At 40.9% G+C, this 288,358-nt stretch overlaps 1 protein-coding gene across 2 annotated transcripts; it reads left to right on the top strand.

The window, feature by feature from the left end:
- The first annotated feature begins 47,722 nt into the window (after positions 1–47,722).
- gpatch2 (G patch domain containing 2) lies at positions 47,723–181,604 on the top strand. Of its 2 annotated transcripts, XM_028822082.2 has the most exons (11): positions 47,723–47,859; positions 58,692–59,348; positions 107,510–107,571; positions 114,105–114,281; positions 114,451–114,530; positions 124,725–124,792; positions 128,523–128,550; positions 128,900–128,992; positions 129,403–129,488; positions 147,985–148,070; positions 170,582–181,604. In XM_028822082.2, the coding sequence occupies exons 2-11, from the start codon at positions 58,699–58,701 to the stop codon at positions 170,755–170,757; spliced, it is 1,506 nt and encodes a 501-aa protein (XP_028677915.1). In that variant the 5' UTR covers positions 47,723–47,859; positions 58,692–58,698; the 3' UTR covers positions 170,758–181,604. The 2 variants fall into 2 exon arrangements, with proteins under 2 accessions (XP_028677915.1, XP_051775938.1); XM_051919978.1 differs by lacking the exon at positions 128,900–128,992.
- The last annotated feature ends 106,754 nt before the right edge of the window (positions 181,605–288,358 follow it).

Here is a 288,358-nt window from a genome sequence, read left to right as displayed (position 1 = left end):
ACTTTAGATTGTCTCTCACGTTTGGGCTGTTGAATGTTTAGAAGAATTTCTCTCAGGTCAGAAATTTCAGCCGGCTGTCTTGTAGCGTGAGTAGTCTCATGAGCTGATTTTCTGATGTCGCCATCAAATTTCCCAAAATCTAAGCACAAACCAACCAGAGTGTGATGGAGACATCATTTTCAGCAATCTTCATTTTCATCCATTCATACTGAAATGCCGCACTGTCGTTTTTCAAAGTATTCCGCTCTGGAGAGCGTTTGCAGAAGTATTCTGTTTCGTGGGCTGGAAACACCTGGGTAATGTGGATGAAAGGCGATAACAAAGACAAATGTCTGTGTTTTTAAATGAAAATGGACTAGTGTGGACGGGGCCTATACTGTAAATGCAGGCCGAGAGCGTCTCACCTAAAAGACAGAAGTGTACAATGCTCTTCTCTGCTTGACCTTTAGCAATATCTCTCTTAAGGGTCCAGCAGTAGTCAGCAAGCATACCGGGACTCCACTTGCCTTGGTAACACTTTTCCCTTTCAGAATTGTCCTAATGAAACCATTTACCAAGCTTGTCGCTGACCACTCTGAGAAGTTATAAAATGTTCACAAACAGTAATAAAACCGCTTTGATCCTGAATTTAAATTTTAAAAGCCTGCACATCTTAATTACAGTTTATATACTGTCACAAAAATGAGACATAAACAGATAAAGGTTTGGGGCAGCCACCCATATAATATGGTATCCTGGCTGCAAAGTCGTTTTTTATCAGATAAACAGCACTGATGTGCATACAACTGAGTCCAGAACAAGACTGAGGGAATAGGGAAAAGGTGTAGACTTTTAAAGGGGAAGACAGGAAATGAGGTCATAGGGATCTGGCTCATGTTCTTCAGCCATTGGTTCGAGCTCGGACGTGACATCACAGGGGCTGGAGCCGGTAAGGTCTTCTTCAATTGGCTCGGTCCCGGAAGTGACGACAAGAGAGCCAGGTGGAATCTCCCGTGAATGGTCTACAGGTAAGGGAAAAAAACAGTCAGTGCACTCTGCCACATCCCGGCCTGTGCCTGTGCGCATGTGTGTCACAATACTAAATGTACAGCCTACAAAAAAGATTTAACTCAAAAACAATGTGTGATAGAAACATTTCCGAAATCAGCATGAAAAGCAGTTTAAAAACTGTGACTAAATCTGTGGTGACCATCATTACCTGCACATTCTCCCAGTTTCTCAGGGGGATTTTTCTTCCTGTACCAAACAAACACACGCTAGATTAATGTGCAACTTTAAACTGCACAGGAGTGTGCTATATGGTGGAGAGTTGGATCCTCCTGAGCATGAACAGATCAAGCAGTTTCTTTCATGCTTAACAAAGTCAGTCAGAATTGTGATGTCCTGAGTCCCAGGTAGAGTACAGTGGAGGTTTGTGAATAGCATGGATTAGTGCCATGTAGTATATTTTGGAGAGATGCACAGGGTCTTGTCTCTGTGACCTACTGTAGCATTCTGGGTCACATTTTCCTACTGCATTAATTTGTATTTTTATGTGCACTTCTCCCTTTTTTCCTACCTATTAGGCTGTGTAGTCTCACACAGGAGCATGGCCTAGTGTCTAAGAAGCTGAACAATAAAGCACAAACATAAACCCTACCATTAAATACTCCAAGTACCTGTCTGCCTGTTGTAATGCCACTGTGTATGAAGGTTGCTATAACAGGTATCTTTTATCATTTTGACCATGATAGAAAACTACAGGTACACCTATGAGCTCTGTCCTATGCCAAAAGAGGCAGTTATCGTACTAAGCTAATGGAGCACACCTTTGGCCTGAGGGTCTCTTAGAGCTTTTGACTAGAAGTCGGGTGCTGCTGCACCTTTAGAAGGAAGCTGACACTGAGCCCATGTTGACCCGTCTGCCATCTGTTACATGTCACTGACAACTATCACAGTACTTAGGATTGGACTGATGCCCACCATGAGATGAGTTACACCTCTTTGTAACCAAAAAGCAACAACAGTACAACAGGAAGTCATTCCCGTGCAATGGTTCAAGAGGTGGTGTGTTGTGTTTTAAGAACACACAGATGAATGAAAGAAAAAAATAAGTGATTCAGCCTACCGAGCCTTCAAATGAGTCAGCTGGAGAACAAAACTCAATTGGTGGAGGGAGATTTTCTGCACATTTTTTAGGGTCTTGACCCTCAGACCTGAGATGAGAGGTTCATGAGTGAATATCATTGACCTGGTAAATTGCTAGGTAGCCCTGGTATATGTGAACAAGCAAATCCAAGTACTGCCTAGGACTGTTAACTTTTTGGGGTCACATTTATGAAAGGGATTTAAGATGCTATATCTGCCTTCACTCAAACCTTAATAAACCTGGCTTATAATGCTGACGTTTATATATGATATATTTAACAAAGACACTGCCATGTCTCAGCTAGGGTTCCTCCTCCGTCTGGTGTTCAAATTAATGTTTTATGGCTCATTTTTGAACGTTTTATACTTTGAATTATTTTGTTTATGTGCATCATTCTTTATTTTTAGTTTTGTCTTTGTATTTAAGCTGTCTTTGTTATGCTCCATTGGTTTTACGGGTGGACACCCCAAGAGGGGGAACCACACTGCCAATTACCACCAGGAACTGCCCTCCACTCTATGAAGCCCTAGGGTCTCCCACAGTTCCTGGCGGATTCATTTTAAATGTACTGAGGAGTGGTGAATTTACTTGTGTTTTTTGGTATTTTGTTGAATTTTTGATTTCTAGATTTTCAACCTTATGCCCCCTTTTTGACCATGCCTGGGATTTCTGTATTCAGATTTCAATTCCTTATGTGCTCTTTGGAGTTTGCTTTTGTTTTTGAGCACTGTGTTAGGAATAAATCTTTTATTTTATAAAGATCCTGCTTGTGCTCTTATTACTAGCCGGGGTTTAACAGTGGGCATTCCCCCTCTAGTGGATGCTTTTGGAACTTTTAGGAACTCTTTAGTGCTTTGGAACTCCTAGTCCACAACAGCAGCCCATTCAACTTACAGCAGCCTTTTAACTTTAGATTTGCTTTGCCCCAACTGGCTGTGATTCAGGTTACAGAATTGTTGCCAAAGACTTACACTGCAACCTCTGACCTTCTCCATGTTATCAATCAAGAAAGGAGAGAATGAAGTCAGCCACACACTTTAACCTCTAGGGCATAAACCCTTGATTTGGACAAAAAAGGGCAAACAGAAAATCTTTATAAATCAAAGATTTATTTAACAAAAATATAAAAACAAACTAAAGCTTAACAGAACAATAATGGGTCTGAGAGCTGCCTCAAAAGGCAGTCCTTAGCAAACAAGTCCCCAAAACAAAGTCCAATAAATAGAATCTTTGAATGAGAATAATCAGAAACCCCCAAAAATCCAACCACAATAAATAGCAGTACTCACAAATCCCGTAGTAGATGAATGATCGCCTGCTCCCGAGCCTTGTCAGCTCACTTATATAGCCAGAGTGAGGGCTCAGGAGCAGTGAAGTCAGTGTGGCCCCGCCTCCTGGGGCTTCACCCACAAAGACAATGGAAAAGCAGGACATAGAGAATTACAATTTAAACCAATAGAAATAGCATAAACACGTGAAAAATAATAACTCAAACTTAACAAAAGCAAGAATAAAACATAAAATACACATAAATTCAAGCTATTATAGAAGAGCACTTATGAGACATGAGCTCTCTGAGGATTATCAAGACAGAAAGGAAATAACCAAGAGATGATAACATGGGTTAAAAATCATAGACAGGAAAGGCAAAGTCAAAACTGGTATAGAAGCTGACTGTTGCTAATAACGATTTTTATTTTGAGGGATAAACTAAACAGGAAACAGCATCATATTTATACTGTAACCTCCCGTGATATCAAAGATGCAACAATCTCAATCACATGATGCAGCCTACCACATCGTGCAAACAATAACAAAAAATGGATGTTAATAAAATTTTATTTAAAAAAAAAAAGTGAAATCATTAATAAATCCAAAAAATACAATCTGCATAATAAAAAACACTAATACACTAAATACACCAAAATACATATATAAAAGATCTTAATGGTTACAAATGTAAACAATCTTTAACAGTTCATCCTGCTGCAGAATGGCTGCCAAGGGCACAAGGTCTGTGACATAGGAAGACTACCTGACTGGGGCCATTGAAGCACTCTGTGCCAGTGCACAGTGCAGAGTGGTATACAAGAATTAATGGAATTATACCCGGAGCAGGAACCCACAGTGGAGATTGAAGCTCAGTTATCTCTGCAAATGCAAAGGTGCCAGTTTAGGAAGGTCTCATGGCAGATTAGCAAGACTTACAAATGTCAAAAGGAGACACAAACACGGGACTGTTTCAGGTCTGCTGCAGATTACAAAGGCTCTCAGTGCCAAGCCATTTAATTAAGAGTATGGTGTAAGAGACGCCATGAAACAATCTGGCCTAGAGGCCACAGGGCTTCATGGGGTGTCCTGGCATAGTGGCTTACTGGTAGGGAGGCTCTGCAGAGAAAGATAACCATCACCAGCTACAGAATATCTCCAGCAACACAGGGAGTTGATAATTAAGTAATTATAATTATTCTGAATGACAAACTGGTTTTCTGCCTCTCACCTGAGGTTAGGCCCCAACTCCCCTTGAGTGTGTGCTACAAAAGGTAGATTAGTGAACTGTATGACTGGAAATACAATACAACAGTATCACTCCGAATACTTAGGTTCAGGCTGTCCGTGAGTTGTGAAACAGAAAACAGATTTACAAAAATAGAGGAAAGAATAAAAAGTAAATATCTGTATGAAGAGTACTGTATAGCAATGAAGTTTTAAGAATATTTCTTCTGCGCTGGAGTTTTTGTCTTCCACTTTTATTGTTATTACATTTTCAAGTGAATTTTTACTTTCATATATTTTGCTGGACACACATTTGTTACTATAATATTACACCAGAAAATTATAAGTATCTCAAATACACACAATGTTTAACACGGTCATTTATCTAAAACACAGGATTCCCTCACAGGCATCACCTCACTGCATCTCACTGAAACCTGCAGAATGGGTGGAGTTGGATGTCTGGGGCGGGGCTGAACGTCCACCGCTGATGCTTCTCTGTTCAGACGCTGCAGACTACTGAATGGGGATGGAGCTGATTCGCAGACCACAGTGAGTTTTGCGTGTGCTTTCACGTGCTGTAGTTCACTCAGCTTATCATGTGTGTTGCTCACATGTCTCCTCACATTATCCTGAAATTCCAGCTCCAAAGATCATGAATTAGTCGGAAAAGTCCTAAAAAGAAAAAAAAACTGAAAGGCCTTCCTGGGTGAAGCACTTTATTACATATTATTTAATGAAGTGCATTGCCTTATTAGAGTTTGTTTGATGCATAATGTTATTAAACAAATTCTGTCTGTTTTCGCATAGTATGGTGTTAACTGACCAAAAATAGGGGCCTTTTTATAGGTCAGGGAATGCTTAAAAATGTTTTCAAGACATCAAGTACAAGATGTCAGCTCACATTGAATGTCCCTACTTTATGTTGCTGTTTCTTGTCTCATACTTCATCATTCAGTGATTGTAAGATGACTCACTTGCAAAAAGAAGATAGCCTGAATTGTTTTAGGTTTGTTAGAACTTTTTTGACCATTGTAAGGGACACCCTTGAGGTGGAAGGACAGGGGGAGACAGCTTACACAGGGCTTTGTCTCCCCCAGGATGCTAGATGTCAGTGAGCCCAGCTTGGATCCCCGCATGAGTGCCCACAAGGCACACCGGGTATTGAAGTCCTGGGGGACAGGCTTGTTGGGTCCCATGAGGGCTGCCAGGGAGAGGTGCAAGATTTGGGAGTCCCTTCTCCATAGGGCTCCAACCACACCTGGAAGTGCTTCGGAGCTACAGTGTCATGTCACTGGAAGAACTCCAGGGATTAGACACAAGGAGATGCCTGCCCCACATGGACGTGTCGGATTCGGGAGGAAGGTGGGCAATGCTTGTGAGGAGGAGGGGAGGAGGCAGTGATTGAGAGACAGAAAGGAAGAAAAAGAGCTGCTTTATTGTGGCTATTGAATATACTTGTGGCTGTGGTGGTGGGAAATGCTTGATTGAAAGCGTTTCCCACAATAAAAGAGTCTTTGTGCTTTTTACCACGTGTCTATGCCTGTTTGTGTTGGGTGTTTGGGGAGCTGGAATGCCCCCTGGTATCTCACACTGTGTATGAAAAAGACAGAGATGCTACCATTACTTCACTTTTGAAATTTAAGTACACTTAATATCAGATACTTTAAAACCTCTACTGGAGTTGTTTTCTCAGGGGCAAATTAACTTTTACATAAAAGTTAGCTCTACTTTGACTTGAGCGTGCATGTTGGGTGCTTTATAAGACACTGCTTAAGAATGTACATAAATAAATCTCACTAACTTTGAAAGTTCTGAAATTAGCAACTAGCTGGTTTTTTTCTGCCAAGTGTGAAGCCATGGATTCTTAGAAAAAGAACTTTAGGTGGCTGGAGTGTTGAATTGGTGTTTTTTTAAATATCTGACCACTTCACAGCTTAAGAAATGCTTAACCACAAAAGATTAAGTAGTGTGTTTCAGAAAAATTCTATATAACATCCTGTAACATTGCAGGTGAAGTTCTCTGATAATGAGCTCCCCAAAGAGTCTCTCTTCTCCACAGCTTGCTTTTTAGAGTTGTGCTTTGTCACTGCATTTGCTTTATATCTTTGTTAAATTTGGATTTGCCAGTAGGGATTTAGGAGTTCCTGGATTACCTCATGTTCTGTCAGATGTCCACTCACAGATTTTGGACAGGGTCCTGCCCCTCCTGAGTAGTCACATTTCCAGCTCCTTACAATATACAGTATATAGACTTTGACTGGCTGGCTTTGTCTTTCCTTTTGCTCCTTGCAGTAATCTTTTAGTCGAGATTTTCCCTTCTTAAGTTATTGCCTGGAGGCCATCTGTTTCTTTCAGCATCACCCCCAAGATATATGTCAAACACCTTGAGAAGTTATGTGCCGCCGCCATTGAGTTTACAGCCCTCATGGGATCTCATGATAGATCCCCATTTAGCGATCACATCCTTTTCTTGCAGTTTATCATAATTATTTAGATGCCTGTGAGAAAATAAAATTCTCATGGTGCCACAAAACCTTTCACCTTCTGAAAGCACCGGGCAGCAAGCTGATTCACTTAGAATGCTCAAATGCTTTTATTTGAATTGTCAGTGTGGCCCAGTTAGTCTAAAGGTGGGCTTGAAAGCTTGGGACTTCGCTTTCAAATCTCACTCATGGTGCTCAAGGGGACTCAGAGCAAGACGCTAAACCAGCTAGAGGTTTCCTTGTAAGATTCTTTAAAATGTCTCATAATGTGCAGTGCTCTGGGCTTGTGCTCATGAAGCAAGACACCATACTGTATAATGGAAAAACAAATTGCTGCCTTTTAAAGCTTACCTCCTCTATGCTGGCACCGAGTCACCCCTCTGGTCCAAACAGTTCAACTTTTCATTATGCTTAGCCATGACTAATAATTTCCTGAGGCCGATATTTATTAGTGGTTTTTTTGGTTGTTGCCATTTGCAACTTTCCCTCATCTGAAAGAGGAATCATTCATTCTCTGAAATATAAAAAAGAAAAAAAGATTGAGTACTGAAATATTCATTTCTTTAATGCCACGTTTAATATCGACTAAAGTTAACCAAGGTCACCCAAGGAGTCATGTAAAACTATCAGTAAATGTGGTCTCCGTATGGATTAAAGAGGCCAAGCCTTTAGTAATTATTATTACCATACAAATAGACAGATCTATTTCACAACCTTTTCTTTATCGCCGAACACTTACTCTATTCTAAAGGGTCTCCATTGAAATCTGCTTCCTTTTTTTGTGTCCGAGAGTTGATAATCACACTTTGCAATTGAGGAGGCTGCGCTGACATCTTTTTAAAGATGATAGGAGTGCAAAATGAGAAAGCATGGCAGAGAGCGTCGTTCTCCTCCTATAGATAGGTGGTTCATTGCTGGAGTCGGGAGTTTGGCTCCCTTGTGGCTCTCTGCTGAGGAAAGATAGCTCTTCAACTTTCTGATTAATTATTTTTTTTACCCTTAGTTTTAATGCTAATGTTTTTTATTCTTTTTAAATGAGCCCTCCATTTTTTTTTAATGAAAAAGCTTTTTATTTCCATTTTAGTTATGCTAGTCCAGTGTTTAATTCACACTAAGCTTGACATATTAGAATTAGAATTAGAATAACTTTATTTTTACTGAAAGGATTTCTGCCATGTTGTCTGATTAATGAACAATGCAGTATAAGAAAGAATTTAACATACAAAACATAGGTCCAAAATTTTCCCCTCACATGAAGTCAAAAATTGATAACAATGCTTGTGTTTTTAAAGAGAGTGACACTCTTTCTTCTCCATTATCAGACTTACAAGAAAGAGTTCTGAGAGTCCTCTCCTGCAAACTGGTGGTCTGCTGGGGGATAAACAGCATCACATACAGTGCCAGTAAAAAGTATTCACCCCTTAGAAGTTTGCACATGTTATTATACGACATTCAATTACAGTGAATCTAATTTGACACTGATTAACGCAGAATCAAATGTCTATTATGAAGTCATAAACAGGTCTGTTACCAAGCAAACAGATACAACAAACCTGATACTACGCGTCCTGATTCAGCACAATATGCAGTGCTTTCACAAAAATGCAATCCTACCCTGCCCTAGGGAAGAACAAAAATGGTCATACATGTCTTCTGGGGTCTGTTTGAGGAAAAAGAGAGAGAAACCCCCCATTTTTAAGGGTTAGTGGATATACAGTGTTTCTAGTTATCTGGGTGCATAATCGTTGTGTTAGTTCTTGGCAGATGTTAATGTTATCTTGTGATGACTGCCTAATTCCTGCCGCTAATAGTTCAAGATAAGTCAAATTAAAAAGGTGGCTTTCCAGTGGGTAAAGGATGGTGTATCGATGCTCTCCACCAGGACATTAGTGCGAGTTTAGCTGCTATTGTGCCAAGTGAAATTAGCCTTTTCTGGTTTAGGTTAAGAGCTACTGAGGAAAGATCTAAGAGTAGAAATCTGAGTGGTAAATCTTTGTGGATAACACAGAGGCCATAAAATCTGAAATGGCTACCCAGAAATGAACAAGTTAGACAATGTACGTATGGCGTAACATTCACGTGTGTTAACTGATATGAAAGTAGCATTTCACATTTTTTATTTACTTTATCCAAGAGTCAGTTATTACATTTTTGTTTATTAAATAGTTTTGTAACTGTGAGTCATATTTAAAAGTAATAGTAATAATACAGGGTGGTCGTTCGACTGATGACCGTCTCCCCGCCATTTTGGAATGCAGGTCAGGTGCTGCCATCTATCAGCAACAAAAAGAATTTTAAGTGAAATCTCTATATGCAGGGCAGGTGCTGTGAATTCTCTATGTAATAAACGTAATAAGTTATAGCGTAATGAAAATTGCATAATTAGATCTGGACCACCCTATATATATATATAAAATACTTTTTAAAAACCACACTTATATTAAGTTAAAAAGTGTACTAAAAAGTAAACAATAAGTCTCTCATACATCACTCGTAAAATAAAAGCGTGGGCACTTTTGCTAAGATTTTAAGAAGTGTTTTTTGAATGTTGACTGATGAAAAGAGCCCACACTTTTATTTTACGAGTGATGTATGAGAAACTTATTGTTTACTTTTTAATACACTTTTTAACTTAATATAAGTGTGGTTTTTAAAAAGTATTTTTTATATATATTATTTTCAACTTTTTATTCTTGGATATGTTTTAGTATAATTTTGTAATCAATATTTTAACACTTCCTTTAATATTTCTATCCATTACTAGCGCCATCTATTGGTGAAATCTTTGAACTATTTTTCATATGGAAATTTCATTTCTTAATTAACATGGATTAATTGATCAATTAGTGAAACTGATTATTGATTCTTGTGTTATCATTGGAAGTGAGTAAGTGTGCAAAATTTCAAGTCATTTGGACAATAGGAAGTGGGTTAAATATCGATTACAAGATTTGTACCAGACAACAAGCAGGTGAAGTTAAAGTAAGCGTGGTAATAATAATAACTGAATGCAATTCCATGCATTAGTAGTTTACATTAAACACATGCTTTTTAACAGCACTTTACATTAGAGTTAAAAACTGAGCACAAATTGGTTTGTTGTGGCTCAAGAGCTTTCATATACAAGTGATGAGAAAAATGACATCGATTGATGTGTATCTGTGACTAATTGTGGTTCAATTTTCTTCAGGATTACATTTTTGAAAGTAAGTACAATAGAGTAGTATAATTAACACTTGAAAAATCTAATACAAAATGGCCAATACTAGTATAAAATCAGTATCGATATTAACTTTTAAAAGGAGCAAAGGAACTGAAATAAGTTCCCCATCTAGCTATTAATATTAGTTATTTAAGAAGAGAACGTTTACAGTTCATTGCTTGTGATCACAATTTGTGTGGGTATACAAGAAATATTTTAGTTTAATGTATTCCCCTATCCACTATAATCTGGCGTCCCACAGAATCAGAAAGTACCTCAGTAGCTAGAAATAGGGTTGCTTTATGAATCAATTTTCAAACTCCTTGTGAAGCCTAGGGCACATACAGCCCCCCAACCCCGACACAGATAGGCTGGACACAAGTTTGCCACACAGCACACAGTTTATTTACATGAAGGGGGCACTTCCTTCGCTTTCCACAGCACAAGACCAAATGGAACACAATGCTCAGTTCCTACTTTCTTTCTTTCCTTGTCTTCCTGTCCGCCTCTACTCCTCTTAGCAAGCTTTGTCCTCCTCCTCCCGACTTTGGCTTCCTCAGTAGTGGCTGCTGGCTCCTTTTATAAGGCACCCAGAGGTGCTCCAGGTGCTCATTGACATACCTACGGCAGCACTACCGGGTGAGACAGAAGAGCTGTCTCCAAGGGCTCAGCAGCACGTGCAGCACCCCCTGGCGGTGCCCACAGAACCCAACAGGGCTGCACTAAACTTCAGCTCCCATGGACCCCTGCAGGAGTCCAAGGCACCACTGCATCCCAGGGAGGCTGCCAGCTAGCGCTCCAGGGGAGGTAATGCTCTGGATAGGCTCCCTCCCCTGGTACTTCCAGCATGGAGGGCCCTGGCCATGCAACACATCCTTTAGTTATCTTGTCATAGCTGGAGTGAAATACTTGGCCATCCCAATCACTTTTCACCCTTTAATGTTTAAAGGCTGTTTTTATCTTCAGTGTAGAAAGCACTTCTTATTTTGAGTTTGTGACTGAGATCTTTAATGTTTCCACTTACAAATCTTCATTATTTATCTGTGTTGTGGAGCTTTTTGTATTTCAGAATAAATGTTATGTAACAAAAGATGCAGTTCTGATTATTAAACAAAATGCATGACACTTGATCCCTCCCTTTCCTCTCTGTGCCCCTCAGTCTGTTCAGCAGGCCGCCACAATTGATGCCAAACAAACACTTCAATGTTCCCATCCTCTGAAATGCTACTGAAGAGGACACAACAGAGGAATACAAATCCCCCAGACAGTAATTACTGTAATATCAATAATGCATTTTTTTCCATTCCAGACATAACCAAATTATAAAAGTAGATTAGATTTTCAATAGTGCTAATTACCTCCAAAACTTAGTAAATGACATGAGCACTTTTACTGTTATTACTAAGGTGTTAATACACAAAAACATTTCTACTATTTGTTAGGATGTTAGCTGTAACTATACCTATATACTGTACATAGCAGTCATATTAAGATTTGATCAATTTTCAATGAGGGTTGAGTATAATGAAGGTAAACAAAAGCATATACTGTACATTTTAAATTAATAATGAATTTAAATTAAAAAGAAAATAAAAAGAAAACTTACAAGGCACAAACAGGAGAACACACAAGTTAATGAGATTGGATTAAGTAAGCTGAAAATGAAAAAGAGAAAGAGAAAAACAAAGCAGAACAAAACAAAATTAGAACCCTGAGCACAATCACCTTACTCAATGTAATGCCTAACAGTAATGTTCAAAATCAGCTATAATTTTGTTTCATTTTGAATTTTCTTATTCTTCCTTCACTGCAGTTCTAAATGGATTGTTGTCTGCTTATGTCAGACACTTTTTCTTTTTTCTTTAAATAAGCATTTTCTAATCCTTGGTCCCCTCCTTCGTATTCAGTTCTAAATCCATCTGGCAGGAGTATGTTTTAAGACTTGCCCACCTCTTCAGATGTGTCACACTCTATGTGTTTATAAAAGCCCAGAGCACCGCTTTCTCCTGAACTGGTCAGATCTTACTGTGCTGGTGCCTAAGACCGCTGTGTGTGGCTCACTGCTTTAGAAAGGACTAGAAAACTATACATTGGATTATTCTCACAAAGAATCTCTGCCTTCTCCTATTCTTTGTCCTGAGACTTTACAAACTTAATGATGAAGGCCTTGGAGAACATTTTCCAGGTAAGTAGTGAGGTGTTTCAATCTCTGGGTTTTCTGTAATGGTATCTCAGAGAACTTAGCAAAGAACCCTCTGACATGATTTATGTTCAACCAGTCTGGAATGTATTATGTTACAGACAGGGTTTCTTCCCTAGCTTAAATGTATTTTCTGTTTTGCTATTGCTTTTGAAGTATAATTTTCCATGTATTTCTATATATATTTTGTTAATATTCTTATTTGTATTTATTATTTCTATTACTTCCATCATATACACTCCCAGTCTAATATTTATATCCCTTATGCCTTTTGATTTCAAGGCATCCTTCGCTTTGCTGTATTCAAAATATTACTAAGTGCTGTGAATATATAAGACACACAGCAGCATCCTGAGTTCTTTGACATTCTCATGTACAGGTATATTACTGTTTCTGGGTCTTGTAGCTCTTAGAAATGTGTAGCAATGGATATTAAAGTACAGTGGGTTTGGGGAATGAAAGTTGAGAAAGTCTTATTATACCATCTTGGGCTCAATCTGTTCACTATCTGGGCCAATTTAATCCAATTTTAGGGTTGTGGATGAAGGGGACTTTCTTAGCAGCACTGGACTTTGGATGGTCTCCATACAGTACATGCACCATACAATCTAGGGCAATGTCATGGATTAATACTTAAAGTCTGTAATAATTAAATCATTGCCTGTGTTACATAAATCAATAAACAGAAACATTAATTCTTCAAGTACTAGGGCATGAGCATGGAGAATGAAGAAAGTCAGAGATTCAGCAAATTAACTGGACATCATCGATAGGCAGAGCCTAAAGGTAACTTGGAGAATCACAAAAATACTAGAGACATGTTAGAGCCATGTAAAGTACCAAATACTCAGGAGATGAAAAATTAGATAAAGTTGATAGACTTTAAAAAAAGGAAGAGCCAGGCATTTGAGGACAGAAGACGTTGAATTTGAAGGATGTGGATCAAGGAAGAGGCAAGAATTAAATGTGGGGGCTGAAGCTGCAGTGAATCCAAGTCTTGAAGACATGCAGAGCAGAACATGCTTGAGTTGGAAATGAGGGAACAAGGAGCTGAAGGTTCTTGGTTTGAGCCTGGAAACAACCTTGTGGGTGCAGAAGCTGGCAGTAAAATGCACACGGTGACCATCGGAATTAACTCAAATTAAGATGAAGATTCCATGATGTTCTTTTGCTCTTCAACTGGGCTCCACACATATCCTAAAAATCAAAGTATGGAGAAAAATCAAACCAGTTTTAAGGCTTCGGTACATCATAATAATCTGTAAGCTGAATTTGAAGATAATGGCCCAGAACCTGAATGTCAGATGCCTAATACCGCTCTATTTTGACAGTTAATCCAAATAACTCCTGAATTGTTCAAAGAGATGTATTTACATATTTTACATTTATTTATACTCCTTCCCCCACCACAACCCACCCTTTAATATTATAATACAGATGCATCAAAGGAATGCGACAGCCTCCTCATGAAAGTGATCTGACATTTTCTCACAAGTATCGCCAACTCATTAGGCTCAGTGAAGCTCCATTTTGTACAAGTAGCCTTAATCACTAGAGCATCTCCGAAACCCCTCTGTTAGGCCAACAAGGTCTACATAATGGTTGGCTGGTATTATGTTAATTAATGTCACTGGAGGTGAGAATTTTGTGCGGGAAGTCTTGATAGCTGCCATTAACCAGGGATTAGACACATCTTGATGTATTGTCCGTCTTTGAAGGGATTATTTATACATCTCAATTACCCTGGGCTGAGACGAGGCAAGCAAAATAATTCCTGTCAAAATTAAAAACAAAGATTTCTTCTTCTAATTGCTGCTGATTTCATAATGAAGCTCTTAGGCAATTAAAGAGTATCAGTTATTAGACATCCTACTCATATACTCCATTTTAGTTGTTTGCTTTTTGTGTGGCATGCTGACATGAACCAATATTTTTGAGGTTTTATTTTGTTTTTTGCCTCATTTCACTTGTAATAACACACACATTCACCTCTCTAATAGAGAATGGATTCATGTTAAGACAATGTGAAATATTTAAAAAAATGTGCTACCGTTTGTTGAAAAACCAATGTACATGCAGTTTGGTTTCATGTCTGGGAAAGAAACCATAAGCACGCTCTTTGTGGACAGAATGCAGGAAAAGCATCATGAGAAGGGAAAGAAGCTGCATTCTGGATTTGTAGATCTGGAGAAAGCATCTGACCAGGTTCCATGAGGGGCAGTGAGATGGAAAGTGTGGATGAATGGTTAGTGTCTGCAGTGATGTCCAAGTATGAAGAGGCACATGTGGCGGTCAGGACAGCAGATGGGATAGTGGAAGTTCTGAGGTAAAGATGGGGCTGCACCGGGGATCCTTTATGAGTTTGTGGTTTCTCAAGATAGAGACAGTGGTGGTGGTGAAGGATTGCTATGGGATCTCTTTTATGCTGATGATCTCGTTTTGATGGCAAAAAGTAATCAGGAATTGAAGTAGTCTAGAAGGTAAAGAAATGGAAAGCTAGTTTGGAAGTGGATGGTCTCAAGGTAAATGCAAGAAAGGCCATGATAATAGTTTAAGGCAAATGGACAAGAGACACAGAAGAATTTGGTACACAGTTGTGTGGCATTTGTGGTAGCGCTGTTGGGTGAAACTCAATCCAATGTGCAGGGTTTCAGAAATGGGTGCATAAAAGATGTTGGGTGAAGGGTAGTCTGTTGGCAGCAAGTATGACCATCGTTTGTCAAAAGTGTGTAAGAGGGCACATAATGGTGATGTAGTGAAAGTAAATTTAGACATCAGCAATAGAGTTGTTTTACAGAAAGTAAGGACGTCTTGCTACTTAGAGGATGTGCAGATGGAGGTACAGGTACAGCAGTGATAGCAAGGATAAGAGGTGATGAAGAAGTTCTAGGAAGTGTCCGCTGTTCTGACATCTAAATATTTCTCTGACATTGAAGAGAAAAATGTATGAAAACTGTGTGAGGGATAGAGTGCTCTGCAAGGGTGAGATGGAGCAGATAAAAAGGGAACATAAAGCAAAGATAGAAAAAACAGAAATGGAAATAATCATGTAGATGTGTCAAGTGTAACACAGTGAGAGGAAAGCAAATACTGAGTTAAGAGAAAAGTCTTGTGTGGAGGTGTTACGTGAAGAGCTTAGGATAAACACACTAAGAGGGCTTGGGCAAGTGGAGAGAATGACGGCGGATGACTGAGTGAAGAGGTGCGCCAAGATGGAGGTGTAGAGAATGTGGGCCAGAGGAAGGCTAAAGAAGACAGAGTTGGAGATTGTGGTGTGAAAAGAATGAGTCTGTGGAGCATACTTTGGTGTGAGAGTGGAGAAAACAAATTTGAGGGACAACTGACTAACCTGAGTAAATCCTGAAAATGGCTGTTAAAATGATGATGATGATGTACACCATACTAGCAGATGGCCAGAGCCTATCCCAGCTAACATACGCACTCACTAATACTGGGGCAGATGTGGGAGAACAACATGAAAGCCTGCAGACATCACTGAATTCAGGTGTCTGGAGGTGAGAAGGAACAGCACTAACTCTTGAGGTATTACGCTGCCTATATTTTAGACATCTCAAATGTCAATTTATTTTACATGACAAGTCAAATGAACATTTCCTGGAATGCTAAACTTAATTTTAAGTAATCCTGAAATAAACTGTGGATATTAAAGATGCAAAATATCTCGACTTCCCTTCTTGTAGTAATGCTTTGTCTCTTGAATGGAACTTGCAGACAAGAAATGCAGTTGAGGTGCCTAAATATTATAATGAACGCTGCTTTATGTTATCTTATAGATTACTTACACTTTGGGTACCTGAAACACATAACTTAGAGTTAAAACAGACAGGAAGTCCTAGTGAACGATTTTAGATGAGATGATCTCTTTGAGATGTCCCAAACATAGTTTGAGATGCATAAACTGAAATTATTTTGTTGTCTAATTCGCTTATTCAGTTTAGGGTTGCAGGCTAAATAGTGGGCATAAGATGGAGACCCACCTGGATAAGGGCAGAAGTTCATAGCAGGGGACATTCATGTACACACTCACAATAATTCAATAGTTCCCAGAGAAAAGCCCATTATGACACAAATAGAACGTGCAAACTCCACACATTTAGTGCCCAGGCCAGGGTTTAAGCAAGAATCTCTTGAGTGTTACGTTTTACACCACCCAAACCCAACTGACTGTTTCTCTAAATGTAAATTATAGCTTGATATATGACATATTCATTCAAGGAAATTTAAAACAGGCATGGCCTTGTCAGAAGGGGACATTGTTTTTCGATTTCCTGGATAATCCAGTTACTGATTGTGTCAGGGTTGTAGTGTAGGTATTTGCTGTCTTGTAAAGGAGTCACCGCTTTGAAGTCTGGCTGGTTGAGTATACAAACAATGCCAAGTTGTGATAAAAGAACTGCTGCTTCCTTGGAGGATGTCTGTATTTACCTGAAATTAACATGTTTGACAATATTGGTTTCTAATCAGCAGATCTGTACTCATTAATGGTTGGTAACAATACATTTTGTTAAATTGTGTTTTCATTATTTGTTAAACTCGGGAAATTTAGATGTTCCATTGATTAAAATGATTGTCCAGGACTGACAACAGCCAGGGACTGAAGGAGATTTAAACTCCTGGGCAGCAGAAGGCAGGGGGAACAGTCAACAGAAAACGCTGCCAAGGCACTCGGACAGAGCACAGGGGCTCGCAGGCAGACAAGGGTACGTGGTTGGCGCGACGTGAGGCACAAGAACGGCAACACTTCCAGGGAGGAAGAGACAGCTCCATAAGGAGACATCAGTTGTGGGTCCAGCGAGAGAGGGAAGCTGCATGAAAGGACCAAGCAAAGCTGACAGACGAGAAATGAGGCGTGCCTAGGTCACAGCAACACAAGAAGCCCAGAGTGGAAGAAAAAGGAACAACGAAGAGACACTGACAGGGATTCAACAATTTGACACAACTTCTGTTGGGAAACGAGTGTCCGGGGAACAGCGTGCATCCATGGACAGTTGAACAATTAAGTGTTGGGGTAACACAGTGCGCAACCTGGACTCTGCATCACTAAAGGTTGTATCCTCCACTTCTTGCTTTTAACGGACTTTTAGAGGGTGGACTGTGTGTTTGCCTGTTAGATTTTGTTAGGTTCATTTATCTTTTTAATGTATTTTTTTTATTGTCTTTTGTAATAGAACTTACTGTTGCTTTTTTCTGAAATTACTGTTGTGTCTTTCATTGTGTGTTTACTCACCGCCCAATTTAAAGGAACCTGTGTGCTATTATTGGTAAATTTCAGTAGTTCCCAGTCTCTTAATAAAACTGGGTGGCGTAGTCGGATATTTAAATGGTGTCTAAGTTAGATTACCTGTAAGTGTGACCAGACACCTGTTACAGCCTGTTTATGATCTTGGCTGGACTTGGGTACTCTGGCTACTGACCTGGATGTAGAGACAGTCCTGTTTAGAAACCCAGACACTGATCAGCATGAAAAAAAGGATTGAAATTCAGAAAATTTGGAGATAAAATGGAGCTGGCTTTACTTTCATTAAATAGTGGGTATGCCTTTACTTGTATGCCAACTTTAAAGACGCCTGCAAATTAAAACATTCTTATTAGAAAGTGGCATGGACATGGCATGCTGTCTTTGAGGTTATCACAATAAGTAAAATGAAAATGAGCATGACCTTACATTAATTTGCTTTGTGCTCAGGACTACATGGGAGTTTTTCCAAAAGTGGTGTGGACGTGTGCTGAAGGATCTCTGGAGTCACAGATGCTGACAAGTATGCTAACCATGACTTGCAGTGAATGTCACCATTACAAAAAGCCTCTGACTGGTGTGTGATATGTCACCTTTACAAACACACCCAGAATAGTACAGTATATGATGTGGAGCACATGTTACTTTTATTTTTATAACTTGTAAAATAATGTGAAGAATAATCATTTCTTTTGAAGAGAATTCTTGAAACCATGAGCAGGGACCATGACAGGTCTCACTACAAATGAGCCATCCTGTTGACCTTGTTAGTCATCTGTTCTGTGGGTTTAGAACTGTGAGCCTCAAATGTACAGAGACAGGTGGTGTGAGATATTTGGTAGCTCACAGATGTCCACCTGTGTGTTTTGGCTCTGCTCTGTGCTGGTTGCATGTTCTCCCTGTGTCTGTGTGGGTTTTTCTCCCAAACCCCCAAAACATGAAGGCTGACCTGACTTTCGATGTGTAATTGGCCTAGTATGAGTGAATGTGTATGTAAGTATGCCCTGTGATGCCCCATCACACGTCCAGCACTGTTTTTCTCCTTTTCATCTAATGCTGCTAGGTAAGGTCCAAGCCATCATAATGCTGAATTGGGTTAAGTGGGTCTAAATGGATGGAGGGGTGGATCTTTCTTACTTTTCACCCTGATCTCTGAACATTTACACAGAGTTAAAGTTTTAAACCCCTCCTTTAACTGCCACCTTATCGTGGTGGAGGGGTTTGCATGTCCCAATGATCCTAGGAGCTCTGTTGTCCGGGGCTTTATGCCCCTGGTAGGGCCACCCAAGGCAAACTGGTCCTAGGTGAGGGATGAGACAAAGAGCGGTTAAACAAACCTCCTATGAAGAAAAACAATTTTGGACGGCGTTTTCCCTTGCCCGGACGCGGGTCACCAGGGCCCCCCTCTGGAGCCAGGCCTGGAGGTGGGGCTCGATGGCGAGTGCCTGGTGGCCGGGCCTGCACCCATGGGGCTCGGCCGGGCACAGCCCGAAGAGGCAACGTGGGTCCCCCTTCCCATGGGCTCACCACCTATGGGAGGGGCCAAGGAGGTCGGGTGCAGTGTGAGTTGGGTGGTGGCCGAAGGCGGGGACCTTGGCGGTCCGATCCTCGGCTACAGAAGCTGGCTCTTGGGATGTGGAATGTCACCTCTCTGAAGGGGAAGGAGCCTGAGCTAGTGCGCGAGGTTGAGAGGTTCCGGCTAGATATAGTCGGACTCACCTCGACGCACAGCTTGGACTCTGGAACCAATCTCCTTGAGAGGGGCTGGACTCTGTACCACTCTGGAGTTGCCCCCGGTGAGAGGCGCCGAGCAGGTGTGGGTATACTTATTGCCCCCTAACTTGGAGCCTGTACATTGGGGTTTACCCCAGTAGACGAGAGGGTAGCCTCCCTTCACCTTCGGGTGGGGGGACGGGTCCTAACTGTTGTTTGTGCGTATGCACCGAACAGCAGTTCGGAGTACCCACCCTTTTTGGAGTCCCTGGAGGGGGTGCTAGAGGGCATACCATCTGGGGACTCCCTCGTTCTGCTGGGAGACTTCAATGCTCATGTGGGCAATGACAGTGAGACCTGGAAGGGCGTGATTGGGAGGAATGGCCTCCCCGATCTGAACCCGAGCGGTGTTTTGTTATTGGACTTCTGTGCTCGTCACGGATTGTCCATAATGAACACCATGTTCAAGCATAGGGGTGTTCATATGTGCACTTGGCACCAGGACACCCTAGGCCTCAGTTCGATGATCGACTTTGTGGTCGTGTCGTCGGACTTGCGGCCACATGTCTTGGACACTCGGGTGAAGAGAGGGGCAGAGCTGTCAACTGATCACCACCTGGTGGTGAGTTGGCTTCGATGGTGGGGGAGGATGCCGGTCAGGCGTGGTAGGCCCAAACGTGTTGTGAGGGTCTCCTGGGAACGTCTGGCAGAGCCCCCTGTCAGAAGTAGCTTCAACTCCCACCTCCGGCAGAACTTCGACCACATCCCGAGGGAGGTGGGGGACATTGAGTCCGAATGGGCCATGTTCCGTGCCTCTATTGTTGAGGCAGCTGACCGGAGCTGTGGCCGTAAGGTGGTCGGTGCCTGTCGTGGAGGCAATCCCCGAACCCGTTGGTGGACACCGGCGGTGAAGGATGCCGTCAAGCTGAAGAAGGAGTCCTACAGGACCCTTTTGTCCTGTGGGACCCTGGAGGCAGCTGATAGGTACTGGCAGGCCAAGCGGAATGCGGCTTTGGTGGTTGCTGAGGCAAAAACTCGGGAGTGGGAGGAGTTTGGGGAGGCCATGGAGAATGACTTTCGGACGGCTTCGAGGAGATTCTGGTCCACCATCCGGCGTCTCAGGAAGGGGAAGCAGTGCAGTGTCAACACTGTATATGGTGGGGATGGTGCGCTGCTGACCTCGACTCGGGACGTTGTGGGTCGGTGGGGGGAGTACTTCGAAGACCTCCTCAATCCCATTAACATGCCTTCCAATGAGGAAGCAGAGCCTGGGGACTCAGAGGTGGGCTCCCCCATCTCTGGGACTGAGGTCACCGAGGTGGTCAAAAAACTCCTTGGTGGCAGGGCCCCGGGGGTGGATGAGATACGCCCAGAGTTCCTCAAGGCTCTGGATGTTGTAGGACTGTCTTGGCTGACACGCCTCTGCAACAGCGCATGGACATCAGGGACAGTGCCTCTGGATTGGCAGACCGGGGTGGTGGTCCCCCTCTTTAAGAAGGGGGATCGGAGGGTGTGTTCCAACTACAGAGGGATCACACTCCTCAGCCTCCCTGGAAAAGTCTATTCAGGGGTCCTGGAAAGGAGGGTCCGTCGGATAGTCGAGCCTCGGATTCAGGAGGAACAGTGTGGTTTTCATCCTGGTCGCGGAACAGTGGACCAGCTCTATACCCTTAGCAGGGTCCTGGAGGGTGCATGGGAGTTTGCCCAACCAGTCTACATGTGTTTTGTGGACTTGGAAAAGGCATTCGACCGTGTCCCTCGGGGAATCCTGTGGGGGGTGCTCCGAGAGTATAGGGTACCGGCCCCCCTGATAAGGGCTGTTCAGTCCCTGTACGATCGGTGCCAGAACTTGGTCTGCATTGCCGGCAATAAGTTGAACCCGTTTCCAGTGAGAGTTGGACTCCGCCAGGGCTGCCCTTTGTCACCGATTCTGTTCATAACTTTTATGGACAGAATTTCTAGGCACAGCCAGGGCGTTGAGGGGGTCCGGTTTGGTGGGCTCAGGATTGAGTCACTGCTTTTTGCAGATGATGTTGTCCTGTTTGCTTCATCAGGCCGTGATCTTCAGCTCTCTCTGGATCGGTTCGCAGCCGAGTGTGAAGCGGCTGGGATGAGAATCAACACCTCCAAATCCGAGACCATGGTCCTCAGCCGGAAAAGGGTGGAGTGCCGTCTCAGGGTTGGTAGCGAGATCCTGCCCCAAGTGGAGGAGTTCAAGTATCTCGGGGTCTTGTTCATGAGTGAGGGAAGAATGGAGCGTGAGATTGACAGGCGGATCGGTGCGGCATCCACAGTAATGCGGGCGCTGCATCGGTCTGTCGTGGTGAAAAAGGAGCTGAGCCGCAAGGCGAAGCTCTCAATTTACCAGTCGATCTATGTTCCTACCCTCACCTATGGTCATGAGCTATGGGTAGTGACCGAAAGAACGAGATCGCGAATACAAGTGGCTGAAATGAGTTTCCTCCGCGGGGTGTCTGGGCTTTCCCTTAAAGATAGGGTGAGAAGCTCAGTCATCCGGGAGGGGCTCAGAGTAGAGCCGCTGCTCCTCCGCATCGAGAGGAGTCAGATGAGGTGGCTCGGGCATCTGATCAGGATGCCTCCTGGACGCCTCCCTGGTGAGGTGTTCTGGGCACGTCTAACCGGGAGGAGGCCCCGGGGAAGACCCAGGACACGCTGGAGGGACTATGTCTCTCGACTGGCCTGGGAACGCCTTGGGATTCTCCCGGAAGAGCTAGAAGAAGTGGCTGGGGAGAGGGAAGTCTGGGCATCTCTGCTCAAGCTGCTGCCCCCCGCGGGAGACAATGGATGGATGGATGGATAAAGTTTTAAAGAGTGAATAGTTGATGAGCTGCAGAAAGGAGATTCCCAGTATGTGTAGTAGGACTGAACAGGCACCATGGGAGATTCTTCTGTCTTCCAGTATAGTTCTTAAGGCACAGAGTCAAGCTGCTGGTGTCTGGCTAGAGCAGTGGGAGAGCACCTGGATGTGGGCCACAAGGTGGTCCACATAAGACTCTAAATTTTGATTATAAGAATGCTTTGTATTTGACCTTCTGGTTGCTTCTTGGATGAAAAGAAACTGTCTGCTTTAACAGCATGACTAGGTAATTAGCTGCTTACTTTCATTATGTTCTTTGTAAAAAACATAATATGTCATCCTTAATGCATTTATTTGAAGTTTCCACCCATGTTCTCGAGTGAATGTTTCACCAAGCAGGTCCAATGCCTTTGAAAATGTGAAAGTACCAGATCCATTTCCAGATACACTGCTATTAATTCATTTCTTCCTAATCTTCTATTCATTCTACTCTTCCTCCAGGAAACATTCGGGAACCGACGATTAGGGATCTGATAGATGTGTCGTTGTGACGGGGTATTACTTGCTTGACGATAGCAGGTGCTGCTCTCATTGCTTTAGGATGTCCAGTTACACAATTTTAAATTCCAGCACAGCTTCACATTTTCTAAGCATGGTGTGCTCACCCCTTTACCTGGCAGTCAGTTATGTGCTGCCCAACGGAGTCGTTCATCTCTGTGAAGGACTTAAAGGTGAGGCTTGTTCAGTTGTAATCTCTGGCCTTGTTTTCTTTTTTCCTTTATATTTTGGTATGTAAAACATGAAACATAAGACAGACAAGCCTCTCTTCAGTTGGTGATGTCTGTGTTCCTTATTCTTTGTTGCTGCATTCTGTGCATTGTACTTTTGGGTGGCTTCTCACTGGTTGTCAGCTGTCATTTACACAAAGCCTGCCACTACAACTAAAGATTCAGTCAAACCTGTTTGGGACGAACTGCAAACTGGCTGGACTGAGTGTCTAGGCATGGCACACTACAAGAACGGTTGTCACCAGAGTGTGCCATGACTGCCTCCAGTTTGTTCTGTTTATATAAATGAAATCTGCAACTGGAAATTGCTGGAAAAGTTGTACAATTTGACATGGCCTTAAACAACATAATACAAAAGAATCAAAAGATGAATAATAATACTAATAAAAATAAAAAGAGGTAGCAAAAATGTTACATGATCAGTTAGTGCAAGTATACTCAGTGTGTATAAGTGTATGCTCCACATACCTGATACTAGAGTGGAGACTTTAGTAGTCCAGTGAGCACTTATCATCTGTCTGATGGCTTGATGAAACAAACAGTCTTGGAGCCTCCCTGTACAGGATGGTTACACCTACTGCAATGGATAACTGATACAATTGTGCTGGACCAACTTTATTGAAGCCTTTGAAAAATTTAAAGACTTGTATTGGGTCCCTACACAGCCTTCTGTCCTCACAATTAAAGAGACTTACATCCCATAGCCTGTCAGAGTAAGTCATGCTCCTTAGTCCCAGGATGCACTTGGTTGCTCTCCTCTGCACATCTTCTAGTGCTGCTATGTCGTTTTTGCAGTGTGGTGATCAGACCTGCACACAGGACTCCAGATGCTGTCTCTCTAGTGCAATTTACTGTTTTGTTACAGCCCCATTTTTTTCCCTTGCTTGCATTTATTCTTGCGTTTTATTGTTGTTTTTGTTAATGTTGTCTTGTTATTGTTCTTGTTTTTTTTTTTTTTTTATAATTTTGTTGATTTTATTGAAATCACACAGCATTCCATACAAATAGATCAATTTTTACAAAAATAGCATTGAAATCAAATCAACCCCCACCCCTGAGAAAGAGAGCATGGCCAGCAGAGTAAAACTTAAAGCTAGTAAAAATAAGTAAATAGATGAATTAATAAGTGAATAAAGATAAATGGAGAAGAAAAAGAAATGGGGAGAGAATCTGCTTCCTCAGTGCTTTAAAAGCTTATACTAAAATGTTATTGAATAGATCCTGCCGAGTTTTGAAAAAGTTCTGCACAGATCCTCTAAGCGAGAATTTTATTTTTTCCAGTTTCAAATAATATAAAACATCAGTTACCCATTGACTTAACAGAGGAGAGTTAGGATTCTTCCAGTTGAGCAAAATAAGTCTACGTGCTGTTAGTGAAGTAAAGGCAATCACAGTTTGTTTGTCCTTCTCCACTTTACACCCATCTGGAAGTACACCAAACACAGCTGTTAGTGGGTTAGGAGGGATTGTGACACCAAGGCTGTCTGATGGGCATTTAAAGATTTTTGTCCAGAATGATGTTAATTTGGTGCAGGCCCAAAACATGTGACCCAGTGAGGCTGGAACTTGATTGCATTGTTCGCATATTTTTCTTGTTTTAATACTATCTTAATTCATTGAATGTATTACTTGTTTATTGTGTACTGTCCTTTTAAAGTGGCATCAATTCCTTGTTCTTTGTGAATGGAACCTCAAGAGGGGGGTCCACCCTGACGTCTCTACTGCTGGATTCTCTCTCTGGCTTTATAAGTTGACCAGAAGGAAAGCATATCACAGTGATTCACTGAGTTTGCAGCGGAGTTTACTCTGGGTATTGTTGCTTCATTATCTTTGGTCTCTTTAACGTTTTGCTCTGTTCTTGTTTTTTTTTATTGCTGGATTAAGTATTGGACCTCGGTTGATGTGGCCTGCCTTATTAGGAAAATCCTTTTTGCTTCATTTTTGCCATTTTTCCCTGCATTTTCTTTTTTTTAATAAATCCCTCAATTTATAAACACACATGTTTGTAAAGCAAGAGAGAGTTTTACAGTTTTTGATGTATTTTAGAATTTTTATTGCATTTTCTACTTCAAACTGCTAGCTTCGCCCTGCAGTGGGCTGGCACCCTGCCCGGGGTTTGTTTCCTGCCTTGCGCCCTGTGTTGGCTGAGATTGGCTCCAGCAGACCCCCGCGACCCTGTAGTTAGGGTATAGCGGGTTGGATAATGGATGGATGGAACTGCTAGCTTACCATTTTAGGGCTGCTTACGCTGAGCCTGCAGTTGGCAGTTGGAGTTGCCTGATCTGCAGGGAGCCTCTTCTGGATGTTTGATAACGGACCTGACCTGCTGTGTGGCTTATTTTTGTGACCTTACACCACATTTTCCCATTTTTGGGACTCCATCTTTTTATGTTTCAGCCAGGGTTCTCCCCAACTTCTGTTTAAATTTCTTTTTTTTGTTTAGATTTTACACTTTACATATAATATTTGATATTAATAGTGTTATTTACATTTATTATTTGTATAATTACATATTTTTGTCAGTTGTGATTACTATTTAGTTTCTTTGCATGCCAGTATGTTCTGCCTTGTTCCTTGTGTTTTGTGGGTGGTTCCCCAAGAGGCAGGACCACCTGTCAGTCTCCGTTGAAGGACTGCTTCCAGTATTATAAAGGCTGATGGGAATTGCAGTCCGTTGTGGTACACTGTATGTGCTTGGTGGTGGTGAGTTCTCTCTTCATGTTTATTGTTATTCATTGCATTTTATGGCTTTTGACAGGTTTGGGATCTGTTTAAGGATTTTGATTTCTGGCTAACATATTAGCACTTGGCTACTGTGGATTGCCTTTTTAGCCAATTCTTTTGTGTCTTGTTTAGCTCTTTTCTGCTTCTGTTCTTTCTTTTATGTGTAATAAATTTGTTATTTCTAAATGCTAGCTGTGCTACCTGTCTGAGATGGCTTAAAATACAAGGAATTAACGTAGATCTTTTGTTTTTTATTTGATACTGCACATGGTTGTGCATTTGATCTACAACCCCAATTCCAATCAAGTTGGGACGTTGTGTAAAACGTAAATAAAAACAATACAATGATTTGCAAATCCTTTTCAACCTATATTCAATTGATTACACTACAAAGACAAGATATTGAATGTTGAAACTGATAAACTTTATTGTTGTTTTGCAAATCTTCACTCATTTTGAATTTGATGCCTGCAACACGTTCCAAAAAAGCTGGGACAGGGGCATGTTTACCACTGTGTTATATCACCTTTCCTTTTAACAACACTCAATAAGCGTTTAGGAACTGAGGACACTAATTGTTGAAGCTGTGTAGGTGGAATTCTTTCCCATTCTTGCTTGATGTACAACTTCAGTTGCTTAACAGTCCGGGGTCTCCGTTGTCGTATTTTGCGCTTCATAATGCACCACACATTTTCAATGGGAGACCGGTCTGGACTGCAGGCAGGCCAGTCTAGTACCCGCAATCTTTTACTACGAAGCCACGCTGTTGTAACACATGCAGAATGTGGCTTCGCATTGTCCTGCTGAAATAAGCAGGGACGTCCCTGAAAAAGACGTCGCTTGGATGGCAGCATATGTTGCTCCAAAACCTGTATGTACCTTTCAGCATTAATGGTGCCTTCACAGATGTGCAAGTTACCCATGCCATGGGCACTAACACACCCCCATACCATCACAGATGCTGGCTTTTGAACTTTGCGCTGATAACAATCCGGATAACAGTCCTTTTCCTCTTTGGCCTGGAGGACACGACGTCCATGATTTCCAAAAACAATTTGAAATGTGGACTCGTCAGACCACAGCACACTTTTTCACTTTGCATCAGTCCATCTCAGATGAGCTCAGGCCCAAAGAAGCCGGCGGCGTTTCTGGGTGTTGTTAATATATGGCTTTCGCTTTGCATGGTAGAGTTTTAACTTCCACTTGTAGATGTAGCGACGAACTGTGTTAACTGACAGTGGTTTTCTGAAGTACTCCTGAGCCCACATGGTAATATCCTTTACAGAATGATGTCGGTTTTTAATGCAGTGCCGCCTGAGGGATCGAAGGTCACGGGCATCCAGTGTTGGTATTCGGCCTTGCCACTTACGAGCAGAGATTTCTCCAGATTCTCTGAATCTTTTGATGATATTATGGACAGTAGATGATGAAATCCCTAGATTCCTTGCAATTGAGAAACGTTGTACTTAAACTGCTGGACTATTTTCCTACACAGTTGTTCACAAAGTGGTGAACCTCGCCCCATCCTTGCTTGTGAACAACTGAGCCTTTTGGGGATGCTCCTTTTATACCCAATCATGACAAACACCTGTTTCCAATTAACCTGTTCACCTGTGGAATGTTCAAAGCAGGTGTTTTTTGAACATTCCTCAACTTTCCCAGTCTTTTGCTGCCCCTTCCCAGCTTTTTTTGGAACGTGTTGCAGGCAATAAATTCAAAATGAGTGAAGATTTACAAAACAGCAATAAAGTGTATTGTTTTTTCTTGCCTTTGTAGTGTATTCAATTGAATACAGGTTGAAAAAGATTTGCAAATCATTGTATTCTGTTTTTATTTACGTTATACTACAACCCCAATTCCAATGAAGTTGGGACGTTGTGTAAATTTCCCACACAGCAGGATATTCTTCAGATGGCGCTGCCCATTTTCTCTGCTTCCTCTCACCATCACTCATTGAACGGATTCCTTTTATAGTCAAAGTGATTTTCTAGGAAAATTCAAAAGTGGTTACTACAACATTGGCCTGGTTTAGAGACCCTAGCCTAGTCATGTTGAGACTGTGGTGTCCTGATATGTGCATTGATTTGAAGTTATTGGTCATTAGCATTACATTTTAAAACCTCACTCATGTAGCCCGCGTGGGTGCAAAAATGTCACAACCATGCTGCTGTTGCCAGCAAATAACATCAGACAGCAGAATAGGTCGAGAAGACCATTTTTTTTTATTTTTAGACACTTATTTGGTATTTTTATTATCATTTTTGATGTATATGACCCTTCTTCTACATGTTTTGTCAATTTTTAAAATTTTCATCCTAATCCTAGCAGCCGGCCAGACTCACAGAAACAGACACAAGCAGACGCTTGTTCTTTTATTACGATGCATTCTTTTTTTGCCCTGTGTATACAAGTCAAGGGTTTATGGCCACCCCTCCCCTTCTGGGGCTTTTGACTTATTTTTGGGAAATTTATAGTTGTTTTGCTAGCTCCTTATTTTTGGACCTGCTCCAACTGAAGCCAACAGATAGTTCTGGGACCTGGGAGGTTCAGTGAAGATCCTGGCCTGCTTCTTGGCTGAATTTTGGCTTTGGATATGCAACATATACAGTCTGTGAAAATACGTAAAATCCCTTGATTCATATTAAGCAGTGTTTACAAAATAACCTAACATTTCATTAGATTTTTTAATTGCTTTTGCAAATTGCCTAGACAATGTGAATACTGTATTAATGTAAACCCCTAAATCCTTTCCAGAAGTTGCTTACTGTAGGTCAGAGTCACACATATTGTATTTATTTTTTAGTTAATGCTCCTTTGGCCTCTGTGTAGCACTACAAATGTTTCGCCATTTAACTGCATTTTCAAGTTTTGTCCAGTTTTGGAGAGAGTCCAGGTCTAACTAGCTGCTTAGAAATGACTGTTAAGGTTCATTCATCATGTAGCAATGAGAAAATGAAACATGAGTAGTACAGCTAATTATGACATTGCGACTTTGTCATCTGGGAAACCCTCATCAGTGTTTAGAAAGAAGCTGGTTAGAAAATAAATATTAGAATCCGTACTTTATTCTTGTGCTCCTTATATAAAATACTGTAAAGACCTATTACACCAGTAGTTAGTAATATTAAGATTCTACAATTGTTAATACCAGCAAAGGGCAGAGCAGGAATAGCAAAGGAAAAGAGGGGCAAGAGTGGGTTTGCATAAACAATGAAAGTGATACCTCTGTAGGCCAGGATGAGCCACAGGAGGCAAGGAGAAGCTCCTTTGAGTTTCACAATGTGTCCTGCTGCCTTCCTCCTCTCCTCTCCTCTCCTCTCCTCTCCTCTCTTCTAACTCTCTTTCTCTCTGTTTTCCCTTTCCGGTGCCAATTATTCCAGACTGTTAAGCTTGTTGGGGGGACTGATTGCTGGATCACAACATCCAAGTAAGAGGCTGGAATTAGAGTACATAAAAAAAAAAAGATCAAAACGCCCTGCTAATTAAGTATCCTTCTGTAAAATAAATAAATAAATAAAATATAAATAAACACAATTAAACAAGACAACAAAACGCTACGGGCTTAACATCAGAGAGGACAGCAGGATGCATCTCGCTCCCCGTGTGGCACCAGCTCCTCACACTACCACCAAGTACACTTTGCCACTGTGTCTCGTGTGATCCAAAGAAACCCTTTAGAAAAAATGATTTAGAAAAATTAACTTCTCTTCCAGAGGACGCATTGAAAAGAAGAATTACACAAAAGATCAAACACTTTATCGCCTGCGAATGACCGGACAATGTGCCTTGAGAGCTCCGGGGAAGGGGGAGGCATGTGGCGGGACGAAAGACAATGAATATTAAATGCTTTGGAATCTAAGGCCTTTCTGTTAGCAAATTGAAACCACATATCCTGGGGGGGAAGAGGCTCCAAATTGCTAATTATTGCCTCTGAAAAGGCCTGTTTCTGATATGTTTGCTTCTGAAAAGCAGGCTCTTAATGAAGCATTGCCGCCTTTCTCTCTCTGCTGCTTTCAATTCCCACTTTGGGCTTCCTCCCAGGCCGTGAACAATGAGGTCTTGGGAGCTGTTCATTCCCAGCGGCCTCACCGAGACTAGACCAGGGGCAGGGTTCTGAGGGAGAAGGAGTAAGCTGCAAAATATGGAGGGGAAAGATAAGGAAGTGGCAGCGGAGAGAGACCCTGTCCCTGGGGCGGAAGGGGGAATGCACTGTTATTAAGAGGGAGATGAGAGAGATTAAAGGCCTTTGTGCTCATTTCTCTCTGCTTTTATTTGGTGGCTTCATCTCACAGATGAAAGAAGTTATAAATGACTTTCTCTCAATTCTGCTAGAAGCAGCTTCACGGCAAACTTCGAGGGGTTTTGTTTCTTCTTCTCTTTTCCTCTTCCATGGGAGTTTGAAAGCCTGGGCTTTACATTCATCGCGTTTCTCCAATTGGCATCAATGGAGTAGCAGCGTATGATGATCATTAGATGAGGTGGAAGGAGGGAGGAGGATGCATAGTGAAGCTGGACTGGGAACTATTCTGTGAAGAGACTTCTGTTTCAGAAACAAAAAACACAAAACACATCAGCAGTGGACGTATGGACTCTCTGAGTTTTGGTCTCCTGACGCAGTGGGTTAATCAGAGTATGTATCTGAGGGATGGTTACTTTTAGACAGTAGTAAGTGTGGCTTCAGCCTTAATATGAATGTTGACTAAGAAGAAATTTCATAGGATGGCACTATGACACCTGGGATTCTGAAAGTAACCACTAACACAAAACACCTTAGGCCTGGAACTCTTCCTCTCAATTCAAGATGTCCACAAAAAGTCATGCTGTGGCCACCAAGAAACAATGGCTCTTGGGAGCTGTGGTAAATACTCAACACAAATATTACATTTAACAGAGGGACACCCATTGTGCACATGCAATGATGATTCTGGCCGTAACAGCTGCTCATACCGCAGTTCCCTGGACTGAAGCACACCTACCTAAAGAATGGCCCTTCTTTTTCCAAGCTAGTTTGGACCTTTAATCCTGTTTTTGCTCTGTGACTACAGTAATCCCTCGCTATATCGCGCTTTGCCTTTCGCGGCTTCACTCTATCGCGGATTTTATATGTAAGCATATTTAAATATATATCGCAGATTTTTTGCTGGTTCGCGGATTTCTGCTGACAATGGGTCTTTTAATTTCTGCTTCCTCAGTTGGTTTGCCCAGTTGATTTCATACAAGGGACGCTATTGGCAGATGGCTGAGAAGCTACCCAACTTACTTTTCTCTCTCTCTCTCTCTTGCGCTGACTTTCTCTGATCCTGACGTAGGGGGATTGAGCAGGGGGGCTGTTCGCACACCTAGACGATACGGACGCTCGTCTAAAAATGCTGAAAGATTATCTTCATGTTGCTACCTTCTGTGCAGCTGCTTCGTGAAGCGACATGCTGCACGGTGCTTCGCATACTTAAAAGCTCGAAGGGCACGTATTGGTTTTTCACTGTTTGTTTTTCTCTGTCTCTCTCTCTCTCTCTCTGCTCCTGACAGAGGGGGTGTGAGCTGCCGCCTTCAACAGTTTTGTTCCGCGGTGCTTCGCATACTTAAAAGCCAAACAGCCCTATTGATTTGTTTGCTTTTCTCTATCTATGTGACATTCTGTGCTCCTGACGCGCACTCCTTTGAAGAGGAAGATATGTTTACATTCTTTTAATTGTGAGATGGAACTGTCATCTCTGTCTTGTCATGGAGCACAGTTTAAACTTTTGAAAAAGAGACAAATGTTTGTTTGCAGTGTTTGAATAACGTTCCTGTCTCTCTACAACCTCCTGTGTTTCTGCGCAAATCTGTGACCCAAGCATGACAATATAAAAATAACCATATAAACATATGGTTTCTACTTCGCGGATTTTCACCTTTCGCGGGGAGGTCTGGAACACAACCCCCGCGATGGAGGAGGGATTACTGTATTCCTCTAAGTCATCTTTTCTACTCTCAACTTTTGCATCCGTGAACTGTTTAGCCAGGTATGGATGAGCTTAGTTGTTGGACAAGGCTGTTTAGCCCCATCTGTGGTAACTCGAGGAGTGTTTCTGCATGGCCTCGGACACAAGACGTTTTGTATCTCTTGCAACTTACTGACCATAGTTGTGGTTTACTTACCTGAACCTCATTTGCTCTTGGATTGAATATTTGAAGCTGGTGTGTCCAACTCATGTCCTCAACGGCCACAGTGGCTGCAGGTTTTCATTCCAACCACTTTGTTAATCAGTGACCAGTTTTTGCTAATTAACTTCTTTTGCCTTTATTTTAACTCACATGATGTTTAAGACTCAGACCCCATAATTGTTCCTTTTTTCTTTAATTAGTAATGAAACAAAAATGAGTGACAAAGTGAGCCAACACATGGCCAACTCACCTGTGTATTCATTCAACATTTAAAAACAGAGAAAGGTGAAGGTCTCAGTAATACTGAACAACTCAAAACATTTGGACTTAGAAAAAAGAAAATCAACAGTTTGGGAAATGTTTGTCGTGGCAGAATTAAAGCAGCAACAAACCATGGAATTAAATAATTAACAATAAGAATCACCTTCTAACTAAGAAACTGGTTAGAGTGAAACTACTTGGAGTTTGAGGTCCAAACCTGGCTGGTCATCTGTTAGCTCACTTCACATCTAATTTCTGTTTGGCTGCCATTTAAAGGTAAATGAAAGCAGTTCAGAGGGCCAAGTCTTAAAAAAGGCAATTAAAATGAAGGGAAAAGAATTCAACTAACATCACTGATTTGTCGCTGATTAAGAAAGTCTCAGGATGGAAAACATGTGGCCACTGCGGCCCTCCAGGACTGCCTCTGGACACCCCTTATTTAAAGCGCCTTGGCATCTGTTAGAAGCTCACTTTAAAGGTATATTTTGCCTCTGCTCTGTACTTCTTTCTTGTTTTTGTAACCCTGTAATTTGACAACCTTGCTTTGAATCTAAAGACTACCTCATCATGTGGTTCCTGCATTTTACACATTAATTTTAGGACATGTTGCTTGTTCAGGCCCACATTTTGGCCTAGTAATTGTGCTCTCATTAACAAACCTTCATCCATTCTGTTCACATCTTTACTGGTCTGTATCCAGAAGGGAGCATTAACTCTGCAGATGGACCTGGTCTAATGTGGGGAAAGGCCGAGCCACTTACAGTACCGCCACAAAGCCACAATAGTGGAAAATTAACAACAGCAGGTTAGAAAAAGTATGCATGTTGTACCATTCTGGTGTGTTTGGGTACTTGTGCTGTGTCCACACTACTGCCTTTTCATTTAAAAGTGCAGACATTAGTTTCTGTTTTCACCTTTGCCCACTCTATTCTAGCATTTTTAAGCTCCTCTCCAGAGCTGTATAGTTCTGAAAATGGGTGAAAACACAGAGTTTTTGAAACTCAAATGCTAATTGTGCTTTGATTGGCTTGTGTGTATTACATACCAGTTTCCCTAACTGGACCCTACTCATTACAACATCTCATTCCCTGATTAGTCACCCTTCATGGAAGAAAATCACAATATAGCACACACAGAGGAATTGCCCTCCATGGAGCTTGTTGCATTGCTTACCTGTATGCATATACTGTACATTGCATTTTGTACAGTTTGGATGCTGCGGACATTCACAAAAGGCAAATCATTTACCGGTTGGTACAGTTTTGTGGTAAATCCCATGGTCAGTAGAGTTACCATCCCCTCAAGGAACTTTACTGCTGATGCGTGTGTACCTTGTGTAGGTGAACGCCTACATTGCATATTTTCGATTGTTTTGTCCAGAGATACTTTCATAAATGATATGAAAATGCATTTTAAAAATGTTGTTTTGAAATGAAAACATATTAGTGTGGATATATCTTTGGTTAATTGTTTTAAAATTTGGAGCATTTTAAATCGTTTAGTTCAGGGGTCCTCAATCACGGTCCTGGAGGGCCGCCATGGCTGCAGGGTTTTGCTCCAACCCAACTGCTTAATAAGAAGCACTTATTGCTCAAGTAACATTTCTGCTTCATTTTAGTTGTCTCTCTCATTAAGATTTTGAACCCTTATTGCTTATGTTAGTCTTAAACCAGCTGTATTCTCATTTTTTAATTGCTCTTTATTAGCAATAAGATGCAAATGATAAAAGAAACCATCATTAATAAATTTAGCTTGATTCCATTTACACATGTGTGTATTTATTGTGCACTATTGAGTTTAATTAACTACTAGGAAGGCAAGAGAAGAGAAAAAGGACTGAGAATTACTCCTACGTTTTAGACTTCAAATTATTTGGATGATATCCTTAGAAAGGGAAAAAAAATCTAGGATATGAGAATGACATGACATGGCAGAGTTACAGTATTGACAAGCCATGAAATTAAATTATTGGCAATTACTGTTTTCTAATTAAGCAACTGGTTTGGAACAAAAACCTGCAGCCACTGCGGCCCTCCAGGACTGTGATTGAGGACCCCTGGTTTAGTTACTTCATCAAAGCATCAGTTATCACATTTACTTTATTAAATACTTTTGGAATATTTAAAAAAAAACATATGTGTGTTAGTAGTGTACATACAATGTATACTTTTTAATGGCACTTTTCAGTATCATGTGGTAAAAAACTGAGGGTAAATAGGCCTGTGATAACATTCCTAGACAGGAGACTCCAATTCAAGACATGTAAACATGACATCGGTTCAAGTCCTGCTGTTGGCTCTTCATTGCGGAGAGTCTGACTAACGGCGGTGCGTATTTCTTTCAAGTTACATTTCTGAAAGAAGTACCCAATGGAGTGTTAAAATCTCTTTTGAGGTCTCACACTAAAATTGTTGGCTGTATCAGAACACGATACGTGGATCTTGGAGCTTTTCTGATAAAATATGGTATCAGAGAAATATTGGACCATTGCAGATAAGACAGCACTGAGGTTCTTGTTAGTGTAACGTCAATAATGGGTACATGAATATTCACCATACGCATAACCTGTCACAAGCCACATTTCCTCTTCTATTCAATTTTAGATGAACTAAGTTCCTTTACAGTTTTTACTTTTTTGGTTGCAAAGATCATAGACTTTTCCTGATAAAATTTCAAGCAGCAGGGGCCTCATGCATAACACCGTGCGTAGAATTTGCACTATAACATGATATAAGCACAAAAGCGGAAATGTGCTTACGCACAAAAAAATCCAGATGCATAAATCTTTGCGAACGCCAGCTTCCACGTTCTTCCACTACATAAATCCCGTTCAGCGTGAAAATTAACGCACGTGCCTGCTGCCCCGCCCCAACTCCTCCCAGAATTACGCCTCTTTGAATAATGCAACAGAATCGAGCAGTGAATCTGAAAGAAGCTGATTTACAGTGATGATCAGTACCACCATAATATTTTCACCCCCAGCTTGTTCCTGGGCCTCAACATACTTTTTAGATCAAGCAAGCAAACCCTGAATGACATTTCAGATGCCTGCTTGGCGGTGCTTCAGCTGCTCCTCCTATAACCGCGACTTGGTGCGCACATTCTCACACTAAGCCCTTTGACAACACGCTCCTGCTCAAGCTGGCTTACTGAACTTACTCTCACCTACAATATTTACTTGGGACTTATTATAATGCTTTCTTTTGAAGTAGACGTATAAACAACATGTTTGTATTGATTGTCAAGTAAAGTGAAGCCACTTCCTTTGAACAATGCACCACTGGAGAGGTACAATGACAAGACTGGGTGAGACGGACAACCTTATGATATTTTAAAATGTACGTTTTAAATAACTTCATCCTGATCGATAAAAAAAGATTAATCAGATGTAACAGGCCTACAGCCAGGGTGTGATATCTGCCAATCACTGGCAATCCTGGATAGCAAATAATCTTGTGACATCAGAGCTGAAGGGCTGAAATATTCAGTGAAATGGAAGCAATTTGGCCTGCACATGTCCAGGTAATTTTCAAATTTTATGTTTGTAGTGTAGCCACCAAAGAAAACAAGAGAAAAAAAGAAAAACACCATAGAAGAAATAAAAATGTCAGCAACGCTGCCCAAATGATTAGCTTTCTGCCACACAAGTCTCTTCACCCAGCACATTTCACACATTAAAACCTCTTTGCATAAATCAAATCTCATTCTAATCATGCATGGTCGTCTTTCTGTTAACTAGAAGAAAGTTGCTTTTCTTGGTTTTACCATTTGGCTTATTGTAATCATGCCATACAGTACAATAAAATACATTGTATATTACAATGGCAATACAGAACATGATACGACAGAAAGACTTAATTAAATGAAGCAACAGCAATGAGCAATATCAATAAATACATGACTGTATCACATTAAAAATAAACATCAAATCTACATTCACTGAGGAAGTCATTAGGCAGACCTGCACACCTGCTTATCCGTGTTGTGTGTCAGCAGCCCAACGCACACAGAACTGCACTTCATGTTCGCATCAAACACGCTCAAGAATGGAGGACAAAATGTCATCTCAACGACACTGACTGTGGCCTGACTGCTAGTTCGAGTATTTCTTTTTTATTTCAAGAAGGTACCATAGTAAATAATCAAGCAGATAGGATTCAAATAACTTACACTCAAAATTGATCTTAAAAGAACATTGGAGAAGTTAAAAAAATAAAAAGAAGAACATTGGAGAAGTTAAAAAAATAAATAAACTGTAAAAAAACAAAACCTAACAAAACAGAAATTCCCACTCAAGAGAAAGAGAGGGGAGACAAAAGTAGAAAAAAGTACCTTTCTGCCCCTCTATGAATGCTTAATGGTTGGAGTATTTCTGTAACTGCTGATCTCCTGGGATTTTCACTCCCAACAGTCTCTCGAGTTGAGTGGTAGTTCTGGGGACGGAAATGTCTTGATGATGAGAGAGGTCAGAGGAGAATGGCCATACAGGGTTGAGCTGTCAGTAAGGCTGTGGTAACTCCAATAACCACTCTGTACAACGGTGGTGAGCAGAAAACATCTCAGAATGCACAATATGCCAAACCTTGAGGTGGAGGGGCTACAACCGTATAAGACCACATCAGGTTCCACTCCTGTCAGCCAAGAACAGAAAGCTGAGGCTTCAGGGAGCACAGGCTTATCAAAACTGGACAGCAGAAGACTGAAAAACATAGCCTGGTCTGATGAATCTCCATTTTTGCTGAGGCACACTGATGGTTAGGTCAGAATTTGATACAAGCAGCATGAATCCATGCACCGACCCTGCCTTGTGTCAACAGTCCACACTGCTGCTGGTAGTATAATGGCACAGAGAAAGTTTTCTTGGCACACTTTGGGTCTGTTGATACCTATCAATCATCACTTGAATGCCAGGACCTAACTGTGTATTGTTGCTGACCATATTCATGACCACAATGTACTCTTCTTCTAATAGCTACTTGATGCATGATATTACATCATGTCAGAAAGCAAAAGTCACCTCAAACTGGTTTCATGAACAAGTCGATGAGTGCAGTGACCTTTGGTGTCCTTCCCCTTCCCTTCCAGTAGACCACCTTTGGGATGTGATAGAACAGAAGATTCCAAGCATGAATGTGCAGCTGATAAATCTGTGAAAACTGTGAGATGCAGTCATGAACACATGGACCAAAAATCTCAGAAGAATTATTTCCAACATCTTGTGGAATCCATATCATGAAGAACTGAGGCTGTTTTGAAAGCAAAAAGAGACCCTTGCCAGTATTAGTGTAGTGGTCCTAAGAATTTGACCTGTGAGCTTAAACATGTAACAAGGAGAACACGTAACAACTGGAAAACCCAATTTACCGAGATATGGAATGTCAGTAACATTAAACTGGAAGGACACACTGATCGGCAGTGCGGTTGCATACATAACTGAGCCTTGGTCACAGCTAAAGCTAACAGTTTAATGACTTGAGGAGAAAACTACAAGTCTGGTGCCATGACATTCTGTTCTATGATTATCACTCTCTTGATATAGCAGGGAGCCCCAGTGTATTTCTTGTGTTTGACGTATATCTTGGCGCTACATTAATGTACTCTATGGATGGGTGCCGAACTGGGCTTGTGGTCTGCCATAGTGCAGTTCCCATACTAGACTGTAATGCAGCTAGTTGGTGTCATCTCCACTGTGCATCTGAGGACATTAGTGAGGATCCAGGGTAACAGATGTCCTTTCCTGTAGCAGCATTCAGGACTGCAAACAGTACCCGACCTACAGTGCGTTCTCCAAATTGTGCCATTTGTTTAATGCTGCTTACCACACCACTACCAAACAGGACATTTTTGGTGAATGCTGTGACAGACATCTCACTGGTTCTGGTAGAACTACAAAATCTGCAAGGTTAACATTTCTGCTGTGTGTGTTGAGAAGCAGTGTAGCACAATAGTTAGCCCTGCTGTTCCACCTATTTGGGGTCTTGGGTTTGAACCCCATGTCTGGTTGTTGTCTGTGGGGGTTTTCCTCTGTGTTAAAGATAATTGGTGGCTTTAAATTGTCCTTAGCACAGGGGTGTGCGTGAGTTGGCCTTGGAATGGATGCTGCCATGTCTGCGGCTCTATTCTGTTTCGTGTCAAGCACTAGCAGTATAGGCGTTGGCCCCAGCGACCTCAAATTAGATTATGCATTTTATGATATAATCCACCACTTATTTTTACTCTTTCTTTCTGCTCCATTACTTGTTAAGCAAATGTGACATTTCTGCTTGACTCCTTTACTTGCAAGAGTAAGGACCGATTTTTAAAGATTTCAATTATGACTTGGGGCTATTTATAATAGGAGCCCTCATCTTGACTTGAGTGCAAGGACAGATTTTATGGTACAGCATTTTTTGTCCTTTTTATTTGCATGTTAAATGGTAGAGATTTTACCTTCATAGCTTTGTTTATAAATTGTTTAAAGGACTTGTTTGTCACCCATGTGCTCATAAAAATGAATGAGTCTATTATTATTATTATTATTATTATGCTGGATACACACTCTTTTTTAACTGTTTAATTAGGTGATGTTGTTATTCCTCTGCCTCTGTTATCCTGGAGACACAGGCCTGCACTGCCTTATTAGTCTGTTCTCACCTCCCAGTTTCACATTGTAATGCTAGAACCTTTGCCCCATTCCATGGATCCATTTTCTCAACCTGTTTATCTGGTTTACATTTGTAGGCAGCCAGTACCTTTCCTAGCAGCAGTGGGTCCAATGCAGGGAGACATGGCAGGTCTTCCTCCCACACACGGGGCCAGTTGTTTCAACCTGCATGTCGCTGAGGAGACAGACAAAGGTCGATTGAGTTGGGATTGGTGCAGAGTATCTTGGAGCTGTAAGGCAGCAACTCTAATAACTGTGCCGCCCAGTCCTTTTAGTGTATATGAATGACTTCCTAAGCTCACTTGCATTTTCTTAAACATCTTCAATGTGGCTTCTCAATCCTAACACATCACTTAATGCTTCTTGCTGTTCTGTGCCACTTAAATGTGTTAAAATGCAACAAGGCACAAACTAGCCCTGGACAGAATGCCTTCAGGTTTTGAGTTATCCAGTTCTACGTGTTTCAACACATCTATATGGATCTGCTTTGGAAAATTCTAATCTTTTCAACAAAGTTTGGATTTTTTAAATCTTTTTCTCTTTTCTTATCCATATTTCTGTTGAAATGTGCTGCCCTCTGATGAAGAGACATATGTGCACGTGAGAGTAGATCACAATATCTCCTCCTAAGCAGACTGTGTCTTTGGCATCTGTTGTGTCTGTTCTTTAGAAAATGGTCTCTTTATGAGCTGGTTGGTTGTGAGTACTAAAACCTGGTTCTTGGATGGCCCTGTAACTTTCACTAAAAACTGACCTCACCAATTTCCTGACCAATAGGAAACAGCAGGTGAAACTCACATCTAGCTATTGCATGATCAAAACGGATGCACCCCAGGGATGTGTGCTCTCCCCTCTGCTCCTCTCCCTCTACACTATTGACTGCACCTCTGAGGACCCCTCTGTCAAATCTATCAAATATGTGGACAACACAACCATCATTGGGCATATTAGGAATGATGACGAGTCTGCATGTAGACACTTTGGTGTAGTCAGAACAATCTGCAGCTAAACACTCTCAAAACTGTGGAGATGACAGTGGACTTTAGGACAGGTCCCACAATATTATGTCCCCTCTCCATAGTTAATACTGCTGTGACCATTGTGGAAACCTTCAAGTTTCTGGAATCCATAATCTCCCGGAACTTGAAATGGGAGACCAATGTAGGGTCCATCATAAAAAAAGACACAACAGTGAATGTACTTCTTGCCACAGCTGAGGAAGTTCAACCTTCCACAAGAGCTGCTGATTCAGTTCCACACAGCAGTCGTTGAGTCTGCTCTCAGCTCATCCATAACGGTGTGGTTTGGACTAGTGACTAAACGTGACAAAAACAGGCTACATCAAATAGGCAGGTCTGCCAAAAACACCATTGGTGCCAGTCTGCCCACCTTACAGGATCTGAGCTATTCCGGAGTCATGAAACAGGCAGGGGAAATCATCACCGGTCCCTCACATCCAGGCTACAACCTTTTTGAAATTTTCCATCGGCCAGGCATTATAGATTATTATGTGCCAAAACAAACAGATTTAAGAACAGTTTTTGCAAGCGGCCATCAAGCTCACAAACGGTTAATTTAGCTTCCTCAGGCTGGGCACTTCACCCTCCAGGCCTCCCAGAGTCTTGCAGGACTGCTTACATATTGTTAAGAGTTGTTTTTCAGTGTTTATTTCAGTATCTCTTGCATTGAGTTGCACTCTGTATGCATATACTGTATCCATATTACTAACCGAGAATGGTAAACCGGAAGGCACGGACCCAGGTACACGGCGATGGACGCAGGAGACATAGTGCGCAGGCGCCTGCAGCGCGCATCTCATAAACCGCAAGCGAAGTCTGATCCACCGTGAACGAAGGAGTCACGGCTCAAAAACGAAAGAGCTCAACTAACGCCACACAGAAAAGAGGATTCTGCACTGCACCCCAGAGTCAAACGGAAGACACTACGGAGTCCGCAAAGGTCCACAAAGATAGTACGGAAGGAGAGAAAAAGTACGAAAGGCGCAGGCACCTACAACGCACTTCTGAACTAAACGTCCACACTACACAGCATGGTCTGGGTAATAAGAATAAACAAACTCTCCGTATTAAACGTTCGGCATCCTCACACGTCCAAACCATATAGCATATGTGAATCACATTACAGTGATGCATTATTAACAGTACAACCACAGAAAACGCTCCGTATTAACAGTACAATTATCCATATTACTAACGGTAGACAACGGATAACTAATGGAGTCACGGTCACGGCTCCAAAACGATCCAGCTCAACTAATGGAGCTACAAAAACGAGCCCGCATGGATAAAATCATTAAACGTGGGCGCCTACAACGCGCGTCTGAAACCGCGGAAGCAAAACTGTCTCGGCTCCAAAACCAAACAGCTCGACTAATGGAGCTACAAAAACGAGCCCGCATGGACAAATACAATGAACATAGACGCCTACAACGCGCATCTGAAACTGCGGAAGCAAAGCAGGCACGGGTTCAAAACGAAAGACCACAACTGACGGAGATACACAAACAAGCCCGCCTGGATAAAATCAATGAACGCAGGCGCCTACAACGCGCGTCTGAAATGCTGCAAGCAAAGCAGGCATGGCTCCATGACGGACATACAGAAACGAGCCCGCCTGAATACAATTAATGAACGCAGGCGCCTACAATGCGCCTCTCAAACAGCAGAGGCAATAGATAAATGGCAAAGAAAGGAACGACAAACAGCCGCTAAACAATTCCGCCAATTAGCTGACAACGCATTCTGTAATGAGTCCACTATTAATGAACATTCATTAGGATTAATGAATATCATTTGCTGTCATTGTCATTTACTTAACTTCCCTGAAGAAACAACTGGCAATACAACTAATGAGTTTATACGTTGTTGTCAAAAGGGTCAGGTTAGACTGCCTCCTTTAGATGAATATCCTGAATATCTACGGAAGCTTCTAACTAACAATGTACCCGAAAGTAAAAACTTTATGGACTGCATTGGATCCTACAATAGTTCATTTGCTTTTGCATCTACCGGGGTGAATATCAGGCCACCAGCTGGCAATGGCCCATCTGCTTTCGCGTATGTGGACAAATATTACATCGGATTGGAACAGTGCACCCTGAACCATATCACGAACGCAAATATGCACAAATCTATGTGTTAGATCCAGATGTCGCAATCTATCAATGAATGACCCTTCCTGAAAACAAGCAATGCACAGAGCTGATAATGAGAAATGTCGCTGAAGTCATAAACAGTCACCCATTAGCTAAGTCTACAAAAGTACTTACAGGATCACATTCTAACAATACTGTTTTGATTCCTAGAGTTGACCTTACAAGTTCTGACCTGGAATTACCTTTTACACTTTAACGACACCAATTTCCCATTAAACCTGCTTTTGCCATGACAATCAACAAATCCCAAGGACAAACCATGGACAGAGTTGGCATATACCTCTCTGAGCCTGTACTTGGACATGGACAACTTTATGTAGCCTTCTCAAGAGTTCGGCGTTCATCTCACATTAAAGTTGAAGTTGTAGATACTCCATACCAAGGAAAACTCATTCAAGGACAACACACCATCTTTACTACAAATGTTGTGTATAAAGAAATATTCCAATAAATCTTTCTAATGTGGTATTTCGGGTTACCCAACACCAGGGGTTGGCGAGCGAAGCGAGCAGGGGGCGGAGCCCCCTAGTATATATACTGTCTATATATATATATATATATATATACTAGACATTAAGCCCGTTACAATAATGGGCACTAGAACAGTAGTGCATAAACATTAGTAGGAACAGTCTATATTAAATAGCAAGGGACCTTGACCTCATTCTGTTTCTTGTCTTAATTTTTTTTGTCAAAAATATTTTTGCAAGAAGCGTAAAGTAAAATAATAATAAAAATAAAATAGAAACGTATATGACAATACAGTAAGTATAATTAATATTACATTTATCCTCTCCTCTGTGGCTGTTGATTGATGTGTTGTGTCTGTTTGAAGATCTCCTATCCTGCCTCTCTTTATTTTAGCTTGCTGTGACGTCTCTCCAGCAAGTACTGTGCAGTTCCCCAACAAGTATTTTAATTTGTGCTGGCGTGCTGCTGATTTTGTATGTGTGGCGTCTCCCCAGCAACGGATTTTATGTGCACGGCCAGCAATGATGTCCTTTATTAAAGAATGCCCCGCGCATGTGCACTTCACCAGAAGACACACACACACGGACGCACACAGGGATTTTATTAAAGAGGATATATATATATATATATATATATATATATATATATATATATATATATATATACAGTATATATATATATACATATATATATATATATACAGTATATATATATATATATATATATATATATATATATATATATATATATATATATATATATTTACGTTCCTCTTATGTGATAAACAGTTGTGTGTATGTTGATTATGTAACTTATATATGCAGAGTCACCAAAACTGGAGTCAAACTCCTGGTATGCGTGCATACTTGGCCAACAAATAGGATTCTGATTCTGGTCTTAAATGGTAGGCAATTCCTGATGTTATCTAAACGTATTTAATTAGATAACGTATTGCTGGTCTCAGTCTGCAGAGTAAGCAGTCCCTAACACAATATACTATGCACATTTTTACATTATAACAAGACATTGGGTTCTCCAGAGGGCTCTTATCCCACCTAGTGTCACACAAGCAGCCCCCAAACTCGCAGACATACAAGTGTCTCAACGTTCTCTGATAAAGTTTCATATGTGAATATGTTCAGTAGCACTGCGGTCATGTCACTGGAACAGGCTTGCATTTCAAACACTTACACTTTGCCCCTTTTAATATGGCTGACTACACTGCACTGTAACTCACTTGCACTGTTACAATTTTAGATTTACTTACAAAGCTGATACTTTCACCCAAAGCAACTTACTAAGCACCGACTTCCATATTTTTTATAACTGAAGTAATTGTAAGTGAAGGGCCATGTTTTGGATCATAAAGTTAGCCAGTGGCAGGAATTGAGCTGCCAACCAGATCAATGCATTAACTAGCAGGCAGCAATATAATTACCTGAAAATCAATAGGCCTGTAGACAGAAGTGAATTAGAACTTCAAAACATTTTTCTTTCGAAAGGTGTCATTAGAGCATTTGCTTTATGAAGAGCACAAATGACAATGATGTAATCAGCTGCTCTGCTCTTGGTTACTTTGTTATTTATGTATTTGCCTGCTCAGTGTCATCTAAAACAAGAGAGGGAAGTAACTGTGCAGTGGAAATCTTAGCAAGGAAGAATGAAAATAGGAATAAATACATTCATCCATCATCAGACCTTCTTAATGTAGTTCTAGACTCCTGCGGCTGGAGCCTATCGAGGTAGCATTAGGAACAAGGCACAGACTGATCTGGACGGGCTGCCAATCCATCGCTGGTCACACTCACACTTGGGCAAATTAAACTCAAGTTATCATCACATTAAAACATGCAGAACCTGCATAGACAGTGACCAAGGTGGGGATGCACAGCCACTTTCAATGTTGAACACACAAAATATTTAATTGGTTAAAGGAAAAATCTGATTGAGGCTACATTACTTGACATTCCATCACATAGGTGTTCCAAGTTATATCTTCTCCATGGAAATTACAAATAGGAAGTCAGACAAAATGCACACCTGACTTCATGTTAAGAATACAGATGAAACTGCAACTCTGGAAATGCAGAGACCAAAAGGCAGACGGCACGCCTGTACTCTTGCAACACTTGCCAGGCCGTGCGGTCTTAAGACTTTTCCATGTCCACAGAACTTGTTTGGACAGGACTGACAAATTCCCATAACCCTTCAAATATAAGCAAGGACAAAGACGTGATTCAGAGTTCCACGTCCTGGATGGAATTCTCTTTTAAGTATGACTACTGATGAGCCCTGTATAGGCATTTCTAGAATGGTGGAAGAGTGTAATTCTCTGAAAGAAGTGGATTTGGAAAATGAAAGAATACATCATCTTACTGAGTTGGGGGCAGGTGTGGCGCTCTCCCCTGACCAGCAGTTGTACAGTATGATATCCCCAGCAACTCGATCATACTGGTCTGAGACTTGCCTTAAGTTGTAGGGGTGAGTTTGTGTGTGTGCAAGTGCTGACAACGAATGAGCGCTGAGCCAGCGGTACAATGTACACCGTGTAGCTGCAAGACAGCAAGGAAAACAAGCAGAAGATTGGCTTCTATCTCCAATGTCTTGTGCTTTCTGCACCACGGCCTAATGGAAAAAGGAAAACAAAATGGCCAAGATTGTGGCAGAAATCCTCATAGCTGGAAAGGCATTGTCAGGCTGCACGTTCATTGACTGTCAGAATCCAGAGAGCTTGCGATCCTTTTGAAAAAGTCAAGAGTGAGTCATGTAACTCCTTGCTACCCCTAGTTGTGTAAACTGACACTGCAAGGCAAGAAGATCCAGTAACTCAGTCATCAAGTATGACATGCCTTCTGACTAGAAGTCATGTAGTATTCAGCCAGCCCAACAAGGCCACACGGTGACAGAAGCTGCTTTAGTGTAAACTGTGCATAAATGTTGTAACGTATTTATTCAAACAAAGACCATTGATACTTGAAATATGTTACTCAGTAGTTTACATTAAAGATTGTTAAAAGAAAAATAAGCCACAATATTTAACAAAAAGGAGGTCCCTATAAGTATTAACGCTGATCCAGAACTTTAACATTAAAGTCCTGAATGTCCAGTTAACACAGCTTGGAAATCCCCCCAATCAATCCCAAACTGCTTAGTTTGTATCAGACAAAACGTACAGTAGGTCATGTCTGGTGACACTTTGGTGACCCTTAGTTTACAAACGTATTATTAACTTTATTGCTTACAGAGATCGTTAATTGTGAGTAAACTCCAAGACGCTCCTTTAACAAAAACGGGACACAAGTCACATCACCTTCACGAAACACTAATGACGACCTGGGGAAATACGTATGAGTGAAATATACTTAATAAGTACCAATAAGACTACAAATTTGGTTAAAGCTTAAAGAAAATAACTAGTATGAAACTATTTAACATACCTAGTTCATTACTTATTGTTAAACAACAAAATATATTTTGCTAGTGAAAGGATTTGAAGTTAACGGAGCAGAATGTAAATCCTGATTAGAGACATATATCCATGTGAATACAATACAAATCAAGCACATTAAAAATGTTCATGTGTTAACTCAAGTGTTATTTTTGAAATGTGGATTATGATAAGCAATGCTAAACTGAATACAGTAATCCCTCGCTACTTCGCGGTTCACTTTTCGCGGATTCACGACTTCACGGATTTTATATGTAAGCATATCTAAATATATAACGCGGATTTTTCGCTGCTTCGCGGGTTTCTGCGGACAATGGGTCTTTTTACTTCTGGTACTTGCTTCCTCAGTTGGTTTGCCCAGTTGATTTCATACAAGAGATGCTATTGGCGGATGGCTGAGAAGCTACCCAATCAGAGCACGCAGTTAAGTTCCTGTGTGCTGCTGATTGGCTCAGCGACGGAGTGCTGCATTAACCAGGAAGTCTCATCTCACTCATTCAGCATTAACGTGCTCTTGCTACTGCATTCAGGGGATTAACACCTTCATCGTCATCATTTTTACTGCGCAGCATATTCATCACCATCATCACATCATATATAACTACGTGTACTTCGCTATACAGTAAGTGTAAACTTATCTACTGATTTCATATTGCTTAGCAGTTGTCCCTGTTATTAATAGAGTAAAGGGTGGGTTGTAAACAATACAGGGAGGGTTTAAAAACGTCCAAATACACGTTAAATAATTAAATAAATATGGTGTCCCTACTTCACGGAAATTCAGTTATCGCGGTCGGCCTTGGAACCTATCTCCCTCGATAAGTGAGGGATTACTGTAAGTGTGTTCTGGTCACATTGTTTTCTTAAATGCCAAAGTTTTACAGACACAATGATGACTTAATCTGCTCACCAAAATGTGTTACTTTATCATTATATCTCTACAGTATATACATAACAGCATAAACTGTAAATAGGGAAATAATTCTATGCTTTTCAACTGAACACAGGACTCTTGACCAATGATGGGAAGAGGTAGGTCTTCCATTCAGAAGCACAGTAGAATGGGAATATGTTTTCCCGTTTACTGACATGTGGATTATGCGACGCAGGTAATGTTTTTTAATTTTTCCATGGATGTTTTTTCACATCGTTTGCTGTTTTATAGCTCCGGTTGCCATTTAGTTCTATTTTTCTCTTTTCTGCCTTAAAACATAAGATTAGTTTTATTTCTCAGCTATCACTATAAATTACTTGGGGTAAGCAACTTATAAAAATTATTTTTGGGTGATATATTCCTTTAATAAAGAAATTAAATACATTTACATAAAGTGCACAAACACAAAGATCAAGGCCAGTTTGATTATGCAAAACAGTTTTTTTGTTAAAAAGCTGTAAGTTACAGTTCACTTTTAGTGCTGTTCAGTACATAATGCGCTGCAGGTAACTCAGGTATTGTGTATAAGTACATGCACTTGTGACTATACGCGGATGCACACTAAACGACAGCGTGCCAACTGCACAGTGCACAGCACTTCATACGGCGTTACGCGGGGTCTTCGACACAACTGAGCACGTGGGACGGCGGCGCTTTCCATTGGTTTAGATGAGAATGATGTGCGCGTGTGCAGCCTGACCTACGACTAACACTGTGCCATTCAGTTTTGAGCAACAGCTACAAATCATTAAGATCGGCGCTTGTAAACGTGTCGGATAATAACGAAACCACGATGTCAAACAAGTCATTGGGCACCCACCAAATACGTAGCAAGGAAAATAATATTTACACCGGAAGTGACCCGACGCATACGGCCAATTGTGGGGCGGAACTCTCTGGAATCCCACTGCGGGGCGGAAGTACGCAAAGGTCTTCAGCTGGAGAAAACAAATAAGGCTTCTCAGCGGCTGGTGAGTTTATCTTATAGACAGATCCCTTTAAATAAGCATTGCGAAGAACGGATGATGGTATTGATTTTTGTTTTCGAAAAAATGTCAAGACGTACGTAGAATCTGTAGAGCTGTAGGAGAGCGAATCAAATAGATTAGAGAGGCTCTTCAAGCGCATATTTATCTGCAGAGACGGCAGCGAGGCTGTGTAATAGTGGAGAAGCATACATGTCACCGGGAAAAGCAACATGAGTCGTTTCGTTGACGAGCCATCTTACTGCTCAGCGAAGTCGGCCCTTCTGCTGCTACGTGTCTATTACTAAGTAGTAAGCGAAAAAAACGAAACGAAACCTAAGAACGAAAGTCCAGAAGAGAGCCCCAACTGGGCTGCCCAGCCTTGGCCTTTTCGAGTGACCAGAGTCGTCGCACGGCATTGGGCCATGCAGCCAAGACAGGGGATGAAAGTGAACGGGTAGCATCTTCCAGCTCGCTCAGGATCAGGGGCTAATTAGCGATTTAGCTGCGGAACAATTGTGCCCCCTTTAACTGGGAAACCACCATTTACTGAGATAAAGCATACGTGAGACGTTCAGTGCCCCCAGACAGCGTGGATGGGTGATCATGAAGTAAAAGTAAAAAGAGGAGCCCTCATATGTTAATCTTAACGACTCTTATCAGTTTGAAAGCTCCTGTGTGATAATTACGCGATCGGTTTTGTTCAGACAGTTTTTAGATTTGTGAATTTAACAATACTGTACACATCTCTGAACTTGTTCAACTCCCTTGCCAGAAGCGCTACACTTACAGTGTACTTGATTTAAACATAGTGACAGTTTATTCCACCTCCCTGATGGTGTATGTCAGGGGTTCCCAAACTTTAATCTAGGGCCCCACTAAACGTTGTGGCATTTGGTCAGAGCCCCCCACTAGTGTAATTCCAGTGCTGTGAAGTAGAGCATAATCTTGTATTCTTGTTTACTGTTAACAGCAGTCAGACTTTATGATTTTTTATAATATTAGACGTGTTCATCAAAATAAATGCTTAACTACGGACACATATGATTATCAAATGTTGTGTAATTTCTCTAGGCCAGGGGTTCTTGGCATACCCCTCCAGGATTTGAATGCTTTGTAATGCCACCGTTTGTTTAGTCTTAAATTGTTCAGTAATGAACTCTTATTAAGCACTAAAGGTGGTCTTTCTTCAGTTCACCATCCCTAATATTGTAGTTTGGAATTTTAACAAGTGATTACTGATAGGTTTTTTGTGTGGGGTGTGTCTTTTAATTTTTCCTATGCATGTAAGTTAAAATCTTTTTTCATGAACCATTTCTTAAATGTGGGAACAATATGGAATAAATAAAAGAAAGCCTAAAATTTCCATACTTTTAATTTGCAAAAAAATACACAGTTACATATGAATTTAGATCAAAAGAAGTGTTCATTAGTTACATAGTACGTCTGGTCAAAAAACAGTAAAATTACTCGGACATCTTTGTTCCTCATTGAATATCCTTCTGCATTCGCCTGACAATTTCTACAACTGTTTAAAAAATGATAACACACTAAAACCATTTACTGAATTAAAAGTGTTGTAATGTTGAAAGATTGGGGGAGTGGAGAGGGTGAGAGAGAAAGCACTCGCCTGTTAAGGTGCTCTTTTCTGACGTGGAGAGGGCGGTGGAGGGCTGTGATTTGGCACAGGCGGTGAACACAGAAGAGGAGAATGAAGTGGGGTGGGCAACACAGGAGTGAAGTCTCACAGCAGGAACACCTTGAGATGGCGTGAAGCTGAGCTCAGGGACATGGGTTCAGCTGCTGTGTTTCTCTAAAGGACCCCTTTTCATGCTGTGTGTGTGTTTGTGTTCCTCTGCGTATCACTTTAGAGCTGCTTGTGTATCACACAGCTTGCAAACCCGCAGCTCTAGTCAGTAACTACATTTATATGGAACTACTTGATGAACATTTTGATTTATGCTTATTTAAAGACATTCTTTTTTTTTTTTAAGAAAGTCAACCTTGGCAGGGCTGCCATGAACACACCTAAGCAGCAGCATGGTGTCCCCGAGTTTGAGAACTCATAAATGTTATCTGTTGGCTTAAGGGTTCCTGTGCCTGAATGTGAGTGCTGACCTGGCCGCTGCCCACTTGAAGTCTGCACGGCTCAGCCGTGTGTTGGTCTCTTTGACTCCCACATCCAGAGGGCAGGCATGTTGGGTTAACTGGTGATTCTTTATGGCCGACCTCAGTGGTTAGTATATGTGTGGGTATGTGTGCCTCTGAAGAGCGGGCTTTTTCAGGTTCTGATGTGCCTTAATGTGGATTAAGAAGGTTTTAGAAAATAGAGGGGCATTAGATATATTTGTATTGCTAACACTTTAATCCACAGCAGTTTTCACATATTTGCATGTTCCTACTACTGGGTCACTGTGTGTTCATACCTGTCAAATTAGCCTTTAGCAGTGCCCTCTCCTACAGTTGCAAACAGATGTTGCTCCCATATCATGCAGACCACAACCACATCTTTCAACTTGACGTGTTTTTACAACAGTCCGCCATCTTTATATGTCCAGTAGTGCTGGGCGGTATGACCAAAATTCTATATCACTGTATTTTTCTAAATTATCCCGGTTTCACGGTATTGGACGGTATTTTTTTCCCCATGCATGAGTGGATGTTAACCACATTTTCCGCTGCAATTACTGCAGTAGACCGGCTGAGAATAACCTATTTCACTGTCAAGAGAATTGTACATTGTACAAAAGAACATTTTAATGTGCACACAAGTATTAATACAGGTTTGCATGGCCCCATAAAGTGAAAGTTTTTGGGGCACTAATGAAGAGAAGGAATCACATTGTATGACAGTTGCAGTCAAAATATAGAACCTTTTTATTGAACAAGTTTTGCAAACATATTTTCAACCATCCAAAGAGGCATTTAGACTTAGTAAAATATCCAGAGGTGCTTGTCAAAAGTTGTATTGCTCTGAACATGTCTTAGAAAAGGAATAATAGTGGATATTTTTTGTAAACCAACTACACTTTCTGTTAATGCTAACAATCTCTCTCCACTGACACATTAAAGTGCATAACATTTAAACTAATAAACAATAACAATAAAATAAATAATAGTGCAACTTCCAGTAATATGCTTATGTCAACATTAAAGTCGACATTTCCACTTTATTCTCATAGTTTATTTTGTAATTAAAGTAGAATGTCGTAAACTAAACTTCATCCTAAAATCAATGTTTAATTTACTAGATTTTCTCTAACCCCGTCATAAGTTATGTAGCAAATTAAATGCTTTGTGTTAAGTGTTCCCCGACCCAGTTCATCATGAAAATGATATCAAGTATTTGTCTTAGCATTATAAATGTTCAGGGAGCAGGAATATCATGAAATGAATGGATTCTGTGTGCTGCCTGCGCCTCCTCTTAGTGCAGGAGGAAGTCAGTTTAAGAAGCACATAGCGATTAACATGGCTCGGGGAACACTTAACACAAAGCATTTAATGTGCTACATAACTTTTGACGGGGTTTGAGAAAATCTAGTAAACTAAATATTCATTTTAAGATGAAGTTTAGTTTTTGATGTTTTACTTTAATAACAAATTACGAGAATAAAATCAACATGTCGACTTTAATCTTGACATAAACGGCGAGAATAAAGTGGAAATGTTGAGAATAAAGTCAACATGTTGTCACACTATTACACAGTACCCAGGTACATTACACTTAAAAATTAAAACAAGTACAACTTGGCTTGCCGTATTATCCAATAGTATAGAAACAGTATTCACACATTTGAACATAATGGTCCACATCCGACCTTTTAAATCCAAAGTATCTGCAGACAACAGACGTGACTCTTTTTCCAGTAAAAGTTCTTCTGTGTCATCATATTCAACTTTATCGTCTGCTACAGCTTTAGTTTCGGAATGTTCTCTGTCCATTTTCACCTCGCAATACCTACACTACCGCTTGTACTCCATTGCATGTGTTTAGCAGTGAAAAAGAGCCCCCGCGCAACACCTCCACTAACACATGTACTCCGTTACCTTTGTGTTTAGTGGTGTAGCAGTGAAAGAGGTCCCCCTTAAACAGTTTCCTGCTGCACACGTTCCGAACATTGTTTAGGCAATTTAAACCAGTGTTGCAGTATAAGAAAAATCCATATCATAACAAAAATATAAAACGGTTTTCGTTGTGAACCGGTATACCGCCCAGCACTAATGCCCAGGTTTGCAGAGATCATGGATGCCAAATGTGGCACATGGCTAACGGCGAGGATTCTGTGTTGAGACAGTTTCATCCAGACTGAGGATGTGATTAGACTTTGGGTGGGAGATTTTCTCAAAACATTTTGCACACCTGGGACCATCGTCATAACCTTATCTGCATTTACTTGCATGTCATTTGCTTTTGTAACCAGGTTCTGTTTGCACAGACAGAAGGTTTATCATGGACAACTCATGCTGGCCGTCAGCACAGAACTCTGCCGGCACAGGTGATTAACAAGACCCCTGACACAATGGCTGTCTTTTTCTGTAGCAGGCTCACTTCTGTTGTTCTTAATCACTTACTTAATTTCTTGATTTTTAAATGACACCAGCACTACCAAAAGCAAACTGTGCAAATGGTAGCTTCACCAGCATTGATGGCATCCTCTGGGGAGCCTTAACACATCACCAGGTTCAGTGGGCTGGTCTGGGTACCACAGTGCTGTAGTGGTAAATACTGAACTAACAGCCTTGTGTTTATAGCCACAGTGCTAACTGCGTAATCTAAAGTGTCATGCAAAAGGTATAATTTACTTGTGTAGGCACATTTAGACTGTGGTGGGCAGTTCTGGCATTGAGAAAAAGGCCTATAAATGCTATACATGTCCCAGAGTTACTACACTAGTGGTAACTGGAAAACATTTTGAAAATGGCATAAGTGAAATAAAACTAAAGAAAACAGTGCAGAGTCCAGAGGCTGTCTGCGGAGCACTGGGCACCAGCCAGAAGACCCCCCTGGACATTGCGGGGCCCACCCTCAGTCACGTCCACCGTCACGTGAACTCAGACGTTAAGTTAGCCTACACATCTTTGGGGGCGTTGAAGGAAAACCCAGGTACCAGGACAGTAGAAAGTGCAAAGCCACCCCATTGACTGCAGGATGCTGGAGGGGTGTAGTGTGCTGCTGTAACTGAACACTCATTGGTGAAACTAGTTGATGAAACGTTAAGACTTCCTCTACGTTGTCTTATTTTACCACATATTCTCCCAATTAATACTAGAGATGCTCCGGTCAGGTTATTTTGAGGCTGATTCCGATCACAGATTTCATGTTACTTGATCATCCAATTGTGATTTTTTTTTTCCTCCCATTATAAAACTTTTTGCACTAAGCTCCTACATAACCAGATGCATAGAAGTCTTATGTCCTTTATTAAAGTATATTTTATAATTTAACTGTACACTGCAGGTGTTAACTTTTTTATTAACAAAATGAAATTTTGTAGGCTCATTGCTCAGTGACCTTAAAAATACTAAAAAAAATGCATTTTTATAAAATACAAACTAACAAAATGTGTACAAAAATATTTATCCATAATACATGTGACATAAAAGAAAAAAGTGCTTCTCATACTTACAAGCTGTCATATTGTTTAGTTTTTTGTAATGTACCTACTGTATATACTCACATAAAAGTTGGGTCTTGAAACCCAAAAAATCGATCATAAAATCAAACCCCGACTTATATGCCCGTTCAAAAATGCAACATTTAATTTTTTTTTATATCTTCTTGCCTCCTCCAATCTCTCATCAGTTTCTCAGACACATCGAATTTTGTTGCAGCAGCACAGTTACCAATTTCTTTCGCCACTTCAATGACTTTTAATTGTTGGCACAAGTCACGATCCTTGACTTGAATGGTCTTTAGCTTTGTTAGTGGGCTTAATGATAACAAGGAGCTCTTTCCTGCCTGTTCATTTTGGTGTTTCATGTTGTTCCACTTTTTGTTTAATAACACCCTTCATTTTTATTAAGATGTTTGAGGTAAGGCTGAGGTACGGTGGTGCCTCGTCAAACAAGGCTCGCACACTTTGGGGTAGTTTTAACCTGTTTGCATATGTATAAACTGTTGAGAAAACCATCCATCATCGTTAGTTGTCGAAGTTCACAGGGAGTATGAAAGCGGTGTGGAGCAGGGCAGGACAGGTTTTTGCACTTCAGGTAGAAGGCTTCCTTACAATCGTTTTTCAGAGCCATGGGTCCTCCTCTTTCTCCATGTGGAGATGACACTTTAGCCTTCTTCACATTTGCATTCATGCTTTTTACTTTTTCTGCCTTTCTTCAAGTTGCATGAGCGGTGGTGTTCAAGCTGCTTCCATTGGGCAGCCAGGATGCAAGCTCAGGTCTGTTGTGAAATGCATCTGTTTATTGTTATTACTCCTTAATGCATGGGTGAAATTCAGCATAGAGAGGGTCGAAGTCTAAAGTGGCAGTCACAAGGTAAGAAGTACCTGTGGATGTTCTGTTATCCTGAAGGTGCACACTTTGGACAGCTTTAATTTGGCTGCTTGTCTTTCAACTATAGGGGACACTCTTGGCTTCATCCATTTTGATTGTTTTGTCAGTGTGGACCATACCTCTTCAGAATTAAATACAAGGCAGAAATGGACTCTGAATGGGATCAGTCAATTTTAGCACCCATTAATGCTTAGCCATGCAGCCACTCTGATTGGGTAGACAGTTTACCAGCATCCATAATAGAAGTCATAGTCTGCAGAGGGAGGTCATGGGAAGTCTGCAGAAATAAATGCACCCTGGGTGATGTTCTTACCAGCTACTGAGGTACTTGCTTTCCAAAGAAATATTTTTGAACACAATTTTTGTTTTCCATTTTTTTATCTTCCTTTTTTTGTTTATCCTCAAATTATATTTCAGTGGTTTTGATTTTTATAATTGCACACTTGACAGTGTAGGGCATCCTCTAGTCCCATGCTGTTTTTGATACCAAGTTAACTGGAGAGTCTCATAACAAATTATATTACTAACGTTGTGAAATGTTATTTTTAACAATACTAAGTTGCCCATATTATTCTGTTTTTTAGTTTTAGTAGTAAAATTAAGAAATATTCTAGAGAAAATAAACATAGTCCATTATACAAATTTTGGGGTAGTTTATAAATCTCATTCTTGAAGATATATATATATATACTAGTCATTTAGCCCGTTACAATAACAGGCGCTAGAACAGTAGTGCATAAACATTAGTAGGAACAGTCTATATTAAATGGCAAGGGACTTTGACCTCATTCTTTTTGTTGGTTGTATTTTTCTTTCTTTCAGCCTTTCTTTTGTTGATGTTTACTTGCTGAGCTGACCGTTCTTCGTGGGCTGCCGCCGTGTATTGTGTGTCTAATTTTCTGTGACAGTAATACTGTCTTGTACGGCTCTATTCAATAAGGGCGCGCACAAAAAGGTGAGCTTCAAAAGTGCGACCTCAATTGAGCGCGGCGAATAAAGGCGTTCGTAGATAATTTAGTTCAAATGTCTGTGGAATATGTGAAGAGCAACAAAGGTGCAGATCTTTATTTACGCGAGCTTTTACTCGCTGCGCCCAATTGAGGTCGCCCTTTTGAGGCTCGCCTGTTTGTGCGCGCCCTTATTGAAGGATACCGTCTTGTACGTCCGCTGGCTTGTACGTCCATAATATACCTTTAATTTTCTCTGGCGGTAATACAGCCGTGCGCGTCGGTAATATGCCTTTAATCACCTCTGACAGTAATACTGGCTTGTATGTGGCTGTAATATGCGTCACTGTATTGTGTACCTTTAATTTCCTCTCGCAGTAATACTGGTTTCTATTTCCGTAAAACGCCTCTAACTTTCTCTGACAGTAATATCGCGCATAGCACCGTGCCCCGCGCATGCGCACTTCACCAGAAGACACCCACACACGGACACCTGGACGCACATAGGGATTTTATATATATAGATATATATATATATATATATATATATATATATATATATACACACATACACACACACACACACACACTAGGGGGCTCTGTCCCCTGCTCGCTTCATTCACCAAACCCCGGGTGGGTGCTACTTGCTAGCCACTTCACAACTCCGCTGCTGGCACATGGGGAAGCGGATGTACAGTTTAAACTGATTGTTATTTTCATGGGAATTGTTACTTATGCATAATAGAACTAACTATTTTAACATTATAGTGAGTAATTAACCATAGTAAAATATAGTAAAACGTAATAAATTGAAAGAAAATTGTTTCATGTTGCGTTAGAGGTATTCGTTGCGTTATACGTTTTCATTCTGTTTAGCTTTGAAATTAACACGCAAATACTTTTTAAGCTTCTACTGTAAAACTTCAGTAAAAACAATTTTTTGAAATAACTTTTTGTCAATATTGCTTTGCATTTTGATTCCATGTTTGGAGTTACATCGTGACAATGCAACGTATAACTGCCCGTGAGTGAATATTGTTTCTTTCTCTCTATTAAATAAACAGACTTTTTCAAATGTTTGTCCCTGTGATTTGTTGATTGTCATAGCAAAAGCTATTCTAACGGGAAACTGTAAACGTTTTAATGCGAATGGCATATCAAGATCTCCTTTGGTGTCTAATGTTAACCATGGAAGATATACTACATTACCTTTTTTGTCGCCTGTTAAAATTTTGCATGTCAGAATTGTCCAATCAATTTTGAATACAATTAATCTTGTCCTATTGCATAGCCCATCACTCAGACGTCTTTCTACAGTAATTCGTGCGGTGGAAGACCGGACGGTGTTAACGGTTATAGATATTCTACAGGATATTGTAAGTTGATGTTTTCATCTTCCGCACTATGACCACCAACTGTTTCAGCATAGTCTATTGATATGCATTTAACCAATTTGCCATGTAACCAATTGACAATTTTCACGTTAATTTGTTTGACTTCATCGTTTCTCGGTGCTAGGATTGCCGTGTACTCATTTCTTCTGTTGGTAACACTTCAGGATGAAATTCTTCAATAAGATTTGGACATAATAAGTGTTCTGTTATTGGGAACTTAAAGTGAGGGAAAAAAATTTATAAGAACTGAGAGCGCAGGAACTGTGTCTGACAAAAGCATTCACACGAATAAGAGGTGGGAGGACCGTGGGTGTGGTTGAAAATGGTTGAGAGGAGGGCGTCTCAAGATTTTCTTTTATAATAGAGAGATATATTCTTAGGTCTGAATCACAATCTGAATATCAACGTGGTTTCCTACCAGGTAACACTTGTGGTTTGGCTGGCCAGTTGGCAAACATCTGCCACATCCTCTCGGTTCCGAGAAGCAGATCATAGATATGTGATACAGTATCTGCCATATAATACAAGGGAGAAACGCATGTCATGTGCTCTTTGTATTATTTGGCAGATACTGTATCACATACATACAGTATCCTCTTTAATAAAATCCCTGTGTGTGTCCATGTGTCCGTGTGTGTGTGTCTTCTGGTGAAGTGCGCATGCACGGGGCGCGGTGCGACGCTTCAAAGCAGATGCTTCAAAGGCCGCCTGACGCGTCACACAAGACAGAGTGGGTGGGACCCATAAAATATTGCGTGGCCGATCCAATCGGATTTCAGTAAATGAGGTAACACCTAAAACATAAGGCACGAAAAATCCAATCGGGTACTGAGACGCGGAAACCAGCTTCTCCAAAGAGGTGGGATTAGTGTTTGTTGTCGTGCAAGTGTTCACTCTGAGGATGTCAGATTTGCGATTAAGAAGCTTGGCCCAGTAAAGTGTAAAGTGTCAGTCGTTGAAGGGGTTTTCCTAAATATACGAATTTTCATGATATTACAATAGGATGACTTTTAAAAGTAGATTTATATTCGCGCACATAAAATCCGTTGCTGGGGAGACGCCACACATAAAATAATCAGCTGCACGCCAGCACAGATTAAAATACTTGCTGGGGAACTGCACAGTACTTGCTGCAGAGACGCCACAGCAAGCTAAAATAAAGAGAGGCATGATAGGAGATCTTCAAACGGAAAGAACTTATCAATCAACAGCCACAGAGGAGAGAATAAATGTAATATTAATTATGCTTACTGTATTGTCATATACGTTTCTATTTTATTTTTATTATTATTTTACTTAAGGCTTCTTGCAAAAATATTTTTGACAAAAAACAATTAAGACAAGAAACAGAATGAGGTTAAGGTCCCTTGCCATTTAATATAGACTGTTCCTGCTAATGTTTATGCACTACTGTTCTAGCGCCCGTTATTGTAACGGGCTTAATGTCTAGTATATAAATAAATTGCTAAACAATAATGTTTTAATCTTTTAATTAGAGGAATGACAATTTTTGAAGACTTCAAGAGTACATACAATTTGTTATAATAGTAAATGGGTGAGCGACATGCTGTTACAGTGGTTTGGTGCCACTGAAGCTACTGTCTTGGTTTTGAATCCTGCTGCCAGTCATTGTCTGTATGGCATCTGCACGTTCTGCAAATGTCTCTGTGGGTTTTTATTCAGGGCCTCGGTTTTCCTCCCAGATTCCCAAAGACATGCATGTGAGGTTATTTGGCCTTTGTATGTGTGGGCCATTGATGAACGAGCATCCTATCCAGGGCTGGTTCCTGTCTGGCATGTGATAGCACCAGGATAGGCTTTAGCCCTCAGAACTCAAATTGGATTAAGCAGATTTCAGAATGTTATGTTATGGAGTTTAGGATTTGGTGTAAAAGCAGAATCACAGTAAAGGGTGATTTAACATTGTTCAATCAATTATGTTTCCCTTCTCTGTCTCATGTGTACTTTTTACTGTTTTCTACTGGAGCAGATCAGAAATGGATGAATTGGTGCACGACTTGGCATCGGCGCTTGAGCAGACCTCTGAACAGAACAAACTGGAGGAGTTATGGGAAGAGATGGTCCTGAGCCCATTGCAGCAAAGAAGACAAATCCGCAGGCGGCGCGGCCGTAAGCGGCGCTGTGACTCTTCGCATTCTCTGGAGCACGCTCGATGTTTCAGCGAGGCCTCGGAGTCGAGTTTGGATGAAGCTGCCAAGGACTGTCGGGAAAATGCAGCAGCGGCAGCAAACTTCAGCGACTCTGATGACATGGTCATGGCAAAGAGACGCCCCTCCTTTTCATCATCACTCAAAAACAAGCAGCACTCTTGGCCAGAATCGGACTCTTTTACAGAAAACACACCAGGCAGGCCCATGAGGCGGAGGCGGAAGGTCAAACGAATGACCTCAGATGTGACAGTCAGCCTCCAACAAAAATTAAAAGTGTCTGAGCTGGACAGTGAAAGGAGTGTCAACCATAAATCTGCCAAAAAGCAGCGCCTTTCCAAGTTAAAGAAGAGCACTTCCTGGATAGCTGCCCACGATGCCATGAGTAATAGCAGGTTCATTAATGAGGAGGGGTGGAAGGAGAAAATGTTTGAAGGAGAAGAGCAGAAGGAGGCATCTGATGAGAATATGTCAGAATGGTAATGTATATCTAAGATTAATGTGTGAATACTGTACTCTGGTGGGGGATATTTGATGCCTGCTCAAAACTTTTAACTCTTTCATTATGAGTGCCAGGTCATGTTTTTCATAAAATGTCTCAAGGAATGAATTTACTGGCATCCATTTCTTTCAAACAATAATGAAAAGAACATTGTTGTTTTTTTTTATTTTTTATGTTCCCTTTAATGTAGTGCATAGGGCTAGTGAGGCTATGGCGTACTCCTTATATGTTACTAAAATTTTGTAATTTTAAAAGCAGTCACTGGAAGCCAAATTAGTAGATTATTACTGACTTTAGCCCGTTACAATAACGGGCGCTAGAACAGTAGTGCATAAACATTAGTAGGAGCAGTCTATATTAAATGGCAAGGGACTTTGACCTCATTCTTTTTGTTGGTCGTATTTCTCTTTCTTTCAGCCTTTCTTTTGTTGATGTTTACTTGCTGAGCTGACCGTTCTTTGTGGGCTTCCGCTGTGTATTGTGTGTCTTTAATTTTCTGTGACAGTAATACTGTCTTGTATGGCTCTATTCAATAAGGGCGCGCACAAAAAGGCGAGCTTCAAAAGGGCGTCCTCAATTGAGCGCGGCGAATAAAGGCGTTCGTAGATAATTTAGTTCAAATGGCTCTGGAATATGTGAAGAGTAACAAAGGTGCAGATCTTTATTTACACGTGCCTTTATTCGCTGCGCCCAATTGAGGTCGCCCTTTTGAGGCTCGCCTGTTTGTGCGCGCCCTTATTGAAGGATACCGTCTTGTACGTCCGCTGGCTTGTATGTCCGTAATATACCTTTAATTTTCTCTGGCGGTAATACAGGCGTGCGTGGCGGTAATATGCCTTTAATCCCCTCTGACAGTAATACTGGCTTGTATGTGGCTGTAATATGTGTCACTGTATTGTGTACCTTTAATTTCCTCTCGCAGTAATACTGGTTTGTATTTCCGTAAAATGCCTCTAACTTTCTCTGACAGTAATATCGTGCATCGCACCGTGCCCCGCGCATGCGCACTTCACCAGAAGACAGCCACACATGGACACCTGGATGCACATAGGGTTTTTATATATATATATATATATATATATATATATATATATGTATATATATATATATAGATGCGTGACTCCTGAAGGTACAATGTTTTTGAGAGCAGGTCTTGTTGTAATCAGCTGCTGTGGTCCATTAATGTCGTGAGCAGAGCAGATTTAGGTAAAACTACTGTTGTTTTTGACCCCCATAACTGTTCAGTACGTTACATACTGAGCGTACATAGTCTCGTCCTACCAGCATGTGTTTGGACTGTGCGAGGAAACTCAAATCCTGGGAAGAGAAACACAAAAAGAACATGTTAGCTTTATAGCAGGCGCTGCCATGGCAAAGGGCTCAAAGTTGGGCATCAGCATTTTCGAGCAGGAATTCTGCCTACTTGCCGGGGTGTCTCTGCCTTTTTTTTTTTTGTTGTTTTTTGTTTAAAGGTGATAAAATATCAATGTAGTATAAAGATGTTCACTTGATTGTATAAGGAACAACAGGTAGCTCATAGTTAAGTTTTTTGTTTGTAACGTTAATTGCTGAAAGACATTTAAATTGTCAGGTATGATTTCTAAGGTATAATGAAATGTCATTGATTTGCAGGTGGACATATTTCTGTCCTTAGTTTAGTATAGTGTGTAGTCGTCGTCATCATCATCATCATCATCATCATGGCACAGTTTTAATACAGTGAATGGAAGTACTAAGGAGCAAAAAGAATCACAATGGGGTTGAGCCTACAGTGTAAATGACACATTATAAGCACAGCTACAACAACAACATTCATTTCTATAGCACGTTTTCATAAAACTGATGTAGCTCAAAGTGCTTTGCAGGATGAAGAAAGAAAAAAAAGACAAAATATATTAAAAATAAAATTAGGAAACACTAATTAACATGGAATAAAAGTAAGGTCTGATGGCCAGGGAGGACAGAAAAAACAAAAAAGAGAAAACTCCAGATGGCTGAAGAAAAAAAAAAAATCTGCAGGGGTTCTGAGGTCACGAGACCACCCAGCCCCCTCTAGGCATTCTACCTAACATGAATGATCTCAGTCAGTCCTCATGGTATTCAGGCTTCACATGGGAGAACTTGATGATGATGGTCATGTGAACCTCAGGCCTTTAATCCATCAATGTAGGATGAATACACAAGAATAGCACAATATTTACATCATTGTACTGAAAAAATAGAAATACTTCTAAATATTTTATCCACATTACTTACCGAGAATGCTAAACCGGATGGACGCAGGGACATCCGGCAATGGGCCGTGGCCGCAAAAGACGTACTGTGCAGGCGCCCCACAAATCCCCCCCCCCCCCCCTGCAAGCAACGGGAACCGGATGGAATGCAACGTAAAATAAAAAATGAGGCGTCGCGCACAGAAAAAAGGAGCACGAAACCCATTGCACACGAAGCGGGACACACACAAAGAGGAGGATTCAACAAGCCCCTAGCACACAAAAAAAAAAAAAAGCCGCGAGCACCACACAAAGCCCATTGGACACGAAACGGGACAGACTACGGACATAGCACACGAAACGTACACAAAAACGACGATTCAGACCCACGACCACAGTAACATAAATAACAAATGACACACAAAGCCCCATTTCTAAATGAACCGTCCGTATTAAACATACGTCATCTCAACACGTTCACAATATGCAGCATAGGTGGATCTCATTACAATGAGGCACTATTAACCGTTCAACCGCAGAAAAGGCTCCATATTAACAGTGAGTGTGATCCTCCTTATTACTTATCCATATTTCTCATGCTCATGAACAAACAAGTCATGAATTCACGATCACGGGTACAAAACGATACCGCTCGGATAACGGGACCAAACACAATTCACACTATGCAGCATAGGTGGATCTCATTACAATGAGGCACTATTAACCGTTCAAGCGCAGAAAAGGCTCTATATTAACAGTGAGTGCGATCCTCCTTATTACTTATCCATATTTCTAGAAGAAAAAATGTCTGGGGCAGCGAGGGGACAAAATAAATAAACGCAGACGTCTACACCGCGCATCTCAAATGCCGGAAAACAAGCAGACAAGGCTCCAAAAAGAGAAAGCTCAACTGACCGACATACAAAAACGGGCAAGGCTCAATACAAACAATGCACGCCGTAAACTACAACGGGCTTCTCACACAGCACAGGCAAATCGATTACAGCTCCAAAACAACACGTCCCAAACACTGGACATACAACGACGCGCCTCTCAAACGGCACAAGCAAAACATACAGGTCACGGACATCAACGACAGACACCTGCTAAACGCTTGCGTTAGCTGACAATGCGTTCAATGATGAGTCCACTATTCAGGAAAATTCATTAGGATTAATGAATGTCATTTGCAATCATTGTCATTCACTTAACTTCCCTGAAGAAACAACTAGCAATACAAGTAATGAATTTACACGTTGTTCTCAAATGGGTCAAATTAGACTGCCTCCTTTACATTCATATCCTGAATATCCACAGAACCTTCCTAGGGTTACCACTTTTAATACAAAAAAATAAGAGATGCATACTGCAGCGGGGGCCACATCCGAGTGCCAACACTTTGCAGACTGGACAGTTAAAAAGACCAATCAAAATAACGATGACATCAAGTATTACCCAATCAAAAGTAGGAAAGGAGGCATCTTCATAAAATGCGTGTGGGATGATTTGCATGAGACGCTGCTTTAAAAAAAATGATAAAAAAAATACGGGACAAAACCCGTTCCGTATTGATTCAAAACAGGACGCGCAATTTCATTCCCAAATACGGGACGATTCCGTATTTTACAGGACGGGTGGCAACCCTGCCCATTACTAAACGAACCGTCCGTATTAAACATACGTCATCTGAATACATTCAAATTAGGCAGCATAGGTCGATCTCATTATACTGATCCACTATTAACCGTTTAACCACAGAAAAGGCTCCATATTAACAGTGAGTGCGATCCTCCTTATTACTTATCCATATATCTAACGCTGAAGAACAAACAAGTAATGAATTCACGATCACAGGTACAAAACGATACGGCTCAAGTGACGGGACCAAACACACGAACCCGCATGAAAAAAAAACAATACACGTCAGCGCATACAACGCGCTTCTGAAACCCCGGAAGAAAAAATGTCTCGGCTCCAAAAACGCAAAGCTCAACTAACACATTAACAGAAACGAGCGCAGATGGACAGACACAATGAACTTACACGCATACAGCACGCGTCTCAAAGTGCTGCATCGAAACAGACAAGGGTTCAAAACGAAACACCTCGAGTCTCAGAGATACAAAAACGGCAGCGAAGGGACAAAATAAATAAACGCAATTCATGAAAATTCATTGGGATTACTGAATGTCATTTGGAATCGTTATCATTCACTTAACTTCCCTGAAGAAACAACTAGCAATACAAGTAATGATTTTACACGTTATTGTCAAAAGGGTCAAATTAGACTGCCTCCTTTACATTCATATCCTGCATATCTACAGAAGCTTCTAACTGACGAAGTACCTGAAAGTGAAAACTTTATGAACTGCATTAGATCCTACAATAGTTCATTTGCTTTTGCATCTAATACCATCCAGTCCCTTACTCAACACCATTGATAAACTTCTACAAACGTTGATAAATAATAATATTCCCTTTGGAGCAAAGGTACTTTTATTAGGGGGAGATTTTACACAGTGCTTAGCTATTGTTCCACATTCCATGCGCTCGGCTATTCTGCAGTCCACCTTAAAATACGCAGACAATTGGCATTGCTTTCAAAAGAGTTACGGAGATATTTGGAATAGCAACTTCCTGGAGTTGCACAGCTCTTTCTAAGCTCTGACAAAGTTGACTCTGATGACGACAATGACCATCTTAATTTCCCCTTAGAATATTTGAACACTATTAACCCAGCCGGATTAACACAACACAATCTTAGCCTTAAAAACGGAACAATAATCATGCTATTAAGAAACCTTAACACTAAACAGTGTTTATGCAATGCTACACGTTTAGTCGTCAACACCATGCCACACAATGTTATTGACGCAAAACTTCTTACAACATCACATGCTAACAATACTGTTCTAATTCCTAGAATTAACCTTACAAGTTCTGACCTGGAATTACCTTTTACACTTAAACGGCGACAGTTCCCCATTAAACCTGCATTTGCCATGACCATCAACAAATCACAAGGACAAACAATACACAAAGTTAGCATCTACCTCTCTGAGCCCGTTTTTGGACATGCACAACTTTATTTGCTTCCTATATGCGTCATCTACACCTTCACACTATGCTGTATCTCATTCATACATCACGCTGTTTGTAATTTCACAACACCAGGGGTTGGCGAGCGAAGCGAGCAGGGGGCGGAGCCCCCTAGTACATGTAAGAATCCTACTATTGTGCTGTTCTGAATGTAGAAAAAGAGAAGAGAAAAAAGAGCAGCTAATTAAATGAGATCAATTCTTATCACTGATTGTGAATCTGGTTGGAACAAAAGCCTGCAGCCACACATATTGTCAAGCAAGATATTTAACACAATAATTGAGGCAAGAATGGGAAGTTCAGTGCAACATCAGTGGTGTACAACGTCATTTAAATGTGGGCGCACTTCATTATGCAATAAATGCAGGCAGGCAGTTGCATTCAGGGTTATGGCGGCCCATCAACAATCTGAGCAGACAATATGGTACTGTAGGTGTGCTTACTTTAAATGGTCATAGTGACGGGTTCACGCCATGTGCCCATTTAGTATTTTGTGGATAAAATCTGTTTCTCTGCTTGAAATACACTTGTGGGTAGGAGTTTGCTGTAATAACCAAAGAGGTTTTATTTTCATACCACTTGTAGCTTGTCTGTAGTGGAGCACATCTGCGTATCGGTTATTTCTGAATTAGTCCCAGAATGGTTCAGTCTTAGCGCAATAATAAAATTACAAGGACACTGCTTAGTTAGGACAGGAGCATTCATTTATCCTTGAGGTCTTCTTTGGCCTGTGCTTTTCTGCAAGTGTCACTTGTGACGCTTAGCACTCATTTTAACTAAGCGGGTAGCTGTTTGTTGGTTAAGGTGTCGGACTGTAGTGAACAAGGCTGCTCTTTTGGTTCCCATTACTGACTGGGATATGTGACTCTGGGCCTGGTACTTACCTAGTCAGGGCAACGACTGCAGAAAAATAAAATCATTTGGGTAAGCGTCAGTCAATGAATAAATAAACGTAAATGTAAGGGATGTGTGAGAGTCATTGCAACTCTGGTTGTTCTTATTTAGCACACTCTCTTGAAGATAAGTTTAGGTTGCTTACAGATTTAAAAATATTAGACAGCCGCAGACATGGAGCCTTTAGAAGCCCAGATCTGTTTACAGTGTGTGGTAATGCAGAGATCAGTCCACTTTATGTGTAATGTAATAAAAATCATGCAAACAGAACACAAAAGATGAGGAGACGGCGCAAACCCCGAGTAACAGTATTCCAGGAGTAACTGAATGGTTGGGGGTCCAGGATTCCTTGAGAATGAGTTTCAGTTTGGCTGTCTGAGGTCATCTGGCCACTCATACTGGCTGCTCTGCAGTGTTGTACACCACAAGGCCAAGTATAAAACTGTACTGAAATATATCAAATGGATATTTCATTTTTTTTATTTTTAATTTAAAAAACAAACATATTTATTTAAACCACAACTAAATGTAAGGTGGAATTACAGGAAGCTGCTAACTTATTCATGTGGATGTGTTTAAGCTGTGTGTTGAGAAAAGCAAGAAGTATACAGTACTAAAAATGGCAAGGCCTGTTAACTGGCCACAGAAATCACAAGTGGTTCCTCACTGGAAAGCCCCCTCTAATTCGATAAGTTAGAATGAAATAATGCACAAATTAAATATGCCAGGTGGCAGCTGTTCTGTCCTCAGGTCTTTGCACTAAAAAGACTTGTCCAGAAAATGAAGACGAACACATTCTGACTGGAGGGCTTCTTCGTTCCACCAAGAGCAGCAAGGGCACTGATTGGAGGACACTCATGTTCCCCTGCACCGGAGAGAGTGACTGTGATTGAAGAGCTCTCCTGTTCACTCTGTGATTGGAAGTCTGCTTTTTCTGTCCTCCAAGAGTAAGTGAACTCTGATTGGAGGACTCTCTTGTCAATTAGTAATGTGTTCTTGCTAGATGACCACAGATATCTTGTCAGTCACTGAAAATACACTTTGGAAGGATAACACAGGAGTTACAGGCACAGTCATTTTTGATGAGTATAATTGTCATTTTCATGTCCAAATACATATGCTCATCATTGGGTAGTGGGGGGGGGGGGGGCACAGTGTTTCATTATAGAAGCAAATCAAATACACCAGTGTGCAGTCACTTATTTATCATCAGTCCTCACTTTGCCCAACACCATTCCATCTAAGGGCACTCTCTCTGTCTCACACACACACACACACACACACACACACACACACACACACACGATGGCTCAATTTAGAGTCATCACTTAGCCTAACGTTCACATCTTCAGGATGACAGAGGGATTTGAACCTGAGAGTGGGAAGATATGAGGCTGCAGTGCTAACTGCTGCACCACTATGTCACCACTGATTATTTATGCCACAGACAAATGTTCGTTTGTTGGAGTGTGATTTTTAAAATAGTTTTTTGTTCTTGTGCTACTTAGAGAGTAAGCTTAGTCGGAATTAACAAGATTCTGGGGAGAGAGCAACTAGAAATATTCGGAGGTGTGTTTGGGGCATTGCCTGGTAAAGCACCTCACTCATTTACGTGAGCATGTTGGCTTACCTTGGTCTGTAGTTCCTCTGTTCTCATGCTGGTAGCACCTCTATTAAAGAGAATCCATATTGCTAACCGAGAATGGTAAACCGGATGGCATGGACGCAGGTACACGGCGATGGGACCATGAGACATACTGCGCAGGTGCGTACAGCGCGCGTCTCATAAACCACACGTGAAGTTGTATCCACTGCGAACGAAGGAGTCACGGCCCAAAAACGAAAGAGCTCAACTGAGGTGAATGAGAAATGAAGCAACAACGCGCCCATAGCTAACGACTAACGACAGCCATACAAAAAAGAGGATTCTGTGCTGCAGCCCAGATTCAAACGGAAGAGGCTACGGCGGTCCCACAGGTCCACAATGATAGTACGGAAGGCACAGGCGTCACTGCCATATTGTGAGTGGCACTACTACAGAAGGCGCAGGCATCACCGCCATATTGTGAGTGGCACTACTGCGGGGTGAAGTTAGGAATAATGTGCTGCTTGGGATTGTACAAACCGTTGAACGCTTTACACCGAATTCAAACACAATACAGCTCAACGATACAAACACGAGCCCACCTAGATAAGATCAATGAACGCAGGCGCCTACAACGCGCATCTGAAACTGCGGAAGCAAAGCAGGCACGGGTTCAAAACGAACGAGCTCGACTGACGGATATACAAACACGAGCCCGGCTGGATAAAATCAATGAACGTAGGCGCCTACAACGTGCGTCTGAAATGCCGCAAGCAAAGCGGGCACGGCTCCAAGACAAACGAGCTCGACTAATGTATTTCAGGATACCCAACGCCGGGGGTAGGCGAGCGAAGCGAGCAGGGGGCAGAGCCCCCCTTGTAAATCTAGTATATGTGAAACACTGTGTGGTTTCTGTTCTGTTTCGGTTGTAGATATCATGGATTCCCACAAGCTCTTTACCCAGTAGCTTTCCACTCAGGTTGGTGTCATCTGAATTTGGGATGGGGTTTAGGCCGAGAGGGCAATGTGGACAACAGTTTATGTGTCACTGCAGAGAGATGCAAATCTACATGCACAGAGCAAGAGTGGAACTTCCATATGCACCATGTACAATGTAGACAGTTTATTAGTTGCATTCATTACAGTTGGCAGCATTCATTAAATATTATTTTTTAAATCCAGTGCCTGCTAATGAAACTGTTTTCAAGTCATACATTCCCTATCATGCATATTTTTTAGAGTTTGCACGGTCTTCTTAGCACGTTCATACAATGCAATATGTAACAGAATAGCTACACAGGTTAGAATGGTTCGGGTTCATAAAAGTTTGGTTCCACACCTTATTGTGGACTGCTAGTGCAACAAGAGCTAAACGCATTTTGGGAATGTCCGTCCATCTGTTTAGTTTCAAAATTCGCTTATTCCATTGTAGGTGTGCTTCAAGCTGGAGCCTGTCTTGGTGATTAATAATCTGCTAAATTGAAAGTTACATATATCCCTGCTTGTTCTTGGGGTGTCAGTGCTAAAGCCCAGAAGACGTACATGTCGTGTGTCACACTATTGCTCCTTGTGCATCGAGAGCTGAGATTTCATCCTCCGTGTAATTCCTGTGAATACGAGGGAAGGCGGAGATAAGCAGAGGCTGAATTACACGTTTCAGATGATTTGCCTTGTAAATGTCAACACACGTTATCATTTTGTGAGCTTTAAGCGCATTAACTGCAAAAAACTTGATCATGTTGTGAACATTTTGTCTTTCTGTCACATAGCATTTCAACATTTTTGGAACCTTTAGAAAAAAGGTTGAGTTTTGTGTGTTTGAATAAAGGAAAGCATTAAATGCTAAAAGTTTTTATGTTTAACTTTATAATTGAGTTTCCTGATCAGCAGGGTGCAGTCACCCTGACGTTACTGTGTTTTGGGCCTCTGATGGCACATTGATGTGGTGATCAGCTGTAACAGTAGAGGACATGCTGAGACGGCAGCTTGACACCGGCAGTGCTGCGATTCCTGCACATATTTCTGAATTGTGACTTTTCTAGTAGGCAGACAGTCTTTACCTAATATGTAGCGGCTGAAATGAACAAAGTCATTAAAGCTGCTTATACTGTGCGATTCCTAGTACCAATTTTTCTTTTCTGTGGACCACCACCTTGTTTTCTGCCCGGCATGCAGCACTGCTTTACTGCCATGTGAATAAGCAACATGCCAACAACAACAGCATTGTGCTTTCAAGGTGAGGTCTCAATTGACATCTGGCAGTGATGCATCCTGGTTTAGCTCGCTGCCATCCAAGGCCAGTTCAGATTGCTTCTCTAAAATCTCTAAAATGCCTTCCCTCCTTTCCGCTTCTGAGTGTCTGAGGTGCTCCAACTGAACTGCTGAGACGGGACATCACTTGCTTAGGTAATTGGGAAGTGTTTATGGCGTCAGGAAAGGGTGAGCTCATGCTGACGACCAACTTGGTTTCCAAGCTCTCTTTCCAAATGTCTGCCTTGTCTTGGTCATCTTTACATGTGTGTGTGTTTCATGAGTTTTAGGGAGGGAGTGTGTGTGTGTTATTTACATCTTATTTATTTTACTTTTTGCATGCTGCTTCAATTTGGTGATTTAAACTGATTATACTAAAGAAATGTGGCCCATCTTTCACCCTGATTATGATTTATTTGTCTAAGTTTGCACAGTAAGATTTCTTATTGTCCAGATATTTGTCAAACATGCTGATACTTACCCGCCGGTTCATAGGTGCATGGAGCCAAATCTCAAATGCATCCTCCAACAAGCTACCTGAAGAAAGAGGTAGACGGCATCTGATTTAAGGGAAAGGACGTCTGATTTCCTGCCTCAGACCACCGCTTGATGTGTTACATGTGGTTTGAGCCCCCTCTTTAGAGACTTGCTATTCTTTAATCCATCTGAGGCTTTTTGCTGTCCCAAAAAGAGGTCTTTTCTGATTTGGCAGTCTTGTCTGGTGTGCATTATTTCTTCTTTTAACGTGGGCCAAGCACTGATTGGCGAGGCCATTAGAAACATATTATTCTGAAAAGAGCGCACCATTTTTATTTTTTAGTTATTTGCTTAAATACTCCCTGAATGAATTAACAGATATATGTGAAGTTTGGCATCTAGAAAAAGTCTTCCTTTGAGTTTAGTACATTTTGGTGATTACTGTACTAGTCATAATTCAGTTAGTGGGCAGTTTCTTTTGTTCAAATCAAAGTGAAAAATAACATTTTTACTTAAAGGGAACGTGAAGATGTTATTTTGAGAAATGCCAGTTTTCTGTCTGCCCAGTGCTGTTTTTTTTTTTTTTTTTTTTTTTTTGCTCAAGTGTATTTTTGATGATCCTATTATCTAACGGTCAGTTAAAATAAAATAAAGATAACTTCAATGACCAACAATGTGGCAACAGAGAGCTGTACATCTTCTAGTTTAATTTGTGTTGACCTTTTTGGCCTCTCAGTGGCACTTGTTTTCTTATTTTATGGAAAAATCAATACTCTTTCTGACAGAAAACAGCTCCAGAGAAGAAATAAATGGAAACAGCGAAGCTTGCTGTCAATCATTTTTCACTTTAAAAACACTCTGTTTTAAAGCGAGTTCAACCAAAGTATTAAAGGAGGGAAATCGGCGGATGCGATCGTTGTTTTACGGGGTGGGGGGGGGGCAGGGTGCTTTACAGCTGTACTGCGGTAGCACCTGAGGTTCATGTTTGCTATAAATTCTCTCTTTAATGCATATGGTCTTGCTAGAGACTCATTGACAGCAGATCACATAGTCATTTTTTGATGTAAATGTTCTCATTCTTTCCATTAACCCCATCCTATTATTTAGCTAACCCTTTAAACGCGGGCTGGCCTCAAGGTCAAAGCTGTCCGAGGTCAGTTCTTCCTTATGGCAAGTCACGTGAGTGCTAAGCAGATGTTGACCTGTAGATCTTGCTGCGCTCTCTCCCTCGGTTTGGCGTTCAGAGTCCTGCCTGCGGCTTTGAAGTTGCCTCAGTAACACAAATGGCAAAAGCAGAAAGCCCAGCAATTCTCCTTAATGCTTTGAATAAAAACGCTGGCACTTCAGGCAGCTGCAGCAGTTGCTCCGATCACACTGGAGATTTGTGTGGATGTGAAGTCCACCTACAGCAGGGATATTACTGGGTCTGAAATTGGAGCGTTGTATACTTAAATATTTGCATCACTAGTGAATCAGGTAGTAATGTTAATATTGTTAGATCAGGTAGGCCTCTTTTAAAATACCAGTCTTCATTTTCTAAATTATACAGATTTAAATCTTGGAATAAAATATCAGTGGAAGTCATTTATCTCTAATTACAAATTTAAAATGGGTAAATTTGCTTAAAATGGAATTTGAGAAGATTAAAGACAGCTTATTAGGGAATGAAAACAATGCATCTTACAATCTAGTGTTTTTCAGTTCGTTTTTGGGTATGCTGTGGTCCATTGGGCCCCTAAGCAAGGCCCTTAGCCTGCAACTGCTCCGTTCTGCGTCCAGCCCTGCAAGCAGGTCCTCCAACCCGGGGGTCGGTGGCGGGATTGGCACTCCAGCCACCGTCAAAAACCTCACCGGGTGGTCGGCCGTGTGGTGGTTGGTGTGACTTGCGCTGTAATCCACGCATACTCCCAATCTCCTCCTCCATTAAAAAATGACAAACATTCTTTTCAACGTAAAATTAAAGTTATGAAATCATTTAGCGAAACCACCTACTGTTCATGAAAAAAGTAATTGTTTATTCCATTGCTTGTTTCTTATTTATTATTTGCTAGACTTTGTATTAGCCGACTACATATGATTGTTTACAAAGTACAACATTAGCAAGCAGTTGGGATTAACATTTAGAAGAGCGCACAAGAAGCTTTACAGTGCTGTCAGTCCTACAGTTAGAAGAACAACTGGCCGACTAAGAAGGCTACAGAAGGCTAACTGGATCAGTAAAGCTGCAGAAAACCAAGGAAGACCTCCACAGTCCCAAGATGCTTTGTAATGGCTGCAGTTATGGGGCACTCACTGCACCAGGCTGGCGTGAGGAGAGGCATTTCAAAGACAGGCCGGAACAGAATGGAGGCTTCCTGGGGATGAGTGGTGAGACCTAACAAGGAGGTGGTGTGGAGCAGGGACTTCTGGGGGATTTACTGCCAGTCGGTAAATGTCTGCATCGTGATTGTCATTGTGCTCATCAGCACATGTGCATTACAGGAGTAATACAAACAGTGAAAAGCAAAGTTAGTTAAAATAATACTGAAAATGTGGGGGTGGGGGGTCCTTTCCATTTTCAATGTGAAATTACTCTTATATTTCTGTATGTGTTACTGAATTTGTGTTCCTTCTGTAGGGTTTGTTTGTGTTTTTTTGCCTACATCAGACATGCTGTTTTGAGGGTACCTAAAGCTCTGTTCTGTTTGTTCCGATTTACAGTGCAGTTATTATCCTCTGTGCTTCACTCCTTTGTATTTTTATGTTTTTCTAATATTTCCAGCAAATTGTACCAGTTACTTCAATTTGTTTTGCAGTGTATTTAATGTGTTTTCAGCGAATCAGTTTTGGGTGTGCTGCTTGAATGACCAGAGTTATAATTGCTGCCTTTATTTCTCCGGCTGTATGTATTTGTTTTCCTTCATATCCTCATTTTACTTCTGGAATGAGAAACTCGTTTAATCTCCAGATCATTTTACATTTTGCTAATCTTTTGGCCAACCAAACTTCCTTGGTTGACTGGCTGGCTGGCTGGTGTGTGTGTGGGTGGGGGAGGAGGTGCTGTTTGTGGACAGATTATTTAAAGACGACTGTTGCACCTCTAATTCCTGTGTTGGCGCGTCCATTGTTTGTATAAATAAGCATAAGCATGTTGAGAGCATTTCAGATGTGAAGCGCTTCTGTCTGTGCTGCACGTGCATGGAGTGAATTTTAATGACGAGTTTTCAGACAGAGGGGAAGATGGATTCACAGTGCGTAGACCAAATGTATTTCATGTACGACATTCAAAGGAAACCTTTAGCCATTGGGTGTGTGTTATTTAGCTAAGGGCTCGCACAGTTTTGTCCCGTGTTGCAGAATTTTTATTCAAATTTGCTTGATCGGTTTTACTAATAGGAGGCCTAATTCACACATTTGCTGGTGTTTGGGTGATGATAGTGCAGTCAATACTGGTTCCATCTCTCATTTACGTCAGCCAGGATTGGGTTTCTTGCTCAGTGACTGTGCCGAGTTTGCCTGTTCTCCCTGTGTCTGTGTGGATTTTTCTTGGTTATTCACATGTCCTCCTTTATCCCAAAAATATATTTGACGTGTGAGTGAGTAGAGTGGGTGCCTGTTCAGGACTCATTCCTGCCACATTGCCCTACCACCTTAGCCTAGCACACCACTTGTTTGTTTTCTCTCATCCAAAAGAAAATCGAAACATTTTAATGGTGTGAGTGATTAGGACGCTCACTCCGTCATTCAGCATTCGTATATTGGGTCTCTCCTAGTGAGTCCCTTGCAACAGAAGGTAAGTAGAAGCACAGACACACTGTACAGCATACAGTATATGGGCATAATGGTGCTGGAAAGTGTAGGGACCCTTTAGGGTTTTTATTTCTGTATAAATTTGACCTAAATGTGGTCAGATCTTGGATCAATAAATGAATGAAAAATGTTATATGTTTTATTGTGTTCTCTTTATCTGTTTTTATGGCTTAAAGAAAGATTGTATCACATTTATACCAATTGTATACAGAAATGTAAAATATTCAGAAAGGGTCACATATTTCCCAGCACCACATTTGCAGGTAATCAGTAGATTATAATTACAGACATTCTGTGTTTGGATTCGTTCATTCGTCAGTGTGGATGTGTTCAGTGGTGGGCTTCACCCGAATTGATTTTCCACATATAAACACCTAGAAAAAAAAAATAACTGAGACAGCCTCACTAAAAGTTGTCATTTTTGCTTTCTACCTTTTAACCTCAATATCTCCAGAAAACAACATGAAGTAGAAATGATTGATTAACAAAACAACACACATTTTTATATATTTTTTTGCTTGACAATAATTAATAAGAATGTTTAAATATTCAAGCTTGTTGAAAAAGAAAGGGATTTTTAATTCGCCACCAAATAACTCTTTAATGATTGATGCGCTCCCTTTTTTATTGAATGCTCATTATATGACAAACAAAAAAAGGCCGTACACTCCTATTTTATTTTTCTTTAAGGCAAATAATAAGACGGCAAATGACCCATTTATGACGAGATCTGTGGTTGAGCGGGAGTAACAAAAGTCTTTGGAGACGGTGGGAGTGAGAGTGGGTCTGCCAGGAGCGCTGCTCCTGAAGGAAGAGGAAGAGGAGGTGGAGGAGGGTGTGTGTGCCACCCGGCCCTCATTGGTCTCTGACCGATCAAGTTGTATGTTACGACGCCTCTATAACATTTCAGTATTATTAGTGACCTAGTGACATAATTAATTATTGCTGTTCTACAAATTGTTCTTTGCTGCAGAATTACTTTTATTTCTCTCTCTCCTAGTCAAATTTTACAACATTGATCTCTTAGGGAAAATAAAGGCACTTCAATGCTCAGAAGCACTAGATGTTAAATACTTTCTGCCGTGATGAAGAGGTCTAAGTGTCGGATGTGGTTTTTTATTTATTTTATGCATGTCATGTACATTTTATGACTGTTCTGGGTGAAACCAGATAAAGAAATAAAAGTGAATATGTGCCCAGGAATTGTAAAGGCCATACTTTATTAACTGTAGGTTCAAGTCATATGAAATAATCTCAGTTATCACTAATTTTCTTTATTATGGGAACCGTTGCCAAGTATCCTAATGATTATCGTTTCTCTCGTGCTGGCTCCAGGGAATGAAAACCCGTGATCAGCAGTAAAACCTGAAAATTGAATTACAAACCTAACAATGCACAGACATCAGTACTGAACTCTCCTCTTTTTCTGTTTCACCAGTAGTTTACATGTTGTTTCTCGATGGTCTTTGCCATTTAATTTAAGGCTTTGAACGTAATTTACTTACATTTGTTTTATTTGTGCCTTCTGTTGCAAATATAGATGCTCTTTTCATATTCAGCCAAGTGTATGCTGGGATGGCAGTGTCTTGTATAAATCATGAATATTAGTAAAGTTCAACATGAAATTGTTACGTGTCTTTGAGTAAACTTCTCTACTTTAGACTATGAATACAAAGAGGATGATGTTTTTGATTTGAGCAGAAAAAGATAAAATTCTACGAGTTCTACGAACTCCTCGAACATTAAGAATATACTCAAATAATCTCTCCTCCTGTGAATATTGTCTTCCACAAAGACCTGCCATGGCCTCCAAAGTAGACGAGCTGACTGTATTGACTCTGCTGGGCTTGTTTTCAGTGTTTTATTATTTTTATTTCTTTTCTCTCGTGTGGTCCGGCTGACCTGTGGTGTACTCTGATTTCTGTGATCTGCTCCCATTCTTAGCAGAGAAGGTCTGAGGCACCGTAGGTTCTTAAACCCCTGTTCCAGAGTGTTCATATAGTCCTCAAGGTGCTTAACTAGAAGAAATGAGGGGAACTGTAATGCCGATGATCTGTGAAGAAGCAGTAACTGTTCCAGTCTGTAATGTGGTGATGCCTCCATATACAGTATTTCTGTGAACCTGCTTTGTCCATGAAACGGTTATGAGGAGTTGAACTCTGGTACAGCAGTGTCAGGCACAAGGAAGCAGCCTGCCAAGAACGGAGCACTAGTCCACCAAAGGCCCCCCTCATGCACACAAGCACATGTGGTCCAGCTGTACAGATTCGAATCAGGGTTACCTGCACTGCTTTGTAAAGAATCCTGAATAATCAAGAATAAGAAATTTGGAAGCCCTTCTGTGTAATTTGGAATAACACGTTTTGCGGTCTATTGAGGCTACTTTATAAATTTAGAGTGTGGGACTTCTAGAAGAGGAGGCTGCTCATTATTTCCAGATTTGCTAGTGGATGTGGCAGCTGCCTCTGTAGCCCTCTTTGTTCATATGTGTGGTAAAACGTGCTCATCTTTGTACAGCGTTCAGGATATACGTAGGTGTGTGTTTTAGCAGGTTTAATTTAGTTCTCAGGGCCCCTTGATACTGTGTGTGACAGCCGTTGCAGTCTGTCTTTTCTGTGTATGTGACAAATTAAGCTACACTACAATTATGCTGTCTTTTCGGTACAACAAGCCTGTCACAGCCCATGTTTTTGCAGGTGAGAGCTTGATGCATTTACACATCCTGGAGCCCAACAGAAGAACTCCTGCTTCAGATCCTCCAGCTCAATTTGTCATTGCATCTTGCAGTGGCACCTGTGTGCTTTGACTGGTCATTAACACACACAAACTTTGTGGGAATCTTAATTCTCATCACTAAATCTGCCACCTGGATGTGTGTTGCATAAAATTCCTGCTCTAGTTAGGCTTCAGGGTAGGTGCTAAAGTCGAGTTATCTTGTAATAAACTGAAAATTACGATGTTAAGGAGTTAAAAAAAGGAAGGTGGACCTAAAGGTCCCATCATTTCTTTGTATTTAGGGGGCCATCAGCGTGTGATGTGTGTCAGATCAATAGACTGCATGGGCGCAGGCCACATTATCATCCTTTGTCCTCTGCGTTTGCATGCCCACCTTTTGTTGTTGAATTCCCAACCTAAAACAAAAAGTATAATCTAGAACTAAAAAAAAACAAACCAACAGTACAGAATTCATAATGCCAAGCCTGCCACCTGGCTGAACAGTCCAGTAATCGGTAGTTACCCACTCCCGCTATGTCTTACAGATGGACATGTTTACGTTTCTGTCCTTCGGAGTGATTTGGAAAGAGCTGATGAATAAGTGAATAGCACAATGTACAGCTTGGATGCTGTAGTAAAAGAAAATGCAAATTGAAACGATTATAATCAATTTTTATAGGGTCACGTTAACAATGTACAGTACTTAGGCTCATTCTGAGGAGACATTCAGCATGACGTTCAGCCCTGTTGGATTCCATACAATGTGGAATTTTTATTCAATCTACTTTTGTGAGTCAGCGACAGGTGTGTATGTCGTGGCCTTCATTACAGTGCTTGGGTCTTAAGGGTCACAGACTGAGGTGGTCCTGTTTACGTCTAAGCAGCAGCATTTCTACATTAAGGGCCTGTAGGGCAGAGCCCCAGCAGATGTTGTGCAAAGTATGTAATAAACGTCCCTCAGTAATTGAACTAATTATTCAAATGTTTATGACAACTCTTAATTTTGTCGTACGTATTTTTCTTTTCAATTTTCCACCATCTGCTGAAATTTCTTATTCAGGAAAACGTTGTTTTTTTAGTATGTGCAGGCTGTTACAGGGTGTCTCCGGCACAGGGGACTAGCGCCAGTGGCCCCATAGTACTTTAGGTTTACCTTAGGTGTGTGTGAGCACACGTGTAGCCTGAGCCTTCGCGTTTGGCGACTGGGCTTCAAGGCTACAGCGCCTTTACTCTTGGCATTAAAGGAGGGATGGCTTGTTTTGTTTTTAATCACGCATTTGCACTTCCAAGCTTTTCTAAGCCAATGCTATTAAGCGCAAGTGAGTGAGGAGGTACGAAAAGTCCATTATCATCTCATCCTTTATGGGAGCAACAGTAATTTAAAAAGAAAAAGTGAAAACCGATCAATATCAGGAGTGCATGAAGTACAAGACATGATGCTGATGGGGCTAAGTGGCATTTTGATTTTCACCCATTGCTGAGGAGGAATGCCCGACTGTGCTAAGTTTCAAAAAGCCAGTAAAGAAGTGTTACGAATGCCCCTTCCACTTTGGCCAGCAGTGTTCTGCTTCCGTTTCAAAGAGCAGGGACAGAATGTAGAAAACTGGCCACACGGTGCTTAGCACTGCTACCAGACAGTCGTGCGGTGTGTGTCATCTGAGTGCTCTCTCTCTGTCATGGTGGCTCGTCCTTTTTAACCTCAAATCTATTTGATCCTTAACTGCTACTGTATTTCAATTCAGGCCATATTTTCCTAGACAGCAGGTGGTTGCGAGACTCTCGGTTTGCTTAACGTTTGTATCAATTTGTCTGTGTCTTGTCAGCTGGTGAGGCTGTCAGAGGGTTTCACAATGATCTGTATGAAATTGAGACTGGAGCATCCCGTTTTTGATTACCGTATATACTCGCGGATAAGTCGGGACTTGCTTTTACAGTATAATTTCTGGTATTTTATAATGTTGGTCGTAAAAGTCAAATGTGGAAAACTCATGCTATTGGTACAAGGGATTACGATATGCTAACACCCACCTGAGAGCGTAACCACGGAGCACACGGCCTTTTTTTTCTATAAGGGTGCGGCAATGCGTTGTATCAGCGTGGGCTCCTAACTTCTGTCACTCTATTGTGCCTACGTGACCATATTGTAATACCCAAATTATTCTGAAGCATCGTTTACACTGATTTGTATTGTTTGTTTCTCACACCCTCATATACCTTGAATCTAAGAGCATCCCTTATCTACGATGGAGCATTTGATCAGAAGAAAATATGAAGCTGGTTTTAAATTAAAAGTCATTGAAGTAATAAAAGAAATTTGTAACTGCGCTGCTGCAACAAAATTCGGCGTGTCTGAGAAACTGATGAGAGATTGGAGGAGGCAAGAAGATGTAAAAAAAAAAAAAATGAAGTGTTGCATTTTTGAATGAACGTACAAGTCGGGGTCTGATTTTATGATCAATTTTTGACTTATACATGAGTATATATGGTATTTGTGACACAAACGGTGCGTAAACTCGCATATCTTGCTAGTCATTAATAGAAGAGCAACCGATTATTATTAGTTGGGCAAGTTAATGTTTACGTTAAAGAAGTCTGCATAAAAGAAAAATCTGGTGCAGCCCTCAATAATTTTCATGCCACTATTTATAGGAGAGTTACACCTCAGCCAGCAGGTGGATTGTAATTTTCTGTCACTTAGGTGAATTTTTTAAATTAAAAACAGTTTGAGTGGTCTTAAAGAGTATCTGTAGTCAGCAACTTCCGGAAAGAACGAGATTTGTCACAAAACATGATGTCATGGAGGTGCAGGATGTATCTTTAAGAACAGAGCAGTGTGTTGTTTTTTGATGGTGCGTTTGTTTCTCAGCTCTCTATGTAGTGCTATTGCAGTGACTGCTGCTGCTTATTTTACACTCGGGAGATGTCCAGCTTGCAGTTAAGGCTGGTGGTGCCGTGAATAGCATGTGCTGAAGCAGCTGATGTTGGTATCTGAAAAGCTTGTGGAACAGGAACTTCCAGTGAAGCAGTGGCAGGTGGGTGTGTAACACCAACACGTTGTACATTCGATAACCGCGAGCTGCCAGGGGTGGTGATTACGCAGTTTTTTGCACCTGGACTATTGTAGGGTGCCATACATTTTTTTATTTGTGTATCTGCAAATGAAATGTTAACATCTGTTGACTATTTGAAGAACTGGTTATGAACTTTCTATGTATGAGAGGTTAAAACATCGGGACCATGCAGCAGGTTTGTATTTTTTACACTTTAGGTAACTAAATTTGTCACGTTACAATACTTTACAGTTAGGGTTCACGTGTTTTTGAAAAGGGAGTAAGCCATCATTGATAGAGGCCATGTTTGTCTTTAAAGACAGAATGTGTGGCTTTTTTAGTTTTATATTGTATAATTCTGAAGAGCAGTAATAATATAGAGGATTTGGAGCGTGCCATCCCAATCTGAATGCACCTCTGTGTACAAATGTAAATGCTAAAGCAAGCAGCACCCTGCTAGTGTCGGTACATATGTGATGTTAGTGTTATAAGTGTGGTAATTGTACAAATGACCTCAAGACTTTTTGTTGTCATTACAGTAGTGGAAAATGAAATTGGTCAAAAACTGCACCAAGTCATTGAGCAAAGCAGTGGAAAAAAAACTATGACACATACGGAGCTCGCTGCTGAGCCGTGTGTAGTCTTTGTTGAAGTCAGCTGTGTTAGCAGCAATGCACAGCTCATTTCACTTCAGCATGGGAGGCAGTTGCAAGATCATCAAGGAACAGAGATCAGTCAGAAAGAAAAGCCAGCAGCGGGGGAGCTCACGTAGGCCCAGTAATCCAGCAGCAGTCAGTATAACTGGCTTATGTGACAGATGAGTTAGCCAGACGTGTTCACTGAGGTAAGTGAACAGCTGCACTCTAGCGCACAGCCCCTGTCATGCAGTGTGGACTGCCCTGGGACGATTCCTGCACTCCTCTCCCACATCTGCTTCTTAAGCGAATGGATGGTTAAAATGGAAGAACATATGGCAGAACCCTAACGTGTACCATAGCCGTCTGGGCTGCAAATCACGGATGTGGGCAATGCGGTTCACCTCATTGCATCCTTGACCTGCTGCTTGTTTATTCCTTTTTAACTGGATACAGTCTCAAATGAATTCAGGACGAGTGTATGTGTTCAGATTGTTCTTGTGTAGCTTTTGCTGTTTTTCATAATCTTGGAAATTATGTGTTGCCTATCCATCCATCCATCTTTTATTAGTTTTCTATTGTTATGATTGGAAAGGTAGAGGGTGATGTGTTTTACTACATTCCAGAGTAACTAATTCTATACAAATTTACATAAATTTTATTACATAACACATTATTTCCAGTCAGCTCTCCCTTCCTTATCTGAAAAGAAAGTGGAAAAAGAGTAAACATGGAATAAATCGGTAACCATGGATAAGTAAAACAGCTTTAGTGGCTGTGGTGACATGTAGTGTTGATAAAGATCTGCCATATGATTTCACAGTTACTCCCTTTTGAGTAAATATTTTTTTCTAATTTCAAATGGTACAGCAGATCTTGCTTCCATTGTGATACAGACAGTGGCGTGAGACTCTTCTAGCTGAGTAAAGTGAGCGACTGTAGACAGTGTAATGGACATGATCATGTAATCTATACTGCTGGAGTAAGAATGAAAGAAAATAATCTGTACTTCTGATTTACATAATCTTGACCAGAACTGTAATTTATTTTCAGACAGAGGGAGAAACCGTAAGAAAATAGGCGACTCCTATCATCTGTTCGTTTTTATTTGGTAAAAGCAATTCATGCTTGCTTTGAGTTCATTTTGGCATCATTTCAGATTGAATCTTGACACATGTTGCCTCTGTTGAAGGAAGTTGTAAACATCAGTAGACATAGGTTGGGGAGGTGGCTGAATGAAGGTGTACATGTGCAGAATCCGAAATGAATTGGGCTCCACACCCCTTCGTAAACTACTAGTGTATTAATAACAAAACGGTCACCAGGACCTGGAGGTTTTCCCGGAGTGTTTGTTTTGCTTGCCTTTTATATTGTTATTCTCAGCTGACTTGTTACAGTTCATGCTTTTCAAAAAGCTTTGTAACACTTCAGTTTGCCATTATTGTATTTGTCCTGTGCTTGCAGCACTTGATATGCAGACTGCTCTTTCGTAGTAAAACAGTGATTTGGCCATCCAGGTTTAATACAGTTGTTCAAAAAGATTGACAAGAAATGATGGTGCTGCCTGGCATAAGGGAACCTGACACTCAGCAACGTTAAATAGAATGGAGCAGCAAAAGCAACGTGACTTGACAGTTTTCTTGTTTGTTTATTATAATTTGTTTGCCCCTGAAAGAAGATCCAAAAATAGAAGTTTTTCAGTACTAACAGTTATGTAGTAGTTTCAACAAGTTTAATGGTACTAAAGTTTGCTAATATATCATTTGAAAATATTAATTTACCTTTCTACTTTTGCAACGGGGAAATGCCAGGTGACCCAGCTAGTAAACAAGTTTTAAACATTTTTTAAGTATTTCATCAAAGAGTTATCACATTTTTGTTTATTAAATATTTATATTTAATAAATCCCCCGATAAGTGACGTTGCAAGGAATGTTTTTTTGTTTTAAAATTTGCCAATGATTTTTAATAAGAGACGTTGAAATTTAAAAAAATTGTGTAGTGCACTCTATTCAAGATATCCCAATGAAAACTGAACTTTACCAACAATGTTCCTTGAGGAGTAAGTGTGACAAATATCAGCAAAATTGGTTCACTGGAAGCCAAGTTGTTTCATACGAATAGACAGACAGACAGATGAGGAGCTTGCAGTAGGTGCTTATCGCGAAATATGCCAACACACCTAAAACTGATTTTAGTTCAGGGCACAGTGAAGTGAGCAGCCAAACTTTATGTACAAAGAATACATGTGCCAAAACTCACTGTGGAAAGCAGAATGGGTCCGATGCTCAATAGCCCACCACCTGAGAAGTTTGAGATTCATACAGATGAAAACATACAGTAGTTGCTTATGTCATACACATGATTAATTATTTAGATTTATATGAATTTAGTTTTCTGATTCTTTTATCCCAGTTGGTTTACATATTGTAAGTGTACAGAAATATGGCTTCCTACTGCTGCAGTTGTGTGTTTATGGGTCACATTTCTAGCCAGTGGTGGGGCTGAACCAGCATCCTTGTGGCTTACAGTCTCTGGGCAGCACTGCCTGAAGGTGCTCACTAATAAAAAGGCAGGGAGAGTTAAAGAGAAAGTGCTGCACTTAAAACATACACCAGTCTGCAGCTTGATTATTGCACAGTATTTTCTAAATTAAACAAGTTTTTCTGGAAAGCTTCTACAGGACAGCTGCTGATCGGTGGAGCCAGAAGGGAAGAACATCTTTGAGGCTGTTTACTGACATATTGCTGCTCAGTGACAGGGTGGCCCCAGATTGCTTCATATGGCCAAAGGCACTGGGGCAGTTCTAGTGTAAAATGCCACAGCAACCAGATGCTGGACAGTTGTCATCTGCCAGAGTGGTAATTAGGGTGACTCGGGGCATAGATCGGCTCTCTTTGACTGATTAGCTGAAGCAAACCAACCAAATCTGGTGTGATCACAATTGATGTGATGGTGCCAGTTGTAAATCAGGCTCTGCTGAACTTGACTTTTCATTTTAGGACCTTGCAGTTTTTTATATGTAGAAGAATTGTTAACCCTTTTACTGCATTCCCTTATGTGTATTAAAGTATATTCAGCATTTTTCATTTAATTTATAATGTAAAAAGTATCATAAGTGTTGTTGTGTTATGCTACATTACATTTGGGGCACCACTTAATTTATCTTTGTCATACTGTACTTGTGCTCAACCACTTTCTCATTTTTTTTCTTTTTTACATTTATTTGCTTGGCCAATGCTTTTATCCAAAGCAACTTACAAAAGAGGTAATCAATTGAGTAACATTTGGCTCGGGCCTGCGCTTGTTCAGCATAAGTATAATAGGACAGGTAATAAAAGCTGATTGCTACAAGTGAGGAGATGTAGTAACTAACAATTTATAATCATAGATTATAATCAGTAAGGCAATTAAACGTTAACAACAAATTAACCAACAATATAAAAGATCACAGAGCATAGTTTTTTTCTCTTCAGTTAATTTGACAGATATTCACAGAACAAATGGGTCTTCAGTTGCTTCTTAAATACATTAAGGATGTCAGCAGTACGGATGGAGGTGAGCAGCCTGTTCCATCAACTTGGAACTAAACAGGAAAAGAGTCTGGATTGAGACTTGATGCCACGTAGAGGTGGCAATTCCAGATGGAGACTTGAGTGGGTGAGAAGGAGCATAGCACCTCACCAGTGTCTCCGTATACTGAGGTGTAGACACACCAACTACTCTGTAGGCAACTATCTAGGATTTGAACTTAATGTGTACTGCTACAGGGAGCCAATGCAGTGGCCTGGAGAGAAGAGTCACATGAACTGGTTAAAGACAAAGACGGGTCGCTGCATTCTGGGCTATCTGCAGCAGATTGATAGCACATGCAGGTACTCCTGCCAGAAGTGAGTTCCAGTAGTCCAGACGTGACAAGACCAAAGCCTGGACCACAGGTTGTGCTGCATATGCCGTTAGATAAGTGTCTGACCTTGAGGATGTTATATAGTGTGAACCTGCATGAACAAGAAAAAGTAGAAATGCGATCAGGTAAAGATGGCTGCTCATCAGTCACCACACCAAGGTAGCGTACTTACTTGGCAGGTGTTAGCCACAGTGAGCCAAGCTGTACGGAGGTGGGGAGTTTAGCAGACTGGCTGGCCGGGATCACAAGGAGCTCAGTTTTTTCCAGGTTCAGCTGTAAATGGTGGTCCTTCATCCAGGATGAGATATCAGTAAGACACGCAGAGACTCTAGCTGATACTCTATTGTCCTCTAGAAGGAACGACAGGTACAGCTGTATATCATTAGCATAGCACTGATAGGAGGACCCATGGGATTCGTTGATGGATCCCAGCGAGGTGCTATACAAAGAGGAAAGTAGAGGTCCCAGCACTGATCCTTTGGGTACACCAGTGCATGACTGGTGTGCCTTTGACAATTCCCCTTGCCAGGACACACTGTAGGATCTTCCTGAGATGTAGGACTCATACCATCTGAGAGCAGTCCCAGTGATGCTATGGTCAGAGGGGGTGGCAAGAAGGTTGTTGTGGTTGACTGTTTCAAAGGCAGAAGAGAGATCTAGAAAAATCAGGACTGATAATGTTGTTAGCTCTATCAGAGCGTAGCAGGTCGGCCACAGTCAGTAGAGCCGTCTCAGTCAAGTGGTTCCTCTTGAAGCTGGACTGGTTGGCGTCAAACAATTCATTCTATACAAGGAAGGAAGAGACCTGGGGGGTACGAGATCAGATGCCTCACCTTGGATGAGTTAATGCCGGTGAAACTCATCCGGGATAAGTTGGTTTTTCAAACGCATCTGTATAGTAGATTAGTCTAGCTGGATGTAATCATCTGAGATGAATGCGCGCGCCTGCGCTAATTGAAAAGCCCATATATATTGAGTCTAGAAAACATGATCAACAAGTCTTTGATAGGCTGTAATAAAATGACAAAACAACGGGCGCATTTTTTTTCACACAAGCGGAGCAGGACCTTCTATTCGAAGGACATGAAGAATTTCAAGATTTAATATGCACAAGGGGTAACACTGCAAAAGCAGCCCAAACCAGAAAAGACAGCTGGCAAAAAGTGGCTGACAAATTAAACGTTAAGTAGTGTGCATTGTACTTACTGAATGCAGCGTTTCATTTCCTATGTATCAGATTAATTATTATTTATTATGTCATAATTCCAGATCAAATGTGAGCACAAGGAGAATATGGGAACAGGTTAAAGTGAAGTACAAGAATATACTTCAAACTGGTAAATATTGGTATATAACTATTTAAAGAATTGTTGACATAAAGAAGCATATATAATATAAAAAACATTAATTTTAAAGCTAATAAGAAGGCAGACAAGCAAAAAACAGGTGGAGGTCCATGTGGTCCAGACCTAACCCCTGCAGAAGAGTTGGCTATCCAGCAAAATGCCCATTGCCCTGTTTCTGAGGGCATTCCAGGGGGAGGCTCCTCCCCAGAACCAGTGGCAGGATGCAGTGGTCACTTCATTTCAGGTAAAGGATGGTCATTGCATATATTTGTCCTCAATGTGTGCCATAGGTATGTTCCATATAGCCCTCTTTTTTGTTGGGTCAGTTGCATTGAATGTCGTATCCCTAGAACTTATGTCTGACCTACGAGATATTGACGAAGGTCAAATATTTGATGAAGGCACTATGTCTGATTATTCATCAGGAGGAAAGGTAAATTTTCCAAATAATGTTTGATCAAACTCCACTCTGATCAGTCCCATGTGCCCCAATCACATTTGGAAATCCTGGGTAATGAGAATGTTAGGCTGATTGTGAGATTCTTCATGGAACTGTGGGTGTTTTAGCCTGTGTATTACCTACCTGCAATGGCATGAAACACCTCTTTTATTGTCTGCACACGCAGGTGTCCAGGAAACACTATGAAAACTCGAAGGAAATATTTCAGAGCCAAACAGACTTTACGAATTGCCTGGCAAACTGCACTTTTAGATACATTTTCCGCATCGCCTACAGTATATAAAAAAGTGCCGCTTGTAAAAAACCTCAAAGCAATGCATACTGTCTGTGTGGTTGTGAGAGCCCGACTTTGCCTAGTTTGACTTCGCATATAAGGTGCTAATAAATCTTTGAGGTACAATATTCTCCCCTGGCTAAAGCGGTATCTTTCGAAAAGAATTTCCTCCGGGAGCAGTAAAGGATCTTGCCGATCGCACAAAACCCTCTCTATATGAAATTCTCATATTATAATTTGCACACAGATATCAATTGGTCGCTCATTCATGAACGGCAAAGCCATGACTGAGCGAATTCCATGCATGGACACTGATTAAGTGTGTGAGCTAATCGTTGTTGACATAGAACAAAAGGTTTGAGGATTTGGATGTGCTGCTATGACAACACATCCAGCAAGAGTTTCGAAAAACCGACAGATCCAGGATCATGCCAAATCATCAACAATTACATCCGGCTAAACAAGTAATCCACGTACAAAAAATACCCCCCTGGTCTCAGGAAAAAATGCCTTCCAGTGTTTTGGAAAGAAAAGAAGGTAAAGAGGTACGTCTGTAATTGTTAACTTGGTATGGGCTGAGTGTTAGTTTTTTAAGAAGTGGGGTTATCAGAACGTGTTTGAAGATGTTATGGAATGTTCCTGAGCTGAATGAAGTGTTAATGATGTGTGTAATTGCAGGCAAGAGTGAGGGGGAGATATGAGGAGATAGGGTCAAGTGGCCAGGTAGTGTGGTGATTGGAGAGGAGGTTGGAAACGTTAGTGGCAGACAGTGGAGAGAATGTGAAGAAAAGTGGGTGATGTTTTAAAGGAGGCATAATGGTTTTTTTGATAGATTTGTTAGATGACTGAATCCGTCATATCATCGAGGCAAAATTTAGAAACTATTGAATTCTTCTGAGCATGATTTATTTATAACATACAGTACATCATCTTTGTTTTTCACTGGTATGTTAAAAACAAAACTGTAATTTTTAAATTCAGTTTATTCTGGTATAGCATCTATTTCTGAGTACTCTGACAGAAAGATATCACAGAGGACAAAATGATCAGTGTATGATTTAGTAAAATTAGTGGACTTTTCAAGGGACCAAATCCTTTTACAAGGCACATATATATACACTGTGTATATATATATATATATATATATATATATATATATATATATATATATATATATATATATATATATATTGCATAGAGTACTGTCAAATAAAGCAAAGAGTATGTGACACGTTTCCCTCATTTGGGCTCATCAGGCGTACACACTCTACTGCTCCCCTCTCGGGGAATTGAACCTCGGACGTCAGTGTCAGAGACTAAGCCCCTTTACACTGTGCCACGGCTTGTAGTTCATTTATTTGACAGCCTGTAGATCCGGAGTAATTACATTCATTGCATTTGTAGTCTGAGTCTCGACGACCTGAATTGTGTGGGTGGTTACCTACCAGGTAACGCTTGTGGCTGGTCTGCTATTCGGCAAACATCTGCCACGGTGCCCTCTTTCAGTTGCGAGAAGCAGATCATGTTGACAGTAAACTATGCAACATTCCATGATGTGCTTCTCGCAACTGAAAGAGGGCGGAGTACAGCACAGAAGACTGATAGCGGGGTATTGATTGATGCGGTAAGGGGGGCGTTGGAGAGGGTGCCAGAAAATTGTGTTTGGGGTTAGGAAGTTGGCGATTGTTCAAGTAAAACTCTTGTGACACTTTATCATGTCAGTCGCTACAGTATCAAAGAAAAGATAGAAAAGATCGCATTACCACAAACAAATGATGATTAATCATCAGAACCAGGTGTAATTGAAAAAATAGCAGGACATATCGAGGTCAGAAATAAAAAGCAAAGAGTAGACAAAAGAGTCTTTTCACATTCACATCATTCAATGCACAAAACGTGAATTTACACAATAATGGACCATACGCTATGAGAATCTGTGGTCCCAGAACAGTTAAAGGAACGACAAATTAAATTTGAAAGAATACAAAATTCGGTCAGGTGTATATTGATAATCACGGAGAAGCGATGCAAATTTTAACAGGCAAAAAGAAAGGTAATGTATACCGTATTTACTTGTGTACCACACGCCCTCGTGTAAGACACGCACCCTAATTTTTACAAAGAAAATCATGAAAAAAATTTTCCCCGTGTATGACCCGCGTTGTGATTGTATAGGAAGAGTTTAAGGAACGTTTTCCACGAAATGCCCTTCTGTTTTTGTTGCATGACGAAAGAGTGAGTGAGTGAGAGCGGGAGGGAGCGCGCATGAGCGAACGAGCAAGAGAGGGAGAAATTGTGCGAGCGAGAGAGAGAGAGCGCGTGTGAGAGAGAGTGTGCAAGCGAGAGAGAAAGAGAGTGTGCAAGAGAGAGAGAGCACGAGCGAATGAGCAAGAGAGAGAGAGAGCACGAGTGAACGAGCAAGAGAGGGAGAGAGAAAGCGCGAGCGAACGAGCAAGAGAGAGAGTGCGCACGAGAGAGCCCAAGCAGAAGAAGTAAACATTACAGAAAAAAATTTCCTCGTGTATGACGTGCACCTGATTTTCTAATGCTATTTTTTGGGAAAAAATGTGCCCATGGTACATGGGTAAATATGGTATACAGTGATCCCTCGCTATATCGCGCTTCGCCTTTCGCGGCTTCACTCCATCGCGGATTTTATATGTAAGCATATTTAAATATATATCGCGGATTTTTCGCTGCTTCGCGGGTTTCTGCGGACAATAGGTCTTTTAATTTCTGGTACATGCTTCCTCAGTTGGTTTGCCCAGTTGATTTCATACAAGGGACGCTATTGGCAGATGGCTGAAAAGCTATCCAGCTAACTTTCTCTCTCTCTCTCTCTCTTGCGCTGACGTAGGGGGGTGTGAGCAGGGGGGCTGTGTGCAGCTGCTTCCTGAAGGACAGGCTGCACGGAGCTTCGCATACTTAAAAGCTCAAAGGGCACGTATTGATTTTTTTTATCTGTCTCTCGCTATCTCTCTCTCTCTCTCTCTCTTCCTGCTCCTGACAGAGGGGGTGTGAGCTGCCGCCTTCAACAGCTTTGTACCGGCGGTGCTTCGCATACTTAAAAGCCGTATTGATTTTTTTTTTGACTGCTTGCTTTGCACTCCTTTGAAAAGGAAGATATGTTTGCATTCTTTTAATTGTGAGACAGAACTGTCATCTCTGTCTTGTCATGGAGCACAGTTTAAACTTTTGAAAAAGAGACAAATGTTTGTTTGCAGTGTTTGAATAACGTTCCTGTCTCTCTACAACCTCCTGTGTTTCTGCGCAAATCTGTGACCCAAGCATGACATTCTAAAAATAACCATATAAACGTATGGTTTCTACTTCGCGGATTTTCCTACTTCGCGGGTGGCTCTGGAACGCAACCCCCGCGATGGAGGAGGGATTACTGTATTCCGCAAATAACATTACACACCGAAGGAGTTCGTGATATGCCATTCGTATTAAAATGTTTACAGTTTACCTTGAGAACAATCAATAAATCACAGAGACAAACATTAGAAAAAGTTGGATTATTTAGTAGAGAAACAGAAACAATATTCACTCACAGGCAGTTATACATTGTCTCCAAAAAATATTGTTTTTAATGAAGCTTTAAAGTAAAAGTGCAAATAATGAAATTGAAACAATTCCAAAGAAAAAAAAAATTAAAAATTGTATATCCGATTAACCAAACACAGGGGTTGCGAAGCCCCCTAGTATATATATAAAAATATATATAAATGGAAAGTTGACACACTCACTCACTGACTCTGGCACCAAACACAGCATTTCCCATTTAGTTAAAAAGCTGAAAATTGTCAGGATGGTAATTCAAGGCCATATTTCTCAAAAGCATTGATAAAGTAAATTCAGTGTAATTATTTCAACTTATGGGTGAATCATGTACCCAAGGACAACATTGAAAATTATGGGGAAGAGCACTAAGGACTGAATCCAGGAAGCACTTCTTTACTCAAAGAGTTGCGAGAGTCAGGAACAAACTACTGAGTCATGGAGTTGAAGCAGACACCTTGACAACCTTTAAGAAGAATCTGGATGAGATACTGGGATGGCATAGCTTTTTGCTAAACAAACTGGCTTGATGGACTGAATGGTCTCTTCTCATTTGTCACATTTCTTTCAGCCATAAGCACTGTGCACCCGTCCAATATTACAGCTTTCTTTCCATGGATAGCAGGATGTGCTGTAATGGCTTGTGTGTGTGTGTTTATATGTATAAAATAAATAAATACATATATATACAGGTAAAATTCTGTTACAACAAACTCCCAGGGACCTAAAATTTTTTTCATTGTAACGAAAATTTCGTTGTAATGAGATTCTGTATTTGTTACTATAGTGCTTTCTTTAACTTGCGCCCAAGCGTTTGCAATCATTTCAGTAGCTTCTTTCGTGTTCATTTTAATCTCCTCCTGCCTACAAATTATGCTGACGAGAATATTTCTCAGCATTTCTTTGTGATGATACACTTTCAGTGTGTGAATGATGCCCAAATCCAATGGCTGAAGCACTGCCTAAATGTGGAAGCATGTTGTGGGCAGCACAGTTATCAATCAGGAGGCGAATCATCCTTTTCTTTCATTTCATCCTTTTCAATCATCCTATTGTGAGGTTTCTGAACTATTTTGAGACCGCCCCCAACCCCCATCCATCGGTATCAACAAGCTGAAGTGCGTCCTGAAGCGCAATTGCTGTGTCTGTGGAAGCTTGTTTGTCCGTTGCAGGGGTACGGTAACAACAGGCTCATAACCCTGCAGTGAAGCACCACAGAAGCAAATCATAAAAGATCGGGGTTGCGCTATAAGTCCAAAACACGAGGCTGAGTCTCAGTACTTTAGTAAAACCAGCTTTATTCAGCTTGAAACAGGAATGAGACACTAATTTATTGTAGCATTATCTCTGCCCTGCTATACACAGACATAGCAGATCAGTGATCAAGTTATATTTTTCCTGCATTTACAATGTTCCTTGCATATCACCCATCGATATCTTTTCTGTTTGCTTTGGCGGAGAGACGCAGCACACCTTTGAGCCAGCTGTTGCCCCAGCAACAGATAAACAGTCTTTCATAGACGTGGAGTTTGGACTTTGGGACGCTCTTCGGTATGTTGTCCCAAGAGAGTTTACAAACCTGACATTTTCTTGAATGAGTGCCGCATGATTAGGAATGTTTTTTGAACGCGCATCACTGAACCACATAAAAACTGCTTTTTTGATGTCTTCAAATGCAGCAGTTCACATACGTTTGCAACTCGAGAATTTTCTTCTTTTTTTGCTCAGTCTTTCAAGAAAGTTGACAGCGTTGATAGCGATAGCGAAATTCCGAATTCATTGGCAATGTCTTTTTTCTTTTTGCCGCAATCAAGAGCTGCAAAAGATTTAAAGTTTTTTTTTTCCTAATATGAACTGTTATCGTTTGTTCGTTTCTATAGGGGGGTAACAATGAGTTAAATTCCAGTGGATGTTTTTCAAATGTTGACGAGCGAGTAAGCAAAAGGTATCACTGAAATCCGCAGAAAACAAAAAAGGCAAAAAAAAAAAAAAAACAGTACGAGTTCGAAGAAAGAAAAAAATTTACAGTGTTTCTGTTTGGGGGATTGTGCACAACTGAGCTGCGGCCACAGAACTAACTGCTCTGCGGATGATTCATTCAGGCATTTCAAGGTCTTTTGTGCACTTCGTTGTAATGAAAGTATCTGCTGAACGTACTTCGTAGTAACGAGATTTCTATAGACTCGTGTCATATGGGGAAGCTGTTGGGACCATAAAAATACTTTGTTGTAAAGATATTTGTTGTAACGGAATTTTACCTATATATCCATCCATCCTATATAGTGTGTGTGTGAACATGACAATAAACTTGAACTTGGTTTTAAATAAAAAATACCTTTAAGTTAAACAAACTGAAAACTGGGAACAGATGAATACGATAATTAACAGTAACTGAAAGAATGAAAAGAACACCACTGTCTTCCCCTAAAGACCCTTTTGTTTAACAATAGGTCCTCTCTGCTGCTTTACTTGTATCATTAGATTACCACTCCTGTACACATAACTGTCTCCTCACTTGAGCTTTGTGACTGTTCCAAGGTACTTCTAGTCCTCTTACACCAGTTTAACTCAAAGATGTTCACCGTTACAGCTTTTGCAAACTTGACAAACATAATGAGAAGAATGTCCAAAACCATTATGTAGTGCTGGTTGCTGGTTTTCCTTCCTGCTGTCTTCCTAATTGAATCTCTTGTGTAATTCAGCTCTCTTTAGCTCCCTTGTTTGTGTACTCATGACAGGATCAAGTAGCGAGGAATGTCTTACTTAGCTTAAATATCCAATAAAAATGTGTATCATTTTACAAATTATGATTGTATTTGTACTCCCCTGGGTGCTTGAAAAAAAGCAGTTAGTCTTTTAATCGGCATGATACTGACTGCAATTCTGTGTGCTGGCTGCTATCAACACAAAACACATTTCTTACAATGTTTTTTGGGAAAATCTAGAGAAACATGTCAAACTAATGAGCAGAACGGATCTATTTCCTAAAGACATTGAGCAAAAATGGGAGATGAGGCACTATTCACGTGCATAATATAAGTACATAATACAAATTTTGAAAAGAATAATCAAACCTTTACTACATAGCCATTTACAAAAGTTCTCAGTGTTGTCCTTGGTGATTAGTCATTATTTAATAAAACACTTTTTTACACTATGCACCACCATCTTGGGCAGGGTGATACTGCTTGAAAACCCATCCAAGTTTTAGGGCCTTAATATATACTGAAGCCACATTTTTTGCACTGAGCAGCTATCTGTGTAGGTGATTCATGGCACTGGCAAATAGTCGTTGTTATTAATGAATACTAGGGGGCTTCGCTCACCAACCATCCATCCCCCCCAACCCATGCCCCACCCGACCTGCTCTATGCGCCAGCCACTTCATGTCTCTGCCGCTCGTGTTATGTGGATTTCACTTTCACCAAACAACAAATCTTTTAATTCTCAAGGATACGCCTCTTCATTTGGAAGAAACACTTCTTTTCCCTGATGGCAACACGAATTAAACGATCTACAAGTCTCTGACTTAAAGTTTAAATCCAAACAATATATTTGATCTCTTTTTTGCTGTTCTGTTATTTCACAGAGTAATAATTTTCGTTTGTTTGCACTAATGCGATCTTTTCTGTCATTTTTTTGAGACTTTTAATATTTTAGTACTTTCATTATCTCTAACCTGCTCTGCATGTGTATCACACCAACATTTTTGAATTCTTTATGATGTTCTACTTTGTCATCTACTCTGTCTTTTATTTCCGCTCCTGGGTGTGGTTAAATCTCTTGGCACAAAGTCTTGTCTTGTGGGACATGAAAGTATCTCTCTGAAAAAGTCACATCTCGTCCCAGGCTAAAAACTCTTGTCTAGTCCCAGGATTTTTTTATTATAATAGAGAAATGTTATAAGTTTCATTTGTCCATCCTTTCTTTTTTAATACCTGCTGTTTCAATTGCGGAATTAACAGGAGCCGTTGTCTATTCCAGCAGGGTTGAGCACAAGGCATGACCCAGCCACTGACAGGATGCCAAGGGCACAGTCACACACAAACACATCTACACTCACCGTGGGCAGTGTGGGGATTAAACCAAGGTCCTTGGAACTTTGAAATAGCAGCCCTAAAAGAGTATTTCCCATGAAAATGATTGCAATAGCTGAGAAAAAATTTTAATCTTGCAGATAATAAACACAGTGAGCTTCAGCTGGGCCAGCACTGAACAGTAGCAAACAATTTCAAAGCATCCATAAGCAAAAAGTCAGTTAACTCGTGTCATCAGGTATGCAGTTGTATGCTCACAATGTCCTTGGCCAAAATACTGTTAAGTAAACTACTTTCAGGAATAATGTTGTGAACATCTGCAGAGCACGTTTAAATGGCTTTTGAGATTCTGGGTTGGGTGGACTATTACTTTATTCAATGTGCAATTTTAATCTCTTGTTATCTAAGCAATGGAGCCTATATTGAATGTCATTTGAAGGAAGCCCATGCAAACACAGGAATAACATGCAAAATCCATGCAGGGGCCACCTGGCAGGCAAACACTGATCTTCTAACAGCCAGGAGGCAGCACTGCCATTATGCCACCCCAGTTTTATACCCAAATGTATTGATGACTTAAGTATGCCAAGAACACACCGATCAGCCACAACATTAAAAACACTGACAGGTGAAGGGAATCACATTGATTATCTCGTTACAGTGGGACAAGTTAAGGAGTGGGATATGTCAGGCAGCAAGGCAACAGCCCATCCTTGAAGGTGACCTGGGCAAACATAAGGTTATGAGCGACTTTGACAAGAGCAAAACTGTGGCAGGTCTTTTGGGGTGTTCAGTGGTTAATATCTACGGAGAATTGGTGCCTGGTTCATGGGCACCCAAGGCTCATTGATGCATGTGGGGAGGAATGGCTAGCCAGTCTGATCTGATCTCACAGAAAAGCTACTGTAGCACAAACATCTGAAAAACTTAAAGCTGGCCCTCAGAGAAAGTTGTCAGGACGCAGTGCACCGCAGCTTGATGTACAGCCGCAGACCGGTCAGAGTGCCCATGTTGACCCCTGTACAGTACTGAAAGTGCCCCCAATGAGCATTTGAGTGTTAGAACCGACCCATAGAGCAGTGGAAGAAGGTGGCCTGGTCTGATAATCATGTTTTATATTAGATTTTGTGGATGGCCGACTCCATGTGTGTTGTTTACCTAGGGAAGAAATGACAGCAGGATGCACTATGAGAAGAAGGCAAGCCAGCGGAGGTAATATGATGCTCCTGGCAAAGTTCTGCTGGGACCCCTTGGGTCCTGGCATTCATGTGAAGGTTACTTTGACATGTGCCACCTACTGGAAGAGTGTTTTATGTTCTCTGATGGCAATGGTCATTTTTTAAGCAGGATAATACACTCTGCCACACTGCGAAAATTGTTTTGGAACTTGACTGAGTTGACATGGTCTCCAAATTTGCCAGATCTCAATCTGATCGAGCATTTGTGGAGGACTCGCCTGTTTTACCATTAGACTCAGAACCACTGTGTTTTTTTGTGCCGCAGAATGGCAGTCAAGATTATGATGTTGTTATAGAAAGTAATAGTTTGTCAAAGACTGTAGCAGTTATAGTCGACTGTAGTTGATACAATAGATTGATATAGTATTAGTATAGTAGATTGTGTTTTTATATATACAGCATATACTGTCTGTTATCTACATATATGTAAATAAAGTATTTAAAAAAAAAAAAAAAATTGTGGGATGTACTGGATAAACAAGTCCGATCCATGAAGAGCCCTTAAAGGGTCTGTGCTAATGTCTTGGTGCCAGATACCACAGGACACCTTCACTGGTTTCATTGTCTCGACTGGTCTGAGCTGTTTTGGTGGCACAAGGTGGACCTTCACAATATTAGGCAGGTGGTTTAGGTTTTAATGTTGTGGCTGATCGGTGTATTAAAACTGCCTTATTTCAGAGTTCCTCAGCAAAAAGAACTGCAAACAGGGAAGATTTATCTTGGCACCCCCACATTATGGGAGACTATATTTGAAAATTACTTACCAGAGTAAATGTTTTCTTTAGGGATTTTTCAGTGCTATATTCATAATATCACTTCTTTTTTTAGTTGTGTTTATATAACAACAGTAACCTGAAGGGCAGTTGAGTTGTAAGGGAAGACTTTTGTCTCAGCTGGACCCTTCTTAATTCTGCATAAAGTCTGAAGGTGTTTTTTGATGAAAGTGCTAAAGAAAATGAACAAAAATTAAAGCAAAAATTACAATGATCTGTGTGCTACTGAGGGAAATGTCTGATGAGCAGTAGCCAGACTGTTAACAAAAGAGAACACCATTTTCTGAAGTATATCTGCTTTTTAGAATTTCTAATCTTGTTAAAAACTGAGACTCTTATGCTACTCTCATATGACAGAACTTAGGACGAAATGCCGGACCACATGCAGACTGTAACTGCTGAAACAAACAGAAGAAATCTGTCAATTGGGCATTTTGGTAATTAGGAGCACAGAGAGCAGGTGCCGAGAGTGAAATCTTCCTTTTACTTTCCAAGTGTATATTATAACGTACTGTATCCAAGGTAATAATTATTGAGATGATGGAGATAGTAAACAGAGGTGCTTTATCTGAAAAATAATCATAAGACAACAACATAAAGCAGTATACAGTATGTGTTAGGGTACAGCATGTCTTATTGTCCGGCACAAGTCAGTCGCATTAGAAATTATTAACATCACCTGCTATAGTCTTTCTTTCCTGCAGATTCACCATCCATCAATACACAATGGGAATTAACATATTAATGGGGGGACCCAAAAATTCACGGAAGTGGTCCACAGCACGGGAATAAGGTGTAGTTATTCACTATGCTGCTAGGTACTGTATGCCTCCTGTCTTGTTAATTAGTAAAAGTGGCATTGTGCGGAGCTGATTGACTGCTTATTTCTAACATTTATTTTACAATCATGCATGTAACTTTGGCATTTTTTTTCTCTAAGCTGAAAAAGGCATGTCGGGTCATATTAAACATCAAAACAACAATGACCACATTTTTGCAAATTGACAGACTTGTTAATAAAGAGTTTCCTCATGAACAGACTGTTGATCAGCAACTTTGCACTGAACATACTGAGGCGTCTGTAGGAAAGCATCAGGAAAAAAAATGTCCATAGAAGAGGCGCATGCAAAACTGCATCTTTTACAGCATGACATGTCACCTGACTATATTGTGTTGACAGTAGTGGCATAGGGACGGGTGGGCTTGGCCCATCCTAATTGGTCATAGGCCCGGCCAATCAATTCATTGTTTATGAATTGAAATTTACAATTGAGTGGGTATTTTTTATTTTATATTTCCCATGGTTTTGAAATGGTATGTCAAATCCCATTGAATTTTCAATAAATAAATAAATGGGGCTTTGTTACAGTGTATGTTTAACCTCATTTGTAGTAGTTATTAGACAGTTAACTGAACCTTAAGTTGCCTAATTTATTTTGAGTATTTTTGATGAACACCAAGAGATACTGTACTTTCATATTTTGAGTGATTATTTCTGACATTGCAAAACAAACAGAAATCAAGGTTTTTCAAAAAGCCTCATTTAGATGAAGAGGAATGCCCAGGCACAAATGAGACACACAATATGCAAAAGTGTGTGGCTGAGAAAATGACTGGATCAAACATTTCAATCGCATCTTCATCTGAGGAGACTCTGGCTTTAGCGGCCCCAAAGACAAGTGCGCTGTGACAGAACCACCAAAAGATATTTGTCAGCCATTGACAAACCAGCCGCTCAACCTAATCTGCAATCATTTCCAACAACTACAATAACAGGAAAACCTGGCTGTTTCTCTGCAAAATGGCATGAACAATTCAAATGGATTGAGTACAGCATAGCGAAAGATGCCATTTTCTGCAAAAGAGCAACCTTTGATTGCCTTGATCATTTTTGCTCAACTTTTACATGGCCCTAATAATTCAGTTATGTGAATGTACCACAGTATGAATAGATGTATTATTTGGAAAAGAGCCCTTATATAGCCTATTAAAAACTAGAACACCCACTTTTACACAGGCCCACCCCAAAATCTTTTCCTGGCTATGCCCCTAAATTGACAGTGTGGTTCATGATTTTCACCCTTACCCATAAATGAACATATTTCACTGCTTGTGACTTCTTTTTGTTACCAAAATTAAAATTGATATTGAAGAGAAAATGATTTGCTGCTGTGGAAGAAATCCAAAAAAAACTGCAAGAGGCTCCAGGCACAGTAACAAAAACGTAAGATGAGTACGGAAAATGGAAGAAGTGCTGGGACAAGTGCATTGCACCTTAATGGGACTATTTTGGTTGTATAATAAAGTGCTGGTTTGTGTCTTACAACAAGTACAACTGGAATGGGCGCACTCTCTGGAGCCACTAATGCAAAAAGTACCGGTAAGCTTAGAAAGTTGTTAGAATTTTTTTCTATTACTTTTAACCGAGTACAGTTTAAGGCTGTCTGCCCAAATCCACAGCTACAATGCATTGAAACCAAAGTGAAAATATTAGAGACAACTTCTTAATAAAAAGCTGCTCCGTTTTTGTACTCTGAATGTGGCAGTAAGTGCAGTACACATACTGTGGACAATACTGATGCCAGTGTCTTCCATAGTTGTTGCAGATTAGCTGGTAGAAAATTTTTACTTTCGATTTACTGTTAATCTCGTTTCTCCAAGAGGCTTAATTTTTGATATTTGGTGACTGGGAGACCACTTCTTTAAGGTGAGCTTGGTCTTATGAACCTGGAAATAATTTCACAGTTTTCCTAGTCTTGTGATTAGGAGCATTGTCCTGCTGAACACTTTAATGATGGGTCGATACACTTCTGTTGTGAAGGGTTAACCTTGACTGGCAACTACTTTAAGACATTGTGTGAGTACCGGTACTGCTCTACTTACACCAGTGGGCCACAGAAACGTGTCATACACCACTACAGGACATTGTAGACATGCAAAAGAATGGACTTATTAACTCAAGGTTCTTAAAATATCCTGGTCATCCCAAGAGTGTGTCATGTCAGGAGCTGGAATTTCATCAGATCAGTCCATTTTTTGAATCCCTCAGTCTTTGTTTAGTTCATTTGCCCACTACAGCTGCCACTTTTTAGTGTGTGTTAATAGGAGCCCAGATTGGTTGGGTTGTCAGCAGCCGTAACATATTTGAGACAAGTCATGTCTCTTATTATGCTTCAGTACTGCTTGTAGTAGAACTGTGGTCATCTGTCACTCTGTGCAAGTCTTTTGTCTTTCATTGTTCCTCCACTTTTTTTTATTTTTACAAATATAGGACCGCTAATGGCTGTATGTATTCTTGGTAGTTTCCCATTCTTCCTATATTCTTGATGTTACCATAGCATGTTAGCTGCTGCTGATGCACCTGTCACCCAGTACCATACCAGACCCCCTTAGATATGTGATCTTATTCACCCACTCCAATGATCTTTTGCTACCCACCTACCTTTTTTAAAGAACATTTGTGCATGAATAAGATAGTCACCTGTTCAGGGGTCACTTAGAGAAAAAGGGCAGCTGTGTCTAGTAAAGTCATCATTCTGCACGTGGCACTTGTGCATTTCATTGTAGGTAATTAATAGAGTGCTGCATGTAGGAAGTTGCTGATTTTTTCTTCAAAGATGTTATTCAGTTAATTGGTTTCACTATTGCTGTATTTATATATAAAAAAGGCAGACAGAAGTGGTCTTGATGATGGTAACCCAATTGTTTGCTAATGATTACTCACTCTTGGGTTTGATTGTTCGTATGTTTCTGAGGATCAGCTAACTAGTATTACTTGAAAAGACCCTCATCGTTTCAAAGGGTCAAGAAGTCTGGCACAACTGGAGCAGCGGGCATGATGTACATTAGTAACGTGTGAAATCTGTGATGGCACCTTGATGCATTGTCTGCTGAGATGCAAATATCTTGCCACCAAAGACAAATGGCTCATTTTATTGTATTCTGTACAGCTTTGTCCTGAAATTTAATACAAGAGCAGATAGCCTTGGCATTCTGATGATGTTGGACTCTGGGAGCAGAATGGAAGTTCGTCTAGTTTCATTGGACTTCCAGTCTGTGAATCACATGATGCCTGCTGTATGTTCTGAGGTTGATCTGACATGTCCTGCTTTTACTGCAGTGCTGTAGAATAATTGGTTTCAGAGCGCATGCACAAAATAGAGTTGTGCAGTGGATGTGCATTTTAAAATAACAATGTGGTGTGTGGTGGACAATGAATCTGTAATAATAATTTACAGGTAATTTGAAATTCTAGGCAGGGACTCCCATTCAACACCCCATATCTTGCTTCCTCAGATTTCCATCTCTTTGGAGACCTTGGGAACAAGTTTAGAAGTCGTGAAATGGATTACTGAAGAAGTAGGGAATCGGGTGCAGGTGCGAGATTCAGACTGACCCAAGGAGAGGATATGTGTGTGTGTTTCTAGTGAAGTAGAAAAATGTGGAATGTAGCCAGCACACCTAGTTATCTGTTTGGTATGTTCAAACCTTTGTGACATTAATTATTAGACATCAAAATAAACTGGGGGCAAAAACTGCCTGGTTCTGTTTATACGTTTAAGACAAGAGGTTTCATCTTTTAATTGCTATTTTCATCTCTCTATGGGGAATTTAAAGATTAAACGCAATCCTTTTTGATAATTAGTTACAAGTTTAAGGTAAAATAGCTACAAAAACTGACAGTAACCTAAAGGTAAAGTATACATTCAAACAAGTGAAAGAATGTAATGTTTATGTACATTATCTAGGACATAAAGAGAATAAAGTATGAAAAATCATGTACTTTTAAAAATAAACCTTGAATAGAAGAAAGCACATGTGTGATACATTGACAAGAAATATGGTGCCTGAGTACAGTTTGATAACATTTTCATGTTTTCTCAAATGCTCTTTTATACATTTTGTGCAGTATTTTGAAAATAATGATCAAGCACACACATTTTAGCATCGTAAGCCTTTGGGTTGAGAATCAAATTTTCACTAGCTTAAAATTTGAATATTATTGTAAAATATTTGACACTGTTTAATGATCTTTGTTTAGCTTTGTAGTGCTTGGTGAAAACCATGACACTTAAAAATGGTTTATACTTGACAGAATAGATTGATAGACAGTTAAATAGAGTGAGACAGACAGAATGAAAAAATGGACGAACTTTATTTGTCCCCGGGGGGATATTTGGCTTTTTACAGAAGCTCTTTAAATAAGTAAATAATAAATATATATATATATACACACACACACACACACACACACACACAATGGACTGAACACACTCCAGAATAACCAAAAAGCAAGAATATTTAGGAGAAAGAAAACTTCTGACTTGGCAGTCCCAGTCGCAGTAAGGCATTATACAGACATATTTCTGTTGGTATAAAGGGGCCCCCCACATAGCATTTCTTGACACACTTCTGCTGAAACTCAATGTGTCAGAGAGAGAATGTGCAGCATTATTCATAATGGCATTCAGTTTTTAATTCTCTCCTTCGCAACTGGGGCTCCAGAGTGCGTCCCAAATCTGAGCCTGGCCTGGATTTTGCAAAGAAGATATGGCGGCAACACAAATGAAGCCATTAGCAAACAGTGCAGTACTGAGTCCACTCCTGCACGCATCAACACTCCCAGTCACACAGGGACATTTCAGAATCCCCAATAAGCTAACCTGCGTGTCTTTGGGAATGTGGGGGGGAAAGTAAAACCCAAGCAAACACGGCAAGAACATTCCAGTAGTAATAAAAATTAAAATAAAGTGGCTTAATGACAGTCCATTTCTCAGGGTGGAAAAATGAGTGTTCCTTTAAATAAAGCCTTCAGTGGCATTTTTGAAAAGCTTTAAAATAATGACAAAGGTGTAAGGTGAGGGTTATTATGAAAGTGATTTGAATTCTCATTGCTTAAATTTAGACATTACACTTTTCAAAGATAAATGTAATGTTTGTTTTCTGACTGGGTTAAGAGCTGTTCTTTTTTTAGAGCTATACATGTGAATCGGGGCAGAAGAGGTGAAGAACACACAGACTGCAAATACATTACTTTGCTGATGACAAAAATGAACAGACTCAGCAGCTTTGTAACACTGACTCGTGCAAAGTTACATTTTTGCATCGTTGTAGTACTGTGAAAGCAGTTTGGAACAGGCAAGCATGCTGGGAAAATGACTGCTAAGTGAATGTTGAGCACTTCAATGCGCCTATGGAGAAGAGATTCTGGTTTTCACAGGGGTCTGGAGTTTTCTTTCTCCATGTATGTTTGAGGTGTATGTGTGTATATATATATATATATATATATATATATATATATATATATATATATATATTAGGGCTGCACGATAACAGAAAAAATGATTATCACGATTATTTTGCTCAAAATTTTTATCACGATTAATAATGACGATTATTCCTTTGATAAATGAAGTCTGTGACCAAAGCAGTGTAGCCTCGGCCAGTTATTCACAGATGCTGCCCTAATCATATTAGCTGCGTTGTCCGTTGTGATGCACACAAGTCTTTCTTCCACCAAGCCCCAAGCGGACATCGCTTCTTTGAGGCCCACTGCAATAAACTCCGCTGTATGGTCTTGTGGGAAAAACGAAGTTTGCAAAAGCTTGCTTTTCATCTCAAACTCGCTGTCAATAAAATGAACTGTCAAGCTCAAATACGGTTCCGCAGTTCTGCTTGACCATAAGTCGGTCGTGGCAGCAAAATATTCAAGGCTGAGCCTGAGAATTTCTCTTTCTATTTCTTTTCGGCATTTCGCATACAGCGAGGGCAGCGCAACATTGGAAAAATGGTTGCGTGAGGGAATGCTATATCTTTTATCAAGTGTTGCGATCATTTTGTTAAACCCCTCACTGCTCTCGGTGGTTATTGGACACATATTCTTGGCTATATGGTACGTGATCGCCTTCTGTTATTTCCCGGTGTCTTTGCAAGCTAGGCAGATATGGTATTGCGTTGAACAACGTCCCTGATATTGTTGTCTGTGTTGTGGATGGCTGGTAATTTTTTGTTGTTGCTGTTTGTGCTTTCAGTCGTTGAAATTCTTGATAGTGTACTTTGTGGTGGCTTTTAAGGTGGTTGATGAGGTTTGTTGTGTTACCTTGGGACGTTTGGACGGAACAGGAGCAAAGTTTGCACAAGACTCGTACCTGATCAACATTACATTCCTCGAAATCGAAATAGTTCCAGACAACTGAGTATGACCCCTTTTTAGGAACTAACGATCGCACTTCTGCACCTTCCTCACGTTGCTCCGCCATCATATGTTTATTCTGACTGACTGTTATTGCTGCTATTGACTTCTACTGCTTCAGAAAGCACTTGCAATCTAGACGCAGTAACGTCATAGTGATGCAGTCCAATCCGTAAACTCAGCCCATAAAAAACAGTTTGGTCTTTATACTGTAAAATCGCGACGATATTTATTAACTGATCATGGGTCATAAATATCATTATCATGAGAAAAAAAAGATTAATCGTGCAGCCCTAATATATATATACACACATACCTTTATTTATGGCCTTTAATGTGAATTCTTTATATTTGTGGATTTCTTGAGTTAATACCAATGTCTGGTTAGAATTTCGTGTGAATAGCCTCACTGGAAATATACTTACTGATAAAAATGCTGCCGCGTTCAATTGCATGTGTATATATATATATATATATATACAGTATATGTGTGTTTGTGTATATAAAATATAAAATACTAGCCAACCCGCTGCGTAACATACGCCGCATAATTATTTATCGATGGGTGAACACTTCCTGAAAGACACAGTTGTCCAAATGGTGTGGGTTTGAGGATACGACTGTGAGTGAATGAAAAGATGGAACTCTGGAGAGAGCAACATACAATTGTCCGTGACTGAAAACTGGTTTTGGCAGATACAGGCATATCTTTTGAAAGTTTGACCCTGTGCCTTATTAAGTGTCATTGCAAAGGCCAATCTAACAGGAAATTGTCTGCGTGTAAAAGTAAAAGGCATTTTGAATCTGATGGGGTCAGGGAAATCCGGGGAATATGGACAGTTTGTGAGGTAGCAGCTGCGATTGTTTTACACTCCAGTACATTGCGGTGAATGCTGGTAACAGTCAGTCTAGTGGCTTTACAGAGACTTCTTGCTGGCATGAGGTTTCTGAGAAGCATGACGACTGAACCAATTATAAGTTTGAGTTTATGCGGAGGCATGTGAGTGGGAGTAAGACTGCTAAGAAATTCTTCGGGGAATGAAAGTTGATGTGTGGGATCGTCTGTGATGATGGAGTCAACGCTGGTGAAAGTTACTTCGTCGGTAGGGATAAGTTTCAGTACCTGTTCATTAAGGTGTAGCGAGTCTTCATTGGTGCCGCTTAATATAGCTCGCATACTGAGTTGTTCCGGATTCACAGTTGAGAAGTCGATGTCGCCACATAGTTGTTGAACGGGATCAGAAATAAAAGGAAAACAATGTGAAGGTAGTGTTGCAGGTGTTCCATTTTTCCCGTCTTGCGAAATCTTGTTCGTGAGGAAAAGCTGTCATATTTGTCGTCAGTGTAAGTACATGCATGTGACGCCACAAATGTTGCTTGTTAATGCAACCAGCGACAATAAGTGCTAGAGTTGGTGGGTGGGGCTCTGTCGTGTGTACTCCATGACGCAGGAGGAGGGTTAGAGTTGGCGGGCGGGGCTCTTTCTTGCATGCATGCGTATCCCATGGTCGGTAGACTTGGTGGATTATATATAGAAAAGCAGCCGTCGCCGAAAAGAACAATGAAAAGTCAACGTGGCTCAGAGACGAAAGTGCCTGAGGCGGTGTTTGGTGAGGTGCTGCGTGCGTCAAGAGCGAGGGTGGACTTGGGAGGAGGGTTAGAGTTGGCGGGCGGGGCTCTGTTGTGCGTATCCCATGGTCTTAGAGTTGGTGGGCGAGGCTCTGTGAGTTGGCGGGTGTGGCTGTGTCTTGCGTGCGTCTTGCTTGTCATGGACTTAGTGAATTATATATATAGATAAACCAACATCTGGACATGCTCAGAGAAATTCAAATCAGAATTGTGTTCTCTACTGCGTAATTTGTTGAGAACAAAATGATGTACCAACAGTCAATGGAAACCAAAACTGCCAACCCATTGAGTGCTGGATTGAACATCACACAGAAAATCAAAATCAAAAATTTTAATCACAGGCACAGATTTCCTTGGGGATCTCCTCCCAGATCTGGATCAGGGAATCAATAAGCTCCTGGATAGTCTATAGTACTATTTGGCATTGTTGGATGCACTGATACAAAACGTCCTAGAGGTTCTCAATTGGATTCGGGGCTGGGAAATGTGTGGGCCAGTCAATGGCAACAGTGCCTTCATCATCCAGGAACTGCCTACACACTTTGGCCACATGAGTCCAGGTATTGTCCTGCACCAGGATAAATTCTGATGATGGCTGTGAGGACTTCATCCCAGTACCTGACAGCAGTCAGGGTACTGTAGCCTAACACGTGAAGGTCTGTGTGACCCTTTAAGGCATGCCTCCCCAGATCATCACTGACCCACCACCAAATCAGTCATGCTGGATTATGTTGCAGGCTGCATAACATTCATTTTGGCATCTCCAGGCTTTTTCACAACGTGATGGTCTGTGAGTATTGGCCCCACTAGAGGACATAAGGCACTCATGCGACCCTCATGGAGTCTGTTTCTGACAGTTTGGTCAGAAACATGCACACCAGTAGCCAGCTGGACATTTTGTAGGGCTCTGGTAGTGATCCTCCTGTTCTTCCTCATAAAATGGAGCAGATACTGGTCTTAGTGCTTGGTTGATGCCCTTCTACGGCCCTCTCCAGATCTCCTTGTGTGATTGCCCGTCTTCTGGTATCTTCTCCATGCTATTCAGACTCTGCTGGGTGATACAGCAAACCTTCATGTGACAGCACGTATGGATGCACCATCACAGAGTAGCTGGACTGCCTGTGCCACCTGAATCAGCTGCAGGTACCACCTCATGCTACCAGTGGTGACAAGGACACTAGCAAAACTAGAGAAGAATCGGATAGGAAGGATTAAGAGAGAGCAATTGTCTGTGACCACCATCTGCAAAACCATTCCCTTTTTGGGTTTTGTCTTGCTGTTGCCTCTCCAGTCCACCTGTTGTCACTTTCATTTGCACCAAAGCAAGTGAAGTTGATTCACAATTGCTTATGCTTCCTAACTGGACAGATTGATATCCCTGAAACTTAACTGACTTAGTAATTAAGTGTTCCATTAATTTTTGTGAGCTGTCTTATCTATGTATGTGTGTGCGTGTGTGTGTATTGTGACATGTGAGTCACTGTCTTACACCCAAGAGAAGACAACGAGTTCAAAAGCTTCAAGAAAACCAACTTTATTCCAATCAAAACAGTAGCAGTCCGTGTATTTATTCAAATGGAAGCTACCACTTGATGTCATAGTAGCAGTATAAAGATGGCAACCCAACTGGAAACATGCACCAAAGAGGAACAGCGTTCTGATGTATTCATTTTGATCAGTGAAGAGGTGAAATCTATTGAAATTCATCTGCAAATGATGTGGATTTCAGAGCACAGGGGTTTTGTTGTACTGCCTGTGCAACAGTTGCAACTCTTGAGGACCTGCACTACGAGTGTCTCCCTCATCCACCACACTCATCAGCCCTCCCCTACCCCCAAGTGATTACAACATCTTTAGGCCACTCAAACATTCAATTCAGATGAAGAGGTGCAGCAGATTGTGCATGAGTGGCTGCACATGCAACCAAAAGACTTTCTAGAAGAAACTGTTCACTTTTAAGCGCTGGAGGATGTGTATTGAATGTCATGAAGATTATGTTGAACAATGAGGCAGTTGTATGACACATTTGTTGCAATAAATTACATAAAAAAATAGTGCAGAATGCTTCAGACTGCTTCTGTGCACATAGAGAGCTTGTAAGTAATCATCAAAAGTTGGGACACCTGTAGGAATTGTTTGCATAAACTGTCAAGGCTTATTCAACTCTAACTGCTGCTGAAAAGCTGTATATTTTTAACTCATTTCTTGTTCCATGAAAATGGCATTTTGCATAACTCTGCATACTGTTGTGCTCATATGTAGCACAACTGGAGGAGAAGAGTAACTTTTTTTTCAACAAGATTTCATTTCTTACTTTATAGTAAAATACCTTGCAATATTTTACTCCTATAATTATAATTTTATTTGGGAATGCCATGTGCTGGACAATTCAGATTTTCAACAGTGTGTGTCCAACATTGTTGGAACTTGTAAAAGTGTTTGCAGGGAAATGCACCTCTGAAGCAATAAATAAGACGCTTCTTAACACCTCTTAGAGAAGAATTTTGAATGATGGCCTTCAGGCCTGTCATTGTTTTTCATGAAAGCAAGACGTTAATAATAATAAGTGAAATGATAGCATGTGCAAAGCTGTCTTTAGCACACACTGACAAGATTGTGCACCATTCTGTGTATAATTTTCATAGCATATTTGACACAAACAAGTTGGCAAATTTGAATTAAACTTAGCAATAAAAGGCATAAATTAGTATGTTAGCAGCATTTTGCTGACCATTAGAGGACCACACCTGGCACTTACTACTTACTCATAGCTTACAAAAGCCCTGATTGTAATGGTTGTTAAATGCTGCAAATGGAGAGAAACAAGTAAAATTAATGTTAGCTCTAAAACACTCATGGTATTTGTTTATGTTCATTGCATCAGTATAGTATTAGGTTAACCTGTAAAAATTAATACTGACCTGAAATCACAGAGTATTTTTTTTTTCTGTTAAGAAAGGTCTAAGTATCTCAAAATGCCACCCAACTCATCATATCGCATCTTTCTGTTTGCAGTGAAACCAGCAGCATCTGTAGCAGTGACCCAGGACTTTTTACTAACGATGAAGGAAGGCAAGGTATGTACCATAAATGGAAATATATTTCATAGGTTGTGAAAGAGGACTGGTCATAGTGGGCGGTAAAGTGTTAACACGAGTTGTAAAAATGTAGTTTTCTTGGAGCATTATCAATACTACAACATTAGAAGTCCAACAAAGGTAGCAGCATTCTGTGTTTAAATTCTGTCAGCGTACAGAATACAAAACATCCAGAAATTCCAAGTGTTGTGTTTGATTCTTAAAACCTAAATGATTTAATTATAATTCACAAAAAAAAGCAAATGCTTTTAATAAGTGTGTGACACTGTCTTATTTGGTTCAGATAATCAAATCAAATAAGCAAACAAACAAAGAGAGGGTTTTATTTGTGTTGGTACTAATTTGTGTAATCTGCAGACCCTTTCCACGTTTTAATTGTTGGGGTGTGTCAGCTCAAGGCAATTAAGGCAGTGCTGCATATTGCCAGTCTTCTCCATGCGCCTGCCCCACAGCCTCAGTGAATTGGTCTAGATATTGGGATTGTGCTAATGAGAGCTTGTCAGGTTGTGTTAATGAGTGCTGAAAGCTTTGCTAATCACATTAGATATGGCTGTTTGAAACAGCACTCTGATTTAACAGTTGTCAGTACACCTTGTGTGTGAGAGGCATGGCCCTGACAGGAAGGTGAGTGACAGGTCTGAGGCAGCAGCCTGCAGGGATTTGCGGGCCAGTCAGCCTGCTGGCTCTGATATTGTGGGGGCGAGCGGAGGGGGAAGCTGGTGGTGGTAATGTGGTTAGACGGGTGAGGTTTTCAGGTGGACTCTTTATTTTATTAATTTGTTTATTTTTGGCTCTTCTCAACTACCCATTTGCCAAAAACTCTAGCAGAATGGCAGAGTGTAAATGAACTCTTGCCGGTCAACATCTGACATAGAGGTAACCCACCGGCTCGCATTTCTTCACAAAGCAGATTTCGTGAGGAGTGCGTTTGGCATCAGGTAAAGACTCTCAACATATGCAAGAGCAGGTTTTCTGGTCTTGTGATTGAATAAACAGTCACTCTTGTTTAGCCTTTCAAAATCTATTCCCCATTGCATCGGCAGACCCTCCCCAGATAAAAGATCTAATCAAATTAAGTACACAGTACATAACAGGAGATTATGATAAAAGAGTAATGTAATTACTGAATATCTTAACAGAAAACTCCCTCCAATAATTATCTCTAAGGGAAACAACTTTTTTTTTCAGGAATTTTCTTTGATTGTGGCATCATGTACTCTTTGAATCTTTGTGCTGTCAACCTGGCTATAATGGCAGAGGTTTTCATTGAGCAGGGCCAGCTGTTTTTATTGAGCAAATGTAAAGAATCAGAGACAAAGGTTGTCAGACACTTAACAAAAATGCTGTAAGATTATCTAAGATCATCAGTTTTACAGAACAAAATTGTAGTTTTTTTTTTTTTAAAAAGATTATATGTTAACCTATATATGGCCATTAAATGTTTGCAGTTTCCCAATCAATTCTGTTTTACAAGCCAGTCGTCCTGGGATGGAGTCAGTGGGAGCTGGAGACTTATCCCAGCGGTGCAGGAAGTAAAGCACGCCGGTGCATTGCAGGAGATGAGAACACGTGGGTCACACAATAACAAGGTTGGCACACATCTTAAGTGGCCTGTCCGTAGAGGACTCTGGGACACCTGGCGCCTTGACAGATATGCAAATGACATATCAAAAAGCTTTATAAACTGAGAGAGCATTTTATTTGGGAAAAACTGCAATGATTTTGTCGTTGTACTGAGGTGTGAAGACAGATGAGCACCCTTGAACCACCGCAGAAACTTCAGATAGCCTAGTGAGAACACATGCATTATACATGTCCTAAGATCTGCTTCTTAGATTGCCTTATAACATGAGCATTGATTCTAAAATGTGCACAGATGGCTTGAAGGCCATTTCACTGCTGAATATTCTCACTTGTTAACCGGACGTAGTAGACAGAGAGTTGTCATCTTTTTTGTCTTCTGGGTGGCAAGTAAACTAAATAAAATATTAGACAATCTCACACTCACCCATACAATTATTGTTACTCAAAGGTGAAGCCCAAGAAATGTTCATTGTAATCTAAGATAATATTGATCTCTAGTTTTAGTGTTTAGAAAGATGCACCAGTAAAATGGTGGAGCATTTTCATAGAGGCCGGGGTCATAGAGGTAAAAGAAGCTGTTTAGCTTGGAGGCATAAACTGCAAAATATTGCAGTTTGGCTTGTTGGCTGAGCCACTGGTCTATAAAACACAGGGCTGCCAGTTCGTTCTCTGCCTTTGGCCCTCTTTGTTACCCTGACTTATACACTTTGGCTGTCTGTCCACCAACTGTAACAAGCTGTCTTATACCTTACATTTTAGGCACTTGAAGATAGTGTTCATTATATAAAAAGACACAATTTAAAATAAGATTAGTTTGTAAGTAGGATAGGAGTGTAATAACCAACTGCCCTCCCTAACTATACAAGTCACCAGTTGCCCCCTTTTTGTTCTACACTGAATATATAAAATACAAATTCCATTTGTATGGTACGTATAGTTATTTGCAATTTCTTAAATGAAATATCAAATTTTATTTTAGATCAGTTGCAGTAATAGGATCACTTTTTGCAGATAACAGTTGGCTTGTTTACATGTAACTGCTGATTATCAGAGGGCTGAATCCATCCTACTACATTTTCATTTAACAATTGAGTTTTTAAACGAAAATGGTCTCCAACCACACTAGTGTTTGCACATTCTTTATGATATTTTCATAAACGATGTGCAAACACTAGTGTGGTTGGAGATCACACATTAGAGGAAAAGTAATTGAAGGGATGTAATACCACTGGCCACAGGATTTATTGCAAAACTGTAGCGACTGGTAAATTATTTTCCTTTAATGCATGTATGCAGCATTCAAACTTTACAAAATGAAATGTAGCTAAATACAGTTAAGCAACACAACATGCAACTCCACTATGTCCGCAATGTTAGAACATGTGTTCTGCTGCGCAGGGTCTAATCAGGGACAGGCTCTGTAATAAGTACAAGCAAATCAGAGTGCAATTTGAGTCTGCATTTTCAAAAGTCTCTTTTCACCCGTCCACATTGCAACACAGAGCCAGCATTTTCAGGAGCATATGCCTCTGGAGAGCGTTTTCATAAGTCTCCGTTTTCAGGGTTTAAAAATGTATGGCTAGTGAGGATTAAATGTGAAAATTGAAGCTAATGTCTGTAGTTTTAAATTAAAATGTAGTAGTGCAGACGTAGCATAACATGCATTTGAAAGTTAAACAAATGGTTGCCCTTTTTAAAGAAAAGACTTAACAATTATACAGGATGAGCCAAAATGAAGTACCACATTTCTCAAGGTCATTGCGTGAGGCAACTGAGTAGATTGAGATGGGGGTCCTTTGATAAGCGATCCCTTGCCTTGGTCTGGTGCGCACTGTGCTTTCACTGTCGAAGCGTTCTTCAAAAACAACGAACCCATCAGCACTACGCAGCACGTCTTCCGAACACACTTTAGCATTCTTCCTAACGGTGACATCCCAAATCGGAAAATAATTCTTCAGTGAGTGGCTAAATTTAGACAGACGGGTACAACATTAAGCAGAAAATCTCCAGGCTGCCCTCGGACTGTATGAATGCCTGAAAAGATCCAGGATATAAGGGCATCAATTTTGCAGTCTCCTTAGACGTTCAGTGCAAAAACATGCACGTGCCTTAGACATTTCCAACATGTCCTTGAGGAGGATTTTGCATGAGGACCTTAATTTCCATCCACACAAAATGATAGTAGTGCAGGAACTCACTGAGAGAGACTGGGAGAGCCGTAGAATGTTTTGTGTGCGAACATTCTGCAAACCGTTCTTCAAGATGCAATCGTCATGTGCAGCGACGAGGCACATTTCCATTTCAATGATTGTGTAAATAAGCAAAACTTTCACTATTGGGCTGAAACCAATCCTCGTGAACTTCATCAGAGACCCCTGCACAGTGAGTGTGTTACTGTTTGGTGCACCATTATAGAATCTGGCATTGTAGGCCTTTACTTTTTTGAAAAGGGGGGAGCAATGGTCGCCGTCACTTCAGAACATTACATTGAAATGCTAGAGAACTTTTTGCTGCTCCATCTGGAAGAAATGGATGTGGTGGATGCCTGGTTTCAACAGGATGGAGCAACAGCCCTTACAGTGCGGAAATCCACGGATGTTTTGTGGGAGATATTTCTGGGGAAGCTGATCCCCCTGCACGGCGATGTTGGGTGGCCTTTACGTTCCCCTGATCTTGCTCCGAGCGATTTCTTCTTGTGGGGCTATCTCAAGTTGAAGGTATACACACACTGACCTCAAAACCTTGAAGCCCTCAAAGACGCTATTCCCCTTGAAATAGCCGAACGAGTTATGCAAGTGTTCAGAAATCGTGCGAAGAGCGTATTGCTATTGATGGCCACCACCTTGAAGACATTATTTTTAAAACACAGTGAAAAAAATCTTTTTTGTATACCCTTTCTTGTGTCATAATGAAATTTATTTTATCTTGTAGCATTTTGTAGAATAAACATTTGAAATGTGGTACTTCTTTTTGGCTCACCCTGTATATGATACATGCAAGTTAAAAAATGAAAAAGACATTGATCCATTATGGTTCCTGTTTTCCTATTTCTTAATTATCTTTATAGGCATAAGGATTTGTAAGCAGTCAGATAATTGTGAACTATTCCTGTACTTCAGCATATTTCTGAAGATGGAAAATGAGAGAAAAGTGATTTTCTGGTTGCCTTTAAAGGTTTTTAATGTCTCTGGGGTCCAAGGCCAAAGCATTGCTTTAAATAAACGCTGTCTAAATGTAATACACACACATTTAGTCCTCTTTAACAGCAGGGCAAAAGCTAAGTACTGCTCATTTCAGGGATTCTTTTAAAAGCCATGCATTTCATACATATTGTTGTGTTTTATAAATGATGTTGCTTATGTGTATTGTCTGATAGAATAGTAAGTGACAAGATGAAAGAGAAAAATTAATGTGAGAGTCCTCTGTACAGAGAGAGAAAAAAGTATGATGTGATTAGATGATGGAGATTTAAGTTGATGTTTATCAAAAAACCGTCTAGGGGAAAATTGATAGGTGTTGCAATTAATCGCTTTCTGGCAGGTTTCCCTGTTTCAATTAACAACAGCCTGTTTAAAACAATTTAAAGAGATTATACAGAAAATCCAAGTGCTCTGTGCGCTCTTAATTTGATGTACATGTTTTTGTCGGTATTGCAAAGAGAATTCCTTCCAAGCTGAATTTAATGCAAAACAGGAGGACTTCATTTTCGTAAAAGCCTAGGAGGCACAGCCTGGAGCTTGTAATCCCTTTAGTGGAGTCCGGCCCAGACGTACACAAAGACCCCCTCGTGCAGCCTCACAACCTTGCATTACTTGTGTTTTCAGATATTGGCTTTACTATCAACTTTTATCTGTTTTCATTAATTCTTTGTCTGAGTTTTTTTTTTGTTTTATTAGCAAGCCTTTAAGGTTTATGGAGCTTAAATTACCCACTTGATTTTTATCTTTGAAGCACTTGCACCTCAGATACTTTAGATGAAGTCATTAAGTTGCTCTTTCACACACACATTAGCTTCCACGCATGGACCCATGCTGACACTTGATTACCCACTGTCACATCATTTCCACTGTTATTCTTATAGACAATCCTGAATGTACACTTCAATGGAGTCATTCTTTATTACATATAGTTCCATTGATAAAAATTACTATCGATGTCATGCACAAAGCAAGTAAAATATTGCGCTGTAATTTATTGTCAGCAGTGGAGTTATAAGGAGACACATTTAATATAGAAAATGCCAGAAAACAAGTAGATGGAGGGGGAGTTAGGTGGCTTAAATGTTAAAATGCCAGATATATGCACATAGGTAGTGGGCATTCAAACTAGAATTTAGTTTTTGCTGTGAAAGAGTCTTTCTAGAGGATATATCGTAACCACTGTGTGTTCCTGGAGCAACTCCATGATTGACTTGTTTAATGTGTTAATTTATTAATGGGATGAAAATTAGATTGATTTAACAGTAGAAACACACACAGGCACAAGAATTCAGGAATGTGCCTCAGGGAAGCGGCCTCTGAGGCAACAAAAAATATTATCCCCAAACCCCTCTACAATCCCACAAGCCACCTGGAAATTCTGGAAATGTAGCCTTTTTTAAAAAAACAAAACAAAACGTAAAGCTGCCAGCTCAGTCCTTCCCTTTGACTGGTGGGTAACCGTGTGCTACCATTGATGTACTGGAGTTCTGAACTTGCAAAGATCCTTGAGGTGCTGCTCACTATAGACAAGTAATCTATAAATTTTTTGTTTTTATAGCTATGATTCTTTTTTTCAGAAACTTAGCTCAAAACTTCAGTCAAACTCAACAGTACCCAAATAAAACTTTTGTCTTAAGTAAAAAAACGCCAGGAGACCTCATATACGATTTGATATTAAATATTTATTTCATATTTCATTTGTAACTTTTTTTTTTGTTTTGATTTTAGGAGATGATGAACAAAGTGACTGGTTCTTTGAGGGTGAGTGTGGCTCAGGACTTGGCGTCCCTAGTCTTTTTTCCAGTTGGGAGACAGACTCTCAACCAGATGTTGATAACGTTGATTCAGGAATGGATAAGCTTTCCTCTCCAACATTTCCTCAGCCCTCACGACCTGTCCAGAGAAGTGAGTTAGTTTGATGTTTAGCAATTTGTTTTGTATTATTGGGAATCTCTGTTTCTGTAATGACAATTGATTAAACAATCGTCATTACAGGATTACAAGATAAATAACACACTATAACAATACAGAAACAAGTTAAGCATTGATGGTCAAGCCATGTTTTTCCCCTTAGGTTATCATGCTCGTTTGAATCGCCTGCCTGGTGTGGCTTCTCGCTGTATCAGGAAAGGCAGACGGAGACTCCCTGGCAAGGTAAGGATGAAGGATACATCTTGATTTTGTGATTACTTAATGACCTGTCTTTTATTGTGTTCATTTATATTTGCAGGGAATATTTTATTTTAAGACTAACTTACTGTGTGATAATTAAGACACTGTTCACATAATATTATATATAGACTTTATTTATCTTTAAAGAATACTCCACCCAAAAATTATATTTTTTATATGTTATTAACCCATGTAGTTTGTAATAATAATAATAATACATTACATTTATATAGCGCTTTTCTCAGTACTCAAAGCGCTATCCACACAGGGAGGAACCGGGAAGCGAACCCACAATCTTCCACAGTCTCCTTACTGCAAAGCAGCAGCACTACCACTGCGTCACCTGTGAGGACTAAAATTGTAGTGAAAAAAATTCTCAATTGTCATGTTTTCATGCAGAATCAGGTCAGTTCAGGTTGGGGAACATGCACTGGCACAGCTTGTTGCCGCACCCACCACGTGACAAAACAGCTCAGGATCCTGGTTGGTAACCCCCCCCCCATGTGGTTCCGTCCCACCCCCTGGAAGTGACCATCTATCTGCCGCAGCCAGGTGTTACGTGGGTGTCCCCTTGGCCAGGTCCTGCCGCTCGGGTCTTCAAAAGTGAGGATCCTGTGAGCCAAATCACCCTCAGCGAATCGCGCCATATGGCCGTAGTGCCGTAACTGACACTCCCTTACAATGCAGGTTATGTGCCTTATTCGGGACTTTGTGACCAACCACTCATTCGACACAAAGTCAAACCAGCAGTACCGAAGGATTCTTCGAAGAGACACACTACCAAAGGAGTCCAGTCTTTGTCTGATGTTATTGTATAGCAAAACAGGAAGCACCAGGACTCTAAAGACTTGGATCTTTGTCCTTTTGCAAAGATATCTGGAGTGCCACACACCCTTTTCCAGTGACCTCATGACCCTCCATGATCTCCCAATCTGTCTAGTAACTTCATAGGAAGAGACATGAATGTCGCTGCAGAGGTAAGTAAACCTTTCTACAAGGTCAACACTGTCTCTGCAGACAGACACACGACTGATCTTGGTTTTTATTCAGGGCACTCGCAAGCCCAGTTATTCAGACTCCTTGCTCAGTCTCTTGAGAGCTCTGAACAGAGCCTTCATTGACTCCAAAAAGATCACAGCATCATCTGCACCTTGCCCAACACCCAGTCCATGCAAGTGTTGAACAGAGTAGGAGCAAGAACACACCCCTGACGAACCCCAGAATCAACTGGGATAAATGCAGAGGTTCTCTATCCAGAGGTTCTCTGTTTGTCCTTCTCCACTTTAAGCCCATCTGGGAGTCCACCAAGCACAGCTGTTAGTGGATTAGGAGAGACTGTGACACCAAGGCTGAGAAAATGAGTGGAACAGGAACACAGTTGGAAACTTGTTAAGAATAAATTTTGCACAAACATTAGGAGTTTTTTTTCATACAAAGAACCAAAGGCACAAAGAATAAGTGACCAAGTAATGTGGTAGACAGTAGAAACTTTCATAACTTACACTTGATATTATTTTGGAGGAATTAAGTGCGTAGGATTGGTTTGCCTTGTTGGGCTGAATGGCCTATTCTCGTCTAAATGTTTCTAATATTCCAATGTCCAAAACACATGTATTTTTAAAAGGGCTGCTGATTAATCGCCGTTAATGCATTAATTTCTGTGATTAGACATTTTAACACAACACACAAATGCTTTAATAAAATGACCTTAATTTGATGCATTTTACACATTGTTAACAAAAGAGGCACCAAACAAATCCAAGTTTATTAACAACTAGTCATTTAGCCCGTTACAATAACGGGCGCTAGAACAGTAGTGCATAAACATTAGTAGGAACAGTCTATATTAAATGGCAAGGGACTTTGACCTCATTCTTTTTGTTGGTCGTATTTTTCTTTCTTTCAGCCTTTCTTTTGTTGATGTTTACTTGCTGAGCTGACTGTTCTTCGTGGGCTGCCGCCATGTATTGTGTGTCTTTAATTTTCTGTGACAGTAATACTGTCTTGTACGGCTCTATTCAATAAGGGCGCGCACAAAAAGGCGAGCTTCAAAAGGGCGACCTCAATTGAGCGTGGCGAATAAAGGCGTTCGTAGATAATTTAGTTCAAATGGCTCTGGAATATGTGAAGAGCAACAAAGGTGCAGATCTTTATTTATGCGCGCCTTTATTCACTGCGCCCAATTGAGGTCGCCCTTTTGAGGCTCGCCTTTTTGTGCGCGCCCTTATTGAAGGATGCCTGTGCGCGCCCTTATTGAAGGATACCGTCTTGTACGTCTGTAATATACCTTTAATTTTCTCTGGCGGTAATACAGGCGTGCGCGTCGGTAATATGCCTTTAATCTCCTCTGACAGTAATACTGGCATGTATGTGGCTGTAATATGCGTCACTGTATTGTGTACCTTTAATTTCCTCTTGCAGTAATACTGGTTTGTATTTCCGTAAAACGCCTCTAACTTTCTCTGACAGTAATATCACGCATCGCACCGTGCCCCGCGCATGCGCTCTTCACCAGAAGACACCCACACACGGACACCTGGACGCACATAGGGATTTTATATATATAGATGGTAGCAGCGGTGTAGCACAGCCATGATAATGTATTGTATAATATCTGTCTTATGTGTGCTGTTTGTCACAGCCTAGGCTTACACACATTTAACGTGTGGGAGCTATCTTCATTCCAGACTGAGACTGGGAAGGTAGTGATCAACAGCTTTGCCCTTCAAGGCTGGGATCTCCAGGCTTGTGTCAGGAATTGTTCCAATCAGTAGCCTATTGGAGGTCAGACCACTCAATACAGAAAGAGAAGGGAAAAACCACTGTGAGACTCCTGATTCAAGCTCTGATCGTCCCTTGAAACAACCATTCATGAATCCATATATACATTTTCTACCGATGGTCTGGGTGAGAGAGTCCGCAGTCTCAGCAAAGATGCTCAGACATCCCATCACTCCACTACCTCCTACAATACCTCTGGAAGGATACCAAAGCAGTCCCAGACTAGTTGAGAGAAAAAATCTCTTCAGCATGTCCTGGGTCTGCCCTGAGGACTTCTTCTGGCTGGACATGCCTGAAACACCTCCCCAGCGAGGCATCCAGGAGGCTACCAAATCAGAAGGCGGAACTATCTCAACAGACTTTTTTCAAAGCAGAGAAGCAGCAACTCTATTTTGTTGTCGCCCTGAATTCCTTCACTAATCAGCCTATCTCTAAGGCTGAGCTCAGACACCCTGTAGAAGATTGCATCTGTGACCTCATTCTTTCACTCCACCCAATAGTTGTGACCGTAGAGCTGTAGCTTGAATGGTAAATTGAGAGCCTTGCCTTCCAGCTTAGCTCTCTCTCCACACACGACTGACCAGTACAGTGTCTGCATTGACTACAGACGCTGTTCTTATCCTCTTGTCAGTCTGCCACTCCCTTCTTCCCTCACTCATGAACAAGACCCCAAGATACTTAAAGACCTCTGTTTGATGCAGTACCACATACCGGTGTAAAGAAACCAGTATAAACTGATCTGCTTAAGAAATTAGCTGAATTTGATTGTCAGAAAATCAATAATGCAATTTTTCTTCTTCATATCATTTTAAAGACAGCAGCGTTGACAGAACCAGTTAAAGTGCTAGACGAACCTACACTGTGATATTGATCAAAACAAAAGAAACATACTTTGAGCTGATAACTGATTAGTGTTTAGTTTATTCAGTTGTTTCTGTCACATAAAACATTTCAATAAACTAACTGGCATAATTTAATATGCTCAGGCAAGTGGTTATTAAACTGTTTTGAATTAGAAGGTAATCACCGAGTTATTTCTTCTTGATGGAAAAATATCAAAATGCATGAAGGAAATAAGTAAAATTGTAGCTAATTTTAAAGATTTTAATTATGCAATTAATTGCGATTATTTTTTTTTATTGATCAGTAGCCCTAATTTTACTAAAATATTGTTAAATAAGTAATTTCCTGGAAAATCATTTAAATCATCTATATTACTAAACCACAGTTTAATTTATGCACGGACGGCAGACGCACCGACGCGCATGCGCACTGCCAGAGTCAAACCCAGCGGCTTCCCAGAGTCAGTAGGTGGCGCCCAAACAACACAACCTGAAAACTAAACTTGCTCTAATCCACTGTGCCGGCAGTCAGTGTGTGTAAGTTGGAGTATGCTTCCTAACAGTAAACGACTTCTACCTAACGACACAGCCACAGAACAACAAAGACGAGACCGCATGGATAAAAACAATACACGGAGGCTCCTACGACGCGCTTCAGACACACCAGAAGCAAAGACGTCACGGCTCCACAATGAAAGAGCTCAATTAACGGAAATACAAAACGAGCCCGTATGGATAAACACAATGAATGAACGCGCCCACAACGCACTTCTGACACAGCAGAGGCAAAGGAGTCATGGCTCCAAATGGAAGGAGCTCAACGATTAGTAATACAAACACGAGCCCGTATGGCTACGACCTGTAAACGAGCCCGTATGCATAAAAACAATGAACAAAGGCACCCACACAAAGAAACCGCTTTAGTACAAATATGTTTATTTAATTAAATGAAAACTTTACCATGGCTATGACCTGTGAACTAAACCTGAGGTAAAGCATGCACGGCAGGTTGTACAGTCACCCGAACGCGACCGCCCACACCACTGCACGGGATCCGCCGCCATAGTCACTTCAGCACGCGAATCCGCCGCCGTCAGCAAACGACTTCTCGCTGACGACACAGCCATGGAAAAACAAAAAAGAGACTGCAAGGATAAAAACAATAAACGAAGGTGTTGTACAGCTCCAAAAAGAAACCGCTTTAGTACAAATATGTTTATTTAATTAAATGAACTTTCCCAGGACGCACCCACCCTCCATGATATTTCAAGTGATTGCCATTCTTGGATTTGCAGTTCTTTCGAGAATCGCAGGCTGGCTGGTTAAACATAACGCACTCAGATGCAAATGAGCATTTGAGTTGAATACCCACCCACCCTCATTCATTGGTCATGAGTCCAGCCCAAGTAACAAATTATGTAATTAAGATCAATGAGATATGTGTACAACTGAATAGAAAAAGTTAAACCAAAGTGAGTGAAAACATTATCAGGAAAATATTATGCCTCTGACTTGTGCGTATCCCAAGATGCTTCAACAAGCACGTCAATTCACCGGCTGCTTTACAGCCTGCCACTAAATAATACCAAGGGGCTCCAGTTGTAGGTAAGTATATAAATTTAACAAGAGTAGACCGGTCTACTGTCCTAATGCTTGTTTGCATCTTAGCATGTTCAGCTTTGGTTCATGAAGGCATTTTGCAATATGTTAGTAAAAATACGAGTGTTTGGGATGTTGTGAGCATAAGACTGGATGACTTCATGTGTTGAGTGTACAACACAAGTAATGTAACATTTTTTCATGGATGTTTTGATATTGTTTGCTGTTGTCCAGTGTTGATCACCATAGACTTACTTTGTATCAGAAGATTATTTTTATCACCAATCTTCATGAACATATGAGAGGAACCATTTTTCTAAGCCATCACTACAAATTACAAAATAAAATACAATATAAAAAATATCCCTTTCTGGGTGAAGTATTTCATTAATGCTCATCTTGAAAGTGTGGTTTTCACAGTGTTTGACTAAAACGAGTATGCTTCAATTCCTCTTTTATATACGTACATATATTAATAATGTACACAATTGCTTAATTTCTCAGGCTATCTGCACAGCTGTGGGAACACAATCATTCTGACAGTAACAAACTCTGATTTGCCTGCTGATATAGACATTTTTTTCTCTTTATTAATAGCAGTTACTTCAGATGTGTACAAAGGGCACTGCACTACAAGAGCTTAATCTGGGATCATGCAATTGAAAATTAGAACTACACCATATCAGACATTTTGTTGGTTTATTTTGTGTTGTTCACTGGCACTTAGGACCCTTATCTATGAAATAACACCAGCCAAGCTGGATGCTTTGGAAACTGGCAAATTAAGAACAGGGAACATTTAATTCTGCACTCTGCATGATCACCTGCTAGGATTTACACAGTGCATCAGGTGCAACACTTGCAGGAAAGCCTGGCTTGGTCTGTGTTACTGAAACATCCATGATACTTATCTGTAAAATCTCCAGTGTTAAATGAACTGTTATAGGGTTACATTAATATTCAATTATGCATTTCATGTATATACTTGCACGTTATATATGAACCACTGCCACTTTTGCTGTGTATAGGTCACTCTTAAATGTTCCAGTTTATTCTTAATTATCACTACAGCTGATAGAGGGTAATTCTGGTTTGCTGAAGCTAGGGATGCACCGATACCGAAACGGGTATCTGGTATCGGCCTCGATACCACATTTTCTAAAGTACTCGTACTCGTTAAAAGTCCCCCGATACCGGGGACCGATACCACGGTCTGAGAAATGTCTATGTTTGAGCGGCGTGTAAGGGGTTAATCACAGGCGCCGAGTGCCCGCCCCCAGGCCCCGGCTGCAGCTCAGAGCGGGGAGAAGGCGAGGCGAGACATGTCAGCCGTGTGGAACTATTTCAAAGTGAATGAAGACGACAAAACAAAGGCGGACTGCAAATTGTGCTCAGCGAAATTGTCCAGAGGAGGCTCAAAAGGTAGCGCATTTAACACAAGTAATTTAATAAAGCACCTAAAATCCCAACACGACAACGAGTACAAAGAGTTTACCCACGCTTCTAAACCAACACAACCCACGCTGCAGCAAACTCTTGCAAGACGAGAGAAAATGTCCAGAGACAATCCACGTGCTGTGAAAATAACACAGGCAATTATCGAGTACATTGCATTAAGTGACCAGCCACTCTCGGAGGTAGAAAATGTGGGATTCCTGCGTCTCCTCCATGTTCTGGAGCCCAGATATGATGTCCCAAGCCGCCGCTACATGACTGACACGGAGCTGCCTAAACTACACGACTCCGTGAAAAAACATATCCACAGCCTACTGCAAGCCTCCTCTGCGTTTAGTTTCACCACGGATATTTGGACAAGCAGTGTTAGCCCCGTGTCGCTAATTAGCCTAACCTCCCAGTGGATAGACGAGAGTTTCTTGGTTTTTTTTGTTAAATTATATGACTAAAGCTGTTACCTGTAAATTTAAATCATGTTTTTATTAAGTACTCGGTATCGGCAAGTACTCGGTATCGGCGAGTACTGAAATGCAAGTACTTGTACTCGTTTTCCAAAAAAGTGGTATCGGTGCATCCCTAGCTGAAGCCATTGGGACACTTCAGGATGTGTGGAGATGTGATCATTCCAAAAAATGAAGAAATAAACCCAAGGCAACTTCTGAATTAAAAGCACCTTTAAATTATAAAAGTGAATCGAACAGATGAGAGAAGGAAATTGTGTAGAAAAATGTTAAAGGCAAGATTAAGAAATACAATGCAGTATATGAAGATAGAGTTATGTTTTAAGAATGAATAAATAATCCTGGCAAGAATCTAAATAAGTACAGCTATAAACCAAAAAGGGTGGGCTCCAGCTTCTCCGTGGCCCCACTCTGGATAAGCGGGTTTAGAAAATGGATGGATGGATGGACGGGCACACAGTAATATGTAAAACTAGACAAATTGCATTACCCTAATAAAATCAGTTGTAAAATCTTATGGGCCTGTGCAGACCAGGTAGCAAATCCTTTTCAGACGTTTTCAATTGTTAGGCTGTTAGTGGGGTAACCGCTGACCTTTGCAAAGATTATGAGCACCCCCAGAGCTCCAGAACAACAATCTGTGTCCAGTAGCTCAGCCCTGAGTAGTGTTCTGAGCAGATCAACACCTGCTCACAGGGATTACGACCCTTTTAACACGGCTGCTGAGCAGTAGGGATGCTGAGGATGTGCTTTTAGTTATGTCAAGGTCAGATTGTGTTTTTTTTCTCATTTCATTCTATTCAAACATACGTAGTGACAAAAATTGATAGACTTTTGTATTAATTTACAACTACATTTATAATTGCAGAATTTTCTTGTGAAACACGGTGAGCAATTGAAATTGAACTCTATTCTGTTATCCTCACACATTCTTAACACTGGTGCCCTGCAAGGCTGTATTCTCTCTGTATCTCTTTTCAGACAGTTACTGCACAAATGAGTGTTAGGTTTTTTCCATGAGAGACGCATTTTTAAAATATTTTGATAATGCATGACTTACTTTATACTCTTGGAGATATTAAAATCTAACACTTCATCCTGTGTTTTAAAGATGAGACAGTTTATTACATGATGCACAAGATTAATATAAATTAAAGGGGTAGCCATAGGCTTTAGAAGGAAAAAGGCGTTAGTCCCACCTACTCAGATACGTGAATAACTGGTTGATGGGATCAAACCCTACAAATATTTCAGATAACCTGACATTTTCAAATTGCGCCCCAAATATGACAAGAAAATTTGAATGAAGGCATTTTTTCCTTACTAATATTAATATGAGACACTGCATTTTACAGATGTTCTGTGTATCTGTGCTCTGTCAGTTGGTCTTCTTGGTGTCTTTGGAAATTTGTCCTCAAGATAAAGGCTAAGCTATAGAAAAAGTTCAAAGTGGGAAGCAGTGTGATCGGTGCTGACTAAACGTCTGTTGATCAGCTGCTGTGTACCAAACAACCTTTAGTTCAATATACTGCATTCCCGTGGAGGAGACGCGTTAGCCAAGGTGGTTTGCTGCAGTTATTCACCTGTGTTCTTTAATAGTTATATTCCTAAACAGAAACTTCAACAGGAGTTTACTACACTGAAAAAATGATGGCATCATTGCAGTGTTTGGGGCCCTGTAGCTTAACTCTACGTCTCAATTTTAGGGAGCTTATTACATTTCACAGGCTGTTGAATTTTTTTTGAGGGAGCTTTGTTGGTTTATTGGTTCTCTTCATGCTTTTTAATTTTCCTTTTACCAACATTCAACAAACTACTTCCTGCTCTTCATCTTTGTTAAGTTTTCTTTAGGTTAATCTAATATTGATATGTTTGTTTTGGCATATGGGGTTGGATAATGGATGGATGAAAAAAACATTAAACACAACTCTGAGTATAGACAAACATTTTCTGCTTCTTTTTATCCTTTTTTTGAAATTACAAGTGCCTCCACGTAATGCACTGGTGTTAAAATCTGCACTTCTTTTTAAATGTTAAACATAGTCAGGACATGGGAGGATATCATTTATGGATATCATTTATGGCTGGGCTGCTTCTGTTTTTTTGCACCTCTTCACACTACACAGACTTTTTCATCAATTTTCAGTCGGTCATCTAGTCCAACATCCCCAGCAAATCCTTCATACCAGTCTGTGGTGACTCCTGTCAGAGTCAGATAGGTTTGATTGTGTCTCAAGTCAAGGGGTGGGCTCTGTATGTATGACAGATGACATCTGATGAGCGCTCACCCAGAAGTGCAATGCATACAGGAATGAAGGAACATTGAAGAAGTAAGGAAAGATGTGGTGGCTGAGCTTGCCATACCTGGGAAGCATTCCCACAGGCACGAGCGCTGTCAGGCAGAATGTTAATTGGGTTTCAAAATGTTGTAAGCTAGTGATGCTTTGAAAATTTGAAACTATGCCGAAATGTTGTGAGGCAGTCATGTAATCATCATCTCCTTCAATTCCTAGTCATGTGTAATCTGATATCCTTATCAAGCCTGACCCTGGAGTATTTCCAGTACAACGGTATTGCATCTGGGAAACACTTCCAGGTCAGGAGGAATCTCCACATGACAGGGAAGCTCTCTCCTCAGCAGATCACCGCAGCTACGAATCCTGTGTAGCCCTGAGTTTTACCAAATGGTACAGTAACTATCGTCCAGCATAGTGGGGAAGCATAGGGCTCCAGGAGGCAGTCTCCAACTATCCTTCCATTGTATTGACCTCCTGACTGGGAAAGAGGACACCAGCTGTCCCGGACAGGAAGCCCATCCATCCATGCCTTTTACTACAATGAATACTGGCTGGTGGTCCGTGTTATTGTTACCACACTGTTATGAAGCTGTAGGAGGCTGAGTTACACTTTTATTTCAAATACTGTTCTAACTGAATGTTGACTTTCACTAATTATTATTATTATCAAATAAACTGCAATAAAAGAAAAACACTGTTAAAATGCCCTGTTTAAAATTGTCATTTAATATTTTTTTCCAGGACAGTAATTTTTCACCCATGTCAGTTGAAAGAATAAATCACTTTTCACAAGATCCTTATGAAAAAGAGTAAGTTCTGGTTTGTGCTCTTTTTATTGATTTCCTTAATATACATATTGGTTTGAGTTTTTCGCCTTTCATTAACATATTGCTGACTTTTCTTTTTATCTTTAGAGCTAATTTATATTCACAGCACTGGAACTAAGATTACAGGTGTAAGCAAAGGGATCAAAAAGCAGAATGTGTTGAGAGCTCTTTGATTTAGTGCTTTTATTTTTAAAAAGGCAAGCACCTAAGTCCAATGTGCCGGATTGCTCTTCTTTGCCAGCATTGACAGGTGCCACTCACTTCAACGAGTGGCTCTGATTATGGGACAGTAAGCACCCTCTTGTCAGTTGTCTTTCCTCTCCGTTTTCCATGCTGTCACAACCATCATGTATCCTGCAGTCACCAGTGTGTCTTTATTTTCTGCTAGCGAAGCTTCAATTAACCCTTTTATATCAATGAGTTTAAGCCCACATGCTATGTCAGCGTCCTTGCTATGAGCTGCCTTATATTTATTATTATGAGTTTTTAGCATGTTTGTATTTTTTCCTCTCTCATTATATTTTGTGGAATATGCCACTAGTGTACTGCTTTTGTACAAGAGAGAAAATAGCCATTTGTTTTCTTTTTGAAAAATGTGATGCACATCTCAAACGTTCTTTTTTTGTCATCGTTCCTTTTTCAATGGATGGTAACTGTTTAGGATGCTTTAGGCAGGCAGCAGTTCACATACTGCTGTGACCGAGCCTGGCTGTCCTTGACCGTGTTACTTAATTGTGCGATAAGCATTGAGGAGTCCTGCAGTATCTTGAATTTAAGCACCAGATTAAGCCATAGTCAGGAAGGTGGCCACTGTGAGAATACTTTTCCTGTTCTTCATCCTTCCTCATCACGTGGCACCTTCTGTATCTTTGTGTACAACCATCACTTTTAGAGTCTTTTCCAGATCTCTTATTAAAATATGCCAGGCCAGGGTCAGATGAATACTAGATAGTTTAGCCAGTCAGGTAGCCACTGAGCTACATCCTTACTACTTCATTCTTTAGTGTCTGTGGAGTAAGAAGTTATACATATTAAACCTTTTTGATAATAGCTTTTATATTTTTTTGTGATCAGAAGTACTGAGCTATGCCATTCAGACAGGCCAATTATGTTTTGCCATGCATATATTAATTTAGTTCCAAATATGTTTTTTATTGTTGCTAAATACAACAATACTGCTGTTACTTCAGGTGTGCCCCAGGGCTCTGTTCTGGGGCCTCTTCTTTTTATTATTTACCTTCTTCCCCTTGGCAATATCTTTCGTAAATATAGCATTAATTTTCACTGTTATGCTGATGACACCCAGCTCTACCTTGCTAGTAAACCCACCTCTTCTTCTCCACCATCTTCGCTTATTGACTGCATTGCAGAAATTAAATCCTGGTTTTCTTCAAATTTTCTTAAATTAAACAGTGACAAAACTGAGGTTCTCCTCATTGGTACAAAATCTTCGTTATCCAAAGCCGATAATCTTTCACTTGCTATTGATAACACCTTTGTTTTCCCCCTCACCTCAGGCCAAGAGTCTGGGTGTCATCCTCGACAGTACTCTTATCTTTCCAATCTCACATTAATAACATCCCCCGGTCTGCTTACTTCCACCTACGTAGTATTAATCACATCCGCCCCTCCCTCACTACCCATACCACTGCCATTCTTGTTCACAGTCTTGTTACTTTTCGTCTGGAGTATTGCAATTTGCTCTTCTTTGGTCTCTCTAATAAATGTCTCCATAAGCTTCAGCTAGTCCAGAATTCTACTGCTCGCATCATTACTCGAACCCTGTCTATCCACCATATCAGTCTGGTCATGCAGCAGCTTCATTGGCTCCCAGTTAAGTTTTGAATTGATTTTAAAATTCTGCTGTTAACATTTATGACCATCCATAACCTCGCCCCTCCATATCTGTCTGACCTTCTTCATATTGCCATTCCCTCCTGTAACCTTAGATCCTCTTCCTCCATCCATCTGACTTTCCCTGTCACCCGTCTAACCACCATGGGGAGCACAGAGCATTCAGCTGTTCTGCTCCCAAGCTCTGGAACTCACTACCTACTGAGCTTAGAAATATCGAATCATTCTCAACTTTCAAATGTAACCTTAAAACCCATCTGTTTAAAATGGCTTTTTCACTGTGATTACAGTGGCTTTGTTTGGTTTTCATTTTTATATTTTCTGATGTTTTAAGTTATTTATAATATTTTTTTTGTTTATTGTTTGTTCAGTGTCCTTGAGTGCTTAGAAAGGAGCCTTGTATAAATAAAATGTATTATTATTATTATTATTATTGCTGCTGCTGTCTACTTTAATAGCGTCAGTTCATTGCTAGTTCTTTCCAAGCTGGAGTGTTTTTACTCTCGGGCACGTTTTGCTAAGTGGCCTCTTTCTGTAGTGGTGATGTATCATCAGGTAGATCTTACTAGCCTCTGGTGACACATACTTCACCATTGTATGTTGTGTAGGGACTGGCGACCCACCAGGTCTTTTATGTTTACTGCCAGAAATATTTAAGCTAAGACGTCTTTCATTGTGCTGCTTCTGTACAAGACCGTTCTTGGTACACTGCAGACAGATGGAATTAGTCCCCACCAGATATTGAATATGTACTCATAAACACAAGAGTTGAAATAGTTTCTGTTTTAAAAAGTCATTGAAGTTAAGAAAACCAAAAGCTGATGTTGACATTGACCTTCTAGGGCACAAATCAAAGAATTTAATTACAATTTTACAAATGATAATACTGTAGAATTGTGATGAAATAAGAGAGCGTGTTTAGGATTAGTGAGAAATAATCATTAAAATAAAGAAGTAGTTATGTTTTATTACTTACAGTTGCACAATGTGAAGCACTGACAAGTTTAAAATTGCTTTATGTAGACTGGAATATTCCCGTCCCGCCATATCTCCTAGTCCTCCTCTGTGAGAGTTGTGGTCTATGCCTCTGAATGTTTGGTTTGGATTTGTGTCAGGATTTTACAAGGTAACATGTGGACTAACAGCTACTGTGTTCTGAGCAGTGCGCCTTTCCACAACAATTTTCAGGAACAAAGCAGCAAAGTCTTTAGCTGGAGTACAGAGTATCGTTACAGCCTTTGTAGATGTGGATTAAATGGTTTGTTCAGAGGCCATGCAATGAGGCTAATGGTCAGAATTACACATGAAGTCTGTGGCTACAACTGTAGCTGCTCACACAATATTTGCTTGTCCAGAAATAAAATAGCTTTAGCTACGGTTATGGTGGATTAAAGTCACAGGACTATTGTTAAATATTTTTTTTATTTTCAATTTGTTTTACATGTTTAAAAGAGAAAAAAGTCACTGGCATGTCAGGGTGAGTTTTCTGGCTAATGCAGGGTAACTTGAAATATAAAAGTTGCTTGTTACATGTAACATTTTTTAAATTGCTTTCTGAGACACGTTTAATTGGGTTAAGCCATAGGAAATAGGAAGAAGAGTGTTAATACCTGTCAGATCAGGGACATCTCTTATTCATCTACCCATAAGGTCAGATTTGCTCATTTAGTGAGGTTTTAAAAGACGCAGAAGACTGAAAGTTTAAAGTGCACTGGATGCTAGTTGTTCACTGATTGAATTCACTAAAATGTATTAAAAAACTGTAATCATGTGTGAGCTTGTGTGTGTATTGTTTTAGGAACTGGTTAATTATACTTTACCTCAGTAGTAATTACACTTTATTTTGGTTATTTTGCAGTTTCTGGTTAACTGGAAAAGGGCACCAGGTGAGTTAAAGCTATTGGTCATTCTCACAGCTTTTCACTCCACTTTTTCGTTACAATTAATTAGGACTTAATGAAAAGAAATTTTGTTGCTTAACCACTATTGGGCATCCCTTACGATCAAAAATACCATGTAAATAAACAGTAAGGACATTGAGCTTATATATTCTAAAGATTGAAAATATGAGTTTTTAATTCTGATGTAAGAAAATGATATTAAATGTATTTTGAAATATAGGTGTCAGAATGGTTATGCATGCTACCTTTGGTTAAGAAGATTAAAAAAATTGAAAACTGCTTATCTAAATATAATTCAGTCCTTAGCAACTTTTTGAACTTCTTGTTTTACAAGGACATGAAAAAGAGGCAGCACACTTGGGAAAAGCTTTTGTCATCTATCACCGTGGGGGAAGGCACAGAACAGAGAAATGAAAAGAGACTAATGGTGTGCTGTTTATTTTACATGGCTTTTTTGTACATCTTTGTCAAGGGTGCCATTAATTCTTAAGCCCACTGTATTCTGTACATATTGTCATCATTTGCATGGAACTCTTGTGGCCTACAACCTTCTTTTAATTGCATTTTTTCTCTAATTTACAGAAACCTTTCAAATCAGTTTAATAAAGGCAAATTGTAAAGAAAGAAAACAGTATATTTTTATCAAAACTTTACAAAAATGTCAGTTTTTATTCAGTATTCATGCTTTTACCAAAGACAAGAAATTTACTAGTGGGCAAAAAACAAAGATTTGTTTCCTTAATTTAAAATGCATTCATCAATTGGCTCATGTTTATATAGTAAGAAATGCATGTCAATAAAAAAATTCTCCTAAAATTATGTTGGTATTTTTTTCAGTATAATCCATTGTCACCCTTGTATCCAGTTGACATGGTTTCAGATGGATCTCATCGACGGTGTTCATCTGCTCTCTGCAAAAACAGGTGAGTGAATTTTGAACTGTTAGTTTTCAGACTGGGCCTATTTACAAATTTGAAGCCTTTGTTGTGATTATTGTGTGTGTGAAGCTTGTAACAGAGCTTTGTGCCATGCCCAGCCATGCAGGGTGGTTCACGCTGGCCAAAATGCTGCATTTTACATCAGTGTGGAAGGATGATCTGTGAAAAGAGTTCCCAGGAAATATTTACTCAGTGGGCATCCAAGTGCCCCTGGTCTACAGCAGCATGGTGACCAATAAGTTGTATATGAACCCTGGCAGCATATTAGAGGTTTTAGACTGCATGGGGTCATCTGTAAGCTTTGACCCTTAAAAGAAAGCGAGAGTCCAGGGAAATGTGTAAGCTGCCAGATGAAGCTCTGGGGTGTTAATCTCAAGACTTTCAAGTGGCATTCCTGACCTGGGAAGAGGTCCCAACTATAGCCCCGTAAGCAGTCATGTGCAAGTGATTTTAAAGCAGCCTGGTGAAAGAGTGCGCAGTTAGGAAGAGTGGGGGCTGCTTGTCTGGTAAGAGGAAAAGAGGCTTGTTGGTAAAGTCAGGGAGAGACAAGGCAAAGGAGAGTGTTGCACTGTGGGATTGTTAAGTTAGCAAGTAATTGAGTCACATTAATGGTTATACTGGGGTTCATGACACTGGCCAGGGGGGCAGCAGGCATTTTGGTGTCAGTTTTACTTACTTAGTACTTTGTACTCTCTCTATGCTCATTCCTCCTTGATAATTTTTTGCAGAGTGATCTTTTTTTTATATATATATTTTGGACTTCTTCATACCATTTTGGGTTTGAATGTGCATCATGAACACCCCTATTGTCTGTCTGTCTGTTTATCTATAGTGGGGTTGCCACAGCTGTTGTCCTCATGTTGAACAAGTGCAACTACAGGCTCCTGAATCACGTCTAAATTGTTTGATTTGTAATTTTGAACCGTGGAGCAGAGGGGTAAATCAAGGAAAAATATGTCCCAAACACTATGGAGGGCACTGTATTTATGTAGATGCATCACACCACCAAGAGTTGGAAACATTTGTGGCCACCTGGGAAGAGTATAAGGACTAGGAGATGAAATCGTTACCAAAATGCAAGCAGGGTCACATGCTGTTATACTTAAATAAACAATTGAGCACCAATACCTAAATGCTAACTAAAAAGTGTAGTCAATTAAGGGCAGTGTTAAAAAGGAGACAGTTAATCAAAGAGATGTAAAGAATGCATGATAGTGAGTTGTTATTTGGCTTATCTACAGTCTTGGACTTCAGGAAGTTTGTGGCACCAGCTTATAAACTGTGACGTTGTTAACATCACGAAACACAGCTACTGGGACTGTGCCCTGGTCATGGCAACAGAGCCACAAAATGGTGGCACGGGATTTGATATACAGTAATCCCTCCTCCATCGCGGGGGTTGCGTTCCAGAGCCACCCGCGAAATAAGAAAATCCGCGAAGTAGAAACCATATGTTTATATGGTTATTTTTATATTGTCATGCTTGGGTGACAGATTTGCACAGAAACACAGGAGGTTGTATAGAGACAGGAACGTTATTCAAACACTGCAAACAAACATTTGTCTCTTTTTCAAAAGTTTAAACTGTGCTCCATGACAAGACAGAGATGACAGTTCAGTCTCACAATTAAAAGAATGCAAACATGTCTTCCTCTTCAAAGGAGCAAACAAATCAATAGGGCTGTTAAGCTTTTAAGTATGCGAAGCACCGCGGCACAAAGCTGTTGAAGGCGGCAGCTCACACCCCCTCCGTCAGGAGCAGAGAGAGAGAGAGACAGATAAAAAAATCAATACGTGCCCTTCGTGCTTTTAAGTATGCAAAGCACCGTGCAGCTTCTCGCTTCACGAAGCAGCTGCACAGAAGGTAGCCAACGTGAAGATAATCTTTCAGCATTTTTAGACGAGCGTCCGTATCGTCTAGGTGTGCGAACAGCCCCCCTGCTCACACCCCCTACGTCAGGATCAGAGAAAGTCAGCGCAAGAGACACAGAGAAAAGTAAGTTGGGTAGCTTCTCAGCCATCTGCCAATAGCGTCCCTTGTATGAAATCAACTGGGCAAACCAACTGAGGAAGCATGTACCAGAAATTAAAAGACCCATTGTCCGCAGAAATCCGCGAACCAGCAAAAAATCCGCGATATATATTTAAATATGCTTACATATAAAATCCGCGAAAGGCGAAGCGCGATATAGCGAGGGATCACTGTACAGTAATAAAAAATAAATGAGGTCCAAATCAAATGGTGCAATATAAAAATTATAGTAAATTTAAATTACATGATGTTCAAAACCACTGTGAAATTATATTTGAAGTTCAGAAGAAATGTATTAAGCGCAGAAATATTTCAACATATAAAACAGTATAGATAATGGTATGGTGTGTTTACTGTATATAGAGATCAAACATAGCACAATGTCATTTTACAGTATGTACATTTCAGGTATGATACTTCTTAAACATTTTAAGCTCTATCTTCAGTCGGGCCCTTTCAGCCAAACACTACATTAACAATACACCATTATTATAAAAGGAACTTGAATTTCAAAATGAAGATATGTGTACTGAAATTCTGGAAATGCATGGTATAACGCCTGTGTAAACAGAGAAGACTGTGCAAAATGCACAAGTGGTACCAATTCGCTAGGAAAAGCTACTATAGAAATGTGTACAGTTCTGATTTAACAAAACCTGTTTAGACCAAATTAAATAATGAAATCTTGCTGAATAACAACACATCATGGATGTCATCCAGTTTTAATTTTAATAACTAAAATCCTCTTCAGTTTGATTTGAGACGAATACATAAAAATCTGTTACGATTATATAACCAGAAATTCACCCATAATGCAGTGAATAACCTGAATATGCCATCATTAATTTGGAAATATTTGTCATTCAGCTGCATGGTAGTATCAAGACCCTGAAAATACATTTGAACATTTTTGCTAGTTTCATGTATATGAACCTGTTTCTTCAGCACATTACAAAGAGAAAGCTTTAAAATATTTTTTAATAAACTTTGTGCACATCCTTAGACAGACTGGTTTATACACTCAATAATGTTCTGTTTGTACAGTTTAAACATATTTCTAGTCCTGTAGGGTTTGGGCTTTTACCTCCATCTGTTCTAGGCTCGGAGGACATGGTGAAAGTTCTCACAGCAGTGTTCTGAAATCTCTGCACACTAGGAGGAAGCAAGAAATGTGACAGGGTGTTGGGAAAGATGGATTTCATGGCATGGAGAATGTGTTGTGGCAAGAAGCAGAAGGCCAAAAAACCATCCAACCATGCAGGCAGAAGAGTCCCTCTGAGGGCTGTGAAGCGGCTCGCTTTGTTAATAGAATGGTTAATGGAGTTTTAAGTCAAAATAAGCACTTATAGTAACTTTACTTTAAAAGGAATATTCATTTCTGCTCATTGCAACTATTTTATTAGTTCTTCAGTCAGACTGAAGCGATATTAATGTTTGTGAAAGTTCAATAGGGTAACTAAATGCAAAGCATTCAACTTTCATTCTCAAAAGATTCGGTATCACTCTTTTAAATTTTGTTTTGGTGTTTTAAGAATATTCAGACTTTATTTGGATTTGTTTGCTGCCTCTTAATTTCAGAGATTTCACTGAAAGAGTTGTATGTGTTTATGGACCATTCGGTTTAATTTTTAGGACACTGAATATGAAGGAGGGTATTTAACAACAATTAAGGAAGCAATCTGATGATTAAATAATTCTTAAAATTAAAAGACAACAATTAAAAAACATAAAGTGGGTCTTGGTAGGGTTGAAGAGTTCAGTTATGCAGTAGTTTTGAAGTCCTCTTCTTTACAATGAGTCAGTGCAGACAGCAAAGTGGCCTGAACCCGGAGCTGCTGTTAGCATCCATTCACATAAAGGCACCATTTTAATAATTGACCTTGTGAAAAGAACAGAAAAGTAAATCTGAAAAAAATTGCTTAGATAACTCATTTATTCCTCAGAATTTTAATATCTTTGTTACATTCTAAACAAAAGTAAAACAAACGGAAACAGGCCCATGCAGTGTACAAAGAACAAAATGCCTGCATCCGTGAAGTGGATCGGCAGGTTAGTTGAGTGGCTGGTGTGGTGGACTAAGGCCATAACGGCATGTCCAGCTATAGCCAGGAGTTATCCTCTAATTAATAAGTAACAACTAGAAACTGGAACTAGACAGGGGAAGCCTCAACATATTATAAAACGGTATAGTATTTGGGAACTAGTTTATAATGTAAAATAAGCCCTTTCATGAATCAGTGGTGAGAGTTCATTTTTTTAAGCTATGCTTAATAGACAGTAGCAGCCTGCGCCCTCAGTGAATTTGTGTTTTGGGTGGTTTAGAATCTTAACTGCCTATCTCTTCATTCCTGAAATAAGTTTTACTTGACCTTGTAAGGTGAAAAAGTGAACTCAGAAAATGGATGGATAACTAAAACATAAGAACTGATATAATAACTAAAACACGTTTAAAATTAAAGCAGACCCAAACCAAATCTAACTGGCAGTGTGGACTGCCAGTTCAATCCCCAGCACTGGCTCACATGCCGACCCTAAGTGAATCGTTTTACTTCTCAGTGCTGTCTGTTAAAATACAGAAGTAACTTTAATATGCTTTTGGGAATTCTCTTTGAGGTAAAAGAAAAAATGAAATTATCCATAAACAAATAAAACGATTGTTCTCTCTTCAGAGTTTCGCACATCTTGAAATGCGTGTCTGTCATCAGCAGGGGGTGCTACAATCTAGCCTTCTCAGCCTAATGAGGCTCTTTCTTGCACTCTGACCATTCTCCAGGTATGTTTTTCATTCCAACAGAATTCTTCTTCAGTGATGAATTTCTCCCTTCAGTATTTTCAAGGAAATGGTGACATTGTGGCCTGCATTGCTGCCTGACACTCCAGGGTTAGAGTAGAGTAGAGCAGCGCAGAGTTGGTAGAAGAATTTTGACTCACCCAAAGTTTCTTTGGGTTTTACATGCCCTTGCTGTGTTCCTCAGGTACTCTGTTATACCTCAAAGATTTGGATGTTAAGGTAACTGCAATTCCAGAGTGATGCAGTATGAGGGAGAAGACGTTTGTCTTGTGAATGGCTGGCAGTCCACCAGTAGCTTGTCCCAGTGTAGTGCTAGGTTGAGCTGTGGCTTCCCATGACCCTGAAGTTGGAATATAGATGTATTAATTTAGCTTTTACTTTGAGAAAATTGTACCTTTTGGGTTTTAGAAAGAAGTGTTATAAATTATATTATTTTCTTACTAAAACCGAATTGAGACACAGAAAGGGACATGGGAGATGAAGAAGGGAGTGCTTAGGTGTACTTTTGAGTTGGGCAAGTCAGCTTCAAGAACTATTCTGTATATAGTAAATGTATTTTTATTTTTAATAATAGATTATTTATATAGGTCAGGAAAGACAGCAAGGTTCTTGTTTGACGTATGTACTTTATTCATAGTCTACTGTTGCTGTGTGCATCAGCATATACTGTAGTTCTGCATGCTTTGTCTGGCCAAATTCTCAGTAATATACCTGCTTAACAAAAAGTACGTTGGCGTGTACTACACACAAATCCCTGCGGATACACTGCTGACAAATAAGATACTATCATCCAGAAAGCCAGGCAACATCCTTCCTGCTTATCGTCTCTCTTGCTAGTTTTACTTCTTTTGTGTAGCATACATTTGTGGGATTTGTATGGTAGATTTTGAACCCTCTTATGACATTTTAACACCAGCCATGCATTTTTACTTTGTACATCACAGCCTGTTTGGAAACTTCATAAGAACTGCATTTTTAAGATTTTTATTTATTTTTCTACCATAAATGTAAAATTACTGTGCTTCATTCCATATTATTTTCCAGATGCATTCTTTCTAAACAAAACCATGTACCGTATAATAAATTACTAAGGTCTGTGTGTGTCCTGTCTAATAGAGTAGTATGATTGGTCAATTTGTCTTTGGTGACACGTTCGAAAGAGGAAGTTTGAATGTTAGATGCATGAGGAGAAGAAACCATACAAAAGGTGCGCTGTGAGAGTCGCCTTCAAAGATGGGAAGTATAGAAGTGGTCAGGAGGTAGGAAATGGGCCTCGAATATAATGACAGAGTCTGAAGATCATCGCACTCTAAGGGAGCGGCGGCGAAGAGATGTTCAGACACATGCGAATACCGAGGAAAGGTGCTGAAGGAACACGTAGGGCAAGAGATAGAATAATATTTGCTATCACCTGTCGTCAACGTGCAACGTGGCTAATTTATAATAAAGCATTCGAAATGATGGAAATCAGCCTGTTACAGGGTTGTTCAGCATTCTTAAGAGTTGTCTTCTGACAAATGTGATTTAAAAAAATATCATGACTGTTACGAAGGTATGAATGCCAGGATTAAATGTAGCAACAGAAAGAGAAAAAGTAATTATTTCATTTTTAACAATCACTTAAAAATTAAATGTGGAAAAGCAGATTATGGTTAGGGGCCTACAGCAATTCTTAAGGTGCATCAATCAGGTCTGTTACTTTCAAACACGTGGATCTAACTTTATGGCATTCAAGTCATACCAAGTTTTTACATTTAGTTTATATCAGGAATTTTTTTTTTCCCTGTTGCGTTGTACAGGATTCTTAATTTTTTGTGCATGATATCTGAATAAATTAAAGCCGATTTCACATTATGCGAATTGTAGTGGTGGAGTGTGTCAGATTTGCCTACCGCAGTCGCTGATCTCTTCACCAGACCATGCCAATTTACACAACTGAAAATGGCTGAGCAGGTCACATTTAGTGAATATGTGCCTGCCTTCCAGCACAGTTGTGTTTGCCCCGTTTGTGACAGCCAACTAACATGCTGCCTGACAGTGTCGATGTTGTGTGAACGGTTTAGCTGAAATTTCAGTCGTGTTATTTTTTTACGTTTTATTTGTCCATTCTGTTATTGTACGTAAGGTATGCAAGGTCCAAAGCAGGCAGCTTATTTGTTGCTGTGTTTTCTGAATTTAACTTCAAGATGAGCATTCATTGGCAGCCAGCTCTCATGCACGCAGAGCCCTCCTCTACAACTAAAGACAAAATCAAATTGTTGGGTATGTAACATTACATGACTTGACTTCATGAGAGTGCCCTGCCAAACTGCCTTCATCATGCTAAGATTAAGTAAATAAAGGCTATGACTTAAAATCGCTGGAAAAGTCACGTAACATGTTACTGGTAGTTCCTTTTCATTGCATTGTGGAAGGTTTGACGTTTACTATGTTTACCTTGATTGAGACTATTCTGTTATTCAGATTTTAGCCAAATAAACTCTTTATATATTTATTTTATAAGCCTGTTTTCTCCTGATCATGATTGTGAGACATCGGTATAGTGGCACAGTGAGTAGTGTTGCTGAGTCCTGAGCGTGAATCCTGTGCCAGTTTCCTCTCTGTATGGAGTTTGCATTTTATCCTTTGCCTGTTTGACTTTTCCTCCGTGTACTCCCTGATATGCATATAAGATTCATTAGGGATTGAAATTGTCTGTGTGTGGATTTGTGTGTAAGTGAATGGGCGTAATGATGGCCTGGTACCCAGCCCCAGGTGGGTTTGTATTTTTTTGCCTGACACTTCAAGGCAAGACCTTGCTGCCTGTCCCCAAGTGACCTGAATTGGATTAAATGGCATTGAGAATGTGATGCTATGTAATGATTGTGGGAGCTGAAACTATAAACTAATACAGTGAATTCAGGTGCGCCATTTACCATCAGTGCATTCATTTAACACTAAAACACTTCATTACACCGGTGTGACAAAAAGTGCCATCATTAAAAATCACTATTGATAAAGTATCTTTATACCTGAGCCTTTGTTTATTGCTAATTGAGGATCTGCAAGTAATCTCATCTTAAAAAATCTTTTGTGATTTTGGATCCATAAAATTTAGTAGTCTGCTACTTTTTTATGTGGGTCCTCAGGGTTGGGCCTCAAAATCAGCATTAATTCTTCTTGCCTTCAAAGAGATCACCACAGACGTATTTACATATTCATATATCTACACTTAAACCACACAAAGATGATTTCACAAAGTGCATACTGGCAAACATTGAAACGGGGCCTATAAACACATTAGCTGTTAATAATTAAAGCAGAATTAAACTCAAATGTAAAATTGCATCTATTGCTTCAAGCAGCTTCCCAGGTATTGATGAGTTTGTAGCCATTAGAATAAAGAGGTCAAGTTTAGTGCTGTATAGTAACTAGAAGGTTTTAAACACATTTCCTGCCGTTTGTTGGTGAGTTGCAGGTCTTTTCAAGGTGACAGATTAAAGTTCTGCACCCACATCTGCTTGCTGGATGGTGATGCTCTTTTGAAAATTGTACAAGAGGTTGAAGCCAAACTCCCTTGGGTATTTATGATCACGAAGAAGAATTAATCAGATCAAACCTCTGGATCAAATGCATAATTTTAGCGTTCTATTGTTCTGCCTACCTTCATCAGGTCTGTTTCAAGAGAGTGCTTTGAACATGACAAGACAACATCATAGAGCAGTCCAGCAAGGGCAAAGAATTCAGAGGGGGGTGGTGAGGTGGAGCGTGTTTTCTGGTGCTGGGGGGGGCCTTCTGGTGCTGTCCGTGGTGCTGCAATACACCCCTAGTTAGGTGAAAACTCCTGTTACTTACATGCACTCCGTCATCCGTATTATTGAATCTCCACGATAATGTGTTTGTTAAGCCAGGACATATGTATTTGAATTATTCTGTGCTTTGGTTTTGATTTTTTTCTTAATCTAGGCTTTTTAGATCACATGCAGTAGTTGAGATACTTTGAATGCTGCACAAGAATGCTGCCCAATATGTGTTTACTGTCCTTTTCAGATTGGCTTATATGATTAATTCCCATTTATCAAGTTCACCGTTGAATGGTATTACATCTTACTATTTGGTTATATTTACTCATAAGTATAAAATTTTTACCTTTGCCCTGGGAGGTCTGCACTGGCTTATAAATGGAAGATTAAGGACTAGGCTGTACAGAATGAAAGCTTTTGGCAATGTATAGCCAGCCAACAAAGAATACAAGTTCCATCTTTTAGGTCAGTCATCAAGGCGGTAATAAAAGCTAGCCTCTCTTTGTGCACCGCATACAGCCGCCTCCATAAAGAAAACCGAGAGTTTAAAAGCACAGTGTGGTAAGCTGTATCTCGGTCCCCAAAACACGTACCTCTGCAAGCGGTTGTCACTATATCAGTACAAATTGCTTAGAATGCATGCTTATACCTTGCACTATAATTTATGTTTTCAAATTTTACCCATATAATGCATCCATAATACGTTCTTAATTTTACTCTTCAACTTTTCTCTTGGGATCAATGAAAAGAGAGTCTTCCCTGTATAAAGAGAAAAAGAATTCTAGAAGTATGCTTTTGAAAAGCGATCTTTTTACTCTACCTGAAAGGTTTCTTCAGATTAAGTTTTAAACATTGTGAATGCTAATTTGTATCTATTAACAGATTCTTAAAACCTCTGCAATGCTTTCATTTAACAGTGGAGCTTTGGGGAATATGCATAGCAGGCTTTATAGAGGAATATGCTTTTCTTTAGACTGTAGTTCTTTCGGAAATTGTAAATCATACTCCCAAATGAAGGGGCTTTAATTTTGTGCCACTGCCATTTAGGCCAGCAACAACCCCCAAACAGTTTTGCCTGGTGTTTTCTGTTAGAACGACCAGATTTTTTTCTCCTCCATTACAGGTGCACAAATCTATCATTTGTATTTATTAAAATTTAACAGATGGGCAAATTTGGAAAACTGTTAGCCCCCAGACCATTCTGATGCCATTCATTCTATTACTGGACGATGGACCACTAGAGCCAAGTCTGGTAGGATGCCAAATAGGACCCCAGTCCATTCCACAGCAACAACATTTATTTATATAGCACATGACAACTTTTTCCAATGTGTAATAATAATATTCATTGTATTACTCATTCTTGCATCCAAACTTGTAGATACTGTATTTACAGAAATACCCAGTGTAGCCAGTAATGGTAAGAGTGATCCAGCACTGACACCTCATCTCAGCTCTCATTATATGTCTAGAATCATCCTCACAGGGTCCTGCCTCTTTGTCTTAGGGCACTTCTTCTCTCCCTGTAATTATGCACAGACTCCTCGCCTTTCAGAATCTTGGCTTGGCACAGGTTTTTCCCAGTGACTAGTTGCTTTACTTAGAAGTGAACACATACTAGACCCCACTGTGCGACTTTAACTACTGCAGATAACATTCCTTGATCACAAACTAACAGTGACTATCGTATAAGTCTCGTTTGCCATTATTAAGTGAAACCGTAAGCTGGTAAAATGAGGAAGCTGACCTCTTTGGAAGATGCATGGTACACTTTGTAGAGAGAAAATGACAAACTACAGTATCTTGAGGAATGCACTTTAAGTGATGCTGCACAGTAATATTATTATGGCAATTCTGCCAGAAATTACACTACACTGTGACCCAGCCTGAAGTCTTCATGACCTGCTTTAATTTCACGCATGACACTTTTAGTATTACCGTAATATATGGAAAATGGTGATTGTTATGTCTGCACCTTAAATTGGGTTGGAACTGTTAATCTCAGTGCTGACCCATCTTTGCCTTTCAGTTCTCTCTCCTGCTATATCTGATTGAACTTATAACCTTTATAAGTAAAACTTTATTAAATTATTTTCCTTGATTGTTAGCAGTATTAACAGTCAAGATTTTTTGTTGCAAGATCTGGAGAAGCATTTAAAACTTGAGCTTATCACCTTAAAGATGCATGCAACCTGAAAGAAAACTTTATCCTCATCGCCACTTCTGTAGTCTGGCAGTGTGATCGGCTTGTTAAAGCGTCAAGAGTGTAAAGCACAAGGTCTCGTGTTCAGTTCCAACCTCTGACACACGTTGTGACCCTGAGCAAATCACTTAACCTGCCTGCCTGCCTGCGTGTGCTGCTCGTGCACAACTGTTGTAATGCTGCATATATGAAGAGGTGACTTTTAAAACAAAAGACAGCAGAAATCTACACTGCAGTGAGTCATTCATCACATAAGACGATTATGAGATTGAAAAAAGGGTACAAATTCCTGCTTTAGGCTGATCTCTGTACCCATCACTCATCGTCCTGTTATGTCGAACAAATACAGGATCAATTCTGGAGTTTAATTACATTTTTTAAACAGGCACATAATTGATTATTAAGAACAAAAAAAAAGTGTGTACAGTATTTATTGTTGGTAAAGCACACTCCAAAATTAATATTCCAGGAATTAAATAAAGAAATAAGTTCCCCGTGTTGTTTTTGTTTATGCTGGCCATCAGAAGATAGTAAATAAACACATTTAGGCAAATTCTGTACATTTTGTCTGATTTTTTTTTGCCCGAGTTTTGATATCTATAATAATGAATCTGTAAGCTGCAAGTCTTAAAGGATGCGACTCGACTTGACTCATTGTTGTGAAGCAATCTAAAAGGCGCCCTGATACCTTTAGTTTGTCACGCTTTCCATTTTGTTATTGACTGAATTTTTTTCTCTCTCAAATGACATTTGCTCAGCTAAATAAATCATACTCGAACGACACTTCTCTCTCAGTTTCACTTTAATTGTGCGATCTGTGTGTCAGCAGTTAGTATATTGGTGTGAGTGGCCTATTGATTATTGATTTGCAGGCATTGATCGAACTCTCCACGGGCCTTAATCCTTTTTCATTCATTTGAATACCTTTGTGCGTCTTCAAACCTCCTTTCATAACTTAAACTTAGTTGCTCCTAATGAAAATGGATTGTGATTTCTGCTGCAGTTTTTTTGTTATTTTTTTAATTTATTATTTTAATTGATCTCTCTGTGGTGGGTTTTGGTAGAAGGATTATCAGTGACCCTGGTGTCAGTCGTTCATTTTTCATCTCACAGAGCTTAGCACCGAGATGTCTTTGTGACATGTTTTGTATGGTTAAGCGAGAAGCAGACATCCCATTTGTATGCTGCTGTTTGACTACAGACATTGGAGTAAGATGTGGTATTTTTCACCTCTCACTGGCTTTGCTGTGGAAGGTCTGTTTAGATGATGCCTAAATGGCACTTTCAGAACTTCCGAGTACCGTGGTTATGAAATCTGACCGCTGATGCCGCACCACCATTTAATGGGGTCTCAGAATGTGATACACGGTCGGTCAGTCAGTCATGTAAGCTTCTATCCATAATACTAAACAAGTACTTTCAGAATTTGGACTAAACATTCTACAAAAAGAATGTTAAAAAAAGCAATAATAGCTAAAAAAAATATCTGCTTTGATTTGTAGGAAAAATGTTTTGACTTTGTTTGATGTTCAGAACAGTGCTTTATGGTAAACTAGACAAAAAGCCCGTTTCGACAACATAAGATGAAACGGGCACGCACGAGTTTGTGTCAGCAGTGTATGAAGAACAAATGATAAGTAAGAAATAAATAAGAAAGTGATGTAAGTAATGATAATTAACTAAGAGGTTTGGGATATGTATGACTTTATCACGGCGAAAAATACTGTACATTTAAAATATACATGCTATCCTTGACAACATTTTTTGTTTGTATACTGGAGGCCTGTCAGTATGCAACTAAAGTTGTAAAATCTCTCTGTAGACTACATTTTTTGTGAAGACACTCTCTCTGTTTGGTAGTAATTTCCCTTGATGTGGCCCATCTTTAACTTGCACCTTCACATCACTCGCCCTTCTGACTCTTGAAAAAGCCACATACAATTGACCATGGCTGAAAACGGGTTCGGCAAGGAATATTCCTACCATGTCAAATGTTTGTCCTTGTGACTTGTTTATACTCATGGCGAATGCTAGTTTGACAGGGAATGCCCTTTGAATTTGGAAACACTTGTAGTCTTTAAGCTTAATTTATTTTGTGTCATGTGCATAAAAATTTCCATATATTATAATTATGTAGGCCTATGGTAGTAAAAGGGAAAAAATGAGAAATACAAGTCAACGAAAAGTAGAAGAAGAAACGAAGAAGTTTTTTGTAATGATTTTAGTCTGCTTTACTCATTACTGTACAGGCTTGTACTGTTAGTTGATGAATTTTCCAGGCTTATAGTATAATATTGAATGATGAATGTTCCAGTAAAATATGGAATAGTAATAAGTATAAGCACCACAAACCTGATATAGGTGTATTGAATGAATGCGTAATTGAATCAGAATGCGTAATTAGGCCTCGAGCTGTAGTCGAAATCGCCTTTCAGGCCTCTAGAGCTGTAATCGAAGTCGCCTTTCTCTTTGAATTTTTGCGGCTGTTGGCACCAAGTTGCGAGAATAAGCAGTTTTGAAAGGGCGAGGATGCAAGGGCCATTAAAGTCACTCCAGACGGTGTGGTGAACATTCAGTGCTTGGTGCGAATAGGCCAGCAGCGTTTTATTTTACTCAGATCTCAGCAGCAGCGCACAACAATGCGTACCGTGCCACCTGTGGAGATTTGTATGAGGCTTAGAATGTGTACCTCGCTTCGCACACATCAACATCTGCGGACGACGGTAGTGTAATGATCATGATGGCTGTGGAGTCATTCCTGCAGTGGAAAGTACTTAATAATAATATGTTCTTACGTATTATTTTGAGTGTGAGGGTTGGCTGTGATCGGGGCTAATATCCTACGCCTAGGCGGAAGGATTTGGGATTTCAGAATAATAATCCCGAAATGCGTAGGCTAAATCCGCCGCCTGCCGCGATGTTGGGGTTGGATTTCAGTCTCGTAAGGTTTTTCGGGCAGCTGCGCAGTAGGCGACTGCTCATTCGGCTTCGGACAGACGTGAGTGAGCGAGGAGGCAGGCGAATTATGTATTAAGATGTTTTCAGTTTGTTACTTTGAATTTAAGATGTTTTCAGTTTGTTACTTTGAATTAAATTCTTATGTGCTCTGTATGGTGTCATGCGTAGAAGGTGCTATTTTTAAACTGTGTTATATTTTCATTGATTGATTTATGGAATGCTTTGTTCTGTTCAGAGTTGGAGAAACTCTTAGATTTTGGACACTTTTGTTCTGCTTAAAGCTTAGTAATTTACAGCAATTCCTTAAAAGGTAAACTGAAATATTATGACAAACTTGTGAAACATGCATTGGTATGGAATTTGTTAAAGAAGAGCAAAGTAGGAATTGATGACGTTACCGTAAGAATGGCTCATTTTTCCTGGTGTTTTCAGTAGCCGTGTTTTTCATGAGACATGCTGATGGGGCTCACAGTAAAAGGTTCATCCTTTTTAGAAAAAAGAGGCAGGTATTTTATTATTAGGTAAATGCTAACAGGTGTCTGGTCTCCGCCATTTTCTAATGTACTCGGCCAGCAGCAGTGTGTGCAGGGCAGAGACCAGTGGTGGACAGGTTACCTGTCTGTCACTCACACGCACACAATGATCCCCAGTTTAAAGCGGACGGCCATTAACAGCATGCAGGTGTCTAAATGTAGCCGGGAGGCTGTCCTGTCCATCTCGCACACACTTTATGAAACCAAAGCCACTGTCCCACTGCCTCGACCAGCTGCACCTTTAAAAAAACAGCAGGCTTCTTCAACTTTTTTGCAAATTGCTACAGTCCTCTTTCTAATCAAGGCCTTTTAATTTTAATTGTTTCATTTCTATTAATTGACAGTCGACACCCTCAAATGCACTTTTCAGTCCTTTTTCAGGTTTTCTTTGTCAGTGTCGTTTTGAATGTCTGTTAATGAGAATAACAGCTAACTGTAAAGAGAGCTGTGCTGCTCTAAGTGTGTAGAGTATTTGGGGCAAAAGCTAGTTTTACTGTCTGTCTCAGCGAGGACATGTTATTTTGAAACAAATGTTAGAGAATTTAAGGTTTTCTAGCCACAATAAACAATGTCTCAAATCATGAAAGACTAAAGTTATCTGATTTGCATGCATTCATTGTATACAGTATCTCTTCAATAAAAATGACAGGTCACAGAATTGTGGCTCCTCTACTCCTTCAAAACGTTCTTATGTTAGAAATGCACAGCCAACAAATCAATGCTGCCATTTATGGCATTTTCAATGTTCTGCTGGTTGAAACACTTTTTTGGTTTTATGTTTATGTTGGGGAAATGCCTACGGGGGATCAGAATGAAAGATGCTGTGTAAAATAATTTACACTTAAATGTATCTGAAAGGTGCCCAATACATAAAAGGTATTCTTATCATTATTTTCATCATCATCATTATTATTTTTGTTTGAATTGTGGTGGCACACGTAGTATAAAATGACAATTGATTGATCAAGATTAGCCAATCTTTTGAGAGTGAAGTTTTCTATTTGTAAAACGTACTGAGTGGTGTTGCTCACTTTGGAAGACATGTTGGTGACACTATTAATGTAGTTTTCTAGTTATTTAAAATTCTTAAGAGGCTATTTTGTCATTTTGAAAGGTGATGTTTTTGAACGCATTCTGCTGCCTTCATTAGTACACTTGTTTGTTAAAGCTCTGGGGTCCACTCCTTGTTGTGCCATCCTGACAATTTAAGCGTGACAGCAGCTTTTGTCTGTAATCTAAGATTAACAGTCAGGTGCGAATTGAAGAACACCCGTAGCAAATCTTAAGACTGAGAAAAAAAGAAACGTTTTTAAGACTTAAACTGAGAAGAGGCACGTTAGGCGTCACATCAGGGCTTGACTTCGCTAGTGACCCTACTTAATCCTTGCTTCTCTCTGGTCTCCCTTTGAGGATAAAATCCTTTCTTGTCTTCAGTGCACATGCAGAGGTGTAATGGAGACTGATGGACAGATAGAATAAGATATCAGCAAAAAAACACCCATCTGCAAGTTTGGTGTGATGTGCGGTTTGAAATAATACTGTGTTTAAACCAGGATCGATTTTGAAATTAAAAAGTTAGTTTGTTAAGATTTATTGTTGGGAGTTACACAGCCTAGCTCTTTATCAGCCGTGCAAATAGTCTTCTCTGCGCTGTCCAACAGGGGTACAACAGGGGGATCGATAGCCATGTGATTTACTAACTGGAGTACAGGTAATCAATAAGTATAAAAGTAAATGAAATACGCATTACTGGGATTTTATTATAGAGAAGGGAGAACAGGGAGTGAATAACGGTCAAGCCATTTATTTTTATAGCTATTGATTATGCAACATAGAGACTCAGCCGCCAACCACCCCCCCTCTGTTTCTCTTCAATTTACGTATTTTGAGGTCACAGAAAACTCCGCTCTTTGAGGGCATTGGCTGAGCACTTTTCCAATTTTCTAGCATTGTGTCATCTTGTGAGCGTTTCTGCGACTGAATTGGCTGTGAGGCGAGCTAGTGGACGAGTTAGACTGCTGCGAGTTTTACTGCCATGCATGGCCACTCAAGTGAGCAGCATGAGACAGTGAGTGACGTGCAGCCTGTTTGGGGGAGTTGTGCCCCACCCTGCTTAAGGACTGCAGTGTGCCAAGGGGTAAAGCTTTTTTTTTGTTAATTATTTTATAAGATGTGCCTGCCTGTGTTAGAACTACTGTATTGGCTGAGTGTTGGGCAGCTTATCCAAGTATAGCAATTCTGCGCCAGTTAATCTCTTTTAATTATAACTTAACTCCTTGTGGTTCAACAAAGGTACTCAGAATACAAATGAAATGTTAGCAATTGAACCCGTCTGTTCTGTGGTGGAGGTTGTGGCATTTGTCACTTTAACTGTCCTAATCACGACGTCTGTAGATTTCTGGTGGGTTCTTCACAGATACCAGGACTTTTAATTAATAGTATTCTCATGCTGCAAACAAACATATTCTTGGGACGCTTCGTCTATTTAGTCTGGTACTTTGACCTGTAACTTTCTCTTAATGTAAAAATGAATACAACTTGAGTAAATTCTCATCTAATAACCAGAGGGAAAAAATTGAGGGTACTATGGCATGACCCACCCCTGGGTAATGTGCCAGAAAACAGAATTCGACTGAGACTGTTAAGGCCATGAAGGCACACTTCAGGGTGCCATGCTCATTCCAGAATGGTTGGAAGGGCTGTTTTTTTGTTCCAGCTAATTTTGAATCAAAGTTCACTTCTGCCAGCTAAATTTTTTGTTTTTGTTTTTTAATTTTTTTGACTCATTTTGTGGGCCTAGAAGTAGCTTGTAGTGCCTCTCTTAACCAGAGTGCCTTTACAGCTTTTAGCCTCGGGATGCAGAAGGTGTTCTTCCCTTCCGTAAGCGTGCTGAGGGGTCTGTTCAATGATTTCCATTGAACTGCTCTTGCTGCTTACAGTACAGACAAGACCCAAAATAGAGACACAGTGCCCATGCTTATCACATCATGGACTGATATGATGCCATAAGTAACTCTCTCTGCTTTTCTTCAGTTGGGTAACTTTGTAGAGATATTTCAGCATAAGAGAAGAAATGTGCTGTAAACAAGGGGTCAAACTTTGATGCATGCCTCATTTCAAACCATTTGTAAGTTTAGGGCACATCAATGCATCAGTTTTCTGAATCAGCATGTTCTGTTACAGGGTGTGGTAGAGGGGGTCCAATACTGGCAGCATAAAGGAGCAGATCTTGAATCATCCCTGGCTGTGAAGCTGTAGGGAGCAGAAATAACCACTGTGCTGTTGTGCCCCCCATTAGGAAACATATTTTTAAGTGTCTTGTGATAAATGGAAAGCAGGGACTTAATTTAAAAGAAAGTTCAATGAAAACATAAAAGTCTTTTCTCAAAAAAAAAAAGAAAAGAAAAAACTGCCTAAAATGGTATCCTTAAGATATTGCAGAAGACCTAGAATCCTATTTAAGAAAGGGTTTCAATTAACTTGAATGCAGCAGCCAAGGAAAGAGATTTGACCCCTAACTGTGGGTGGAGTACGTGTTTGACACATACAGTAAAGCCTGGACCGGAACTTATCAATGAATTTTATTTAAAAAGGTATAAATGATTAGATGCAGTATTGTAGCATATAGGCAAAGAATGCCTCACTGTAAATAGTCAACTGCCGAAAACAGATTCTGAGCCAAAAATTATTTTAAATTAGTAGTGATATTTAGCCTGTTTCCTTCAGTCATCTTACACCATCTTCTATTACATAAAGACAGCAACAAGAGTCACTGGGACTGAGTTCTAGTATGACCCCCATTGTGAGACCCCTCTAATGGTGCACGTGTGAACTTAAATTCCACTAGACTGTTGTGATTTTTCTCAAAAGTGACCAAATGGAGCTAGTGGAGATAAAAGGAGGATGTATGGAATATTAATTAATTTCAAAAAGTGGGCATGCTATCCCTTTAGACTGAATTAACAGTTAGTGTGGGTTGGGTTTACTTGTTACTCATTTGTGGTTTTCTGTCTGATCCTCTCTGGTCTGTGGAAAGAATTTCTCTGGCTTTTCATTTTTTTTTCAAGCTGCCCTTGACAAGCTGTAACATGAGCAAATCACCCACTTCTGTTCATTTAGCTTCCTTTAAGGGAAAAAAGCAAAACTTTTTTTCATTTTTTTTTTTATTATTCTTTTCTATAGGCAAACAAGTGTACACTTGGGTTTACTCTGCACTGGAGATATCAAAAGGAGGAGGAAGACTACAGGACATCCTGGTTCTACAGCAGGTACCTTACTTTACTGCTCTCGCCTTATATTTGATTTATCTATACAGACCATACCAATCTCCAAAATTTGGGCAGGGGCACAGTTTTTTTGGGGGGGGGGGGCAAGCTGAAGTAGCATTTATCTATTATATAGTGCCTTTCAGATATATCTATTATATAGTGCCTTTCACATCTGTCTATCTGGTCATTCTACATGCTCTCGCGGTACTCATCATAGTGCCAATGCACATGTTGGCCTGTCTAGTACCAGGCCTATAGGACAAATCCAGGCTAAAATGTATTACACCCTTTCCACCGTGCTGTCCAATCTGATGCCAGCTTTCCCATTTCTACTGTGCTCCAAAACTTCAGTCCGTGACTTCTGCAGTCCCCTTATTCCTACCATAACTTGCCCTATAGATGTGGAAAAGAAGAGGTGCACCTGCCACCTAAATGTTATACTACACCTATCTATAAATTGCCCAGTCCTCTGCCAACTTGCCCAGTTCCCCATTCTGCCAAAACCCACACCATAATGTCCGCTCCCCCACCTCAGTAATCTTCTGTCCTATAACACATCCATAAATCCAATCCAAATCTTATTCTGCCTCTGCTAATAGAGTGCCCAGTCCTTGGCCATTTCCAATCTATTTCATAAATCCACATCATACAACCACTAGTCCTCTGATTTTTTTCAAGTCTTGCATCCCAGTTTATCGTTTACCTCACCCACAGAGTCATTCCCACCCTAATTGTACTCTACACTTGCTGCCAGTCTGCCCAGTCCTATTCAAGTTTGCCAGACTTGCCTCACCTGGGCACAAATTCACATTGTAAGATCCACAGACCCCATCTTAAAACATAACCCAACCTGTCTTGTACACCCACAGGGCAAGTCCAGTCTAAATCTTATTCTGCCTTTACGATCAGGATACCTAGATTTCCTTGAACATAAATTTTGCCCTCCTTTCCTTCAGGCCTGAAATTTCTTTCTGATTAAATTGAGTCATTTCACTGAGCCTGCCAAAAAAATAGCCACATGCTCTAGAGCGGTGTTTCCCACTTTCTTTTCTGTAGTGGCACACTTTTTGTAACCAAAATCATCCCAAGGCACACCACTGTTCTACTAATCATATCTCACACATGTGTGCAACTGTCTGAAGGGGTGAGACTACGGGAGAAGGTGGTACAAAAAAATGAGCTCCAAGATCAGCGTTTGCAGACACAGCACGTAGTGAGCACTTTGGTGGTATCTCCAAACTGCTTCACCCCTTTGCCTACCCCTCTATGCCTCAGAGACAACTCGTATGCCCATTCTCCACCAGTGCTGTGAGGCTCGCTGGCAACCACACACCCAGGGCAGATAGACTCTATCTAGCAGCCTGGAGATGCTCCCGAAGTGCTCTAACATGGCGACCATAGAGCTGCTTTTATGCCTGCTTCTCCAGGTAGACCTGCCTTCCTCAGATAGGTTTTGACCTCCTGCAGAGCTTGTCCCACTCAGGTTCAGACCCAAGTGTGCTACACTGTTATTTCCATGGCACACCACTGGTTGAAAAACACTGGTCTAGATGACTGCAGCTACTTTTCATGCTGCTTGCATTTTTCATTAAAGATGTTTTAGATCTCATACCTCCATCACTGTACACAATGCTTTGGTACCAACACTTTGCAACAGCAAACAGAAAAAGGCATCACTTACACCACACCCAGTTAGCCAACTCCATTTGTCATAACAAGTGTGGGGAAAATCAGTGTGCCAGCTCATCCTCGATCACTTGTATGCTGCTGAATTCTTAAGTCAGATCGGTCCAGTCCAAGCTCTTCTTCAAGTTAACAAATTATGAAGGGGTGTTTCGTTAAAGAAATAATCAAATTTTCTTTAATTTATGTAGTTCCACTTGAAGTTGCCATCTCTGTAAAGTCACACTTGCTCATCTGTAGTTACGTCAATAGCAGATGCGCACTGTGAACCATTGACGTGAACATGACATAGTGGTCGACGATTGTCCAATCAAATTAGATAAAAAAAAATCTAAAACCACACTAATTCACTGCCAACAAACGTGGGAGTGTCTGAAAGCAACCAGTTGTTGAAGGGCAACCGCAGGTCACCTATATATACACTAGGTATGTGTATTTGTATATATATGGACCACACTATGGAGATGTTATATTATGAAACTGACACCGTACTGGCATTAACTCAATTCAGGTATTTGTATATATGTTACACTGAATGTTTGAAGACATCTAGAGAAATGTAGGAAAATATTTAGTATTTTATCTCAAACAATTTATTGTGAATCCATCTGTGATCATTTTGTCTTTTTTTTTAATTCTATATAATGATCTTCGACATGAGTACTGAGAAAAGCACTATATAAATGTAATGAATTATTATTATTATTATTATTATTGTTGTTGTTATTATATGAAGTCAACGTAGAGGATCAGATGAAGTTGTGCTGTCTTATTGCCGATACTTGATCCGCATAGTCGAGTGGTGTGTAATGACAGGGAAAACAGGAACTGCATTGATTAAGGCCTCCGATATATTGATGGAAGGAATGATGGCTGGATATTGTCTAAGAAGCACTCTAAGAAAAAAGAAACACACAGACAATCCAAACTCATGTTTTGTTTTATGTACACAGTAAGACAGAATTAATTTTATATTACACTATGGTGGATGTAATAAACTCCTTTATCATATAATTACACAATATACATTGTTTTATATTCTGTACAAGTCTTACTTTTTAATGTATGTTTACATAGAAATCATACTTTTTTATTCATTTTCTGAACTGCAGTTTTTTACGAGTTGCTTTAGGATAAATAGGCATGAGGTTTGTGCTCGGGGGCCCTGGTGGCACTCTGCTTGACAGTTTTGCCCCTGAGATCCTGCTTCCTGTTGTTCTGCTGATGGTCACATGGTTTCTTCCCACTTTCCCGATATGTGCATGATAGAGTGACCCTATATGGGTGAGTGTTCATAAGATCACGAGTGACTGGCATCTCATCCAGGGATGGTTTCTGCCTTGTGCTTGATGCTGCTGGCACAGACTCCAGCTACTTAGTGATTCCATTGTGGGAAAAGTGCTTTTAGAAAATGTGACTGAATGCATCTCAATTTCTTTCTCCAGCTTCATTTCCTCCTTTACTCTGTCAGTATTTTTCTACTTCTGGATGAGATCCTAGTCAGTCACAGAGCACACTCATGAACATAGCAACGCTAACCCATATTGGATCAGCCTATCATGCACATGTTTGAATAGTTGGAGGAAACTGTGTTGCCGTCAGCTGCTTGACTTTAGGGTACTTTACCTGATGAGAGCAAACCAGTTTATTTCAAGAGTGTAGAAATGTATGTCCGTTGAGGACCCATCTACAGCAAAGTCTTTTTTTGGCAGTAGGTGAGAATTACTCACAAAATATGCTTACCAGTAACTCAACACACAAAACCTGTATGCGTGGTAAAAAAAAAATATATAAACAAACACTCATTATTAACATTGGTGCATGTCCTCTCTGTGACACTGAGTAATTTTAATCCAAAAAATTATTCAACAGAAGTGTGTCAAGAGATACTGCTGGGGCTCCTTCATGCATACAGAAATACGCCTGCATAATGCCCTCACTCTTACTGCTCTCTTATTATTTGCTCTAAGTTGTAATTCTTGTGTTTGTTTCAGGGATGTTGTTATTTTTCTTATTTATATATAATATATATAATTGTGTGAAAGCTAAATTTCCCCTTGATCCATCCATCCATCCACCCACCCACACTGAGCCTGAAATGGCTGAATCAGGTTCAGGAAATGGATGTGTGGCTTAATCAATTTAGATGTTTCAAGTCATTGTGTAAATGTGCCTGAATATTCTGAGACTGCATTACCTCCTCGTTTGCACACTAAAGGATAGGTGAGTACCTGGGAATTAAGTTCTGTTTCACTGCTGTAAAGGTCAAATGTAGCCATGTGGTCACATTGTTGGTCACTGCATATTTATGAGGTGATTAGGAAGCTTAAATTTGGCAAAACTAATATAAGTTCTTGTATTTTATTATTATTAATGTTTTGGCAGCTATCTGATCAAGATATTTTCCCTTGATAACCCATCCCACCACCTCCCACACCGAACAAAAATAACACAAATACAGTTGAGTGAGGCGGTGTCCACATCCTCTTAAATATATGTGTAAATGAAGTTTCAAAAAAGGAAATCTTACCTGGTAAACAGAAAAAAATCACCGGCTAAAATGTAAAATGAAAGGCTTTAAAATATAACAGATGAAGGAGAGCATGATAGAAGTATATACTTGTAGGACAAAAGCCTTTCTGTCAAAGAAAGAAAAAAAAAAAAGACAGCAATGAGATCAATGAAAGAATCCTGCCTGGACAGGGAAGGTGGTTATGCAGAGTCCCAGTCCTCCAGCCAGTCCGGTTGTGTGTGCTTGAGCTGTGAGAGAAGACCGAGGCTCTAAAGGAGGTCCCCATGAGCACAGGGAGGACTGCTCATCCCTAGAAAGAGGGTGTGCCAGTGCTTGGGTTGAGCATAGAGGCACATGGAGAGATGCCAGCGAGTATGTAACAATACATTAACGTGCTGTCATCTGTTAGGGGCCCTGTATCTGGAATTTACCTGCTCTGGGCAACTAGATGGAGATGTAATTTTTAAGAATCATTAACTAACGAAAATTGGAGAGAAACACCTGGCTTTAAATATTATAATAGTGGACCTCCTGGGCTGCCATAGGAGTTAGGCTAGCTATTGGCCACAGAGTGGTCAAAATACGGCAGACGGAAGCAGTTCCATTAGATTTCTGACAAAAACACAAGTTTTTTTCAAAGTTAACTACAGAAACGTTTGGTGCAATAGAAAAAGTTCATAATTCTTTCTCCATATATGAATTGAACAGAAAAATATCCTTCAAACCTCTGGCTGCCAGCAACGATATTGTGGGAGAGTATTCCTTGTAGACCAGTTTAAAATTGAAATATTATAAATAAAAGTAAATATAATGAAAGTGCACCTGCCATTGAACTAACTGGTGGATAAAAAATAAGGCATCTAATCTGACTGTCAAGAAGGGATGCAGATGATCTTGAAAGGCAGGGTCCCATGTGGCCTGCTGACATCCACCCCTGCTTGAAGTGGTCCGCCCCTTACCAATAAAACCCATCAAGTGGATGTGAAGTCTCCACAGGGCTGCTTGGTAGACAGCACATTTATATTTTCTTAATGATTGCATTTTTTTCCTGCTATGTGTTTTAGTGTACAGAGTTGGAAATGCATACTTTAGTGCCCGTGAGACTGGCTTTCTTTATATGAAGAGTGCTGGTCCACAAACGGGTTTTTGACTTGATAAAGTAAAATGCACCTTCTTTGTCCTTGGACAGCATTCATTAATGTCCTTATTATCATATTAATTAAGGCTTTGACCAAGTGCAGAATATTATAAATGGGGTCCTCCTTTGGCATTTCTACGTTGTTGCCATATTGTCTGCAAAGGTGTGCTGGTGTATCGCTTGGGTCCTTTAAATCAACAGATGCTGTTTATAAATTTTATTTTATTTTTTTTTTTGAAGGACCTAAGGGTAGGGAGTGGGTCATATTTTTCAATAAGGAGACGTGAAGCTGTAAGATGTCTGAACCTCCCTCCCCAGGAAGGATGAGGAGAATAAACTTTGATTGGAGATGTCACATAGCTATGCTATCGGTTTAGGACCAAGGAGCTGCTGTTTTTCATTAAGCTGATGGTTTTTTTCATCATGTTTGGAGGATGGGAATCAGAATTGGTTTGTCCACCTCATTGCTAAAAGTCTCGCTCTCACTGCTATTTTTCCAGTGGTGTTTGTCATTTAAATAACAAATGCTCGCAGTTACCTGATTTAGTGTGGGGTGCTGGCCTCTGATGTGTATTAATACCACAGCGCAGTACAGTGTGCGGAGGTTCATCATTCATTTGGATAAAAGAGGTGGAATTTAAAAACAGCCTGTGTTTGACTGGGATACAGATCACATTCATTTATTGTACTGAGTGATGGAATGGTCTGTGACTCTGTCCTTCACCTCTGCATGCCATTTAGGTTATGATAAAATTTGAAGAAAATAAAACTGGTGCTGCTCATTTAAAATGGTGATTTGTAGGGAGCAAATGTTCCACCGGGAGACTTGAACCTGCTTTGGCAATCCAATTCCAGCTCTGAAACATTTTCATATTGCTGAGGTCTGTTCAGCGCTCGTTCTTTCTTTGATTATTTTGTTAGCCGTGATCAAAGGAAAGCAGTAGATTGAAACCTGACTGACTTGAGTAATGACATTATGTTTTTAAACATGTTGCCATCTTTACACAAACAATTTTTTACTCTGCAAAAATTATTATTTATTTACTAATTTGAATAAAAAACAGGTTTAATCCATTTGATAATAAATGCATGTATATGTGTAATATCCCAGTTAGTCTGTCTTATTGTCTCATCATATAATGAGGAAAAATGATGAACAGACAAGCTTTATTTTATATAGTGCTTTTTTACTGGGAACATGGCCAAGGCACTTTACAAGTAGAACAAAATGACACATTGCTTCAAAAAGTAAGCGACTTGCTCAGTGCAACAAAGTGAGTCGGAGGTGAGAATTGAAGCCTCTGCTGCGCACTTTAAAGTCCTGTGCTTTAGCCGCTAGAGAGAACTGCCTTGACAAATGAACACGTTGTGTTACTACACACCTACAGTGTCGGGTAAAAAGCTGTGACTAACAATATTGTCTTGGGGAAAATAAGAAAAAGAATCCTAAACCACATCTTTTGATCTAAATGTGTGGAACCTTAATGGTAAAGACAACATACGAAGAACATACAAAATGTGAAATTGCTTTGGGAGGTTCTAAAATAGCTAAAAATATTTAAATGTGGACTGCCATTAAACTTCTCTGCACTTTGACCCGTGTTACCACAGTCAAACGAACAGTTCTTCTAGAATACCCAGTTCTGGAAATGCGTAGACTTACAACAAGAGACTTTGACCTGCTTCAGTTTATCTGAGAGAACTGGTAGAGTTAAGGATAACGGACAGGGTCCGGGATTTCCACCTTGACAATTAGAGAAACATGGAGGTAAACTGAAGTCTCATGTACACTGCTGGGTATGTCATAAGAATAAGAAGAACAGCATAGTGGAATTTGATGGATACTCAAAGCACTTTACATAGAATGAATGGAGCCGCTTCGACTCCCACCAATGTGCAGCATTTATTTGGATAAGGTGTCGTTAGCCATACATACTCAGCCACACATCAGCTATTAGATGGTGAAGGAGTGAGAGAGAAGTTAGCCAGTTAGAGACAGGGGATGATTAGGGGCTATGAATGGACAAGGCCCTAATGGGCAGTTTAGCCAGGACATTGGTGAACACCCTACTCTTTTCGGAGGATGGCCAGGGATCTTTTATGATTCCAGACAGTTAGGACCTTGGTTTTATGTCACATCTGAAGGACAGCTCCATTTTTACAGCACAGTGTCCATGTCACAGCAGTGGGATCCACCACAGAATAAGTGCCCCCTAACGACCCTACCAACACATCTTCTAGCAGCAACCCAAGTCTTTCCTAGATGGTCTCCCATTGAAGTACAGGCCAGTCCAAAACATGCTTAGCTTCGGTTAGTTCAGGTCATATAGCTGATGGTGTTAAGAGGATAAAATGGAAGCTTTTAAAATGAAACCTCAGTGTGAATTGTAAAGATGAGACACAGCAGCTTTGATTCAGATATGTGAAGTACTGTAGAATCCACCAGACACCCGTGAAGGGACAAGGGGACTTAAAGCAGCGCATTTCCCTAAGGTCCATATCAACAGTAACATTTACAGCAGGTTCTTGTCCCAAGTGACGTCTGCTTTTAATTGGACTGCTAAATATATATTTGTATGAATACTGTATGTACATTTGTATACAGGTATATTGCCTGTGTGTATATGTATATATATATATATATATATATATATATTTTGTAGCAGATAGAGGCACTGTCGATCCCTTGAACCCTCAGACCAGATGTCAGACACCAGGTAAAAGTCCAAAGATGAATATTTATTATAATAATAAAGTGCACAAAGCACCACCGCTCCACTATACTCAATAACAAATCAATAATCAAATAATAATGACCCATCCTCCACTCTCCCAGACGCTTAGCCACCCTGCCTCCCAACTCAGCTCAACGTCTGGGATTTCCCACAATCCTTTTATAGTCCTTGACCCAGAAGTGGTTCTGTCCCTCAGTCCATGTGACTTTCTATCACTTCTGGGTCAGGTAAAAACTTCTCCTTTTCTTCAGCCCGGATGTATATCATTTCTTCCGTTCCCGTGACTTGGAAATACTTCCGGGCTATACAGAAAGCATAAATCCCTGGGCCTCCCTGCAGCGACTCCTGGCGGCCCCCCATGGTATCCAGCAGGGTTGTGAAGAAAAACTCCAAGGCCCATGATTCCCTGCTGGCAGTCGGGGCACCTCCATGCTGCAAGGAGGGCTCCATCTGGCGGCTTGGAGGTGTTGGCCGGAATATATGTCTGGCAATCCCTCACAATATATATATATATATATATATATATATATATATATATATATATATATATATGTATAAAATGTATAGTATGTATATGTAAATATACTGTATATATGGGGTGGACAAAAGTAGGTTTATAGTTCCGAGTATGCGAGGATGGTGATTTGAGCACTTGTGAGATTGTACCTAAGTGCACTGTGCCATTGTGACATTCTTTTGAATTAATAAAGTTAGTAAAGGCTATCGAGTTAACAAAGCTATTGTAATAATCATAACGTATGTCTTCCACACGAACAACTGTAAATGTACAGGTAGATTCACTCAAAAGAGGCCCCGAATATTCTGTTGTAACTCCCATTAGAATGATGCAATCTGAACTAAAAAAATACGATATATACCTTGACGTATGTGTAATTGAATGCATTACACGTGATGCTGAAAGTGGTTTCCGTTTTCTGCCAGAAACATTTCGATACGGCACTCCATGTTCCTGAACATATCAGCAAGCATCTCCGGGGAAATAGCAGCAATTACACGTTGGATGTTTTCCTTCAAACCTTCCGATAGAATTTTCCTTTGAGCATACCCCAAAGGAAGAAGTCTGGTGGTGTCAGATTTGGCTAACTGTGGAGGCCAAAGCCCCTTTGAAATTACCCTGTTGCCAAAGAAGGACTCAATTTCTGCAGTGCTCCTTTCCGATGTGTGACACCATCTTGCTGAAAGTAACCTTCCGTTAACTCACGATCATCCAGTTGATTCTGACATCACTTAATCGAATTGGTGACCCAATAGGTTAGAACTTGCACCCAGAAGTTGCAAACGGAGGTTAAACGTCACAACAGCTGTCCGGCGCCTACCTCCTCGCTCTGACATAGGGGCATCCCGGCATGTTCGAAGCTCCATATACTGAGGAGCACATTGTTCGTTGTTTTGTTCAGACTGCTTCGTCCTAGCGAGAGTTATTACAGAATATTCGGGGCCTCTTTTCAAATGAATCTCCCTGTACTTTTCCCACCCATGTATATTACATGGGGGTAATTAAATATTTTTTTTACCTTGTTTTTTAAGATTTTTATCCTCATCGTCATTATGCTCCTGGTTCTTGTTCTATTTTTCCTGGTGTTGATTGCTTATTAATGAACACACTAGTGGGTCCGATGCTGACGTTGCTGCAGCCTTTTTGCATTCTGTGCCTCTTGCCCTGGTGTCTGCTTGTCATTGGTGTCATTATTAGGATGCAATTAAGCGAGCAAACTCCTCACGATAAAAGTGAATTAATAGGAAATGACAAAACAATCTTAGTATTTGAAAATGTGGCAAAATCAGATACTTCTAAATTTCTTATCAATGCGCATTGCACACTGCTTTATTTTTGTGACTGTAAAAAAAGTGAAGAATAGAGAAACTGCTCAGGTACATTGACTGACTGAGACTATGAATCTGGTCAGACCACAAACCACTCAGTGAGCCCCTAGGACTGAATATGAGACCCACTGGCCTAGAGCCTTTTGTTTGTGGTGCATTCAAATGAACGTTAGGGTTTTTGTTTTAGAGTTTCTGATTTTTTGCTTCTTTGTTGCTTTTTAAAGTGTCTTAGTTGCTTTTAATACTCTCCAATATATTTTCTAATTTTAAGCTTGGTAAAAGCCTCTGACAGAAGACTTGATATAAAATGACACAAGCATCCCCTCGTCTCGTATAAGCACCGCATGTATGCTCCAGTCCAAGTCTACTGTCAGCAGTGGCACAAGACTGCTAATATACACTGCCGACTTCTTCCCTGCCACATTTAAAGCCATTCTTGCAGCTTTTTCTAGCAAGTGAAAATGGAGTAAAAAGGAAGAGGCAAAACAGCAGCTGTGTACCATTCCTAGCCCAGCAAAGACAAGTCTGCTGGGAATTCTTGCCTGTGTTCTCAAGCAAGGCCCGTAACCCAGTGAGCACGCTTGACACTTTTCTATTAGCCCCCTGCTCAGCTATTGGTAGGGAGTCAATGTTCCGTCTCACTTGAATGTCATACAACTTGTATATTTTGAGATTCTTCTATCGCATTTTTGTTCTTTTAAATGACAGTTGGGAATGAGATCGTCATCTCCAGCCCCCCACCCCCCCCATCTCCGGAGAGCAGATTGTGTCCTCCAATTGTCCTGTCAAAGTTAGTTATCACTTGTCAGCATGTAGTGCAGTCAGAAGGAGACATCAGGGCAAGCCTAGCTGACTGTTGCAATTGTTAACCCCCCACTTTGTGCAGTCAAGATCGTGCCGAAGCTACAATGCCGAATCCCAACTGAAATTCCATCTCATGATCTCCTGGCTTCTCATGACTGGCATGCCATCTATAGAGATATGATGAACTGCCTCGGTAAATCTCCGTCGCTGGCAGATCTCACCCTGACGGACAGCTCAGATGATAAAAAACAGAAGGGGGTCTTCCCAGCTCGAAACTGTCTTTGGAAAGAAAGCACAACAGACGATACTACAACTAACAACCTACTTCCCTCATCAGATCACGGCAAAAGTTTTTCAGGTAGTGAGGCCTGTTTGGGAGATGTGCTCCATTAGTGTGCTCAAGTCACTGCCATGTAGCTTTATAACATTGCATTTCGCAGAATGTTCAAAATGCTCCAGCTCAGCCAGGCAGGTAAAGAGCGGCTTTCACTGCTGTGCTTGTCTGCTCTTCAGAAGGCACTTGTACTCTAAATAGCATAATGTGGGCTCTCTCTTTTTTTTCCTTCATTATTTTCCCCCATTTCATCAACTCATTTCTTACCTCCACTCTTAATCCTTCTTGATAATCATCTTCATCAGAGTTTTTTTGGAATCATGGTCAGAAGTAAATTTTTCAAAATGTGCTTTAACCTCATGCTTTGCAAAGTAAAAATTCATGCTGGTCTAAAGTGTGGTCCTTCCACCAGTTTTGGCTCTGAACCGGTACTTCCTGCATGTCCTGATTACCACTGCTGTTTCTCAGGTTTCCAGTGCCAGGAAACGCCATATGTCTTTGCTTATGAACGCTTGAGTGGAGTTGATTAACGATGAATCAAAGCGCTCCATTCCAGGTTCACAATTTCACTCACTCGCAAGCCATCCTTGCCCAACACACACACACGCTGTCAACGACTGCTTTGCGTCTCAGTTGAAGCCTAATGGGTTCCTTTTCTGCTTTAATGTGGTCATCAGGATTTCTGGTCCACTGATGAACCGATCACTGACCTGATGTTTGCACACACATTTCCTGTTTACAACCACTGGTAGAGTACACTGAACCTTGAAACTGGTGATTATTATTATTATTTTTTATCCCTTTTACTACAGTTACATTATCTGCTGATTATAATGGTAATGGTAAATAGTTTCCTCTGACTAAGTGTCCCCAATTTCAGTACAACCTTAAAACACAAATTTCAGAAGAGGTCCACCACAGGAGCTGCTGGTGTTAATTCCCGTAATCAGTTGGGTGTGCATGGGCAGTTGAACACACAGATGACTACTCCGAAACAACAGTTAACAGGGTGGCCAGACTGAATTCCACTAGTCCGACTCAAAAACTTAATTGAGTGTATATCAATCTTAGCTTTTCCTTGCCAGGAGTTGAATTTCAGTGTAGGCCTATGAGAACTATGCTTTTATTTATGGGCCCAACACAGTTTAAAGGTCATGTCACATTACACGTCTTTTCTGGCAATTTTCAGTGTAGTCTTTATTTACATAATCTTAGTAAGTCGTAACTTACCCAAGAATTCATTCCTTTTAGTCTACAACTTGTGCCGATAAAATCAAGTTAAGTGGCATTGTCATACCAACCATACACAGTACTGCACCATACAGTGGCATGAAATTATGTTTTTCAGGATTGCAGTGCAACATAAACATAAACTCAGGACAAGTACAAGACAGGTAAAGAACCATACTATATATAAATAAACAATAAATATACATAAGGGAATATATAATGAATAAATAAATGTTGTTAACAATAATAAACAACAGTGGTAGCAAGTGTAACAAATATTCTGCATTTTAGTGAGCTTCTCAGGACGAGGGCAGCAGAGATTTCAGTGTCTGGACAGCCACAGGGTAGAAGCTGCTGGAAAACCTGGCAGAATTGGTTTATGTGCCACAGTACTCTTTGCCAGGTGGCAGTGGGACAGAGGGACTGTGGGAGGGGTGCGAATCTTCCTTCATAATGCGGTAGGCTTTGCGGATGCAAAAAAAACAAAACAAACTTGCTGGCTATGCCACCGGACTACGTCAGTTTACACAGTTGAAAATCACTGGGCATGTCACATTTAGTGACTTTTCAGCACAATCACGCTCACCCCTCTTTGTCACAGTCAGTAGTGTGCTGCCTGACAGAGCCAGTGCTGTACAAAGGGTTAGCAGGTATGGCGAGTTAAGTCACAGCCTTGGCTCATCATGCAGATGAGCTTCTTTCGAGTTTGTGAGGTCCAAATCACCCACCTTCCTTATACCTTGTTGCTGCATTCTTTGCTCTATTCTTCAGGATGAGCATTCATTAGTTGACAGCTCTCATACGGAGTCCACCCCATGTACTGAAGACAAAACCAAATCAGTTTGTCAGAGTGACTCGTAGACTCGGTGAAGTGAATCTCTTGGCATGTCACAATACGTGACAGGCTTCATGGCAGTGTACCACCGGACTGCCTCTGACTGGCCCAGATTATACAATTGAAGGCTATGACTGACAATTGATGGAAAAGTCGTCAAATATGACGTGGCCTTTACTGTTTGTGGGCATTGCATGCATTTTATTTCTGATTGAGCACTCATTAGCTGTTAATATTCACAGAAATAAAGAGAATATCCGACCACATGTGACTCACTACAATAAAAATGAAACTGGGGAGTGCCTACAGAAATGACAGCATTGGACACGTGGCATAACTATTTGTAGCTTATTCTGGTTTTCTCAAGATTATGTAAATGAAGGCTAAAATTGAAAATCTTACAAAATATCCTGTAGCTTGATGCTGGTATAAGGAGGCCAACCATAAACAACAACAAGTCATGACAGTCATGTACAAAATCAAAGAAAGAGAAGCTAAATAAAAAGTTAATATGAAGCAATAACTTCTATCTTGGAGCATGTCTGAGCCTCACTGGTGGGGTGGATTGCCCATTTTCCCACTAAAGTAGTACTAAGCACTCCTCTTCTCACCTCCTGCCTTTCTTTTCACCACGGCCTAGTTTGCCCCACGTCTCCTCAAGGCTGTAGACTTAATGGCAGGCCTGCGTTGTGTTGGCATTATACCTCTCATCTGAGTCACTTCCAGCCAAGCACCAGAAGTGCTTCCACCAGCAACAGCTTCTAATGTCTGTGGACGCCCGAGCCTCCAGATTGCTGGGTCTAGCATTAAACTTTGGGAAGTTGTGGTTCCACCTATTGGGCTCACAAGTTCATGGCTTGCCTCCTACTAATTGACACCTTTAAAATGGCCCTCCAACTAGAAGTCGTGTAACAAGACATTGACTTAAGTAGAGGGCCTGGCAGCCCAGCATCTGCTGAGTCACCTGCCTTCTGCTGTTCAAGGGTTGTAATGAGATCTTCTTCTCTGCAGCAGTGTCCCTGCATATTGCCTTTCTGGCATCTCAAACAGAGTGTCCCCCATTTTCCTACACTGGCATCTGTAGTATCTGTAGGATACTATAAGTAGGGTTTTCCTTTCCTCCAAGAGGACTGGTGTTTACCAGACTGATGGTGCCTGTGCCTCTGACAGCCTCTTGCCAGGCTGGCAGCCATTATGATTGCCTGTAATTGTTTTTTTTTATCTCCACAAGTTAAATGAGAAAATACTTGTCAGCTTTGAATTTCTGCATGTTTCCTAGCAGTATGCCCTGATGTTGTAGATGCTCAGATTCACAAAATGTAGATCTTGTGACTTTTAGATTAAACTCTTTTTGCTGAAATTGTTGTAGAATGTCAGCCAATACATAATTACAGAGGCAGGTGCACTTGGGCTCAGATTTGTTCCTGATGGATCAGGGTGTTTACCTGAATATACACTCCAGTATGATTACAGGTGGTACTGAAATAATGCAGGAAACGAAATTAAAAATGAAGTTTTAAAGATGTCTTAGCTAAGAAGGACAGGGACGTGACACTTAAATTAGAAAGAATTTCAGTTTAAGACAACATTGGTATGTATGGTCAGAAACAAAAGCCAGCAGCCACATTAGTTTCAGGCCATTTGTTTATAGACTTGGTTGATATCCTCGTTCATTTCTAGCACATTCCTTCTGAAAAAAACCAGTGTGCAGGTTTGCTTCCAGTATGCTGAACATCACTAACTACCAGGTTAATGTGAGTTTGCTTAGAAGCAGTAGGTTTACCTAACGCACGCTCAGGATATCTATCTGCTTGCACTTACGGCTGCTAAAGCATTTCTAAATTTGTATTTTTGTATTGTTTATCAGTTTTGCGTGATGTTAATGTATTGTATATTGTAACTGTGGCTTTTGAGATGAAGTCAGCATGCTTCTATTATTAACAGTATTAAGGAAATAAAGTGTTGTTTGATATTTCTAGTCACTGAAATAATTGTTGTTTTATGAACTGTGTATGGCACTGCTTATAAAACATGACCTATTCTAAACTTTTCACATGAACACACCATATAAAAAAGAAAGAGCGTAGGGCATACGAAGGTGAGATTGTATACGGTCGTGAGTTGGAAGGACAAAAAGACAAATGAGGAAGTTCCCCCAACTGTCAAAGAAAGAAACAACCTAATTTGAAGTGATCAGGAGGAAAAAAGAAGAACTGCTCGTTACGAGGAGAGAGAGAGAAGCCCTGAACGCAGATGATGGAGAAGATGAGGAGCAGAGGTTGCTTATGAGAATGATAGCGAGCAATACATTTTGGAGATGATGGAGACTCGCTGCCTGCGGTTGGGTACAAAAACCAGATGGGCACATTTTTCTCCTGTGCTGTGCTGCTTCTTTCCCTCCTCCTCGGCTCTCACTAATATCCTTAAGCATTCAAAATGAGTTTCAAAATTAACTGAGACTCTCATTAAGCGTGGAGGACTTTTTCTGGCAAATTGAAAGTACCAGTGATTGACTCTGGCCTTCGTGCCTGCATGGCTCCCTTAGCAGACCTGCCCTGTGTTGTTTGTAAGATGGCATTCTTGTCACCCCTTCTGTTTCATGTATGTCATGCGAGCCAGCAGCAGAAGTAAGCCTCTGTGGAGTAAACGGAGCACATGCTTCTTTCCTAAAAATATAATACAGCGGTGTGATCTTTTAGTGGCATTTGCCAACAAAACCTCCAAAAAAGTAAAGCAAGAAGAAAGCACAGAAGTTCAAGTGGGGTCTGCCAGAGATAACTGTTTGTGAGCCCTGCAGACGGAGTGACGGAGACGAGCCACGGTGATTGTCTAATGTTTAATGGCTTCAGTTAAACTGCCTCTTTTATTGTACTTGATAAAATCCATTAACATAAAGGTGGTATTTGACTGCCAGAACGCTTGTTTTGAATCTTTTCGTTAGCATTATCAATCAGATTGTATTTTTGTTAATTCATGAACCTTTAAATTGTCTTCACTAAATGAATCTGAACCATTTTTTCCCTCTACCTCATCCTCTGTTTTGAAATTTTTCTAGCTTTAGTTGCCACAGTGGTCGAGTTGCTGACAGATCACCTGTGCCTGGGCCCCTTGGTTTTTTCCCTGGTGGGCCGTCCCTCTCTCATTATCCCAGGCGGCTGCTTTGGGGCCAGCATGGCAGCGGAAGACAAATAAGGGCGCATTTCAGCAATCAGTTCTGTTGACAGATTTGCAGCCCACCGTGGAAAGAAATTCACCCCCTTGAGTTTCTTCCCATTGTCCTTCAGGTCCTGCAAGTGAAACTCAACAAAGTTTTCAGAACTAGTTGGCAATAAAAATTCATAGCCTTGGAATTAAGCAAAGATATGGCAGGACACTGAATTTGCGTATTGATTATCTGTATGTGGCGTGATTCATCAAGAGCGTAAATCCATCTGCAGAGAAGAAAATCTTTTTATTCTTAGGATTTATTCAAATGTTTTGCATTTGTTTATTGGAGGTTGAGGTAAGAATTTAGGAAAGACCCCTGGGCAGGACTGCATTAAGTCAAATAGCAGGGCTGCCGTCTCCTGTTTTTGACTTGTAGTACACAATTTTCTTTGAATGGATTACCTGCAGAATCAGCAATTGATGAACTGAAAACAGTTGAGTGACCGTTGCTGTTAAGGAGACTTCATAAATTCTTTCTTGAGCGCTTAATTTATAGCCATCTGGCGCTTGGGTATTCTCACAAATATATATGATCTAATTTGACAAGTGTAAAGGCAAGCATTTAAGAGTTAATATTCTTAAAAAGGCAAACCAAAATGGTGTAATGGACTTTTTAACTCCTGACTCTTGTTAGTAGCCGTTGTGTCTACACTGTACATAAAAAGGATTTGAAAGGCAGAAGGATGAGTTTGGTTTCCTGGATGTAAATTGCCATTTGAAGTGGAGATATTATTGTGGTACAGTTAATACTGTCAGTAAATTTCCTGTCTTTAAATTCCCAGAAGAGATCTTTGGTGGACAGGTGCAGCTCCAAAGGCCCTGTATGGAGTTTAAGCTGGCATTTTTCTCACGTCTGGTTAAATGGTCACTCTAAATTGGCCGCCATGAGTCAGCTTACTGTGCAGTGGAGTGGCACCTCCTCTGGGCTTAGCTCCTGATGTGCCCCTGGTCCTACCACTACAACTCCACACAGTTCAATAATGGGAACGGATGATTATCATATACATTTTTGTGGCAAAGTAGTTTGTGATGCCTTTCGTCCAGTTCCCTTTGTGGACTGTGCACATTCCCTCTCAAAATTATATACATGTATCCTTAAAATGGCCCAGTGTGAGTGGCTGTCTGAGTGTGTCCTGTAGTGCAGGGGTCCCCAACCACCGGTCCGCGACCCACTACCGGGCCGCAGCCGTCTGACAGCCGGGCCACGAGAGAACTGCCGGCAACGGAGACTCACTCAGACTTTTCAGAATGCTTGCCGGGCGGGGCTTTGCAGCGGTGCAGAGAGAAGAGAGAGACCGAGGTGAGAGAGTATTACAACAAAGTATTTTTACGGTCCCGGCAGTTTCCCCATATGACACGAGTCTATAGAAATTGCGTTACTACGAAGTACATTCAGCAGATGCTTTCATTACAACGAAGTGACCTTGAAATGCCTGAATGAATCATCTACAGAGCAGTTAGATCTGTGGTCACAGCTCAGATGTGCACGTTTGCACAACGATCCCCAAACAGAAACATTGTAAAAAAAATTCTTTCTTTGAACTTTCCTCATACTGTTTTTTTTTTTTGATGTTTTTGTTTCCTGTGGTTTTTAGTGATACCTTTTGCTTATTGCTTGTCAACATTTGAAAAACATCCATTGGAATTTAACTCATTGTCACCCTCCTATAGAAACGGCAGACACGAAAAAAACGATAACAGTGTTAATGTTTGTGATGTGCAATCTGTTGGAATGGCAAATGCAAAGCATATGTCTTTGTTATATGCAAAAAAAGAAAAAAATCTCAGGTTGCAAATGTATGTGAACTGCTTAATAACTTAATAATAAAAGAAATGTTATGTAAATTGTGTATAAAATTGCCCCCCCCAAATCCCCCACCCGCCCCCCTGACCGGTCTGTGGAAAAATTTGCATCTAATAAAGTGGTCCTTGCTGTCAAAAAGGTTGGGGACCACTGCTGTAGTGGACTGGCATGGTATCGGCATGGCACCTGAAGCTGCTGGTATAGGATTATACTCCCCTGCAATGGAGGTGGTGCTTTGAACAGTGCGTAGGAGTAGAGGAGAGATTGCACCTTCTTCGAGACTCCATTAAAAGCAGAAGCACAAGCAAGGCTCCATTTTTCTCGATTTTGATTTGCTCTTTTGTCATAAGGCTGTGCGTATAAAACTCGTATATTTCTGTACATACCGTGTACGTGTGTTTATACTGTATATACATGTACATACAGTACGTTGATACCATTCTTGGTAAATCAGTTTAAATGTGTAGCATCTCAAATATAATTATTTGAATCTGAAGGGTTAGAACATTAGAACATGTCTTTTTCTGCTATCTTAAAACATGTTTAGGATTTACTAGTTTGGTGAAATTTGTGTCAACAAATTGTTTTACATCAGCGTACACTAAGCAGCAGCTTCAGAAGAAAACAATAAGCGATTACTCCTCCGGCTCGATTGGCATGTTGGGTAACTTGTCTTGAAAGGACAAATACGCAGATAGAATGGAGAAGCCAGAGGGATCCACAAATGATTGCTGTATTAATCCACCAAGAAAGCAAATAGGCTTATAATCTTATTTATCCTGCTGCCTTGCACTCTCGATGCAATTCATACTTCAAGTTGATATGTATGAGTAACCTTCACCAGCTGAAACACTTATTAGAAGAGATTCTTTTTCAGAGGGTAGGCAGTGAGTTATCTTGTCGCTTGTTAACAGTGATCGTGAGTTCCTTTTGTGTTTTTTTTTTTTGCAGATTCTAGATCAGCTCTCACACATTTTAGTAAGGAACAGAAACGCATGAAAGGAGGCTGTCCACGTGGTCATCAATTATTGAGTTTTGTATTTCTTCCACAGTAAAAACAAGCTGTTGTTTATTTGTTCAGTGATTATGTCTCAGTATTAATTTAAATGCAAATTATGTGTAATGGATTGATTGTGAGTTCGTATTTTAAATACTAAGATATGCAATCTAACATAATGACAAAATATGATGTGTATCATTTGTAACCATTGGAAATGTAATACATGTAGCAGCACAAACAAAAGAACCAGGGGAAAGAAACTACTCTGTAGATTTTTGTGTTAAATATTAAGATTGTTATTAGTGACATCCTCTCATTGTGTTTAGAATGTTTGTGAAATTGATTTTATTCATTTAATACTTAACATCATATATCATGTAAGCATATTTTCATTTTCATCACAACTCCCCCCCCCCCCCATTCTAAAAAAGAAATCTAATTTTTCTTTTAGATATATATTGCACATGTTAAAAATCACAGATTTATGTGATTGTACCATTCATCCTAATTTTTCAAGTTTAAGACATAATTGTGAATCTGTGAAAACAGTCACCAAAACTGACAGCAAACAGTAGCAGTCATGGGTAGCAGCTTTTACAGTGTATCAGTCAGCCAATGCAGGGGTTTCCCCTTCGTTCCTATTAAATATATATATACATATACACATACACACAAACACACACACACACACACAGATGCACACCCTGCCAGTCAAAAGTTTTAGAACACCTCAGTTTTTTTCAGTTTCTCTTCAAATTTAATTAGCTGAAATGCAATGAATGACCTAAAATGGAGAAAAGGTAAGCTGTAAGCTGCCAGAGGTTTACATTTTCAGTTCATGTTCGCAAAAACTGAAAATTGGACATTTCAGAATTTACAAATGGACCTTCTTCAGGGAACAACTGATAGGTTACAACCTACAAATGTCCTGCAGCAATTAAAGTCAATGAAGCAAACAATTTGTACAGGTGTCCCAACTTCTGCTGATTACTTAAAACCCCTCTGTGTGCCTGAAAGCACAGTTGGAACAGACTGTGTTACTACACCCTGTGAGGTACTACTTGGACAACATTCCAGTGACAATGGCAAGAAAACTGCAATTAACAAATGAAGCAAGACAGAACATTATTACAGTTTGAAGTGAAGGCCTTTCATTTAGAGGTACTGCAAAAAACAATCAATGTGTCAGCAAGTACAGTGGTGTCCTACACAATCCAAAGACAATTAGAAACTGGAAGAAACTCCCATAGGAATCTGGCAGACCTACAGTCACAACCCTAGTTTGTGAGAGTCACCAGCTTGCGTGACAGGAGCCCAACAGCTTCAAGAGCAGCTTAACAGTGGTTGAAAAATGCAAGTCTCAGTTTCTACTGCGAAGAGGAGACTTTGTGCTGCAGGTCTGACAGGGAGAGTGGCAGTAAGAAAGCCATTCCTTAAAGGACAAAATAGGGCATTGGAATACCAGCTGTGGACTACCACAGACTGGAAGAACGTCTTATGGACCATTGAATCAAAATTTGAAATCATGCTGGGTGTTTGTACACCGTCAAGTTGGTGAAAGGATGGTTCCTCAGTGCGTGACACCAACTGTTAAAACGTAGAGGAGGAAGCATGATGGTCTGGGTTGGTGACTTGCGCAGAATTACTAGCATTCTGAAACAAAAGGGTTACCATAGTTTGGCTGTTATATCAGCAAAAGGTGGCTACTTTGATGAATCAAAAATATGAATAAACGCTTGTACAGATAATGATTCCTAGACTGATTTTTTTTTTTTATTTACCATTGTTTATTGTTCTATGCCTTGAATTCATGAAACATTAAGACATTAAAACTTCATGAATTTCCATAAAAACTGAAAAACCTGGGGTGTTCGTAAACTTTGTCCAACCTCTGTAAACCATTAAAGATGACTAATACATACTGTACAGTACAGTACACACATCATTTAATAAACAAAATTTATGAAAGTTTACAGTCATACTGACTATTTTAGATTTGAGATTAAAATAACACAATTCTAGTCCTCTTGAGATGCAAAAAGACTTGTAAATACTGCTGGATCTTCACACAGTGCACATATGCAGGGTGATTTGAAGTCTTCAGCATCAGTGTGTCAGGGACTGTGAGGCGCAATAAGATGAATTGACGTCCCCAGGTTTCGAGAGCCACGAGACACACACACACTGCTCATTAATTGTTGTTACGAGGAGCTGCTGTCAGTTTGTTGGTATATTTCTTACCAGAGCTCACTAGTTCAGCTTCTGTTTTTCTTCTTTATTTAAGTAATTGTTTACACAAATGCTGGTTCATATTGAATATTGCAGGAGTCCCAAAAATAGTCAAATAATTAATTGCCAGGAAGTGCAACTGTGCAATTTCCCAAAGAAATGTCTCATTGCAGACTTTATGATGAACGTTTTTGGGCAAATGTTTAATTTACATACACAAGATCTCATATATATGTATATGTGTATGTATATATATATATATAATATGTGTGTATGCATAAAACTGAAGTGTTTTTGTCACATTTGATGAAATGTAACCTTTCTTTTTTATTATAAGCACTAGTAAAATTAATTAAGATTCCTTAGAATTCAGTTATGGTTAGAAAGCTCTGTTTTGTTGCTGAATTTCTTTTTTTGTATTTTAAAATGTGAGTAGTCAATAAGTTTGGGAAAATTAAACCTTGTAAGTATCATAAAACATCTAATATACATAGTTCCTTTCATATCCCTCTAAAAATCTATCTGTCTTGTTTGTCTGTCTGTCTAAAAAGCTAGTAAGAGACAATCAAAAACAATTCTGCACATTAGACTAACCATTTTAGAAATATTCATCTATCCGTACAATTGTACTGTTTTTGAAATTTAAAATTTTGAATAGAGAGTATAAATGATTAAAAGAAATGCCATCAGTAGAAGAAATTGAAGGTCACAATGGAAAATCTCCGTTCGTAGTTGTGGAGAAACCCTGAAAGATGTGTAGGCTGCCCAAAAGTGTGCAATTCAAAATAGTTTTTGAACAGAGAATTCTGTGATCTCACGACAGTGTGAGTTAAAATGACTAAATAGTGAAAAGCTTTGCTTTGGAAGTGCAGCCCTTTCATGACCAGTGTAAAGTTGTAGGGAAAGAGGCAGTTCTGAGTAAAGGTTACTGTTAAAGAAAGTGACGGCTCTGGTAGTAGTAGAAATTGGAGTCAGGGAGCACTTAGAGGGACACAGAGCACTCTTGGTAAAGGATTCCGTAATTCTGAAAATAATATTGAAAGAAGGTAGGCATGCCTTCAGTGTATGCTTTACATGCTGTATAAAGTTAAGCACTGTTACTTCTTATTGTATATACAAACAGTTTCTGATCTGATTTTTCTCTTGTTTTTGAAGCTTGCATCTCTTTCAACGAGGAACATTTAGGAGAGGCAGCTGAAGGAGCTACAAACTCCAAATATCCCTTATCAGCAGAATGTCCGGGACCAGCCGGATCTTCAGCATATGAGAAGCCGGATTTTATCAAACCAGCCAACTTATTTAAAATGCCAAGGGAGCAGGGACACATGTGAAGACCTCTCTCCATTGCCAGCTTGCTTTCCCATGAACATGAAAGGAGGGTCTTTTGTGTTCATTCGGTATCATTTTCTTTTATGACCAAAAGCTCACTGGGGTGGGTTAAATGAACTTTTTTTTTATCTGTTTTAACCAAGACAGAAATGTCGAGCAGCACACCAGAGTTCTCTGTAAATGATTTTTTTGTTTTATGTTCAGTAAAACCTGAACAGGATTTCTAACAGATGGGCACACAGCTTAGTTTATATCTTTTAATGATTATATTGTAATAAGCCAGTCCACTTACTATCGAATATTCAGTGCTCTGAGATTAGAGTACAAGTTCTATTAAGAAGAAATGTGAAATGGTATAATTAGCAGAATAATCACCCTAATGTTTCTTTTTACATTTGTGTAGTATTTTAAATGAGTATTGTATTTTCAAAATGAGCCCACCTATATACTAAAGAGGAAGCTAATGCATTATTCTGTAATCCCCATGATGGGACACAGCACTTTCCCCTAAATACATAATGGGGCGTGCTTGTTTAGTATTGCTTGACCACCATTTTATGTTGCGGTCATTAGAAAAATTGCTTTGTGTCGCTTTGCAAATTTGTTGCTCCACATTTCACATTAACACAATTGAAGGTGGCTTTGTCCCCCGAATGCTTTGGCTTGCTGACTCGTTCAGCAGCACTTGTAGATGTTTTTTCCTGTCACACCCCACCAGAAAGTAATCTGTATAAGAGGTTAGATCTCCCAGTCACCCCCACTCAGCACTCATTGCTAGGATGTATTTACAAGTCTCTTTGCTAGAACAGTTAGCATTTGCACAATAAAAGCACTTTGTTTTTTCTGCCCTTGAGGAATTATCTATCTACGATTGATATTCAAATACTGTTTGTATTTCAATATCAGTTGTAAAAAGGCATGAATTGAAGATATGCTAAATATGCCAGGCCACCATTAATACAAGCTGCTATTATGATAATAGTCCGTTAGCTGGGGAAGAAAATGTTTTTAGATGTAGGTTTGACTAGATATGAGTTTCAGTGTTTTAGCTGACCGTAATCATACGGGTCACATCATTATTTGACATATTCACACTTTTGGCCTGACTTGAACAATATCTTAAAACCAAGTTCTTGCAGCAAGAGATTTAACAGGCCACTTAGTGGAGTGGCGGTCATTCTGAGCCCCTTGTTCTGATGTTTAATGGACGTAAGTGTCACTTGGAATGCCTTAGACAGAACTGTTTAGTGTTACAGAGACTGGGAGAAATGGCCAGAGCAGCATTTTTAAGTGATGGGCATGCAGGTTCATTTCTGACTTTAAATGGCCGTGTTGTAGTGAGACATTCCAGAAAGAGTAATGAGTCTGAAGTATTCATAGTGGGTGAAACAGCTGTTTAAAATGCAGTCGTGTGTGTGTGTGTGTGTGTGTAAGAGGTCAAAGTGCACCCCGTTTTAAATGTGGCAGCGCAGGTGATCACTCCTAATATTCCTTCTAATACTGGAGTTTCTGGTTCCCTCTGAAAACCCAAATAAATGATTGTTGGCAGCTGCCAGCCTCCATTTCTCTTAAACTGTTCTCAGTCATCACAGCGCCATACAGTACTCAGATGGGACCCGAGCCTCCAGCCGTGCTGGCCGTGATCGCGGGGCTCTGGACTCTCGGTGTACACCTGGGTAATAATCTTCCTTTCAACATCAGTAAGCACAGACGCTTTGTTAGGTGAAACTGAGATCAGACCTTGGGGGCCATTTCTCGTACGGTTATCCTTGTGTAGGATCAGCTTGAATACTTTCAACCATTTGTATGTTACGGGCACTCTTCACTTGCAGTTTTGTAAAGGCTTATATTTTATTGCACCAATTCATGTAAGAAATGCATCTCCCTGCACCCTTGAGGACCCAGACAGTGACAGCTTGAAGGAGCAGGCATACGTCTACTGTATGTGCCCATCCCCTACCCCCACCAGGTTTAGGGGAGCATGTCCCACTCTAATTAACATTCACATTGACGACACTGCCTGCATATTTTAGGGACTAAATGTCCAATCCTGCCAAAGTAATGAAAATGTTCAGGACGTCTGAGCGTGTCATGTGGGCGCTGTGAATTGCCCTGTTACAGTTAAGAAATCTTGCGGCCTGATAAAACTCATATTTCATTCCCTGTAAGGATTACCTGTCACCAGGAAAAGAGATGTATTGATCTGTTTTCCTTTTTAAAGCAGCAATCACCTGGCAAAGGCACCTAGAGCAGTCTGACTGAATGATGCCCACACCATAACCCACACAGTGTAGGTGCTGCCAGTGACCCCAGAGTGACAAAAAGAACGGCACACCACCTTAAACTCGGTGTGAACCTGGGGGAGAGCAGCTTGGCTGCCCAGAGCATTTCAAGGTCTGCTTCCTTAGTTTAAAACAAGCTTGTGTTTGTTGTTCATGTCATTGGGGGGGATCATTTGCCACTTTGAAGAGAGACTTTTCATGCAGCCACCGATACAGCCGCTGACATTTCAGTTGAAAGGTAATGTGTCAAATTTAAAATAATTTTCTACTGTGTTCACATGTAGCAGGCGGTCTACCTTGTAGCCCTTGAGGTCTCAGTGCATGGATTTTTTTGAACTAGTGCACCCCATTTCAGTAATGCAGAACGCTTTATGGTCCCCTAAATGCATTACATCCATGGGCGCACAAATGGTCTGCCGGAGTGTGAAACTCAAGAATGCCGCACTTTGTGTGGACTTTTACGGCTCTTGGAGGTTTATGGTTGGCTGCCTGTTTTAACCCTAGCAGAGGTTTATAAAGCTCACTGTGACTTTACTCTCGCCTGAGTGTATTTAATGCCAATGCTTAATTTCTATGTATATTGTTACACATAAATATTAGACTAATTGAAACAGATTATAGTAAAAGACAAAAGCAGATAAAACTCACGTTTCATTTGTTTGTGGGCAAAAATTCTGCTTACCTGAGTCTATAGTTAAAAACAAGTTCTGTAAAGTTTCAGCTGTCTGCTTTATCAGGTGTAGCTCTGACCTCCTTTTCCAAGTTTTTTATTAACTTAATTAACTCCTCTGTCCATTTTTGTGTTTTTTTTTATTACCATTCAGAGACGCACAGGCCACTGCAGTACCCTGATAACCGAACAACTATCTTTAGATTTTTAGGGTTAAGGTTGGATTGTCCCCATGTCATCTTAATTCTGTATAAAAGTGTAGAGGTTAGATGGACTCTTTATTATCCCAGAGGCACATATAAATAAACACAGAGTGGGAGCCCATTGCAGCGTTAATGTGATCTGATCTGTTGATCTCTGAGTCGACAAGTGGCACCTCATAATTTGTACTCTTTCAGGTGAACACATTTCCCCAACATTCACCGTCTTTACTGCACACAGCAGTATGAAGCCTGACACTTAGTAACTGGCGATGCCACCTTCATTAATGGTAACCTGTACCCAGTTGTGCATGTCAGTCTTCTGGGTTCATACCCACTTCAGCACATTTAATTGCAGGCTGCCATTCGTGTCACAAGCGGTGTGAAGATGAAGGATTTGGTTTGGCCGCTGCATTGCACGGTGATACTACTTAGTGTTTGTGCATCTTGGCTAGTTGTCACATTCTGTTAGGCTTAAAGCTTGTGCTCGTTTAGCTCTGACATTTTCCTGAAGAATCTGTCCTCAAATAATTGTAAGCCATCTGGATCCTGAGGCTTTAGAGCAACAACCTTAAACCTTTTTAATCCTGCCGCCTGCTGGGGGTGAGGGTTGTTGTATGTTGGGGTCCTGTTTTCTTTTCATTGCCATGCACACCAGTCTTGTTGTGGTGAGGGCCCGAAGTAGGAGAGGCCTGCACACCTTCACATATTATTGTGTACTGTGGGGTCTGTTGCCAAGAGGCACAACGCTGCTGAATTACTGCCATCTGCATGCCGTCTGCTAAACAGTGGATTGGTGGATTTCTAAGTCACAGATGGACTTCTTCCCTTGTCAGCAAGGTTGCCATCTGATTGTGGACGGTCTCTTTTGATCGGCTGTGATCCTCCTTAACAAACCTGTTTTTGTGACAGACAGTTTCTGGTGGTGACAGGTAAGGGTTCCAGTCAGGAAGGAGCCACTTAAAGTCAGACCTGACCGCAGCCATCATTTACTGAACTGATTAAGGCGCACCATTCAAAAGACCCTTTAGGAGTCACACACCTTCTCCAGCAAAGAAAGAACAGTTAGAACGTTAGAGCAGTGTACTCAGAAAAATGAAGTAAAACTACAGTTGTCTGTATTATTTGTGTAACCGGTAACTCCTTAATTATTAGGACTTGTAAGATGGGCAGAATAACATGTTTTACTAAAAGATTTCTGACCAAATAATACATTATTATTTTTTTATGCATATGTGTAAAAATAATATAAAATGAGTGATCACCACCAGAGGATGATCTTGTGGAAGCCAAAGTAATACAATAAAAAGGTGTTAACAAAACAATCTTACAAAGAATATAAGGAGTATTAAAGGAGCAAAAGCAAAACCAATCAGTTGCATTGGGATCGACAGCATCCCAGTGTTCCATGTAGAATGCTACAGGCTCTGGACAAACCCACCTCTCTCACGGCACGTATGTCTGGCTGACCCCTGGCCTGTCTGCAGAGTGACCTGAAGGGGCTTTTAACTTAGTTCGGAAAGCACCCCAGGGAGAACTTGTCTAATTCCTGAAAATGGCTGCCTTTAATAGCCCCCGGGTGTCCCAGGTCCCCCAGACCTGGCAACATAAGGCACCCCCGTCCATTACAGGAACCATGAAAAATTCAAGGGGCTCCCCTGTTGCCCCTGCCAGACTTGGGGATCTTTTGTCCCATAGGTTTGAGGTCCTCACTGCCCCTGCCTGTTTGCCGGTCCCTTTCAGCACATCCTATATAACTTTGGGGAACAGCACCCCCTATTGATGGTGGTCAAGTACTACATTCATTCAGTTTAAGTTTGTTCTTTTTACGTTTCGTGTATATAGCTAGTTTCCCATTGTACAGAGGCTTTCTTTTTTTATTTCTCGTTTCGGTGTGTTTGAGATTTGTGTTATTACTGGGTAGAGAAGGATGGCAGTTAATATTGAAACCCTCGATTCTCTGATTAGCTTTGTGTTGCTGAGGGCAATGCGCCCAGAGATCACCTCCTGGCTGTTGGCAGGAGGGTATCCTGAGATGGACTTCAGTCCGGTCCCGCATTGGTCCTTGCTGTGCTCTTGACTGTGGAGGCAGTGAGCAGCAACCTGCTTCTGAACTAAGAGAAACGTTGTGATGTACACATTCCTACTGAATAATGTGTGAAGCCCACAGGTTTGTTGGAAACTTTACTTGATGAAGCAATTATTTTGAAATACCACCAGCAGTTGACTAGAATGCTGGAAAATAAACTCTTTCATACAGCTTGGCTGCCTGTGTAACTACAACCGCATGTTCTTTCTGAGATCCTCCTAATCCAATCTCGGGTCTATCCCAAGAGCACTGGGCACAAGGCAGAATAAGTCCTTAGGCAGGGGACATGTCTAGCAAATGAACTGCAGTGATACCTTGGAATCCAAACATAATCCGTTCCAGAACCCTGTTCGAGTTCCAAGGCAATTTTTCCCCTTTAAAATAATAGAAACTGGATTAATCCGTTCCTGGGTCCCATAAGCTCAAATTTTCAAAATGATTTTAACAGTAAATACACTGGATTTTATGGTAAAATATTAACAAATAATAATAATATTTGAATAAAAATGTAAATTAATATAATTAAAAATATAAAAACCTGTATTTACCTTAAAAAGGAATGATGGTGGTGCATGTGGAAGGCGGAGGAGGAGGAGATTATTGCTTGGAAGGCTTTCCTCTTACTCTTACCCTGTATTTTCCTCACTACACTTTTTAGGACCCATGGAGAATATACTAAGTTGTTATTATATAAAAAAATAACACAAAACAGGCACAGAAGCATAAATTAGCAGAGAAAATTACACAAGATGCTTTCACTACAGCTTCCGACAACGAACTGAACGATAAAGCATATGGGTGGCCCGAGCGCAGGGGAAACGTACGCACACACACACACGAACAACGTGCTGGACGTTTGGACTCCGGGGGCAATACTGTACATGTAAAAAAAAATCAACCTGCTTCAGACACTGGGAGTAAGGCCCCAGTAAGTAAATGGCTAGCCTGTCACGGGTGTTTGGTTGACGTTTCTCTTCAATGCCCACCACAAAGATTTCAAAGGCAGCAGTTTGATGTTCAGAAAAGGCTGTGTGTCGTGTGTCAGTGTCCGCCATTCAGTCCCAGCAGACACATTATACATTACTGTATGTGGAGATTACAAGAAGCAGATTGCTGTTTTTTTTTCTTTAAACTAGAAATCGCCCATTAGATTTGTTTTTTATTTTTAAAGTTTTTTGTTAGTATGATGGTGCAAAACTTTCACGCTTCGTTCTCGTTTCACAATCTGCACTTTAGTGTGTACTGAACACCTTTATTTTGTCTTCAGATCTTTTCCTCCTCCTTGACTCTGTCCCAACAAGGACTTGGCAGGCCTTAGAAGTTTTCTGGTCAGTAGACAGCATGGCTGTTTCTCACATGTCTCTATACAGCTGTGTCTTGTGTACAGTGTAGGAAACAATTCAAAAAGGGAATTCATGTGTAGCCCCCCAAAGGCGGCTGCTTGTACCCCTCCGTAAAACATTCTACTGGAGGCGCCTGCTCATCTGTCATGGGCCGTGCTGGGTGTCAGTCTGAATGCTGCCAGAGTGCCCGCTTTGTAATTCAGGAGCACCCCTGGTGGTCCACACTGAAGCAAATGAGCAGGCATCTGGATGTTTATTTAAAGTTGAAATTACACCTCAAGTTCAGTTTGAATTTGTTTATTCGAGCATCAGATTTATTTGAGCACTGGGCCCATCGTAAAGGCCTTGATTTAAATTCCTCTGCAGTCATCGCTTATTATCATTTCATAGCTTTTAAACTGGAGCCCCTTTTTGGTCCACTTGGTGCTAATAAAACTACTGCAACATCTACAGATTTTTTCCCTTTCTAAGGCCCAGGGTGCTCAGCGCTCATTTATCATGTTCATTTTTTTAATTGAGATTTTAGGCAGCTAACTCATGCAATATAAAATTACCACAACTCGTATTGTTGTCATTATTCTCAATAAAGCAAGCATGCTGCCTTACACGCTCCTGCAAGTTAAGTGTTTCCTACAATTACAGCAGGCGCGGCGCGCTCAGTGTCGGAGGTGTGTACTGCACCGTGTGCATTTGGGGGCTGCGAGAGAGAGGACAGCATTTTGTATTGAGCATTATATACTGTAGTGAACGCACTTGTAAAAAACTAGACCTGTTTTTGAAGTTGAGGCACACCATTTTTCTTTTTTACTGCTAACTGCAGTTGTCTTTTGACCTCGGGTAGAGGAGCCGTACACAGTTATGGGTGTCTCGAACCAGCAAACTAAACAATCCCTGTGTTTGACCGTACTTGGGCAGCGCGCTGTCATTCTTGGGAGTGGACTTGATTAAAATAGTAACACAAGAAAGATGACGGCAGATACACAACAATATGTCTACCTGACAAGATGCCTTTACTATAATGAGCCGTCACGGGCTCTCTCCTAGCATTCTACCGCGTGACAGCCGCAGGTCCAGCAAGTCCGTACTCACTCTTGGCTCAACCCAGAGAGTGCATTGCAAGTAACAATCAGGTTTTAGGGTCTCTGATTACTTAAAACAATGTATGAGAGGCCAAAGAAGGCAATGTCAAAGTTAGTTTGTACTTCATGGTCTCAATTCACACCAACTGAAGTTCACACTGTTCAGAAGTCGTGTCATGTCATTTCCTAACAAACTTAATCCAGACCAAGGGGCTGATGGGGGATGGACTGGAGCCTATCCCAGGTAACATAGGGTGTAAGGCAGGAACCCATCACATGGTGAACACACACATAAGATAGGACCAATTTGGCTAACCTGCACATCTTTGTACATTAGGAGGAAACCAGCAACCCACAGACATGGGCAGAAAATGCAAACTCCATGCAATCGAGGACTTGGGACACAAACCCCGGTCTCCTCACTGCAAGGCAGCAGCACCCTCATTCCAGAAATGGCTCCTTATGTAAGATAAATAAATGAAGCCTACATGTTAACACTGTTGTTCTCTCTCTTTAAGAGAAGAGCAGGCAGTAACAGCTCTGTTCAACAACTTGAAAACCATACTGGCCAGGTGACTGTCCGATTCCTGCTTGTCCCGTTTTAGGAGGGGCTTGGCATTGTTGGTATGTCTGAGACATGCGCTTGCTGCTGCTGTTGTTTACTGGCAGAGGACGCCATCTTTGCTAGAGCTACTTAGTTGTGTGCCATGCTGCAGAACTTCATCCTCTTCTTGTAGCTGCACATGTAAATGACCTGAAACTGTTGTGCTTCTGATTGTTACCACTTAGGAAGCAGCTGGTATTAAGTATTCATTATTCTAGCACATTCTAAAGTGACTTACAAGGGGAGCTGTAAACAAAACTATGAGCGATCACAAAGTCCTCCAACAGTGAAGTGTAGTATAGAAGAGAAGGGTTTGGGATGTAAGCAACATCTTGCACACTGTGAACGAGGAGGGTCTGGTTCAAAGTAGGATAAATGGCCATGCGCACATAAAGCTCCCGCCGTGAGTGCCATCGACGTCTGTGTGGTAGACTCCTGTAGGAGTCCATTGTGTCCATTTGCATTGTATTACCAAAGCGCTCGACCCAATCAGTAATTTCAACATTTGTTGACTTGCATATCTAAAATGGAAATGAGCAAACCTAACAGCTAACACAAGCTTGCTTTCTTTCTTAATTTCTATAGTGGGAAGGACCACTTTTCAGTCTTTCTAATGAGTTCTTCTTAATTTTATGTTGTGTTTGCACACGTGTGTCATTTTTTGGTCCACTTTTCCAATGAAAGAGCCTTGGCTTGCATTGCATGGTGGATGTTGTCTATGCATAGAGTCGTAATATTCAGATGACACTGGGGGCAAGGCTGCAGCTGCTGGGGGGATTTGGCCAAATATGACCATCTGGTTGTTTCTCCAAAGCTCTGCCAGTTGATTTTTGCTTTTTTTGAGTGCGTATCTTCAAGAATGCAGTACCTGCCACCGTCTTTAAGTAGACTTTGTGTTGTTCAGATAACATTTGCTTTGGAGTTTGGAAGATTTGTGATTTACAGCTAAAAATATTTGATCCCATATTGCAGTGGCTGATTCTGTGTGTCCTTTCCTTAGTGGCGTAGCATTTTACAGTTTTGGGGACCTTCAGGGTGCTGCAGTTGATGGACTCAAAATGTCCACCATGCCTAAAAAGTCATATTTTTTCCCCTGAGAAGCTGCATTTGGTGGTTGATTCTCATCGCATTTGTAGCATCAAAGCTTCCCTTTCTTTCATCAGCTTACTGAAATCATCAGGCCTCGCCTTGCAGCTCTACAGCATTTTCCTTTTGGTAATCGTCTCATCATTTTTGTAGGTGACTTCATATCATCAATGAACGTATCAGGTGGTGGTGTGTTCTGGTGGGCTTTATTTGGACTTCTCTCATGTTAAATGTTCTCCGGTTATTTGAAGTTTCATTTAAAACTGGATCATGAAGTTCAAGTATTTTGGTAATGGCCTCAGCGTCGTCCTTGTCATTGTCACTTACCCAAGCCTGGTTAGATGTTTAAATGTTCATGGCTTCTGTGCAGGTATTGTAAGTCTCGGATCTCTTGTGGAGCTCATTGCAGTTCCTAATAATCAAATGGACTTCCTGCGGCTCCTTGTGGTCAGTTGGTTGTATCTCTGTGCCAAGATACATAAAAACACTAAACTTAACGCATATCGATCACGTCAAAGCATTTGTCTTCTGCTCCGTCACATGCCTTTAAATGAACATTACGTTCATGGACTGAACACCATTGCATTTTACAACACTGACATTTAGCGCACAAATCTCCATTATGGGCAAAGCATCTCATTGTCTATATTGTATCAAGATCAAACCTGGAGGGGCTTTGTTGTTTCCCGAGTGGTGTGATAAACTTGTGCAGAGATGAACTGATGAATGGAGAGGCCTGGCACATGTCAACTCCTGTAGGGCACACTTTCAGAGAAAGCACCACCTGCTTATGGAAATGCAACGCCCCCTGGGATTGAGTAGCTTCTGTGCCGTCTCGGGAGGAAGATGGTGGAATATGGTGTTGTCCTCTCATTATTTCACTTGCAATATGGCTGTGGATTCCTGGATCACCACAACTGAATGGGTTTGCCTCCTGTTCAGCCACCAGAATTGCCTCGGCCCTTTTTGGTCTTTCTTTTTTTGACTCATCTCTTAAAGGTCTCCTCAATGGGACCGTTTCCTTGTTCTGAATTTAAACTTCTTGCCAATGCAAGCACAGTATGCTCCGTGTTGAAGACCTCATATTGTGTGCTTCCCTCCGAATTTGTCCCCGTTTCTTGAAGCTTGCGTCCCGCTGATCTCCGAGTGGCTGATTCTGTTCTCACGCCGTTGCCTGCGCAGTTTAAATGTCTTTCAGGACTGTGCTGGTGTGCTCAGTCTGCCCACCCAGAACCTCCAAGTAGTTTGTGGCTAAGATTGGCGAAGGCAGATGACGTATGTCCTTTCATGTTTTGGGTGAGGGCATGATACCTCTTAATGTTTGATACACATTCAAGTTTTAAAAAGGCAATGCTGTCCGATTTTTCTGAAAATATTTGTGGTGTTTCTTTCTAGTAGCAATTGTTTTGTATGTGTCTTTTCCATATGATGCTTCTGGTATAACTGAAAATTGTTTCCAATGAGATGCTATCTTGTCAATAAATCTTCAAAAGCCAGTGTTTTTTTTTTTTTGTCTGTTTCTGCAAAAAGTCAGACAATTTTTTTCTTAATTGGGTGGTCTGAGTTGCATACTTGTGTTCAGATTAATGCAATTTTGGGGGTGAACTGAACAAAGCGTAAGAGTGGAGTAGTGATCTGACCCTCAAGACGCGGCTGATTGTTTAAAGTGTGCTGCTTTACCACCTGCTGGAAACTCCGCGCTCACAGCCACTAGTATTATTATTGCATATTTAGTTGACACTTTGAATAAAAGTCCCATTGTAATTTTTCACAGTTTATAACTTCTGTTATGTTCACTGTGTAAACCTCCTGAGCCCTTGAGAGAGTTCTCAACAGTGTGACGGCTGTTTAATGGACCGCCTTACTGAAGGTTAGCTGAAGGTGCTAAAGATCACAGACACAATGTGTAGGGTCAACCAAAGTGATTAACTGAAAGAGGGAGTAACACGGGGCAAGAGACCACCATACGTAGATGTGGTGGTTTAACCTGCAGATCTTGCACCGTAGTGAAAGTGTGCATACAGTAGTAATCATCAAGGTCTCTCCCAAGCAGGCATTTCATGACAAATTGGTGCTTGTCCATCCGTGGTCTTCTGAAGAAGCACAAATGAATACACAAAGTTGAGGCCTAGAAACACAGAGGATGGCAATGAAACAGAGTGCAGCAAATGAGAGCCACATCAAGCTTACTTCTCCTTGAAATCAAAAGATGTCAGGGCACAAATATTGGCTTAGAACTGGAAGAAACCACTGGGACTTTGGAACACCCATCTACAGCTCTTAAAAGTCTGACCAGAAATGATCCTAATGGAAAAGCTGTGACCAAAAAGCCATTCCCCCGAGTTGGAGAGGAAGCCAAAGGGCTCGCCTACACATGCAAACACAACTACAACACTGGCAGCAGGTGCTGTGGACTGATGAGTCAAAATTTGAAATTTTTGGGTCTAAAAGAATTAATTTTGCCCAACAAGTGTTGAAGAACAGTACATGGATGAATTTTTATAGGCAACTGTAAGGCATGGTGAAGGCTCCCTGCAGGTGTGGTGCTGCATTTCTTCAAAAAGATTTGGTGAATTGATCAAAATTGATGGCCCGGTCACTGCTGAGATGTACAGGCCATCACACAATACCATCAGGGAAGCACCTGATTGATCCCGACTTCACAAATGACAATGACCTCAAACACACAGCCAAAACGATAAAAAGCCATCTGCGGCAAAAAGAGGCACCGAGAGTCTTGTAACAAGCCGTATGGCCTCGCCAGGAACCTCATCTCAAATGTCATGGAGCCCATCTGCAGTGGAACTGTTTCAGGTCTCCAAGGGGCTTCAAACAACTGACCATGTGAGGACTCTCAGGAACTACATGTAAGTGTACCTAAGAGAAGGCAAAAGGGGGTCTCTCTGAATACTGATTTTGTTTTTAAAACCTTTCCTAGTTTACCACCTTTCTTCAGTAGTGTTTATGGGGTCATCACTGTCACCTGTCTGGAGTACAGTGCTGGTCGGCCCGCTCCTCCTAGTCCTTTGCACACGTTTTAGACCTTCTTACTACCAAGAATGTGATGTGTTCTTGATGGATGTGCTACCAGAGCAGGACAATCCATTGGAGCTGTGGTGTTCAACCAGTACGCTTTGTACTTTAATGCACATTTTTGTGTTGAAGCTAATCAAAACAGCAGCGCTTCATAGATGGTGCACTGAGAAATGTGTGTAGCGCAGATGAGTGAACATCACTTTTATACTAATAGAAAAAACAAATGTTCAGAGTTTGAATTGAATGATACATCTGTTAATGACATGCATGTTTTGAGTTTCTTCAGGTAAAGAAGACAAAAGTTTTAAGGTAAGGTATTTATACTCGCTAATCCCGAGTGCCAGTGTGTTGCATGTTGATTAACACATGCCAGTTTAAATGTATTGTTTAACTACCTGTCTAAGACACGTTGAAGTTGAAGTAATCAATGTGTTCCTCAGCGTTGATGTAACGTATGTAGTATTACAATGCATTGCATTTTTCATTCCTACAGATGGCACTTCACAAAAATTAGAGAGAGAGGTTAGGAGCACACACTGGTACAGCGCATTGGCGCACCCACCACACGACAAACCAACTCAGGATCCCAGATTAGGACGTGAGTGCAGCCATGCAACGGGTGAACCTCAGCACCACTCTGAACAGTGGGAGGTTTTTTATGGTGCCCGGAGTGCCAATTCTGCCACCAACCCCCAGGTTTTCCCTGCAGGTCAGAGGGCCTACATGCTGGGCTGGATGCAGATTAACGTCATACCCAGGAGGGTGCAATGGCAGGTTAAGGGCCTTCCTTGCTCAAGGGCCCAACAGAGCAGACTCCCTTTTGGCATTTACGAGATTTGAACGGGCAACCTTCCAATTGCCAGTGCAGATCCCTAACCTCAGAGTCACCACTCCGCCCCACACACAAAAATTAGTGGAAATAAAATTCATTTGTCATTCCAAATGGATGGTGCATCACAAACATTAGTACAGTTTTTATGAATTCCATGCCAGATGGCATATAATGGAGGCAGCTACTGGACGGACAGACGGACGTACAGACACACAAGGACACTCGCCCTCTTATTACGGAGGACAACTAGAGCCCAGGCAGATAACGTAATGTCACATCGTTAAAGCGTCCAAATCCCGTAGATTGTGATGGTGTTATTGGGAGTCAGACTTGGGCACCACTCACCCTGGCACAGATGACTTTCTGATTGTGACATCCAATTGTAAAATTATACAAAAAGTTTTTTTGTGTTTAAAGTGATACAACATTCTGAAATTACCGAGGACTATCTATCTATCAGACGGTTGTGGCGAGTGCCCTCTTCTATGCGGTGGTGTGCTGGGGAGGCAGCATTAAGAAGAAAGACGCCTCACGCCTGGACAAACTGGTGAGGAAGGCAGGCTCTATTGTTGGCATGGAGCTGGACAGTTTAACATCTGTGGCAGAGCGACGGGTGCTCAGCAGGCTTCTATCAATTATGGGGAATCCACTGCATCCACTAAACAGTGTCATCTCAAGACAGAAGAGCAGCTTCAGCGACAGACTGCTGTCACTGTCCTGCTCCACTGACAGACTGAGGAGATTGTTCCTCCCCCACACTATGCGACTCTTCAATTCCACCCGGGGGGGTAAACGTTAACATTTAACATTATACAAAGTTATTGTCTGTTTTTTACCTGCATTAATATCAATCTTTAATTTAATATTGTTTATTGTATCAGTATGCTGCTGCTGGAGAATGTGAATTTCCCATTGGGATTAATAAAGTATCTATCTATCTATCTATCTATCTATCTATCTATCTATCTATCTATCTATCTATCTATCTATCTATCTATCTATCTATCTATCTATCTATCTATCTATCTATTTCTGGCCCTATGCTGCCGTTCTAATTAATGTCACCCATCTGTTGTCGGGTTTAGCCTTTGACTTGAACCAACGCTGCAGACTTTTAGGATGCATTTCTTTGCTAGCAGTGGACGGCTGCTTTTGTTGTACCCAACACCATAAAGGACTAATGGAACTCATACATGGCAAACAGGAATGTGTCCTTGAGGAGAAAGAAACTATAAAAGTGAACGCTGCCGCGATCCATCCCATAAAAGCAGCCTGCTCTCCAAGGAGACGTTTCTACTCCGTAGCCACTGGTGTTCTGCCTTTTTCCTGAAGTTTTTCCTAAACTGCCGTGGTGCTTTGGTCTTTTCTCAGGCAGCCACGGGGGAACCTGCGACATCGCAGCGATTCAGCACAAAGTGTGTGAGGTGTTGTATTTCTTCTCCTTAATAACCTGCCGTATTTCCTCTAGGGGTGTCACATGTGGAGATCTGAAATCAGACCCTCTCTTCAAAGCAGCCCGCTGAGGTTTGATAACATTCACACCTAATGACTGCTTCAAACCAGGTCAGCAGCACCTCACACAGCATCTCTAGGGCTATTATCACCATTAGAGCCCCCCAAACCCCCCCCAATCCCTCGTGCTTGAGCAGAGCAGACCGTTGTGTCCTTCAGAAGAAGAAAGGGCCAACTTCAGTTAGCAAACTGCCTGCCAACAGAAATGCCCTGGTTGCTTGCCGGGCACATATGCCGTCTTGACTGAAGTCGAGCTTCTGCCTCCTCAGATTTATGGAGGGAACAGGCACAGATGGCCGAGCTAGTGCAGAGTTAGGATTGGGATAATTGTGGTTTGATATGTGGAAGGACACCAACCATACCCCCGTGCCCGACCCTTGATTGGTGGCAACATCTTACCCAAGCTGCAAAAGGAGTCAAACGCCCCAGGGCACTAGATTTTGTCAGCAGAGGGTAGTTAGAGATGTGACATAAAATCACTTAAGGCAGTTCATTGTCTTTAGGGTCTGGAGACAATGTTAGCAGCATTAGGGGCACAGCAGGAACCAACACTGCATGGGATGCCATTGTGTCACTGGGCACGCTAATGCACACACCCTCTAACTTGGCATTATTTAGCAGTGTTTTGAGGAGACATGGGCAAACCTTGATCCACCATATTGTGCGACGCTAACAGAGACTTAGCCAAGAAGACTATAATGGTGGCAAGACGTCAGTTACACCAACACTGACCCGGCCTGGGGGGTGAGTATTTACAAACTGTTGATGTCTTGGTTTTTCAGAATTTAATTTTTTTTAAGGGTTTATAATTTTCTTTTTCCATGCCAGCTAGGATCTGGAGAGGTGTTCATAGTAATCCGTGTGATACCAACCCAGGATGATGTTACTGAACATACAAATGGTGCTGCGTATTGATTAGCGAGTACGAATTTCACCGTACCCCATATACGTGATAACAGTGACCCTGTAAACCTATAAAAATGAAGACCCAAACACCAAATGAAGGTTCACACGACAAAAACAGTCAAAAGTGAATGGAGGTTTTAACAGGAATGAAGGATGAACATGCTAGGCAGGACTCGGGCAGGCTCAGTGTCCTAACTCTGCCAGCCCATAAGCTGCCACTAAGCTAGCGACAGAGACCGGGTCTGGGGAATGTTTAAAGTGACGTGCCACTCTCCTCCAGCTACTCATGTGCCAGGCTGCACACTATGCCATAGAAACTTGACTTGATGCAGCCATACAAAGCACAATCGGTCTTCTTAACGGGATTTCAAGAATCAGAAGCAGTGGGCCATTGAGAAGAGTGGGTGGCACAGCGCTTAGTGTTGTTGCCTCACAGCTTTGGTGGTCTCGGTCCAGTACCTGAGCAGGTCACGGTCTATGTGGACTTTGCATGTTCTCCCTGTATCTTTAAATGAGCCCCCCAATGGTAAGTCCCTGAGCTGATGAAGTACGTGGGCTAGAAAAGTCTGAATTTGGAAGCACTGGCCTTGCTCACAACTTTGAACCCTGGTTCGCTGTCCAGCTGGTGAGCCTCCCAGTGTTGTCGTATGTTTCCTGTCACTCTAATGTAGATGGGTGTCTCCAAAGTGGCATTGTGTGCCAGTGGTGTTGGACTGAAGTCCTATCCTGGCTTGCTTTTTCCTGGGATCAATGAATAGTTGACTGTATTGCTAATTTTGTAGCTAAGGAGTTGGACCTCACAGTACAGTGTCGGCACCTTACTCCGCGTGTTCCTCATGAACGTAGACGTAAACTCACAGTATATGTCCTGACACTGCAGTATGCAAACTCGGTGACAAATGGAGTCTTTTGCCTATGCCATGGTCCAACTTGCCATCCAGAACAGCTGACACATGAGAGACGAGTGGTTTGCTTGAAGTCGGACTGCAGGAATGCCAACGACGGGGAGGCTGCCAATCTCGCTCATGCTTGACCTTAAACCATGAAGTCCTGGCTGATGATGGCTGTTTGAGGAGTCCTTGACTTACCAGATTGGCCCAAGGAAGCAGCTATCCTGGGTAATGGTGCCCTGCATCATGACAGCCAGTGTTCTGGGCCATGCCATGCAGCAGCAGGGTTGTCTCGACTTTGTTTAGTTTGCCACGCTGTTTTGCGATCCACATATCTGGAGATGGTGGTGTTCCTGCCATGTCCTTTTCGAAGGGTATGAGAATCTTCCTGCATCCCCATTTCACATCACAGACCTGCTAAGCCTTCTGGAAGCCATCGATTCCACCCCATTTCACAAATTCCACAAGCATCATGGCCTCACTGGGATCCAGACTTGTCCAGCTGTCACTTTTAAGTGGCCAGACCTACATGTGGATCTCGGTATAAAAGACCTGGGGATCTAAACAAACGCATCTCTCATGCTGGGCTCCATTCACATCAGACCGTTTTCTCGTTCCCGTATGCCTTCACCCGTATGGCGTGAATACATTGGTGTCTCATTGTGACACTCGCTGTTTTTGTTTGCATCTCTAGCAGAATCAAATGCAAACACGGTACCAAAGGTAGTCCGATGCCCCTAGCTGAGCACAGGCCCGATCCCCTTTGTTTCTATCTCTCCTTCCGCCTTCCAGCTTTGCCTATGCCACTTATTCACATCTCCCTGACCGTATCCTGAGAATATTCTGGCCAAGCAGTGGCTCCTCTGATGTCTCCCTGGATTTCTCTTCCAGGTTCTACAGCTTGTCCATGCGGCTCTGGTGCTGCTGTTTTCAGGAGAAGGCACAGTGCCACACAATCCCTCTGGAGTTCCCTGCTGGCGTGAAGTTGACAGAACAGGTTAGCTTGCCTCCAGAACACCATAACACCTGATAGTGCCCTTGGTCTAGTCCTGTGTCTAAAGATCATAGGCCCTTGGTGAAGGCACCTCTGGAGTCCTGGCTACATGTTTTCAAGCTCCACCAGGTGACTAAGAACCCTTCTTCCTGCCCTGAGACACTTGTGATGATGCTCTTTAGCTTGTGCCTGGTACACAGGACTCCCTCTTCTCTGCCCCTTCTCGTCTTCTGCTTCCTTTATGCCTTGAACTGAAGAAATGTGCTTAACAGTGAAATGTGCAAAAAGGGTTTCTCTGACTCTGGCATGAAATTTTAAGTTGGGTTCCAAGGTGTTTATGAAGATGTCCATAGCAAGATATGTAGTCACCACTAAGTTCTGCAACAACAAACCTACTGGTGGGGACGCCACATGAATGATGGGTGATTAAATCTCAAGCATTTGGGCTGAGGATCTGAATGGACTGGCTTGGCTATGGTCCTGTAAGAGATGTCCTCCATCTTTAGGCTGTTGTGTGAGCTTGTCCAGGGTCCTCTGGTGTCCAGCGAGCAGGCATGCAACCCAATGGGCATCAATGGCAGTGTCAGGCCTTTAAAGGCGCCATAAATGACCTGAAGGGATAGCTCATGAGGCCCTCCAGTCTGCGCAAAGAGACCACCTTTTTCACTACCCCCCCCCCCCCCCCCCCCCTTCACACCATAGCTTGCACTCAAAATCACATCTGCTGCTGTCCGTCTTCCATCAGATTGATGGTGAAGCAGAAGAAAAATCAATGACAAGCCAGAGCCAGAAAAAGGAAGCTGTGTCACATTTTAAAAGTTGGATGTGCAGTCATGGACTCGGTCACGAGGCCAGCGGCAACTGCCCATCCGTCACTCTCAGGTCTCTGGTTCACAGCCACAAAGGAGATTTTCCTTTGATTTACATTTGGAGTTGTTCTTCTTTTATTTGGATGGCTCTTTCGGGATGCAGAGGCAGATCTTCTTCCCCCTCTATAATGGGATTATCTGTTCACTTTGTGCAGCAAAGCCTTTTGACCCAAGAGAGTCAGTCTGCTGATGCCAGCTGCCAACGAGCGTATAGTGTAGGCAGAAGAAAAAAAAACACAAGTGATCAAAGTTATTATGAAGAAGTACAACTTTAAACTTTTTTTGACTTCTGTTTTCCTTATTGCCAGGTGCTTGCACCTTACCCACCTGGTGAACTTACAGCTGTCTGGCCTACTCAATTGCTTCTGGCACATCCGATCATGATGCCCCTTTGCCCTGACGCTGTTTGACGTGGGAACCACCCGCCAATCCATGGCCTGTTTGTTACATATTCATATTGTTTCTGTTCTTTAAATGGTGGACTTAATGTGCTCATCTCTCTTTACCCATCTTTTCTTTGTGGGCAGGGGACCCTAAGTAGTTTTTTATACCCGTAGCAGCCCTGCTTTAATCAGTCAGTATATTAAAGAATGCTGGCTCTCACATTTTTATAGTGACTTGTCTAATGGCGCCTTGTTTTGAACTACGCTCTATTATGTAATTTTGACGCCACTCCCATCAGTTAGCGCATTATCAGGACAGCTGTATGCCACGCATTTGTACCATCTCCACGGTCAATAAGAATGACGTAAGAAGTGTGCATTATTACGTGTTTATAGGACTTCACAGACTGCCCTTTGTAATTCTTTTATAGTGACTCCTCTGTCGATCAGTAGATTTTAATGGCTGCTCCCTGTTACACTTTTGTGGTGTAAATGTTTGGCCTGCTCTCTGTGACGCCCTGTTACATGGATGTAGTAGAGGTGTAGTAGGCTTCAAGCCTGAGGGATCATGCATCTGCACTCCTGGTGGTCTGGTTGTAGCAGCTGTGGAGTCCAATACGACAGTGGCAGTCTTTGCCACACCGTGTACAGCAGAACGCTGTGGAAGCTCTGATATCCAGGCACAGGGCTTCCTTTGGGCTCTCTTTTCGAGATCTTTTTGCATTGCTTCCATTTCATCACCTCCTACTTCCAGACACTCCTGTCTGAGATGGCCGACTAGCAAGTGTTGGTGTTGATCCTGTGGGCCTTGAGGTTTTGTTTGCAGACATCCTTGTAGCACATCTGGGGTCTTCCTATTGACCTTTTGCCAGATGAGGAGATCCTTGGGTATCCGACCATCGGCCAAACGTGAAATATGACCCAGCCAGAGCATACATCTGTGTTTAAGGAAGCTGAAGATGGCAGTGGTGCCTGCTTGGGAGAGCAGTGTGTTGTTTGTGACTTTGTGTCTCCAAGTGACATTGATTACATGGCTGAGGCGCCACTTGTGGAAGGAGTTGAGCTGCGGTGCTTGTTTTGTGCACACCTTCCAAGTCTCTCTGGCACACCACAATGTGCTCAGCATGCAGATGATGCACACCTGGACGATGGTGTTCTTCAGGAGCTTCTTCCATATGCTCTTTGTTAGTCTTGAAAAGGTAGTAGCTGCTATTACGATACACTTGTTGATACTGCTCTTGAATGAAAGGTTGTCTGAGATTGCTGAGCCCACGTACGTGAACTCATGGATAACGATACTGATAGAAGGGCTGGTGTCTTCTTCAGATTGATGGTAGGCTTCCACAAAGGCGGTCATGAGTGCTTGTAGCTCCTGCTGAGTCTGAGTGGTGACTCCCCATCAGTCAATAGCTAGTGACCAGACCTTGTCACTGACTTCACCCCAATCTTCTGAATGTGGTCCTAACAGCTCTCCTGCTATCTGCTCCAGGTTTAGACTGGTCTGGTCCAGTGAGGCTGCTCGGAAGGCAACCTTTAAAGCACCTCTTGTCAGTTAGTATCGTTTAGGGACTCTTGTCATTTTTGAGGACTCCTCTGTAAACAGGCATATCTTAGTAACTGCTCCCTCAGTTACATTTTCTAATGATTCTGCTATTAATCACCAACTTTTAGCAGATGTCCACTGTAATTGTGAGTCTTGTGTCAGCACAGTTTTTGCGTCTGTTCTCCAGTATAAGTTTATGACAAATCAGCCCCCTTCAGTAAAGTTACAAGATGCTGTTTCTGACTCTCCTATCAATTCACGGCTTTTATCATCTGTTCTCTGCTACACATTGTGGCTGACCTTCTTGTGCTTTCAGGGCTGGTTGCCCATTTTTAACATCTGCTTTGTTGATCAGCATCTTTTGAGGACTGCAGTCTATTACAAGATTATCCTGACATTCAGTGGTTTGTTTTTGTCTGTTGCATATTTATACTGACTGTCAATAAGCATCTTTTGTGAAACAAAATCTACAATGAAACTGTAGAGCAAGTTGAAGTTATCGTCTTATTACGTGCTGGTAACAACACATCTGTTAATCAGCAGCTGTTACACGTTTATTCTGAACTGCTCACTATTACATATTTATAGGAGCTTTTCTCTTAAATAGAGGCTTCTAGTAAACACACTCCAGTATGTTATGCCTGAATGTCCTCAGTCATCTTCTAATAACAACTAAAGGCCATGTCACATTATGCAACTTTTCCAGTGGTTTTTGCTCATATTTAATGTGTTTGTAGGTTGGTTCATGCTGCTGGCAGGAGAGCCTGATGTCTCGTGGACTTGGGATCCATCCCATCTTATCAGTAAATATCTTTCATTATCGACTGTGCAGTTCATTTTCATAAATTAATCAGCAGGCCTTAGCCTCTGTTCTCGATTACACAGTGGACTGTAGTGGACTCGCACCACAAAGCGTCTCAGTTTAAAGGATTGCCCTGTGATGAACTGCTGATGGCGGGCTGTGAACCTGCAGCATCTGCTTTAGAAGTGAGCTGCTTGTAGCGCGAGCTAAAGGAGTCACATGCCGATGAGGATGGGAGTTTAGGCATTCGGTTAAGGTCTACGTAATAAAGAGAACAGAAGGGAGAATATGGCCACCCTAGGAATCTACCATGATAAAACACATGGTAATCACACCTCTCCTGATCGTCTTCATCTCTTGAGAGTTTTCCTCCACTTGCATCTTTTAAAAAGCATCGTTCTCAATCAGAATCATTTAGGGACTGTTACACGTTTTTCACTTTTCAGATGCATGCCGATGCAGGCCTTTGCTATTATGTGTTTATAACAGCTTTGTTGCCAGCCCACTTCCAGTGTATCCCAACTCTTCTGTCAGTCAGCAGGTTGACGTTGCTGCTGTTGTTTGCACTGACATCTTTCATGAAGTGCTTTCTATGACAGATTTTTCACAAAGTTTCTGTTAATAAGCAACTTTCATCTTTCCTCTTATTTTTCTTGACTCTCTTGCCAGTTATGTTGTAGTTTGTGCTCTGTGCACTTTTTGTAAATTTCCAGTCTATTACACGTTTATAACAACCGTCTTGTCGTTCTTCACCGGATGTCACATTTTGTCGTAACTTGTAGGTTTCCTCTGTTCTTTGTCTGCCTGTATCCGCGGCTTTTAGGGAGTGACATTTATTACACATTTATAACAGCTCTCACCCATCAGCCTCTTTTATGGTGATTAAAAAATTAAGCCGTCTTTGTCATTTAACGACCTAAAAAAGCTCATTCATGCTTTTGTCGATTCTCATCTGGATTAATGTAATGCCCTGTATGTTGGGGTATCCCATGTGACACGGTCTCGTCTGCAGCTTCTAGAGGTTTGATCAGCAGCAAAAAAAGGAGCGCATCACTCTGGTGTTGGCCTGTCTTCATTGGCTCCATATTAGTTACAGGGTGAATTTTAAGATTGTAGTGTTTGTATTTAAAGCCTTACCGGGCTCAGCTCCACCATCCTTGGCTGATCTTCTTGTTCCGTATTCGTCAGCCAGGCAGCGGAGGTCTTCAGATCAGCTATTGCTTATTGTCCCGCGTGCACGGCTGAAGCTGAGGGCCAATCTGCCTTTGTGGTGGCTGCCCCTAAACTGTTGAACAGTTTGCTCTGCACAATAAGTTTGGCTCCCAGGATTCATTGCTTTAAGTTTTTAGTAAAAAGACACTTTTATTCATTTGCTTTTTAGCTTATGAGTTTCAGTGTTTAAATCTTTCTACTCACATCTTTTATACTCTGTTCATTCTGTTCTTGTATGAGTAAGTTATTTGTGCTTCATTGGTATACTTGTCTGCGGTGGGTTGGCACCCTGAAAAGGATTGGTTCCTGCCTTGTGCCCTGTGTTGGCTGGGATTGGCTCCAGCAGATCCCCGTGACCCTGTGTTCGGATTCAGCGGGTTGGATAATGGATGGATGGATGGTATACTTGTGTTTATATATTTTTTATATGTATATTTTAAAATTCTTTATCTAGCTTTTATTTCTTACTGTTAGCCTTTACTCTATGTAAATCACTTTAGTCGTTTTCAATGTGCTATATAAATAAATAAAACCCGTGGCACGCAGTCATCTCCAAGCGTGCCTCAATTCCTGTGTCGATCTGCAACTCCTTGTATTGCTAAAGGTCATTAGCTTAACTCTCCCTTTTGTCTTTCTGCCACATCTCCAGAAGCAGGCCACCAAGTCTCCTGCTGGCACCACCTCGTCCCGCTGCGCCACCCCACACCTGGAATTAGAAGAGCCCTATTCCTTTTCATTTTGGTGGCATTTTAATCAGAGCGTTATGAGCTTCATCAAGCGAAGTACATCCAAAGTTGTGTTTCCTGACAGCCAATAAAACCTGGTAATCCGCCTGATTCAAGCTGCCCATTTTAAAAACACTAACTAGTGCTATCACTCAGACTTCTTCCTTTTAATACCTTTTTTATTTAATATATAGCCCATGAAAAATGAGAGACTCCTGCCTTGGCGTGTAGATATTTTGTTGCTGATGATGCGAGACGAATTTCCATCACAGCTTTGTTTCCACTCGGAGAGCGGATAATCTTTTACAGCGCGTGAGGGGGAGCCCAGGCCATCAATCACACAGGCTTATGGCTGCCGCTCTGTCACATTATCCAGCCAGATCACACACACCACACAGAGGACCATGGGAATTTGGACGCCTTCATCTCGAGCTTCCCGCACCTCAGGGATGCTGTGCGGTCAGCCTGGGAGCGAGCAGAACAAGCATTAAACTGGGGCCTGGCCTGATGTAGGTCATGTCCAGATATGTGGAGGAATTTCTCTTAAGGGCTGCAAGTGTCATTTGCATGGGGCAGAATGCACATACTGTATGTGTGCCTCCCATCTTGAATGAATGCCTTTTTACAGTCTTTTGTCATGAGTCTCCACAGGCACTCCTTCACCTTCTGCTCATATTGTAAGCCAGTGAGTGCTCGAAAGAGCCATGCGGTGATTGTGACTCTCATTCAAGTGGTAAAAGGGGCAGAGGGCTTTGGGTTTTGGATGACCAGCCTATTTGAGACAGCTGCCCTGTTTGTTTGCTTCTTCAGAGTCGTATCCATCCATTTGTGTGGTAGGTGTGCATTGTGCTGGAGGTCCTGACAGCAGCCCTGGTGGCAACCCTAGTTCTGATACCAAGGTGCAGTCACCATGCGCAATGTTTTCAAGGAAGAGGCTGCAGCAGTGCTGGTAAAGTCGATGTTCTTAATTATTCCAATGTTGAAGATTTCCTCTGAAATAGTTTTTATCCATCCATCCATTATCCAACCCGCTATATCCTAACTACAGGGTCTGCTGGAGCCAATCCCAGCCAACACAGGGCGCAAACGCAGGAAACAAACCCCAGGCAGGGCGCCAGCCCACCGCAGGGCACACACACACACACACACACACACACCAAGCACACACTGGGGACAATTTAGGATCACCAATCCACCTAACCTGCATGTCTCTGGACTATGGGAGGAAACCCATGCAGACACGGGGAGAACATGCAAACTCCACGCAGGGAGGACCCGGGAAGTGAACTCGGGTCTCCTTACTGCGAGGCAGCAGCGCTACCCACTGCGCCACCGTGCCGCCCAGAAGTTTGGAACCACCAGGACTCTTCCTAGAGTTGGCTATCCAGGTAAACTGATTAACCACACAAGAAGGGCTGTGGACAGGAAGGTGACCACTCTAACAGAATTTCAGAACTCTTCTGCTGGGATACATAGTGTTTAAATCAACCAAATTCAAAATTGTTATTGAATTGTTGCATAAAAGTAGGCCTGCCCTGCGTCAGTGAAGTCCTAGCTCAGACTCTGCTAACAGTAGCCACACAACACGAGCCTACCAGCCCTCACCAAGATTTGGGGTCCTACTGCGCTTCGCATCATTGGGGAGGTCCCACCAGATAAGGTGGTGTAACATATTGTGGGAGGGAGCAAAAGAAAGAACCTCAAGAACACAGTGAGATATTACAAGTTCCTCAAAGGGAGCAACTTGTCTGCACTCTTAACATATCAGGGAGTTTTGAAGAAAAAAATTAATAATTTAATTTCAATTAATTCAGCAATTGCTGAATGGAAAAGTTATTTGAAGAAAGAAACATCTTTTTGCTGAAACAAAACACCTCCGACTTATTGTGCCATTCATTTTTGGTGTAAAGCGAGCAGCCGAACTTACTGTAGAAGGCCACGGATTTACAACCCGAGTGTTCACAATGGAATGCTTTTGTCCTCCTGAAGTGAGAAAACACAAGGGTTCAAAGGGGTTTGGGGGCCCCTCCGCTACATCTTGAGACATCAATGGTGGCCTTCTTATATCACAAGACGTCTCCAATGAAGTGACAGTGCTCCAGTCTGAAGGTGCCTTTATCTGCTGAGACCGCCTCAGAACCCACCAAGCGTTATGCACGAGACTGTGGTTTCCAAACCCACTAATGACTCAACGTTCTGACCCTGAGCCACTTGACTTGTCAGTACTTGAGATCTGAAAAGGTAATAAGGAGCTGTGAGGTACCTTGTTAAGATGCTGGAAAGGTAAACATGCTGTGTACAGTTAGGTCCATAAATATTGGGACAGAGACAACTTTTTTCTAATTTTGGTTCTGTACATTACCACAATGAATTTGAAATGAAACAACTCCGATGCAGTTGAAGTGCAGACTTTCAGCTTTAATTCAGTGGGGTGAACAAAACACATTTTTTTAACACAATCCCTCATTTTCAGGGGCTCAAAAGTAATTGGACAAATTAAATAACTGGAAATAAAATGTTCATTTCTAATACTTGGTTGAAAGCCCTTTGCTGGCAATGACAGCCTGAAGTCCTGAACTCATGGACATCACCAGATGCTGGGTTTCCTCCTTTTTAATGCTCTACCAGGCCTTTACTGCAGTGCCTTTCAGTTGCTGTTTGTTTGTGGTCCTTTCTGTCTGAAGTTTAGTCTTCAACAAGTGAAATGCATGCTCAATTGAGTTAAGATCAGGTGACTGACTTGGCCATTCAAGAATTTTCCACTTCTTTGCTTTAATAAACTCCTGGGTTGCTTTGGCTGTATGTTTTGGGTCATTGTCCATCTGTATCATGAAACGCCGTCCAATCAATTTGACTGCATTTAGCTGGATTTGAGCAGACAGTATGTCTCTGAACACCTCAGAATTCATTCGGCTCCTTCTGTCCTGTGTCACATCATCAATAAACACTAGTGTCCCAGTGCCACTGGCAGCCATGCACGCCCAAGCCATCACACTGCCTCCACCGTGTTTTACAGATGATGTGGTATGCTTTGGATAATGAGCTGTTCCACGCCTTCTCCATACTTTTTTCTTGCCATCATTCTGTTAGAGGTTGATCTTGGTTTCATCTCTCCAAAGAATGTCTTTCCAGAACTGTGCTTGCTTTTTTAGATGTTCTTTAGCAAAGTACAATCTAGCCTTTCTATTCTTGAGGCTTATGAGTGACTTGCACCTTGCAGTGCACCCTCTGTATTTACTTTCATGCAGTCTTCTCTTTATGGTAGACTTGGATATTGATATGCCTACCCCCGGAGAGTGTTGTTCACTTGGTTGGCTGTTGTGAAGGGGTTTCTCTTCACCATGGAAATGATTCTGTGATCATCCACCACTGTTGTCTTCCGTGGACGTCCATGTCTTTTTGCGTTGCTGAGTTCACCAGTGCTTGCTTTCTTTCTCAGGATGTACCAAACTGTAGATTTTGCCACTTGTAATATTGTAGCAATTTCTCGGATGGGTTTTTTCTGTTTTCGCAGCTTAAGGATGGCTTCTTTCACCTGCATGGAGAGCTCCTTTGACCACATGTTGTCTGTTCACAGCAAAATCTTCCACATACAAGCACCACACCTCAAATCAACTCCAGGCCTTTTATCTGCTTAATTAATAGTGACATAACGACAGACTTGCCCACACCTGCCCATGAAATAGCCTTTGAGTCAATTGTCCAATTACTTCTGAGCCCCTGAAATGAAGGGATTGTGTTAAAAAATGCTTTAGTTGCCTCACATTTTTATGCAATCGTTTTGTTCACCCCACTGAATTAAAGCTGAAAGTCTGCACTTCAACTGCATCGGAGTTGTTTCATTTCAAATTCATTGTGGTAATGTACAGAACCAAAATTAGAAAAAAGTTGTCTCTGTCCAAATATTAATGGACCTAACTGTATAACACTTTGAGACACTCTTGTTGTCTCCAGTGTCTCAAAACACAGAGTGGAGACCTCCTGTGACAGAGTGGAGGGTCTCTTATATCCTTATTCTCCTTCATAGTCATTGAAGTCTTACTGGTTGTGCTGAAACCCTAGACTGAAGCTTAGAGGGGGCCGTGCTTTTGCTGTAGCTGCCCCTAAGCTTTGGAGCAGTCCACCTTTTTATATTAGGTCAGTGCCAACTTTGGTTACTTTTTGCCATAGCTTTTTAAACTTTTTATTTTATACTATTTATTTAATCCATTTTGATGTATTTATTTTTATCTCTATATGTATTTGTGATTTTGTGGAATCTGTACAGCACTTTGATCAACTTTCAGTCATCATCCAACCCGCTATATCCTAACTACAGGGTCACAGGGGTCTGCTGGAGCCAATGCCAGCCAACACAGGGTGCAAGGCAGGAACAAACCCCGGGCAGGGCGCCAACCCACCGCAGACTTTGATCAACTTTTGTTGTTTTAAATGTGCTTTATAAATAAAACTGACTACTCTTTCCTTGAGACTGAGCCCCCCACCTGCCCCTGTAAAGTTCACTAGAAGTCCTCACAGCTCCTGCTCATTAAACGTGGATGGCTGGAAGCGTTTGGCACTCCCGTCGGTCCCGACAATAGTCAGAAATGCACCTGGGTTGACTGGACCCCCCCCGTGTTGTCCCTGCTGTCCACGCTGGTGGTTATAAACAGGCCGAGAGTGCTTGTCAGTCTCTCTGAAATGATTTAGTTTTAAGCAGAGCAGGGTGGGAGGGGGGGGGTCAACTCGTCTCCTGACCTTGGGAACGGGAGGCTGGCTGCAGCGTGGAGGGGGAAGCATTTTGTTTCTCATTGATCTTCAGAAATGCACATGAAGAAGATTGGTAAAGCAAAATGAAGTCATAGCAGCGAATTGAGACATTTATTAGGTCAGAAGAAAGCCTTTCACAAATGTTGAAATTGTTTATTGATTTTTTTTTTGTTTTGGCTGGCTGCTCAGGACTGCTTGTGATGCGGCCGCACAGAAAGAGCTGTTTAGTGAATCTGAGGCTGCCTGCTGGCTGGCGCTTCGTATTCACAGGCCTTGCTGTTTAATCTCTGGATGAAGTCCCGCATATTTGCCCTTATTAATTCCTTACACTGAGACGATACGATATTGGCGGCTTCTAGGAGCAGGCATTGATTTTATTTCTCATATTTTCATTTTCTTTCTGTCTCTCAAGACCCTGTGTAACTTTTCTGGTATTATGGCTTACAGGCCTCCACAATGAAGACACCACTAAAAAGGCCACACGGCCTGATGGGACTCCACGTTATGTGAACCACATTTGCAGACCTGGAAAGCGAGGTGCTGAAGTGCAGAAGGTTTGTCTTGGAACTCCTTCAAACATGAGGTGCCACCTGTGAACTCCAAAAGGATTCACCGACAAAAGCATGCAGTGAGAAATGTACTTACTACTGTTTAAACATTTAAGGTAAGAGGTGCACTGAACAGCTAAGGTACAGCAAACTCCCTTAGCGATATCTACCCACTACATACATAATGAACATATACAGTACATAGCATTTCAGTTCAGAAATACAGTAAATCCTCAATATTCATGGGTTCCAATTCTACAGATTTGCTTATCTGCGATTATAAAAGTGTAAAAACCATTTCCTGACACCTGCAGTCTACTTGTGTCTTTTTGTGGCCGTACAGAGCAGGAAATAAATTCTGAGTGGCCCCCTCATGCAGCAGCAACACGTGAGCAGTAACAGCATGGCCCTTGGATGTCTGGGGCAGTACGTGGGCTACACTGAATGGATCGACTGCCCACCTGGCACCGACAGCTGTGGGTAAGCTATTGAACCCCATTCGTGGTGGGGATTGCAGTAAGTTCGGGTCATAAGTGCACATTGATGAAGTGCCTGCCCATTCTGCACCTCGCTTGTTGCTGATACTGCTAGGACAGTTTAGTGAAGTCCTTGGATTGGCCCTGCTGCAGTCGCTCGCAGTCGCCAAGTAGACGATTTGACTTGACTATCTACAGAAAGTAAAAGTCAAAACAAGGTTTCTGTTGGTGGAACTGCCGAAGGATTACTACTGAGCCTCGAGTGTGCGAGAGCAGAGGGCTGGTGTGTCTGCCCAACACTGTCTCCACCAGACGGTCCTGAAGGCAATAAATTACATAATTTAAAAAAGCACTTCCAAAATGTGTTTTGAATAAAAGTTTTTCTTGTTTCTTTACGAAAAACACAAGTAATTGTAACAGTTTGGACAGTTTTTAAAGTTTGTTCCTCAATATCCTTATTTTCATTTCCATTTTTGACCATTTTTTTTAAAGTGTATAAATAATTTTCGGATGTACTGTATGTATTTTCGTCCTATTTCTAATCTACCCTTCATTAACAAAATTCTTGATAAAATATTGGCTATTCAAATTCATTCTCATTTATCTCAAAATAATCTGTATGAACAGTTCCAATTGGGTTTTCGTCCCCTCCACAGTACAGAAACGGCACTTATAAAAATGACTAACGACCTCCTTATGGCAGCTGATTCTGAGCGCAGCCTTTGACACTGTTTGTCACACTGCTCTTCTCAATAGATGATCTTCGATTGGCATTACCCACACTCCACTAGACTGGTTCAGGTCCTACCTCTCAGGCCGCACTCAGTTTGTTCAGCTTAAAACTTTCACATCCCAACCCACCGCTGTTACTTCTATATGGGCTCTGTCCTGGGCCTCTCCTTTTCATTATTTACCTCCTTCCCTTTGGTAATATCATTTGTAAATATAACATTAGCTTCCACTGTTATGCTGATGACACCCAGCTCTACCTCACTAGCAAACCTACTGCTTCCTTTCCACCCTCCTTCTTATTGATTGCATAGCAGAAATCAAATTCTGGTTTTCTTCAAACTTTCTTAAATTAAACTGAGGTTCTCCTCATTGGTACAAAATCAACATTATCCAAAACTGATCACTTTTCATTTGTTATTGATAATTCCTCTCTCTGTCTCCCCTTCCCCACAGGTGTCATCCTTGACAGTTCTTTATTCTTTCAGTCCCACATCAATAACATGTCCCAGTCCGCGTATTTCCACTTGCGTAATGTTAATTGTATTCACCCCCCCCCCCCCCCCACTTCCCACACCACTGCTACCCTTGTTCATCGCCTTGTCACTTTTCATCTGGATTATTGCAATTCTTTTTTCTTTGGTGTTTCTCGCAAGTCTCTTTATAAGTTTCAACTGGTCCACAATTCAGCTGCCCGTATCATTACTAGAACCCTCTCTATTCACCATATCACTCCTGTCTTGCAGCAACTTCACTGGCTTCCAGTTAAGTTCCGCATTGAATTCAAAATTCTCCTGCTAACTTTTAAGACTATCCACAACCTCGCCCCTCCATACCTGTCTGACATCCTCCATGTTGCTATTCCCTCCCATACCCTTAGATCCTCATCCTCCATCCACTTGACTGTCCCCTTCGTCTGTCTTACCATCATGGGGAGCAAAGCATTCAGTTGCTTTGCTCCCCAGCTCTGGAAGTCACTACCATCTGAGCTTAGAGACATTGATTCATTCTTACTTTTCAAATCTAAACGTAAAACTCATTTGTGTAAGACTGCTTTTTCTCTTTGATTATAATTGCTTTGTCTGATTTTAAGTTTTGTATTTTTAGTTTTGTTTATAATGTGTGTTTTATCTGTTGTTCGGTGTCCTTGAGTCTTTAGAAAGGCTCCTACGAATAAATAAAATGTATTATTATGTGTGTGTACAGTATATATATATATATATATATATATATATATATATATATATATATAATATTGTGGCGAGTGGCTGGGGGTGGTACCCAGCCGGGATGCCCTGCAGGACCGGAGGAGGGCTTACTCCTCATCCAGACCACGAGAGGGCGACCGCCCTGGTGGCTTTGGGGACCATGGGAACAGAGCTTAGAAGCTCAACCCTTATAGGGGCCCGTGGTCACCGCCAGGGGGCGCCCCGATGCCTGTGCAGCTCTTCCCCTCAGCACTTCCGCCACACCCAGAAGTGCTGGGGGGAAGAAGACCAAGGACACCTGGAGTGCTTCTGGGTGCACAGCCAGCGCTCATTGGGAGACACTTGGAGCACATCTGGGTGGGATTAAAAGGGGCCGCCTCCCTCCATTCGATGGCTGGAGTCGGGTGGAAGAGGACGGAGCTCGGGAGGAGAGGAGTGGAGGCGACCCAAAGAGAAAGAAAGGCATTGTGAGAGGCCTGGACTTTGGGGTGATTGGTGCTGTGGCACCGGGATGTGTGTGTTTCCACTGTAAATAAAGCGTGTGTAGTGACTTACAACGATGTCCGCCTGTTCAATTGAGCGAATGTTTTAATATTCTTGCTTTTGCCTTTTTATACATTCAATCATTGCCTTTATCTAATAAATTTTCTGTAATAATTTTGTTGCATTTGCCTTTATTCGCTGCGCCCAATTGAGGTCGCCCTTTTGAAGCTCGCCTTTTTGTGCGCACCCTTATTGAATAGAACCAGCGGCCCCTTTTATAGTCACCCGGATGGGCTCCAGGTGCTTCCCGGCAATCTTCCACCGGCACTCCCCAGTGTGGCAGAAGTGCCGGCTGCGTACCCAGAAGCACTCTGGGTGTCCCTGATCCTCTTCCCCCCAGCACTTCCGAGTGTGGCGGAAGTGCTGAGGTCCAGGGCTCCATAGGCATTCGGGCGCCCCCTGGCGGTGACCACGGGCCCCTACAGGGATGAGCTTCCTTGCTCTGTACCCACGGTCCCCATAGTTGCCAGGGTGGTCGCCCCCACGTGGTCTGGGGAAGGCTTAAGCCCTCTTCCGGTCCTCCGGGGTGTCCCGGCCAGGTCGCCCCCCCAGCCACCTGCAACAGTGTATATATATATATATATATATATATATATATAGATAGAGAGAGAGAGATAAAAAATATAAATATATAAATGTACAATATGTACATATTACAGCACACCCCTCAATCAGAGAAGGTAATAAGACTGGTGCATAGCACGGGCCACTTTAAAAGATTTGACTTGAGAACTTCCCCAAATACCAGAGTGAAGTTTGTGTTAAATGTTTAAATGGTGACCAGCAGCATTTACTTCCAGGTAACCAAACTGAAAGAATGGCCATGGGGGACTAGTGGAGAGCTCACAGGACATTTTAGGCTGACACGCGTCATTGAAGCATTCCAATACAGGACATGTGTTCTTCACATAAAAAATCTAAAGTAGTGTGATAGAGAGCAGGCCTTTAGGCACCTTGATATCTAAACTTCATTTTATCTAAGACTACATAGGTGAATAGGATAGTTGAGCTCACAGGGCTGAATGACCAGTTCTATTCACCACTTTTCCAATATTCTAATGTGAATCCCTCCAGCACTTTATTACCATTAGTCAGGTAGTGGGCCTGGTGTTTGATTCAGAAGCTAAGTCTGGATCACCTAAGGACTTGCGGAGTGTCATCTTGACCATGAGTGTAACTCTGGGGTGAGCTTTGGAGGCTGCTGGTAGTGTCTTGAGCTTAGACTTGGGTTTCCTGTATATCCTGGCAGAACTGAACTGAGAGCAGAAAGCAATCCAAGGTTGGACATCACACGGCTGGTTTAGAGTCAACAATCCAACTACGACGCATGGCAATTACCAGAGGGCACTATATGTGAAAAAGTGAGAGATTATGTAAGGGTTCAAAAAATGAAGTCAGAAGTCCAAAAGTGTCATTTCACATTTGCAAGGACAAGAGCGGCCATCCTGATGCAGTTTAAAATGTTTTAACTTTGTAGATAACTTGTCATAGCTGCATTTGTGCCCATGCTAAACTTTGAGCTGATATGATGTTTGGCACCAAATTATTACAGAGAAATTAAATAACCAATAAAAAGAGACTTTATGGGTCTGGATGATCAGCCCCTCCACAAAAGTGACCTGCCACCTGATGGTTCCTGTTTCAGTGGTAGTCCACTCATCATCAGAATTAAAACCAATTTCAAAAGTATTGCCAGGTAACATTAGACACCATCATTTCATGTCTCTTGAAAACTGATTTTAAAATATAACTATAACTGTGAACTAATATTTAAAGTAGAAATTGGACCACCACAGCCCAAGAAGCCTATAGAGAGCCGCCATCGGGACTCCACTGAGGGGCTGGCATGCAGTGCCCACCTGTAGAACTGCAGCAATGCTCAAGACTGACAGTAACTTTGATTCATTCATTGTTTTTTATATAACTCAGTCTGATTAACTGGATTAAGATAAATTCAATTACAGAACCAGTCAATTTCATACAGTGCTCTTCACTGAGCACTTCATCTTGACACAACAAACCGAAAAACAATTTAGGGTGGACATGATAGAAGACAAGGAATGAAACCGAGAAAAATAAGAACAACTGATAGTCATTCTTTTTTTCTTTGGCCTGCTCCTTAGTGTCCCACTTTCTTTCTTTCTTTCTTTCTTTCTTTCTTTCTTTCTTTCTTTCTTTCTTTCTTTCTTTCTTTCTTCCCTCACCCCTGCCCCTTCCCTGTTACTCCATCCCAAGTCTTCTCACCTGTGTGAAACTATTAAAAGGCAGGTCAGTGTGGGGCTGCTCGCTAATGGACAGATTAGCACCCTGAGTTTGCTGTGAACTTCTGGGAGAGATTTCTGTGACTTTTCCAGGACATGTTACCAGACCCCTCAGGCCGAAAATGAAGTGCAACAAAGCTAATCTGAATTTAAAAAGAATCGACTTTTAAAGTGAAGGCCTGCCACCCTGAACTCCACTGGGACTTTTCTGTTTGTTTTGCCTTTCCCCCCCTTTCATAAAGTCGGAAACAGGCAGATCTCTTGTCATCAGGCTACTCAGACCGGCTCCCCAGGGCTGGGAAATGCCTGGCTGTGCCCTTGAAGAGCACCACCTACTGGCAACACATTGAGCACGACAGGCCGCTGCTGCTGGAGCGTCCGTTACAGTCGCCGAGGTAAGGCAGTAGTCTTTGTAATAGTCTTGTAAGGTTAGCATTTGGATTCTGTGATCTAAACTCATGTGGTGATGCGCTATTTTGAAAAGAAAATGAAAACAAATATACTGTATTAGGAAAGTACTGTATCTGAAGAACTGGGAAACAGGACATTATTAGTGTAAATCAAAAATAGTTTGATCACTGGGTTACTTATCCTCAAAATAAATGTTAAACAGTAGATGTGAACAGCACTACAGTATATAAAAGCTGGTTTCTTTCTCTGAAGATGACATTCTGTGCTGGGGTCACATTGTCTTTGATTGCATTGATCCCACCCTGTAAATTAACAAACATGCCCTAGACTAGAAAGTGTGTTAATGTAGTTTGGTAAGACAGCCCCCCGTACACAGACAGACAGACAGACAGACACCAAATTTCCAAAACACACACTGTTTGTTTTTCTTTTCTTCTTAGCACAACACACAGTGGGTGGCATGGTGGTGCAGTGGGTAGCGCTGCTGCCTCGCAGTAAGGAGACTCAGGTTCACTTCCCGGGTCCTCCCTGCGTGGAGTTTGCATGTTCTCCCCGTGTCTGTGTGGGTTTCCTCCCACAGTCCAAAGACATGCAGGTTAGGTGGACTGGAGATCCTAATTCGGACCTAGTGTGTGTGTGCTTGGTGTGTGGGTGTCCTGTGGTGGATTGGTTCCTGCCTTGTGCCCTGTGTTGGCTGGGATTGGCTCCAGCAGACCCCCATCACCCTGTGTTCAGATTCAGTGGGTTAGAAAATGGATGGACACACACAGTGCTCGAACCACCACAATAAGCCCAGCTCACAGTCCTTAACTTTCTTTTCCTTTTCTTTCCTTCTGCCTCTTCCACTTCTCCAGTCGCAAGCTCTGTCCTCTGCCTCCCGACTCCGGCCCGTCTAATGGTGTGAGGCGGCCCCTTTTGTACTTCACCCGGATGTGTGTGTGTGTGCTTGGTGTGTGGGTGTCCTGTGGTGGATTGGTTCCTGCCTTGTGCCCTGTGTTGGCTGGGATTGGCTCCAGCAGACCCCCATCACCCTGTGTTCAGATTCAGTGGGTTAGAAAATGGATGGACACACACAGTGCTCGAACCACCACAATAAGCCCAGCTCACAGTCCTTAACTTTCTTTTCCTTTTCTTTCCTTCTGCCTCTTCCACTTCTCCAGTCGCAAGCTCTGTCCTCTGCCTCCCGACTCCGGCCCGTCTAATGGTGTGAGGCGGCCCCTTTTGTACTTCACCCGGATGTGCTCCAGGTTCTTCCTGATGATCTTCTGATGGCAATTCCTGGTGTGGCGGAAGTGCTGCAGTCCACGGCTCCATAATGCTCTGGGCACCCCCTGGCGGTGGCCATGGGCCCCAACAGGGATGAACTTCTAAGCTCTGATCCCGTGGCCCCCATGCAGACCAGGGCGGCTGCCCTCTCGTGGCCCAGGGGAGGTATTGTCCCTCTCCCGGTCCTTCCAGGTGTCCACTACAGTAATTACTTGCAGAAAATGTCAGACAGCAGGCGTTATGTGCACTGCACGGATGCTGGGCTTCAATCTGTGAGAGTTATAGGATGGTGTGACTTTGTCCTGATTAACAAGACGGCACAGCCTTGTGCTGATTAACAAAAGGGCGTGGGATGGCCAAATTAACAAGAGGGTGTCACCTGCTGGAGAATAACAAACTAAAGTCAATGTGGTATCCCGAGGCTTCTAGTCCTTGGGTATGTCAGACTTGCCGACTGTACTTTGCTGATGTCATCGCCGGACCATGTCAATTTACACAACTGAAGATCACTGGCCATGTGACATTAAAATTCCAGCACAGTTGTGCTCACCTCTTTATCTGACAGCCAATAGCATGCTGGCACTGTAGAAAGGGTTGACAGGCCATCTGCTGTGACATGGCCTTAAGGTTTCATTGAAGTGTCTGCCTGCATTAAGTGGATGGGCCAGCTGGCTTCCTTTTGGAGTAAAAATGGATGTAAATAAATGATAGGAATTGGGTGCGTAGTTTCTTTATTGAAGACCGAATCAGACCTGAATACACAAAACACAATGGAAAGCACAAATAATGTTTGGATAAACTGAAGGTCCAGGGTACCAGATCTCAAGATGTGTAACTGATACACGGAGTAGTCTGCCAGGCAATGTAGTAGACTGTCACACACTAAGGAAGGCAGGGATTGACAAGCAATTTTGGGCCCAAAAGCTGAAAGACTATGCTCTTCATCGTGTGAGGGCCCAACAGAACACAAAAAAAGGAGCAGCTTTGGTGGCAGACACCCCCCTCCACCACCACCTTAATCCTGTCTAGAGCGCTGCACTCCACACTCCACTTGACTACTGTATATGTGGGACGCCAGCTTCAAGTTTGTCTGTTTGACTGACTGGCTGTTTGCGCTTCAGCTAAACCTAAAGGTGGTGGGCACTGGAAGCCTGTTATGGAAATCGGATTCCCCAATATATGGAGTACTGATCATACAGCTTATCATTTCACCCTGAACCTCTTAAGATGGAAGGAGGTGAGATAAAGACAGCCAGTGACGCTTCTCTTGTGATTTAATGTCAATGTCTTTAAAGTTACAGTTTAATGTCTTCCTTTGTTAGGCCAAACTTTATACAGTATAGCACTTTTCACTAAAAACGAACTAAAGTGAAATGCATTACTGCAGGGCACACAGCGAGCCTCTAGCGTGACTTTGGATCTTCATGCCCATTGCCTTTCCCACTGAACGCACTGCCTACCTGTGCTTTGCTAGCATGTGACAGTTTGCCCTGAACAAACAGGCTTATTCCAGAATATTCCTCAGTAGGATAATCAAATTTAGCAGGTTGGAAGTCTTGACCTGGATCTGCAAAAAACCAAACTAGGGTTCACTAGGGTTGCAGGTCCTGACTCATCTTCAGCATCTAGACATAACCGCAATTTAATGGCATATTTGTCATTTCAAATAATTTGCAAAGGCACCATATAGGATGAAGGACTGAGCTCATGGTAGTGCACAGGCGGCGTATTTCTCAACCCGTCGACAGGGACTGGTCCGCTTTGAAGTGATGAATGTGCTTAGGACGACTCTGAAGCCTCGGCCAGAGTTCATGTGAATGTGATATTAATCTTGGTGCGCTTTATTAGATAGAGCAGTGAGCTGTGGCCGAATGCATTGTCCACTGATGGACTGAGCCGTATTGAGCCCCCCGCCCCCCTGCACGGGATGAGCTAATCAATAAGCACCGAGATTGACAGATCATTGTGACAGAAGTGTGTCCAGCTTTGGGCTGCGATGAGGGCGTCCAAATAATCCCCACTGCCAGCCACACCATCTTCGTTTCTTTTTTTGTTTGCTGTTCAGAGGTAGAAGCTGACACCTGATCCGGACGGTAGTGCCACCTTCCTTGTCTAATCAATCAGTCCTCCCCCATCGTCATGTTTGCTGCAGCGGGTCTCATCTGGCAGAACGGTTGTCCATTAGGAGCCTTCTGTCCTGCCTTCAGTGGCCTGCACATTCTCAGTAAATCACTCGCTGCGAGCCTCTGCTGTGCCAGCTCATCTCTTAAAATGCAGCAATGCAGATAAACAAGCTCAGCGGCAGACCGGCACCCCGGGGTGACTGCCAACTTTTTACCTTGATGACTGCCTTCCTGGCAGGTCAGTGCCATGTCACTGCTCTCTAATTTCATGCATCCAGTGCCAGCCAATAGAGCCCTATTTATTTTATAGTACCTTTCACGGTAAAAACCATCTCACCGTTGCTCTGTCTGGCCCGCTTTGACTTCAATTTGTCACCTGTCTGTCTGTTGTGCCCTCCTCTCTTTGTCTCTCCATCCTTTTACTCTTTTACTGAGCCTTCTTAATCTAGTGTGATGGGGGCAAGGCAGGTACCGGCCGTGGATGGGGTGCCAGTCCATTGCAGGGCACCCTCAGACGCTGAACCAATTTAGAGCCACCAGCTGGCCTGAGCTGCAAGTGTTTGGCATGTGGGGTTATTCTGCTCTTCTCTTCTCAGTGTTAGTTTATATAGTGCCTTTGCAGGCTGTCTCTTCTTGTGCATTGCAACACTTATAGATACCCTAACATGTAAGGGTCAATGTCACCGCGCCGTCGTCGAGTGACCACCCCTTCAGCGTGTCCAGGCAGGTACTGTTAAGTCACAGCAGTGTGACTCTGTGATAACGCTCCCCTAAATTATAATGCTTTGGACATTTGTTTAGATAGATAGATAGATAGATAGATAGATAGATAGATAGATAGATAGATAGATAGATAGATAGATAGATAGATAGATAGATAGATAGATAGATAGATACTTTATTAATCCCAAGGGGAAATTCACTTACTCCAGCAGCAGCATACTGATACAAAAAAAACCCATTAAATTAAAGATTGATAAAAATGCAGGTAAAAACAGACAATAACTTTTTATAATGTTAACGTTTACCCCCCCGGGTGGAATTGAAGAGTCACATAGTTTGGGGGAGGAACGATCTCCTCAGTCTGTCAGTGGAGCAGGACAGTGACAGCAGTCTGTCGCTGAAGCTGCTCTTCTGTCTGAAGAGGACACTGTTTAGTGGATGCAGTGGATTCTCCATAATTGACAGGAGCCTGCTCAGCGCCCGTCGCTCCGCCACAGATGTCAAACTCTCCAGCTCCGTGCCAACAATAGAGCCTGCCTTCCTCACCAGTTTGTCCAGGCGTGAGGCTTCTTTCTTCTTAATGCTGCCTCCCCAGCACACCACTGCGTAGAAGAGGGCGCTCGCCACAACCATCTGACAGAACATCTGTAGCATCTTATTGCAGATGTTGAAGGACGCCAGCCTTCTAAGGAAGTATAGCCGGCTCTGTCCTCTCTTGCACAGAGCATCAGTCTTGGCAGTCCAGTCCAGTTTATCATCCAGCTGCACTCCCAGGTATTTATAGGTCTGCACCATCTGCACACAGTCACCTCTGATGATCACGGGGTCCAGGAGGGGTCTGGGCCTCCTAAAATCCACCACCAGCTCCTTGGTTTTGCTGGTGTTCAGGTGTAAGTGGTTTATGTTTACCATTTTCAATAATCTTGTTTTGTTATTTTTAAATTATATGATACTAGGGGTTTACACAAACCCACGGTCGTAAAAAAATATTTGCTTAGAAAGCAAATAAATACCATGTTAAATTTAAGGAGCTGTTGATACTTCTTAGGTTTTCTAAACTGTTCCTTCTTTCAGTTCCAACCGAAGCCATAATGTTATTTCTCACTTCTGGTGGCTCCTCTGCTACCAAAGGCTAGATATAAACAACAGCAAACTCCATCCATCGTTTACAAACGGAAGAACTTGCACTTTATTATGAATTCTGATCATGTATGCACCTTGTCCTGGGGGATTATCAATAGATGTCATCATATATGTATTGCCTCTGCTGGTTCATCTACACCATGTTTCCTAATTGCTGGTCCACAATGTCCGGCACGACAAGAATATTAACATTGTTATTACTTACTTGCTCGTCCGCAAAAAAACTTGCTATGAAATGCTACTGGTTCGTGGAGCTCTTCCTTTAGTAAATCCAGAAGCAATTGGCTCCTGTATCTATTGTGAACTGATTGAGCCACTCAAAGCTCTCAGAGAGACACCCACCCACCTCCCCCAGCTTCGATCGAACGTTAATGAATTGAGCCACTCGAAACGGCAAACTAAAGACACTCCACTTGTCAAAATGGTTGAAAACCACTGATCTAAAGGAAGCAGAAAATTTCTATTATGGCAATATGTTCTTTTGCTTACAATATTAAAAAATACAGCATGGCATCGATCACATGGCTGATGAAACTTTGCTAAGTAATGATCTCCAAAGAAGCATCGATATAAGGATATAAAAGCAATGGTTGCATGTGATCGGAATTTTCGAGTATTTGACAGTCTTCTCGTTTGTCGGCCTGCATTTCTCTCTTGTTCTCATTCTTCCATTGTGTATCCTGGTCTTTGTTTTGCATACACACAAACCATTGTGTTTGCCTGCTGGTCAATTGGTTCATATTCAGGATTACCTTTTGCTTGTCTTCACTGTCTTGTCTTCTAATTGTTTTTTGTTCATCATCACTTAAGTGCCTTCTGCTTGATGCTTAGCAGATCTCACTGCTTCTTCTTCTTGCTCCTACCATTACTGTGGACAGCACTTTGTTTTTCAACCACGTTTATATAAATACACAAACACAGGTCATTTTGGCATCCTTTATGCCTGTTTAATAAAAATTCAATGTTCAGTCTTCATCTTGTAATCTACCTCTGCACTTTGCTTGGTGCTCAGTAGAAGTCGCTACTCCCCTTTGTATTTCTGCGATGTCACTTGATTTTGCAATCACTTTGCTGAATAAACTAGTCACTTTCGCAAGATTGCTGCTAGGTAACATTTTTTGATTTTCTTGAAAATATCAGGTAATAATCTGATCTCGATTGTTTGCATCCAGTTCTCTGTCTTTGTAGTTCTTGCATTCTGTATGCTGCACTTGATGCTTTGCAGATATTGCTTCTCTTCTTCTTCCTATTTTAGTGTTCTTCATCATGTCATCGGCCTCAGTGATTTGCTTGACAGTCAGCAAATATCGCTGCTCTTCTTTGTCTTCCTGTCATGACACTTGGTTACACAAGCACTTGGTGTAATAAATCCATGAGCACATCTCTACATCAGTAACAGAGAGACTAAGCGATCTAGGACTGCTATGCAGACCACAGCAACACATAACTCAGATGCTGGGGCTAGGAGGCACCGTAAGCAGTGCGAGAGGAACTGCAATTGAGAGAAAAGCAATTGAGAATCCACTGTAGGCCGAAGGCCAAGCCTAGCCATCCAGCTCTCGCATCAGTGCTACTGGCTCTCTGGAAAATAAGATGGACTATCTGCGACACCAATTCAACACCCAGTCCGGAACGAGGAATTGTTGCGTGTTTATTTTCTCAGACACATGGTTACAGAACAACATTCCTGACTCAGTTATTCAACTACAAGAACTAACATAATTTCATGCAGTTAGAGACATCATGGCCTCCAGTAAGACTCGTGGCAGGGAATCGGTGTTTATGTAAACAATGACTGGTGTGTCAATGCTATGGCAGCTGTGACTTATTGCTCACCGCAGCTGTAGTTTTTAGTGGTGAAATGTCGGCCGTTTTATCTGCCGAGAGAACTTGCCGCCATTATAGTTGTTGTAGTGTACATCCAAACTCCCAAACCCGTGCTAATGCTCATGCAACTTAAAAACTGTAACACCAAAGGCTTACCTACATGTGAACTTTGTCTCAAGGGGTGAGGATATATTGGACCTTAATTACACAAACATTTAGATTTTCACAAAGCTGTACCCTCCTCCTGTTTGGGATTCTCAGACCACCTCTGTGTTATGCTGCTCCCAGCATACACGTCACTGCTGAAACAATCCAGTACAAAAAAACATCAGAGCCTGGCCTGAAGGAGCCACCTCATCATTGCAGGACTGCTTTGAATGCAGAGACTGGAATATGTTTGAGGAGGCAGCCATCTATGAAAAGCATATTAACTTAGAGGAATACACTGACTCTGTGACTGGGTACATAGGAATGTGCACACAGAATGTCACTATTGGAAAAATTATTATTATACGCACCAACCAGAACCAGGGCTGAAGTCTGTGCTCTTCTGAGAGCAAGAGATGCTGCCTTCAGATCAGGAGATGAAGGAGCTCTCAGATCAGCACAGGCTGAACTTTCCAAGTCCAACAGGAAGGCTAAAAGTCAGTATGCACAGAAGATAGACAACAACATCTGTGACTTGAAAAATCCCAGATGCATGTGGCAGGGCGTCCGGGCCTTAACAGATTATAAAATCTCACCAGAGGCCTACAGCACTGATACTTGCCTCCCTGACATGCTCAACAACTTTTACGCACGTTATAAGGCTCAAAACAATACACAGGCATATAAGTCCATACCCTCCCTGGAGGAACCCTGCTGATGTAAGTCAGAAGTTGTCCAGAGTCAACCTACGGAAAGCAGCAGGACCAGGCAACATTCCTGTGTGTGTACTTAGAGACTGTGCTGACCAAATTGCTGATGTTCTCACAGAGATCTTCAACATCTCTTTGAGCCTGGCTGTGGTCCCAATGTGCTTCAAATAGACCACTGTCATTCCAGTGCCAAAGTCTTAATGACCACCACCTGCAGCACTGACTCCAATTGTGATGAAATGCTTCGAGCGGTTGGTCAAAAGACATATCAGCTCCATCCACCCCACCACTCTGACCCACTCTAGTTTGCTTACCAAATTGTTCCACTGATGATGCCATCTCCTTTACTTTGCACGCTGTACTGTCTCACCTGAACACCAGAGACGTATGTCAGAATGCTGTTTGTTGATTTCAGCTCAGCGTTCAATACGATCGTTCCTCAGAAGTTGGTGAGAAATCTCTCTCTGCTGGGCATTGACACTCCTCTTTGTAATTGGATTCTGGACTACTTCATAGAGAGGCCACAGTCAGTGCACATTGGCAGCAGAACATCTGGTACCATCATCAGGCTGAGCATAGGTGCCCCCCCCCAAGACTGCATGCTAAGCCCACTATTGTTCACATTGCTCACCCATGACTGCACCGCCAAGTCCGAGTCCAATGACATTGTCAAGTTGGCGGATGATACAGCCATAGAGGTCTCATCAGCAATGATGATGACACATCTAACAGAGAAGAGGTCGAACATCTGATGAGGTGGTGTGGTGCAAATAATCTATCTCTTAATGTTGATAGGACAAAAGAGATGCTTGTCGATTTCAGAAGAACATCGACTGACTATTCACCACTGCTCATCAATGTCTCGGATAGCGAGAGTCAGCAGCAACAAGTTTCTTGGGGTGTATATCTCTGATGACTTCTCCTGGACAATCAACACCAACTCTGTTGTCAAGAAGGCACAACAACGTCTCTTTATTTCTGCAGACATTGAAGTGAATCGGCTTACCACAACCAATTCTTACCACCTTTTACGAAGGAACTGTGGAGAGCGTTCTGACAAAACTGCATCACTGTATGGTTTGGGAACAGCAAAGTCCATGAGTGCAAGACTCTGTAGCATGAAGGGAGGACCACTGAGAGGATCATGGGGCTCTTCCTTCCCTCAATCCAGGACATCTTTCAGACACTCTGTCTACGTAGAGCCTACACCATTGTGAAAGACCCATCACACGCACTGTTTGACCTCATGCCATCAGGCAGAAGATAGTGCAACATTAGAGCCACCACAGCCCGGTCCTATCACAGCTTCTTCCCCCAGGCTGTCAGACTTTTGAACTCCTGTATGTCCCCCAGTACCATTTTCCTATAACATTCCCCCAATTATGTACTGTCACTTTGCACTTTGCACTTTAATATGTATATCCAGTATTGTTCAAGCTTTACAGTCTTGTATCTTTAGATAGATAGATAGATAGATAGATAGATAGATAGATAGATAGATAGATAGATAGATAGATAGATAGATAGATAGATACTTTATTAATCCCAATGGGAAATTTTAGTTTTTTAATTTTAGTTTTTTTTAATTTAAAGTTTTTTAGAAACTTTAGTCTTGTTGCTCTGTTTTTTGGCAATGTTATAGTGTATGTCAAATGTATGTTGTTTTGCCTATGCACTGGGGGACTGTAAGGAATGAAATTTCGTTCAATCATATACTATGTACAGTATGTGAATGAATGACAATAAAGTTGTAAAAATGCTTTGAGCTGATGTAGCTGTAAAAGGTGCTATATAAGATCAAGGCTGACTGATTGACTGTTCGATTTGTAAAGTTACCTCTCCTGGCAGTTGTTGTGAAAGATGCTATATAAAAAAAACAGATTGACTTTGTATAAAATAGGCATCATGGTGGCACAAGGGGGCTTCACAGCCCCAGGTCACTGTTCATGAGGGTCTTTTTCCTGGTCCATTTTTTTCTCCCACATCCTAAACATGTGTTTGATAGCTTAGTGGCCGCCTTTGAGCTGACCTGGTGTGAGTGGATGGCACTGGCACCTCATCCAAGGTTGGTTCCTGCCTTGCACTGAGTTAGCCCTTGCCTCCTATGACCCTCAACTGAATTATGGGAGCTAGAGGGTTGATTTATAACTTCTTGATCATACTGCTGTTGAAAGGAACTATATAAAATGAAACTTGATTTGAACAGTCAACTCTAATGACACTTGCTATGAAAGGCACTATATAAATAAAGATTGATTTGTAAAATGTGCAGCATGGTGGCACAGTGGTTACCAATGCCACTTCACAATTCTGGTTCAGTTTTCACAAAAATAGCTGTGTTACTTGCCAATGATACTCTTGCCCAGTGTGGGTATGTGCTCGGTCATGGCCTCCCTCCTTGTTCAGAGCTGGTATAGCCCCTCCATGACCCTAAATTGGGTCACATAATGGGTGGTTAATAATCAATAAACAGCAATAGTATGCTTTATTAATATAGCACCCTTCTGGTCTGACATATGACTTCCAATCATACTTGCTGGGAAAGGCACACTTAAAAATAAATATTGATGAATGGTCCAATTTGTAAATCACCCCTGAAGGGCATTATACAAAATAACAGCTGGCTACTTGACTGCCTCATGCTGATTTGAGTCTAAGGAAGTTGGCTCATCTCATCACAATGTGCTCCTCTATTTAAAAGGCAGCAGTGATTTTCAACCACTGATCACGGTTAACTTTTTTGTTTTATTTGCTTCATTTGAAACACTGACTCGAGCAGCAAGAGTTTAGTTTCAAATGAGGCTGACATGAAGATTAGATGAGAGACTTGTATGTACAGTTGTGCGAGAGGTACAACATCTGTTAGAGTCTCCATGGACCTTTTGGTTTATGGGGTTATGGATGCTCCCTCCAGTCTGGGGATGCATTTACTGAGACTCTAGTGCAGGAACTCCAGACATTCATTCCAACCAAGTTCTTCAGTGGAAGAGAAGCTGTTGATTTCATTTAACTAGGTGTCCACTATGGCAGTCCTAAAATAAACAGTCTGGCATTTACTGCCCTTGCAAGGTCAGAAAGATGATGATTGTGGACACAGCTTCTCGGGAGCAATTATGCTCACAGGTCCTGAAATAGTCTTTACAACAAAATGTTCTCTTGTTAGAAACAGAATATGACAATAATCTTAATGAGAACAAGCCATTCAGCCCCACAAGCTCACCAGTATTATTTACTGAGATTCTCCAAAATAAGTCACTTTGAAGGTCCTTAGAGTCCTACTAACTACGACACTACTCATTTTAGTCATTTATTCCAAGTGTCTGTGGCTCTTTATGTGTGGAAAAAATTCTAAACATTGTGTAAAATTTACCCGTAACAAGTTTCCAAACTGTGTCCTCATATTCTTGACGAATTCATTTTAGAATAACAGTCTTGATCCACTGGACTAATTCCCTTTATAATTTTAAACACTTCAATCATGTCACCTCTTGATCTGCTTTTGCTTAATGTGAAAAGGCTCAGCTCTTTGAATCTTTCCTCATAATTCATCCCCTGTTACCCTGGAATCAGCCGAGTCGCTCTTCTCTGGACCTTTTCTAGTGCTGCTATGTTCCTTTTTGTAGGCTGGAGACCAAAACTGCACACAGTACTCAAGATGAGGCCTCACCGGTGTGTTATAAAGGTTGAGCAGAACCTCCTTGGACTTGTACTCCACACATCAGGGCGCTATATAACCTGACATTCTCTTAGCCTTCTTAATAACTTCTGCACACTCTCAGATTGTTGACAATAAAGGGGACATTCATTACAAAATACAGGCAGGCATGTGCTTGTTGAGAGCCCTTTAGTCAATTATAAGAATTTTGACATATTTCTTAATGAACTGGTGGCCACTCAGGTCATAGTCTCTCTTATTTGTTAGGACTTTTTCTGCTGCCTTGTAAAGAAGCTGCAGCTAACTCTTGTATTTCCTTAGTAGTCCTCATAGATGTACACAACAATAATCAAGACAGCTAAAAATAAAAGCATGTGTTCATTTAATCTTGTTGTTCTTCTTTCGGCTACTGTATTCCTAACTCACTTCTTTAATGGCCATGTGATCTTTTTTATTCTGTTCTGTTTGACTGGTACCCCTGGTACCCCACAGCTCCAAGGACATACTGTAAGTTCCAGCTGGCCTCAGTTTTAACAGCAGGGTCATAGGGAGCTATAGTCCATTTCAAAAGCAATAAATGTCCAGCATGATGACAGTCCATCACATGGGCTTGTCTTCTATGTGGGAAGATGTCAGAGAAAAGCCCACACAAACATGAGGTGAACATCCAAACTCCACACCAAAATTACTGGTTTATAAACAACTGCTCTGGAGTGCTTTGGAGAACTTTCACCTCATGCTGCCTGGACAGGCTGTATATTGTAATATGTGGGGTCATCACACAGAGAATTACAGACACATGGAGTAAGTTACCGAGTAGTGTGGTGGACAGTATGGGTCAGTTGCAGTGTACCTAAGATAGTACTGAACTAGCTGTGGATGAAGACCAGACTACGTGGTACAGTACTATGAAGAGATGATCCTCAGGTCTAAGTGCTGTCTCAGTGAACTGTAGAACAAGATCAATACCAAGTTTAACTAATCTACAGCTAGTCTTGTTTTGGCCTCATGCTTCTTCTTAGTTTACTCAGCTGGACGTCTGATTGCCCATTAACGGTGGGGTTCCCACATTTAGTGTCTCTCCATCTCTCAATTAATTAAACTTCCTGTGATAAACTTCTTATTGATTTATAGGAACAGGGTACACTGAAAAAACACATCCTTGTGTATATTTATTAAAAACTAATTGCAATCATCAAGGTACATTAGATCAAAGTGGGTGTCGCTGATATTTTTGTAAATGTTAATGTAGGTGTATAATGATGACAAAAGGCAAACGTTAGTAAAATCATATCTGAAGCATAACTGTCTCTCTGTGACTCTACGGATCTAAGCACTTTGAGTAGTGAGAAAAACAGTATATTAAAGAATTATTATTTACTATTACCATCAGAGTGACCTGGCAGTGCACCCTGAAGCCTTGGCATATGCAGGAAAAAAATGTTCAGTTTTTACCTTGCGCCCGTTCATGCAACACGTGTAGGTGGTAACTTGTAAATTATATCGCTGCCCCTCAATCTAATGTTCGAGTGACCGCTGGCTTAAATCTCTGAAAGTTACCCGACTTGTTTAATGTTTATATCCACCCTTCCATTTTGCAACCCGCTGAATCCGAACACAGGGTCACGGGGGTCTGCTGGAGCCAATCCCAGCCAACACAGGGCACAAGGCAGGAACCAATACCAGGCAGGGTGCCAACCCACCGCAGGACACACACAAACACACACTAGAATCGCCAATCCACCTAACCCGCATATCTTTGGACTGTGGGAGGAAACCGGAGCGCCCGGAGGAAACCCATGCAGACACGGGGAGAAAATGCAAACTCCACGCAGGGAGGACCCGGGAAGCGAACCCGGGTCTCCTAACTGCGAGGCAGCAGCGCTACCACTGCGCCACCCTTAATGTTTATATGTGATGTGTAAATAAAGGCATGTGACACCTTAAATGGGTCATCTGGTCTTGATGTAACTCATTTTCCAATTAGGTAGACAATACAGAAGAGTTGATCTGTGTCACTCATTATGCGCCCAGCTGTTCCTAATACAGTACAGGGTATAAAATACCTGGGTCAATATTCATAAAGAAAGTCTCATTGCAGTATAGATTTCACAATAGAGCACAAGCGCTATATAATACATAATGTGAAAGATCTCTTTTCAGATCTGGAGGACAACCACAAAGACAATCCACGACAATCCGAACGAATACCGCATGGAAGAAACTGCCAGCATCTTTCAATGTTCACTTTTTGAGTGGTCAGCTGCAGGATTTCTTACAGACACTGACTCTGCGTCTTTTTACTAAAGATTAATGGTTAAATGTATGTTGATTCATAATTTTATATTTCTTATATTATGCAAAAAAAAAAAAAAAATGAAAAATGTTTCCATGCATCACTTGTCTTTTTCTGTGACATTGAGTTAAATATAGCTGAATCAGTATCAGGCTATACTTTAGTCCAAATATAAGTATAAAATATAGTGTCCATATTTTTTAATGGCAGTGGTTTTGACAGTCTGATTGATGCGTATGTTAAACCTGCTCACGAGGGCGTCTACGTTAGTACACAACTTTGCCCCCCTTTCATGACTCTAAGAAACACACTGTAACTGCACTTAGTCTTAACGTTGGTCTGCTGCCAGTCCGGCACATCTGGGGCACCTGCAACAGAGCTAAACCTCAAAAGTTAGTCTTGTAGCTGTAAATATATACTAGAGCCTCATGAGCAGGAGATCATTGTGAGCAGCTCAGAGCACACTGCATCATTAGAGCCATTCAAATCTCAACTTCCGCTGTTTTGGAGGAATTACATAGATAGGATTGGTGAGCTTTACTGGCCTAAATGGCCTGTTCGTCAAACGTTTTTCTAATGTTTTAATGTTGCATAAAAGACATCACATGAAGGACAGGCTTCTGTTTGCTTTGTGACTAAAGGACTGTTTTCTTTTAGCTTGTAGACTTGTGCCCTGCTGGGTCAGTCACTGTGAGACTGCACCCCCATTAAGGATTTTTGGTGCCTTGCTTGAATACTTTCTGCCTCCTAATGAAACTAAAATGACTGTCTGTCTTAGATTTATAAAAACTGTAGATCAGATTTTGTTTTAACAATTTTCTTGTTTACTTTCTCGTAACGGGCAGCATGTCTCACACCTCACACTGACGTTCTCCTTACATCCAAGTGGATTTTCTGAACTGTGTCTTTCAACTCTAAATAGGTTAGGTTAGGTTTCTTTATTTAGTCATGTTTACACAGGAAAGTAGTGAATTTGCCTTCTCAGTTTCATCTAATAACAGGTAACAGACAGAATGAAATAAAACAGACAAACAGAAATAAGAAAGGTTAAGGTAAGGCAGTTAGATAAAAAATATTTATACCAAAAAAAAAAAAAAAAAAAGGTAACAGGATATATATCAAAACCTTAAACATTATCTCCGATATTTCTTATTGAAAAGTCGTATGGCACTAGGAAGAAAGGAGTTTCTGGAGCGATTTGTGTGGGTTTTCAAAGCAACTATCCTTCCTGATTTACTGAAGTTTACTTCTACATGTAATGGATGTCTGTCATCAGTTGAGATGATTTCCAGTTTCTTTAGCATTGCCCTCTGACACACACTAGTCAAATCATCTACATCAGCCCCAATAACTTTAGCTGCATACTTCGTAATCTGCTGGAGCTTTTTTGAGTTTTGGTTTGTCAGACTATTAAACCAGGCAATGAAACTGAAAGTGATCACGGACTGGATCATACTACGATAGAAGGACAACATGAGGTCCTTGTCTACTTTAAATAGTTTGAGTTTATGGAGGAGAAATAAGCGCTGGTTACATTTAGAAAATATTTTTTTTTGTATTTGTATTCCAGTTAAGATTGTTATCTAGGTAAGTTCCTAAGTATTTATATTCATTCACTATTTCTACCTCCTCTCCCAGAACTACAATAGGTGAACATACAGATTTCTGTCTCTTAAAATCAAATATCATTTCTTTGGTCTTTTTTAAATTCAGAGTGAGAGAGTTTTTATTGCACCAGTTTACCATACAGTCCACTTGATTTAGATAGTGGCTTGCATCCTCCCCAGATATGCATCCTATGATCATGGTGTCATCCGCATACTTAATAATTGAGCAGTGGTCATTGTTCTGTCTCGGGTCACTTGTGTACAGAGTAAACAGTAATGGTGATAAGACACACACCCCTGTGGACTTCCTGTGTTTGAATGAAGAGCTTTTGAAAAAGTGTCCTGAACTTTAACTGTCTGTGAACGATTTAAAAGAAAGTTCTGAATCCATAGTGTGATAAATGGGTTTACATTCATACTGTTTAATTTCCCAATCAGTATATGAGGCTGTATAGTATTGAACGCTGAAGAAAAATCCAAAAATAGTGCTCTGACATATGAACCAGGCTGATCAAGAAAGGTATAGATTTGATGTAAGATAACAAGCAGAGCATAATGCATCCGTTGTGAATATGTTTGTATTTGCGTGATTGGTATCCCCTCCAGGGTTGCACCCAGTGCTTTCAGAATGAGATACAAGCCCCATGACCGGACACTAGAATGAGCTGGTCTGAAAATGGAAGGACATCGTCCTTGGGTCAGATCAACTGCAGTCAAAAGCTGCCCTCAGACTGGACATGCCAAGACACATTGCCAGCACCTTAAAACTAGTAAAAGAGAAGGCCATCACAGCACCTGACTGGTTGTCACTCTGCGGCTGCCCAAACCCCCCGCCACTTTATCTGCCTGTTTTATCCCCGTCTTGCGCCTCTCTCATCTGTCCTCAGTAGGATTAAAAGAAAAGTCAGACTAAACGGTGCAATTGTCCCAGGAGTTCCGAGTTCCCCCGACACGTTGAGAGCTGCCAGGAGTGGCTTCCTCTTCACAAGGTGCAGGAGAGATAATTCCATCAGCACTGCTAAAGGAGTCAGGGAGGGTGGCTCTGCTGATACCCCTGCCCTTTGTCCCTTGTTCCGGTACAGGAAGAGACTGCGAGCAGATAAGACCTACGATTGCTGCTGAGTTTTCCTTTTTCTATATCCATGTACACCTGCAGCAGCCCTCAAACAATCAGTAAGGGGTCTGCAGGTTGTGGGATCGCTGGAACTTCTCTTTGTCTGTTTCATGTTTGCTTATTTGTGTAAATTCTGATATTGGTCAGAGCATGCCATGCCCAGCACTGGGGTCACCTGGTGGCAGATGGGGCATTCCTGTTGCTTCACTCCTAACTGTTGTAAAAGTTAGCCCCGGACACACACATACACTGAAACCACCAGATGTCCAAACCACACATTTTTATTTACAGTCCAGCACACTCACAGTGTCCAGCACTAAACACCTTTTGAGTCCGTTTCTCTCCCTTCTGGACTTCTCCGGCCGCCTTTTCTCCAGTCCTCCCGAACAATGCCTTCTTCCTCCTGACTCAGGCTCTCTCTCGCTTGAAGGAGGCGGCATCCTTTATAATCACCCGGATGAGCTCCAGGTGCTCTCTGGCGAACTTCTGCCAGCACTTCCGGGTGTGGTGGAAGTGCTGGCATCCACGGCTTCACAAACCTCAGAGCGGAGGCTGCCCTCTCGTAGTCCAGGGGAGGTGTAATCCCTCTCCCAGTCCTTCCAGGCGTCCTGGCTGGGCATAAGCCCCCAGTCATCTGCCACACTGTTTATGGTGTCAAGGTTGCCCAGATGGCATTAAGGTTGCCAGGGGTCCCTGATTTAATTTAATTAAATATTTTGCACAGGAGCTGACATCAGCCTTGAGAAGCTTCAGGTTTGGCCACTGCCTTGAAGGATTTTGTTTTTTAAAAGTAATCGGCCACTGAGCTTTTTTGTTCAGTAGAGTGCTGGAGTCTGCAGGAGGCATTCAGACGAGAAAGGATTAAAGGGGCCAGGGTGTGTTTTGGGGCCCCTGACCTCTCAGGCTTGACTATTAAAGGTGCTTTTCAAACTACGCATTGATGAAAAGGTGAAAGATAAACGATACTCTGCTATATTTGGAGGATGTCATGTATACAAATGGGCAGGTGAATGAACAGTCCTACTCAGCCTACTCTGCACATTTACCACTGGACAGAAGGAGTGGTTGACAAATTGGAGATGTTTTTCTAAAGTCCAGAGAAGAACAACTAGGCTGATTGCAGAACTGCAGGGGAGGAATCATGAGGAAAGATTTAAGGAGTTGAATCTTTTCAGTATAAGCAAAAAGAGAATAAGAGGTGATGTAATGAAAGTGTTTAAAATTATGAAGCGGACTCAGGTTGTTAAGGATAGATTTTACACAAACGTTAAGATGTTTTTCTTCATAGTAGTGTGGTGGAAAGCAGGACTTTGGGAACCTTCAAAACTCAACTTGATGTTACCTTGGAGGAATTAAGTGGATATGACTGGTGAGCTTTGTTGTTCTGATCAAAAGTTTTCTAATGTTCTAAAAGAATGGCATCTGTTCATTTAAGCACACAAAGGAGGGATAAGCATAAGGAGAATAAACAGTAGCAAAGACATAGCAGTGTAACAAAGTCAAATCTATAGCCCCATGAGGCCTGATGGTTGGTGGGATGGTTTTCCCACTATCCCAACATCTCTCGCCTCCTGACTCACACTTGAAACTTGGTCCACCCTTGCCCTCTGTTCATGCGTACTCAGCCAGCTCATCCCCTACTATGGGCTTAATGCCCCTCTACCAGGCTGTCCAGGTTCATCCCCACAATTTATCTCTAGGTCAAAAAGAAGTCTATTAAATGTTAGAGTCATTAAGTCACAGTGCCTGCTGGTCCATGAGACCATTGCACTCTAGAGGCCTTAAACACATCACAACCTTCAAGATGCTTTGGAACAGCAGGGTCTCATGTGGGACATCTCTTATCCTAGTTCACTTCTGGGACACCTACAGCACCCTTAGCTCTCCCAACAGCCCTGTCTTCCTCTTAACTCTTTCAGGGCTGATGTCGACTTTTGTCAAAAGGAGGAGTTGACAAAGGTAATCGACTGTAAACTGTGACAAAACCAACTGTTATGTTTTAGTTGGATTCTCATTGCTAGAAGGAAAGTTAGATTCATTGGTTTGACCTAAATTTCCTGCACTCGTGTGAGTAGCAAGGCACAAACAACGGCAAAAATGGCACTGACATCTTGCGAAATGTCAAAGCGAATGCATAAAGTAAAACACGACATTTTGCCTGTCATCTCTTAACTAGACTATGACTTGTCGGAATCAGATTTTGATACCAGTGATTTAAAACGAATGTGAGGTTCCAGCTTCAGCTGATTGGTCCCCAGCTAATCGTTGTACAAACAATGTTCACCAGGGAGGACTGCCACTTAACAATGATAAGAGATAGAAACCAGATTGCAATGCACAATGACTTTGTCCCAGCCACGCAAAGACAGCCTGGCAGCAAGCTTGACGCATATTCTTGGCAAACTGGCAGCCACAGCATGCAGTAACAGATGTTTTATGTTGATTTCTGTGTGAAACCATTGCTTTTCAGAAACAGTTTTTTTGGAAAAAATATTCAGCCCTCAAAGAGTTAATGGAGTGTCACTTTTACCACTAGCAAGTCCTCAGGGTTTGTGTTAAGCATATAAGGTAACTGCTGCGGTGGGTTGGCACCCTGCCCAGGATTGTTTCCTGCCTTGTGCCCTGTGTTGGCTGGGATTGGCTCCAGCAGACCCCCGTGACCCTGTGTTCGGATTCAGCGGGTTGGAAAATGGATGGATATAAGGTAACTGAATGGCGTGGCTGGAACGTGGCAACCTCTGCTGGTGAGGAGGGTGAATTGCCAGTACCCAAATTAGGAGGATCCTAAAACACGAGAACGAGGGGTTGTAGCCTGAAAGAGTCTCTTGTTTGAGTATAATGGTACAGACAAATACTGCTGCTCATTTGGGGAAGCACCCATTGTCTTCACCTGTTGGCATGAATGTTACCTTTCCTAATTGCTGTACACTAATTTACAGCATACATTGCCTCATCCTAAAACACTCGCTGCGTAGAAAATGTGTCCGCAAGAAAGCCAGCACCTACAGATCACAATTTAACAGATAGTGTTGTGTTTTGTTTCCTTTATTTAAGCTTTTTATTGACATCTTTCTTTTAAAGGAAAAAACTGAATATTTTAACTAATTTATTTATTTACTTTGCTCAATGCTCCTTTGTTCTTTTACTGGCACGTGCTTCCTGTTACCTGCCAGGTGTCTTTCTGAAGCAGGATGCTCGATGACAGGCCTCTGGTCTTCAATCAAAAGCGACATTCAAAGTAAGCCCCGGTCAGGACAGAGGCTGGCAGTGTTGGGCCTTGAAATGTGACACCCTACAGGAGTCGGCCCGCACTGGCCCCGCTGACAGGACACTGAATCAAATCTGTCAACCTGCGACCAAACTCGCTTTCCACTGCTACTTGGATAGTGAATGAAGAAAGCAGGCGGCCAGGGGCTGGGCTTATGTCTGGAAAAAAATCAGCCGATGAAATATTTCGATAAGTACGATAATCTGCTTTCAAATGTGCTCAGTGGGTCCACAAAGAACCAGGTGTTACTAAAATGTTTTCTGTGATGCCAGTGAGGTTCAGGATTTAACAGAATGGCAATAACAAAACGTCACAATGTAGTCAGTGTGTTATATAGTGCCCTTCCAATAAAAGGCCAATGCAGGGCGGTGTTACTTATTCATTGCAAGAGCAGAAAATAGACATACATGAGAGTGGACAGCACAAGGTCACCATCACACACTTCATCAGCCCGGACTGTCACCATAACCACTGATTGTGGTATGACATTCATTAAGTGCTCACTAATTTGAGAGGAGAATGAAAGAATTTACATGGATGAAAGCAGAATTGTAGCCTAAAGCAGGCAACGGTCAAATACTGGGAAATCAGAATATTCTTCATCAAGACCAAGAGAAAACCAAATTAAAGTCTTCAAACAAAAGAGCAAAGTATAACAAAGAAAATCCGTAACCAGAACTTTATGTAGAGCTTGGATGTTTCCTCCATCCAAAGATAGAATAACAGCATACTGTATGTGTACAATTATCTTTTATAGTCACGGCAAACTAAATGTCACACATGCCAACAGCATTGGGATACATGGCAGCAAAGGAACCAGCGACTGACAACAATAATACGAGGGCAATCCCAAAAGTAAGGTCTCCAAAGCGGTGGGGACGTAGAGAAATTGTTCATACAGCTGTTGGCCACACTGTTGTGATTGGTGCTTCCTCCACTCCCAAACAAGCGTGTGCGGCTTTGCTGGGATGCTCAATCTTGGCTTGGCAGCCCTTGAAAATGGAGCTCCTGTTGAACGCTACCGCCAAGTGCACAGTTTGCGCAGGAGACTGTCAATTTCCGATGAGACAGTCGTGAAGGTTGAGGAAAACATGCGTAAAGATCGGCGGTTGGAACTTCATCACCCACCCACCCTATAGTCCGGACTTGGCACCCAGTGACTACTACCTGTTCCCTAAGTTGAAAGAACATTTGTCCGGAAGGCAATTCTGCTCCGACGAAGAGGTGAAAGATGATGTTCAACGCTTCCTGAAGGACATGGCGGCGAGCTGGTATGACATGGGCATTCTAAAACTACCACAGCGTCTACAAAAATGCATCGACCGAAATGGCGATAATGTAGAAAAACAAATAAGTCTTTAACCTTTAAAATGATGCAAACATTATAGAAAATAAACGGTTGTTTGTATTTCTAAAAAAATAGGAGACCTTACTTTTGGGATTACTCTCGTATTATAAACATGATGATAAAAAATAACACAGTCAAAACAACATTAAGCATTAAAAACAAGCATGGAATTGGACTGTACATGTACAGAAAAACCCAAAAGTCGAGACACTTTAATATTTATCCCTCTTTTCCTTAGGCCTCATCATTTTAGTATACACTAGTAGTGATCACTGCGGTGGGTTGGCACCCTGCCCGGGATTGGTTCCTGCCTTGTGCCCTGTGTTGGCTGGGATTGGCTCCAGCAGACTCCCGTGACCCTGTGTTCGGATTCAGTGGGTTGGAAAATGGATGGATAGTAGTGATCAGCAAAATGATTTGCACAAAACTGAATCTGCACTGAAACTTAGTATTTCACCTCGCTACAAAAATTTGCAAAGCAAATAATATTTCATTTCCAAAAAATTTCATGCTATTGACCCAAGAAGAAATGTTTTTATTTCCGATCTCCATTAATTCTACATGCATCTGCCTGTCATTTAGTATTTAAATAAAGCGCTGTAGTGAAAACAATCACCACACTCATTTCCTGTCACATTTAGACGTTTAGTTGGGCCATTAGGCACATGTTGGGATTATTGTGGTAGTATGTACTACAATGTCACAGTCATAAAAATGAAACTCAAGGCGTCACAGCATGTGGACCCTCATCTGGCCAGTACAGACCCACCTGTAGAATGCTATGGATGGGAAGGGTTGCCAGTTGGTTGAGGTCTCCAGGACTGTGTCTGACTTTACTTCTCTACTTTCTCTGTTATAATTGACTACTGACCTCCCAGATGCTTATTTTTCCCACTGGTGCTGCTGACTGGAGTTTTTGGTTTCTTCTCCACCGCTGTTAGCTGCCCTGAGTTCAACAATTAATTAATGGACAGAAAGTTCTTAGTTCATTTATGTTAATCACTTTTGATCCTGTCTGTTTAAACCAATCTGTGTCTTTATGTGTACTTGTTATAGAATTAGTCTATTTGTGAACATTCAGTGGAGAACACTGTACCAAAAAAAAAAATAATTTTACAATGGTCCATACACTTTAAAGCAGGAAATCACTCAACACAAGATTTGACTATATGATAAAACCAATTGTACTGTACAATAATATACAATTAACTTATAATATTTATTATGTATGTACACAAATAAATGTGGGGTAAAATGTAAAAGAAATACAATCAAATCAAATAACTTAAATAACATTCAATATGAAACTAAACTAAAATGAAGTAAACCAGCTGCATAGACAGATACATTGGTATGGGGTGGCTTGATGCCACTGTGCACGTTGGCCTTTACAGATCAGTTGTGGCATTTGCGTGTCTTCTTTTCTTACTCCTCATCATCCAGCATGTGTTCTGGTAGGGCAAACAAGCTGCCAGTGAACTTCACTTACACATTTCTTTGAGATTGTGCGCGTTTATGAGCACACTTGTGCTTGCATGTATATTTAAATAAATTATGTATCTCAAACATTACTCAAGCAAAAGTTTTGCAAATCAATAGGCCTGATCCCATGACTAAATGGAGCAGAACGCAAAAATCCCAGTACAATTTCTACAAAGTTATTTTTGGACATACTGTAGATCAGACTGTTTTTGAAAGATATGGAGATAAGCAGTGGACCAAAATTGGACCAAAACCAATAGGACTGGAAACCGTAGCAAGACAAACACGATGCAACTTGTTTGAAAAAGACAGTTAAATTTTTTTGGCGTCTAGGGTGAATATCTCAGAAACTACTTGTTCTAAATTTTTGTATCTTTGCTAGGATGTAATCACAGAGATGTTCTACAAAATACAAAAAAACTTAATTTTCCGAAGGAAATTGTAATTTGATAATGTGAAGATTAATTTTGATTTTCTACAGACAGAGGCACACATACAGAAACCATGCAAACACCAACTTTTCCTGATGTTTTGGACGTTGTAGAGTCAGAGTATGAAGTTAACTGAATGATGAATTCTTGACCCCAACACCAAACATCCATTTAATAAAAAAAAAAAGAAACAGTCAAGAGCGGTTGCTAGGTAACAGCAGAAGGGTGGGAGGAGTTGGTGGCAAGCGGCTTCCTGCCTACTGTTACATGCACGATGGCATGTGATGTGAACGAGGAGCATAAATAGAACTGAGTTTACTGGTGCTATGCCACTGTGGAAAAAATGCAGGTAAACCAAAAAGTGTGAACGATCCTTAGGGAGCAATATTCCTTATCTTCCACCCTAAAAACATTAGAACACTCTGGACGAGAACAGGCCGTTCAGCCCAACAAAGCGCGCCAGTCCTATCCACTTATTTCTTCCAAAAAACATCAAGTTGAGTTTTGAAAGTCCCTAAAGTCTTACTGTTTACCACACTACTTGGTAACTTATTCTAATGTGACCAATAGTTCTATGTGTCCCCTCATTCTTGATGAACTCATTTTAAAATAACAGTCTTGATCCACTGGACTAATTCCCTTCATAATTTTAAACACTTCAATCATGTCACCTCTTAATCTTCTTTTGCTTAAACTGTAAAGGCTCAGACCTTTTAATCTTTCCTCATAATTCAACCCCTGTAGCCCAGGAATCAGCCTAGTCGCTCTTCTCTGGACCTTTTCTAGCGCTGCTATGTCCTTTTTGTAGCCTGGAGACCAAAACTGCACACAGTACTCAAGATGAGGCCTCACCAGTGCATTATAAAGGTTGAGCAGAACCTCCTTGGACTTGTACTCCACACATCGTGCTATATATCCTAACATTCTGTTAGCCTTCTTAATGGCTTCTGAACACTGTCGGGAAGTCAATAGCTTAAGAGTCCACTATGACTCCTAAATCCTTCTCATAAGGTGTACTCTCGATTTTCTGACCGCCCATTGTGTATTCAAACCTAACATTTTTACTTCCTATGTGTAATACTTTACATTTACTGACATTAAATTTCATCTGCTACAAATCTGCCCAAGCCTGTATGCTATCCAAGTCCTTCTGTAATGATATAACGGATTCCAAATTATCTGCTAATCCACCTTTCTTGGTATCATCTGCAAACTTATTAAACAGCTTGTTACTTATATCCATCCATTTTCCAACCTGCTGAATCCGAACACAGGGTCACGGGGGTCTGCTGGAGCCAATCCCAGCCAACACAGGGCACAAGGCAGGAACCAATCCCGGGCAGGGCGCCAACCCACCGCAGGACACACACAAACACACCCACACACCAAGCACACACTAGGGCCAATTTAGAATCGCCAATCCACCTAACCAGCATGTCTTTGGACTGTGGGAGGAAACCGGAGCACCCGGAGGAAACCCACGCAGACACGGGGAGAACATGCAAACTCCACGCAGGGAGGACCCGGGAAGCAAACCCAGGTCCCCAGGTCTTCCAACTGTGAGGCAGCAGCGCTACCCACTGCGCCACCGTGCCACCCATTGTTACTTATATTCCTATCTAAATCATAATTATATATATTAAAAATAGCAGCGGCCCTGGCACTGACCCCTGTGGAACACCACTCTTAACATCGGCCAATTCTGAAGAGGTTCCTCGCACCATCACCCTCTGCTTCCTGTGTGTGAGCCAATTCTGCACCCATCTAAAAACATCACCCTGAACTCCCACTTCTTTTAATTTGATGCCCAACCTCTCATGTGGCACCTTATCAAATGCTTTCTGAAAGTCCAGATAAATAATCTCATCTGCTCCACTCTGATCGTATCCTTTTGTTGCCTCTTTATAGAATTCCAGCATGTTAGTAAAACACGACCTCCCTCTTCTGAACCCATGCTGACTGTTCAGAATAACTCCTGTCCTGGTGTTGCTCAATCTTATCCTTAATAATTCCTTCCATTAATTTTCCTGTGATGCACGTTACACTTACTGGCCTATAGTTGCTTGGATCTGCCCTGTCACCCTTTTTATATAATGGGATGATATTTGCCATTTTCCAGTCCTTCAGAATCTCACCATTGCGCAGTGACTTCCTAAAAATATGTGTCAAGGGTTTATATATGTACTCACTAGCCTCCTTAAGCACTCGAGGATAAATATTGTCTGGTCCTGGTGATTTGTTTGATTTCAAAACCATTAAAACCCATTAGCTTTTTTATTGAATTTTGCATTTCGCAATTGTGAAATTGCAGGCAAAACAGAATTTTCTGTTAGTTTTGCAAAACTGATATTCACTTCCCAGTTTCCCTCATCACTGTACACCAGGTACTTTTTCACATTTTTTCATTCTTGTTTCCCAAGCTGATCAAGTCTATTGACTTGCAGGCTACACTGAACAAGTTCTGAGCAGACATAAGTTTTTCTCACTGAAACTAACACAGAATGTAAATTGCTTCAAGAAGGGAACCAGTTTTAGTGACTTGTATTCCGGTTGACAATTCAGTTACGCAATTACATCTCGTTACACATACTCACCTAAGGGGCAACTGAAGGGCTCTGCAAGGGTGTACACTAACACACTGGGAAGAAAGGTGACACTGACACTAATGACTGTTTTTTTTCCATTTTGTGATTTTTGAAACAGATATCTTTTTTTTTAAAGGTTCTGTTTTGGCGGGAGGTCTGAAAATTGAGAGTACACCTTATGAGAAGGATTTAGGAGTTGCGAGAGTGTTCAGAAGCCATTAAGAAGGCTAACAGAATGTTAGGTTATATAGCACGATGTGTGGAGTACAAGTCCAAGGAGGTTCTGCTCAACCTTTATAATGCATTGGTGAGGCCTCATCTTGAGTACTGTGTGCAGTTTTGGTCTCCAGGCTACAAAAAGGACATAGCAGCGCTAGAAAAGGTCCAGAGAAGAGCGACCAGGCTGATTCCAGGGCTACAGGGGTTGAATTTTGAAGAACAATTAAAACAGCTTTGCCTTTTCAGTTTAAGCAAAAGAAGATTAAATGGTGACATGAATAAAGTGTTTAAAATTATAAAGGGAATTAGTACAGTGGATTGAGAGTGTTATTTTAAAATGAGTTCATCAAGAACACGGGGACAATAGGAAACTTGTTAATGGTAAATTTCACACAAACATTAGGAAGTTTCTCTTTACACAAAGAACCACAGACACTTAGAATAAACTACTAAGTAGAATGGTAGACTGTAAGACATTAGGGACTTTCAAAACTAGACTTGATGTTTTCTTTAGAAGAATTAAGTTGATAGGACTGGTGAGCTTTGTTGGGCTGAGTGGCCTTATTCTTGTCTGGATTGTTCTAAAAAAAAAACTTATCAACCACTGATGAGCACGACACTGCTTTTAGACGCCATTCACACTATTATATTTTTTTAGTGGCATTTTTAAACCAAAATGATCTCTTAATATTTTTACACAGTTTACAAAAGTACCTCCATCCACACTAAAACAACTGAAAGTATATATGATGTAGACATTCACCTACACTGGGAATGCAGTGTGCATGCGTGTGTGGAGCTTTGAGACTGTACAAAATGCAATTTAGATGCATACAGGTAAGCTATGTTAGAAAATAGTTTTCTTTCATGAAGGGTGATGTCGGGGAATGAGACATTATAATGGACAGGATCCAATCAGGGGATGGCTACGTAATAAGCATGAACAAATCAGGGCACAATTAGACGTCAGTGTTTTCAAAATACTGTTTTTGCCAATCAAAACCACAATGCTGACGCTGCATTTTCAGGAGTAATTGGTTTTAAAAGTCTCTATTTTCGAGGGTTGAAAATGCTAGGGTAGTGTGAACAAAAGGTGAAAATGGAGACTAATGTCTGAGTTTTTAAACAAAAACAAAAACTGAGTTTTTAAACAAAAACTCAGTAGTACGGTTGGGACCTCAGTGTGTGGGTGGTAGGTGGCAGCGCTGATGTTATGTCATGGAACGAGACAAAAATTTCTACAAAGCCAGCCAAGCAAATGATGGATAGGCAAAAGAGTAGTCAAAGAATGCAGCAAATGCTAATATAAACTATATGACAGTATACAAGAAACTAAGTGACTTTCCAAAGAGAGACAGTCTTACTTTCAGACAATTGTAGTCAACAAGCAAGTGAAAGTGAGAGGTATGGCCAAAGACAAGCTTCTAGAGGTGGGCATGGTCAGATATACAGTAAATTGCTCAAGATGATAAGAATCAGATTCGAGAAAAACAGTCAAAGTCAGAAAATTGGTAACAAACAGCAAACCTCCAACATCAAAAGGAACAGCAGAAGGACTGCAGCAAGTGAAAGCATTAGTGGATTTACAGAAGTTGAAATTTGGCTTTGCTTTGTGCCATGGTTGTGATCTTTTCTTTCAGTTTGCTATAATAATAGTTGACACCACTTTGGAAAAGTCTTTAATCTTGTCTTAAATTGGTTTAAATCCTACCTGGCAGGAAGAAAATTCTTTGTTAGTTGTGGTACCGTAATTACAACTCAAAGACACATGATATCCTATATGGTGTTCCACAAGGCTCTATCCTGGGTCCGCTGCTCTTCTCAATCTACATGCTTCCGTTAGGTCAGATTATCTCAGGGCACAACGTGAGCTACCACAGCTATGCTGATGACACACAGCTGTATTTATCAATAGCACCTGATGACCCCGATTCTCTTGATTCACTAACACAATGTCTGACTTGTATTTCTGAATGGATGAATAGTAATTTTCTAAAGCTAAATAAAGAGAAAACTGAAATTTTAGTGATTGGTAATAATGGATACAATGAGGCTATTAGAAATAAACTGGATGCATTAGGATTAAAAGTCAAGACGGAGATAAAAAGCTTAGGAGTAACTGTTGACTGTAATCTGAATTTTAAATCGCATATTAATCAGATCACTAGGACAGCATTTTTTCACTTAAGAAACATAGCAAAAGTTAGACCTCTTATATCATTGAAAGATGCTGAGAAATTAGTTGACGCTTTTGTTTTCAGTCGACTAGATTACTGTAACGCACTCCTCTCAGGACTACACAAAAAAGACATCAATTGTTTGCAACTAGTGCAGAATGCAGCTGCTAGAATCCTAACAAGGAAAAGAAAATCCGAGCACATCTCTCCAGTTTTGATGTCACTACACTGGTTACCTGTGTCATTCAGGATTGACTTTAAAATTCTGCTTATGGTTTATAAAGCCTTAAATAATCTCGCCCCATCTTATATATCGGAATGTCTGACATTTTATATTCCAAATCGTAACCTCAGATCCTCAAATGAGTGTCTCCTTAGAATTCCAAGAGCAAAACTTAAAAGAAGTGGTGAGGCGGCCTTCTGCTGTTATGCACCTAAAATCTGGAATAGCCTGCCAGTAGGAATTCGCCAGGCTAATACAGTGGAGCACTTTAAAAAACTGCTGAAAACACATTACTTTAACATGGCCTTCTCATAACTTCACTTTAATTTAATCCTGATACTCTGTATATTCAATTCATTATAATAACTATTCATGGTGGCTCTAAAATCTGTACTAACCCCTATTCTCTCTTCTGTTTCTTTTTCCGGTTTCTTTGTGGTGGCTGCTTGCGCCACAACCATCTACTCAAAGCACTGTGATGTTCCAACAATGATGGATGGATTAAAAGCCAGAAGTCTGTATGACCATCATCATCAAGTCCTTCCGTGAGAACCTTAAATACAAAGAGGACTGATCATTTATGTTAGGTAGAATGCCCAGAGGGGACTGGGTGGTCTCGTGGCCTGGAACCCCTACAGATTTTATTTTTTTCTCCAGCCGTCTGGAGTTTTATTTTTTGTTTTTTCTGTCCTCCCTGGCCATCGGACCTTACTCTTATTCTATGTTAATTAATGTCTTATTTTAATATCTTACTTTTATTTTTCTTTTCTTCATTATGTAAAGCACTCTGAGCTACTTTTTTGGTATGAAAATGTGCTATATAAATAAATGTTGTTGTTGTTGTTTAGGAGCAACAATTTTTTCATGTAGTTAAAAATCACACAAGGAAAGCCTCAATGTGCTTTAATAAGCCCTGTTCTTTTGACAGCCCCTGGCTCTTAAAGAAAACAAGAAAAATCTCCCAAAAAAACTTTGTTGAAAAAAATGGAAGAAATCTTGGGAAGGGCAGGTAGGTTGGGCTTACAATGGGTGTCAGAAAATGGGGTAAATACAACACACAAAACAGAGAGCTGGATGTCCAATCTGTCAGTGCCACTTCATGAATACAATACACTAGTACAAACTACTTTGTTCTTGCACAGCACCCCTCACCAACTCTCAAGGCAACATTCAAGAACAGATTGCACTAATCACTAAATATAGAACTAGCATACATAAGGATACAGATTTGTTAAAATACATAAAAAACAAAATAGAAACTAACATTAATGAGATGAGAGGAAAGGATTGTGATAGTGATTTACATCTATGACTCTTCTATACAGGTGCTGGTCATAAAATTAGAATATCATGACAAAGTTGATTTATTTCAGTAATTCCATTCAAAAAGTGAAACTTGTATATTAGATTCATTCATTACACACAGACTGATGTTTAATCAAATGTTTATTTCTTTTAATTTTGATGATTATAACTGACAACTAATGAAAGTCCCAAATTCAGTATCTCGGAAAATTAGAATATTGTGAAAAGGTTCAATATTGAAGACACCTGGTGCCACACTCTAATCAGCTAATTAACTCAAAACACCTGCAAAAGCCTTTAAATGGTCTCTCAGTCTAGTTCTGTAGGCTACACAATCATGGGGAAGACTGCTGACTTCACAGTTGTCCAAAAGACGACCATTGACACCTTGCACAAGGAGGGCAAGACACAAAAGGTCATTGCTAAAGAGGCTGGCTGTTCACAGAGCTCTGTGTCCAAGCACATTAATAGAGAGGCGAAGGGAAGGACAAGATGTGGTAGAAAAAAAGTGTACAAGCAATAGAGATAACCGCACCCTGGAGAGGATTGTGAAACAAAACCCATTCAAAAATGTGGGGGAGATTCATAAAGAGTGGACTGCAGCTGGAGTCAGTGCTTCAAGAACCACCACACACATACGTATGCAAGACATGGGTTTCAGCTGTCACATTCCTTGTGTCAAGCCACTCTTGAACAAGGGACAGTGTCAGAAGCGTCTCGCCTTTGGACTGCTGCTGAGTGGTCCAAAGTTATGTTCTCTGATGAAAGTACATAAAGTACCTTGACTTTGGAAATCAAGGTTCCAGAGTCTGGAGGAAGAGAGGAGAGGCACAGAATCCACGTTGCTTGAGGTCCAGTGTAACGTTTCCACAATCAGTGATGGTTTGGGGTGCCATGTCATCTGCCGGTGTTGGTCCATTGTGTTTTCTGAGGTCCAAGGTCAATGCAGCCGTCTACCAGGAAGTTTTAGAGCACTTCATGCTTCTTGCTGCTGACGAACTTTATGGAGATGCAGATTTTATTTTCCAACAGGACCTGGCACCTGCACACAGTGCCAAAGCTACCAGTACCTGGTTTAAGGACCATGGTATCCCTGTTCTTGATTGGCCAGCAAACTCGCCTGACCTTAACCCCATAGAAAATCTATGGGGTATTGTGAAGAAAAAGATGCAATACGCGAGACCCAACAATTCAGAAGAGCTGAAGGCCACTATCAGAGCAACATGGGCTCTCATAACACCTGAGCAGTGCCACAGACTGATCGACTCCATGCCACGCCGCATTGCTGCAGTAATCCAGGCCAAAGGAGCCCCAACTAAATATCGAGTGCAGTACATGCTCATACTTTTCATGTTCATACCTTTCAGTTGGCCAACATTTCTAAAAATCCTTTTTTTGCATTGGTCTTAATTGATATTCTAATTTTCCGAGATACTGAATTTGGGACTTTCATTAGTTGTCAGTTATAATCATCAACATTAAAAGAAATAAACATTTGAAATACATCAGTCTGTGTGTAATGAATGAATCTAATATACAAGTTTCACTTTTTGAATGGAATTACTGAAATAAATCAACTTTGTCATGACATTCTAATTTTATGACCAGCACCTGTATATCCATCAATCCATTGCCAACAACACTTAATCCATTTCATGGTCATTGGGGCTGCAGCCTTTTCTGGAAGTACTGAGTGTAAAGCAACCATTCCTGATTGGGACACCCTTCCATAACTGCCTCTGTAGAAGTAAATTGTACACTTCTACTCAAGCTCTACTGGCCTATGCAGAGAGGAAAGACAGAGACCATCCATCCATTTTATAATCCATCTGTATCCAGTACAGTACTGCTGTTAGCCAGAGCACAGGGCAGAACAAACCCAGACTGGGGCAGCAGTCACTCCCAGGGCAAACTCACGCACATACACCTTGATGTGGAAAAATCAGACCCCCAAATATCAATCTCAGGGACGTAGCAATAATGGCTGAGCTGATGATAGAATCCTGCTTTCTGTGTGCTTTCAAAAAATAAAAGTTTATCTTTATTTGGAAATGCCTAGGGGGTAAAAGTGTAATAAACTGAGGCAGACGCATCCAGAAAATGTTATTCCTCTTGCCTAAGGGCAGTGCTCATGTACGTGTAAGGTGTCCATAATGAATAGTGCAGATCTTCCTGCTAAAGAGGCCTGCTGCTGTAGCAGACTAAACATATGAGTGCTGCCATTGTGATTCTGCTAAGCTGTCCCATATAGCGACTCTCTGAAGGGGACGAATGATCCTGCAATACATGGTGTCTGTGAATGTGCTGCTCCTCTGAGGCAAATGTGCCTGGCTCTTTTTTCGGAAGGACATGTTTATTTATTGCTGACAGTAGTATGACACTATGCTCGTAAACATTGGCAGCCCATTCCTGTTTTCGTTTATATTGACTTTTCATCAACATTATGCAGTGGCACTTGACATGGTCACTTACTCATACTTACTTTTTGACTGCACTTATTTAAAATGACACTTTATTTTTTGCCAGAATTTGAAAAGTTTCATGTGTTGTTCCACGGCTGTCAGCACTTACAAAGACTACTTCTGCATAGATCCCTAACTTCAAATTGACACTTTTGGTAATGTTTATGTGACATCGGTATTATTCCAAATTATTTTGACCTGTGATCTGTAATCATACAGAACATCGGCATAAATAAATGGATGGAGGGTTGAATATACTGTGTTGTATTTTGTTTTGTCTGCAGCTAATGTAGGAGTGTGTGGTAGAACAATGATTAAGAGTGGCTGCCTCCTGGGTTTGAATCCCGCTCCCAATCGTTTGCATGGTCTCCTTGTGTTTATGTGGGTTTATCTCCAGGTACAGCAGTTTTGCTTCTACATCCCTCAGGTGATTTTACATGAGCATCATACAAGCAAGAGGAAGCCCTGTGATGGACTGCTACCTGATCCAGGGTAGATTCCTACACTGAGCCTAACTGTTCTGGAATAGGCTCCGGCCTTCCATGACCCAGGAATGGTTTGAACAGGTTTGAGAAAGTTATTGTATGCTATGCACTTTTTTTTAGACAGGCATTATTTTTTTGTTGGAACTTACATATATAAACAACATATCCTTACTTTGATGATATTTGATTTTTGTTGACTCTCAGTCGGATTAATATTTTAATGTGGTGCACACATATAGTCACACTTAGTGACAACATTTGCTGTTTTTTTGTGACTCTTTACTTCCAGCCATGTCCATGTTTCCATTTTCTTCATTCATCCTCATCATGACACTTTACTCTTGCATACAGTAAAATGCAGTAAAAACCTCAAATATTAAACTTTTTTGTACCAAAGCCTAATTGCAAACCAATAATCAACGTCAAAGGTAAAATAAATAGATTGGAAACCAAAAATTCACACTGTCTTTGATTGTGTTTATATCCAAGTCACAAATACTGAATAAAGTGTTGTTTTGGTATTTAAGGTGTCACGCCGATAACGTAAGACAAAGCGATGTCCAAAACTACATTTCATGGCAACTTGACACTTTACTCCTAAAAACATAACCATATTTACTTTTCTTGGACTCTTATTCATTATAGTGCTTTAGTCTTTATTACTAGCCGAAGTACCCGGCATTGCCCAGGTATATTTGTGGAATGCATTAAGGAAAGAAAGCAAATATTTATATGTATATTAAATGTTGTAATTGTTAACTGTTGTGGAGACTGGCTCGGACACAGACAGGCAGGCACGCTCATGTCACCCAACACACGTTTATTTACACTATTATTTACAATTATTGTGCCACACAAACCCCAATCTTCCCAAAGTCCAGGCCAACCACTCTGCCTCTTCGGACAGCCTCCTTCTCTCATTCTTGCACCTTGTCCTGCTTCTACCCGACTCCAGCCTCGAATGAAGGGAGGTGTCCCCGTTTATCTGTACCCGGATGTGTTCCAGGTGTGCACTGGCAATCCCGCGGACACACCCCAGTGTGGCGCAAATGCTGGCTGTCCTCCCGGTGTTCCCTCACTTCTTCCCCCCAGCACTTCCTGGTGTGGCGGAAGTACTGGAGTCCAGGGTCCTTCAGGCAGGGGACGCCCCCTGGCGGTGACCACGGGCCCCTACAGGGTCGGGCTTCCAAGCTCTGTACCCGTGGCCCCCAATACAACCAGGGCGGACACCCCTTCGTGGTCTGGAGGAGGAATGAGCCCTCCTCCTGTCTTCCTGGGCGTCCCGGCCGGGCATGAGCCCCGTCCGGGTGCCACACTGTCCACTGTCATCCACACTGCCTATCCACCAATGTCTCTACTCTTGAGAGTCAAGAATTTCCTCTTTTTGGGTCCGACTGGATTCCAGAATTGTGGCAACTCCTTACTGAGTTACAATGAATGCTGTCATGTCAGACGTTTCCTCTTAGTTCAAGGCGGACAGTTTGCAGTACTACAATAATGAAGAGTTAAACAACAACCCTTTGATTCTCCTTTGTGTTGCTCTGCACCTCACCTAAAAACTCCCTACAAAAGCACATAATACTCCTTCTTATATTACAGTAGATAGGAGCAGCATGCGTCATTGCCTGGGTAGATAATGTTAAACTCTGGTCATTTTGTCTGCTAATCTGGCTTCTGTCTGTTTGGATGTTTCACTTGCTCTGAGCCAGCAGGTGGCATTGGTGTGAAAACTGTAACACACATGGGAAAAAAAACCCACTGGGACCTCCTGGGTCAACATTTTGGGTTCCAAAGTAGTCTATCATGTCCATATGGTTCTAGAAAGCAACTATACAAAATTTGGTCCTGATTAGTCAAAAAGTGTAAGTTTGTACCGGGAACATGCATACAGACAGACTTTTTATTAAATATATACTAGGGGGCTTCGCACCCTGCTTGCTTCGCTCGCCAACTCCCCCGTCCTGCAATACGCTCCAGCCAATTCACATCTCTGCTGCTCAAGTAAGTGGATTTTACTTTCACCAAACAACAATTTTTTTAATTCTTGCGGATCCGCCTCCTCATTGATAAGAAACACTACTTTTCCCTGATGGCAACACAAATTAGACAATCTACAAGTCTCTGACTTAAAGTTTAAATCTGAACGATATATTCGATCTCTGTTCCGTTATTTGACTGAGTCATAATTTCAGTTTGTTTGCGCTAATGTGATCTTTACTATCATTTTTTTGAGACTTTCGAATTTTAGTACTTTCATTATCTCTAACCTGCTCCGCACGTGTATCGCGCCAACATTTTTTAATTCTTTATGACATTCCACTTTGTCATGTACTCTTTGTCTTTTATTTCTGGCCCCGGGTGTGGTTAAATCTCTTGGTACCAAGTCTCATCTCGCAGGACGTGAACGTATCTCTCAGAAAAAGTCACGTCGCGTCCCAGGATTTTTTTATTATAATATCTTTCTATTATAAAAAAAAATCCTGGAGAGAAACAGTAGGGCGTCGAGATGTGATCTTCACGTTAAGATCACAGAAGACAGTTAAAAGACCCACAATGACCTTAAACATGAGACATTGTTCCAAGAGATTGACCCAGGACTGTTTCTCGATGACGTAGAACATGAGATTCTTGAAAGATACGCCCTGCTTACAATCTATCAAATAAGACAACGGGACAGCAAAACATTCAGTCATGTGAAAGATTTGAGCACACACAGATCCAGGGTCTCAACGCATTGCCTCGGTTCACGACCACACACTCGGTATACAAACAAGCCAGTTTCCCTTTCGGTTTGTAGTTAACCATGGCTTCTAAGCAAGTGAAGAGTGGTGAGAAGAAAGTTTTGCAGAAAATTGAGATCTAAGTAAAGAAAGAAATTATTGAAAAGTATGAGCGTGGCGTTCATGTTACTGATCTTGCCGCCAAGTACAAGAAGTCAAAATCTACGATTTCGACTATTCTAAAGCAGAAAGAATCTATTAAAGCAGCTAATGTTGCAAAAGGAGTTACAGTGTTAACCAGGCAGAGGCCTCAAGTGCTGGAAGAGGTGGAAAAACTGTTGCTAGTGTGGCTGAATGAGAAGCAACTTGCAGGGGATAGCGTAAGCGAGGCGATGTTATGCGAGAAAGCCAGGAAGATTCATGGCGACTTGCTGCAAAACAATCCTTCTACGGGTGGCGAGAGTGAGGAATTTAAAGCCAATAGAGGATGGTTTGAAAAGTTACGCAAGAGAAGTGACATTCATAGTGTGGTAAGGCATGGAGAGGCTGCTAGTTCCGACGCTGAAGCTGCAAAAGAATTTATGAAAAATTTCACAAAATTAGTGGAGGACGAAGGCTACATCCCGCAACAAGTCTTCAACTGCAACGAGACCGGATTGTTCTCCACCCAGTTCCTCCTCACTTCGTGCCAGAACTCGACTCATGCAAGGTTAGTTTTCTTGGTGGTTTATGGTTAGTTTTTGTATTACGGATTTTTCAAATGTTCATTTTTCGGTTCGTAGCGTGAATTGTTGCAATGTTACTTTTCTTGGTTGTTTATTAAATTTTTGATTTTTCAAATGTTCATTTTTTTCCCCGTGCTTAAAACTCATTAAAAAAAAGTTTACACAGCGATCAGGTTGTAAAGCTATTAGCGTGAACTCCTGCAATGTTACTTTCTTGGTGGTTGATGGTTGGTTTTTAAATAAAGTTCAGATTTGTTCAAATGTTCCTTTTTTCCCCCCTGTGCTTATAACTCATTTAAAAAGAGTGTTTACAGCGATCGGGTCATAAGGCTACAGTATAGCGCAAACTCTTGCAATGTCAGTTTTTTCTGTTGTTCAAGGTTTTCTCTGTGTTGTTCAATGTTTTTACATTTAGTTTACTATTACGCTGTGCATTCTATGGTTTAATTAACTATATTTGTGCTTAAAACCTTAAAAAAATATATATTTACATACAGTTTGTATGGTCTGGAACAGATTAATTGTATTTACATACAGTCCTATGGGGGAAATTGCTTCGGTTCACGACCAAATCGGTTTACGACCAGAGTTTTGGAACGAATTACGGCCGTGAACCAAGGTTCCACTGTATATAAATCCAATGTCTGTTTGTCCTCTTTTCACGAGAGAACTACTTAACAAATTTAGATCAGGTCGCTCTACCTCTCACCATGTATTGGACCTTACCTTTCCTCCTCTTAGCTAGCGATACTTGTTTGTTCAGCAGACACTGTACCATCTAGAGACTGTTAAAGAGTAACAGAGTAAACACAGCTACTTGTGTTTTAGAGGGTACCTGCTCATTGGCAGAGATATCACGGCCATGTGGTTTTCTCCCCACGCCGGGAACACTCTCCCATCAGAGCTGAACACCATCAGATACAGTGGCAACGTTGGATGTTGGAGTGTACCTACCTTCCGCAGGGCCAGAGATACCTTGCCAACTTTTTACATTATTGGCAAAGAGATCACAGTTACATTCTTGCCCCGATAGCAAAACCAAAAATATTGTATATCAAGAGGCCCTTGGAAACAAAATCTATCAATATAAATTCTTCTCAATACAAATTATTACATTTTTTTTTTTTTTTTAAAGTTTGTCCTGTTTCACTACTACACAGGCGGAATGCGAGGGACAGCTATATATATATATATATATTTAAAGACATTGGACACCTACCGGTATATATGTTCATGAAACAAAAATGCGAGAATAAGTTAGAAAAGGTTGGAACACCCAGGTAACCTTGTTTATTTGACTTTAAGGCTATAAAGAAAAACAAGGTTTGCAGTGCCAGGAGACAACACTGCACCTTTTCCTGCCTTGTGTTATTTTTTATTTAGTTTCTGTTGATTAAAAGCAATTTTGCGTATCATGTTATTAATCTGGTTTTTGATTTGGCTTTCTCTGTGTTGTATTTATGTATTACTAGTCAAAGAACCCAGCGTTGTCCAGGTATAAACAAACATGGAAAAACTGTCATTTGGAACTTCAACATGGCTAAATACAACCCTTGATGAAATAGAAAGAAATACTCTTACACAAAACCTGTAATCCAGCAATACAAAAAATTGTTATCCAAATTAGTTGAGAAGAAAACACTGTATACATATAGTCTATAGTTTTTGATGAGATTGTATTTTTGCCCACTATAAAACTTTGTGTGTGCTGAGGCTAATGTCCTCCATCAGCCCCAGTGTAGTTCTGTTGCCTCTCCCATTATAAATCCTCCCTCCAATATACCATATAGCCTATATTTTCATTTGCACCAACAACAATGCACAGGGAAAATTTTGTGAAAACGAGTTTCACTGTTTTTGCGGGATTTGTAAACAAATAAACAAACAGTCAGACATCCAAAAAGCTTACAATTTTATTTATATTGATTGTTGATATGGTGTTTACTTTTAGTGTTATGGTTTGCGTTACATTTAGTGCTTTTCATTATCTACCACCTTCTGTATTTGGATCCTAAGGAGGTATAGCCACCTAATTAGGTCGCTAGTTCACTGGCCCCAGCAGCACTTAAGCCAAAGCTGAAGGGTGTTTAACTGCTTTGACTTAGTTCTTATTTCTTGTACTTCATTTTTTGTGCTCATTTCCTGGTTTTGTCCCCTCATGGATAAGGGTCTATCATTGTATTTTGCCTGGATTTGTTTGAAAACCTATTTTTGTGATTTGAAAACCTATTTTTGTCCACATAAATTCTTTAATTAAAAAGTATTTTGGTTACATTTTTGGATTTGAGACTTCACAATTTCCCTGTTATCCTTTTTTGTGAACTTTAACAACCTCAGCCACATTTCTAGACCTGTGCATGCGGAAGCCTGCCTTTTCAGAAAGGGTTAGGCTGTCTAGGGTGAGGCCAAACCCAGAGATCCACACCTGAATTAAGGGACGGTCTGATTTTTGTGTGAATTTCTGGAGAACTGCTCCACTATTTTGTGGCAGAATTTCACAACATCTTTATAACTGGGACTTCCTGTGAACAAGTCCTAGTGGTGTAGAGGTGGAAGAGGCATTGCCAAAGGTAGGCCACTGTCCTTTTTTCCAGGTCAATCACTTTGGGTCTAAAGATGGAAAATGAAGAGATGTATGTTACATTGTCATGCCCAAATTGTTCCCTGTGCATCCAAAAAATTACTAATTAAAAGACACTTTGTTTTTTCTGACAGATGTACAAGTGTAGTTAAATGTTGTAGTTAAATGTCTACACTTTGTCCTTTATTTTCGGCCCCGGGCATAGTTAAATCTCTTTCTTGCGAGACATATAGGTGTCTTTCCAAGAAAATCATGTCTTGTCTCCTGCTCGTGCTCTGCATGTGTATTGCGCCAACGTTTTTGAACGTCTTTATGAAGTCTTTTATTTCTGACCCTGATTGGACCTACGAGGTTTTCAGTCCCACTTGGTCCGGGCTGATTATTACTTTCCTTATTTTCAGAATTTGCACATAGATTATTATTGTTCTTTTTTGCCTTCTTTTCTCTCTAACGCTTTTGGGTTTCTTTTCAATGCGCTGCTCTTTCTTCTTCGCTGAGTCGTTGACGTGCCATCTAGAACATATAAAATTTTTAAGAGCTGAGAGCACATGAAGTATGTCTGCCAAAAGCATTCCAACAACTGAGAGATTAGATGTTCGTGATCTTGTTTTAAATTGGTTGTAAGTAGGGCGTGACGTGCAAAAGTCACCGTCTCATGGGACTTGCTTCCAAAGGTTGTAAGTCTACTTTCGCGGGACATCAAAGTGTCTTTCCGAGAAGGTCACATCTCGACCCAAGATTTTTTTTATATAATAGATATATATATATATATTTGTATTTTTCAAATTCCTAGAGGGAACCTCCATCAGGGCTTGGGAGCCAGTGTTTACTGTAGTAAGGATAGTACAGCAACTACTGAAAATGGTGGCAGTGTTAAACTGGACCTTTCCTGTGCCAACCTCAAGCTCAGGAGCTGCATATGAGTCAGTTACACTGACAGATGCACTTTGATGAGTGGTTCAAATAAAGTTCAGCAATGATGGGTGGGGAACAGGTCTTGAGTGCTACTATTGATTGAAATCTGCTATTTTATAGCTTTGCACATGTAATTGTCTTTCTGACATGCGGGAATGCTTTTATTTTTTAAATGAAACAATATAGCCTTTCTTTTGACAGTTTCAGACCTCCAAGATGAAACATAAAGCTTCACTCAAAAAGGCAGACATCAAAGACAGTTGCTGGATTCCTGTCTAATGGTGATGTATTGGGATGTTCTGGAGATGATTTAATAATGCTGCAGGGTTTGTTTCCTTTATAAACAGTTGATAGTTTAATTAATTAATACATGCCATTAGTGTGTTCTGAAATGGCAGGTCTCATACTTAGAGAGAATTATGAGATATTAAAATAGGAGGTGGAACTCCATTAGAGCTGACCTTTTCTTTTAAATTACTGATATTTGAGATTTAATTCAGAATTCAATGAAAACTTCATTTTTATTCTTATGACCAGGCCTTTTGTCTTTGACTCAGAAATGGGGTCTGCAGCCAGCTTCAGGTCATTAATTATGATCTTTATAAATTAAATTAAAAGGACGTCAGCATTAGATTTTTGTCTTTTAACGCTTGGAAGACTGATGAAATCTTACTAGGAATGTTTTTTTTTTCCTTTTCTGGAAATGAAATTGAGATGATTCCTTCAAGTAGCTCTTCCTCTGAAGAAATTAATGTGCAATAGGAATTTAGTACAATGCGTCTAAAATGCTCTTACGTATACGGGCAGATGGCAATGTTTTTTAACTTTTCTACTTAATTAATATACAGTACAACTGTCTGTTTTGAAACACCTGAGCAAAGGAGTCATTCAGTCATGTGTATACCCTTTGTTGTAAACATAAGTGCACTGTTTTGTCCTTAAGTTCCTTATCGTAACCATCAGTAGCACATCTGGCCAGATGTTAATGCCAGAGCAACATCTTGCACTCCAGGGACTTTTACTTACAATTCAAATAAGGTCCCTACTTCTTCATCTCTCGTGCAGATGTTATGTATTATCTCTTTCCTTTCAAATGCCTTCTATATACAGTATAGTATCAAAAGGATCCTGCAGGTTCAAAATTTTGGACCACATCTCCCGTCAACTGATTCTACTACAATGGCATCCTTTCTAATTGTAAATTGTCATCTAAAACTGTATGGTCCAATTTAGGGTCAACAGAAAAAGGTTTACTACTACTAATTTACTAACCAGTAGAAGTCTATGGCCATCAATATCTAGCCCCTTAATAATGTTCATGAGTTTGAAGTTTCTATAATCTTACTGATCAAAATAACAGGAAAGGAAAATATATCTGAATATGAACTAAATGTAAAGCAGAGTCACCGCTGGTGGTAATTGTTCTTAAGAGCCTACAGGAGCTGACATTACTAAATCTGTTCTTAAATGGGCATTAGAGAGAGCCTGTCTAATTTAACTAGCTCCTATAAATCAAATAACACCCAACAGAACTGAAAGGAGTGTAGAAGAATCAAATGAGGGCAACTTGAACATACAAGAGCATAGACCAAAATTAAAAATTTCCCTGCTTTGAGAAAAATGTCAAAAGAACACTGTTAACAGTGATAGCAAAAAGTAAAATGCAAGAAAATCTAAAATTTTCAAAAGCCAAAAGTTTAGTGATTCCAATAAAGACCATGGGCCTCAAGTATAATGCCGTGCATAGAATTCACACTAAAACATGGCATATGGACAAAAGTGGAAATGTGCGTACACACAAAAAAATCCAGATGCATAAATCTGTGAGTATGCCATGTTCCACACACTTCCCCTTTACCAATCCCAATGAACGTAAAGTTAAACACACATGCACATGCCTACAGCCCCACTCCAACTCCTCCCAGAATTATGCATATTTCAATATGCAAATCAAAATAAATATCACCTTCCGTTCAGTATTTGGTTAAAAAAATAATGGAAAAGGTATGTGAAAAAAAGAGGAATGAGGCAAGGGAAAATGTACTATTTGTTGGATTACACAGTGGTATAAGCAAAAAAAATGTGGTGGAGACACTTGAAAGTTCAGAAAGTCACACAGTACCCACAAGAAAAATGGCTGCACATACACCTTTGCCTCGGAAACTGCTGGGAGGCCATCTGGCTGTGTGTTGACTTACACTGTTCTGGAGTCACAAAATGCAATAGTTTATACTGTAAGAGATGTGGCGAATGAACTAAGGAATATGACGGCTGTACTATGTGATATTAACCACAAATTAAATGATTCGGTTAAAAAAAATACTGCACATGATTACCTGTTTTTACATTCTGCTAATTACATTCAAACGAAGTTGTAACGCTGTCTGACTTAACTGATCATCTGGTGGGTCAGGGTCAGGTTCATAATTGTGCATTTCTTCAGGTACATGCTTGCACATTGCAACATACTTTCTATGGACTATAGAGTAGCACATTAATAGAGTGGAAACGCTTTCTATTTACTTGAGCAAATTCATTCTTTGAAAAAAGTGCCTTCATAATGTAGCAACGACACCAAGTGTAACAACAGATCAATCCTCTGCTCTTTACTTTGGGGCGACTCGCTATCCTTAAAACGCCTACTTGCCTTTTGCTGCACTAGTTGGAAAAAGCACCTACAATTGTGCTCAGCTGCCGTTTTTATAGGTTCTCCAGCTATATATGATGTAATGCCAGCTCATTCTTTTGGTGATTCATCCCTGACTGATGTAACTTGTCAAGTGCTGTTGCAATAGCAATGTGTATGCAGTTGACTTTACATTTGGACGTTGTTGCGAATTGCACTTTTATGTTTTCCAGTACAACCACATTGTAAGGAAATCTTAACTATCTGGATGATAAGCGGATAATACCAATCTATACAGCTGGCATGGCGAGATGTTTGTGAAATACCTGATTATCAGCAAGTTCACGCTGAAAAGCTTCTGTGGCTAAAAACCCGAGAGTGGGCAGAACTTGCAAAGGAGCAGGTAGAGCACAATTCCTCAAAGTCTGCCTTTGTAAAGCTGGCGTCAGTTCAGCACACAGCTCCAAGAGGACAGCTCTTGGAAATCAAAATAGACTTAGAAGCCAGTCATCATTATCTGCAAATATTAGCTCTCTTCTAATTCTTCCATTTGCAATGTCTTCTAACAACACTAAAGCAGCCATGGTAGTTGAAATAGTTTGACTTCCGTGCACCATTATATTGGAACAGAATTACTACAATCAAGTGAATTAAGTTTGTAAATGATATACAAATAATTTCGATACATTTGATAAAACCTGCTTCACAGATCTAAAAAAGAAAAGAATAATACAGAAACAGTAGCACTGCTTTGACGCTGGGTGCCGTTAGTTTGCAAAGCCAAGCAAAACAGTGCGTACGCAAGGGGCACCCTTCCATGAAAATGTGTGTGGCTTTACGCCAAGTTTAGTTTTTGTATATCTCAAAGTGAGCGCTGAAATGGGCGTAGGTAACATTTTTGTGCCTACGCACCATTTATACAGGCACCAGGAGAACAGACCCTTGTTTTGTATATGCAGATCTCTTTAAGAACACAGAAGGATATAATCTATTTACTCATTTATTATTTTCTGTTCCTATTGTGTGTGATTTCCAGAAAAACTTTGAGAAATGTGTGAGAGAACCCATCAAAGTCCAGAGCCTCTTAAATGTTATGCATTACAAAGAGCAAAGCATGGACAAAAGCCCCATACAACTGCGCAGCTGAAGACCTGCATAATGGATGAATGCGAAAAAATTCCACTTGCTGATCTTCATCTTCAGTGCTCAAACACTTATCAAGTGTTATTAAAAGTAACAGTGATGTTACACAGTGGAAAACAGTTGACGGTTCCAACTTTTTGAAGTGTGTTGCAGTTATTAGATTTGATCTTCTTTTGAGCAGTATCCATATTGATAAAGGTGATAAAACAATTTATATTTTTTAGTCTATTGTATACGTTTATCTTCTTCTTCTTCTTTCAGCTGCTCCCGTTAGGTTGCCACAGCGGATCATCTTCTTCCATATCTTTCTGTCCTCTACATCTTGTTCTGTTACACCCATCACCTGCATGTCCTCTCTCACCACATCCATAAACCTTCGCTTAGGCCTTCCTTTTTTCCTCTTCCCTGGCACCTCTATCCTTAGCATCCTTCTCCCAATATACCCAGCATCTCTCCTCTGCACATGTCCAAACCAACGTAATCTCGCCTCTCTGACTTTGTCTCCCAACTGTCCACCTTGAGCTGACCCTCTAATGTCCTCATTTCTAATCCTATCCATACTCGTCACACCCAGTGCAAATCTTAGCATCTTTAACTCTGTTACCTCCAGCTCTGTCTCCTGCTTTCTGGTCAGTGCCACCATCTCCAACCCATATAACATAGCTAGTCTCACTACCATCCTGTAGACCTTCCCTTTCACTCTTGCTGATACCCGTCTGTCACAAATCACTCCTGACACTCTTCTCCACCCATTCCACCCTGCCAGCACTCTCTTCTTCACCTCTCTTCCACAATCCCCATTACTCTGTACTGTTGATCCCAAGTATTTAAACTCATCCACCTTCGTCAACTCTACTCCCTGCATCCTCACCATTCCACTGACCTCCCTCTCATTTACAGACATGTATTCTGTCTTGTTCCTACTGACTTTCATTCCTCTCCTTTCTAGAGCATATCTCCACCTCTCCAGGGTCTCCTCAACCTGCTCCCTACTATCAGTACAGATCACAATGGCATCAGCAAACATCATAGTCCACGGGGACTCCTGTCTAATCTCGTCTGTCAACCTGTCCATCACCATTGCAAATAAGAAAGGGCTCAGAGCTGATCCCTGATGTAATCCCACCTCCACATTGAATTCATCTGTCGCTCCTACCACAGGCCTCACCACTGTCACACTTCCCTCGTACATATCCTGTACAACTCTTACGTACTTCTCTGCCACTCCCGACTTCCTCATACAATACCACAGCTCCTCTCGAGGCACCCTGTCATATGCTTTCTCCAGGTCCACAAAGACGCAATGCAACTCCTTCTGGCCTTCTGTAAACTTTTCCATCAACATCCTCAGAGCAAACATTGCATTTGTGGTGCTCTTTCTTGGCCTGAAACCATACTGCTGCTCACTAATCATCACCTCACTTCTTAACCTAGCTTCCACTACTCTTTCCCATAACTTCATGCTGTGGCTCATCAGTTTTATTCCCCTGTAGTTACTGCAGTCCTGCACATCACCCTTATTCTTAAATATCGGCACCAGTACACTTCTTCTCCACTTCTCAGGCATCCTCTCACTTTCCAAGATTCCATTAAACAATCTGGTTAAAAACTCCACTGCCATCTCTCCTAAACACCTCCATACTTCCATAGGTATGTCATCTGGACCAACGGCCTTTCCATTTTTCATCCTCTTCATAGCTGTCCTTACTTCCTCCTTTCTAATCCATTGCACTTCCTGATTCACTATCTCCACATCATCCAACCTCTTCTCACTCTTGTTCTCTTCATTCATCAGCCTCTCAAAGTACTCTTTCAATCTGTTCAACACACTCTCCTCACTTGTGAGTACATTTCCATCTTTATCCTTTATCACCCTAACCTGCTGCACATCTTTCCCAGCTTGGTCCCTCTGTCTAGCCAATCGGTACAGGTCCTTTTCTCCCTCCTTAGTGTCCAATCTCTCATACAACTCATCATACGCCTTTTCAGTAGCCTTCACCACCTCTCTCTTCTCCTTGCGCCTTATCTCCTTGTACTCTTGTCTACTTTCTGCATCTCTCTGACTATCCCACTTCTTCATTGCCATCCTCTTCCTCTGTATACTCTCCTGTATTTCCTCATTCCACCACCAGGTTTCCTTTTCCTCCTTCCTCTTTCCAGATGTCACGCCAAGCACCCTTCTTGCTGACACCCTTACTACATCTGCTGTAGTTTCCCAACTGTCTGGTATCTCTTCACTGCCACTCAGTGCCTGTCTCACCTCCTCCCTAAACTCAACCTTGCAGTCTTCCTTTTTCAACTTCCATCATTTGATCCTTGGCTCTGCCCTCACTCTCTTCCTCTTCTTGATCTCCAACGTCATCCTACAGACCAGCATCCTATGCTGCTTAACTACACTTTCGCCTGCCACCACTTTGCAGTCTTCAATCTCCTTCAGATCAACTATTCTGCATAGAATGTAATCTACCTGTGTGCATTTTCCTCCACTCTTGTATGTAACCCTATGTTCCTCCCTCTTCTTAAAATGCATATTCACCACAGCCATGTCCATCCTTTTGGCAAAATCCACTATCCTCTGACCTTCTTCATTCCTCTCCTTGACACCATACCTACCCATCACCTCCTCGTCTCCACTGTTCCCTTCACCAACATGTCCATTAAAATCCGCTCTAATCACCTCCCTCTGTCCCTTGGGTACACTGTCCATCACTTCATCCAACTCACTCCAAAAATCTTCATTCTCACCTAATGCACACCCAACTTGCGGTGCATATGCATTAACAACATTCATCATCACACCTCCAATTTCCTGCTTCATAATCATTATGACAACTGACACTCTTTTCACCTCCAAAACACTCTTGACATACTGTTCCTTCAGAATAACTCCTACCCCATTTCTCCTCCTATCCACACCATGATAGAACAATTTAAATCCACCTCAGATCCCCCTGGCCTTACCCCCTTCCATTTAGTCTCTTGCACACACAATATATCAACCTTCCTTCTCTCCATCATACTGTATCTGCTAACTCTCTCCCCTTACCAGTCATACTGACAACATTCAAAGTTCCTACCCTCAGTTCCACTCTCTTTACTTTCCTCCTCTCCTCCTGCCTCTGGACACGTCTCCCCCCTCTTCTTCTCCTTCTTCTTATTCTGCCAACATTAACCCAGTTTCCGCCAGCACCCTGTTGCCTAACAGTACTGGTGGTAGTCGTTGTTAACCCGGGGCTTGACCGATCCGGTATGGAAATTTGTATTGTCTGCATATTGATTTGGATGCCCTTCCTGACATAACCCTCCCCATTTATCCGGGCTTGGGACTGGCATGAAGAAACACACTGGTTTGTGCATCCCCTGTGGCTGGGTTCCATTGTATATATTTATGACTACCCCAAATACCTAAAATCAGAATCAGTTGCAAATTAATAGAACATCATTAGTGAGGATTTTGGATAAACCTGTTTTATTTGAACCTCAGACATTTAATTTGTTTTGCTCTTTGTTGTTGAGTTGTGTGTTTTAACCATGCTTAGATCAAAAAAGCTCTTTGAAACCTTCGGAAATTAAGTAATAGATGCCTATGAGTCTGGGAAAGGTTTTAAAAAGGCCTCCAAACATTTGGAAATCAACCATTCAACTGCCTGTAAGATTATCTACAAGTGGAGAAGATTTCAAACTGTTGCCAAATTGTCCAGGCCAGGCTGCTCTAGTAAGTTCAGCCTGAGAGCAGAGCTCAAAATGCTGAAAGAAATCTCCAAGGACGCCAGAACTTTAGCCCAGTTACTGTACTACTGGCAACTCTTGCCAATGTTGATTTCAAAGTGCATGAGTCTACATTGAGAAAGAGGCTATGCAAATTAGATCTTTATTGAAGGTGTGGCAGGAGAAAACCTTTGCTGTCCAGAAAGAACATCAAGGTAAGTAAGACTAAAGTTTGTCCATGAACACCAAGGAAAAGACCTGTACTTCTGGATTAATGTGCTCTGGACAGACTCATTTAAGACAGCCACAGTACCAGAAGACATGTTTGGTAAGAAATAAAGACAGCTTTTGACCAGAAGAACCTGTTACCAACTGTAATACATGGTAGTGGAAATGGTATGGTTTGGGGCTCCTTTGCTGCCTCAGGGTCTTGGCAGCTCACAATCATGGAATCCAATAAAAATTCTTCATTGTACAAGAGGGGGCTTGAAAGTAAACATTGCAACTTGACAACAATCCTAAACATACTAGTAAATCCACCAAGAAATGGCTGAAATGAAAGAACTGGATGGTTCTGGAATGTCCAGGTCAACGCTTATAACCAAATACCATTAAGAATATGTGGTATGATATGAAATGGTCTATGCATACAAGACACCCCTTAAACAGCACACAGCTGAAAGAATTCTGCATGGAGCAATGGGAATTTTTTTCTTCCAGATGACGTCAGGAAATGTCAAATATCAGCTTTCAGATCCAAGAAGGTACTTACTTTTCCCACAGATGGAAATGGCGTATCTGTTCATTTTTTGTTGAATTAATGATTGCAAAGTAAAATTTCCTTTGTTTTTTGTGTTTTTTTTCTTTCAATACATCACCTTTATCTATAGATACTGTTCAAAGGAAGATCAAATTGTGATATGTCCAAATACTTTAAAAAAGAAAAAATATTTTATGGGATGTACTTACTTTTTCACACAACTGTACTACAAGACTTCAAGTTCCAGCCCAACCACTGACTTTTTTGTGTTACCCTTAGGGATTTATTTCACCCATGAACAAGCACACCATAGAAGTATGGAATCAAATCTTTTCTAATTCTGCACTTGTATAGTGCCTTGAGTCGGCAATCATCTTAGAAAAGCGCTATTATAAATATGTAATACTTGGAGGATCATCTTCATTTCTTACGCTAAATATGAACATTACAGTTCATAGGGACAAAGGCTCTGGTTTCTGCTCCTCACCTCCCAATGAAACAAATTGATTATTTATTAAGTGTAACACCGCAGACTCATGAAGCGCTAAGAAAACAGGAAAACTGTACAATAAAAATGCAAAATAACTCATAAGCCAGTGAGCAAATGTAAATCATACCAAATAAAGAAATAAATACAAAAGGCAGCCTTTAGGTGTCGGTGAGTGTGACCAATTCAGTGTTATTTGCTTTGCTAAATGTTGATTACAAAGTGGAGACACTATCAGCTGTTTGGATACAAATTCTCCCAGCACGTTTATTTATTCTTTATATTTCCTAATTCGATTTGATGAATGACTGACAGATCTGACACCTCATTCAGCGAGATTAATAGAACGACACAATATTTACGTCGCACGGACAGCCAATTATCCAACCATCTATCATCGAGATTATCTTTCTGATTGAAAACTACTCGTCCATGTAATCGGAATTATTTGGAATTAGAAGAGAATTTATGACTTCTTATGTCGCTTTTTCTGGGTGATGGTAAATTAGAAATATTAGCTACACAGGAAAAAAAATAACCCCCCTGCCACACCACCCATGCACAGGGGAGGTGTCTGAAGAAGTCATGCATCTCAGCATGCATCAGGACGCTGTTTGTAGAAGCAGCCTTTTACAAGGGGGCGTGTAACGAATTCACCCTAGGGTACAGGGTGCTGAGTGGATAGAGGTGCTATGGGTGAATATTAACTTTGGCTGGCAATTGCTTTCTGGTGTAAGCATTTTATTAAATGTGTCAAACTATTTTCTATCTGTTCCATGGCCTCTCTAATCTAGTCAGTGGTTAGAGCTCTTACGACCAGATTTGTTCTTTGCAGGAGCCACATTATGAATTTGAGATGATAAAGGGAAATAGACTGAAGTTATTGATCATGAGGTCACATTATTTGGAAGAGTTCTCATCACATGCTGCACCAATGGGCTGTCACTCACTACATGGCATTTGTTCAAATCACTTCAAGCTTTAGTCTGGCCATCAAATTCCATTATTGTGATTTTCCTCAAGATGCATACAATCATCTACGTAAAGGACAAAAATAGGAAGTTGCTTAAGCCAATTAAATATTTAACAAATCAGTAACCGCATGCCACCTTTTTATTTACCTGGCATTGTAGGAACAAATTGGACTCACAAAAATTCAGAAAAAGTGTAACCTTAACACAGGTAGCGTCCCATTCAGGAATCAAGCTGGGCTGCAGTACTGTAAGTCTACTATAATGCCTACGCTATACTCCGACATGCCACAGTCAGTTGTTTCCTTTAGAACTCAAATAAACATGACTGACGTCACTGCTTTAACATGAGAAGAGTGCATGTTCTTCCTTTGCTCATTCAGGTTTGGCCTGCTATTAGTGAGCATGACCTATGATGGACTGGCACTCCATCCAGTGTTAGTTATTGCCTGATGCAGATGATCCCACAGTAAGATCTGGCCAACTTCTACCCTGTATTTGAATAAGCAGGTTCAGAGGAGGAATAAGTAAAAGAAGGTCTGCTTTCTCCATGGGCGAGTTTACCTGTTCCCTAGGTACTCAGAAGTTAGCTGGTGTTCAAACAGAAAGGCTGGCAATTACAGTGTGGCCTCCGAGTGAGTAAACACCACCTCATATAATTGTTCTAAAGCTCTGCCTTAGCACAACAGCTGATTGGTTTTCTAACTGTGCTTCCACTACACATGCTCCTCCTGTTATAACTTCCCACTCCCTCCATCAAAATCTAAATCATGGAACCATTTGTCTTTGCTCCGGATGTCACTCAGTGTGACATGCTTCTTCAGCCACACGTTCTACCTCAAATGGTGGTAGCAGCAGGACTCAAACTTGGGATGTTTGGATCACAGAGCAACCTTCTCAGTTGCCTTTAAGATGAAATGGATAAGCTGCTGCTGATTACTCAAAGACCCTGAGTTTATGGCAAACCTGTTATTGTGAAGGTGTGAAACAGAGAGGAATGAATGAATGATTGTTTTAGAGTCCATTTTTTCCTCTTCTTTCTGTTATCTCTCACTTGTCTGCTTTGGCTAACTTGTCTCTGTTTTATATCTGCACTGGATGTGATTTTGGCTCTTTGAACAATACAGTAGCTGGCATAATTCATTCAGTCCTGATGTTCAGATTAACGCAGAAGGTGCCTCTTTTCTTACATAAGTTTTTATGAAATTCAATATTTCTCATTAATTTTTATCTTTTAAAATGAGCATTTTACTGATGATTTGCTTAAAAAGGCAATCTACACCAAACAAGTGCCAATACACAGTCCAGAAAATCAGAATCCTTAAAACAGAAGCAAAATGGAAATATAAACCAGTAAAACCAACAAAATCAGTAACACTCACAAAACTCCAACAAAAATGAATGATCTCTGGCTCCTGAGTCTCCCCAGCCATTAGGGTGGCCCCACCTCCTGAGGCTTCAGGCACAAATAACAAGGAGCATAAGCATATTAAAAGGGACAGAACAAAATTATACACTTCACAACAAATACACAAACATATGAAACAATATAATTAAAAAATAACAATAAAACATGAACACACATTAATCTATAAAAGCCTCCTTATTTTTCTTTGAAAACTGAAATAGTCAAATCTCTTTTATAGCTGAGGCATACTGCTAAATGGCAGTCAACCTAACATGGCTCAACTTTGTTGCTGCGTTTGTAATTTTGATTTAGTTACTTCAAACTTAAAGTAATTGGAGCAGCACATGGTAATGTGTCTTTTATTACAGATGCCATGATTACTGTGTAATTAGGAAAATGCATGACCCTGTGTTAGGATATAGCGGGTTGGAAAATGACTGACTGACTAGGAGAACGGCATAGGAAAGCACACAATGAGGTTTGGAGTAGTGATGAGTGAAACTCCGCTGAATTTGCTTTGTCTCAAGTTAATTAAAGTCCCTGAAATGTTAGAGAACTTCGCCAAACTCAGCAAAATACATTTAAGTCAATGGGGAAGGAGGACTTGAACCAGTTCTGAGTGGCTTATACGGGTGTAATGGTCTTCCAAGTGTTCCTGATGGCTAGAGAAATGTCTACCAACTACGATAAGCTGATTATTGTGGCCAAATAGTGACCAGAGCTTTTTGGTACCACCTTGCCCACCTGAGATAAAATTAATAGAATTAAATATTAGAACAAGAAAAGAAAAAAACATCTGAAAAGAATGAAAAATGCAAATGAATCAGGACCTGACGAAATTCCAGCAGACATGTGGAAGAATGTAGGAGAAGAGGGAGTAGATGTTTTTTTTCTCCTAACTCTTTTGTTTATTCACTGCCACTGCTACCAGATAAATGCAATACTAAAGCACGTAGATTCTTCATTCCTTCTTGTCTACATCAAATGCACAGCATTCTGGGTAATACTATTAAAGGTGTAAGCTCACATATTACAAACAGGTCACATACAAGTCAAAACAAAATTGCATAACCTTTAAAGCACAAATACAAGAACACGTTTCCTGTTTCGGTCTGTGTGTGCATTTTGTGTTTAACTGTATCTGAAAGTATTCCTATTATACTATATTTTTAGCCCAGTATTAGGATCAACAGCATATACTTGAGGCACTGGCACATAAGCCATTGGCTACTGTAGCTCTGTGATGTCATGATGGCCTCGCAAAGCAAAAATTTGTCTAAGCAGGCCACACAGAAAATTTCCAGGAAAATATCTGGTAAACAAGGTAACCGTGGCACTAGTTTGGAGTAAGAATGAGAACTGTGTAGTTACCTACAGTAGACTGCTGTACAGGTTACACAGAAAATATGCAGTAATAACACTGCTTGCTATCAAGCTATTTCAAAGTAATTACACTGTAATAAGAGAAACAATATAAAGTGTAACCCATATTTTTAATGAAATGCTTTGGGGACAACCCACCTAAGACTGAAAGAAATTGAAAACTTCAAAATGTTAAGCATTGTACTAGGGAATGGAAAGTAGCATAGGGGAAAACACAAAAGTGATGCCAAAAGGTGTGCCAAATATAAATTACCACAGGAATCATACTAAAGTGAGACACCATAACCATAGTGCTAACAAGGACAAATATCATTTAATAAAACTGAGAGTCTAAACTAAACTGTATTTTTTTCCTGCACCTAATCTGTCACAAATTGCAATCTCCTTTTCAGGAAGATCCAACACTAGGATACTGACTGCGGTGTGCCACCACCTGATATAGGCAGCGTGTGGTGACAAAGTGTCACATGACCTACAGTGAGCACTGTAACCACAAACAACATGGCTGCAACCTTGCAAACATAATACCACATAATGGCAATAATTTGGGAATTTCCCCTAGGGATTAATAAAGTATCTATCTATCTATCTATCTATCTATCTATCTATCTATCTATCTATCTATCTATCTATCTATCTATCTATCTATCTATCTATCTATCTATCTATCTAATTGCAGTTGAAAAAATAAAAAAATGGCACCCTGATGATATCACCATCACAACATAAAGAATGATAAGCAAGAATTATAATAATAAAAGAAAATTTTAAACATAGCAAAATGGTTTAAGGGAAATAATATCACAGTGTCATGACACACACAGAGAATGTGCAGACTACACAGAAACAATAATTGGATACAGAAATTGCACCCCTGTGTGATGAGCTGTGTCACGGGTTTATATTATGTTTATAGTTGCACTTACCCTTTTTATAAGATGTTGTAAAGCCCCTTTAGCATGTGAGGGAGTGCAAAACAGCTCTGGTACAAACAACAGTACAGTTGCACGAGGACACGTTTCGGGTGGAGTGGCACTTGAAGTATCCGTGGGTCAAGGGAAGCCTACAGTGCCGCACATACCACTAAACTCTAAAAGTACTGCTGTCCCAGTCTTAGTTTGTAGTTGCAAAGTAGAAAAAGCAGTTAAGTGAAGCCATTCATGTTTGGGTAAGAGGGCCCTTCCTAATCGAGACGGGTCTGCCTATAGGAGGGAGATCGATCATCTAGTGTCTTAGTGCAGTCAGTACAACAAGGAGTTCAACTCGCAGAAGACAATGGAGATGGTAATAGATTTCAAATGGAGTCCACCTGCACTGACCCATATCACATTGTCTGAGTCACCAGTAGACACAGTGGAGTCTTTCTGTTAAATTGGCACTAGTATTACTCAGGATCAACATCAGTTCTCTCAATAAGAAAGCTCAGCAAAGGATGTTTTTTTCTGCAGCAGTTGAAGAAGTTCAAACTGCTTACCTGCTACCTTTGAGTTCAATCTCACTTCCTCCATCACATTGTGGTATGCTGCTGCCACAGCCAAAGAAAGGGTAGACTGATAGATAGATAGATAGATAGATAGATAGATAGATAGATAGATAGATAGATAGATAGATAGATAGATAGATAGATAGATAGATAGATAGATAGATAGATAGATAGATAGATAGATAGATAGATAGATAGATAGATAGATAGATACTTTATTAATCCCAAGGGGAAATTCACATTCTCCAGCAGCAGCATACTGATACAAAAAAAAAGAAAACAATATTAAATTAAAGATTGATAATAATGCAGGTAAAAACAGACAATAACTTTTTATAATGTTAACGTTTACCCCCCCGGGTGGAATTGAAGAGTCGCATAGTTTGGGGGAGGAACGATCTCCTCAGTCTGTCAGTGGAGCAGGACAGTGACAGCAGTCTGTCGCTGAAGCTGCTCTTCTGTCTGGAGATGACACTGTTTAGTGGATGCAGTGGATTCTCCATAATTGATAGGAGCCTGCTTAGTGCCCGTCGCTCTACCACGGATGTTAAACTGTCCAGCTCCATGCCAACAATAGAGCTTGCCTTCCTTACCAGTTTGTTCAGGCGTGAGGCGTCTTTCTTCTTCATGCTGCCTCCCCAGCACACCACCGTATAGAAGAGGGCGCTCGCCACAACCGTCTGATAGAACATCTGCAGCATCTTATTGCAGATGTTGAAGGACGCCAGCCTTCTAAGGAAGTATAGTCAGCTCTGTCCTTTCTTACACAGAGCATCAGTATTGGCAGTCCAGTCTAATTTATCATCCAGCTGCACTCCCAGGTGTTTATAGGTCTGTACCCTCTGCACACAGTCACCTCTGATGATCACAGGGTCCATGAGGGGTCTGGGCCTCCTAAAATCCACCACCAGCTCCTTGGTTTTGCTGGTGTTCAGGTGTAGTTGGTTTGAGTTGCACCATTTAACAGTCCTTGATTAGGTCCCTATACTCCTCCTCCTGCCCACGATAGCAGTGTCGTCAGTGAACTTTTGCACATGGCAGGACTCCGAGTTGTATTGGAAGTCCGATGTATATAGGCTGAACAGGACCGGAGAAAGTACAGTCCCCTGTGGCACTCCTGTGTTGCTGACCACAATGTCAGACGTGCAGTTCCCAAAAGCACATACTGAGGTCTGTCTTTAAGATAGTCCACGATCCATGCCACCAGGTATGAATCTACTCCCATCTCTGTCAGCTTGTCCCTAAGGAGCAGAGGTTGGATTGTGTTGAAGGCGCTAGAGAAGTCTAGAAACATAATTCTTACAGCACCACTGCCTCTGTCCAAGTGGGAGAGGGATCGGTGTAGCATATAGATTATGGCATCCTCGGCTCCCACCTTCTCCTGATATGCGAACTGCAGAGGGTCGAGGGCATGTTGAACCTGTGGCCTCAGGTGGTGAAGCAGCAGTCTCTCCGTGGTCTTCATCACATGTGATGTCAGAGCAACAGGCCGGACTGTAACATATAATTTCAAATACAGAGAAGGCGATTGGCAGCCAGTTGCTGTCTCACCAGGACTTACATGCTACCAGGATTGTCAGGCATGTAAGTGAGATCACAGCCAACAATAACCATCCAGGACATGGACAATTTACAGTAAGTCACTTTTTCTGGCAAGAGAATGAGGTCTATAATGACAAAAACCTCACACTACAAGAACAGCCTTTTCCCCACAGCAGTACTTTATATGAATGTGTATGGGTCCTGTTAATTTGTTTATTCACTTATAGTGTCTTAGAGCATATGTGGCACCAAGTGAACTTCCTAGCATATGTAGCGGTATATGGGCAGTAAAGATTGATTCTAATTCTGATAAAGTATAATAACAGTACTTACTGGAGAAGAGAGCTGAAGCTCATTCAGGTGCAGGCATGCACGCCTGTGTGCAAGTCGGTAATGTTCCAAGTTCCTGTTGGAGTAAGTAGTGGAAGGCAGCTGATGTCAAAAAGCGCTTCCCAATTGGAATGACAGGATAGCCATCATGAAGGATTGGATGTGTAAACCCGGCGTCCATATAAGTTTCCTAGCAGAGAGTGTTGGGGAAGAGCTGGTGTGCCTGCTGTTTTGAATATTTTTTTCCATACATTTTTTCAATATCTTTTCACTGACAAACATTTTAGAAAGGAAGAATAAAAGGAATTGCATTACTGTTTTTTTCCTACTCATTTTTTTCTTGTGTTTTGATTTTTGTGTCATCTGGACTGTGTTTTATATTTAATGACATGATAGTACTTTTTGTTCATGTTTTGTCACTTGTTAATAGAAGATTAACATTTTTTTTTACCATATTATTGTCTATGCCTTTATTCACTTACCTGCTGGTCCACTTTGTTGGACTAGGTACATGCAAGGGTTCAAAGGCATGGGGCATCACACCAAGATTCTGGAGTTGCAATGCAGCAGCCCTAACCGGCGTGCCACCCTGCTCCATTTGAAGCTGTGTTTTGCAGGTGGTTACTGAATGAATGAGAACATGGATATCAGGTTTGTCTGCGGGTCTCCTCCAGCAGGACCTTGGGGGGCAGAGTCACTGTTGTTGTGGATCAAGAGAAGACAGTGGAGTTGGGTTGGCCATTCTGAGTGGGAACTATACAAGTATTAGCCCGATGGGAATGGCCCTGCGCACAATGGAGTGCACAATGGAGTGCTTGACTGGCCTGAAGGCCATTACTGGGATTGGAAAGCTCTGCTCAGTTGATGAAATGGTTAGGAAAAGCACTTTCATTTTGAGAATATTTTATATTATAAGAAAAAAATGGTACATAAGAAACATTAAACGTACCACAATCCATTCATTCTCAAAGCGTAGGGATTTGTTTCAAGCAAATGAATGGGTGTCTGCACCTCTTTGTTTCCCCCAGTGAGCCCCTCAGAATGGGCAGTTGGTCAGGGGTGTCTTGTTTATTTTCATTTTCATGATGTCCACCTTGTCCGTCACCATGCGCATGCTGGGCCAAACAAAATGGATGCTCCCGTGAAGAGACGTCTGATGCCAATTATAAAATAAGCGAAAAGTTGATTTGATTTCCTTTCTTTTTTTGGATTTGTTGCAATCCAATTTGGTGGGCCGCCGTTTTATTCATTTAGCTTGCGCCCCTGTCTAATACTCTTTATAGACACTTTGTTTGGTTTTAAAAATAGCACATTGCAGCACCATACATAAAGGTTAATGCGCCTAAAAACAGAGCACGGCCAAGAATGCCAGCTTAAATATAGGATTATACTGTCCAGAGGCACTGTTTCAGCGGCTACCTGTTTTATTTTTATCCTCATATTAAGGGACTTATATTCTTAAAGGGTGCCAAAATTATCCAGCAAAGTGCTGACATTGAAAAATGAAAGGTCTCCAACGGTTATTATAAGCAATCTGCTTGCATTGCATGCAATGTGACTGCTGCGTCTGCTGGAAGAGCAGAGGTGACCTTAAAGGATATTTAGGGGACAGGTATGGCTGAAAGTCGTCCGCGAGAGGCACAGCGGTGATTAAGAGGAGAAGGGAGAGGAAGACAAATGGCCGATGCTTGGAACTCTGGTCCAGGGTGGATGGGCTAGCCAGGAAAACGAGGCCTGCAACGTAATGGGGGGGTTGGGTGGGGGGGCGAATTGAGTGGCGATTCATTCACACTGGCAGAGTGGCTCCCCGCAATTAATCTAACTGCCAGCCTGCCTGGGGAGGCGCATGCCAATTTTTTTTTCTCAAAATAAATAAGAATTAAAAATAACCAGTTGGAATGACACAGATAGAGCAATACAACAAAAACAGATTGCTGCATGCCAGGAACATGTGGCACAAAGGCTCCACACCTATCTGCTGAAATCCATCAGACAGGCCTGTTGTTATAATTCTGACAAAAATACATTTTTTTCCTGGTCTTTATAAAATTTTTCAGGGTTATTTAACATTTTGGAAGGTTTCGAACATAAAGCAACTTTTCTGTGTGGTTATTTTTATACGTTTTCTCATTATTATTATCATTATGTTTCTGGTTTCACCGTGATGCCATTTTCTTTACACATGTGGTCTCGCTGCCATTATGTGATGCTTGGTTCTTAGGGGTGTGTCCTGGAGGTCATGGTACGTGGCATCATTGCTGCGGAGCTTAAAAGCTGGCACAGCAGGCTCATGGACACCCAATCTTGTTTTTGGCTTATTTTCAGTGCATTTGACTTTTCTTAGTTATTTATAGTTTAAGAATTACAGCAATCATTTTGACTATGAGTTTGCTAGTGTTTTAGTTAAGGTGCCTAATTTTCTCCTGGTTTTGAGTTTTATTTCATTTAAGATTTTATTCCGTCTTCTGAATGCTTTTCACCAGCTGCTTTTTGTAGCAAGGAGGTTTGCATTTTGAAAAATCACATGAGCTTTGCTTATCTGTGATTTTGTATTTTGTTTTTTGGCTTTTTTCTAAAGTTCAGAACACATACAGTAGTTGCCCACTATGTTATTTTTGTGACAGTAAAAAACTAAATAAAAATAAAAATAATAATAAAAATATATAACGTATGTTGCCAGGTGTTCTCCAACCTGAAAGGTCAAGGATATGCAATGGTACTATATGGAATCAGTGAGTGCCCCCAAAAATGCTGTACGAATAACAATAACCGTGGCACATTGTGGATCTTTCATTTGCTGCTTTGCAGTCTTCTTTCAACTTCTGTGTCCAGCTGGCAATATACTGTCTGATCACTTTTTCAGTGCATGTGCCCTCCATTTGGCTGGCCTGTGCCTTGCCCCTCTTATTGTTGGAACAAGCTCACATGAGGAGAAGCGTGCACAAAAATGGGAGAATGACATTTTAAACCAAAATAAAAATCATCGAAATGTAAGAAAAATATATCAGCTTTACATAAGAGGGTATCTGCCACTTCCATAGCCTGTGCCAGCACTCTCAGTAACCATGTGTGACAGGAATGGAGTTAACCAGTTTATCTTTATCTAGTGCCTTCTTCTTTGCATGTACTGTTCATAAGGGTTTTCCTCCGTGCACTCCAAAGACATGCATGTTATGCTAACTGGCAGCTCTAAACTGGCCATTATGAATGAGTTACATTATTATGCAAATAATCAAATTGTATCCATAGAGCCTACAATGCGGTTACAGTCAGCTTTGGCTGCTATGGTTCTGAAGTTGATTAAAGCCAATGTCACATGGTGACCACAACTGCCAATCTTGTCGCCGGAACATGTAAATATAAAGGTCTGACAATCGCTTGGCATGTCAAATTATGCGACGGTATGCCAACTATCAGGCACAGTTGTGCTTGTTCTTTTTTAGTGTGCTTTGGAACCAGCGATGCTTGAAGTGTTAACAGGTCTGGTGAATTTAGTTGCAATCTTGGCCTTTTTTACTTTTTTCCATTCTATCATAGTACATAAAACATGAGGCATCAGGCAGACAAGCTTCTCTTCTGTTCGTGACGTCCAAAAATCCCATGGCCCTTATTCCTCATCCCTACATTATATGCAGTTCCAGATGAGCATTCATTGGTTGTAATTTCTCAGGCACACAGAGCCTTCCTTACAGTTAACGATAAAAATAAAACCTGTTTGATTTTCTGTGAGTGAGTCACAAACTAGCTAGAGTGAGTTGCTGGGCATGTCACATTATGCAACCAGCTTCACAGAACTGTGCTTCTGTCTGCCTCCGACTCAATAAGATTATGTAAAGTAAAGGCTGCGATTGAAATTCACAGGAAATGTCGTCTAATGTGCCTTAAGTAGATTTGAATTTTATTTAATAGGTGGATTTATACAGTGTTTTTCACAACAGGCTAGAGTAGAGCAAAGTGTTTGAAAACAAACAATTAGTACAAAAATGAATAAACACCTCCAACTAGATCCACATTGGACCAGGTGAACAGCAATGAATATCTACAGTTATCATCTGCCATTCTGTACTCTCGTTTGCACACTATATAGGTTTTTTATTTATTTTTAATCATTATTTTGATATTTTTATTGTTATGGTTGCAGTCTTCACCATGACTTAATATTAGATTTTTTGCATTTAGGATTTAGGGAAAACATGTTTAGGGACTGAATTACTTTATTTTAATTTTGCAGTTTTACCACTTGGTTTTTCGATTTTAACTTTTCCTATTCAGTGGCTATTCTTTGCCTCTCTCTATAAAGTCATTTCCATTTCCCAGTCCCTTTAAGTCAGTCAGCTTCTGGCTGTCTTCTTCTACTGCCATAACATCAGGAGCCTAGTAGAAAGTGCAAGAGGCCAACCAGAGCCTCTCAGGCCCTCTGCAAGTGCACAATAGAAGCGAATGTACATTATAACAGTGGCAACGTTATGGAGATATGTAATCATCTAACCGGCTGGCAGTGGCTAAGGTGTTGAACTGTAAATGTGCGGTCCTCTTCCTTAACTCCCTGAGCAAGTGACTTCAAATGGCAAAGCTCCTGTTGCAGAAATATGGGAGCAGACATGTTATACTCAGTATGTTCACAATGGAGAGGCACTGTGCTCAGTTCAGTCGGCTGGCATGCAGTGCTGCCAGGTACTCACTTGATCTGACACTTTCTTAATTGTAGAATGGTAACAACCATTAGATTATGGTTTTGAAGAACCTTGAGATGTGTTTTATACACTGCCCCACTCCAAAGCACTATATGCAGTAAGATCTGCTGCTGCTTTGTGGTAAAGTTCACAATGAAATACATACATTAAACTGGGGCATGCAGGACTGTGTGCTTATGTCTCTTTCACCGCTACTCGTGATCCTTTGAGTCAATTACAATATTCAGTGCAAATAACAGGAATCACAGGGTAACACTTCTGTTGGATGTGTTTTTTTTTTTTTTTTGAAAACGTGATTTGCTTTAACTTCCCCCCATTATTTTTTCCAGGTCTATAACTGATGTTGGGTAGTTCTGTTGGCAGGTGGCACAATTGCTCATTACTAAACAAATTTAAAAACAATGCAGAACGCAAGTTTAGTCTGCTCCGTGACTGTGCAAGCATCTTGAATGAAGTTTGTCCCATCACATGATATAGTGGACTGGAAAAAAAAAACCCAGAATGCCTACAGGTTGGAATTTCAGCTGCATGCCACAAGCTAAGCATGACTGTCTTATGCTTTTCCTTTTGTTATTTTTTCCCCAGCTGAAAATTTGTTAAGGTCCTTTAAGGTATGCTTGAAAGGCCTCATAAAACTCATACTGCCGCTCACATTGGTTTAGAAGCCCCGCCCTCTGATCTGGGAGGAGCTTATCCACCTATTTCTGTCAACATTGCCACTTCTTCAGTTAACTGTTTTGCAAACTAAAGTGTTTTCTCCCTCCACCATACTGAATAATTCATAGCAGATTAGGTGATGGAGCTGCATGTCGAGTATGTTTCTAAATGTGTGGAATTAATCAAATGATTGCTCCGTGGATCCTCTGGAATGGAGAATGGAAGTAAATTCTCACCAGAAAAGAATCATTCTGGTGTTAAAAAGCATTGCAAAAATGTGGTTGAGGGGCTTCATGTGACACAATGACAGTCACAGGACACATGTCTTACAGTGTGGTAGCCTTTCTACACACATATATGCAGATGTACCCTTATTACTATTTTTTATTTGGCTTCATCCAAGGCGAGTTATTGGATGAAGATAGGGACCTATGTGGATGGATGCAACTATATAAACTTTTGAGGTATATTCTTTAGAAGAAAAGGAAATTTGAAATTTGCTGTTTAGCACAGATTCTTGCCACTATTTTTCCTGAGATAAAGATGCATTCTTGTGTGCTCGTCCTTTTACAGCAACCTTCATGGATGGAATTTCCAAGTTAATAATTACTAGGGTGTTGTACCGTGTTAGCCATTATGAATGTAGTGAAAAGTCAAGCAAAATGACCCCTTTTATTGGCTAACTAAAAAGATTACAATATGCAAGATTTTGAGGGAACTCAGATCATGATAAAAAGTTTGAGGAAATGAAGGTCACATTTGTAAATAAGAGGCTTTGGATGTATAAATTTGCACGTGCAAAATTCAATGACACTTAAAAAGACTATGGTGTGCAGGTGTTCATAGGGTAAAATCTCAGTGAATTTTTGAAACACATTGAAAATTGGTTGTGTAGCACAAGGGAAGCTCAGCAGTTAGCACTTTTGCTGAAGGACAAGCCAAAGACTAATCTTTAATCTGATCAATGTGCTCAGTGAAGTCACACTGTACCTTGAGAAATAAGCGATAGACTTTAGCTATGGCAAACCTTTACAGATCCAGAAATACATCTGAAGTCAAATTTGATTGACAGTTGTCTTGCCCCTAGATATGCCCACAATGCCACTGGTCTGCAGTAACCCTTCTCGAATTCTGCTCCACTGAAAGAGTATTTGACAACTATCGAGTAAAAGCAAGTGACATTAAAATGTGCAATGTAATTGGCTGTTCAGCTCAGCTCTTGAATCATGATTTTTGGGCCAAATACAGAATAAATATGCATGTTTGCTGCATTTTTATGAAAAATAACTGTTTATAATGCATTTTACAGATAAAACTGACTTTGCTGTAATGAGTATTTTTTGACATTAGTTCTATAGGAAACTGGCAAGGAACAAAAAAATCATTAAGATGAAGTTTGTTCTAACAGAATTTGATCTGTAAGTAAAACAGCATGAAATCAGGCGTGTCTGAAGCTGAGAATACTGCCATATTCCTGCTGTTTTTAAAATGTGTGTTTCCTGCATATGAACATCTCTCTATTATAATGAAAAAATCCTGGGACGAGATGAGACTTTTTAGCCTGGGACGAGACATGATTTTTTCAGAAAGATACTTTCTTGTCTCACGAGACGGGACTTTGTGCCAAGAGATTTAACCACGCCCGGGGCCGGAAATAAAAGACAAAGAGTAGATGACAAAGTAGAACGTTGTAAAAAATTCAAAAACGGCACGATACACATTGTCACGCTTGGGTCACAGATTTGCACAGAGACACAGGAGGTTGTAGAAAAAAAAGGATATTTATTCAAAGCACTGCAAACAAACATTTGTCTCTTTTCAAAAGTTTAAACGTCCTCCACGACAAGTCAGAGATGACAGTTCCGCCAGGAGCAGAGAATGTCAGAGAGAGAGAGAGAGAGAATACACAGTACAATACAGTTTATTTTTGTATAGCCCAAAATCACACAAGAAGTGCCGCAATGGGCTTTAACAGGCCATGCCTCTTGACAGCCCCCCAGCCTTGACTCTCTAAGAAGACAAGGAAAAACTCCCAAAAAAAACCTAGTAGAGAAAAATGGAAGAAATCTTGGGAAAGGTAGTTCAAAGAGAGATCCCTTTCCAGGTAGGTTGGGCGTGCAGTGGGTGTCAAAAGAAGGGGGTCAATACAATACAATACACAGAACAGAACAGAACAAATCCTCAATAAAAAATTAAACATTTTTTAGAAGTACGGAGCAGAATTTAACAGTAGATGATATCACATAATAAGATTTGGATAATTTTATACTCCTGGAGACCTCATCCATCAAGCTGCCTCCCCGTTTGGCCATTCCACGGCTGAAACAGTGTTGGGCCAGCCAATCCGATGAAAGGACCCCTCTTTCTCACAGTTCCTGCGATCCTCCATCAGGGATGACTTTACCTTAGGCAGGCAAAACAACTTGGCAGGTGGGCCGTGGCACCAAGTGCCACATTTGAGTACAGAGAAAAGAAACAGAACAGGTGAGGGTTAGTATCCAATTCTAACTATCATGTTACTTATGTTTTAGTGCTAATGACTAACAACAGAGATGCTGTCTGTACAGTTAATCAGCAGCTCTAGTCAGGATATGCTAAACTGAAGTAGTGAGTCTTCAGCCGGGATTTAAAAGCTGAGACCGAAGTGGCATCTCTTATAGTAGCAGGCAGACCATTCCACAATTTAGGGGCCCTGTAACTAAAAGCTTGACCTCCCTCTGTTATTTTATTAATCCTTGGAATCATAAGCAGACCGGCATCTTGAGATCTTAATGTGCGCTCTGGTTTGTAAGTCATGATAAGTTCAGACAAGTAAGCCGACCTCGGCCATTTAATGCTTTATATGTTAAAAGAAGGATTTTGAAATCTGCCCTAAACTTAACCGGGAGCCAGTGTAAATATTTAAGAACTGGAGTTATGTGTTCGTATTTTCTTGTTCTTGTAATAATTCTTGCAGCCGCATTTTGTATTAACTGGAGGCTGTATAAAGAGAAGCAAACAATCAATTCCAAAACTGACAGGAGCTGTACAAGGCTTTTAAGTAAGCGGAGTACCGCGCGAAAGGTTTATCGTGCGTTATAGCGCAAGTAAGAAGGGTAAGGAGCAATGTGAAGGTAGACTGTCAGCTGTTTCAGGGGTTTTCCCAGGGGCGTCTGTGTCCTCTGAGGGTGCGATCAGCGCTCCAACTGACACCCCCCTCCTCAGCTTTATTCACATTCTCGTGAATCAAGCGACTCTCTGTACCAGGTTCATACAGCCGTGATAATCTGCGTTGACGTGCTCAGAGCCTGGTCGATGCTTTACTGTAAAACTGTAAGGTTGTAAGCCCAGAAACCATCTCATGAGACGAGAGTTTGTATTGTTCTGACGGTATAACCATTGAAGTGGAGCATGATCAGTTACCAAAGTGAAATTTCGACCCCATAAGTAATAACGAAGCGCTTCGACAGCCCATCTAATCTACAAGCATTCTTCTCAATTGTCGAATAATTGCGTTCCCTAGGAAGTAATTTCCTACTCAAATATATGATAGGGTGCTCTTCTCCATCATAAATCTGTGACAGGACTGCGCCTACACCAAACTCACTTGCGTCCGTTTATAAGACAAAATCCTTTGAGAAATTGGGATTCTGCAGAACCGGATAAGTAGACAAAGCAGTTTTCAAATCACAGAAGGAATGTTCACAAATTTCTTTCCATAAAATAGGGCAGTTTCTCCTGCTTCTAGTAAGTTCTGAAAGAAGGGCAGCCCTATGTGCAAAGTTAGGGATGAACCTTCTGTAGTAACCAGCAAGCCCCAGAAAGGTGCGTATCTGTTTCTATGTTTTTGATTGTGGGTAAGCAAGCATCTCTTTCACTTTCCTTAACTGTGGCTGAGGTAAACCCCTGCCCATAGAATAATCTAAGTAATAAGTCTCAGACATACCCAGTTTACATTTCTTTGGGTTAGCAGTAAGGCCAGCCTGTCTCAAGCTTTCAAGAACAGCTTGAAGTTGCTGTAAATGCGTTTGCCAATCATTGCTGAAAATCACGACATCATCAAGGTACGCCCCGGAATATTCAGAATGAGGACGCAGGATCTGATCCATCATACGCTGGAAAGTTAGAGGTGCCCCATGAAGACCAAACAGGAATCTCGTAAATTCATAAAGTCCGTCAGGAGTCGCGAATGCTGTTTTCTCCCAACTGCCAGCCTCTAGAGGCACCTGCCAATAACCCTTCATGAGATCTAGCGTGGAGATATAGCTCTCCTGACCCAGTTTTTCCAACAGCTCGTCAACATGGGGCATCGGATAAGCATCAAATTTAGAGGCCTTATTCAAGAGCCTGAAATTGATACAGAAGCGAACCGAACCGTCTTGCCTTGGGACTAATACGACCGGGCTGCACCAGTCACTTTTACTTTCACGTATTACACCTAATGCCAGCATCTTCTTGACTTCTTCGCGCACAATATTTCGTCGCACTTCCGGAATCCGATATGGCCGCATCTGTATGCGAACATCGGGTTCAGTAGTGATTTTATGTTCTACAAGGTTAGTCTTGCCTGGCAAATCTGAAAAGACATCAGTGTTCTGTTCGATCAAAGATAACAGTTCTGTCTTCTGTGAGGCAGTCAAATCGTTACCAATGGCAACATCGGTCTGAGAAACAGCAGCCAAGGAAGTGTAAACGCCTTGTCGGTCGTGCCATTCCTTCAAGAGATTAATGTGTAAAATCTGGAATGGTTTGCGCCAGCCTGGTATTCTAACCTTGTAATTTACCGGACCCATACGCTCCTCAATAATGGCGGGGCCCTGCCATTTAGCTAGGAATTTGTGCGGGTCAGACGGAACCAGTACCAAAACACGATCACCAGGTTTGAATTCACGGAGCTTACTGCGCCTATCGTAAAGACGTTTCTGAGTTTCCTGCTCACGTTGTTGATGCTCCACAGCAATAGAAGAAAGCTTAGAAATTCTGTCTTGCAACGAAACTACCCGATCTGCAAAGCTCGGCCCAAGAGCTGTTGACTCGTTTCCTATCCATTCCTCTTGTACAACATCCAGGATGCCTCTCGGGCGCCTGCCAAATAACAGCTCGAACGGACTCAAGCCAGTGGACGACTGCGGCGATTCCCGCACTGCGAACATAACAGAAGGCAGGACAGAGTCCCAGGATGTAGGATCATTATCAGCGACTCGCCTGATCGTCTGTTTTAAAGTCTTGTTAAACCGTTCAGTCAAACCATTAGTCTGTGGATGGTAAACAGTGGTACTCAATTTCTTAATAGCAAAGCTGTCACACAATTATTTCATCACGCGAGAAGTAAAAGGCGTGCCCTGATCAGTTAAAAATTTCTCTAGGGATGCCAATATGAGTAAAAATCCTGCACAGAGCTTTGGCTACAGCGGAGGAGTTGGCCTTTTTGAAAGCAGCCACCTCTGGATATTGTGTTGCATAGTCAACCAACACCAGCAAATATTGGTACCCATTTTTAGTCTTAGGTAAAGGGCCTCCAATATCTAATCCCACCCTCTGAAAGGGGACTTCAAAAATAGGCATAGGACAAAGGGGAGCCCGAGGAGGCTTATAAGCAGAGACGATCTGACAGTCAGGACATGAAGTACAGAACCATTCAACATCTTTTCCCATATTCAGTCAATAAAATCGTTTTGATAAGCGGTCTCTGGTCTTATCAGCCCCCAGGTGCCCTCCCAAGATGTGAGAGTGGGCCAGCTGCATAAGAATTTCCCTATGCACTTCAAGTACAACTAGTTGTTCAATAAATTCCCCCATTAAATGGTCTGAAATCACTCTGAAAAGGCAACCGTCTTTTTCTAGAAAGTGTGGAGTTTTCAAGCCCCCGGTATCACGCTGTTGGTAATAAGAGTCATTGGCAGAGCGAGCCTGTTTAAATGCATATTCTAATAAGCTATCAGTATGCTGCAAGCGCACAAAATCCGACTGCTCGCTAGTACTCGGTTTGTGATCGGAGGCATTTGCCATCTGAGAAGATGTACATGGACCTGCCTGCCACTCTGGGAAATTGAGGGGGGGGGGGATGTCTCCTTCAGTCTCACTGGAGAGATTGGATTCAATATCTAATTGGGGCTCTAGATTATCCCCGACTGCCACTAGTTCTCCTTCTTCTTCCCCCCCCCCCACTAAGCTCAACAGGCGACTCCATGACTAGTGCCCGACATTTATTAATTAGTTTAGGAAAAAGGGCATTCCTCCTTCCTATGAGTAATGGCCAGGGGCAGGAGCCCGAAATGGCAGACCAAACTTTAAAGTGGCAACCCTTATAAGTCAAAGGAAGAAGCAATGTCTGATAGTCTTTAACATCACCATGTACACAACGTATCTTTACAGTCTCAGTGTCTGTCATCAAGACAGTCCCGTCTGACAACACAAAGGTCACTGCCCGAATCCAATAATGCTGAGATCTCTCAGTTCCCCAACTTCACCGAGATTAACAAGCCATCTTTTTTATCCTGAGAATATGGAATATTTGAGCAACAAACCTCGGCCAATCCAATTTTCATTGATTGAGCTGGAGACAAGCGACATTCTCTCGTGAAGTGACCGGGTTGATCACACCGGAAACATCTTCAGTCAGCTCCACTGCCGAAATATCCCCTGCATCATCCATGGCCTCCGCAGCCTGCTCCTGTCTCCCCAGATATAGGCACCTCCTCAACAACCAGATTCCCCAGAGGCCTTCCTGACCCCATTCGAATGTCAGGTCCTGCAGCTTGTTTTTGCTCTAGCCATCGATCAAAGCGACTAGAATGTCCTGGATGCTCCTTCGTAGATTGTGAAACAGCACCAAATCCACCACTCTTTCTCCAAGAGGTCTGAGAACCTTCCAATCGTCTGGACATAATTGATAATGATTCCACATCATGACGCAGAAATTCATCTCAAAGAACTGCAGGGTATCCCAGCCAGTAATATATTCATGACAACTTTCTCCACAAGTCGCTCCACCACGTCTCCCTCAAACCAGCAATGCACTTTATGAATCTTGTCTTGAATTTTTGCACAGATGGGACCGTCTATGTTTAGGTTCCAGTCGTTAAGTTCAAAACCTTTAGCCAAAAAAGTCACAGTCTTACGTAAAACAATTTGTTGCTTCAGGAAATTATAATCGCCATGCTTATCGCGAGGCACATTCCTTAAGGAAAGTAGAGCATCCCCAGACAAAAAAGGTGTGATGATACCGGCCCAGTGTCATTTGTCCCATCCCAATAAAGTTGCCACTTGCTCAAAGGCTAAAAGGAACATCTCTGGGTCATCAGATAGACCCATCTTCGTCAGCACATTCTTAGAATTTTCAGGAAGCGGAGGCAAAGGAATGTACTGTTGACGGCTATGAACTGGGACATTCAGATCAGGGATAGGGGGTGGGTCATCCTCTGGATCATAAGGAAATGGAACATTCTGAGCGATTTGAAATAACTCCTCGGCATCCATCTGTGCAACCACTTCTGGTACCACTTGTCATGCTTGGGTCACAGATTTGCACAGAGACACAGGAGGTTGTAGAAAAAAAGGAACTTTAGTCAAAGCACTGCAAACAAACATTTTTCTCTTTTCAAAAGTTTAAATGTGCTCCATGACAAGTCAGAGATGACAGTTCCACCAGGAGCAGAGAATGTCAGAGAGAGAGAGAGAGAGAGAGAGAGAGAGAAGCAAACAATCAATTCCTAAACTGACAGGTGCTGTACAAGGCTTTTAAGTAAGCGGAGTACCACGTGAGAGGTCTATCGCGCGTTATAGTGCAAGTAAGAAGGGTAAGGAGCAATGTGAAGGTAGACTGTCAGCTGTTTCAAGGGTTTTCCCAGGGGTGTCTGTGTCCTCTGAGGGTGCGATCAGCGCTTCAGCTTACAACATGCAGAGCAGTCAGTCAGTCATTGTCCAACCCACTATATCCTAACACAGGGTCACAGGGGTCTGCTGGAGCCAATCCCAGCCAACACAGGGCGTAAGGCAGGAACAAATCCCAGGCAGGGCGCCAGCCCACCGCAGACATGCAGAGAAGGTTAGAAATAATGAAGGTATTAAAATTCAAAAGTCTCAAAAAATTATAGTAAACATCGCATTAGCGCTAACAAATGGAAATTATTACTCAGTGAAATAACGGAACAGCGAAAAGAGATTGAATATATTGTTTGGATTTAAAAATTAAATCGGAGACTTGTAGACTGTCGAATTCATGTTGCCATCTGGGAAAAGTAGTGTTTCTTCCCAATGAAGAGGCGTAACTGGAAGAATTAAAAGATTTCTTGTTTGGTGAAAGTGAAATCCACATACGCAAGTGGCAGAAATGTGAAGAGGCTGCATAGCGCAGGTCTGGTTTACAGTTTGTGGGTGAGCGAAGCGAACAGGGAGCAAAACCCCCTAGTAAATTTTTAAAATTATGTTTTTACAGTTTGCATCAATCCCCTTAGTGGGGTTGAAGGTTGTTTATGTATGATTACAACACAAATAAAATCCGTCTAACATATATCTATCTATTTGTTTAATAATTAGCTTCTGTAAAAAGCCAAATTTCCCCCTGGAGACAAATACAATTCTATCTAATCTATTTCTCATTTCTGTTACATTTGTTGATTTTATAAGTGAGTTGACAATAATGTACTGTCTCTTTAACACTAGAATTCCTGAAGCCTACAAAAAAACTCGCAATCCCGGCCCACCTTAAATCTGTTTGCACCTCTCCATCACATCTTTTGTTTTGTAAATGTGTCAATAAGCACAAGCAGCAAGCAGCCTGTTATTCCAACTCCCCACTGCTGCATGAAGGGCAAAAAGCTCTCTCAGCTCAAGCCTTGTTTATCTAGGAGTGAGGTACCTGAAGCTGTATAGGGTAAATAATATATTGTTATTTGGAACTCATGCATTTCATGTGTGTTCCATGTCTACATATATCTATGTAAGTGTAGGATGACAGGAAATGCAAGAAATGTTGAACATATGCCTAAAGACAAACATTTTTCCTGTTTTATTATTAACGACAAAATTTTTGACATGAAGTGTATAATGTATGAAGACTGAAGTCCAAATATCAAATAAGCAGTTTCACAAAAGGTACAAGTATAACAAAATAAGTGAGCTTTTATTCCAGACTATAACCGAAGAAAAAGAAACTGGGTTAGTGTACTTCGTTGTCACGACTGCTTTGGTAGTACAGCGGTAAGAACTGCTGACTCATAATCAAGAGGTTGCAGGTTCAAGCTTTGCCGCTTCCCAAAATAAAAATTTTGAGTAGTGAGCTGCTCTTATTATTACTATTATGCAATAAAAACATACATTTGATTTGAGTCTGTAACAGCCGATGTACAGTAAATGTATGGTACTTGTAAAGGTTAGTGGGTTTTTTTTTATTCAGTTTTATTCTCTCAGTCGCGTACACGCTCCCCCTTATCTGACACTGCTGTTTTCAAATAAAGATGTGCTATAACAGAGATGAACTCAGATGAGGATGAGGGTTCTACATTGGAAAAAGAGAACAGAAGCCCTCCCCACAAGAAACATACACTCACATATAAGAACAACGCAGCTGCACCAGGCGTAAAGGCGAAAGATGGCACCGTTTGGATGCAGCAACAGGTTGGGTGTCATCCTGCCAGTCAGTCTGCCCCACACGTGTCCTTCAACAAAACAGCATGGCTTACGGAGCTCACCAAGGTATCGTGCAAAGTCCAGTTTGTGATTATGTTTTGTGATGGCCTTTATATAAAAACATTTATATGTTACTTATATAAAAGCCAGATCGAATGTTATTTACCTTGATTTATTTACTTTCTACAGCGTAAAGTTACAAGTAGACTGCAGAGCTTCCTCTGTTTGATTAACAAAGGAATGCTCACAAAGTACATGTGTACTGAAGTGACTTTAGCTGCAGGTAGAAGCTCCACGCAACTGTTGTTACAGTTCTGTCTTTGAAACGGTTTCATAAGCTTTATGACCTTAGTCTCGGAAAGTCTTTCTCCCATGGGGCAACTGGGATCTTTTCCTGAACAAGATCAAACACAGTTGCGGAGGGTGCGATAGGAGCTTCCACCTGCAGCTAAAGTCACTTCAGTACACATGTACTTTGTCAGCATGCCTGTGTTGATCAAACAGAGGAAGCTCTGAAGTTTACTTGTCACTTTACGCTGTAGGAAGATACTTAAATAAATCAAGGTAAATAACATTCGATCTGTGCTTTTACATAAGCCGTGCTGTTTTGTTGAAGGACAGGTGTGGGGCAGATTGACTGGCAGGATGATGACCGACCTCTCGTTGCATCCAAACGGTGCCATCTTTCGCCTTTACGCCTGGTGCAGCTGTGTTGTTCTTATGTGTGAGTGGACGTTTCTTGTGGGGAGGGTTTCTGTTCTTCTTCTCCAATGTAGAACCCTCATCCTCATCCGAGTTTACCTCTGTTATAGCACATATTTATCTGAAAACAGCCGTGTCAGATCAGGGGGACCGTGTACGTGACTGTTTCCAATTCATAACAGATATGTCTAAGAGCAAATGGAGCTGCCTATGCCAACCCTCCCCCACCCCACACTCTTGAAGGTCTGAGCATGCGTTGGCTGACACAACTTGTTACGCAAAACACATTCCAGTACAGAACAAAGCAACAAAATCCATCCCATCTGCTATCTGCTGAAAGTTTACAAGGGATGGACAGCAAATGGACTTCCATCTGGAAGTTCTTTGTGAAACTTTGGATGTCGTTGAAAACTGATATTAAAATGGCCCAATTAGTTTGCTTCTTCTTGTGCATTTGATTTGCTTAGAAGTATAGCTGTCAAACTAGCAAATAATACTCAGAAATGAAAATAAGTATATATCTGAATATATTCAAACACAGCTTAAATAATCTGGGTGCTACAAGCGGTTTTCATATTTTTTGTTATTATTGTTAATATTTTTACTTTTTTTGCTCATGGTGCATCTGCAAAGCATGGTGTACATATGACTTGTGCACAGTTGCATAGAAGAAGCAGGTGAACGCTCAGCTACAGCCTTGAAATGAATGTGAAACATGAAAACACAGCTCTGCACTAAAATGGGATTCTTTAAGATTTAAATTTACAAGAAAAATGTAATACAGCATGTGACCTTGATATTTGTTTTTTTATTGCACCTTATTGTTTTAGGCATTGTGCATCAAGTTAGCAGCCACATAAGCCACAGGCTGCTTGTTGGCTGGGCTGGAGGTGACGAAAATAAACATTGTTAACATTGAAATGGTTCTTTAAACTGGTGAATGTAAGGCTCTTATAATATCAAAAGGTAAAATCAGAAATATGGCAGTTAAGTTTCATTGTTTTTATTGACATAGAAATACAGCTTTTGCTTGCTGTGATCAATTGTTGAAGTTTTAAAACAAAGCACCAATTGGTCAGAGACCTTAGGTTTGAGAAGAAGTAACCTGTCTGTTTTACTAATTACAATATATGCCAACTGGCAACTGTTCACCTGTTTTTGCTTATTTCTACTTTTACTTGTGTCTTTGCAGTGAATGGTGTAAATAATTGGAAGACACTGATTTTTTGTAAATATAGTTAGCTAGATGCAGTGGGCTGGCACCCTACCCGGAGTTTTGTTTCCTGCCTTGTGCCCTGTGTTGGCTGGGATTGGCTCCAGCAGACCCTCATGACCCTGTAGTTAGGATATAGCGGGTTGGATAATGGATGGATGGATATTTAGCTAGACTGTAATAAAATCAGAATCTCTGTTTTCCAACAACAATTTAGATCTGTGCCTCAATCTCTCAAGCAAATGGTTGTTTGGTTATGACTCCAGGTGCTTGGAGTCTGAGTCTGTGCAAGGGTGCCATTGCATGGGGCATTACACTTATCTTCAAAGTTTGTATATCTTTTTCACCAGCAGCAGTAAATCTTTTGATGAACTGCCTCATGTGGCCAAAGATGCTCTGCACGCAAGGCTGACACTTCTGTATAGTGAAGTGTTCAAGTCAAAAGCCAGTGACTACGATATGTACCCTGCTGGACAGATGCCCTCATGATGAAACATTTCCTAACAAATGCTCGCCTGTACTGTTTTTTACTTTTGTGCACCTTGGCTTGCTCAGGTTTCTTTTGCTTAAGTCTTCCTTCTTAATAAATTGCTTTCTCCATGAATTCATCTCCGGATCGTCTTGTTCATTCCCTCATCTTGAACACCTGCTATGTTTTCTTTTCTTTTGCCAGAGCACTTGGAAGTGCTCTACAGGAGCTCATTTATTTGAGTTGAATGGACCTTTCATCAAGTTAATTCTCTGGCAAAATAAGAAAATGTCAGTAGACAAATATTTTTATTCTTCTCTCTTTGGTTGGAATTTTTGTCGGTGTGCTGTGGCTGGGATTTTGCAATTTGGCAGCATCAGGGTAAGACCATGGGTGTTTTAAGCTCAGCTATCTGCCCTGTTAAGGAAGCAAAAGGGCAGACCAGCAAAGTGGACCCTTTATAGGGAAACACTTTAGAAGGTGTGTCATGGCCGGTGTGACAGCCATGTCAGGGCTGAAATGGTGCACCCAGCCCTGTCAAATTACATGCAACAGGCTGTTCTGGTTCCCGCTGACAATGCCTTAAGTCTTGCATGTTCAGTCAATGTGAGTTTTGGTGGGCATGTTCATACCTCCACCTTCATTTATCATTTTAATATACAGTATATGTACTAAATGATTTTAATAAGAATATAAATTACAAGCTGGTAAAGTCTGCTGGTGACACTAACTTGAGAGTAATGAAAAATAATGCAGAGTCAGTTGAATCATGACAGATGATTCTAGATTACAGTGTTTTCGGCCCCTTGAACTTTTATAACAGGAGGCTGCTGTCATTGTGCTATGACGGCAGAGCCTTACACTTTTTACATTTTAAACTCTCCTTATCAGAACTCTGTAGTGGAATTTAGTCTACTGGTACTGCTACCAGCATGGCATTCTTGAGTCACAGGCGCACTTTATTACTTTCTTCCGAGGCTTGTCAATAAAAAGTAATGCGTTAGGTCTGTCACGGTGGAGATGGCCTCATCAATTCTGTAATGTAATTCATCCATCTGTCATTTTCTTCTTTTTTTCAAAGGATTTGTTTTGAGTGATGATCTGCTGCTCTTAGTACACCAGCACACACACATAAAATCCAGTTTTTACATGAACCAAGTTAACAGTCTACTAGATTAGCAGCTCTGACACAGCACCATGGCGGCTGGTTCACTTATTTAACAGGGTGAAAATCAGAATATTCCATTCTTAGGTCTGAATTGCAATCTTATTATTTGGGTGGTTACCTACCAAGTAACACTGGTGGTTGGTCAGCCAGTCGGCAAACATCTGCCATGACCTCTTAGTTGCATGAAGCAGATCTGTTATACAGTATCTGCCAAATAATACAAATACAGATTGTGATTCAGACCTACTGCGGTGGGTTGGCACCCTGCCCTGGATTGGTTCCCTGCCTTGTGCCCTGTGTTGGCTGGGATTGGCTCCAGCAGACCCCCGTGACCCTGTGTTCGGATTCAGCGGGTTGGAAAATGGATGGATGGATTCAGACCTAAGAATATACAGTATACATGACGTGCTTACAGAGTTCCAGTCCTCAGGCACTAATTGGTCATACCATGTAGCATTTGTTAAGTCACACTTCACGTAGCTGGCATGTCTTTTCTGTTTGTCTGTGCAGAAGGTTTGCACTTTTTCTTCAAGAAGATAGAAGACAGAAAGTAGTAATAAATGTTTCATTATTACTATTATTATTTCACAGGGTCAGATAAATTTTCTGATTTTAGGAAGGCTAATTATCACTGGATTTCCTTTCAAGACCCGATGAGCGGACACTGAGCCTTGAAGATCAGTTTGTGCTTCTCCGTACCAGCAGTTAACTATATAACGCTTACGTTTAATATAATTTTTCCTTCTTTATTTCTCCTTGAATGGCATTCAATCATTATATCTATTTAAATGCTCATCATTCCCGACTCTGTAGAGTCAAAGGCTATCCCTGCAACAGAAGTCCATTGTGAGTGAGAAACACACGCAACGAATGAAGTGTCAACCTGCCAACATATCTTTGATTTGTCAGAGGAAGTCAGAGACAAGACGTGAGTCGTACACCATAGGCCCCCAGTGTAGGACACAATAAGTTCATGGCATAAAAACCTCTGATCCCAAGTTGAAAATATTACAAAATTAGAATACACTGCCCATGCATGTTGTCACACCCACATCCACATGTGCCCCTTGTGAATTTGAAGCTTACTTTTCCAGCCAAACTTGATTACATTTATGCCTGAATCTGAAATGTTGCACAAAAAAAATTTAGATAATTTTTTTAAATATTTTGTTCTTGTATTGTATTGTATTTCTTACAGATGTATTTTTCAGGCTAATAAGAATGGTAAAGATCAAATATAATCAAATCCTGGCAGCTTTTTAAATAATAACAAAAAACAGAATGTAGTATAATCTACTATTAATGTAAAAAACATCCTGAGTTTCCAAATATTCCACTTTCAAAACTGTAACAGAAATGGAAATTAGAGTGATAATATGGGTATGCCATAAGCCATTACTGTATGCCATACACATGGAACACTATCCACTGGTCTGGTCTCTTTCAACAACAACTTTGTAAAGTTTATGTGTGCCCACACTACACTGTACTTTTGACCTAAGAATTAATTCGGCCTTATGTATTTTTTGTTTAAAAGTATGTGATATCATTGATCGAGGCTCCATTGTATCATCCTGTCACATTCACATTTCTTTTGTTGTTATAAACAATACTCATTGTTGGTCACATGACTGATGGTGACATGACCATTCCTGCACTATTTAAGGGGGCACTGCAGTATGGACGATGTCCAAGATTCTAGATAAATACTACAACAAAAATGACAACATTCATTAGTTATTTAGAGAAAGGAATTTTAGGCTGTCAGGAACCCTTTGGCTAAAGTGTTTTAATATTTTGTTTAATGTATTGTGCTCTGGCATTCAGTTCTATGTCCTCCTGGTTTTAATTCTGCCTGTTTAGTTCTCCTTGGTGTCATGTATCCTGGTCCAGAAAACATTCTCCTGACCTTTGGAGTGAGCATTCCACTTGCTCATAACAGGATTGTTACGTATTACATTCCTCGGTAATGAGCGATAAGTAAAAATGAATGAATCAAAATTAAATCTGCAGGGAAATGTAAAGTTTTTTTTTGCAAAAGAACACTGTGAAACAAACTGTATTTCACAACCACTCATTTACACATATATTTTGATCTTATTTGCAACCTTCTTCTTCATATTAAAAAGTGGGAAAAATGTATTATGTTGCAGAGCCTGGCAAAATCGTGCACATAGAGGGACTTCTCCATTGCTGAAATCCACTGACCTTGGAACTGTCACAGATTAATTTTTATTTACATATAACTGCAATTCCAAAACATTTAGGACGCTGTGAAAAATGTAAATAAAAACAGAATGCAATAATTTGCAAAGCTCATAAACCCATATTTTATTCACAACAGAACATAGAAAACATATGAACAAATTATTTCATTTTGATTTTAATGGCAGCAACACATCTCAAAAAAGTTGGGACAGGGCAACAAAAGGCTGGAAAAGTAAGTGTTAGGAAAAAGAACCAGCTGGAGGATCATTATGATAGCGCTTTGAGTACTGAGAAAAGCGCTATATAAATGTAATGAATTATTATTATTATTATTATTATTCTGCAGCTAATTAGGTTAATTAGCAACAGGTCAGTAACATGACTGGGAATAAAAAGAGAATCTTAGAGAGGCAGAGTCTCTCAGAAGTAAAGATGGCCAGAGGTTCACCAATCTGTAAAAAACTGCATCTACAAATCTTTGAACAATTTCAGAATAATGTTCCTTAGCATAAAATTGTGAAGACTTTGAATATCTCATCATCTACAGTACATAAAAAGATTCCAAGAATCTGGCGAAATCGCTGTGTGCAATATTGGATGCCCGTGATTTTCAGAAATCATTGCATTGGCTAAGGAACACTTCCAGAAATCACTGCCATCCACAAATGCAGGTTAAAGCTCTATTATGCAAAGAAGCAGCTATACGTGAGCATGATCCAGAAACACCGCCAACTTCTTTGGACCAAAGCTCATTTAAAATTGACTGAGGCGATGTAGAAAACTGTTCTATGGTCAGACAAATTGAAATTTGAAATTCTTTTTGGAAAACAAGAACACCGCATCTTCCATACTAAAGAGGAGAGGGACCATCCGGCTTATTATTAGTGCTCAGTTCAAAAAGCCTGGATCTCTGATGGTATGGGAGTGCATTAGTGCCTATGGAATTGACAGCTTCCACACCTGGAAAGGCACCATCAATGCTGAAAGGTATATACAGGTTTTAGAGCAACATATGCTCCCATCCGCACAACATCTTTTTCAGAGTAGGCCTTACATATTTCAGCAAGGAAATGTTAAACCGCATACTGTATCTATTAGAACAGCAGGGCTTCGTAGTACAGGAGTCCGGGTAATGAATTGGCCTGCCTGCATTCCAGACCTTACATCAATTGAAAACTTTTGGCGCATGAAAAGAAAAATAAGACAAAGAAGACCCAGGTCTGTTGAACAGCTAGAAGCCTATGTCACACAAAAATAGGACAACACTCCTGTCCCAAAAGTTAAGACAACTGGTCTCCTCAGTTCCCAGACGTTTACAGACTGTTGTTAAAAGAAGATGGCATGCTACACAGTGGTAAACATGGTCCTGTCCCAACTTTTCTGAGACGTGTTGCTGCCATCAAAGTCAAAATGACTTTATTCTTTTCTTTTCTTGAAATGGTACATTTTCACAGTTTAAACATTTGATTTGTTTTATATGTTCTTTTGTGAATAAAATATGGATTTATGAGATTTGCAAATAATTGCATTCTGTTTTTATTCAAATTTTACATGGCGTTCCAACTTTTCTGGAATTGGGGTTGAATTTTATTGTTATTTTTGTTGTCTTTGTATTATTATCATATTCTTCATATTCTTATGTTATTTTTGTTGTTTTTTTCTGATTCTTGCTTTATTGTGTACTGCTTCTTAAATGTGCCTGTGTTTCTTCATTTTTTTGTGGCTGGTGTGCCAATTGACAGTACCACCCTGTTATCACCATTATCAAGCCCTCCCTCTGGCTATTTCAGTCATAGTGGTGGAAGCCCAGGCCAAAGATACATTAAAGTTGTGAAGGATTTTAATAAGTATTGCTTTCTGTTTTTTGTTTGACCATTTTTGTGCTGTTTCCTGGATTCTACTCTCCGATTGTATATTGGGACTTGTTTGCCACTTTAAGTCGGTGATGCCTTGTGAACCATTTTTGCCTACTGCGTGTCTTTGCCATCTGTAATTGCTGTGGAACAGAGGCCAATCATTATGCCATTCCCCAGAACATCATCCTACCACCTTGGAGAAATGTCGCTGACTGTTTGTCCCTCCCCTTGAAAAATTACTAACGAATGAAGTTTGGGGGTTTATTTCAGCTATGCAAGCATGGCCCCTCAAAAGGCTTTCCACAAACCATTTGTGACCCTTTCTCATTCACTTCAACTGTAATCCACGACTCAGTGTTAAACAATTTGAGATAGCTTATGACCAATATTTTCATAACACTGGATTAATCAGCTCCTTTTTCCTGCTCTTTGCACATTTTTTGCTACATTATTTGGTGGAATGGTCTCTGCAAATCAAAGTTTTTAACAGTTCCCTTTCACTTGCCAAGCATCTTGATATTTTGGAAAATGTTAAGTATATTTTTAAGAGCTCCTCTTTTCAGATTTGCATAGTCTGAAACCGGTCATTGTAATGGGGGTTAAGCCCTTTGGGGTGAGGCCTATTCTAGGCAGGCAAAGGAGGCCTTATTAGCTATTGTCCTGCCTTCCTAATCATGACAGGTACTTGGTCACTGGTGAGTTTCCGGAAGGATCTTGACTTGGATCATCTTATGGAGTTTGAGAAAATAAGTGAGTGCAGATGGCGCGCTCTCTCACCCAAAATGAGCGGTGCAAATGGAAAGCAGGCAGTGTATGTGGCAGATGCATGCACGTAACATTGACAAGTGGTAAAGAAAAGAAACAGAGGCTTCAGCCTCGGAAAATGCTTTAGGGAGCAATATTTATTGTTTTCCACTCCACACAACTTTAAAAATAACAAAAAAAAAAAAAACAACTCATAAATGTAAAACACCTTATTTATGTTTTACATTTGTGAAATAACAGCCAAAGGGAATTGCATGGGTAATTTTTCAAAACTGTATGTAAAACAAAGCTCCACATTTCTGCTAGTCACTAGTAATAATTATCTAATGCCTGTTTTTTTGATTGTCTTCAGTAGGAAACGTGTACTTTGTCATGAATCTTAGTTAATTTTTCCAATCATAGTACAAGTTAATTTTTTTCTTTTTCTTATAGTTATTTTAACTTTTTATCAATAATGTCATCAAAGTTCCATTTTGTTTGTGCTTTTTGCTGAGAGCACTGTCATATTATGATTGAAATTCATAGCCACTTCTATACTGTTTATCTTTATGATACCCATGTGTTTGTGTGTGTAGCAACATGAAACATCATCACATCATTGTATTTAAGATGGCAAAATGGTAGCTTGTTTGCCCATATTCTGGGATACATTTTCTAAAAAAAACTTTGAGCTTACTGATTTATTTTGGGAAAGATTTATTTTGTTTTAGAACTTCTAGCTTTATATTTTGAATTTTGACTTCTCTCATGTATTTTAGACCTTCTCTTATCCCCTCATTTTGTTTTTGCCTGATCTTACTTAATGTATCATCTACTAGTCACTTTTCCACCTTTCAATTACAGCTCCAGCCCTTGCCTTTTTGAGAATCCTAAGAACAATTTTGTTACTTTTACTTATTTATGTCAACTCTTTATTACATATCTAAAATTAAACCTCTTGGACAATACAGCTTCCTCAACATCATCTTAAATATCTTCAGCAATTCTGAGGTCACAAGTGAATTAACCTTTTCAACATGTAACTAGCAACCATGTTGTTGTTAACAACAATGCAACAAATGGAAAAATCCCAGAATGGGATTAAATATATCAACAGTGAGAAAACATAATTGTAGAAATTAAAAAATCTTGAAATAGTAATCTTCTAGGCAGAAACTCAGAGCCATGCAAAAATAAACAAATCAGCAACCTAAAGCTCAAAGAGGTCTTCAAAGTTCTAAAGGTGAAGGTTACACCTTCTAAAGGCCTTCATAAAATTACACTTCAAAGACTGATTGTTCTAAAGTCTGACAAATCTTTGGTAATCTTGACTGTATTTACATTGCAACAGACTTCATTAATGACAAGCAAATATCTAATTTAATCTCATACACAAACCCGCTCAATCCATTTTAGGAGCAAAAACACAAAAAAATGGAACGAAGGCAAGAAACTAGCCAGAGAAGGGTAACAGTCCATCCAGCACGACACAATTCACACAGCAGTAAACATGTAAAAAATGAAAATAGTAATATGCATCACTTAGTCACTAAAAATGTTGCCGCAAATGGATGAGAAATAAAGAAAACAGCACATGGTTTTAAAATACCCTAAAAAGACCGTTATAATCCCCAAATTAAGACAGCACATCCATGCATGCAACAGTCCTTTACTTCATATTCTCTTACATTTTCAAAAAAACACAATCTCTGCCAAAGTATGCAAAGATAGCACAAAACATGGCACTTTCACAAGGCTGTGAAGGTATATTAAGGGTCTATCACTGACCTGAAAGCACTAGTTCAATACAACAGGCACTACAATACACTTAAATCTTTGCTGTACTACAAAGCATTGTGAGAACCTGTGTGCGTGAACTAACCCATAATTAGCACGGCTATGGGAGTGTTAAAGCAGAAAAAGGTATCTCAAAAAATAAATGTCAAAAAAAAGAGTCTAGCAATTCAAGGAGTTAAGAAGAGCCCAAAATCTTCCCTATTCTTTAAACTTCTTTTATTGTGGAGTAGCCGCCCTGACACCAGACTCTGACTCATTACCCATGAGTATGCCCACCATACTAAATTGCCATTTTCCCGATAACTGTGTCCCTTATAGTCTTTCAAATCTTCTAATATGCTGAAGTAGGGTCTATCCTCAACAATAATACATAGCAAACAATATTCTACAATCCAATCTAAAATCCAGTTTGCTTTAAAGCTTTAGTGAAAATTTAAAAGTAAACAAAACATAAAAACATTAAAAAAAATGTAATTCCATGTCTGTATGTTGCAATACAGAAAAAACAAGATACATTAGCTGTAACTGTTACAAAATGACAACATGTTTGTTGCATATTCAATTCACTGTCAAATGTTGTCAATGATGAGGAAGTTGTGAGAGTTAGATAATGCACATCAATAAAGAAGAACAAAAAGTCATATACACTTTACTATTTAAAAAGTGGCTTTGAAGCCATGAAGTGTATGAGCATTCAAAGTCAGATGTGATTTTAAAATAATAGTCCATATTGTTAGTTAGACACTAATATTTAATCACATCGGGGTTAGTTTTGTGCACACTAACCAGGCGCAGGTACCATCACATAGTCATATTCCATTGGAATGGGGCCTGATTGTGCTGTTTTCCAATAGCACAGACTCTTGTACAATAACTCTGAGACAAGAATTTCGACATTTCAAAATGCCTGTGTAGGTAGAACTGTAGGATAACAGAATTGTTCTAGTTGAAAAGGTTCAGCAGAGCATCAAGCTTAAGGCAGTGCACAGACACTATGTAGTCCTCAGATGTAAAGTCCTGGCTACAAACATATGGGCTGTTAGGTCATACAGCAAAATTTCACCCTTCATCCTTTTTAATATCATGGATCCATTTTCTACACTGTGTTTCAACATTGGGAAAAGTGTAAGAACTCAGATAAGGATATTTTGAATAGAGGTGAACACTATTGAAGCTCATCTTTAGTGATTATGCATTGGTTCTGCACAGCTCAAAGATCAAATACTGCTTGACCATCACTTCCAGAAGTAAAAACACAGTGGCATGAAAAGGGTCTATTGAAACACAATCCATGAATTATTTGGGTCCTGGGATATACATTGCTTGTGAAAAAGCTGTTTACCCATGTATTATCAACCTTTTCAAGATGGCTCTGTTAACCTAAAGAATGGTTTAATGCTACATATAGTGTTTACAGTTTGAAAGTGAGCATAAACTTTGTATCTTAACTTAAAGTTCGGATGTGGGTGGAATTTTAGTGTTAGGAAGGATTTAAAAATGTTACCAGTGGGCCCCAGCTACTCCTCCTCTAATGTTATGTTTGTTGCATTACAGTTTTCTGCTGTGTTTTTGTTATGGACTGCAACAACAGAACTGAAGGAAAGGCTTTTTACCCCAAAGCTGCACACTCTGGCCCTGGAGCTTTACACAAAAGAACATGTGCAAGAAGAAGAAGCTCATCTGAGTCCGCCTCAACATACAGAAAAAGTAATAACACTTCAGAACCTAAAACAATTTGTGTATATATGCTGTTAAAAATAGATTTTTACTCTGATGTTATCTTTTACCCAAAGGATATTTTTGCTAATAACTTTTATAAAAGTAATTTTCTTTTATGCATGTTTTGATGGGGATCTATGTATGTTATTTACATGATAATTGTTATTCAGGCAAAACTTCAATTTTTTTTTCTTTTTCCAAAAATTATTTATTTGTGAGTATTTGAATGTTTTTAAATCATCATTAAAAATCCATGTATACCTGCAGCTTATTTAAATTCCACTGTATAAAAGTGAAGTTATTCTGTTTTCATCTGTGCTCTCTTTAGAGTTTGAGAGGAGCTGTCCAGTTTTCACAAATACCACGAGATTGTCTTATGTGTTAGTGCCAATAATTCCAAAAAATGCAAAATTTGGTGGAATTGCCAATAATTCAAAGACATAATTAATTGAAGACATAGTCACAGTTTGCTGTAAACAAGTTATATATACAGCTGTGCACATCCTCCATGATTTTTTTCTGGAGTTGAGAGGAGAGACTACTCATTTTTAATTTATTAAATGGTTTATTTGTTACATCCAAGCACCTTTTTTTCTTCTCTACAGCTGCATTAATGTTGACTTTATTACATCTCAATGCATTATTCGCCATTCATTGAACTGAACTGCACATTGTTAAAATTTGCATTACCGATTATAAATGTAAATATCTTATACATGTTTCAAGAAAGAACATGTGTATCATTTTTAAATGTTATTTGAGACAGGAATAATTTTGTGTACTTTTGAAAATATATTTTTCATCAGTTTAATTTTAGTGTTTTATTTGTTATTAATACAGATAATTGGTGATATCATCAGTTCCTTGTTTACGTTGTTACATGGCAGACATTTGTATGGATTTTAATTATATTATAATGGCATACTGTTTATTTTAACAGGCACCACCAACACTTTGTGTTATTTTGCCATGGGTGACCATCTTATTTATGATTGCCATGCCAATTGCCGTAATGTCATTAAACTGAAACTATTAAAAGAGGAGGCACACAGCTCTCAGTATCCTAGTTTTGGATTAAAAGACAAACAGTTTCAACTTGCAGTTATTAATCGTTGAATAACTTTATTAATAGTTAATGTTTTGAACCTTTGGCTTCAAAAATGTTATTTTGGTTGCTACATTTATTAGTCTTGTCAGAATCCACATTTTCCTTGTAGTTCTGACTAGCCTTTTGATATTCACTCCTCAAACCTGTTCTCTCCCAATCCATTAATATGTTTTGTCCTTTCTATACCTCACTTTTACTTTTAGGAGCCAACAGATGAGGAAGAAAAGTTTGGCATTGAGTTAAGATTTGAAACCTAACGTAAATTTAATAGATTAGTAGTCTAAACTGACTGCTATGTT

This window comes from Erpetoichthys calabaricus, chromosome 16 (genome assembly GCF_900747795.2).
Source record: "Erpetoichthys calabaricus chromosome 16, fErpCal1.3, whole genome shotgun sequence".
Lineage (NCBI taxonomy): Eukaryota > Metazoa > Chordata > Cladistia > Polypteriformes > Polypteridae > Erpetoichthys > Erpetoichthys calabaricus.
Note: the sequence above shows the minus strand (reverse complement) of the source record. Positions and strands in the feature narration are given on the sequence as shown.

Bases quoted from the DNA above. Each gene is read 5' to 3' on its own strand.
- gpatch2 (XM_028822082.2), top strand. From the start codon at position 58,699: ATGGATGAATTGGTGCACGACTTGGCATCGGCGCTTGAGCAGACCTCT. The intron at 124,793-128,522 runs GTAAGTTCTGGT...GTTATTTTGCAG, and splicing joins CAAGATCCTTATGAAAAAGA to TTTCTGGTTAACTGGAAAAG. The intron at 128,993-129,402 runs GTGTGCTGTTTA...TATTTTTTTCAG, and splicing joins GAAATGAAAAGAGACTAATG to TATAATCCATTGTCACCCTT.